Below are 284,773 nucleotides of genomic sequence, written 5' to 3' on the forward strand. Positions count from 1 at the left end.
GAGAAATTCAATAGTGGTGAGCTGAGAACAAAGTTACTTTTAGTGTGTTATCTTCTTGTATCTTTTAAACTTTGAACTTATGCCAAAAACTAAAGAAAATGTATGCTATAAAATAAATAGACCATCACATATGTATACAGTGATACTTAAAATACTTTTTTTTACTACTTGTTTTTATGGATAAACAGTTAATTAAAAACTGCTTCTAGGAACTTAACATTTTATTTCAGAAACAATTTTTCTGTATATATGATTTAACACAGGGGTGAAGAATCATGAATTGATTTTTATATAAAATTGCAATATCTTTGCCAAGGTCTAAAGTTTGAAATGCAACACAGGAAAGCAAAATCCAGGTGACTAGACTATTTAAGGTGTTAAGTGAATTTGTAACTAAAATAACAGACCAAGGGCTAATTTCTTGAGTATAAAAAGCTCTTATGAATCAACGTGAAAAAGACAAATCTCAAAATGGGGCTGAAAGACTTGAATACAGTCTGCTGCTGCTGCTGCTGCGTCGCTTCAGTCGTGTCCGAGTCTGTGCGACCCCATAGACAGTAGCCAACCAGGCTCCCCCGTCCCTGGAATTCTCCAGACAAGAGTCCTGGAGTGGGCTGCCATTTCCTTCTCCGGTGAATACAGTCTAGGTAAAGGAAGTATAGATGGCATTTAGACATGAAAAGATGCTCAACTTTTCTTTTTTTTTTTTCTTTTTTTTCAACTTTTCTAATAAGAGAAAATGCAAACTTAAGCCACTGAAAAGCCATTACAAAAAAAAAATCTGAAATTGGCAAAAATCCAAAAGACTTGAAAATGTTTCAGTGACTCCCGTGTCACTCAGAGTTAAGCCCAACTCTTGTCATGGTCTATCGCTTCACTTCCCTCTGTCTTCATTTGCTTCTCTCAGATTCCCTACCCCACCCTGGTCATACTGGCCTTCTTGTGGTTCCTTGACTAGCCTAGGGGACCCTGGAGCCTTAGGACTTTTAACCCTGGAGCCTTAGGACTTAAATGGCTATTTCCTCTACCCAGAATGTTCTTTCCCTAGATCTGCCTAACCACCTCCCTCACTTCCTTTAAGTCTTTGCTCAAGTATTACCTTCTCAAGCCTAAAGAGTCCATCTGCAATGCAGGAGACACAGGACACTCAGGTTTGATCCCTGGGTCAGGAAGGACCCCCTGGAGAAGGAAATGGCAACCTACTCCAGTATTCTTGCTTGAAAAATCCCATGGATTTTTCAGTGATCCCTGGCAGGCTACTGTCCAAAGGGTCACAAGGAGTTGGACACGACTGAAGTGATTTAGCATGACTGATGCATGAACACACACATGCATTACCACTTTAATCTGTAATAAGACAAAAGTTTTCTAAACGTTTTCTCTTTTAAAATACTGTGTTTTAACTTCAAATAATCCTAACTGACTTAATATCCTGAGTTTAAAGAAGTACACTAAGGTCGGGGCTTTCATATAAAGAATCAGATGCAGAGATGAATATCTTGAGATTATTTTCAGATTCAATCATTTACTGATTTTGTTTCAACACAAGACTACTTACCTAATAATGTCTGTTTCATGCTTTTATTTCACTTTTGGCAGTGATAAGACCTGGGTGGTGGTATAATACTAATATTTCAAACATCTTAACAGGTTCTTGAGCAGCCATGATGCTGTGGCAATTTCATTAACTGTCAAATAAGAAAAGCTTTGATGGTATTTTTTATAATTTAAAAAGATTTTCAATTATTTTAATAAAAAATTCTATTATTTTTATTATCTTAATAATGCAGGAGATGGAAATGACTGCCAGAAATTTGGGCTTAGAAATCTTAAAAGAAAAAAAAAAAAACATGACAAGACTATTTAAAACTCTAATAGGTCACCACAAAGGAAGTTGTAGAAACGTGTTTGGCCTAAAACCCATTTGAAAAAAATTTTTTCATATAAAATACTAAAATGCAATGAAATTGGTTGGCCAGACTTATAAATTCTAAGGGGTCTTGACCTAAAATGATAATCTGGGCAGTAATACAACACAAAAACTCTATAGAAATCACCAAGACAGCACTTCCCTGGTGGTCCAGTGGCTAAGACTCTCCCCTCCAGTGCAGTGAGCCCGGTTTAATCCCTGGTCAGGGAATTAGATCTTGCAGGCTGCAACTAAAAAACCATATGCTGCAACATTGTGGGATCCAGTGTAGCCAAATAAACATAGAAAAACAAATTTAGAAAAATAAATATACAAAAATAAGTATTAAAAAAAAATCACCAAGACTATTGCAGTGGAAAGGTCCTTGGAAATACCAACTTCTTTAGTTTTAAGGTCACAATACATGAACTGCCTAGAAATTCTTTTCCTTTTTTAGTGTTGTGCCCCTCTTGCCACAAAAGTGATTTCCTAAGATTAACTAATACATGTTCTGAGCTTAAATTCAGCGTTTAGTAGGTTTGGTTTGGTTGGTTGAAAGACTTCAATAAGAAGAAAGAATACATATCTCAATATAAGGAGGAAAAGTGATACTCAAAGTTTTAAAAAAGGGAAAATATAAAATAATAAAGACATGGTTGGGCCAGTAATGGATAACAAACAATACATTTGAAAAGTATATGATGAAAATAAAGTCAAAACTATATTTAATTGTATGGAACTTTTATTTCAACATATTACAACAAATTAAGTGTCCAGAAATATTTGTTTTGTATATTTTTAAAATTCCATAAAAAAATAAACCTATCTGTGAAGACAGCCTTATATAAAAGTAATGGAGATATTTAGAATAAACAGACTTGTTCATACAATCACTATTAAGTGCTTCTTCAGCCCTTCCCAAACCACTGAGGTAGCTGGGTGAAGCGCAGTCCTCTCTTAATGGATGCTTCTCTCTGTGGATTTTAACACAATAAACATAAATAAAATAGGATAAGCATTGTTGTGCTTGCTACTCCCTGTTAGTGGTATCTCTCAGACAATAAAACACCACCTGGAGAGCAACTCTAGGGTAAATATGAGTAAAGAGAAAGGATTTGCTCAACCTCTTATATGTCACTGGAGGTCTAAATTGCTTCCTAAATCTAAAAGATCTGTTTCCTGCAGTGAGACAAGGATAGCTCATGAGATTAAACCAAGGACTCAGAAAATATTCCTCAAGAATAATCACCACTTTTTGCTCTAACTCCACTCCTTACATTGTAGCATGTGCATTCTATCCCGTTGGGAAAAAAAAAATAAGATGCACTAACTTTTAGGTAAGAAGTGTTCAAACTTTGTAATCTGAGGCTCAATAACATTTCACAACATTTGTTTGATTGCATGAGTTCAACAGCTGAGATGAGCTGTAGAGGAAATCTTTATTCACAATGAAGGGAAAGAGCACACTGGAGAGGAGCAGAGCAGACCGGCCAAGGATGTGGGTTTTGGAGCCAGAACTTGAGGTTGTGAATTTACTAGTTGCGTGACCTTGGGCAAGTCACCTTCATGTTCTGTCTCTTAGCTTCCCCATCTGCCAAATGGAGATAATAATACATGGAGTGGTAATGAGGATTAAAAGAGTCAACCATACAATGTACTTAGAATCTGGTTCATTGTAAGCACTCAATACGCATTAATCATCTTCATTGTGTGATTGACAAAATGGATAGTTCAAAAGGGGAGACTGGAATTGGTGGCATGTAGTGAGACCAAAGAGAAAGCAGTAAAAAAAAAAAAAAGGAAAAAACAAAGAGAAAGCAGTAAGGGGTGCACGTAACTCCAATGAGCTCAATGCACTGAAGTTGGCATCCAGTGGCCACACCCTCAAGGGGTACTCTTAGCTCTGCTTGAGGGTGAAGAGTTAGTCCATGTGCAGCTGGAGCCTGCCTTTTAGCTCAAAACTCCTGTCTGCTAGTCCCAAATATGAAGACCTCTCTTGAGTAGGAATCTTGCTCTTGAAGCCACCCTTGGCTGTCACATCCCTCAAAATATATCCAACTTACCATGAATCATGGAGAAATGTGTTTCTAAAGATGTCTTGGCAGAGGGATGGGGTGAATGTGGGATGGGGTAAGGATTCATCCAACTTTATGCAATCCATCATTGGATGTGTCTCTTCTTCATACGCCAGTGCCTCATTTCCTTTCTCTTTTCCCATCCCACCTCCAAGATGCCTCTCCATTACCTTAAATAACTGAGCTCTGCTCTCCACTTAGGTTCCTCAAACAAGAGCCTGGGAATTAGCCCATGAGAAACCATCTCTAATTACTCTAGTCCCAACCTTCCACGTGCAGCTTATCAAAGTATTCACTCAGTAAAAACAAATATCTTTCTCAGAAAATGTCTACTTGTAAGAAACTTTTCTCCATCTATGGTTAAAGGTTAAAACAGACAGTGGGTCCTCAACAAATAACAGTTCCCATCCTAGAATCATTTGAGGTTCTGATAGCCGTTGTAGGAGAGGAATTAGGAAAATAAGAGAGAGAAAGTGAGTGGAAACTTTACATATATCAGATACTTTAGTATTACACCACTTCAGAAACTGCTTCTTGCTTGTTTTTAAGAGAAAGAGGAAGGAGAAAGGCCATAAAGTTTTATAAAAAATATATCACTAGCATCAAATTATAAGAACTGCTTGCTACTTTATTCTTAAGATGGTTGACAAGCAGACTAAGCTTTGACAAAAGAGCCAACACTACCAACACAGCAATATGAACACTGAGACTCTCTCAAAGCTTTCCTCGACCTCTTTATCAAGACTAGAACTTTATGGATGTTCTGGCATGCCTCAGAATCTCAATAGATTTTCACTGTTTCTGCCAAGGTACACCAGAAGCTGCTCTCTCTTCTATATTGCCATTCCTTAAACGTTTTGACAGCAAAAAAATATGATGTGAGGTGGAGGAAGTTTCTTGCTAGTGGAGCACGAGGTGCTTCTGGGGCTTCTGAAGGGATTAGTTTTGTTTTTTTTTTTTTACCTAGTGTTGCTTGCCTTGGGCTTCTAGATGGGCAAACAACCTACGAGCTTCCTCAGCCCGTACAGTGTCTGCCTGGAATGTGGTTCAGCCACCGCCTTCTGGATTCGGAATAGAGCCTGGGAGGCGATGATGCGCAGAGATGGCTCAGGGTCATGCAGCAGTTTTTTCAGATCTAAGTGGTAAGAAAACAAATTGCAGGTGAAGATCTATAGAAACGATCACTGGTCAGACACAAAGGACCCAGTATGCCCAGAGCAGCTGAGACGGAGACCTAACTTTTTCCAAGCTTCTATGTGAAAGTCTGTATATTTGTGGATCAATTCCAGTTTTCACTTACAAAACTTACTTGTTTCTGAGTTGCCAAATATTTTACTCCTTTAAAATAATCAAACTGCTAAGTAGTCCAAGTTCAAATTATATGGGCCTGGCAGACCATATATAACACTGTTAATTTCTGAGTTCCTGTGTTGGCCCTGGAAAGCGCAAGTTGCTCAATGCACCCTCTTTGCAACCTCATGGACTACACAGTCCATGGAATTCTCCAGGCCAGAATATTGGAGTGGGTAGCCATTCCTTTCTCCTAGGGGATCCCCCCAAGCCAGGGATCGAACCCAGGTCTCCTGCATCGCAGGCAGATTCTTTACCCGCTGAGCCACCAGGGAAGCCCCGTTGGTCTTTGAGGTTACTCTTAAATCATTTAGTTCAGTTTGGTCGCTCAGTCGTGTCGGACTCTGCAACCCCATGGACTGCAGCATGCCAGGCTTCCCTGTCCATCACCAACTCCCGGAGCTTGCTCAAACTCATGTCCATTGAGTCGGTGATGCCATCCAACCATCTCATCCTCTGTCAACCCCTTCTCCTCCTGCCTTCAATCTTTCCCAGCATCAGGGTCTTTTCCAGTGAGTCAGTTCTTCGCATCAGGTGGCCAAAGTACTGGAGTTTCAACTTCAGCATCAGTCCTTCCAATGAACATTCAGGACTGATTTCCTTTAGGATAGACTGGTTGGATCTCCTTGCAGTCCAAGGGACTCTCAAGAGTCTTCTTCAACACCACAGTTCAAAAGTATCAATTCCTCAGCGCTCAGCTTTCTTTATAGTCCAACTCTCACATCCATACATGACTACTGGAAAAACCATAGCTTTGACTAGACGGAACTTGGTGAGCAAAGCAATGTCTCTGCTTTTTAATATGGTGTCTAGGTTGGTCATAGCTTTTTTCCCAAGGAGCAAGCATCTTTTAATAAATCATATTCCTTTTTAATTTTTCTTTAAAATTTTTAATGTATGTTTTCTTATTGCAAAGGAAATACATGTTCATTGTGTGGAAAATTTAGACAATACACGTATGTAAGCACTAGAAGAAAATCAAAGTCACTTAAAATCCTTCTGTCAGAAAAAACCAGCGTTAACTTTTTTGGTCTATTTCCATTCATTCATTTACACTGGTATGTTTCTATTTTTGTCCAGATAGAACTATAATATACAAATTATCTAATCATTGCTTATTTTATTTAATAATATTGCATCATCATTTATCTAAGTCATTTAAACATTTTGCTACAATATTTTTCATGGCTACATATATGATTCTACAATATGGATAAACTCTATTTAATTTCCTATTTTTTAAAATCTTAGATGCTTCCTATTTTTGCCATTTTAAATAACACTTAAATGAACATTCCTGTAACCATTTTTGCTAACTTTCATAGTTTAATTTCCTAGAAGTGCGATCAAGTCAGTGTGTATGTTTATTTAAAGGGTTTTGATAGGGACTTCCCTGGTGGTCCAGTGGCTAAGACTCCGTGCTGCCAGTGTAGGGGGCCCGGGTTCAATCCCTGGTCAGGGAACTAGATCCCACATGGCTGCAACTAAAGATGCCACATGCTGCAACTAGGAGTTCGCATGTCATAACTAAAGATCCTGAATGCCACAACTAACACCCAGCACAGCATGTAAATAAACAATTAAAAAAATTAAGTAAATAAATAAAAATAAAGGGTTTTGATACATACTGCCAAACGTCCCTATTAAAAAGTTGTATCAAATTATGCTCAGGAACTTGCTTGGTGGTCCAATGGCTAAGACTCCATGCTCCCAATGCAAGATGCCTGGTTCTATCCCTGGTCAGGGAACTAGATCCCACATGTTGCAACTAAGAGCTCACATGCTACAACTGAAGATCCTGCATGCCTCAACTAAAACTCAGCATATCCAAACAAAATTTTTTAAAGAGCATGTCATAAAAAGTTATGCTCATACCAGTGTATGATAATGTCAGTTTTCCCTTAACACATCAACGTTGAGTATTAACTAGTAATCTTTGCCATTTTGAAAGAAAAACACATACTGTCATCTCATCATTGTTTTATTTCACAAACTTTTGATTACTAGTAAAATTTTTCATATACTTATTCGCTATTGTTTTTTTTTTGTTACCATAATTTTATTTTGCTGTACTTATGATTTCCAATATTCATTGATCACACATGAGAATTCATAGTTTTCCCTTTCACAGATACTCTTTAATGTACTCTTGTATCTCATCAATTATTTCATACATCTTTCACTGGCTATTGTTTTTCTATGAACTACTTATTCATATTGTTTGCCACTTTTCTTTGGCAGAAATAGTGATGTGTTTTACGGATATTAACCATTTATCATAATGTAAATATACTCATCCCATATTATTTCCTCTTTTTCAGTTTTGTCTGCTTCTTTATTTTTCAAAGTTGATATTTAAAAATTTTATGTAGAAATATCATTTTACTTTATGGATCTGTGTTTGAATATTAGAAAAAGGTCAGGACTTCCTGGTGGTCCAGTGGTTAGGATTCCATGCTTCCACTGCAGGGCACATGGGTTAGATTCCTGGTCAGGCAACTAAGATCCCACTATGGAATGGCAAAGCCAAAAAAAATAAAAATAAAAAAGGTCTCTCTTTAATTTCTAACTCTCCAAGACTTCAAAAATACTCAGGACCTCTTCGTAGTTTAGAGCTTTTATTCAAGTAGTAGTTTAGTCTTTAAATTCATCATGCTTATTTTAAAAATGGAATATTTGACTAGTCTTTAGTTTTTTACAGCTCTTGCATGAAGATCTATGTGTTCCACAGGACACATGAAAGAGCAGACATCAATTTTGGAATCCAAAGGAACTGAAACTTATTTTTGTCATGAAATTCATCTCAATTCATATTTAAATTTTTGTTATTTTTTTGTTCAAATTTAGCCAAAATTAACTGTGATAAATGACATAAACTTGTCCAAAAAGGAGTGCAAGGATGTTCTGCCCCGTTTCTAAGACAGATAAGCCACTGTAAGGGAAGAAAGAGGGTGGGATTATTCCATTAGATTTAACCACGGGAGATTGAGGATATTTGACTGTTTTTGCCTTACAAAATGGCAATTTAATAAGGTTCTTTCTGATGTATATGTATATAATTTACACATTGGGTTGGCCAAAAAGTTCATTTGGGTTTTTCCATATGTAATAGGAAAACGTCAATGAACTTTTTGGCCAACCCTATATATATCTTTGGGCTTCCCAGGTGACTCATTGGTAAAGAATCCATCAGTCAATGCAGGAGATACAGGAGACGTGGGTTTGATCCCTAGGTCAGAAAGATTCCTTGGAGTAGAAATGGCAACCCACTCCAGTATTCCTGGCTAGAAAATTCCATGAACACAGGAGCCTGGTGGGCTACAGTCCACTGGGTTGCAGAGTCAGATATGACTGAGCAACTAAGCATGCGCACACACACACATACACACACACACACACATCCTAAATCATCTGTACAGATATATTTTTTATATATATATATAAATTTGGAATGGAAAAATAACTTTGGTTCCCCAGCGTTTTAGATTAGAAAATAATTTCCTCTTAATTGACCAGAATTGACCACGTGAAATCTCATCTCATAGAATAAAGTAACTACATGACTTTTCTTTTCTTTTTTGCTTTTGATATCTATGGGGAAGTAGAGCACCATAGAGAAAAGTGGCATGATCTTTCTTAAATAAGTTTCAGCTTCTGGCTCTATTACCAGTTACATATTTTTATTTTAAAAGCAATGAGTTGTTCAGGATTTTAATTTGGTTCTCAAAGTACATGCTTTTGAATAGTGAGACTTAGCATTTCATGGTACTTTCTGATTGTACAACTACTTATTAAATGAAAATAAATATTCTCTGAGTGACAAATCCCCAAAGCTGTACAACTGTAGAAGGCCACTTACATGACAGCTGCCTTACAGGACTATAAAACTTCTCTATTAGCAAGTCCCCCCACCTTACGGGACAACAGCCACGTACAGAAAAGACGGCTGCAGTCCATTTGTGTAGTACTCATGAGGTGTCATCATAACTTACTAAGATAATATTTCTACATAATTTATTTTCTGACAGATGAACTTCAGAAATTGCCCCTGAGACATTCATCAAAGCTAGTTTCCAAGACAAATAGGGTCATGTCTTTTCCGGAAGAAGGAACTGGCCTGAAGGAGACTATCATTTGGTTGACGCCTCCAAGGGCTTTTTCTTAAATAACTAAAGTCAGGCTCTCTGGTTCCCAGTCTCATCTCTACCACAGAGCCTGCCTCAAGTAACTCAAGTTTGGAAAACACGGGGTACCCCAAGTCCAAGTGTTTACCACTTACCATCCTCTATCCAGTCAGTACCCTTCGTCCTGAGTTGGCTGTGATCCATGTACCTCGATAAGAGCCCTAAATGCAGGATAAAGTCCGTGAGTCTGTGATCTGGGTCTGGCTTTACGAAGCTGGCACAACTGACCTTCTGATAATTAGATTTTCTAAAAACTGAATTCCTCCAAGTGCCTGATAGTTACCTACGGATAACATAGTCCCCTTCTCCAAAGAAGTATTTTCAAGGTCACCTTTCTTCATAAAGAATGGGGACACCCAAAAACGCAATTTGGGAAAGCACAGGATAAAAGTGACTGTAGAAATGAAAGGATTTTCTCTGTACCTACTAATAAGACTGCTGCTCTTCTGATAGGAAGTTTTGCATTCTTGGAGAACATCAATGTTTGGGCTAAGATGTCGACCTTCCCCTTGCATTTTGTTCCCTAAGGAGGGGTGGGGGGAAGAGTATGAAGGAGTGAAGTAGCAGCACTATTTTTATCAGCCTCACTATATAGGGACTATGTCAGATATACATACAGAGTATAGTGGTTGAAATAACTACAGTTGCTCAGTGAATTATGCCACAATAACAAGGCCCTTGGCAAGGTTAAATCCTCTGAATATACCTCGCTCACACTCGCATACTGTGCCTGCAGTGCCTCTAATCTGTCGTTTCTTTTCTGTATCTAGTCTTCTCGGGTCTCTAAGCTCAGTCTTGAGCTCCGCCTTCCGGATAGCTATTCCCTGACAGCTCTTACCTTCCTGACCTAACCCTGTACTCTTGAGTGTTTTGCAGGTCCTTCTGTCTTGGCAACACATCATATTCCACCTTGCGTTTCCATTCAGTGTTTCACAGAGGTTTAATCTCCCTCACTAGCTTGTAAGCTTCCCTTACAAGTTTTCATCTTGGGCATGTTTCTGGGTTCTCCACGGCCTGTTGCACATGGAGCGTGTTATGCTTAATGAATGAATGAATTCACCCCTCAGTGGATCGCTTACCAGGATAGGCACCTCGGGGACAGGAAGAGGACAGGATTTTGTTCTTATAGAACTTATGATTTAACATGGACAATATGTAGTCTCATCGACCAACAGGACTGAATTTCTTGCTGTAAAAATACTGTCATTAGTGCATCTGTGATAGGTTTGATTGCAGGTCAGAGAGATAATCCTGCATGGAAAGCCTGACATGAGGGCATTGTGGGGCTTCCTAGGCCAGTAAGTCTGATCAGAGGAGGCCCTACTGGGTCCTCAATGGCTGCACATATGGAAGATCCCTGGGAAGAGTCAGTCCTGGGGTCTTCATAATAGGAGCCCAGTGGTTCTAGACTCAGTGTCTAGAAAACCATGGATGGGCCTCCTTGGGCTGCTCTGGCTCAAGCCTGCCCCTAAGATGAGTCCCAGTAGCCTCTGTCAAGTTTGCAAAGAGAAAGGATGCCATCTGGGGCCTCTCAGAGCCAGGGGCATGCTGCCATTGTGTTGCAAGGCTTACAACAGCACGGCAGCCCTTGCTTGGGGCTCCTGCTCTGATGGAGGGTAAAATAATCCACTATGTCCAAAGAAAGGATTAAAGATCATTGCAAAGGCCATACATAACCCCATTTCCATTCACTCCATAAGTAGTTTTTGAGCACGTACTATCACTCTGACTCTGCAGCCCCTAAGTCAGGTTAGTGGAATTCCCGAGTTCACCAGGCTTTTTTTGGTGAGGAAGGATGGTAGGAGAAAGTGAATTTTGATTCATTTGGGAGGAAACTACAGAAAAATGGATTCATAGAACAAGACTGGTCATAGATATCAAATGCCGATGTGAGAAGGATGCCAAATGTTTCCTTTATGTCATATTCCTTCATTAAAAACTATGTCTAAAAAAAAATAAGCATGTCAGCATATTAAGGAGTTAACAAAGCCATCATCGCTCACGTACAAAGAATTTGCAGATTGTTGCAACATCACTAGGGTTGATGAACCAGGGAGCTTTGCAGTACACTGCTTGGGGCAGCTTCCACTTCAGGAACCGGGCACATATAGTTAGCACTTGCCTGCTCTCCTGTGAAAAGGATGATCAGAGATCGGCATTTTCAAACATGTTTTAGCTGAGATTACCTTTCTTCAAATAAAACGCTAAAGTCTAATATGAGAAACTCAGAATTATCTTGGTTGAAGTGAGGGCAAGGGGCTGTCCTTCAACTTTCCCAAACAGTCTCTACAGAGAACCCATAAAATCTGCAGGGTTCTGAGGAAAATGGAGAAACCACTGGTCAAGGGCATAAGTGAGAGCTGCTAACATCAAGTGTAATACCCAGATCAGAGATTTGGGCAGGAGTCCCACTACCCTATGCTCTAGAGAGAGGGCGCCCATGCCTACTGGCTGCTCCTATGTTATTCTCCTGTCACTCCACACAGGAAAGTAGCTCCCCATCTCACAGTCCTTGTAAATCTCTAGCTTGGAAGAAACTTTGGAAAGTATTGATCCTCTCTTTATCCTGATACTTGAGCAAAATTAGCAAGCGGTCTTCTTTACTCACTGCCCTCAGAAGGCTTCCATGCACCATATAACACCCCTGGTAAGTCTCCAAGCAAGTGTTTGGTCCCAGGTCCACTGGACATCTGGGCCATTAAAATTCCTCTGGGGACAGATGGGAATGCACATTAGTTCAGTTAGTTTCTTAGGAATTGTAAGTGTCTAGTAAAGTTAAAGATACCCAGATATTCCACTTCTGGGTTGATGCCCTCAAGAAACTCTCTCTCTCACACACACACAAAAGAAACTCTCACACATGTACAAAAGAATTCTACCAAAATGCTCATTGCAGCATTGTAATAAGGAAAAAGTAAAAGTAATCTAAATGTCCAGGAATAAAAGAATGGGATAAGTTGCAGTTACACGACAATATTCTGTAGAGCAGTGATAAATGAACCAGAGCTATAGAACATGAATAAATCTTCTAAATGTGTTAAACAAAGAAAAGCAAGTTGCTGAAAGGATTTACAAATGATGTGAACAAAGTTTTTTAAAATATAAATTTTTTTCTTTCTTTTTTCAGATAAAGTTTTAAAACATGAAAACTAATACCTCAGAAATGATAACAAAATTTGATATTTTGTATGATTTTTTCCGGTTTTATTTCTCAGCCTACGTGGTATTGATGTTTTAACTTATGTTGTCAGTGCCAGTGATTCCTAACCTTATGCTAGAAAAATAAGCCCAGAGTCTTGACTGCTCAAGGCTTTGTCTGATCGCCAAAAGCTGGCTGGGGTGCAGGGTGGGGGTTGGGGATCAGTACTGTCTGTCCCTGTCCATGACCTCTATGGGGCACACTTTCCCAACACTTGGTTGGGAAGCTCTGCCCTATACTTCACTGAGGTCTGAAATATTTTATATTTATGGCTATAAGGCCATAACACTTCCCCCATAACAAGGTGCCAAGGTCCACTGTAATCTTTAGTCCTGTTTCTGAATCCTTCTGTAAGGAGGAGCATAGGTGGGTGGGAGCTCCAGCATTTTCCCAGACTCCTTGCAGCCTAAACCCACCTCTCTGGTTGGCTGCAACTGGTGGTCACAGGACCTTGAAAAAGACCAGCTTCTGAGGTATGGGACAGTACTAAAGATGATGCCATCCCTCCCACAATTCTTATGGAGGAACCCATGGAAGATTAAGGAGATGTCAAAGAAATCCCCAGATTTCAGGGAAGCTTCTCTTCCTGATTTAGCCTCAACACTAGTCTATTTGTCTCAAGGCCACAAGCCCATTCTTGAATTAAAGAGAAAAGACAACAGACTGTGATCCTCATTAACAGAAAGATTTTGTTGAATTGGGCAGTGTGTTGAGAGTTCGGGGCTAGGCTGAATATTGGAGGGGCTACAGAAAGGTATAATATTCTCACCCACATAGAGTCATGATTTGCTGCACAGAAATAAGGAGTAAGATTTTTCACACAATTCACTTAGGTAAAATAATTGAAGGGAAGACTGTGCCAGAGGAAATGGGGAATAAAGTCCCTGCCCTCAGAGATATGAGTGCCTGTTTGCAGCGTTGGCTCTGGATTTGAACTTATTCAGGGCTGAAAGAAGTTAACAGTAGGCATTACCGCAGCGATTGCATCATTCTCATCCTGAGAATACAGAAGAAGTGGGACCAAGCTGTCCAGGACTTGGCTCTCTGCACCCTTCTTATCTGTGTATTTCACAGACTTTATGGAGGCTCCAAAGAGAATCATGGAGAAACGATGAACATCTGGTCTTACCTATGAAGGATGTTCAAAGGGAAGCAACTCACTGAATGTGTTCATGCTTAACTTATAAGAGCTCTAGGTCAGCTGGAATGCCAGTCGTAACAGGAGGATATTTAGATGTTGGTAGGGCAAGAAACCAAATATATGTGGAGACAGTCATACCTGCTGCTTTGCATGGCTCATTCTCTCACTCTGGTCATCACCGCTTGTATCTACTCCTAGTAATAACTATTCACTCAAGCTGGGCTTGCCAGGTGGTGCTAGTGGTTTTAAAGGACCTGCCTGCCAATGCAGGAGATGTAAGAGATGCTGCTTTGATCTCAGGGTTGGAAGATCCCCCAGAGGAGGGCATGGCAACCCACTCTAGTATTCTTGCCTGGAGAATCCTACGGACAGAGGAGCCTGGCAGGCTACAGTCCATGGGGTCACAAAGAGTTGGACACGACTGAGGCAACTTAGCACATACATATCACATGCTGTTTTGCTGAAATTAAAAATTCCAGCCTTGGCATATTTGACTCTTTAGAATGTGGTTCATTGTGCCACATATATTTCTCTTTTTTTTTTTTTGGTTGGGCCACTTAGCATGCAGGATCTTAGTTCCCTGACCAGGGATGAAACCCACGCCTCCTGCAGTGGAAGCATAGAGTCTTAACCACTGGACAGCCAGGGAAGTCTCCCCGTGTATTTTTTTTTTACAAACCTTTGGGATCTGGGATGGAGACATAAGTAAAGTCCACTATCCTGACCTAGTCTTGATTGTTCTTTGAAAGAAAAGACAATGTCTTATCTTATAGAAACTCCTTCATCCCAGGAAGCAGGGGAGTACCTTGGCAAGTCTCTATGCCTCAGTTTTTTTAATCTGAAAAACAGTAACACCAACCCTACCAACATCATGGGTTACCTAGAAGGGTCTTAAGAGATTTGAAAGTGCTCTGAACAAAAAAGTACGATCTAAAATAGAGTGTATTTAATGCTATCCCAACTTCGGTTTGCTGTTATGCCAATTACCTTCCCCCTAGGAAAGTCTCTCCTCTCCCCTTATCTTACATCACCAAATAAGGAGAAGAGGGTCCTCATCATGGTAGTCAGGGTGGTGAAATCCATCGTCCTGACAAACTGCAGGAGTATCTGAATGGCCAACAAAACAATCTTCTCGTCGGATTCATATAAAAGGTCTAGGATGCACGGCAGCAAGCTCTTGATGTCTTCCCTCTGTGTACCCAAAACAGCGTATCACCACCCCTCCCGATGGCACTTCCTCTGGTACCAGAGTAGGGCTTCCCACCTGTGCTCTGTCCCTGGTGCTTGTTGAGATTTTGGTTGTCTTGGCCAGCCCAGAACAGAGAATTAAAGAGGGCCTGATGCCATCTCTCAGTATTGGCAGGACTGATATGTAGAGAAGGCAAAAGAGCCTATGTACATATGTATACCTGTGGCTGATTCATGTTGATGTATGGCAGAAACGAACACAATATTGTGCAGCAATTATCCTTCCATTAAAAATAAATACTTTTTTAAACTAATTAATTAAAAAAATAGAATCAGTGGCCTTACCGTTTCCCCCTGTCTGGTAAGATAGCACAGTCCCCTCAGGGCAAGTATTTTAAAGGGATTATTTTCAAGAAGTAGCCAGTCTTTCAAGCGGGCAACACAGTATATGCTGGGAAATCTCCTAGCCACTGGACTCTGAAGAAGCTGAAAGAATCCAGAAAGTGGTCAAAGAAGTCACCTTTTAGCCCTTTTTCATGAGAGGAGCCAGCTTCCCACCAACTCCAAAACACCTATTTTCCTTTGAAACTTCTATTCTGCAGCACATACATTACAGGATGATGCTTCCATTGCAGGGACCTAAGGAATACTGAGTATGTGGGCAGAAGAACTTCAATAAGGTTAAAATTTGGACCATTTCTATCCTATGTCTGAATTGGACCCTAGTTGGTCACTCAGTTGGACATGGCCTAGGAGGGCCGGTACAGCTGCCTTATAAGGCTTCCTGAATACACACAGCCTCTAAAGAAGAAGTCTTACCTCCACAAAAAAGCCTGCTGATGTGAGCTTATGTTTATCGTTCCCTCGGTTAAGAAAAGGCACTAACAGGTATATGACCTTATGTGCAAGGAGGTGATTTCTCTCCAGCAATGCACTGCAAAACAGAACACAGAACGACTCTCAGAAATGCTCTTATTCAGAGAGCAATGTTCCCAGGGCGAGGTGGGGAGTGAGGGGGCTCTCAAGTTTTTGCTCAGTTTCAGGCACACAGGAGGATAAGTTCAGTTCAGTTCAGTTCAGTTGCTCAGTCGTGTCCGACTCTTTGTGACCCCATGGACTGCAGCACGCCAGGCCTCCCTGTCCATCACCAACCCCCGGAGTTTATTCAAACTCATGTCCATTGAGTCAGTGATGCCATCCAACCATCTCATCCTCTGTCGTCCCTTTCTCCTCCCGTGGGTAAGGCAGGGCTGAAAAATTTGGCTGGAATTATGGCATTTTCCCATTCTGGGATGGGAAGGTTATTCAACCTTGGTGGCTGTGATAACTAAAAGGAGGGAAAAAATACCTTAAAATACAGCTGATTTAGAGTAGGGATGCATGGCAAGGAAGTCTTACTTGGCAAGGAGGGATACTCCCTGAAGATGGCAATCTTTTCCTTCCAGAAGGGTCCATCCTTTATTTTTTTCCATGATGTTGAATTCTTGCCAGCAGAATGTTCTGAGGAGGAGAGTCTTTGTAGCCTGTATGGCGAAACTAATCCAACAAAAACAGTACAAGTGAATATAGTATAGGTCCCTTCAACTGAAGAGCATAAAATCACCTGCTTTCACCGAGGAGGGCCATGTATTGTTAGCTGCTGGACTGTAATTCTCTTCTTTCTAGATTTTCCTAAAGATTCTCAGTGCTCTAATACTTGAAAGGTCCTTCACACAAACTCTAAGCATAAAGAAATCCAGTAAAATTGTGTTTCCCTGGGAGAATGGAAAGAAGTCTATGATAAAACAAATGTTGTAGGATGCTAAACTGAGATTCACTGCTTTTTTCTTTACAGCTTTATTTAGATAGAATTTATACCCCCCTAAAATTTCCTCCACTGCTTTTGAAAACTACTTATCGAACTAGTATTTTGGACATAACATTAGAGAATCTTGAAGCTGGAAAGGTCCTTGGAGAATACCTAGCCTGAGCTCACTTACAGATAAGGAAACTGAGGCACAGAACAACAGAAAGATTTGCCCAGAGTACAGAGCTATTTAAAGGAATGAGAATCAGGACTTCCCTCGTGGTCCAGTGGTTAAGAATCCGCCTGCCAATGCAGAGGACACGGGTTTGATCCCTGCTCCAGGAAGCTTTCACATGCAGCAGGGCAACCAAGCCTGTGCATCACAACTATGGAGCCTTGCACTTGAGCCACCACAACAACTAAGCCCGTGCACCTAGAGCCCATGCTCCACAGTGAGAAGCCATGGCAATGAAAAGCAGCTAAAGAGTAGCCCCCAACTCGCTGCAACAAAAGAAAACCTGCGTGCAGCAACAAAGACCCAGCAGAACTTAAAATAAATACTTAAACAAAAAGTGAATGAGAATCAGAACTCAAGTTCTTCTGCCTCTTAGTCAGGCGTTCTTAAATATTCCACATTAGAGCACTTCCTCAGAAAGAAATCCATGTGCCCCAGAAATACTGAGAAATTTCTATTGAGACCCTAAAGGGGAATTTAAAAATACCTCCCTATACATTAAGCAGAAATGAGAAAATGCTCAGCTTTGGATCAGTTGGTCTTGGAGGTAGGTTTAAGGTTGTCTCGCTTATCTCTGCCATTACCTGATTTATCAAGAAAGGGCTGGCATGCTGTCACCCATTATTTTGCAGGGCATCTGAACTCAGATAGCCAAATTTGCCTTGACATCAATAAGACTGGGCTTCCCTGGTAGCTCAGCTGGTAAAGAATCTGCCTGCAATGCAGGAGACCCCAGTTTGATTTCTAGGTAGGGAAGATCCGTTGGAGAAGGGATAGGCTACCCATTCCATTATTCTTGGGCTTCCCAATATTCCTTGGCTCAGATGGTAAAGAATTCACTTGCAATGCAGAAGACCTGGGTTTGATCCCTGGGTTGAGAAGAAGATCCCCTGGCGAAGGGTACGGCTACCCATTCCAGTATTCTGGCCTGGAAAATTTCATGGACAGAGGAGCCTCGTGGGCTTCAGTCCACGAGGTTTCAATGTGTCAGACATGACTGAGTGACTTTCACCAGTAAGACCAAAGAGAGCCAGTGAGAGCACAGAATGATTCCTGGTCAACAAAATCACAATGGACAGTACCACAAGGGGGTGACCTCTGAAGACACTTCCTGTTCCGGGTACAGGCCACTGGGGATGGCAACATCAGACATGGTGAGGCCAATGGTGTGGTGAACCTGGACGAGCAGTGTCATGAGAAGTTGAGGAAAGAGCCGGAATGTAGCTGCTCGGAGTCTGTTCCCCACAAACACCTCATAAAGGGCATCTGTCACCTGTGGAGAAAAGCACACAGCAGAGCTGAACACCCACTAGTCCTAAGTCTTACTTTTGTTTTACTTCTGCTTGTTCCAGAACATGCTTTCTGGTTCTACTAAATCACAGGCAGAACAGCAGTGGTAAGCAATGCAGGGACATGAAAAGTGACAGGGTAATGGGATAGGAGTCAAGTTGTCACTAAAAGTTGCCAGAGTGAGGGACATCCTGACATCCAGAAGGAAACTATAAGGAAACCATTCACATATTTGACCACATACAAACTTAAACCCCGGGCAAAAAGAAAATTGTTCATAAACAAAGATAATAATTTGCAGCAACGCGATAGTTTTAATATATACAATGCCCTTATATGTCAGGAAGAACAAATGAAAAGGCCTGCTATTCAAAGTGTGGCCCACCTACCAGGAGCACTGGTGTCACCTGGAGCTGATTAGAAATGGAGAATCGCAAGCACCCCTCCTCCACCCCAGAATGTCTGCATCAGAGTGTGTATTTCAATTAGATCCTTAGATGATGGTGGGTTGCGTGTGTGTTAAAACTGAGAAGCACTGGTGTGTAGGACATGAAGAAAGAAGAAACATAAATGACAAACTGAAGAACATACATAAATGTTGAACCTTGCTAATGATGGAACTGTAATTAGAATATGTTCCTTTTTCACCTAGCAGCTAGACAACAATGCTCGATGTGGCAAGGCCAGGCTCACACATGATGACAGAAGGGCAGAGTTCTAGAGGGTCATTTGGGAACATTACCAAAAGTTTAAATGAGCCCACCATTTGGCCCAAGAATTGCCCTTCAATGAACTTTATCCTAAGAAAACAATTGGACATGTATAACAAAATTGATGCAAGCATGATTAAGTTTGCTACAGTACTGTTTTCAAGGCAAAAGTTTGAAAAGTGTCAAATGTTCATTAATAGGAAACAATAATGAAATAAATGGTTCTGCATCATGTATTACCTGTTTTTTAAAAGGTAATTAAAACCAATTACTATGCAGCTATGAAAAGGATAACAGAGAGCTCTACATATTGATACAGAAAGTAGTTTGTGTATGGCTAAATGAAAAACAGCAGGTCATCAAATGGTACGTACTGTGATCTTATTAATACACATACAGAATTTTAAAGACTAATCAGATTAAATATATACCTTTATCTGCCCTAACACCTAAAACTGCACTAAAAAGACATTTAGGGATTTTTAAAAAGGCATAAACCCACAAGAACAGAAAGTGTAAGAGAGAAGACAATAGCAGATTAGAGACTTCAAAGTAATTTCTGAAAGCTAAAAAAAAAAGTATGATAAAAACTTAGGTCAGAGAAAGCAGAGCCATAAACTGGTAGGGAATAAGATAAAGTAAAAAGTAGTCGTGAAGTGGGGTGGAAGAGGGGTGGATTAGAAGTTTGGGATTAGTCTGGAGTTTGCTTATCCATCCTGTATATAATAGTTTATATAATAGTTTATATACAGGATGGATAAACAACAATGTCCTACTGTATAACATAGGGAACTATACTCGATATCCTGTGATAAACCATAATGGAAAAGAATATGAGAAAAAAAAAATATATATAAATAACTGAATCATCTTCCTGTATAGTAGAAATTAATACGTTGTTAATAAAATGAAATAAAATAGGCATGGATATGGGGGAGGCAGGGAATACATAGGAACTCTCTGTACTTTTCTGCTCAGTTCTGCTATGAGCCTAAAACTGCTCTAAAAAAATTTATTTAAAAGGAAAAATATAGAGGGAAAAAGTATGCCAAGTACATATACAAGAAGTTTATACTTGTAGAAAGTTCATTAAAAACACTTGGAGAAAGTTCATTTTTAGGGACATGGTATAGCCATGAGCTAAGAATAGTTTCCTGATTTCTAAAGGATTATTTAAAAATATATCCAAAAATATGTGATGGAGACTGGAGACTATATGTGACCTGAAAAACCTAAAATATTTACCTTCTGGTCCTTTACGGAAAAAGTTTGCCAACCTCTGCTTAAGGTGGACCTTTGGGAGACATCCCTGTTGGTCCAGTGGTTAAGACTCTGCCTTTCATGCAGGAGGTGTGTGTTTGATCTCTGGTCAGAGAACTAAGATTCTGCATGCTGTGAGGTGTGGCCAAAAAAAATTAAATAAAAAATAAAAACAATTTTTCAAAGGAGGACCTTTGGTTTCTATTTTATATTCTTCTATATTCTTTGAAATGTTTGTACTCTCTTGACTATGATGATACGCATTTTTTAAAAGATGAGGAAAAGAATGCTTAAAACAGATGAAACCATACTGACTCCTTCACTCATCTCAGCCTCCTCCACATCCATCCCTTGGTAGCGACACTGGTGGATTTATAAATGGATGAGGGAAACAAACTTTGAGAGGAACCAAACGGAACACTCTCCAGATGGTGCTGGGCCAATTATCCAGGAGGGCCATGGTGGGCTAAAGTTGGAGGGGCAAAGCTCAAGGGCTTACAGCAACAGCCACATAGGCCATCTTCTCCTGGGTGCCAGAATCATGGCATTTCTGCAGCTTCCTCAGGAGTCTCCAGAGAATCCAGGTCGTTTTGGGCAGCTCCACCTCCAGAGTTCTCCACAACTCAGCCAGATGCCTAGAAATCCCAGAGGAAGAGGGTTCAGGAGAATGGCTTATCCTAGGCCAACTGTGACCACGAGCTTCCCAGAATCCGTCTGGAATCCAATCTATAAGAGGTTTTCCTCTCTGAGGCTCAATTCTTCAGGATTGCTTTCTGATTTCACAACAGTAACTCCCAACCTCCAGAGTTCTCCACAACTCAGCCAGATGCCTAGAAATCCCAGAGGAAGAGGGTTCAGGAGAATGGCTTATCCTAGGCCAACTGTGACCACGAGCTTCCCAGAATCCATCTGGAATCCAATCTATAAGAGGTTTTCCTCTCTGAGGCTCAATTCTTCAGAATTGCTATCTGATTTCATAACAGTAACTCCCAAGGTTTCATAGACTCAAGTTCCCACAAGCTCAGCATGGACTTTAAGACCATTCACAAACTGGTCCTAACATATCTTTTCAATCTCACAATTCCCTATCACATACCCTGTACTCTAAGTTTCCTACGTCATTTTCATTTCTAACAGAGTCTATAGTTCTCACTTGACCTAAAGCAGTAGTTTTCCAAGAACTAGAACAAACACAAAAAAATAAAATAATGCTAAAATTACATTTAAATCAACTGAATATAGCTAATACTTTATACCAAATCATATATTTTACATAAGAATATAGTGTATTAATAGGTAAGCTGAAGCAAGTAGTAAAGATTTAAAAACAATGTTCCAGAGAAATAAACAAAATTAAGACCATTAAACAATCTGTATTAACTCATTTTTCTTCTGGATGAGTAAAAGTTCTCCTTTATTCCTTTTCTGGTAAGTGGCCTGAGGTAACCTCTAAAAATGGTGCGCTATTCACTCGACCCAGAAAAGCCCATAAAATCATGCAAGTGAAGAGGTTCAAATCTTCGTGTTCACTTTAAGAACACTCGTGAAACTGCCCAGACCATAAAGGATATGCATATCCGAAAAGCCACCAAGTATCTGAAGGATGTCACTTTAAAGAAGCAATATGTGCCATTCTGTCATTACAACAGCTGAGTTGGTAGGTGTGTACAGGCCAAACAGTGGGGCCGGCCGCAGGGCTGGTGGCCCAAAAAGAGTGCTGAATTTTTACTGCACATGCTCAAAACATGCAGAGAGTAATGCTGAACTTAAGGGCTTAGATGTAGATTCTCTGGTCATTGAGCACATCCAGGTGAACAAAGTCCCCAAAATGCGGTGCAGGACTTATAGAGCTCACGGTTGGATCAACCCCTACATGAGCTCTTCCTGCCACATTGAGATGATCCTTATTGAAAAAGAGCAGATTGTTCCTAAACCAGAAAAGGAGGTTGCACAGAAGAAAAAGATATCCCAGAAGAAACTGAAGGAACAAAAACTTATGGCCTGGGAATAAATGCTGCAAAAAATAAGTGCAAAAAAAGTAAAAAAAAAAAGAAAAAGCAAAAAAGCTCTCTTTTATTTGATGCAGTGGGGTGAAACGTCTAAGTTCAGCTTCCCTGGCGACTCAGACAGTAAAGCGTCAGCCTACAGTGAGGGAGACCCAGGTTTGATCCCAGGGTCAGGAAGATCCTCTGGAGAAGGAAATGGCAACAGACTCCAGTACTCTTGCCTGGAAAATCCCATGGACGGAGGAGCCTGGTAGGCTACAGTCCATGGGGTCACAAAGAGTCGGACACGACTGAGTGACTAAGCTTACTTTCAGCTTACAGAAAACATTAGCACTGCACCAAAACATTATATGAAACCCATTCATTGAAACCAGCTTTGAAACAATTTTCAAACAGTTTAAAGCTGAAGCAAGTGGTGCTGGGAAAACTGCATGTAAATCAATGAAATTAGAACACTCCCTCATACCATACACAAAAATAAACTCAAAATGGCTTAAAGACTTAAATATAAGACATTAAACTAAAAAGAAGAAAAAAAAAAAGACATTAAACTCCTAGACCATAAAACTCCTAGAAGAGAACATAGGCAAAACAGTTTCTGACATAAATCGTAGTAATATTCTTTTAGATCAGTCTCCCAAGGCAAAAGAAATAAAAGCAAAAATACACAAATGAGACCTAATCAAACCTAAAAATTTTGCATAGCAAAGGAAACCATAAACAAAACAAAAAGACAACCTACAGACTAGGAGAATATATTTACAAACAGTGCAACTGATAAGGGCTTAATTTCCAAAGCGTATTATATGAACAGCTCAAATAGCTCAGGATAGAAACAAACAATCCAATCAAAAGATGGGCAGAAGACCTAAATAGACATTTCAAAGAAGACATACAGATGGCCAACAGGCACATGAAAAGACACTCAATATCACTAATTATTCAGTTCAGTTCAGTTCAGTCACTCAGTCATGTCTGACTCTTTGCGACCAATCGCAGCACGCCAGTTACCAAAGGGAAAAGTGGGGGGTGAGGGATAAATTAGGAGTTTGGAATTAACAGTTACACACCACCATATATAAAACAGTTAAACAACAAGGACTGGCTGTACAGCACAAGGAACTATTAATATATTCAATATCTTGTAATAACCTACAATGGAAAAGAATCTGAAAAGAATCTAGCAAAAAATGTGAATACAAACACTGAAGCACTTTGCTGTATACCTGAAACTAACATAACACTGGAAATCAATAATACTTCAATTTAGAAAAAGCTAGGAAATCTTTCTTTTAAGATAGTAATTACCCAGAATCACAGTATATAAAGCAGATAAATAGAAGGGCTGCTCTGGTTAAAGTGGGATGGGGCCTGGATGCCTCTTTGCCTTCCCCATAAAGCATTTCCTGGAACTTCCAGGGTGCCTTGCCTCCAACTCAAAACCACTAGTCATAAAAAAGCTTCTTCTTTGTTCCTCTCTGTGATTCTATTCTTATTTATGTATATATTTATACTTTATTTTTAATATATATTTATACTTTATTATATATATATTTATACTTTATTTTTTATATATATATATGTATTTTTTGGCTAAATTTTTCTTAAATGTATTGCAGATATCATGACACTCACCCCTAAATCTCCCTTAAATTATCTGTCTCTTAAGAATAAGGAAATTTTCTACATATTGTTATTTCACATCTAAGGTTACATTAATTTAGTAATTAGTATATATATTTAAATCTCTTGAAAATTTTCTTTGACAGCTTTTGCTTTTCTTTCAGAAACCAAAGTCCTTTATTGCATTTGGTTACGTCACCTTAGGGTCTTTTTATCTAGAACAGTGCCTTCCGCACAATTATTTTCTTTCAAGATAATTTTTTTGAAGAGTTCAGTCCAATTATCTTGTAAAATGTTCTTCATTCTGGATGGTTTGTTTATTTTAGGCATTATGTTCTGATTTACCCTGCAGACATCTGTTTATATAATATTTCAACAAGAACATCCTTAGATTTTTGAGGGCAACCCTGCTCCACAGTACTCAGAGGTGTAGCACACACCCCTACTTAATCCAGAGGCTGTACCAGATTCTGTTACCTGTCATATGGTACTGGGTGACACAGAAGATGGTCGATCACTGTATCTGTGTACTTGGGCCTGGACAGAAACAAACTCACAATATTTGTGATTTGTTGGCGCACCTTAGGCTGGCTGATTGTGGAGAGCAGGGCACAGAGAGCTCCCATAATTTCTGGCACCTGAAGAATGAAAAGAAATCGCTTAAACCTACTGCTGTGGGACATTGATAGTTACTGAGGATACTGTGGTTATTTTGAAGAGGTCCTGGGGGTGACTTTTCATACAGAATGTTTATTATTTTTCAAAAAGTTTACTATTATCAAAACTACTTAAAGTATACCTGTATGAATGTATATGCACATAAAGGGATTTGGAAAAACATATATCCAAACATATTAATGTGTCTTTGAGTGATGGGATATTTACATTTTTGCTTATATATTTTTTCTAATTTTTTTCTTAAAGATTATGTATTGGTTTTATAATAAGACAAACTAATAAAAGTTGGAAGGAGGCTGGTTTTTCCCCACTCTGGCTCTGAGAATGGCAGGGAGTCATAGCTGCCTTCCTCCTGCAGAAGTTTATCATGTTCAGGTAAAGCAGACAAGAGCCACTGGGCTTGATCCATTTCTCTGCTTGGACAGCTCTTCCTGCTCCTAGACTTGTGGCTCAAGATCTCTGTCAGAATGTCAGCTTTTCAAAAAGCAGTCCTTAGTAGCCTTATATGAAATAGCCGTTCTTACCACCAGCTGCCAGAAACGGTTTGAGGTTGGGCATGTGATTGCATTCTGGCCAATGAACATGGAGGAAAACCAGCCGGGGGCTTCTGGGAAAGATTTTTCTCTCTGATTAAAGGAAGGCAACCTCTCTCTTTGCTGGGTAGCCTTACCTACTCAGAGAGTTGGAAACTGTGGTGGCTGTCTTCCTTATGAGTATATGAACAGGTTAACTGGGAATGATGGGAAAACCCCTGGCTCTCTCATAAAGTTGTTGAGTTGCTGGACCGATCCTAAAAAATATACCCTATTTCCAGACTTCTTAATATATGAGGTGATAAACCCTTTGTATAAGCTTCTCACAATTTTTTTTTTTTTTTTTTACAGCTGAAAGCACCCAAAAGATACAAATGCCCATTTCACCTTCTTTCAATATAGTACTGATCTTTTTGTATCTTTGCTATTTTAATAGATTAAAAAATGGGTTTTCATCATTTTAAAATTATTTTTATTTTTATCAAAGTGCAACATGCACACAATTTTAAAAGTCCAGTGGTATTCAAGGCTCTCTCTGGCCTATTCCCCAGGTCCACACTCCAGAGACAAATATTTTCATCCATTTTATCTCTTCCAGTATGTCCTCCCATATTTATAGATGATATAACCATATTGTTATTTCTTCGTGTATCAATTTCATTAAAATAAATTCTCTTCATTTTAAATTTACTAAGTTAGCCTCCCTCTAGGATCACTGATGGCTTGATTTTTAAAATTTGGTACCTTTAACTAACCCGAATGAGGATCTAAACTGGAGTTACCATTCTCATCTATGTTAATTATATTTTCCAAAAAAAACTACAATCTTTTAGAAAATAGGGGCCATACCTCACATTAAAAAAACAAACAAACCTGCCATCCCTAGTGGCATACACAGTGGTTGTATATGCTTGTTGAATGCCTGATTTTTCAGCATTAACTAAATAGACTAAGGCTTTGACCATGGTCCCTTCAGTGGTTGTTCTCAGTTGTATTCTGCTGAATAAACAGCAGGAGAGACCTTAGCATCTATAGGTGGGGACAGGTCTCTGCCTGCATTTTAAACTCGGCAAACGTCCACTGAGCAGTTTACCTTCTCAAACCGGGACTGTGCAGTCTTCACCAATGCTATCAGCAATTCCCCCGCTGACCGCTGCGTGTGTGGATGTTTCAGGTTTTTCAGGCCATCCAGTGTAGCCATTACAAACTGGTAGAGCTCGTTGGAATTGAGAAAATCTTCGAAGACCTGAGATGATTTAGGGAAAAGACCTGAGATGATTTAGGGAAAATGAACTGTCAAGATGAATGGTTTAACAGGAAGAGTCCTGAACAAGGAACAATTCTAAGTCAACAATCAGAGAAGCATACAAAGATGTTCAGGGCTCTTTAGTTCTATACTGTTTACACAAGTGAAAAACTGGAAGCAACCCAGTGTCCAAAGGGAATGTGCCTGGTTTGTCACAACTCCGACTTTTAGAAAGAAGCTTGTACTGACTTCCCTGACAGTCGGGTGGTTAGGACTCTGTGCTTCCACTGCAGGGAGCACGTGTTTGAGTCCTGGTTGAGGAACCAAGATCCTGCAAGCCGTGGATCATGGCCAAAGATAAAAAAAACCTTGATTACTGAGATCCTCAGAAAGAGTGACACATGATACTTTTATAGGAATAGGAATTAAGGAAAGGCCCTAATGCTCTATGGCTGACAGGGACCCAAGCCTAGCTAAAATAATTTGGAGATGATTTATTAAAGTAATGTGTCATTCTGCTTCTCATTGTACTTTCAGTTCAGTTCAGTCGCTCAGTTGTGTCCAAATCTTTGCGATTCCACAGACTGTAGCACACCAGGCTTCCCTGCTCATCACCAACTCCTGGAGCTTACTCACTCAAACTCAGGTTCATCGAGTCAGTGATGCCATCCAACCATCTCATCCTCTGTCATCCCCTTCTCCTCCTGCCTTCAATCTTTCCCAGCATCAGGGTCTTTTCCAGTGAGTCAGTTCTCTGCATCAGGTGGCCAAAGTATTGGAGTTTCAGCTTCAGCATCAGTCCTTCCAATGAATATTCAGGACTAATTTCCTTTAGGATGGACTGGTTGGATCTCCTTGCAGTCCAAGGGATTCTCAAGAGTCTTCTCCAACACCACAGTTCAAAAGTATCACTTCTTCAGCACTCAGCTTTCTTTATAGTCCAACTCTCACATCCATACGTAACTACTGGAAAAACCAAAGCTTTGACTAGACGAAACTTTGTTGGCAAAGAAATGTGTCTGCTTTTAAATACACTGTCTAGATTGGTCATAACTTTTCTTCCAAGGAGCAAGCGTCTTTTAATTTCATGGCTGCAGTCACCATCTGCAGTGATTTTGGAGCCCCCCAAAATAAAATCTGTCACTGTTTCCATTGTTTCCCCATCTATTTGTCATGAAGTGATTGGGCCGGATGCTGTGATCTTAGTTTTCTGAATGTTGAGTTTTAAGCCAACTTTTTCACTCTCCTCTTTCACCTTCATCAAGAGGCTCTTTAGTTCTTCTTCACTTTCTGCCCTAAGGGTGGTGTCATCTGCACATCTGAGGTTATTGATATTTCTGCCAGCAATCTTAATTCTAGCTTGTGTCTCATCCAGCCAGACATTTCACATGATGTATTCTGCATATAAGTTAAATAAGCAGGGTGACAATATACAGCCTTGATATACTCCTTTCCTGATTTGTAACCAGTCTGTTGTTCATGTCCAGTTCTAACTGTTGCTTCTTGACCTGCATACAGATTTCTCAGGAGGCAGGTCAGGTGGTCTGGTATTCCCATCTCTTTAAGAATTTTCCACAGTTTGTACATGACAGTGAATCAAGTCCTCCACATAATTGTAATAGGTATAATCTACTAGGCATTTCCCAAGTGACTGGCACTAAGCAAAGCATTTTCTATACTGTATCTCATTTGACTCTCCTAACAATTGAGTTATCCTAATTTTTACAGATCCTCATAAACAGATGAGGAAACTGATGTAAAGATTATTCACCTGATACCTTAGACTGTATATGAGTAAGATCTGTAGACTTTTTTTCTGTATCACCTATTGTTGCTCAGTCTCTCAGTTGTGTCCAACTCTTCTGTGACTCCATGGTCTGTAGCCCGCCAGGCTCTTCTGTCCACGGGATTTCCCAGGCAAGATACTGGAGTGGGTTGCCATTTCCTCTGCAGGGGATCTTCCCAACCCAGGTCTCCTGCATTGGCAGGCAGGCTCTTTACCACTGAGCCACCAGGGAAGACCCTGATACCAAGAAGATGTTTGGTATTTGTGGAGTATTGGATAATTACATTAACAAAGAAGTGTATGGTTTTTTAGTAGTTGTATTTGCATCAATTACACCCATTTTTTTTAAAATTAGAGCTTTCTTGTAAGTCTTTATTGAACTTGCTACAATATTGCTTGTATCTTCTGGCCACAAAGCATGTGGGATTTTACCTCCCCAGCCAGGGATCAAATCTGCACTCCTTGCATTGGAAGGTGGTCTTAACCCTTGGACCACCAGGGAAGTCCCTCAAATTCACCCTCTTGAGGTCCCTTTTTGTGACAAGGATTTACATTTGCATGGGGTTGGGTGGGGTTAGGAGAGCAATCGGGCACAGAGCTGGTCTGAAAAAATGTCCACACAGTGATACTGGCCTCACTGACGGCCTGACCGAAATCCCTTAAACTCACAGGGCAAAGTGAGTGACAGTCATGGCCATTACCTCATCTCCAAACTATGAAATGTTCAGAAAGCAAATTCTCTGGGCAATCTTGTATGTTTAGTTTTACAAGAAATGAACGGACCTTTTCCCAAGTGGTTTTATCATTTCACATTCTCATGAATAAACATATGAGACTTCTGTTGTTTCCCATCCTCTCCAACATTTCAAGCTGTCTGTCTTTAAAATTTTAGCTGTTCTGATTACCTGGGCAATTCTGAAGGGACAACTATAGAACTGCTTAATATTGTAGAGTTCTAGGAGTTCTCGACATTTTTTCATTGCTCTTTTCAGGCTTTGGCGATTTTTCTTGTCGTAAGTGATACCTGAGAAAATAATATAACATATTAATACTTTCTGACTTATTTCCTTTTTCTTGATTTTGCAAGTCTGGTTGATCTTCAGGTTGAAGTGGATCCCCAGTCTTATTCTCGTCTTTTTAACTTGAGTAAAAATGCTCATTTTTACTTTTTACTCCCCGCCCCCCAAAATGGGGGAAGGAGTGTGTGTTAATCTGATTTGCTTCTCTTCTGTGGAAGAGCAATATATAAAAAGAGCTGAAAGAAAAGAGAAGAGCTCTTTGTAAGAGCTTTTGAGTGATTTGGAAATACAAATGAGGCAAGTTAAACCATTTATTTCCCCATTGGTTAGGCCTTTCGAGGGGTCTTCTGATGAAGCTTGTAAAGTCAAAGTGAAGTCGCTCAGTCGTGTCCGACTCTTTGTGACCCCATGGACTGTAGCCTACCAAATTCCTCCATCCATGGGATTTTCCAGGCAAGAATACTGGAGTGAGTTGCCATTTCCTTCTCCAGGAGATCTTCCCGACCCAGGGATTGAAGCCGGGTCTCCCACATCGTAGGCAGATGCTTTACCGTCTGAGCCACCAGGTAAGTCCTTAGGTCCCCACAAAAATTTATAGTTTTGTACTGAGTTTGATAATTCTGCAATCAGAACTATGTGTCCAGTTTTGCCGATACTGAGTCTGCCAAAATGCCCTAACAGTGTTTTGTTTTCCTCCTGTTTTATCTCATCTTCACTGGAAATTTATCTCTAGGAAGTATCTGAGCTCATGGTTGATCTACAGGAAGTATCTGAGCCCATAGTTGATCTACAGGAAGTATCTGAGCCCATGGTTGATCTATAGGAAGTATTTGAGCCCACGGTTGAGGATACTGTTTCTCCAACTATAAGCTCTTTGCGGGATGGGACCTTGCCTGTCTTACTCACCAACGCATCCCTCGAACAAGAAGTGCTTCATAAATATTTGCTGAATGAAACACCAGCTGTGTTCCCGTGGCTATATGTCTCAGCAGACAAAGCTCATGCTCAGAGCTGCCCAGAAATGAGACTGCTGCTTTGGGAAGTAGAGTACTATACTGTCCTCGGTATAAGCAAGCCCAGGCAGGGCAGCTGCTTGGTAGGGATAGAATAGTCTCAGACTCAACACTGGGGGAAGTCTGGGTTAGATATCTTCTGAAGTTTCTTCCAACTGTGGGGATCGGTGATTCACTCCTTGACCACCATGGCCCTCTGTTACCTGCTGAGTAAGCTCATACCTGCTGCGTGTCCTTGCTCATGCTGTTCCTTCTGCCTTATACACTCTTCTTATCACTTCACCTGAGTAAATGTTATTTTTTAGGTTATCTTCAGAGAGGCCGTTTCTGAACCCCACGAGTGGATTTAATCCTTACTCATGGTCTCTGTAATTTCCCTTCATAGCAGTCAAATGTTTATAACAGTTATTTGCTGACTCTCTGATTCTCTGATGCCCCCACTAGATCGTGTGTTACATCTAAGGACTGTGTGTGTGTGTGCTTAGTTGTATCCGACTCCTTGCAACCCCACAGACTATAGCCCACCAGGCTCCTCTGTCCATGGCATTTTCTAGGCAAAAATACTGGAGTGGGTTGCCATTTCCTTCACCAAGGGATCTTCCCGACCCAGAGATTGAACCAATGTCTCTTGCATCTCCTACATTGGCAGGCAGATTCTTTACCACTGTGCCACCTGTGAAGCCCACATAAGGACTGGACCACTTATTTTCCGGTTACTGTTAGATCTGAGTAAGGACTCAGTAAACGTTCCTGGGATAAACACATAAAGGCAGGCCCAAAGGATGGCAAGAACTTCTTCTACTTCCAACTAAACTAATTACCCCAGCTTGTCCACAGGGCCACACGTTTTCTACTCCAACTCCATGGTCATGCACATGGCTGACGCTGATGGGTCTCATCCAGTGTTACCCTTCTCATTATTAAGTCAGTGTGGCTCTATCTTTGCCTAGGGACGGGGTACCCTTCTCTCTATGAACCAGGGTAAAAGTCTTTCTAGAATGTGGGCAGTGAGCGCATAAGGAGGCCTGGTGCTTTTTGTGCTCTGCTGGAGAATTGACTCAGGGCCTCACTGCCTCCAGCAGCGCCTTACACTTCAGCCTCAGGGTGATGTGCAGCAGGTAGTGCATGCCCTCCGCAGCCTCCTCGGCCACCTCTTTCAGTGGGTCCCCACACAGCAGCGCCATCAGAGCCACCAGGTGTCCAAGTCTTTGGAATCGCACTGGAAGCTAATTAGGAAGCAAAAGACAAATACCATTAGACTGCACGTGCATTTGGAGCCTCAGATTTCAACTGTAGAACTAATTCTCCTGGAACCTCCTGCTCAAGAGAAGGGCCACTGTTATATCCAGCTCTTGGATCTTCTGAGTTAACATTTAACATGTGTAGATACAATATATCCAGCAGATGCTATTACATAGGACAAATTCTAATTTAAATTAGCAACCTGAAAAATGCTTTGTGTATAAAGATGTTCATTCTAGCACTGTTTTTATTAATTTTTTTCTTCTTAAATATTTATTTTTGGCTGCACTGGGTCTTAGTTGCATGTGGGATCTTTTGTTGTGGCATACAGGCCTCTCTCTAGTTGTGGCTCTCCGGGTCACTAGTTGCGGCTTACGGGCTTTGTTGCCCTGGGGCATGTGGTACCACAGTTCCCCGACTGGGAATGGAATCAGTGTCCCCTGCACTGGAAGGTGAGCTCAATCACTGGACCACCAGAGAAGTCCCTCTAGCATGGTTTTTAAAGACCACATATTCAAAATAATTGCCAATAGCAACAAGAACTATACTGTTCATGGGGTTCTCAAGATAAGAATGCTGAAGTGGTTTGCCATTCCCTTCTCCAGTGGACCACGTTTTGTCACAGGGAACGCACTGGTCATAGCAAACACCCTCTTCCAACAACACAAGGGACGACTCCACACATGGACATCACCAGATGGTGAACACTGAAATCAGACTGATTATATTCTTTGCAGCCAAAGATGGAGAAGCTCTATATGGTCAGTAAAAACAAGACCGGGAGCTAACTGTGGCCCAGATCAGAAACTCCTTATTGCTAAATTCAGACTTAAATTGAAGAAAGTAGGGAAAATGACTAGGCCATTCAGGTATGACCTAAATCAAATGCCTTACAATTATACAGTGGAAGTGACAAATAGATTAAAGGGATTAGATCTGATAGAGTGCATGAAGAAATATGGATGGAGATTTATAACAACATACAGGAGGCAGTGATCAAAACCACCCCCAAGAAAAAGAAAAGCAAAAAGGCAAAATGGTTGTCTGAGGAGGCCTTACAAATAGCCGTGAAAAGGCAAAGGAAAAAACGAAAGATATACTCATCTGAATGCTGAGTTCCAAAGAATAGCAAGGAGAGATAAGAAAGCCTTCCTCAGTGATCAATACAAAGAAATAGAGGAAAACAATAGAATGGGAAAGACTAGAGATCTCTTCAAGAAAATTAGAGATACCAAGGGAACATTTCATGCAAAGATGGGCACAATAAAGGACAGAAATGGTATGGACCTAACAGAAGCAGAAGATATTAAGAAGAGGTGGCAAGAGTATACAGAAGAACTATACAAAAAAGATCTTCACGAACCAGATAATCAGGATGGTGTGATCACTCACCAAGAGCCAGACATCCTGGAATTCGAAGTCAAGTTGGCCTTAGGAAGCATCACTACGAACAAAGCTAGTAGAGGTGAAGGAATTCCAGTTGAGCTATTTCAAAACCTAAAAGATGATGCTGTGAAAGTGCTACACTCAATATGCCAGCAAATTTGGAAACTCGGCAGTGGCCACTGGACTGGAAAAGGTCAGTTTTCATTCCAATCCCAAAGAAAGGCAATGCCAAAAATGCTCAAACTACCATACGGTTGCATTCATCTCACATGCTAGCAAAGAGTAATGTTCAACATTATCCAAGCCAGGCTTCAACAGTATGTGAACTGAGAAATTCCAGATGTTCCAGCTGGATTTAGAAAAGGCAGAGGAACCAGAGATCAAATTGCCAACATCTGCTGGATCATCGAAAAAGCAAGAGAGTTCCAGAAAAACATCTACTTCTGCTTTATTGACTATGCCAAAGCCTTTGACTGTGTGGACCACAACAAACTGGAAAATTCTTCAAGAGATGGGAATACCAGACCACCTGACCTGCCTCTTGAGAAATCTGTATGCAGGTCAGGAAGCAACAGTTAGAACTGGACATGGAACAACAGACTGGTTCTAAATAGGGAAAGGAGTACGTCAAGGCTGTAAATTATCACTCTGCTTATTTAACTTATATGCAGAATACATCATGTGAAATGCCTGGCTGGATGAAGCACAAGCTGGAATCAAGATTGCCAGGAGAAATATCAATAACCTCAGATGTGCTGATGACACCACCCTTATGGCAGAAAGCAAAGAGGAACTAAAGAGCCTCTTGATGAAAGTGAAAGAATAGAGTGAAAAGCTGGCTTGAAACTTAACATTCAAAAAATGAAAATCATGGTATCTGGTACCATCACTTCATGGCAAATAGATGGGGAAACAATGGAAACAGTGATAGGCTTTACTTTTCTTGACTCCAAAGTCACTGCAGATGGTGACTGTAGCTGTGAAATTAAAAAATGCTTGCTCCTTGAAAGAAAAGTTATGACCAACCTAGACAGCATATTAAAAAGCAGAGACATTACTTTGCCAACAAAGGTCTGTCTAGTCAAAGCTATGGTTTTTCCAGTAGTCATGTATGGATGTAAGAGTTAGACCATAAAGAAGGCTGAGCACTGAAAGATTGATGCTTTTGCACTGTGGTGTTGAAGAAGACTCTTGAGAGTCCCCTGGACAGCAAGGAGATCAGACCAGTCAATACTAAAGGAAATCAGTCCTAAATATTCATTGGAAGGACTGATGGTGAAGCTGAAACTCCAATACTTTGGCTACCTGATGTGAAGAGCTGACTTATTACAAAATACTCTTATGCTAGGAAAGACTTAAGGCAGAAGAAGAAGGGGATGACAGAGGACAAGATGGTTGGATGGCATCACCTACTCATTGGACGTGCGTTTGATCAAGCTCTGGGAGAGGGGAAAGGACAGGGAAGCCTGGCGTGCTATAGTTCACGGGGTCGCAAAGAGACAGACACAACAGAGTAACTGAACAACAATAAGAACTATGAATAGGAAAGAAGTATCCCAAGAATTTATAATAAGTTGGGAATAAATTAGCCCTGGTGGTTCAAATGGTAAAGAATCCTCCTGCAATGAAGATTCAGTGAAGATTCAATCCCTGGGTTCAATCCCTAGGGCAGGCAGATCCTCCGGAGAAGGAAATGGCACCCCTTTCCAGCACTCTTGCTTGGAGAATTCCATGGACGGAGAAGCATGGCAGTCTGCCCTCCATGGGATCACAGTCAGACACAACTGAGTGACTGACTTTCACTTTTCCCTTTTTTCATGAATATGTGCTAGTTTGCTAAGTGATAAAGTCAGATACAAAGTTGAGATATACCAACTGACAATATTTTAATATTTTATTTACAGATATTTTACCATATTATGGAAAAAAAAAGTCAAGTAGCTGGTCAAAACCTACCAGAAAAAGAAATACAATTTAAAATCAATAGTGAATCAAGTGGGACCAATTAAAAAAAAAAAATGAAGGCAGAAAAGATAAATGAAGTTAAGGATTTTGTTAGCATGCAGAATGCATGATCATCTTTTGCTCAAACTAGGCCACAGAGCTAGGCTTCAAACTTTCACAGGGTTCACGCAGAGGAATGCACCTAATACCATTCACACTGTCCATGAAGTGAGAAGCAAATAGCCATACAGAGGCAGCACGACTGTTCCTAAGATTGAGGCAGAAAGAAATTTCCACTGTGGCTTTTCAGAAAAATATATTGAGATAGTGGAAACAACAGCTTCTACAACCTATGAACATGTAACAGAGAAACACATATGCAAACTGTGTAAGATCTTTCATTCTCTGATAATATGTTCATTCATTCAATCAACAAACACTGAGTATCCATTATGTGCCAGGTACTGGTTATGACTACAGCACTTATGGATAAGGCACTTGGACTGGCACTGAGGACACAAACAGTGAACCTTCCTCAGAAAAATCCAGAAGACTGCACCACACAGAATTCTGCATAGAACTTTCTGGATATTCACAGACCCCTCGGGGACCTAAGTTAAGCATCCTTACATTGGCAATTCTTGCCAGGAAGAAAATGCTAAGGAGGTTCTGCTGAGCCTAGAGGGAGATTATGTATAGGAAGAAGTCATTCGAAACTCTTGTCTTTAGTCTGCAGCCAAAATTAGAGTTTGAGGAAGAAGCATGCATTGTGGTCAACAATAAGGTAGCCAGTGAGCACAGAAAAATAAGGTAATCAGTGATGGCTAGAAGTCATGTGCTCTCATCGACTAAACAGAGGACAAGGGAAGTAGCATTGTTTGAGGGGCTGAGCTTCAGTAAGGAGGTGGCAAGTTTGGATGTGTTTTCAAAGGGAGAAATAAGAAAGGTAGTGGCATGCTGTCCTTTTGACTGTTAGCATATTCACATCAGTGGTAAATTCTCTGAGGAATTCTCATAAAGACCTACTATTCCTACTCTCCCCCAACTTCTCTTCCAATTCCTGGGCCTTACTATGCAGTTTGGAGAAATGGTGGATGGAGAACATAAGAGACTCCAGTGTGGAGAAGATCTACTGAGGAAAGAAGAAAGAGATTTTGTAGATGACAAAAAGGAACAGATCAGGAAAGAGGATCTGAGTTTGGGGAATTCTTTTTAGGAATTACAGGAGAGAATTCAGAACAGCTGGAAAGTGAGAGTGCAAAAGGGAGATGAGAGGATTTAAAAAGAGGTATTGTAGAACCATTTTCTCTGAGATGCCGGGAGATATTTAAATTGACTTACACACTTATATTTGCCTGCTACACTTTACTGCATCAAACTCTTGTGCATCCCCTTGGGGATGCAAGATTACTAAACACAGTACCTGCCCTCAAGCTGCTCACTTAGGGGAGAGGAGCAGATAAGTGAATAATGCCAAATGTTATTACATGAGCACCAAGAAGTCAGCAGTCTGGGGAGCGATAAACAGGAGGGGAACTGGGCAGTTAAAAGGATAGCTCGGGATCCTTCATCTTCAACTGGAGGTCAACTTACTTGCAGGCTGAGATGTTTGAATAAACACTTCAGAACTTGAGTCATGCTGGTTGTGGCCCGTTCCCGTTCATGGTCTTTGTCTGACTGTAACCAGGGGTCCATGTGCTGTGAAAAATAAATGGTTAAGCAGCTTGATCTAGGAAAATAATCCAAAAGTCACGAGCTCATATTTTACCAACATTGTTTAATTTCTCTAATAGGTACTCAAAGACTTTCTGATAGAACTGGTTTTCTATTATAATCCTAGAAAATCTTTGCACTTAAGATACTTATATATAACAGGAGGCATTCAGTTTGCTTTTACAGAGTACAAATGGAAAACTTGAAACTAACTTTTTACATGAAAAAAAATGGTTTATCAGGAAGATCTATGATAACGCCATGTTCTTTTGGAAGAAGTGCGGAGGGAAAAGTCCCACATGTAACTCTGTGCATGCACGCTCAGTCGCTAAGTCACGTCCAACTCTGTGCGAATCCATGGACTGTGGCCCGCCAGACTCCTCTGGTCATGGAATTTTCCAGACAAGAATACTGGAGTGGATTGCCATTTCCTGCTCTATGAAATCGTCACAGTCCACAGACTGAACTTGCATCTCCTGTCTCTCTTGCACTGGCCTACCACTGTGCCTTCTGGGAAGTCTGCCACATGTCACTACCACATCTGAAAACATTTTCTTAAATGACAAACCAGTTCTGGTTGCAAATGAAAGTAGTGGGATGACAAACAACCACAAAGATCTAGGAGTCAGATGGTCCAGCTTCTATTGGTGCTTATATTCTACACTTTATTTTCTCTTCATCCAACTTTCTTCAATTATTTTTATTCCCTACTTCTGTATGTTTTTAGCCTTATGAAATCTATTTAGGAAAGAGAGAAAATCGATGATGTGCTATTAAGGAGCTTTGAGGATGGGAAATTGCATCTGCCTGAATCACCAACCTAGAGCCAGATATCCTGGAATATGAAGGCAAGTGGGCCTTAGGAAGCATCACTACGAAACTACGAACAAAGCTAGTAGAGGTGAAGGAATTCCAGTTGAGCTATTTCAAAACCTAAAAGATGATGCTGTGAAAGTGCTACACTCAATATGCCAGCAAATTTGGAAACTCGGCAGTGGCCACTGGACTGGAAAAGGTCAGTTTTCATTCCAATCCCAAAGAAAGGCAATGCCAAAAATGCTCAAACTACCATACGGTTGCATTCATCTCACATGCTAGCAAAGAGTAATGTTCAACATTATCCAAGCCAGGCTTCAACAGTATGTGAACTGAGAAATTCCAGATGTTCCAGCTGGATTTAGAAAAGGCAGAGGAACCAGAGATCAAATTGCCAACATCTGCTGGATCATCGAAAAAGCAAGAGAGTTCCAGAAAAACATCTACTTCTGCTTTATTGACTATGCCAAAGCCTTTGACTGTGTGGACCACAACAAACTGGAAAATTCTTCAAGAGATGGGAATACCAGACCACCTGACCTGCCTCTTGAGAAATCTGTATGCAGGTCAGGAAGCAACAGTTAGAACTGGACATGGAACAACAGACTGGTTCTAAATAGGGAAAGGAGTACATCAAGGCTATATATTGTCACTCTGCTTATTTAACTTATTTGTAGAGTACATCATGAGAAACTCTGGGTTGGATGAAGCACAAGCTGGAATCAAGATTGCCAGGAGAAATATCAATAACCTCATATATGCAGATGACACCACCTTTTGGCAGAAAGTGAAGAAGAACTAAAGAGCCTCTTGATGAGAGTGAAAGGAGAGAGTGAAAAACCTGGCTTAAAACTCAACATTCAGAAAACTAAGATCATGGTATCTGGTCCCATCACTTCATAGCAAATAGATAGGGAAACAGTGACAGACCTTATTTTTTGAGCTCCAAAATAACTGCAGATGGTGACTACAGCCATGAAATTAAAAGATGCTTGCTCCTTGGAAAGTTATGACCAACCTAGACAGCATATTAAAAAGCAGAGACATTACTTTGGCAACAAAGATCTGTCTTGTCAAAGCTGTGGTTTTTCCAGTGGTCACGTATGGATGTGAGAGTTGGACTATAAAGAAGGCTGAGCGCTGAAGAACTGATGCTTTTGAACTGTGGTGTTGGAGAAGATTCTGGAGAGTCCCTTGAACTGCAAGGAGATCCAACCAATCCATCCTAAAGGAGATCAGTCCTGAGCATTTATTGGAAGTACTGATGCTAAAGGTGAAACTCCAATACTTTGGCCACCTGACTCGAAGAACTGACTCATTTGAAAAGACCCTGATGCTGGAAAGATTGAAGGCAGGAGGAGAAGGGGATGACAGCGGATGAGATGGTTGGATGGCATCACGGATTCAATGGACTTGAGTTTGAGTAAGCTCCAAGAATTGGCGATAGACAGGGAGGCCTGGCGTGCTGCAGTCCATGGGGTCGCAAAGAGTCGGACACGATTGAGCAACTGAACTGAACTGAACTGAGAATGAGAAATTGTATCTGCCTGAAACAGTCAGGGAAGGATTCATGGAGGAGGAGCTTCACAAAAAGTGTGGCATTTCAGGTAGAAGAAATGGCTTGAATTAAGCTAGGATGGCAGGAAGGATTAAGGCAAACCAGGTAAATGAGAGAAACCCAATGTGGCTGGAGTGTTGATGTATAAATAGAAGAGGGATGAGAAATAAGGTCTGGCTTCCCCAGTGGCTCAGTGCTAAAGAACCCGCCTGCCAATGCTGGAGATGTAGGGGACTGGGTCAAGCCCTGGGTTGAGAAGATCCCCTGGAAGAGGCGATGGCAACTCACTCCAGTATTCTTGCTGGAAAAATCCCATGGACAGAGAAGCCTGGCAGGCTACGGTCCATAGAGTCACAAAGAGTTGGATGCAACTGAGCACAAGCATGAAAAATAACGTTAAGGTCTGTTGTGGCAAAGATTAGTATCCATCTGTATAAAGGTGCAAGTGATTAATAATAGTTTAAAGGGTTATCCCTTTCTAGAATAGTTGCATCTAAAAAAGGAGAAAGAGAGTAAGATGCTTGAACTGCAGTGAATGCACTCCAATGAGTAACACCCTATTGGTGGAATGGCACTGGAACGGGTACAGGTGATGGCAGGTGGCTATGAACAACCTTGCCTGGTTGTTCAGTAAATAGCTGCCTATTTACTCCTTCACAAGGCTGACTCTGTTCTCTTGATCACTGATTGAAGCCCTTCTATAGTAATGAGCAAAAATAATTTAAGGAATAATTATAGCAAGCATTTAAACCATTTTTGAAGAGCATTTATTCAATACTCATAGCAATTATTATCTCCATTTAAAGGTGAGAAGACAGACTTCCTTTGTGGTCCAGTGGTTAAAAACCCGCCTGCCAACACAGGGGACACAGGTTTGATCTCTGGTCCCGAAGATCTGACATGCCTTGAGGCAACTAGGCCCGTGTGCCACTATTGAGACCATGCGCCTAGATCCTGTGCTTTGCAACAAGAGAAGCCACCTCAGTGAGCAGCCCGTGCACCACAGAGCAGGCCCACTCACCACAATTGGAAAAAGCCTGTGCTTTTGAAGAACAAAGACCCAGTGCAGCCATAAATAAATAGATAAGTATTTTTATTTTATTTTATTTTTTCATTTATTTTTATTAGTTGGAGGCTAATTACTTTATAATATTGTAGTGTTTTTTGCCATACATTGACATGAATCAGCCATGGATTTACATGTGTTCCCCATCCTGATCCCCCCTCCCGCCTCCCTCCCTAGATAAGTATTTTTAAAAGGTGAAGACTGCGAGATTAAATTCCTTGCTGAATGTATTTAACCAATGAATGGCAGAGAGTCAGAATTTGAACCCAAGTCTGACTCAACACGCAGAGCTGATACTCACCTATTACAAAAAGTGAAAGTGAAAGTGTTAGTCCCTTAGTCGCGTCTGACTCTTTGCGACCCCGTGGACTGTAGCCCACCAGGCTCTTCTGTCCATAGAATTTTCCAGGTAAGAATACTGGAGTGGGTTGCCATTTTCTACTCCAGGGGATCTTCCTGACCCAGAGATCAAACCTGTGTCTCTTGAATTGCAGGCAGATTCTTTACCGTCTGAGCCACCAGGGAAGCCCATACTCGTCTATTATGTTGCCTCCTAAAACTAACCCTTCCATATTTTTTTCTTCCACTTTCACCAGTTAATAGGAATAGTTACCCATTCTCTCCTGATATCCTGTTTACCTTAAAAATGATGTCAAGATTTTCCAAATGTTGGTCTTTTATCACCAAACTCTGGAGCATCTCAACGAACGCCTGAAATGTCTGCCTGTAGCGACACTGCAAAGGCACAGGGTTAGTGAGGACCCCACGGGAAGTTTTCTCACACTGTACACTTCAAGGCTCTCCTGGTTCTTAGACCTTACTCAAAGGTGAAGGACCTTTGGGTAAAGCACTAGCAGGCAGTATGTAACTTGAGGTGAAACAATAAATCTTCATTTCAAATGGATAGCTCAGCCTTACCGGGAACCCAGGTAACTGTTTCTCACTACATGTGAGAGTTACTTATGGGTTATCAACATACTTTTAAAGCTTGACTTGTGAATCTTTCCGATACCTTGAAACCCAGGAGAACAAAGTCCCCTTTGGCAACTGCTTCACCTTCCAGTTCACCAGCTGCAGAAGGAAATCCAGCCTTGGCCCTTCCCTTCCTCTTTTCTCTGCTTGAAAGCTTTTCTTTCAGAGGTATTCACACGCCCTCTCTGCAACTGTCACCTCATCAAGAAGCCTCTCTCTGGCCACCTGATGCATAGGGCTGGCCAACAAGTTCATTTAGCTTTCCCATAAGGTGTTATTGAAAAACTAGGCATATGAATGTTCCCGTCTTATTGTAAAGCCAAAAGCAGGAAAAGAAGGAATAAAGGGAAGAAGACAAAATAAAGTGGGATTAAAAACAAAAAAAAAAACTATTTAACAACCTATTTTATTCATCTCCTGCATTGGTAAGCAGATTCTTTGCCAACTGCGCCACTATTTTATTCACCAGACTTCGCTTAAATGGTTTTTGGTGAGTTCCAAAAAATCGAATGTACTTTCAGAAAGCCAAGATCAGCTGACCCTGTGGCTGGCGAGTTACTCTGGCAAGGTGTGAGTTACCTCTGAATTGTAGGATCCGCCTGGCATGATTTCCTGCGGATGGGTAAGGGTCTTGATAGAAGGCAGAGCGATTACACTTTTGGTGACAAGACTGAACAGGTCAGCTCGATCTTCAGAACAAAACAGCAAGTAGACATCTTGGTAACTAAGAAAAGACAATTTGGGAATAGCTGGGTGGGAAGAATCTGATTTGATGTTGATAAGCAGGAATCCAAGTGACCCCAAAGGGAAGGAAAGACTGTTTGTTTGGTATATCATTCTAATGGAGGAGACCAATGGCACACTTGTCAGTCTGTCTGGACAAACCTCGCAAAGGTTAAGAGGAGGAGTTTCAGGCTCAGAGCCTCCAATCTGGTCCCTTCCTTTCCCCTCTAATCCATAAGAGTGACTCCTCAGGCTTTTCTCCAGTTCAACCACAGAAGGAAGCCAGCTAGAGTCTGATACAGCAAACCACAATTTTCCAAAGTGTATTGTGCTGAATGCTTGCTATTTTTTGGTGTTGAATTTGGGGACTGCTGAGAGGACCCAAGTTTAAAAACCTTTTAACTACAGGACTTCTTGGGACCTTTAATCAGTTAATGTGCCTTACTAAACTCTAAGAGAGGTAAATAGCAGATAGCCCTTCCAAATTTCTCAGGCCATGGACTTCTGTTTTCATGAAGCATATGCAGGAACACCTCTACACTGAATATACTCTGGACACAACTGAGCTCCACAGAGGTTCTAGTAGGTCTTTGAGATACAGATGGGAGCACACATGAAAGCCAACTTCTTACACAGAAACATGGGTCTGACTTCCCCTTCTCTTTCTAAATAGTTTTCAGGAATCAAAAATAGGAAGCATGTCTGTGGGCTCTGGCAGTGGCCCTGAATGAGGAAGCAGGATGCACGCATAGGGGGCATGCGGGTCTCACCTGAAGTCAGTGATGGTGATAAAGACCTCCTGGAGCACAGGGCTGAAGAGAGACTGCAGGGGCTCCTCCTCCACCAGCGTCTGCAGTGAGAGGGAAAGAACTTTAGAGAGTTGAGAATGGGCCGAGCCATTAAGCCAGACGGCAGGAGACGTGAACGGCCTGGAATAACCACGGCAGGTCTTCTGGTGGGCCTGCTCCTGGGTTCCGCCCGGCTGGCAGCAGGACTGTGGCCAGGCTAGGAGTTTAGCCTCTGAGGCCTGGCTCTGCCTCTTACTAGCTGTTTGAGCAGATACCTGCCTGTACCTCAGTTTCCTTATCTGTAAAACAAGATAACAGTACTATTTACCTTCATAAGTTGGTTGTCATAATTAAATGAGCTAATTCATAATACTCAATGCATGTGTGCTCAGTCGCTTCAGTTGTGTCCAACTTTTTGCAACCCTATGGACTGTATGTAGCCCGTCAGGGTTCTCTGTCCTTGAGATTTTCCAAGCAAGAATACTGGAGTGGGTTGCCATGCCCTCCTCCAGGGGATCTTCCCAACCCTGGGATCAAACTCACATCTCCTGCGTTGCAGGTGGATTCTTTACCCAGTGAGCCAACTGGGAAGCCCATAATACTCAGTAGCCCTCAGTAACTGTGAGATAGTGTCTGTTAGTCATTATTTTCATGACTAGTGATTATTTCCAGTTTAGGCTTCTTAACTCTTCTTGCTACTAAACCAGCCATCTCTTCTCTAGAGCTTAGTCTTATTCTAAGTTGCTTGTCCTGGAAAACAAATAACTTTACAGATTTCAAACTGGCAGAAGGAAAGCAGCTTTGTACTATGGAATAAACCTGCAGAGTGGTAGGAAAAAAAAGAGGCTCTGGAGTTGGATACACCTGGGTTTGAGCACTGGTTCTGACTCTCTCGCTCTCTGTGACCCTGTGTGTCATATTGAACTTCCCTGTGCCTGAGTTTCCTTATCCGGATGGAGAAGATGAGCTCTATCTCAAGGAGTTGAGCTGAAGAGCAGATGTAAACTGTTGTAGGGGCCTCCTTATGGGACCATCTACCCAGCCTCTCTGGCAACTGCCTTCGGCCATCAACAGCAGGTGTTCCACAGCCACGTTTCTTTAATATTTATTTATCCAGCTGGGCCAGGTTTTAGCTGCCACAAGCATGATTTTCGATCTTCATTGTGTCATGCAAGATCTTTAGTTGCAGCATGCAGGATCCTTAGTTGCGACATGTGGGATCTAATTCCCTGACCAGGGATTGAACTGTGTCCCTTGCATTGAGAGCATGAAGTCTTAGCCACTGGACCACCAGGGAAGTCCGCACATAGCCAGGTTTCTGCTAAGTCATTTTGTTCCACTAACCACAACTCATCTGTCTAGGAGTACACACCACAAAGTCAACTCACTAGATTCTCTCTCTTAGGAATGCTAAACTGAGACAAGGAGCCTCCATCTCTGTCTGGCTGGTCTACGAAAAGGAGAAAACTTAAAATTTGGGAGCACTGCCTTATGGACAGGGTAACCAAAAGAGCAAATTTTGGCAGGACAGAGGTGACGGGGGGAGAGGAAAGGTGAGGAGGAGGGAGAGGGAGGGAGATGGAAATACACACAAAGGAGGAAAGAGGTGGAATGTTCTCACTGGGCATGCGGAAATTTTGTGTGTGTGTGTGTGGTTTCATTTCCTTTCTGGAGCAAGATGCTCTTCCCATCACACGATTCTAGGGAACACACAAAGATCCTAAGAATAGATCTCCCCTTTTAGGTTTCTCTTGCCTGCCACCCAAAAGATCTCATTTAGAACTTAGGACGGTGACCAGGAGGCAGTGCTCAACAAACATGCCTTTTTCTGAGTTTTTGCTTTCTCTTTTCTTGTCTCACTTTTCAACTCTGGTCAGATCTTGCAGATGGACTACTTGTTCTTTCTGATTTCCTCATGAAGCTTACTTATTTGTATGGTTCACAGTCTGGAAGGGACAAAGCATCAGACTTGGCCTTCAGGCTGACAGGCCTCTACTCACTCAGATTTACTTTTCTCAAGGGCATCATCACTAAGGTCACAGGGACAATCTGGCATTTGGGTGTTAAAAGGTGAGCACATCATCCTCCCATGCAAAGGACAGGACTCCTCTGCCTGTAATTGCTGAGGACGGCATCCTTTCCCAGGCTTGTCAGAGAGATGATTTATGGTTTCTCTCCTCTATTTACTTCCCATGTCTGATCTATCACAGTGATAGCCCCTTCCTGCTTTGCACAGATTCTGACTCTCCATCCCTATAGCCATATTTCTACATATTCCTGTAACCACTCCCACGTGGATGAAGGCAGTGCTTTTTAGCTAAAACACCAGGCCTGCAGTTCTGATTTCAATCCACCTGACCGCTTCTGTCAGAATAATCTTTAAAAAAAAAAAATTTGTTTTTTAATTGGAGAATAGTTGATTTATAGTGTTGTGTTAGTTTCAGGTGTACAACAAAGTGAATCAGTTGTACAGACACACACACATATATATATCTCCACTCTTTTTCCCATAAAGGTCATTACAGAGTATTGAGTAGAATTCCCTCAGTAGGTTCTTAATAGTTATCTATTTTATATAGTGTATATATGTCAATCCCAATTTTCCAATTTATCCCTCTTCCCTTTCACCCTCTGATACCATACGTTTGTTTTCTATATCTGTGATTCTACTTCTGTTTCTTAAATAAGTTAATTTGTACCCCCCCTCTTTTAAATTTGTACCCTTTTATAGATTCCACATATAAGTGAAATTGTATCTTTTGTCTTTCTCTACTTTGTCTCTTACTTCACCCAGTATGTCTTTTCTTCTTTTAAATCAGTAAGGTATGAATGGCTTATTAGATATTCACAATTATGCTAACCACTATGCGGAATCAGAAGCTGAGAGGCTTTTTGATTGTAAAGTATTTGTGTAGCAGGGACCTCCCGGGTGACTATCCAAATCACAGCACTCCCCCTTTCTCTGGGAGCTGCCTCTAATACACAGGGAGGGAGGGATGCCCAGAAGTCATGGCATCATGATACCATGCTGTCCCCTGACACATCCGATTGATGCAGGAGTGGAGAACAGACCCAGCCTGGGCCAAGCAGACTCTCTCCCCCAGAATGTGGAATTAAGGAATGACAGACACAGACAGACTGGGAGCTGCGAGAGGTTAGGGTCATAGTGATGGCAGAGCAGCCCCTGCCTTTGAGACTCCTGGAGGTGTCCTGGAATGGGCTCTTTTGGAGCCTTGATAGGTAAACATCTTCCTTAGACTCTAAGCGAGATATTCCAGCATCCTTTGTTGGCTTTAAATTTTATATGTAATTATTTGGCTGTGCCAGGTCTTTGCTGTGGCATGAGAACTCTTAGTTGTGGCATGTGGGATCCAGTCCCCTGACTTGGTTGAACCTGGGCCCCTTGCATTGGGAGGGGGAGGCCACTGGACCACCAGGGAAGTCCCCATCCCTTTGTTTTTAACGTAAGTGAGTCAGAGTTGATCTTTGTTGCTTGATTCAAGAAGAATCTTAACCAATATTAACAAAATGAGACATTTGTTTCAAAGGTCTTAATGAAAGCCATACAGATATTACTATCTCCATTTTCCAGGCGGAGCTAGAGGTTCAGAGAAGCAAAGTGGTTTGTCTAAAATCACAAAGGTTGTGCTGGACAGAACCAGAGCTAGAAACTGTGTCCTTTGATTCCTAAAACAGGTCCCTTTCCTCTCCATTCTTCTGCTTCAGGGAGCTCAAACTCTCACAGGACAACAGGACAGATTTTCCTATTCGTTCAGTCTACTGTGAACTGCCTGTCCTCCATACTCCTTCAGCATGCATTATTCATGTCATAGAAGAGTCTTCCTAAAACATCATTCTCATCCATTTCTTACCGTGCTGCTCAAGTAACACAGAGCTTCTTCAATGTTGAGTATACTTTTTACCAGATGACATAGTAGTAGGGTTTTGTGGAGGACCTCAAGGCAGAATTAGGGTGGAGTCTCAAGCTGCCAGAGGAAAACTAAGAGGCATTATGGACAAGTCTAGCTACATTAAAATTCTGCAACAGGAGGACGTTTCTGGTTATCCACGGGTTAGGAATCCACCTTGCAATGTGGCGGACATGGGTTGGAGAACTAAGATCCCAAATGCCTGTGAGGCAAGTGAGCCTACATCCCACAAGAAGGGAAGCCCCCAGGGTTATGAATAATTCTGCCATAACTCAGGATTACTACTTCACATAGCCAGATCCTAATTTACCCCTCAAAGTCCCTACTCACTGGTTCTTTCTCTCAACCCTATTTATCACTTCCTTTTAAGATTAGATCAGGAGATCTATCTGGATTAATTTTACTCAAATCTTGTCATTACTTTATATCCCGATTGTCATTGTAGTTCTTCTCTTTTCTATTAAAGTTCTCCACATATTGTTTATATCTTTTTTGATTTTGAAGTAACATACAATAAACTGTACATATTTAAAGCGCATAGTTTGATGATTTTGAGCATAGGTATGTATGCATGAAATCATCACCATAATCAAGATATGGATCACTCCCAAAAGTTCTCTTGTGCTACCTTGTAAATTCTCCCTCTTGCCTGTCCCCACTCTTCTCCTACCTCCAGGAAAGCACTGATGTGATATCACTATAGATAAGTCTTAAGTTTCCAGAATTTCATGTAAATGGAATCACAGAGTATATTCTCTTTCTATCTGGCTTCTTTCACTTAGTATAATTATTTTGAGATTCATCCAAGTTGCACCACGTATTAACAGTTCATCCATTTCCATTGCTGAGTAGTATTCCATTGTGTGGATATACCAAAATTGGTTGATCCACTCATCTGTTGATGGATCTTTGGGTTGTTTCCAGGGTTTAGTTTTTACAAACAGAGCTGCTATAAAACACTGGTGTACAAGTCATTGTATGGACATACGCTTCATTTTACCTAGGAATGGAATTGCTGGGTCATATGGTAAGTATATATTTAACTTTTTAAGAAACTGCCAGTTTTCCAAAATGGCTGTGCTATTTAAATTCCCACCAGGGGTACATGGGACTCTTAGTTGTGCCACATCCTCCTAACATTTGGTATCACCTTTCTTTTTATTTTAGCCAGTCTAGTGGGTGTACAGTTGAATCTCATTGTGTTTTTTTAAAAAATATGTATTATTTCTTTATTTGGCTGTGCTGGGTCTTAGTTGTGGCATGTAGACTCTTAGTTGCAGCATGTGGGATCTAGTTCCCTGAACAGGGATTGAACCCAAGCCCTCTACATTAGGAATGTGGCATCTTAGCCACTGGACCACCAGGGAAGTCCCTCTTGTGGTTTTAATTTGCTTTTTCCTAATCACAGTGATGGAGCATGTTTTCATGTGCTTATTTGTAAATCTTCTCTGGTGAAGTAACTGTAACAGATTCTTTTCCCTCTTCTTTTCCATATTCTGCTCTCAGCGTCCTTTGCTCTTTTTATCTGGATACTGAAAAGCCATGCTTTGTCATGGATCAAGAGAAGACTGGCAAATCCCATAAACTTCTTTCTTTAGAATGACCCTGGTTTTCTCCTCAGAACTGCCTCTCCTCTTGGTTGTTGGAAGCAACACTCTTTTAGCTCTTGCACATGGTCTTGAACAATGATGTACTGACCCCTGGAGTTTTCTGGTGGACACCAACTCTCCTTAACTCTTCGAGGCTGAACCCCGTGCCAGCCCAAACTTGGGTTGATGCCTGACAGTAGGTATTTTGCTACTGGCTGGATAGATTCAGGTGCAAAGCATGGGGAAATTCAGTGTGCTTTTGCTTGTGGATCTTCTGAGCTGACTGGTTGAACTATGTGTCAACCCACTGCTGCCAATTTTTGTAGAGGTGGGATTGTGGAATCATGCCATTTTGGCTGAGTCCTATGGCTGCATATAACCCTCTTTCCATAGAGCAGAGCCAAGTAAAAAGCTTCACTTACCCTTAAATCTGCATCATATCATTCTGTTCTACTTGATGTATTACTTGGAATTTTTCTCAACCTACTTATGAGGTGTAGTCACTTCCAAACTATCTGTAAACTCTTGAAGGGCAAGGAATAACCCTTCCAGGAAATTTGTATTCTTTTCAAAGCACCACAGTGTTCTGGGTACAGATCTTTGATATAGTTTGGCGTGCCTATGGCCTCACTCACTCAGTTGTGTTTGGCCCTTTGGTTCCCCATGGACTGTAGCCTGCCAGGATCCTCTGTCCATGGGATTTCTCAAGCAAGAATACTGGAGTGAGTTGCCATCTCCTCCTCCAGGGGAAGTTCTCAACCCAGGGAGTGAACCCATGTCTCCTGTGGCTCCTGCACTGAAAGGTGGATTCTTTACCATGCCTACCACTTAACAAACCCGTCAGCAGGTTAGCCTTCAGTTCTGAAAACTAATCATCAATCTAATCAGCCTTACAGATCTGTGTACCTATGGGTGTACCTATGGCTGTACCTATGGCTGATTCTTGTTGATGTGTGACAGAAAACTACAAAATTCTGTAAAGCAATTTTCCTTCAATTAAAAAATATTTTTAAAAAGTTAAGTGCTTGTCTAAGTGCCTCTGGATCCTTTGACATGGAATAGACCACTCACTTATTCCTCTGTGCCCTTACTAGACTCATTTAAACTTTTGTTATAGTATCTGTAACACTTGATTGGCTGCAGGAACAGAGATTATATCTTTGTGGCCTCAGTTCCTAGGACACTGTCTGGAACTGTCAAGTACTTAATAAGGCAATGAATGAATGAGTTAGTGACAGAGTGTGGCTAGAGTTCAATACAAATAGGACAAAATACAACAATAAAAAGGATACCATCATGTTTCTCAGATGCAAAATACATGTTAGGTACTGTGTTCTGTGGCTGGCATTTCTTTATTTAATGCTCTCAGTAGCTATGTAAGGTACTGGGTTGGCCAAAAACTTTTATAACATTGTGTGGAAAAATCCAAACAAAATTTTTGGCCACTCCAATAGATACAGCTATTCTCATTTTATAGATGAGAATACTAAGGCACAGAGAAGTGCAGTACTTTCCCAAAGTCACACAGCTAGAAAGAGGCAGAAGTGGCACTGAACCTAGGCATTTGATTATAGAATCTGCTTCAAAACTACTGCTTGCTTATTTAAATGCTGTTTCTTCCCTTCCTGCTGCTCTTTTAATTGATTTTCAAGGATGATTATCTTAGTGGAGTACCCTGGGTATTTCTCCTCTAATGCAGAAATACTGATATGAAAAAGAAGTTGAGGGAATTGATAACATAGATGAAGCCACTAAAAATTTTGTTGTCACAGAATTTGCATGGTCACAATAATCTGGGATAAGGTCATAATACTTACACTTAGCAGATGCACAATGTCTGCTATGTGGCTGTGAATGAATGACTCTGTGGTTTCATCAGAAGGTAAAGTTCGGCTGAGAGAAGACAAAGATCTCAGGGCTGTCAGCTTCTCAAGTTCACTCTGAGTTTGTGGGAAAATGATAAAAACACAATTCTACATTATAATCTCACTGGATAATTGTAAAAGGCTTTTGAAAAGCTTCTTGGAATGTTTTAAACGACTGACATCTCATTCAACCCAAGGTTAGTATTTTATTACAAGGAATAAAGAAGTTACAGAGGAAAAAAGTGCCTTGTCCAGTGGCCCTGCCTGAGCTCGGGTCTTCATTTTCCCTCTCAGCTAGATTTTACTAAGTCCTCCACGATGTCTCTATCCACCTTTAGTCTGCCTCTCCACCTACCTTCCCTGTTTGTGCGCTGTGTGCTTCGCCGCTCAGTCATGTCCGACTCTTCGCAACCCCATGGACAGATCTGCCAGGCTCCTCTGTCCATGGGGATTCTCCAGGCAAGAATACTGGAGTGGGTTGCCACGACCTCCTCCAGGGGATCTTCCCAACCCAGGAATCCAACCCAGGTCTCCCACATTGCAGGCAGATTCTTCACTGTCTGAGCCACCAGGGAAGCCCTCCTTGTTTACTGCTATCTGATTAAATTTCTTAAAGGTGACCTCTGATGCTGTTACTTCCAGGTCTCCTGATGTCATTAAAAATTCATTATTTTGATTCTTTCTTTCATATTAAAATACAAGTTCTGATTTGATGAATAAAATCTTTCATATTATTTCCTTTTCTGATTATAAAAGCAATGTCTATCATACAAACTTTGAAAAAATAAGGTATTAAGAAGAAAGCAAAAGACATCAATAATTCTACACATCATGAGAAAATTTCTTCCAGTCTTTTTTCCCCGACATGTAGATGGTACAAATTGGTATAAGCCCTCTGGATAGCAAGTGGCAATAGTAGCAATATATAGCAATGGCCTGATTTCCTATCACCTGGATTAGTAGAACAAGCCTACATTGGGTTACTCTGCTCCAGTTTTGTCCCCTTCTAGTCTATTCACCCAGCTATTACCAGTTTCGTGTCATAAAATGCAAATTTGATCAGGTAACTCACTCTCTACAGAAACTCTTTTCAACAGCACCCATTAAAGTCAAGGCCATTCTCAAAGTGAACGCAGCTAACCTCTGCCATTTCATCTTCCGCCTTGCCTGGTAGCATACTGAATTTTAGCCCAGTTAAGTTTCATGCTGCCCTTTCTTGCTTTTGTCTACACTTTTTGTTTACTGACTGAAATCTATATATGCTTTAAGACTTAGATCATGCATTCTCTCCTGAAGTTGGGTCAAGTACCCTTCTAAGTGTGTCCATAAACCACATGTATATACTACTAACGTGGTATTTGCGATACTGTGATAGAGTTGCCTTCTTACTCATCTGTTACCCTGACTGGCTGTGGATTTAGGTCAGGGCAGGGAATGGGCTTTTATTTTTTTTTCTTGAATTCACTGCAGCAATCCAAGCCCTTTATTAATTACAAAGAAGTCCTTTAAAAAGCCCTACTGACATGAAGTATAAAGGAAAGTATAAAGTATAACGTCAAAAGTGAAGACCAATACTCTGGCCTTAGGTCTTTAAAAAAATTTTTTTACTGGCATTATACATAGAGAAAATATAAAACTTGTTGAATTTTCACAAACCCCAAACACCTGTGTACATATATTCAAGGGAAATGAAAACTGGATCTCAGAGAGGTATCTGTACTCCCATATTCACTGCAGCATTATTCACAGTTAGATAGATGGCACAGTGGTAAAGAATCTGCCTGCCTATGCAGGAGATGCAAGAGACATGAGTTCAATCCGTGGGCCGAAAAGCTCCCTTGGAGTAGGAAATGGCAACCCAGTACTCTTGCCTGGAGAATTCCATGGACAGAGGAACCTGGTGGGCTGCAGTCCACAGGGTGGAAAGGAGTCAGACACAACCGAGCACACGTAACATGGGAATAACCCAAGTGTCTGTTGACAAATGACAGAGACCTTGGGCACTGATTTAGACTTGCCGGGCTTCTCTGAGTTTCAGACATTCTCGGACCCTTTCTGCCACAAAGTTGTTAAATGTTTCATTTCCTATTTCTGGAACATGCATGTGTGTGTGCTGTCACTTCAGTTGTGTCCGACTCTGCAACCCCAAGGACTGTAGCCCGCCAGGCTCCTCTGTCCATGGGATTCTCCAGGCAAGGATTCTGGAGTGGGTTGCCATGTCCTCCTCCAGCGGATCCTCCCAACTCAAAGATCAAACCTCCACTTTTAACTTCTCCTACTTTCTCCTATTCATTCCTTAGACTTGCACTGAAAGGTTACTTCCTCAGGAATGCCTCCCTTTACCCCCAGGTCAAGACAAATTCTTTTGTTATATGCTCCCACAGAATGAATGAATGTTTCACTTACATAATGAATACTGCATTATTAAGTAGGATAATACAGATCTATAGTTACTGACCAAGAAATTTCTTTTCTCCCCCACTATCTCTGATGTGTGCTTTTCTATAATTACATGCATTTATATGCACAAGAAAAAGTCTGAAAATAAATACACCAAAATGTTAACAGAAGTTATTTTAGGAGGAAAACTAAGATAACTTAAATCTTGGGGGGATTAGGGAAGATTAACCTGTTCCTTTTATTACAGTTTTCTTTGTTTTTATAGGAAATTTAAAATTTTTATAAACATGATTATAAACATAAAAATAATTCAGAAAAATATATAAACATATTTATTATAAATACAAAAAATACACATAAAAGTATTGTGGATAAAGAATGCCACCTGCCATTTCAGTGAAAAAATGGTGCTGCGCCCGTCAAGCCATCAGCCACTGCAGCTGCTCCGCACCTTCTCACACACACTAAAATGATTAATTTGAAATGTCTGCTTTTGTGATTAGCAGTCCATCTTTTGGTGCTTTCACTACATAGTTTTTTTTCCCCATCAAAAACTCCTTTTTATCCAGACTCCTCCCTTACCAACAGCCCCTCAGAGCTATCTGAAAGACTGTCATTCCAGTCCTTAGTGTTAGTCACTCAATTCTATTGACTCTTTGTGAGCCCAGGGACTGTAGCCCGCCAGGCTCCTTTGTCCACGGAATTCTCCAGGTAAGAATACTAGAGTGGGTTGCCATTCTCTTCTCTAGGGCATCTTCCCAATGCAGGGATCTAACCTGGGTCTCTCTCTTTGCAGGCAGACTACCATCTGAGCCACCAGGGAAGCCCTTTAGTCCTTAGTAACACCTCTGAAAAAGTATAACTTTTCATTTGCAGGTTATGCTTTTTTTTTTTTTTTTTCAGTTGACAGTATACATATAAGTCAATTTTATAGCCTATAGTATAAATGCTTTATATAAAATATTTTAAGATATTTGGTAGATGAATAATTGGAATGACTTGGAAGATCACTTGCTCGTACCTTTAGTTCACCATTAAAAAACTTCTGAATGGATTGGATCAGCTGCTCAGCAACGACTTCACTGAGGGGGCCTTGGTGGGTCAGGTGTCTGGAGGTGTCTGTGAGGGACTCCCTCGGGAGTCCGGGGATTTCCGTGATGTCTGAGTCTAACACCAAAAGAAAGACATTGGATGATGTCTCTGTACTGTGTGAAGTCATACGGTTTAGTGGGGAGAACCCCTGGACATCAAGATAGACAGGTCCTGTTCTCACCTTTCCTACTTTCTCTGCAACCTGGGACAAGTCCCTCCCCTCCTGAGTCTCAGTTTTCTCAATTACAAACCCAACGTGCTCCAGTGAGTGAAGTCGCTCAGCCGTGTCTGACTCTTTGTGACCCCATGGACTCTAGCCTACCAGGCTCCTCTGTCCATGGGATTCTCTAGGCAAGAGTACTGGAGTGGGTTGCCATTTCCTTCTCCAACGTCCTCCGAGGGCCAACGGCCTCCAATGTTCTCCAAGGGCTGCCTAAACTACAAACACCTTTAAGGCGGAGCTGAGGCGGGCCGGTTATAAGAGCATGGATTTTTCTCAGTTTGAATCCTGGCTCTCCCACTTACTAGCTATATGACATTTATTAAATTAGCCTGTCTCTTAGAAGCTTAGATTCCTCACCAATAAAACAGGGTTATTGTTGGGGACTGAGTGAGGTAGTACATACAGAAGATTTATCCCAGTATGTGGCCCACAGTAAGCACTAAAATGGTAGATATTCTTATGTAAATCCAAAAGTCTTTGACCCTGCAGTGACTAGAGCTTAAAATATAGTGGCCACTTGTGCTGATGGTCTCTTTCCAAATGGAGCAGGTAGCTGAGGAAGTAAATGCTTGAGGTGTCTCCTTCTTGACCTGAGATATACTAGGTTGGCCAAAAAGTTTGTTTGGGTTTTTCCATACCATCTTATGGAAACATCTGAACAAACTCTTGGGCCAACCCAATACTTTAGAAGCACAGGCTCCAGAGTCTGCCTAGACTCACATCCCAGTTCTGCCTCTTTTTAGCTTTCTGACTTTATGCAACCTTAGTTTCTCTGGGCCTATTTCTACATTTCCAAAATGGGGATGATAACAACCTTCTTTATCAAGTGACAAGGATTATGCTGGCATCATTTTCCTCTTCATGTAGTTTTTGTTTTTTAAGATTATAATATACACCAATTCTGTTTAATAGCCAAACTTTTCAGGAAAAAAAGGAACACTATGATACCAATTACAGTGATTATAAAATAAATATATCATGATTAGAAATGTTACAATGTGAAGATGTGTATCTTATAATTGAGGAAATACAATAATTTTATTGCCAGTGAGGAACACAGTGTTTCCCTTTGGGCCTTCCTAGATTCATGTTGTCTTATATCCTTGCTTCCTCCATTTCTGATATCAAATTCCTTATTCCTATTGGGCAAATACCTTCCTAGTTCCTCCCTAACAGACCCATCAGCTCAGGGTTTCTCTACTTTTGTTCGCTTAGTGGTTTCCTGACTACTGTCTTCTATACATTTCTCCCACTGTCCTGCCACATGTCTGTCGTCCACTGGAAGCCCATGTTCCTGTTCACCTATGATCTTTGCACAGGCTTTCCTTCTGTCTGCCTGTTTCTTCTTCCTCTCCCCACCTTCCCTTCCTCTCTTTGCCTAGCTAAACCCTACTCATCCATCAGAGCTCAACTCCAGGATCCCTTTCCTGAATCCCCTCTTTGCCCATTTTGGCTAAGTATCCTCTGAGCTGCTAATAAACCTTCCTCTGTCTGCTCATTACTTCCTCCCCAACCCTTAATCACACACATTATACTGAGCTCCAATCATTTGTTTATAAGTACACTGTTCTACAGCTAGATCAGTGTTGAGAGACAAAAGGGCTTCAATAAATATTTGTTGAATGAATGTACAAGTGAATGAATGTAGTTCCTCAAACACACTGTAGCTGTTCAACTTTTTCATAGTGCTTACCACAACTTGTAATTACTTTGTTTGTTGTCTGTTTACTTTTTGGGGGTCATTTTCAGCACTACAATGTAAATCCTATGAGGGCAGGGATCACATTGGCCCTGTTCATCGCTGTATGCCCAGCAACTGGTCCTCAATAAATGTTTGTAGAATAAATGAAAGATAGCTACTCTGTAACCCAATCCAGCAACCATCCACATCTAACTCTCCCTTCTCAGAATCCTTCTAGCACTTAGACTCTGTGCAAGCCTTTAGGATGATCTGTTTCAGGACCAAGTTTAGATTTCTATATACTTAGAATAACATATCATCTCATTTTTCCAATCATATTCCAAGGTCTTAAAGTCAGGGACGAAACTCGTTGTCAAAATCTAGTCGACAGCCGGTCACCCTGAAACTTGACAAGAGAGTCCCTGTTCCCAGCCCCACTCCTTTATCTTTCCCGCATTTCACCTGTAAGTTCAAGGCTACTTGGTTGCTTTTTAATATCCTCTAAGTTGCCCAGCTGCAAATCCACACTTCCTGAATCACTGTCAGAAGCACAAGGCATCACTACTTCTTCTTGACTACAGATCCTAGGAATGAAGAGGGGATTGGAAAAATTAGTTTTTCAGGACTGCTTCTGTCTCATCACTCAAGTGAAAGTTTAAATGTCCCCTTCTCAGAGAGACATTTATTGATCACCAATCCAGATTAAGTACCCAGTCTTATATTTATTTGTTCTTTTCTTGCATAGTATTTAATTATTACCTACAATTATCAAGTTCATGTGTGTTTATTAACCATCTCCCATCAGACTATAAACTCCACAAGGGAAGAAATCTTGTCGACGTGGTCACAGTTGCATATTTGATATGGAAGAGTAAAGGGACAGAGTACGTGATTAAATAGGTAATCCCACTAAGGAATCATAAGTAATGGAAAAAGTATGGGAGGCCCATAAGGTAACAGTCACTCAAGAAAGCAGGTTTACTTTACCACAAAACCAAGAACAAAGCTGAGCAACAAAACTGTGCAGCAGGGAACTTTCCTAGTGGTCCAGTGGTTAAGAATCCACCTTCCAATGCAGGGGATGCAGGTTCCATCCCTGGTCTGGGAACTAAGTTCCTACATGCTGCGGGGCAACTAAGCACATGTGTTGCAACTAGAGAAGCCCTTGCAACATAGCATGAGAAGCCCACTTACTGCAGCTAGAAGAGACCCCATGCATAGCAACTAAAGAAAGTTCACACCCTGCAGCGAAGATGCAGCACAGCCAAAAAAAAAAAAACAAAAACCACCCCCAGAAACCTGTGCAATAGAAGCCTGAGGTATACCCAAGCACAATAAAACAATAGTGGAATGAGACCCACATCCTGTTCAATGAGGTCAGTAAGTTAATGATTCCTATTTTATGCTCCTCTGCACACACTAAAAAAGGGATAAGGTGACATTATACTGAAACCTGAGATGACTTACCATTTATGGTGTTCATTAACATCTTTTTGCTCATTTTCACTGTACCATTACAGTGAAACGTTTGAACACGTAGAGATGAGAAAACTCCCCCACCTGATACAGAGGAAGAGGAGGAGGAGCTGACGATGGAAGCTTGATGTCCACTAAAGAATGAGGGAGAAGGTGGTCTTCTGCCCCTCCCCACATTTCCTTTGAGTATAAAACTGCAGGCCAGTAAGTTCTGAGCCCTGCACCCTCCTGCCTATCTGCTTGTAAACCTCGCAAGCATCCTGTTCTAATAAATCACTTATCTATAACATTGCCTCTCAGTCAATTCTTTCTGTGTTGAGACATAAAGAACTGGGGCTCTTTGGAGCCCCTGAAACATATTTCTGTGGTTTCATCCTCAGTACCTAACATATTGTCAGCCTCATGAGAAGTGAATGGATAGGTAAGAGATACTACTCCATTGAGAAAAGAGACTGAGGCAGAACACTGTCCCTCTCTCAACCCCCTTTACCCTTTCCTACTTTTTTTTTCTTCTTATCACACAGTACCATCTATCATTCACTTATTAATGATATTTTTATCATCATTATCCTTCTACTAAAATGTCTTGAATATTCATTGGAAGGACCGATGCTGAAGCTGAAGCTCCAGTATTTTGGCCACCTGATGTGAAGAACTAACTCACTGGAAAAGACCCTGATGCTGGGAAAGACTGAAGGCAGAAGGAGGAGGAGGCAGAAGAGGGTGAGATGGTTAGATAGCATCACTGACTCAATGGAAATGAATTTAAGCAAACTCCAGGAGATAATAGAGGACAGGGGAGCCTGGCGTGCTGCAGTCCATGAGGTCGAAAAGAGTGGGACATGACTTAGGGACTGAAAAACAACAACAATAAACATGTGACTGAAACTTTAAAAGTGACTTCTTTTCTGAATTAGATAATAATTTTCAAACACAACACAAATATTTTCAAGTTTCTGTGCTATTTATAATGTAAAATCTACAGATGTGATATATTTTTAAGTTTAATCTCGATTAACATTATCTCCAACATTAAATTTACACAATAACAAAGCAATAAGTCAAGCCCTGGTTTGTAGCATTTGCTGACTCTATGGTATAAATATTCCATTTGCAGCCAAATCAAGCTACCAATGTTACTGGGAAGAGATGTGTAGTAAGCACAGCGTGATATAATATTTCCACCATTCAGATACAGTAGATACAAGCTACCACAAAAGCACAATGATAAAATAAAGGAAAATAATTAGGAAATGATGAATTTTGTTTTTAATATTCTTTCATTTTAAGTATATATAATTTAATTCTTCTAATAGCTGTATTTAACAACCAACTTGCAAAATTCCTTTCACTTACATATTTTTTACTTAGGTATAGTTGGTTTATGGGCTTCCCAGTTGGCACTAGTGGTAAAGAACCCGTCTTCACAATGCAGGAGGCATAAGAACCTCGGGTTCCATCCCTGGGTCAGGAAGATCCCCTGGAGGAGGGCATGGCAGCCCACTCCAGTACTCTATCCTGGAGAATCCCATGGACAGAAGAACCTGGAGGGCTACAGTCGATGGGGTCACAAAGAGTTGGACATGACTGAAGCGACTTAGCATGCATGCATGCATGGCTGATTTACAACGCTGCGTTAGTTTCTGGTGTACAGTAATGTGAAAGAATATATAGACATATACAGAAAATACATATATATTCTTTTTCTTATTCTTTTTCATTGGTTTACTATAGGATACTGAATAGTTTCCTGTGCCATACAGTAGGACTTTTCAGTTCCGCTCAGTCGCTCAGTTGTGTCCTACTCTTTGCAACCCCATGGACTGCAGCACACCAGGCTTCCCTGTCCATCACCAACTCCTGGAGCTTGCTCAGACTCATGTCCAGTGAGTCAGTGATGCCACCTAACCACCTCATCCTCTGCTGTCCCCTTCTCCTCCTATCTTCAATCCTTCCCGGCATCAGGGTCTTTTCCAATGAGTCAATTCTTGGCAGCAGGTGGCCAAAGTATTGGAGTTTCAGCTTCAGCATCAGTCCTCTCAATGAATATTCAGGACTGATTTCCTTTAGGATTGACTGGTTTGATCTCCTTGCAGTCAGTCCAGGGGACTCTAAAGAGTCTTCTCCAACACCACAGTTCAAAAACATTAATTCTTCAGCGTTTAGCTTTCTTTGAGAGAGAATCCAACTCTCACATCCATACATGACTACTGGAAAAACCATAGCTTTGAGTAGACAATTTGACTATTTCAAATTTGGCAATTTTAAAAAAGGCACCAGAGATCAAATTGCCAACATCCCAGTAGGACTTTGCTGTTTATCAAATTCCTGAGAAATTTAACAGTTGAGTCTCACAAGCCAGTATGAGGCTTCAGCACACCACTGGTTGTCTTAGTATTGAGTTGGAGGAGTTCTTTATATATTCTAGATCAGTCCTGTCCAATAGAATATTCTGTGACAATGGAAATGTTCTATATGCTCTATAATTGTGTGCAGTTCAGTATCATCTGCACCAGCCACATGGGGCCACTGAATGTTTGAAATATGGTTAATAAATGACAAACTGAATTTTTAATTTTAATTAAATTCAAGTTAAAATATCCAGATATTTAATGCCTAGTATACCATACAATAGCACACTACCAAACAGAGAAAGAACTGACTCTTCCTTGTTTGGGACAGTAGTAGACGGTAATATCCAGGACACTAATGATTGCAAAAGTTATATCGCATTGTGAATACTTTGTGTTCCTAACAGTTAAAAGCAGATTACAGTCAGGCTGTTCCGGTTCACATTTTAAAATTTCCTTCTCTATAAAATGGAAATATTAATAGTACATATCTCACAGACTGGGGATGAGGAGTGAATGAAACAAGGTACACGGAGTGCTTAGTACCCTGTCTGGCTATCCCATAAACGCTCAATAACCTGAGTTACCTAATTAATAAATTCACTTCCATTGGAATTTATATTCTCCTCACACAAACGTACGCAGATGACTTAAAAAGTCACTTATGGGTCAGTTACTAACAACCGAAACAATCTTCAGGGAAAGCTGCCATAATTTTCTTATAAAAAGAAAACAAACCCGCAAACGGCTCAAATGTTGCTGGCCCTTTTCCACCGGACCCTTTCCATTCCTTTAAAATCGGCCGGGTTGCAGAGAGACGACTGAGTGACAGTGCGATCGGCCAATCACAGGAGGCCCCGTCTCGGGCCCACCCCGAGGCCTAGTCCAACCGCCGGCCGGTGGCTTCCGGAATGGGACCGTTGCGAGGAGGTCGGTTCCAAGTGGGCCGGGGCGCGGGGGGTGGAAGCGGCCCAGTACGTGAGGGCCGTGGCGCAGTGCGCGCTCAGCACCGTGCGGCTGGTGAGCGCCTCCCGGCCCAGCGGAACCGCGGGGACTGACCTGTGCCTGGAGCCCATCCCAGCACACGGGGTCTGCCGCGAGTTCCTGGCGTCCCCTCTGGCACCCTCTTGGAGGCACCTTCCCGAGCGGAAGTCCGCCTGCGGCTCGGGCCGTGGTGGGACCTGCTCGGAGGAATGGCGCTGCCGGGTGAGGCGTTGCGCAGGGCTCGACAACGGGGTCCCGCGGCCCACGTGTCTTGGCGAGTGGGCTGTCGCCCGCGGGAGGCTAGTGCTCGCCATTCGAGGGCCAGCCAGGAGGGGTCCTCTTCCCCTGCGGGGCAGGGGCATGAGCTCGGGCTCTTTGGGGGTCCGGCGTCTGACGGGGGGCTGGCCAGCGGTTGGGACTGCGGGCGAGTGGAGGAGAGGGTGGAGGTGGGTGCGGCGCGGGCTACGGGTCCCCCCGAGACTCAGTTGGGGACCGCAGCCGCGGAGAACCCGCGGTCTGGCTTCACCCATTCATCTGACTCGCGCGGGCTTCCGGGCCAGGTGGCCTAAGAGTGAGCTTTTGGCTAAATCGTCCTTCTTTGGACCGTAGTTTCCTCTTCAGTGAAAGGGGTGAGAAAATCACACCTCCTTGAGAGCTTACGAGCGTGAGTTCTGAAGTTAGGATGTCTCCGGGTACAAACTTGCAGTCTGCCACGTTTTCGTAAAGTGACCCTGTGCAAGTAACTTGACTCCTCTGCCCCTCAAGTTTCTCATCTGTTAAATAGGTTAGTTTCGTAAATTACGATGGGAGTTAAATGAGACCATCTCCCTTCATAGTGTAGAACAGTGCGCGGCAATCCGTAAGTATTCATTAAACTGAACTGTATTGCCAGGTATTGAGAAGACACTGCAGGATGCAGCCTCGTGTAGTCTCACAGCAACTTGGGCAATGTGTACAATTTTATTATTTCCACTTAACAGACGGAATCTCAGGGAAGAGATACTTGCCCAAGGTAACAATGAATAAATCTGTGGGCTCACTGCTCCATTAATTGACAGGTTGAGGATAACAGAGTTCCTGCAGTTGGATTCTCAACTAGTTAACCTGTCTTAGGGCAGGTAACTATTTCTGTGACTCAGTATCTTGGTCTGTAAAGTGCACAGACTTGGGTATTGTGCGGATTTAATGACTAAATGCACACAGAGTACTTTAGCATAGTGTGGGCATACCCAGCTCATGTTACGTGCTCAGATTACAGTCCCCAAAGTTGTATGGTTAATATGTTGATATGAGGTGGGAAGATCAGGATACTAGCACAAATGCTATGTTAGAGGAACTTACAGTCTAGCTGGGAAAATGCTGGTCATAGTTACTAGATCTTAATGTACTGAGTACATGCATGTATTCAAGGCACTGGGGATTCAGCATTAGTATCTGGATCCCTCTTTTACATCTTTACACGCATCAGCAATTCTAATGGAGTTCTAGCCAGTTGGTCCCAAGTTGGACCAACCAGTTGGTCCCCTGGTTTAGACCACCACCATCTTTTTTCTTGAGGTATGACTGTGGTTTCCTGACTGGTGTCTGTTTTTCTATCCTTGCTCCTCTATAATCTCAGCACAGTATTGTTTCTTCTCAACACAAAGTTCCTGTTAAAATGTAAGTCAGATCACTCCTCTGCTCAAAATTTTCTCACTTAATAAAAGCCGAAGTGCCCATAGGGTCGTCCGGGTTTGACCTCTGCTGTGTCTGTCACCTTGTCCTACTTCTCACCCCTTGCTTAATCCTCTCCAGCCATGTTGTCCTCCTTGCTGGTGCAGAAAGCCCCATCTGCATTCCAGATTCAGGGTCTTTGTACTTGCTTTTCTTCTTGGGATAGTTTCCCTCCGGATATCTTTATGACTTGCTCCTTCTTTTCCCTCAGGTTTATACATAATATCTCTATTTCTTAGTTAGGCCTTCCGAGGCTGCCATGTTTAAAGTTGTAGCTCTTCCCAGATATCCCTTACATTCTGTATTTTTCTCCATAGCACTTTTCACCTTCTAAGATGATGAATAATGTTTCTTAGTTATTTTGTGTCATGTCTTTTCCCACTAGAGTGTAAGTTCCATGAGATTAGGGGTTTTTGTTCCATTTCATGTTGTATTAACACCAAAAATAGTTTTTGTTACATAGTAGTTATTCAGAAACATTTGATGAATGATGATTTACATTCCAGATCTCCTTCTAGTTTTTTTAAAGAGCTTTCACATTCTTTAGGTTATTTAATACACACAAGGGCTTAAGTAGCACAAACACTCATATCCCTAATGTAGGCATCCCTTCATCAACATTCTCCCAAAAATAGTGGAGTGAGAACTCTTTAGATGGACCTGGGTTTGAGTCCAAGATTGGCTGTGTCTAGGCTGTTCTGGTTGTCTTATTTGTAAAATACCTTTCTTAAGGGGTTCTAGTTCAAACTGAAGTAGACGATATAGGCAAAGGAGCATTAATTATAAATGTTAACCTTGTGATTACTGTTACTTGGAAGGTAGACTGTTCATGAAGCTGCCCATTTGAAAGGATTTTATTCCAATTAAAAGTAGAAATGTTTGACTCCCGCATTTCCCTCTGTCCCCTGGGGCATAATAGATAAGGACTGATTTTTGTTTTTTTCCCATTTATTCAGCAGATATTAATTTAGTACTACCACATGCAAGGCTTGGAAATACTGGGATGAATAAAATCAACAGTCTCTGTCCTTATAGTCTATAGTTTAGCTTTAAGTAGCTTTAAGTAGAGCTTATAGTTTAGCAGAGGAATCAGACATTACTAAATTTAGTTTTAAAAAATATTGTATATCGCCCTTTCCAGTGCCCTTTTAAGGCTGACACAGTGCCTTAAGAGGCTAACACAGGAGGGTAAAGAAAGTCTCCGTAAAACCCAGAGAAGAAATTTTAGAACTCCTCTCTGGATCCTGTCTGGAGTCACAACTGAACCGGAAGATTTTAAGTCTTAGCACTTACTAGTATGTGTATAGTTAATACCAAAGTCATTAAATTTAAACTTGACCTTTGGTTTGAAAAAAAAAAAAATACTGCATAGAATTGCAAGTTGCTTTGAATGGATATAGAAACAACGATAATGTAAAAGAAGGAGTAGCTAACATTTATGTAACCCTTATTTATATACATGCCACTAATTAAGATTTTCTGACATAATACATGTAATTCTAACAACCCCGAGGTTGACACTGGTATTATCCCGCTTGAGGAAACTAAGGCACAGACTGGTTACATTGTAACTGCCATGGCCACCTGGCTAAGAAGTGACAGAGCTGAGATTTAAACCTGGCCCCAGACACCTTGTGTTTCACCATAGAGCTGAGACCCCATCCAGAGAAGGGCTGCTGGGGGGCTTCTTAAGGAAGAGATTCTTGACCTGAAATCTGAAAATTGACATTAAGCAGGAGAAGACATGCCAAAAACTTGGATAGGAAAGAACACGACTTGTTAGAGGAACAGAGAGGAAGGCAGATAGCCACAGATGAAAGAGCGGGGGAAGAGATCCCACTGGGAAACAGGCAAGGCCACGTGAGGACTCGGGTTTGGATTTGTCCTAGGAGGCATTGGAGCTACAAACATACCTGAGATGGGAATGGCGTGATGAGCCCCTCGCTTTAGATGCCCAGAGGCTGCTGGGAGGACTGTCATTCAGATGGTTGAAGACTGTGCCCACCAGTTCCCCAGGGTGGAGCCTCCCAGTTCCCTCACCCTTCCTCACATGATTTGGTTCCCAGACCTTGGTGCGCCTCATCATTGGAACTGTGTATAGAACTTTGAATAGTGTGGAGTGTATTTATTTAACAATCATTTCCCCCCAAGGTTCAAGCACTGTCTTCCTGTTGGCCCTGACAATCATAGCCAGCGCCCAGGCTTTGACGCCCACTCACTACCTCACCAAGCATGACGTGGAAAGACTGAAAGCCTCGCTGGACCGCCCTTTCACAAGTTTGGAGTCTGCTTTCTACTCCATCGTGGGACTGAGCAGCCTTGGTGCCCAGGTGCCAGATGTAAAGGTAAGACCACTTTTGCCTTGGGGCCTCATTCCTTCATGACTTCCTTTTGTGTACTTCAAACCTTACTCCTGCTTACTTGAGAATACCCAAGGCTAAGCCAATATCATAAATATTTATATCAACCTGACAGATACTTTTTTTTAAATGAATGACTAATGTATGTTAGGACCATGCCTTGTGTTTTAGTAAAGTATAAAGAAGACCAAGTCGTAAATCCTTTAGGAACTTTGTAGCTTTTATTGAAACTTTTACGGTGAGGCTGGGCTTTCCCAGTAGCTTAGATGGTAAAGAATTTGCCAGCATACTGGAGATTGCAGTTTGATCTTTGGGTGGGGAAGATCCCCTGGAGAAAGGAATGGCAACCCACTCCAGTGTTCTTGCCTGGAGAATCCCATGGGCAGAGGAGTCTCACGGGCAACAGTCCATGGGGTGGCAAAGAGTCGGATACAACTGAGTAACTTCCATTTCATTTCACTTCACTTACAGTGAGCCTGTACTTGTTAAGTGCCCCGTGTGTGTGGCTAATAAATATTAAAGGAGTTCAAGATGGGGGAGCATTCACTTTTATTAAATACTGACAGTTACAGCATCAGGCAATTCTGATATATTTTTTGAATCTTTGGTGAGGAAAAATGCATCATGACTGAAACCTTTCCTGGATTTAGGGAAAGTCTTAAATTGTGAATTTACGTTTTGTTCATTACAGCAACATGGACAGCCTAGGGTAGGGAATTAGGGCCAGGTTTCTCACATAAGCCTTGTGTGTCAGTTTCCTATAGTTGTGTAACAAATTACTATGAACTTAGGGATTTAAAACAATGCTCATTTATTAATGGATAGTTCTGTAGGTCAGAAGTCCAGGCAGGCTTAGCGGGGCTCTCTGCTTAGTGTCTCATAGGTCCCTTTGAAGGTGTTGGCCAGGCTTGGCTCTTAACCTGGAGGCTCCTCAGGTTGTTGGCAGAATCCAATTCCTTGTGGTCGTGGATCTGAGGTCCCCATTTTATCACTGTCAAGCTAAGGGCTGCTGTCCACTCCTCACAGCCACTGCCTTTTTTCTCATCTTGCCCTGTCCCCACTTAGATCAGTCATGGCATGTTGAGTCCTTCTTAACTCTTCAAATCTCTCTGACCTCCTCTTCTGCTACCAGTTGGAGAACTCTCTCTGCAATTAAAGGGCTTACCTTTTAGGTCAGGCCTACCTGGAGAATTTCTCTAAATTTTAAAGTCTGCTGATTTGGGGCTTTAATTACACCTAAAAAATTCCTTCATGGCAATTCTTAGGTTGGTGTTTAAATACATAATCAATGGATGGAAATCTGACAATGACATCTTTAGAATTCTGCCTTTCTTATACTAGCATGGAAGTGGCCCCATATTTAAATGGTTTATGACTAAAGTTTATTTTTCACTTGTACTGTAATATGGCCATCAACGGTTAGCTGGGGCTTTGTTCCATATTCTTCAGGCTAAGATTTAGCCTAATGGAGTAGTCTGTTTCTGGAGTGTTGTAGAGATGTTGTTACTTCTACAGCTTCTCTTCAGAAGAGATACTTACCACTTCTTTTTTCTTTCTCATTTCTTTGCCTAAAGCAAGTCCCATGGCCATGCCTGGGTTCAACAGATTAGGGCAATGTAATCTTCAGAGGACAAGGCATTTTAGGGAGTGGCAACGTGTTGAGTTAGCTGCTCAGTCCCTTTGCTAAGGCCTGCCTTAGCCTTCTCCCTGACTCTCAGATCCTTGTCATCTTTAACAGTCTCCCTCCGACCCCATCTTTTACTTATGGAACAAGCCAGGTCACTTGTCCTGGAGAATTTTCCACAGCCTGCCTTGGATTGATTATATCCTCATGCTGTTTTTGAACATATTTTCTTACCTCTTGGATTCTTATAAACCAATAGTTCTTGAGGCTTATGTATATTCAGGGTCAGTTTGTAGGCAGCGCTGTGTACTTCCTTTTAGTGGATGCATAATACCTGATGGTTTCATTTTTAGTTATGATAAAGTTGAATCCGTAGATTCAGGTGTTGTCACACTAGTCTCTCTCTTGTATACAGTATATAGCTGGGATTTGTTTTTTAATCTGTTCTGACAATCTCAGTCTCTTAGTTGGGGATTTAGTTCATTTATATTTTTTGTAACTGCACTGTTGGATTTAAGCCTACCATTTTGTTATTTTCTATTTGTCTATCCATTCTTTCCTCTTCCTTTCCTTTTAGTTCGAATCTTTTTTTAAAAAATAGTTTCTGGTGGGAGGGGGGATTGGGAGGGGGAATACGTGTAACTCTATGGCTGATTCATATCAATGTATGACAAAACCCACTGAAATGTTGTGAAGTAATTAGCCTCCAACTAATAAAAAATAAAATAAAATAAATAAAAATAAAAAATAGTTTCTCTCTTCTATTGACTTTTTGCTTTAGTTTTTTAGCAGTTGATCTAGAGATTGTAATATACATCTTTTAAAAAAAAAACATTTAATTGGCTGTACTGGGTCTTGGTTGCTATGTGTGGGCTTTCTCTAGTTGTGGCGTGTGCGGGCTACTCTGGCTGTGGTGGACAGGCTTCTCATTGGGGAGGCTTCTCTTGCTGGTGAGCACAGGCTCTACGGGGCACAGGTTTCAGTAGCTGCAGCTCATGGGCTCTAGAGCTCATAGGCTCTAGGCTTAGTATTTGTGGCCCGGGCTTAGTTGTCCTGTGGCATATGGAATCTTCTGGACCAGGGTTTGAACCCATGTCCCCTGCATTGCAGGTGGATTCTCAACCACTGGACCACCAGGGAAGTCCCTGTAATATGCATCTTAACTTATCACAGTATATTTTTAATTATTTTGCGACATCACAAATAAGGAAAGGACCTTATAACAAAATATTTCTCTTCAAACTCGCATCATTTGTCTTACTGTCATACTTATTACTTTTTTTCAAGGATTGCAGCCTTGTGCTGTCTGGTGTCTCAACATCTCATTTTGTTCAGTTTTATAGTTTTATATAGCAGTTTAATATTTTAATCCCGTCTTGGTCAGAACAGGTAGTCCCAGTTGATGTCTTGCAGTCCATTGCAATTGTTTTTTTTTTTTTGATGCTCAAAATTTCCGTTTTTGCCAGTGTGCCAAAATGTTTCTGTATGTGTGTGTTTTTGTGAACTGGTAGTCTTTGAGAATTTCTGATGTCCTCAGTTTGTGTTTCCTGGCTGGGACTAGAATTAGCAATTGCTATTATCTATTGAATATCTCATATATCCAGACACACTGGACATGTTATCTTGAGTGTTTTTAATTCTCAGTTCAGTTCAGTCGCTTAGTGGTGTCTGATTGCTTGTGACCCCATGGACTGCAGCACGCCAGGCCTCCCTGTCCATCACCAACTCCTGGAGTTTATTCAAACTCATGTCCATCGAGTCGGTGATACCATCCTACCATCTCATCCTCTGTCATCCCCTTCTCCTCCCACCTTTAATCTTTCCCAGCATCAGGGTCTTTTCAGATGAGTCAGTTCTTCCCATCAGGTGGCCCAAAGTATTGGAGTTTCAGCTTTAGCATCAGTCCTTCCAATGAATATTCAGGACTGATTTCCTTTAGGATGGACTGGTTGGATCTCCTTGCAGTCCAAGGGACTCTCAAGAGTCTTCTCCAGCACCACAGTTCAAAAGCATCAATTCTTCCTTCGGTGCTCAGCTTTCTTTATAGTCGAACTCTCACATCCATACATGGCTACTGGAAAAACCATAACTTTGACTAGATGGACCTTTGTTGGCAAAGTAATATCTCTGCTTTTTAATATGCTGTCTAGGTTGGTCATACTTTTCTTCCAAGGAGGAAGCGTCTTTTAATTTCATGGCTGCAATCACTGTCTGCAGTGATTTTGGAGCCCCCCAAAAAGTAAAATCTGTCACTTTCCACAGTTTCCCCATCTGTTTGCCATGAAGTGATGGGACCAGATGTCATGATCTTAGTTTTCTGAATGTTGAGTTTTAAGCCAGCTTCACTCTCCTCTTTTACTTTCTTCAAGAGGCTCTTTAGTTCTTCTTCACTTTCTGCCATAAGTGGTGTCATCTGCATAACTGAGATTACTGATATTTCTCCCTGCAATATTGATTCCAGCTTGTGCTTCATCCAGCCCATCACTTCTCATGATGTACTCTGCATATAAATTAAACAAGCAGAGTGACAATATACAGCCTTGACGTACTCCTTTCCCTATTTGGAACCAGTCTGTTGTTCCATGTCCAGTTCTAACTGTTTCTTCCTGACCTGCATACAGAGTTCTCAAGAGGCAAGTCAGGTGGTCTGGTATTCCCATCTCTTTAAGAATTTTCCACAGTTCTCCTATATGGTCAGAAATATTTTCCTGTAAAAGAGGAGAAAACACAAGTTCAGAAAGGTTAAGAAAATTGCCCTGTGTCTGCCAACCATCATCTGAATATTGGCCCCCAGGGTCAAATCCAGCTTGAAGTCTATTTCTGTAAATAAGTTTACTGGAACACAACTAGACCCATCATTTATATATTGCTTACGGCTACTTTTGCACTTTAACAGTAAAGTTGAGTAATTACCAAAGGGAGTTATCTGGCCCCCAAAGCCTGTTTATTCTCTAGCCCTTTATAGAAAATTTGCTGATCCCTGCTGTATGAGAGCTGCACCTATTCAGAAATTCAGATATCTTCCTGACAGCTATTACTTGTTCCTGCTCAGTATTTCTGTGTGTGACTGTTGAAACCAACTTTCCTCATGTTGTTGTAAACCTTCTAGGTCAAGGTACCGCCTGATAAAATTAGTTTTGCTCAAAAGAAAGTGCACGAGCAGCAGAGTCGTTAGCCCAAGCTTTTGATCTTGGCTCCATCTCAGTAAAATGGGAGTTCTGATGCCTTTCTCCTGGGATCATTGAAGAGACAATGTGAAATCATATTATGCCTAATAGGTAACAAGCCCATGAAAGGCCCTTTGATTGTTAACTATTGTTATAATTGATATTTTAAAAAGTTTTGCTTTTATTTATAATTTATTCATGTCAGTTCAGACGGTGCTGATATAGATACTGTATGGACAGCCCATGGTGTCTGTAAAGGGCCTGGGAAGAGAGAGAACAGTTGGGAGGCATAGGGTGGAGCAGTCTTGACCAGCAGAGGTTTTGTATCATCAGGTATAGGAGAGAAAATGGGATTATTAGGTTAATTTTAAATTTTGGCGGATTTGAATGCAGATGAATGGTTTCTACCGATGGATTTCAGACATCTGTGGGACCATAGGATTCAGTCCAGGGGCCTCATGGAGAAGTGGGGTGGCCTCACTCTAACTTGCATGATACCTTTTTTTTTTTTAAAAAGATTGATTTCTATATCTTTTGGCTGCACTGGGTCTTTGTTGCTGCACGCGGGCTTGCTCTAGTTGCCATGTGCAGGCTTCTCATTGAGTGGCTTCTCTTGTTGTGGAGCACAGGCTGTAGGAGAGTGGGCTTCCGTAGTTGTAGTTCACGGGCTCTAGAGTGCAGCTTCAGTGGTTGTGGTACACGGGCCCAGTTGCCCTGTGGCATGTAGGATCCTTCCCAGGCCAGGGATTGAACCCAAGTCCCCTGCGTTGACAGGCAGATTCCTAACCACTAGACCACCAGGGAAGCCCAGAACGCCCCCTTTTAATCTGTCTCATGATTTGGAGCTGCATGTGGATTTAGATTGAACTCATGCCCCTGCGGGTGTTCCCTGCTAATGTCATGAGTTCGAATGGCTGTTGGCCTGGGCTGATAGACTAAAGCTATCCAGACAACTGCAGTGCACTGTGATTCGGGGGTAATTGTGTGAATCAGTTCAGTCGCTTAGTCATGTCCGACTCTGCGGCTCCATGGACTACAGCACACTAGGCTTCCCTGTCCATCACCAACTCCCAGAGCTTGCTAAAACTCATGTCCATTGAGTCAGTGATGCCATCCAACCGTCTCATTCTCTGTCATCCCCTTCTCCTCCTGCCTTTAATCTTTCCCAGCATCCGGGTCTTTTCAAATGAGTCAGTTCTTCCCATCAGGTGGCCAAAGTATTGGAGTTTCAGCTTCAGCATTAGTCCTTCCAATGAATATTCAGGACTGATTTCCTTTAGGATTGAGTGGTTTGATCTCCTTGCAGTCCAAGGGACTCTCAAGAGTCTTCCCTAACACCACAGCTAATTGGGTGATTGGTGACCACCACCAATCTGAATAATGGCCCCCAGGGGTCATTTAGTGGTTTAGTCGCTAAGTCGTGTCTGACTCTTGGGACCCCGTGGACTGTAGCCTGCCAGGCTTTTCTGTCCATGGAATTCTCCAGGCAAGAATACTGGAGTTGGTTGCCATTTCCTTCTCCAAATTGTATGATTAGCTGTGGCTCCTTGTTCCTAATTCAGTGGTTGGCTTCAAGATCTTGACTTCACAACCACACCACTGAGGGACCTGTGCTGCTTACCGAACCTTTCAGAATCTGTTTTCTCATCTGTAACATGGAAATAGTTACGGTACGCAGCTCAGAGGTGATGGATGTAGGGTGGTTAGCATGGTGATGGCAGGTAATATGTGTGTAATCAGTATTAGCTCTTAATAGTACTATTATGTAATAGTGGTAGTTCATGTACATTGATGTTTTACTTTTTTATCTAACTGCCATCCGAATTGCTTAATGCCTACTGAACAGAAAGTGTTCCACAAATATTTGTTGAATGAATTGTAAACTTTAGCCTAATACAAATGAAAGCTCTCTAAATGTGCCTCTTAATCAGAAAATAAATGGTTTAATCATATTCTTCATTCTTCTAATCACTTATGAAACATGCTGTGGTGAGGGTGTGATGTGTACATTGTAAGCCATGGAAGGAAGGGAGTTGTATGGACGTTTAGGAGCTGGTGGATTTCCTTATTAGAGATGCACATTAAATAAACCAGTTGAGAGAGAGTCTCTGTTATTGCCACTTCTGTGTAGTGGGGTGTGTCCTCCTCAGCTGTCGTTGCTTTCAGTGAGTAGGGAGAACTCCCTCAGTTCTGTTAGATCCACTGAGTTGGTTGCTCTCATAGGTAGGTCATTAGAGGAGATTTTGGTTATTTTTCATAACAGATTCAGCAGGAAAACTGAGAGGAATGGGGTTAAATAAGTATGAGAGGAGAGCATAGCTCTGGTAACAGTGGAGTGTGGAATGAGAGTTGGTTTTAGGTGTTAACGAAGAATGAACATCTTTCATTTTGGTGTCCAGTACGGTATATGTAGGGCTTCCCAGGTGACTCTGTGGTAAAGAATCTGCCTGCCAATGTAGGAGACACAGGTTCAATCCCTGGATTGGGAAGATCCCCTGGAGGAGGAAATGGCAACCCACTCCAGTATTCTTGCCTCCATATTCATGGAATTTTCCCCAAGAAGGGCCTGGCAGGCTATAGTCCATGGGGTCGAAAAGAATGGAATACTACTGAGCATACATGACCCTCCTACAAAGGCGTGTCTGTGGTTTCCTGTCTTTAGACACGTAAGAATTGGAGGCAAAGAAATGTGGACTTGGAGAAGTCTGGGACCAGCTTCCTTCCTGCGGGCTCAAGATCAACCATCCCACATAGGAAAAAAAGCGAAAACAAGCTACCCACATTTTGAGCTTTGAAATCACGGACTGCTGGTAGATCTGTCTCTGCAAAGCAAGTATAGTAGGCATGATGCTGGTTTTACACAGGAACAAGTCGTTTTTATAGTACGGAGAAAGGTTGTGTAGCTCAGACTGAAACCAGGCTGCCTGGGTCTGAATTCCAGCTCCTCCATTAAGAGCTGAGTGACCTGATGCTCCAGTTTTCTTATCTGTAAAATTCAGGTAATCGGAGGACCTAATGTATAGATCCTCTTATTAAAGGAGAAATGCTTACACAGCACTTGTCAACACTGCTTGCCACATTTTAAGTGCCCAAAAAGTGGTAACAATGACCATCATTGTTTGGGACTTTGGATGTTGTTCTACTGTTAAAGCACCAGATGGCGACAAAGCACACATTAATTACCTACATTCTGCTGAAAGGATTTCTTGAATAGATTGTTTTCTTCTTCAAATCCTTTTTAGATGTGTTGAACCTGACTTAGCTTTGGAGACATCTGAGTGAAGACATTACCATTTATTAGCTTTGTGACCTTCATGAGGTTACTTACCAGTGCTGAACCTCAGTTTCTTATTTTGTTCATTGGGGATGATAAAACCACAGGGTCCTCATGTTCATTAAGAGGAAGAGAATCATAAACACCCTGCATAGGTTACAGCCAGAGCAGGTGGTCAGTGGAAGTGACCACCTTTTCTCTCATTACTTCTAGGTTCAGAAGGACTGTGTGTGTGTATGCTTAGTTGCTTAGTCGTGTCCAACTCTTTGTGACCTCATGCACTGTAGCCCATCAGGCTCCTGTGTTCATGGCATTCTCTAGGCAGGAATACTGGAGTGGGTTAGCCATTCCCTTCTCCAGGTGGGGGTCTTCGCAACCCAGGAATCAAACCCAGGTCTTCTGCTTTGCAAGATTCTTTACCATCTGAGCCACCAGGGAAGCCCTAGAGTTGCTCTTTCTATGAAGTTAGCATCTGGGGGTAATATAGCTTCCTGTGAAAAATATCTGTTTAAAAAATGAAATCTTGTGTAGCTTGTTCTTTAAGCCATCATAGATGGCTCAGAATTTTATTTGTTATTCAAAAAAAAGGTACACTTGACCCAATCATCGTGTATATCACCACTTACGTTGATTTTCCCTCTGTTTAGAAAGCGTGCACCTTCATTAAATCAAACCTTGATCCCAGCAATGTGGATTCCCTTTTCTACGCCGCCCAGTCTAGCCAGGCCCTCTCAGGGTGTGAGGTGAGTCCAGCTTCTTAACGTTTGTGTTTACTTTAAACTGTCAAGTCCTTTTTTAAAGAGGGGTGGTCATGTGAGACTTTTTTTAGCAAGGAGATTATTCCATATGGGTGAGAATTCTATTCTTGTGTTTTTTTTTTTTTCCTTGAAGAAATGGACTTGGTTTATGTTTCCCATGTTTTCACTTTTCATGAATTTTTAAGTAACTTATTCCTCGAGTTGTCTCTCTTCTGGGAAGTCTTGCTTTTTTTCTTACAGTCTCCCTTTAACGTTTCAAAATGTTTAAAGTGAAAGATGAATACCCCCACCAGATTTCTAGAAATCCATTTTTTTGAACACAGGAGAACCCTGTCAGTAGGCTAGTGAGCTGCCAGAATATTTTCAGAAGTGTTGTGCTGAGGTTTCCCAGATATTTAATTCTGGTTTCTGAGATGTTGAAGAGAGTGATCGAGGACCAGATGGGTGATGTGACCGTGGTAGTTGCTCTGCCTGCTGCAGGCTGCCCTCACCTGTTGTAAACTCTGTGTCTGCCCGTCCTCTCTTAGATCTCTATTTCAAATGAGACCAAAGACCTGCTGCTGGCAGCTGTGAGCGAAGACTCCTCGGTGGCCCAGATCTACCATGCAGTGGCAGCCCTGAGTGGCTTTGGCCTCCCCTTGGCTTCCCAGGAAGCGCTCGGTGCCCTTACCGCCCGCCTCAGCAAGGAGGAGACTGTGCTGGCGTAAGTCCGCATCTCAAGTGCTTCTCAGGCTGCTTCCCTGAGAGGCTTCATCCACTGGTTCCACGGTGTTGTCTGGGCACCTGCTGTGTTCCAGGCGCTTTGTCGGCACTACAGACATCGTATTGTACTAAGGGCCCTGTCCTCCTGCAGCTCCCCAAGACATGGTCTCCCGGAGTGCTCTGGCTGAGGCAGAGCATAAGTCAGAACACAAGCATGCTGCTACAGAGAGACACGATTGCTTTTGAGGTTAGGGGCTGAAGCAAAGGATGGGGCGGCCAGAGAGCCACGTGCGTCTCGTGCTGAGGCTTGGCCAGGCCATGGTATGATGGTGGAGACTCTGCCGTGGAGGAGGGCTCTTGGAGTCCCTTAGAGGTGTGGGTGACAGCACCCAGCAGGGGAGTAGGGGCTCAGAGGGGAGAGTATCCCAGGGATCTAACCCTGCTCGTCTGCAAAAGGCTCAGGTGAAGGAGAAGCACCTGCTGGGAAGGAACACTGAGCAGCTTTCCTGTTTGTTATACATTTATTATGCATGTATTGTAACTGACTTCAGGATGTTTGCTAAACCTAAAAAGTTATAGGTGGTTTCTTTCACCCTTTGATCCTGAAACTCTTCATTAAACACAGTATATGTATATTTCATTTTCTACCTGTCCCCCATTTAATTGCAACCCTGAGAGGGATTGGAGTACCTGGACTCCTGTTTATCGTCAGCAAGACATTTAGTGACACAATGCCCTACTGCAGAATAGTTCATTTTTCTTCCAGTATTTTGTTTGGTTTGTTTTTTGTTTTTGCTAAGAACTGAAATGTTTCTAAACTTGAAGCTTTGTTAAGAGCAGGTTCACAGTCAGTTGCCTTTCTCTCTGTCACTCTCACATCCTGCTCAGTTTCACGTGGTCAGTAATCAGTGACTTGGGGGCTGGGACTTTTCCTAGGAATGACATTTTGTTCACGCTTTGCCCCGTGCTTGGCCCTTGTGGTCCTCTGGTTTCAGGTCACAAGACTTATCACCACTGTGTCTCCTGTCATGAATTCATTGTCCGTGTGTCACTCGGATGCCACCTTATACAGAAAAATCTTTCCATTGCCCTCTGAGCAAAAGGGAAAATTTCCCTCCTCTAAACTCCAGAACAGAAAGAAGTACAAAGAAAGTACTTTTGTACAAGAAAGTACAAAGAAATCCATTTTGGGGTCTGTTAGACTTGAGTTTGAATACTAGCTCTGTTTCTTGCTGTGTGACTTTGGGCAAGTTATTAACCTCTCTGAGCCTCATCTGTAGATGAGATCAGTAGTCCTTACATCACAGAACAAATATCAAGGTTCAGTAAGATAGTTGTTGTGAAGAGCTTAGTGCAGTGCCTGGTCTTGGTGGGCATGGGCTGCATGGAGTTCGTGCTTGCTAGAGCAGTTCCTTCTCAGGTCCCTTTCTTAGGGAGCTGGTTACTTCCTTGATTGTATTGTAATTTTTTCTAGATTAGATTACAAGCTTTATTTGTAGTGCTCAGAGAGTCTGGTACATGGTAGGTGCCCAAGAAAGAGTTAACTTCAAAACTATACTTTTGTATTTCTATTTTCTCCTCTTGTAAAAAACTTCAGATAGGAAGATCACACACTTGGGATGCGAGAGAAATGTTCAAGTCCAGCCTCTTCTGCTTAATGTCTTTGTGACCATGAGCAGGCTGTTTAACCTCTCTAAACCTCAGTGTTTTCGTATGTTAAACAGGGAGAATGATATCTGTCTCATAGGGTTATTGGGAAGATCAAACTGGCAGAATGCCTTATATAATATTAACTACTCAATTGCCCTGTTTTAAGAAATCTGATATAAATTAGGACTTTTCTAAATGGGCCTTCTACATTTAATTGGACTTATTCTAGGAAATGAATGTTCATAAACTTGTATAGAACAGGAAAAGGACATTTGTAAGCTTGAGTGAACAATCTAAAAAGATGCTGTTGTGGTCTCTCATAACCCAGTGTCTTTGAATCACCGACAGTATGTTAGTAAGTCAAGATCTGCTTTCTTAGTGTTTGCATATAGTGCTCCAGAGGGAGAGAAGTTGCTGACTGGGGAATAAATAAAGCCAATGATAATTTTTTTCAAAAGCTAAGTGGATTAATTTCATTCTGAAAACTTCTGAGGTTGTTACCAGCTTGACGCTCACTTGTTCAGAAGAAGAGAAAAATGATATCTTAATTGAAAAGTTCTTTCTAGGCTCTCCTAGCAGTCTTTTCTGGGCTCATCATTTATTGCAGGCAGATGTGGGATTTCTATCTTGTTTGGAAATTCAGGTTTCATTTTCTCAAGTGCATTCTAACGATCATCTCAGAAGGGTCATTGAACACTTCCCTCTCCATGAATTCTGACTCCTCTGTTTTCCAGCTTGTAACCTTAATGAAATTTTTTTTTCCATGGAGGGAATCTAAATTGTTATGATTGCAATGAAAGTAGACATATTCTCTCTCTACATCCCCCAAAATACTGACTTGATAAATGGTGTTTTTACACAAAGACCTGGTCATCTCTTGAGAGTTAGAGAACCTCTAACTCTCTTAAGCAGCATCAGCTTAACCACCAGGGGTCCTCAGCTGTCTTCATTCTGCTTCTAAAAGCACCATTTCCATTCCAAGTTATCCACATTAAGAGAATAGAACCTAATAAAATATCTTACATGGACATACTTACTTGTTTGTTGTTCGGTCACTAAGTCGTGCCCAACTCTTTGTGACCCCAGCACGCCAGGCTTCCCTGTCCATCACCAACTCCTGGAGTTTGCTCAAACTCATGTCCATTGAGTCAGTGATGCCATCCAAACATCTCTTCCTCTGTCACCCCCTTCTCTTCCTGCCCTCAGTCTTTATCAGCATCAGAGTCTTTCCAGTGAGTTGGCTCTTCACGTCAAGTAGCCAAAGTGTTGGAGCTTTAGCTTCAGCATCAGTCCTTCCAATGAATGTTCAAGGTTGATTTCCTTTAGGATTGACTGGTTTGATTTCCTTGCATTCCCGTGGACTCTCAAGAGTCTTCTCCAGTACCCCAATTTGAAAGCATCAATTCTTTGGTGCTCAGCTCTCATATCCATATAATAATTTTCCAGTAGTCACTGGAAAAACCATAAATTTTGACTGTGCAAACCTTTGTCAGACATACATACTACATCGCACCTTAAGAATGAAGTACTAAAAAAGAAAAAAAAAGTACTGATTGTGTTACAGTGTGGACAAGCCTTGAAAACATTATGCCTAATGAAAGAAGCTAAACACAAAAGGTCACCTTTGTATGACTCCATTTAAATGAAATAACCAGAATAGGTAAATCCATAGAGACGGAACACAGATTGCTAGGGGCCAGGGGGCAGGGAGAGAGTGGGGGATGGGAAATGGAATGAAACTGTTTAATGGATATGGGATTTTATTAATATTTTGGACTGATGGGAATGCTTTAGGACTATATAGAAGTGGTGATTACACAACATTGTGAAACATACTAAATGCCTCTGAATTGTTCACTTTCGAATGGCTGATTTCATGTGAATTTCACTTCAGTGAATTAAAATGTATATATACATATACAACCATGGATAACTTAACAGTTATAGCACTGTATGACCTAGTAAAATGTAAATGTTCATCAGTCGAAGATTAAGTGAGTAAATTATAGTTCATCTAAGCAATATAATACCATTGTTAATAAGGATGAAATACATTTATATGTACTCATAGAAAAGTGTGTACAGTCGATTAAAGATAAATTGGAGAGCAGTTATCTTTTAGGGGTAGGCATTACAAGAAATTTAACTTTCTTTAGTAATCTATTTGAATGTTTGACAAATATGTACTTTTATAGTCAGAAATAAGTGGTAATAGAAATGGAAAAGAAAAAAAAAAGAATGGACTCTGGTTTGAGAACCAAATCTTTTATTCCTTTCACCTTATTTAATGCCTCAAGGATGAGCAGCTTTCAGGTCTCCTAGCAGGATGACGACAGCACAAGTGTTCGCTGTGTGTTTACCAAATGCTTCCTATTTCTATTGCATTCATCTGTTTCAGAAAAGTTGCTCCAAATTCTACCAGCAACCTGCATATGTACGTTCCACAAAGTTTCTTTGGTCTTGGAGTAAGAAAAGTAGAAAGTTAACAGGTAGCTAGCCTCTGCCTGGCACAGTACCTCATATGACATGAGGATGCCCAGTATACCTTGGTTGAATTGACTCCCATCCTCTCTCAGAGTGCATCTCTTCTAGAGCTAATGAAGTCTTAGTCTGGTGTCCCCTGTGCGGTGCCCTTAGGAACCAAACGGAGGTTCAGAAGGGGGTTCGCTGGTGCGCCATCTCTTCTCTCTGCCTTCAGTACTTTTGTGGGTCCTGTTGCCCAGATTGCCTTCTCTCTAACTGCAGTGAACTTTGTGATATAATGGTCTTTTTTTTGGCTGTACTACGTGGCTTATGGGATTTAGTTCCCCAACCAGTGGTTGAACTTGGGATCCCAGTGATGAGAGCGCTGAGTCCTAACCACTAGACCACCAGGGAACTCCTTGTAATGTGATGATCTTTGTTGCCTCTTTCCCATATAGATTGTAAACCAGCTCCTTCAGGCCTGAGACTGTCTTACATTTCTAGAGAACAAGAGTGGGATATTTTTGCAAATATCCTGATACAGGAAGGGGTGTATAGAGACTTGCCATTCATTGGGGTTCTACTCTTTACATTCCAGAACAGTCCAGGCTCTGCAGACGGCCTCCTACCTGTCCCAGCAGGCTGACCTGAGAAGCATCGTGGAGGAGATTGAGGTACAAATTTATTTTGCCAAGTGAATCTCCCAGTTCCTGTCTTTGAAACCCATTAGAACAGTCTTGCAGATAAACATGAATCATTTGTTATGGCCAGTTGCCTTTCTTTTCATATCCATGGCAGACTTCTGTTCTTTGTATCAGGCAGTTTCATAGGGAGTATTGGTTAGGCAAGTATAGTTACACCATCAAAGAGACAACAAACTACTTCATCCTACTTTTGTAGGTATGGTCTCACAGTCCACAGATTTTAGAACATAACAAACCTGAAATTCAAATTTTTTTTTTCTACTTAACTACTCTGTAATCTTGGGCAAATTATTTATGTCTGAACCTCAATTTCCCTACATGGTGGTAGTTAGGAGCAAGTGGAGTTCTAAAGTGCCTAGTCCAGAATTGACATTTAGCATATGGTCACTGTGGTCCATCCTTTGCCCAGGCCCTCCCGCTGCTCAGAGCTTGCTCTTGTGGACCGCATAGTCAGTGATGACAGGCAGTCTGACAGTGTTGTCACTGGTTTGCCCCACAGGCACGTTAGCTGCCTCATCATATTCCCCAGGAGAGCAGTGTGTCTTTCTCCATCCTTTAGAGCATTGATTAAGGAGGAGAAAAGCTTAGCTCTAGGGGTTATATCCAGCGGATGGCCATCGAACCCATCCGTGTCACAGTGCTTCCTGGCTACACCGCAGCCTGGCCCACCAGCCTTCTGCCCAGGGCAGTTGGTGCCTTGAGTGCCCTGATTCCTGGGCTTGGGCCTAAGTTGAGGGGGTCAGGAAAGGAGCACTCTCAGAGCCGCAGAAGATACTGTTCTCTTCAGAAGCCTGTATACTGTACTTCACTTTCCCCCTAAGCACCTTTGTTGAGAAAGCTCTGAGTGACTGAAGTGGTCTGCAGACTGACATTTCCCAAAACCTTGTCTGCACTGGGGTGATGGTTTGTACATCTCCTCTCCGTTGTATCCCGTGACTTCCAACTGGCCTCCGCTTTTGTCATGACAGGACCTTGTTGCTCGCCTGGATGAACTGGGAGGTGTGTATCTCCAGTTTGAAGAAGGACTGGAAACGACGGCATTGTTTGTGGCTGCCACCTACAAGCTTATGGACCATGTGGGGACGGAGCCGTCCATTAAGGAGGTGCCTGCCTACATCACAGTTCTCTGGCATGAAACTCAGAGGCATCCTTGACATTACCTCCTAATGATAGCTTTTCAGAGAGTGCTATTTAGTTAGCTTTGGGCTATCTTGGGGTCGGCATGGAAATGAGAAAGAAAAATGTGAAGCCTGTTCTTGAGAAACTGGTTGTCAGTGGGACAGGCATGGAAAGCAAATTGCAGCACTTGTTTTAAATAGAATACGGTTTTGTCACGAGATAGTGGCGCAAAGGCCAAGTGCATTATTCTCTGTCCACCTCCCTTTCCTCCCCAATGCTCCTTACTGTGTGTCTTATGAATTCTTTCCATGCTGGTGGCCTGTGCACATCCTGTTTCTCTTGAGAAGCGCCCTATACATCAAAATTGCCTGTCCTCTCTCTCCGACCCTTGGTGATGGCTAATCTATGCTGATTGACATAGTTCACTGAGAGGCATGTGTGTCTACCAGACATCCACCAAGAATTAATTCTTTTCTTTCTTTTTTCAAGAGGAGCTTGTTAACTTGAAAGAACCTTTAGTTGAAACATGTGTGGGAAGTCTTGAGAGTGGGACCCTCTTGATACCCCTTGTTTGTAAGAAGGTGACCAACCCTTGATCTCAAGGACTTCAAATACAACAGTGCTGCTGTTTTAATTTGAGGAGGAAAGATTTGGGTCCTCAGTTAGAACTTCCACTTCTTTTGTGTGTTAGGAATGCATTGTGAGTTGTAACAGTAAATAATTACCTTTCTCAAGTAATTTGAGTTAATTTTGTATTTTCTCTGGAGGCTATGATCTAATAATTTATTCACGTGTTAGCATTTTTATGTTGTCTTCTCCTTCATCCTAAGTTTAGGAGGTCTAGAGACACCACACTCTTCTTAAATTTCCATTATGGGTGAAAGTGCAAGAACATGGGTCTTACGGTACAAATCATGTAGAGATTTTCCTATATACAGTGCAGTTGATGAATTGGCGATATTCTGCATAAAACAAGTTAAACTTTCTTTTGCTTTATTCCCAGGCTTCTACCAACCAGGTATTTGGCTGGGATAATTTTGCTGTCACTGCTTTTGATATAACCATTCTGGTGAACAGTCCCCCATTTTAACATGTCAACAGCTTAGTGATGGAAAATGTAATTGGTACAATTAAAGAAAATTATTTCATGTCGACTGTGAATAACACTGTCGGGAACAAGGGGAGCTCTTTTGTTAGATGGTAGATTTTAAAAAACAAAACTGATTGAAATGGAAAATGTTTCCTCTTAAGCAAACAACCTCTAGAATTTTAATGATGCCTTTTAGGTTCTACTTTTTTAAAAAATTGCTTTCAGTCCTCTCCTCTCAGCAGCCCATTAGTTCTTAATGGAGAGTTATTTTAGTTTCTTTCTAATGTACGTTTTGGCTGTGCAGTTTGGTCTTGTAAACACCAGCTTAGTCCCAGCATCCAGTGTGGAGGTGGGCTGGGTAGGAGGGGAGCTAAGCTGGGAGGGTGAGGGGAAACAAGAAAGGACATATTTTATTAGGAAAGGACTTCGGAGACAAACAGACCTACATGTGAATTTTGGTCCTTCTTCTCTTTTTCTTTCTGTCTAACTTGTAAGTTAATTAACTTCCTTTAGCCTCAGTTTCCTTACTTGGAGAGGATTGAGAGCAGTTTTTTCAGGCTCTTTGTCACAGTCTGAGTTAATACACCTGTTACAGTGCCTAGCACGCATAGACATAGAACAAATGGGTACTGCAATAGGTATTATATAGTAACTTTTATCTCTCAGTAGTTGTCTAGAATTTCCTTGCATTTGTACAGCAAACATTCATAAATGGTTGACAAAGAAATGCATCTGTTTCAGTTTGTACTAGAAGATGCAAAAAACCAACCAAATTCAAGTTTTACGCTTAAATGCAGAATATTTGCTTCCCCTGCCCCTACCAAATTGGTTAGTGGCTGAAAGACTTCCCATGTGAACACCTGGAAACAGAGAAGGAATGACTGAGCCCAAGTGGAGAGGAAGGGGTGGCTGCCCCCCATGCCTGACTGAGGAAGATCTCAAGCTGTGTTCGCCTCTTCTTGCAGGATCAGGTCATCCAGCTCATGAACGCCATCTTCAGCAAGAAGAACTTCGAGTCGCTCTCTGAAGCCTTCAGCGTGGCCTCTGCTGCCGCCGCGCTCGCTGAGAATCGCTACCATGTGCCTGTTGTGGTTGTGCCCGAGGGTTCTCCTTCCTACACTCAGGAACAGGCCATCCTGCGGGTATGACTGCCATGTCCCCAGGGTGCTGCTCTGATCGCCATTTCCAGAAATCTACACGGCCAGTGATAACCCCCATGAGGACAGATCTCTTAAATGAAGAGCAAATGGCGATGACCACTCGGTGAACTAGTCACAGGATCTCCTTTTTTTTTTTTTTTTTTTGGAGTATTTGAAGTAGTACAGCTTTCAGTGAAGTGCTGGAAAATTGCACTTATGGATTCATAAGTCCAGATATATAGAGAAGTCTTGCTTCTAAAATGTATTTTCCTACACCCAGGCTTTCTAAATGCATTATTTAAGACAGCTTTCTTTAACATTGTTAAGATCAGTGTCAGGTCTCTTTAGTCCTTGGAGCTGACAGTATATCTTTCTACTTCTTCATAACATAGCACTCCATCCCCTCAGCAGTAAGCACGGATGGTTGTGTGTGTTAACTGAACAGAGCAAAATGCACACACTTTTAAGAGTTTCCATTCCAATGAGGCATTTGTTGCTATTGTTTGGAAACCAGTGAGAAGCTAAAATCTTCATAAGAAATTAGCATCTTGTTTATATCTAAATACAAGAGTTCACATAGGACTGTCCACCTGTCCCATCAGTTCTTGTGCTTTGCAAGGCCCTTCAGATACTCTCCAGGAGAAGTGCCCCAGACTCCAGAGTTGCCTCTTGTTCCCCTATGTATATGTCACGTCCCCTCAGCAAAGACTGGGGTGAGAACTCACCTGGGTAAAGTTGTTCACCATGAATCAGGGGAGCTGAGAAAGCAAAGTAGAAATAGTGCTGGCTTTTGAAGCTGGATAGCCTGGGGCTTCAGTCCTGAGCCATGTGGCCTTCAGCTGCCCCATATCGTCTTGTGGCCTCAGTTTCTTCATCTGTAAAGTGAAGATTATACCAGCTGTCTCAGACGATTGGTGGTAGGATGGATACAAGTGCTTAGCCTGGTATCTGGCAAAATAGTCGACTTTCAACAAATGACTGTTATTAACATTATCCATATTTCTTCAGTTTTCTCATTGCCCTTACCATCATAAAGCATTTTTCTTACTAATAATTTTTTTTTAAGTGCTATAGAAGAGCAATAGAGTGGGAAGATCAGGGGATCAGAGAGAAGGAAATGTTAACTGTGTGATCTGAAGCCTTTCCCTAGACTTTGGTTTCCTTACCTGAAAGATGAGATCATTGGGTAAAATCATCTTTAAGATCTCCCCCACCCACACATTCTGTAATCTATGTCATTCCAAACTAATTGTGTTTTCCTCTGTTTTATCCCCCAGAGATAGTAGGCCACAGGTCAGAGATGGTTCCTGAAAATGAAATGGTTCTCCCCCTGCAGAGCTCACTCCCTGTGGATAAAGCTCCCACCCCTAGAAGCAAAAATCTGTACTCCCTCAGCTTCTGTGGCTACAGATAATTTTGAAATGTATTTCCAGTTGCAGGTCACCAACGTTCTGTCCCAGCCTTTGACTCAGGCCACTGTTAAACTCGAGCATGCGAAATCTGTTGCTTCCAGAGCCACAGTCCTACAGAAGACATCGTTCACGCTTGTCGGGTAAGTCCTGAGCATATTTCTGTAGAGCACCGACATACTTGTTTTGGAAAGTTAGCTTGCAGCCGATATAACCCAGATCATAAAACCAAAGTTATCTACATTTAGGATTATGCTTTATTAATAACAGTGTATCAGGAACATTTCCCCCATAGGCTTAATATACTTCCATAGTCTTATCTTCAGTGGTTGCGTGTTATTGTTAGGTAATTAGAAAAAGATTAACGGTTAGTTTTTATAGGAAACTTCTAAGTTTTGATAGTAAGTTAAAGTAAGGTATGCCCTTTTTAGGAAATTCAAAAAGCACAGGAAAGTAGAAATAATACAGAAAATTACCTACAATTATACTGCCCTATGCCAACCTCTTTGAACATTTCCACTTAAAAAAAAAAAAAGTAATTGATATCCTACTATAGACTTACCTATTTTGCATTTAATTGTGGAAGACTTACCTGGAGAAGGTGGGATTTTTAGGAGCTGGGAAGAGGGGTGGGTAGGGAGTAGAAAAAGAAGACTTTAGAGACTTGAAAGAGAAGGTCATTTTAGGTGGTTTTAAAGTTTGCCCCTCATGGTAATATGTGATTGAGCAGGAGGTGGCCCATGATGGGTGGGAAGTGGAAAAGTGAAAAAATGGTGCTTCCCTGGAATGCTGCACTTTGCAGCCTGTTTGTTGTGTCATTTGTGATTTTCCTGTGTGAGTTGTCGCTAACCCCACTGTCACTCTTAACAGGGATGTTTTTGAGCTAAACTTCATGAATGTCAAATTTTCCAGTGGTTATTATGACTTCTCTGTCAAAGTTGAAGGTGACAACCGTTATATTGCAAACACTGTAGAGGTAAGTGCTTTCTTGTCATCCCCATTGCCATGTTAATATACCCAAGGAAATGACCAGACAGGCACATGGCATTAACCATTTAGGTGTGTTGACCTCACTTATGACCCAGTTAAAATGAATATGTTAAGAGAGAGGTAGGTTTGAACTATGCTGTTTGACAGACTCAGCCAAGAACTTGATCATAGGCAGTTGGATTTGTCAGTTATTCATTTTGCATTGTAACTTAGCATTACTCTCTTACATAAAATTTAGGAGGTAGAAAAAATTAAAATCATCCCTAATTCCCCTGAGATATAAATATTCTTAAGATGTTTTCTGTGGTTGGCCTTGATAGATTTAGAAATGGGCTTGGTGCTAATTAAGGGGACCAAAAGCGTCAAGTGGCCTGTAGCAGCATAGCGAGGCTGTCTGGGTGAAGTACAGAAGAAAATCGGTAATCCTTCCTAATGAACTGTGTTTCAGATGTCTCGAGTTGTGTTGAAGATCCAAGTGGTTTTTTTTTTTTTTTTAATTTTTTTTTATTTGTTGGAGGCTAATTACTTCACAACATTTCAGTGGGTTTTGTCATACATTGATATGAATCAGCCATGGATTTACACGTATTCCCCATCCCGATCCCCGCTCCCACCTCCCTCTCCACCCGATTCCTCTGGGTCTTCCCAGTGCACCAGGCCGGAGCACTTGTCTCATGCATCCCACCTGGGCTGGTGATCTGTTTCACCATAGATAGTATACATGCTGTTCTTTTGAAATATCCCACCCTCACATTCTCCCACAGAGTTCAAAAGTCTGTTCTGTATTTCTGTGTCTCTTTTTCTGTTTTGCATATAGGGTTATCGTTACCATCTTTCTAAATTCCATATATATGTGTTAGTATGCTGTAATGTTCTTTATCTTTCTGGCTTACTTCACTCTGTATAAGGGGCTCCAGCTTCATCCATCTCATTAGGACTGGTTCAAATGAATTCTTTTTAACGGCTGAGTAATATTCCATGGTGTATATGTACCACAGCTTCCTTATCCATTCATCTGCTGATGGGCATCTAGGTTGCTTCCATGTCCTGGCTATTATAAACAGTGCTGCAATGAACATCGGGGTGCACGTGTCTCTTTCAGATCTGGTTTCCTCAGTGTGTATGCCCAGAAGTGGGATTGCTGGGTCATATGGCAGTTCTATTTCCAGTTTTTTAAGAAATCTCCACACTGTTTTCCATAGCGGTTGTACTAGTTTGCATTCCCACCAACAGTGTAAGAGGGTTCCCTTTTCTCCACACCCTCTCCAGCATTTATTGCTTGTAGACTTTTGGATAGCAGCCATCCTGACTGGAGTGTAATGGTACCTCATTGTGGTTTTGATTTGCATTTCTCTAATAATAAGTGATGTTGAGCATCTTTTCATGTGTTTGTTAGCCATCTGTATGTCTTCTTTGGAGAAATGTCTGTTTAGTTCTTTGGCCCATTTTTTGATTGGGTCATTTATTTTTCTGGAATTGAGCTGCAGGAGTTGCTTGTATATTTTTGAGATTAATCCTTTGTCTGTTTCTTCATTTGCTATTATTTTCTCCCAATCCGAGGGCTGTCTTTAAAGCTCTGCCTCATTTATCTGATGCTTTGTGAGAATGAGTTATTTCACGTTAGCGGTTTTCTCAGCTAATTGACGTTTGCCCCTTCAGACACTGTGGCTTTCATTTTAATCTTTTTGGATAAAAGTTTATTGAAAATGAATTACATATTTTCCTACTTTCTTGATACAGTTTAACCTTTCTTATTCTGGCTTAGAGTCATCAGCACGAAAGCATGTGACATACACAGCACAGTTCTCTATGCTTTTGCTTGTATTATTTTATTCTTAAAATAGTCCTAACAGATGCGTGGCGTTCTTTTCCTTTCACTGATGAGGCTCAGAGGGGTAAAGTAACTTGTCCAAAACCTCCAGCCTGTCTGTGCTTGCGTGAATCTCCTCCACAATGCTGGTTTAGTTACATGCCCTGGTAAATATTGAGCTAGCTTAGAGGCTGAGACCTGTGTGCAGCTCTAGCTGCCGGCCTGTTCATAATATTACTTTGTCCTTAGAGCTGTCATTTCTTCATGTTTCTGCCACTGTCTTTGTTGCATCTACTTGGCCACAATTGTCCCACATTCTGTTGGGTCAGGGGAACTTGAGGTGTTACAGTGCCTTTTCAGTAGTTATATATATGCTATTTGCAACAGCTGTTTTCTTCACTATTCAAATGTCATTTTCCACTGACTTTTCTTTGTTAATTAAACTTTTTCATTTTGAAATCATTTCAATCTTAAATTGCAAAAACAGTATGAAGAATTCCTGTATACCCTTTATCCAGCTGCCCCAAATGTATACCTTATATAACTAACATGATTTCAATATGTGAAAATTAACCCTGATACAATACTATTAACTGATCTGTGTAGACTTAATTCAGATTCCACTAGGTATCTTACTAATGTCCCTTTTCTGGTCCCAAATTCAACCTAGGATCACATATTCCTTCAGTTGCCATGACCCTTTACCCTCCTCCAATTAGTGTATTTTGTCTTTTGTGAGCTTGACACTTTTGAAAAGTACTGGCCAGTTAGTTTGTACAGTGTTCCTCACTTTGGGTTTGTCTGCTGTTTCCTCATAATTAAATTTAGGTCATGCAAAAACACTCTAAAAGCAGTGTTCCTTCTCAGTGTGTCCTGTTAGGAAGTATATGCTGTTGGTATGTCTCATTGTTGGTGATGTTAACCTTGATCTCCTGGTTAAGGTGGTGTCTGCTAGGTTTCTCTCTTGTAAAGTTACTGTTTTTTCTGCTTTGTAATTGTCTGCTGAAGTGATATTTTGAGACTGTAGATACCCTGACAATTTTGCCTGCAAGAGTTATTAATGTGGTGTTTGCCAGTAGGTGATTTTTTTCTTTCTTTCATTCCGTCTACATTAATTAGTTGGAATTTCACTGTAAGAAAACGCTGTCCACCTCTCCCTGTATTTAGTTATTCATGGATACTTACTTTATAGGTTGTAATCCGTTACTGTCATCATTTATTTTTTAGCTCATTTTATCCCAGATTCGGCCTTTGGAGAGCTCCTCGGGTTGGCCCCGTGTCACTTTTCTTTAATGAAAGGACACACAGCTAGAAAGTTTGATCTTTTCAAAAGTGGGCCATTACTTAACATAGATTCAACGTTTAGATTAAAAGTTTGGCAGAAAGGAGGATGTTTTCTGGAACTCTAATCTCTCTGCCTTTTCTCTACCTCATGTCTGACCTTTTTGGGCAGGAGACATCTGATCCTAGTCCACTCACTAACACAGATTTGGATAGAAGTTAATGTAGTGTGTGCCTTGAACCTTTAAAAATTCAGATTCTTTCAATTTTAGTTTCCTTCTGTAAGGGGCCTTATATTTGTTATTTGCAGCTGAACTCATTGAAAGGCAACTTTTTTTTTTTCCCTTGAAACCTCTTTCCTTCTACCTAAACAATCTTGATACCGACATACCCAATTTAAGTGCCATACCCATGCATCACGGCCATTCTTAATCTCTCTCTTCCTTTCCACTTCTGACTTCGGTCAGTCACCAAGTCCTGTTGAGTCCACCTTTAAATGGCTTTTATGTGATTCCTTTGTTCTTTGGTCCCACTTTGGTAGATCGCAAATAAGTAGGTGAGTAGTTTCCAGCAAGTTTCATTGTCTTTCGTCTCTGCCCCTTCCACTGCATAAGCGCCATAAACACCACTAGAATGATAAAAATCACAGTGTTCCTGTGGTTAAACATTTCCTTGGTTCCCTATTGTGTATGAGTAAGGTCTAGACTCCTCAGTGTGGCTTTTGAAGGTCCTGCACGCAGGCACATGGGCATCCTTCATTGTGGTTGCATTCTCATCCACTCAGCTCTAGCTGCTCTTGACTGCATACTGGTCCTCATCTATACTCTACATTACTCTACGTGCGCATGCATTTGGGCATCTGTTGTTTCCTCCATAGGGAATGTTCTTCCCCTCCCTTGCTGAAGTACTCATCCTGGGATCTAATTCAAATGTTGCTCCTTCAGTGCTCCCTTAGAATTTTATTTTTATTTTTTCAGTTTAGACTATTTAAAAAATACAGAGAAGAATAGAGAATAGGATCATTGTTACATACCTACCAGCTATTCATCTCCCTCAAACCCAAACATTTTGCTATATTTTCTCCTTTGTTTTATTTATTTATTTTATTTTTGGCTGTGTTGGGTCTTTATTGCTGCATGAAGGCTTTTTCTAGTTGCAGAGAGTGGGGATACTGTCGAGTTGTGGTAGGCAGGCTTCTCTTCGCAGTGGCTTCTCTTGTTGCAGAGCATGGGCTCTAGGGCACACGGGCTTCAGTAGTTGTGGCTCCTGGGCTCTAGAGCACAGACTCAGTAGCTGTGGCGCACAGCTGAGTTGCTCCCTGGCATGTGGGATCTTCCTGGAGCAGGGATCGAACCTGTGTTTCCTGCATTGGCAGGTGGATTCTTTACCGCTGGACCACCAGGGAAACCCCTCTCCTTCATTTTGTTTTATTTTGGTAAGAAATAAAACCCTATAGATTGAACTTAAGCTCTCTGTATGTTCCTCACTTTTTCTTCCCTCTTTCCCCAGATTTGAAGTGTATATTCGCCAGTTTTTACATTTCTGCTACATATGTATTTTTAAGTAATATAGTGCATTGATTTGCATCTTCCCCAAATTTATATGCTTCATTGTGTGCATCCTTTTGCAATTTGCTTGTTTTCACTCAATATTAATTTTATGACAGCCATATTTATGCATGTTGAACTTAGAGCTACATGTATAAATATGAATAATTTTCATAAAATTGTCTTCCTTTTATGAATGCATTAGATTTATTAACTCATTGTCTGTTTTTGGACACTTAGACTTTCACTGGTACAGAGGTGCTGCTGTGAACATCCTAGTACATTTTTTCGTGCACATTTTATTTATCTGGAGTGAAGTTGTGGGATCATAGGGTATGCTCGTCTTCCAGCTTTCTTATGTTTTGCCAAATTGCTGTTTTCTTCATATTCTTAGCAGTATCTGGTATGATGAGTTTTGATAATCTGTTAAATATGAAATGGTATCTTGTTTTAATGTTTGTCTTTGGTTACTAGTAAGATTGAGCATATTTTCTTGTGTTTACCGGCCATTTAGATTTCTTCTCTGAATTGCCATGTATCTTTTGTCTTTTTCTTTTGGTTTGTTAGTCGTTTAGTTATTGATTTTTTTTTTTTTTAGGCACTGCATATATTATGAAGCAGTATGTATTAGTAAATCCTTAGTTATAAGCATCAGATATAATTGCTTAGTGTTGCTTTATGGCATCTTTTGATGTCCAGAAATTAGTTTCAATGAAGCCTAATTTAAAAGTCTTTTTTTCCCCCTAGATTGTTTGTATTTTTTATGTCTTCTTTTAAAAATTCTACATTGCTTCAAGATCCAAAAAGTATTCTCTAGTATTTTCTTCCAAGAGTCTTTAAGTTATTTTCCCCTTATATTTAGGGCTTCAGTCTACTTGGCTTATTTTTGTTACTATAGTATTTTATACCGTGTCCATAATTGTTCTTACTGCATTGTATTACCTACCATTGTTTGCTTGTAAGTATTGCTTTTTCATTGAGCTGGGTGCTCCCTATGGGCAGAGACCAACTCTTGTTTTTTCAGTGCTTAGCTTCCGTCTCAGCCCACTTAAGAGAAGAAAAGGATGGAGTGGTCAGAAGATTAAAGATGTTTCCCCGCATTCCAAGGCCCTTAGAACTGTGGTAATTAATCTTTTAGGGGTGAGCCTTTTATTCTGTACAAAGCAGCTTTCTTTTTTCTTTCAAACAAGTTTTATTGAGGATATACCAGAAAAGTACCCATTAGAAGTATATAATTCAGCATCTTTAGTATATCTGGAGTTGTGTGGCTGTCACTACCATCTAATTCCACAGCATTTTTACCACCCCAGAAAGCAACCCTGTGTCTAATGGTAGACACTCCTTCTTCTGTAAGAATATATCCTCCTCTCTGTCCTGGCCGTTACTGATCTACTTTGTATCTCTATGATTTGCCTATCTGGGACATTTCCTATAACTGAAATAATACAATATCTTGCTTTTTGTGTTTTTAGCTTAGCATAATATTTTTAAGGTTTATTCATGTTGTAGCATGTATCAGTACTTTATTACTTTTTATGGCTAAATAATTGAATATTCCCTTGTGTGGATATACTGCATTTTTTAATCCATTCATCATCCCCACCATCCCCATTGTTGGACATGTGGGGATATTTCCACATTTTGGATATTATAAATGATGCTGCAGTTATCGTTCATGTACAGGTTTTTGTTTGAACACCTGTTTTCAATTCTTCTAGGTTTATGCCTAGGAATGAAAGTATTGAGTCATGTGATAATTGTACATTTAGCTTTTTGAGGAACTGACACTGTTTCTCAAAGAAGCTGTACCACTTTACATTCCCGCCAACAATGTATAAGCATTCCAATTTCTCTGCATCCTTACCAACTTTTGTTATTTATTTTCTGTCTTTTTCATTTTGACCCTCCTAGGTGGGTATGAAGTGATTTCTTGTGAAATATGATTTACATTTTTCTGATATCTAATGATGTTGAGCATCTTTTTATGTGCTAATTGGTTATTTGTACATCTTTTTTGGAGAAATGTCTATTCAGATCTTTTCCCCATTAAAAATTTGTCTTTTTATTTCTTCCTTCTAGTCTACATAGCTCTTGTTTCCTTTTCTTCTCTGTCTTTTTATGTTCCTGAGTTATGCGTTCTGTGTATATTCTTATTACAAGTTCTTTGTCAGACATATGATTCGCAGATATCGTCTCACCATCTGTAGATTGTCTTTTCCCTTTCTTAATGTTGTCTTCTGATGCACAAAAGGTTTTAGTTTCAATAGTCCCTATATTTTTAGTTGTTTCTTTCACTGAAAGAAACACTGACTTAATTGCCATATCTAATCAACTGTTGCCTTATCCAAGATCATGAAGATTTGCTCCTATGTTTTCTTATAAGAATTTTATGATTTTAGCTCTTACATATAAGTTTCTGATCCATTTTGAGTTAATTTTTCTATGTGGTGTGAGGTAGGGATCCAGTATCCTCCTTTTACATGTAGATGATCAGTTGTTCCAGCACCATTTGTTGAAAAGACTGTTCTTTATCTATTGATTTGTCTTGGCACCCTTGTCAAAAACCAACTGACCATAAATATAAAGTTAATTTCTAGACTTCTGGTTCTATTCCATTAATCTATACTTTTATCCTTATACCAGTGCTATGCTGTCTTGATTGTTGTAACAGCTTGACTTTTTGTAACATCAAGTTTGGTGTTTGTGCAAGTGTTTCTATGGTTGCTGGAAAAATTAAATAAGTACAGACCAGCAGAAATGCTCTGTTACTTGTGCAATGATAATAACCTCCCATCGAGGCCACTGCTGTCCTTATTCTTCTCAGTGATGGAGTAAGTATTAAAAATCTCCTCTCTTCCTCTTCATTTTATTAAGCTTTATGCGTGTGTGTGCGCGCATGCATGCTCTGACCTCTGTCACATACGCAACTTTACTTTGTAATTTCAGTAGTAGTCACACTTACAACCTCAGAGCGGGTCAGCAGGTCCTGTTTACTCTCCTGAGAGATGCTTGACATTGGTCAGAGTGCATTAACAGTGGTTTGGTGTGGAAGGCCTGTAATAGCGCTCATTGACATTGGACTTGCTGTCAGGGGAAGCATGGGTTTTAGAAGCTGTCATTAGCATTAATTGCCCCTAATGCACCATTATTTTTGACAGTAATGAGCTAAACAGGGAGGTTATTACTCTCAGCAGAAAGACTGCATTTCCTGGCGTTAAAACTTTTTGAGGTGTATGTGGCGTGCAGCACAGGCAAAGGAAGGACTGGTTGATTCACTGTAAAGCAGGCTTAGTGGCATTTAAAGTGGCTAAACAAGTCCCTTTCCTATTATAAAAAGACGAATCCTGCAGTGTTAGTTTGAAGGAAGGAGCAGCTAACCGACAGAGATCCTCCTCTGAACCCTTTACAACAGGGCTTTGGAAAAAGTTACGGTGATTTTTATTTCTCAGCTTGCTCCGAGAGTGTAGCATAAAAAAGCTTTTCTTTTAAATGTTTCCAGAGACCCATTTGCAGTAAGATTTTAGGGGCAGAAGGACTTGTTTTAAATTGTTCCCTATTTAAGAGCAGCATTATGCTTTCTGTGAAACACAGGAAGCTGTAACTTGGGGGGCCTTTTAAAATTAGGGCTGCGAGCAAACCCAAAAGGACTGGAGTCCACTGCAGTTTGCCCTTTCATCATTCCATGTCTGTGTTGTGAATGCTTTTAAGTCTTCCGAACAAACACACAGCCGAATCTTGATTAGCAGGCCTTAGTGACCATGTTATTATTGAAAGCTTATAGTCAGGATTCTGAGTAAAAACCCGCAAGTTGATGGCTTCCTTATCACTATAATTAGGGTACATTGAGGAACCTTATACAAATCTTTAAACATCTGTTTGTGTTTATCCATCTGTTGAAAGGGAGAGCGATTGTTTTTTTAAATTATATTTATTGGGTGGTACTTTTTAATACAAAACTGTTTATAAAGAAGAAAGTATTTTTCACACAGTGTCATTGCTCAGGTAAGCCCTATTAAAAAAAAAATAGGAGTGGAATATGCATGTAGTTTAAAAATTCAAAGTGTAAGAAAGTATGTAATGAAATATAAAAGCCTTCTCTCATCCCTTCTATCCAGTCTCTCTCCTTTAATAACAGTTAACTGTATTTACTTTGAAAAAGAAGAATGCCCATATCATTGAATTGTATGCACATTCTTTCTTATTTACACAAAAGCAATAATTCTATAAGCAGTTATATTCTTTGCTTTTGTTACAAAGTAGAGGCTCCCAGCTTACCCCTTGGGGTCTGTTCAGCTTCATGGCCTCCCCCTGTTCCCCACCCCCACGCTTCCCTGCCATAATTCAGCCAGTTGCCAGAACTCAGCGACAGGTGATGTTAAATATAATCCTGCCAATCAGTGGCCATGTATTCAAAAGTAGGAGATATATCTCTTATCTGTCCATAGATACCTACCATGTTCTTTTTAATTGCTTCAGAGTAAGTTGAAGTGTATGTGAATATCCCATTATTTATTTAACTAGTCTCCTGTTTATGAGAAAAAAAAAAAAAACTAGTCTCCTGTTTATGAACATTTAGGTGGGATGATGATTTTAAAAGCACATTTACAGATTAAATGAGTCTGTAAGAGAGTGAGAAGTGAAGAGGGAATTATCTAGTTAATGTTGATGAAGATTGCAGAGTAATTACCTATGAAAACAGATTATCTTTGTAGCATGGAGTGGTTGCTCAGGTTCTGCCTCTCCCTAAACTGGAGGCCTGCCTAAGCCCTCCTGCTGCCCATTTCCCTCCCCATCCAAGGGCTGCCGACTTGGGTCACCGATCCTCCTGCTGTGCTTCTGTAGCTCTTTGTTCCTCCCTCCACCAAAGCAGCAGCCCGCTCTGTCGTAATTTAGCTTTGCCTGTATGCTTCCCTCTAGGACAGGAAGTGCATCTCGCTGTCTCTGTCTGTCCCTGCACCTGGGTGCTCCAGATGCTCTTAGGGGTTGTGGGGAAGTGACCTCAGTGGGGTGTCTTGCTAATCAAAGCTCATTGACTACTTTGCTTGAGCCTTCCACTCCAGGTTTTCTCCAGATGAAAGTGCTGTCAGTGCCTCTCTGGATTGAGCTTTCTAATAGCAAAGTTGGCTCTGCTTCCGAGCCCTGTATGAGTTGTGAAGCTGTTTGCTCAGCAGAGCACCCAAGAGCCAAAGTAGAGGATTCTGGCTCTCTCCTTGGTGGTTTATTCAACTTGAAGACCAGCAGTTCCCCTCCCCCTACCATAATTCACCCTGTTGCCTAGATTCAGTAACAAACTATGATGCTAAATATATTTCTGCTAATAGGTGCCTTTGTATTCAAAAGTAGGAGATAATAATACCTTTATGGCCTTTGGTAATAAATCTTTTATTAGGGTTTTCTTTTTTTACTTTTTAAGCAAAATAGAACACCCCCCATTCAACCTGATAATTGAGGTTATTGTCACAAAATAGTTATTATGGAGGCAGGAGAGAGGCTGTTAAAAAGAATTACTTGATAGCTCTCTTTATCCCTTTTTAGTTTTTCTTCTTTGCCCTTGATTTGAGGCTGTCACACCTTCATAGTATGTTTGAGAAAAATGCTGAAGCTATGTTTCAGTTATTTGCCCAGACTTCTCTCTCTCTTCCTTCATCCCGACTTAGGCTGTAAACCAGTGGATTTGGCAAGGATTACCTTAAGCATTACATTCAAGTTTTTCAAATATTTGAAAGTCTCACAGATATGTTTACACATTAGAAGTGCTTTGGGATTGTGTGATTTGCACATTCTAACATTGATTTTAAATAAAAATTTTAAATAAAAAAGTTCCCCTGAGTAGACTTTTAGCGTGTTTTCTCTTTTGGAAATTTACATTTATTTGAATCTAATTTTTTTTTTAATTTCTTGTTTAATAGCATTGGTTAGCTCCTCTTTGTGAAAATGTTTATAAGGAATGTATAGAATTTAAACACTGAAAGAATCAAGAGGGATTGGTTATGCTTGTAACAAACTCCAAATCTCAGTGGCTTAGAATTGAGTACTTGTTAATTTAAATTATTTGAAGGTTACTACTTAAGGACTTTTTACCTCCCCCTTTTTTTTAAAGTACCTGTGAAAAAATCTACTTTGTTTCTTTTCATTTCTTTTTAAATATATACCATTCATCCAAAGCCAAAGAATGGAAGATGGGATAAGAATCAAGGAGTTACTTTTAGGCCTCTGTATTGTAGAGATGGAAATACTACCTAGCTGGGTTAGTTTTACTAAAATTATTGGAGATTCCTGTCCTAGGATTTTTTTTCATGCCTTGACTCACCAGTAAGAGAAAACGCTGGATATGTATGTTGATTACTGGCATATTCACCAGTTGACTTGGCAATTTTCTTCTGTGTTTCACCTTAGCTCAGAGTTAAGATTTCCACTGAAGTTGGCATCACAAATGTTGATCTCTCCACTGTGGATAAGGATCAAAGCATCGCCCCTAAAACAACACGGTAGGTGGGATGCCTCTTGGGCCCAGGGGGAACCTAGGCTTGAGCTGGGAGGACCATGCCAAGGCCCTGAGGCTCTCCAGCTGTCTTTGCCGTGTCGGCAGTGACTCAGCTTGTACTCCAAATTAAAGAGGCTGTTATTCTTCTGGGACTGCACCAGGGGTGCTGCTTGGCATCCAGACAAACTTGGGGTTTGTCTGTATTGGCGATCAGTCCCTGAACAAACTATTAACAGTCCACAATTTGGGAAGGAGCTCACCTCATAAGTCTGCGTCAGACTTATTCCCAAGCACACTATTTAGTTCAGATGATAATTAAAAAAAAAAAAAAAAACTTTATTGATGGAGGAAGCAGTGTATTAATTTATTTTCTGGTGTTATCTGTTTTTCCTCATAGTCTTAAACTTGCTTTTAGGGTCCTCATAGCCACATTCTGTGGCCCACAGTGGGTCTGAAATCAGTTGTATGTCTCATAGGTCCTTAGAGATGAGATGGCAGGTACCCAGTGCTAGGGCTGGGATTCCTTTCCTCCAGTCCATGGAGATCACTGATCAGTCACAGCATTGGTGATTGTGGAACTCAGCATCTTTTTTAGCACGCACTTCTAGGTCACCATTAGTAATTGATCAGAGTTGGTCTGGAACATTGTATGAAGCCCACTTCTTAGTTCTCTTCCAGATCCGTAGTAGAAGACCCATCTAGACCTCTGGGTAGAGTTCAGACCTCAAGTTTACTCAACTGGGGTGTCTGTAAATACCACAAAAATGAGGGGGACCGTCAAGGTCATTTTGAAAATGAGATGTTAGCCAGAGACTAGAAGCCAGGCATTCATTCCTTTTAAGTCATGTGAAAGGGCTAGGCTTTCTGTCTCTGGCTTGGATATTTTTATAGTGACATTAGAAATGAGAGCACTGTTGAGAACCCACTGAAATGATGTCTGTAAGAGTGCTTTCCAGAGTTTAATGCTCTATATAGATGAAGAGTTGGTATTACTCACAAGTAAATAAGCAGGAAATATGGCTAGTTGTGAGCTCTATAACCATTTGGATTGTTTTTTTTATCCCCCGGCCATCCTAACCTAAAATCCCCGGGGATAGCGGAGAAAAAAGTTTTCTCATCACTCCTGCCTTTGGGGAAAATGACCTTTTAAAGCTCAATTTCAGGCAGAAAAATAAATTGAAACAGTGTGAAAGGAAAAAAAATGCAGCATTAAAAAAAGAAAAAGCTGTCAGTAGCCCTCATTCTTTTGCATCTTCCACCTCCTGGTCTTTCAGCCATGCTCACATACGCTGCTAATGTCCATCCTGTTAATTTTTTTTTTTTATTTTTTTAATCTTTGTGGTTCTGCTAGCCCAGCTTTCCAGTTCGCCCAGGAGCCTCCAGTGGGGCGTGTGAGTCTCTCTGGTGCCTGGCTTGGTTGAATCCTTAGATCCTTGAAGTGAAAGCCTGGAGACTCACACATAGCATTTTCCCCAGACCGTGATGGAAGTTGATTCTGTGCTTTTTTCCGTCTTAGCTTTATCAGTCCCCTTTGCCCTCAGGCCGTAGACAGTTCTCCGCTCTGTCGACCCCAGAAATGTTACAACTGAGAGACAGAGTTGGGAGAGAGAGGATTAGGCAGTGAAGCGAAGTTGGTCTCCTTACCTCTGTTCTCAGAGATCTGTAGATCCTCTCTGAAGACTTACCATATAAATGTCTCTTTCAGGGTGACCTACCCAGCCAAAGCCAAGGGCACATTCATCGCGGACAGCCACCAGAACTTTGCCTTATTCTTCCAGCTGGTAGATGTGAACACTGGCGCTGAACTCACCCCTCACCAGGTCAGGAAAAAGCCCAGACAGTTCTCTTGTCCTGAAACCTTGATGTACACGATAGTTGTGTGGACGTGGTATTTAACACCGAGTCGAGAAAATTTTGAATTCCTGCTTTCAGGTCTTCACTCTGAAACCTCACAGTCCATCAGGTTTTCCCCTGTGACACTTTGCCCCTTTCATACTGGGTGTAACCCTGAACCTGGAATGCACTTTTCTTTTAGAGATTAGCTGGTAGAGAAAGATATTTAAGGCAGGTTAGCATTTAATTGAAGCTTTTTTCTTTCTCACTATAATAAAAACATATATTGAAATAATTTTGAAAAAAGGAAAACTTAGGCAGTGTACCCAAAGTATGTTTTGCTCTGGCCAAAGCAGATTTTCTATTTTGTAAGAATCTGAAAACTAGCACTTTTTCTTTTTTGGAGCCCCCCAGTTGGAAGTTCAGAATCTTAACCACTAGACCAACAGGGAAGTCCAAAAACAGCACTTTTTAACTTGTGCCTACTAAGTATGATGAAAGCAATAGGCTTCAGTTTTGTTTTCCATATGTAAAATAATGATTATTATTGAAAAGATTCTCAAACCATATCTTTTTCCCGGAGAATCTGATATGGCTTTTGTCCTCTCAGACTCCCTCCTTTCCTGCCTCTGTCTTCCCACTTGATTGGGAATAGCTGTTCTGCGCACTGCCTCATCCATGGTTGTATTGTAAAGAGAAATCCCTGAAATACTTTGAGTGTGGAAAAATAGGAAAGAACCTGGACCCTAGTGGCCTTGGCTTAGGTACTTTGTAGTAGTCCTTGATTTGGAGCTAGCAGACCTAAATCCACGCAGAGAGGCAGTGTCAGAACAGACCATGCAGGTGAGTGATTTACTTGTAAACCTTTTTGCTTTCTGTCTCTCCTGGCTGCAGCTGCTGCACTTGCGCCCAGGCCCAGAGTGGCTGCCCCTGGCACCACCGTCCCCGCCCTTCTCAGCTTCTCTCCCCTCCACCCCGTCTCCAGAGAGCTAGGTCAGCCCCACTTAGCTGTGACTATCGTTTCAACTCCTTAGCATCTCCCAGGTCCTCCTCAAAATGACACTTGCCAATGAAAGCCGAAGAGAAGAAAGAATGTGAAGAGAAGTCATTATTATACAAGACAAAATTGGTGGGATTAGGATTAGTGCAGGAGGAGCTAGTGAGGAAGTAAAACTTTAACTGAAGACTTGTCTCATCCAAGATCCTAGAAAGCCTGGCGTACAGACCTCCTAGGTAGAGATGGCATTTTGCGGGTGAGCCTGACTGCTTGCCTGTGCTTGGCTGTGACAGGAGGAAGATCATGCATCCAGGCTCCTAAATCCCATTCTTGGCCACAATCGCAGGAACCAGGAGGCTTCACAACTCTGGGTCTCTTTCCCTGAATACTTTGATGGTTGTTGTCTGTTGCCCAGGTGTAGAGTAATGAATGAGATTTAGATTTTTTTCTTGTGGATCCAGCACTAGCTCTGTGGCCACGGCAACTCATTTATTTAATCCTCTGTGCCTTATGATCTGTAAAATGGAACCAGTCTACTGGCTTTGTTGAATTCTCATTTGGAAACTTGTGAAAGCAAAGCTGAGTGAATATTAAGTTTTGCTGCATCTTATGTGCAGAAACCTTAGTTTCTTATGCCATTGGGGGGATAATGTGATTAGATTTATATCATCATGTTGATAAATGTTTGTTGACTAGATAGTGTATAGCAGGTACTATGCTAAATGCATTGTGTACTTTATTGTGAGTCTTCATACGGATACAACACGTGTAGAAGTTAAATCTGTCTTAAAGCTGAAGAAATCAAGGCTCAAGGAGGTTAAATAACTTGCTCAGCTCTTAAGTAGTGAAATCAGATCTGCCTGTCTTCAAGCCTGGGTTCTCTCTGACACTGGGCTGCCCTGCATGATGAGAACTCTGCCTTGCTATCCATCCCCATGCCTCCTCTCCTAAATCTTTAGCTGGAGGCACTAGGAAATTGAAAATGGGCTTCTTACAGTTTCACCTCATTTCCCTTCTTTTCACCCTCTAGTGAAGAAGTTAATTGGGCAGCAAAAGGCTGGCAGGAAGAGGAAATTACAGCCTCAGCAAAGGGCTTAAATCATTCACAAACTGGGCATTCAGCCTACGAGTCGTTGAGATTTGGCCGGACCCCTAAGTTAAATTTCTTGTACTCGCAAAAAGTACTCTGATCTCAGAGCTATAAGCAGGGTGGGGTGGCTGTTCCTCCTGCTTTCTCAGACAGGCCTGGCTGACCCCAGAACTCCCACTGGGACAGAAGAGCTGCCAGCCTGCTGCCTCAGGGATTTGGGCCCGGAGGGAGTTTTGAAATCATCAGATGAAAAGTTGCATTATTATTCCATCCAGACATTTGTCCGACTCCACAACCAGAAGACTGGCCAGGAAGTGGTGTTTGTCGCAGAGCCGGACAGCAAGAATGTGTACAAGTTTGAACTGGACACCTCTGAGAGAAAGCTCGAATTTGACTCTGCATCTGGCACCTACACTCTCTACTTGATCATCGGAGATGCAACTTTGAAGAACCCAATCCTGTGGAATGTGGTATGTGCCTCCTTGTATGTTCACCCAGACAAGAGTGGCCATGCCGCAGTCAGACAAAGATGGTCCCGCTCCAGGGTGTGGGCTCTCTACCCAGGCCTCTCCCATGCCACCCAGAGGCCCATAAATAAGTCCACATCTTGCTGGTCCCATTAGTAGTCTTAGGGGCGTGCACATGGCCTGGCTTGCATGTCATGGGGGCTTCATAAATAGTGATTGAGTGAATGAATGAATTATATAGATTTGCCCTAATGGGTTCTAGCACATTTCTTTAAAAGTTGTTGTACTTGAAGAAGATTTTCATATTACAGGCAAAAACACTGCAGGGGATACACAGATATAAGAGATAAAGGCTCTAGCTTTTGAGGTACAGTGTGCCCTTGCAGGGTAGGCTGGGGAGGGGCCTGAGATATGAAATCCAGTTCCAATTCACTATGGTGTGGACTAATGAATTGCAGGCTATTCTAATAACTATCTGGGATAACCAGGATAAACTAATAGCCTTCATCTGCATGGTGTGTTCATGGTTTACGTGGTGCATTTCACTTACATAACTCACTTTGGGCTGGTGGGGTGAGAGGAGACTTCTTAAAAGACATGACATTTGAGCCAAGGGTTGAAGAATTGCCGGGGTTTTTCAGGATTGTATCCGAGGGGCTGTTGGATGATCACTGGGGGACAGCCTCCAGGAAAGTTTGAGGTGCTTTTAGTAAGATATGAGTGGGTCCGCTTTGCTGGAGCACCTGAATCTGGTCAAGGGCAGGAGGCAGTGAGGTGGGGAAGGTAGCAGAGGCCAGATTCCAGGCCTTGAATGGTGGGTGGCTCCCTGTGCAAGACAAAGGGGCAGCTGCATTTTCTTGTGTTGTATTCAAAGCTCCTTTTCTTCTCGGATTTTGGGCTGCTTTTTGTATGAGAGCACATTTTCATTTCTTTTTCTTTTTTTTCTTTGTCTGAGACTAAATTATACTTCCCCAGGAGCAGTTTCTGATTGCTACCGTAACAGCCTGAGTACCAACTGGGATTTTTGTATTAAGCAGCTCTGTGGGGCTCACCAGACCAGTAGAAAATTGGAACTCTTGCTCTAAAAAGCATTTTCAACAAATACTTATTTTGTTCTTGAAATTTTTACTGCCTCAATTTGTTGGCTAATGGCTCAGAAGTGATTGGACTACTTGGAGCTCCTTTCAATCACAGTCCTGGATGGGAGTTGGGAGATACTGTCCTGCTGATGAGTTTCACCCCCTTCTCTGCCCCTGGGCCTTTGATCGCTGCTTTTGTTGTTTTAGGCTGATGTGGTCATCAGGTTCCCTGAAGATGATGTTCCGTCAACTGTCCTGTCCAAGAACATTTTCACCCCCAAACAGGAAATTCAGGTACATCCCAAAGGGCTTTTTCACTAAACACAGAGGAGAAATGGACACATGAGAGAGGGCAGCAGAGCCCCAGATACTGGCTGTGGTCCCCTTTTTAACCTGTTTATATGATATGTTGTAGCTTGGTCTTTGCCACCCTGTGGATCAGGCAGGGCAAATATTAGCCCCATCATGGAGCTTAAAAAAACAGGCTCAGATTGCCTGCTGGCCATTTCCCAGAAAGCAGATAGCTAGAGACAAAATCAGAACCTGAGTCTGTTTTTCCTAAGCATGCAGGAGGTTCAGTCCTCAGATCACTGCTTGAAGCCACAGCACAGATGGGTCTGGCTTTGCTCTTCCGTGTTCCTGCATAGACCAGGGCCGATGGGACCCACAGGTGGGCAGCTCAACTGGAGCACAGGGCTTTCATCCCCTAGGCCAGCCCTTGCTCTCTCCTGGGATTCACCTTCCTTGCACACAAATATTAGAAATCCCTGTCCAGCCCAGTACATGGGACTGTTGTGAGGCTCAAATAGTTCCCAGATAAGGAAAGAATAGATTTGAAAAGTTTCTAAAGCGTACAAAATGAGCACAATAATTGTTAAGCAGTTGGAGCCCTGGTTAAGGAAACTGAGTGGATCCACTCAGTGGACTGTTTTAGAGTCCTCAGAAATGATTATACTGCAGTAACAGGGAAATTCAACATCTGAAATAATGTTGAAGTGTTCCAAGCAGACTACTGACTCTTACTCCACTGTTAGAAAAAGGCCAAGGGCCCAAAAGGTAGAGTAGTAGGATTCTTTTTAAAATTCCTCCTGATGTTGCTATAGCATCATTTAAGAATGTAGAATGCAGTTAAACACTTTAAGGTATAACCATGATGACAAAGGGTGCTGACTGATTTTGTAGGGTGGGGTAGGCAGCAGGAGCTGCCCCAGGCCATGTTAGAAGTCCCTTCATGGCAGTGGCAGCAAAGAGGAGCTGAGGTTAAAAATTTGGGAATAGGAGTCTCACATGGAGCTGCCTTGTCATGGAGCTGGGTTGGCTGGACATTGGCAAGCAAGAAAAATTTCAAAATACACCAGTTAGCTAACTTAAGTCAGTTAGCAAAATAGGATGACACCACCCTGGGAACCCAGAAACATTGTGAAATCCATCGTCCTGCATGGGATGTGTCACCCCAGCCATCCAGATGCTTGGGTACCATCTTTGTTACCAGGCGGATGCCGCTTAATAGGTTGCATCCTCTAGCCTCTAAATGGCAATGCGTTTTGAAAGGGAAAAGAGACTTGGGCAGTTGTGAGCTGGGACTGGTGTAATGTCCCTGGAAGGAGACCAGTGGGAGCAGAAGCCAGTGTTGGGAAGAGGGAAAAGGCTAACTGGGTGCCCATGGCCAGGAAGTCTCAGCCTCTGGGAGGCATTTCCTTCTCTTGACTGTCATGAGGGTTTTGGCTCCTGGTATACATGGCAGCCCCCACTGGGAAGAGCACACGGTAGAATATTCCTGGTGTGTCTTCTTTTGGCAGCACCTGTTCCGCGAGCCTGAGAAGAGGCCCCCCACAGTGGTGTCCAATACATTCACTGCCCTGATCCTCTCGCCCCTGCTCCTGCTCTTTGCTCTGGTGAGTTGCTGTAATTAGCATGGGCAGCGTGTGTCTGGCGCCAGACTCCACAGATGTAGCCGTTCCAAAGGAGACTTTGTGCTCTGGCCTCAGCACAGCTCCAAAGGGGTCCAGCAACTGTGACATGAACCGATGGTCCAAAAATTTTAGAATAAATAAAATTACCTACTATAGGGGAGCTGCCAAAAAAGCTGATCCCTTAACAAGGGGAATAAGAAAGTACCTGGTAGCCATTATAAATGGTCAAAATATGGACACGGATGCTCCGTACGAATGTTCAGATGAAGCCAAGTGTGAAAAAGCAAGACCTGATGCTGATAGCTGTAGAAAAAATGAGTACAGAGGCTGTGCATTTCAACACTCTTTGGAGCACAAAACTATAAACAACCTAAAGTCCTCATAAAAGCAAGTGTTAAATAAATTATGGTACATCCACACAATGGAATAATATGTAGCTCGTTAAAACAATGGATAAATTTATGTACTTGTCAACTGATATGACAAGGTTGTTAAAAATGTCCTATTGAGTGAAGAAGGCAAGTGGTAGGATAGGGTGTTTAGTATCATCTTCTATGTTTAAAAACCTTAAAAAGGCATTAACTATTGGTGTTAGTCACCTCTAAGGCAACCCACTCCAGTTTTCTTGCCTGGAGAATTCCATGGACAGAGGAGCCTGGCGGGCTACAGTCGATGGGGTCACAAAGAGTCGGACATGACTGAGTGACTAATACTATAGTAAGGAGAAGGCCTTTTAGGGAGTACAGAGGAAGGACATTCTTACCATTTTAACATGCTATTTTAAGATTTTTTTTTAACCATCTCTTTTTCCCCTTGTCTCTTTAAAAACTATAAACATAGATGCAGATCCTTCAAGTTCAGAGAATTTTGAGAACCATATGGAAAACTCATTAGATCTTACTTTTGGAAAATTGCTGATGTTCCTAATGGTCTGATTTTAATAAAAGAATTATTTCTCAGTCAAAATCTGAAAGGCATGCCACAGGCTTTCAGAAACCAATCCTAGGCACCTGTTACTTTGAGTGATCAGAATTTCAAAAGGCAAAGAACCCATAGTGTGAGCGCACCTCCTCCCAGCTGCCAGTGGGTTTTTCATACCAAAACTTAGAGACATTAGCAGGGATGCCAGTTACTTCATCATCAATACAGTTTTGGACCTTTCAGTTTCATGGTTTCACCTGTTTTAAAATAGAAAAGTTTGCTGTCATTAAAAATGATTTTCAAGCACTTTTGTGAATAGGTATTGTAATGCCTTTCTAAAGAAAAAAAGGAAATGGTTTTTCCTTAGGACTTAGAATAGGGTGGTTGTCACTAGGAGAAATTCCCTGTCCTTCTAGTCTGTATGAATTTTGAAGCCCTTAGAGCTGTTTTTTGGATTAGCATGGCACAGTGTGGGTTGCCTCCCTTTCAAATTCTTATGTCTTCTTAATTTATTTCTCCCCATCTTTCAGTGGATCCGGATTGGTGCCAATGTCTCCAACTTCACTTTTGCTCCCAGCACGATTGTCTTTCACCTGGGACATGCTGGTAAGCGCCCCAGGCTGCTAATTCCATTTAACCTCCTTTGACATTTCGCCTGCCCACGCAAAAGCCCTGTTAAGTAGACCCACAACCTATTAACTATAATGACTTAATAGCATAACATTTCCCTCTTCCTCCTGGCCTTTTACGACAGTTAATATGATGATAAACCTGTTTGGCCCATCAGCTTAGAACAGCTGTCATCATATCGGGTTTCATTGTATGAAGCTGCCATTGGCAGGCCATTTTACCCTCAGTTAATAGCTCTGTTCATTTCCAGAGATTACTCACTTATCGCGTCTTTACGTTGAGCCATCTTCCTGGATGGAGAGCATTAATGCAGTTTCCAAAGGTTATCTTCCCCCACCATATCGATCTTCACATTTGCTGGCGGCTGTGTCCGGACAGTAATAGAAAACAGTCCTTTCCACAATCAAACACGCCGTCCTGCATTGTCCTCTAGAGAACTTAGGACCTAAACGTTACAAGACAGTAAATTCACAGGTTAGTTAAGTGTTTCAGAAACTTTTCGACACTATTGGATTGGTGGCCCCTGCATTTCACCAAGACCTCAATATTCTTTTCTGATTTCTTTGACTTCTGTAGGACCCCTCCTGTACGTTTCTATAGTGTTCAGATTCCACAGGGGTCCATAGATGAACCCCTTGAAACTCTAGGCATATGTGTATCTCTGTTTTCCTGGGGAAGGAGAGAGTCTGTTTCTTTGATCAAAATTCTAACAGTGGTCCGTGACCTCAAAAATGGCTAAGAACCCCAGCTGTAGTTCATGCGTCATCCTTCTGGGCAAAATTGACAGGATGACCTTTCTCTGTAGCCCAGTTACTGAATTTGAGTGATAGCCCTCCCGGGTCAGGGAGAACAAAGCTTGAATATAAATTTTTTTAGAGCCATGACTTGTGCCAGAGTGCTTTTTGTGCACATTCCCTCATTTGACTCATCACAACCCTGATGGGGGTGACCAGGGCAGGAGTTATGATCCTGGTTTGACGGGTGAGAGAATTTCAGCTCAGAGAAATTAAGTGTCTGTGAAGGGCAGAGGCTGGGCCAGAACCCAGGGTTCTCAGTGCCCAGACCTGAGCTGCTTTTTTTTTTTTTTTAATATGGACCATTTTTAAAGTCTTTATTGAATGTGTTACATACAACACTGCTTGCGTTGTTTATGTACTGGTCTTTTGGCCACAAGCCATGTGGGAACCTAGCTCCCTAATCAGGAATCGAACCCGCTTCACCTGCTTTGGGAGGTGACGTCTTAACCACTGGACCACCAGGGAAGTCCCTGGACCTGAGCCCTTTGGACTAAATCCTCCTCCTCTCTTCCTTGCTTCCTTCCTTGTCTCAGTGGCAAATTAGCCTTAATTTTTTTCCCCTATTTGTTAACTTTTAGTAAAAAGGAAAAGGGTTTATTTCTTTAATCCTGAGGGCTTTCATTCAGAATTTGAAAGCTCAGCAGAATCCCAAATGATTAGGTTGGCCCAAAAGTTCATTGGAGGTTTTCTAGACGATGGTACAGAAAAATCCGAATGAACTTTTGGCCAACCCAATATAACCTGACAGCAACTTTAAAAAACAAATAGAAAACCGTCATTTAAGAACAAAGATGCAAAAACGTGGAACCAGATCACTGAGATCTGGTTCTTACCTCCGAATTCCTTGGCAGCCAAGACTGAGAAGCAAGTATACTGAGTTACGTATTTTCTGGCATCAGAGGAAAGGAGTAAAACCAGCTGGTCTATAAATACAAACCTTTTCGGGCTCCGCAGTTACTGGCTTCTAGTTAGTTGTCTTCTGCCCTGGGCAATGTCACTATTTGATTCAATTGGTTCTCATGACGCCTGTCCTTATAGCTATGCTGGGACTCATGTATGTCTACTGGACACAACTCAACATGTTCCAGACCCTGAAGTACCTGGCCATCTTAGGCAGTGTGACGTTTCTGGCTGGCAATCGGATGCTGGCCCAGCAGGCAATCAAGAGGTAAGGTTGGGGGCAGGTCAGGGGCCCAGAGTGGACTAGAAATAGTTTTGTCAGCTCCGTCCACCCAGCTCTTTGAACCAACAGTATGTGGTGAAAAGATTCATATCCTGAGGGGCCTTTGTGACACCTCAATCCAGCCTGAAACAGAAGCCTTTTAAATCAGAAACGAGTTGTGATGATAAGCTTTAAATATATTAAAACCACAACAGTTTATGCCCTGACATATTAGAATGAGAGAAGAAAATAATTGCTTCATGAAGATTAAAGTGAATCAGGACAGGCGGCAGAAGATTGTAGTTTTAAGTGCTGGCTGTGTAACCATTTTCTCCTCTGCCGCCACAGAGAACCCTTCTCCACGCTTCTCCTGTGCCCCAGAGAGGGACTTCTCTGTAACCCCAACAGCCTTCCCGAGCTTTTCCTCCTAAGGATGAGGTCCCGTGCTCTTCACCCCCAGAAACAGCATTGGGATTTACAGAGGCCCCTGGCAGGGAGCACCGCTCAGGGGCCCTCATCATGTCCCCGAGAACCAGACAACTTTGGTTCACACGAAGGGTCTGGGCCCAATGTGATGGCAGCTGGCTGGCAGCTTGACTTTCGAACCTGGATTAGAAGTAAATTTAAATGTCACGTTGGTGTTTCTCATTGATTTGACTTTATTAGAACTTGGGTGATTTTAGCCACGTAAAGGTCAATAGGAAAAGGTCAGAATTGCTTTCACCTTTGGAAGTTAACATTTTCAGACGTGCCCTGCATTCTCCTCTCCAGGACTCTTGCTAGAAGAATGTAACTTAGTACCCTCAGTGTACCCTCAGTGCAGCTGCTGGTTAAGGTGGGCAGATCAAGAGAGGGGCTTTCTCAGAGACCATATGCGTGGGAGAGCCACATGTCCCCTTCCTGCCTGGGTATCCATTGTGAGTGTTCTGAGGGCCTCCCAGGGGATACCGGCCCAGGGTGCTCCCTGCCTCTCCTGGGGTTGCCTGCATTCTGCTGGGGCTTCCCAGAGCACCAGCAGTGGCAGCTGGTTCATTTCTCAGCCTCTCCAGCAGCCTTAACTTGGCAGCTCTGTGCTGCATCTGAGAGATCCAGGGGCTCAGCTGTTTGCTCTCAGCAGAGCCCCGTTCTCTCAGAGCAGCCCGTCTAGACCCCCGGGAGCCAAAAGGCTGTCCTCTGCCGAGCTCTCTCTTTTCTGGAAGTTGCTCACACAAGACGAACAAGATTGAGGGGAGATGGGAGTGGAAACCATTTGATTTAGATCCCACGCAGCAGGAGTTCCTAATACAGATAAAATAGAGTACATTTTCTGGGGAGGAAGACCATGGTTCTCATGTCCCCTCCATCCTATGTAGAAAGTTACAGCTGTCTGTTTCTCTCTTCATGAGTTCAAGAATCAGGCTGTGCCCCTGGGGAAAGCGGTGACATTAACAGAAGCTCTCGTTTGGTTGTTTGCCATTTCTTTCCTCAGCTGATTTCTCTTCTTACTGTCCTTTCTTGACTCTCAAACCTCTTTCCTTTGGCAGGATCGCTGCAGAGCAGAGCAGTAGATTGGCAAAATATAGGACACTACGGTAAAGATGAGGGGCACTCGGCCCAGGAGCAGGGCCCCTTCTCCCTCTTGCCCACAGCCATGCATGTCAGTTACTTAGCTATTTTCAGCGCACTTCTTCCTCCCCATCCCTCCCTACCTCAGAGCTGAATTCTGAGCCTCTTTCCCCACTTCCCGGACCAGGGCAAAGCCAAAGCCCCCTGAGTTAGCCTAGCTGTGGTAACTTGGCCGCGGAGCAGCCTGGACCTGGCTTTGACTGTAAGGCTTCCTCCTCACTTGAGTCCCACAGGTACTTCATAGACACAGCCCCTCTCTGTTCATAGGAGAGCAGAGTTGAGGAAAAGACTGATGTAACTTTAGGACTTCTTAAAGGGGACCCCTCCCACCCTCCATTCAGGACATCTAAATTCATTAAGTGATAGTCCCATGGAAAATCCCGGCACACCTGGTCACTGTTCTAGGCCTTTTTGTAGTATTATCCTCTGGTTGGGCCAAACAGTGGGGTTTGGTAAGACACTAAATTATGAAGACTGATGGCCACAGATCAAAGCCAGCATCCGAACTCATGTTCCTAGAGCTCAGGATATGGTTCAGGGTTGCTCCTTGTGTGACTAAAATGCCCAGTGAAGTACCACCCGTAATCCCATCTTGTCAAGTCCTGGATTTGACAAGATGTGGAAGTGGAGGCAAGGTGAAAGGAGGGAAGAAGAATGTCTGATGCTTCACTGATCAGCTCCTGTAGTCCAGGGATTGGCAGAAGTTTTCTAGAAAGGGCCAGGTAGTAGTTTAGGTTTTGTAGGCCATGCGGTCTCTGTTATAACTACTGAGCTCTGCCACCATAATGTGAGGACAGCCCAGTCCACATAAACAAACCAGCATGGCCATGTTCCAATGAGATGTTATTTACAGAAACAGGTGATGGGCTTTATTTGGCCCCTGGGGCACAACGTGTTGACCCCTGAACTAGAACAAAGAGAGGGGAGGTATTTGAGTTTTCAGATCATGTTCCTCTTTGTCCTCTGCCATGGAGATGACTTTGCCTGCCAAAGCAATGGAACCATCTGATTTTCACTCCTCTGGAAACAGGAGAAATTCACAAGAGCATAGAATATAGAGCCTTTGCACTGATGTGTGAACAGAAGCTGAACTATGTTGTTCTCAACATAGAAAGCAACCATGTTTTGATTTTTTTTTTTCAGTATTAATTCAAATACAGTAAAATTCACCCTTTTTAGTGTATATTTCTGTGAATCTTGAAAAACGTAGACAATCTTATAGTAAACACTATCTCAACCAAGGTACAAACTTATTTCCACCCTCCAACACGCTCCCATCCATGTCCCTCTGTGGTCTGTCCCTCCCCGCCCTATTCCTCAGCGTTACCCATTTAGTTTTGTCCTGAATTATAGTTGCTCTGTCTGAGATTTGCTTTCAGAACTAGTCCTTTCTGCTGCATATTGAGCTCTTTAATTCTTTCAGACTAACTGGATTAGGTTTGTTTTTCTTGATTTTTAGATAGTCAACCCCGCACCCTACTAGCCCCAAACTGTACTGCTTGAGAAAGAGGAAAGTCGCTTGATCATTTGGACATCTGGAACTTCCTGATGTCCTGATCTTTTATTGGAGAGTCCCTGGTAGCCAAGCGATTTTGATCTGAGGACAGGTATCTGTTTGATCAGGCATAACAGAGGGCTAGCTTCTTAGCCACAGTGGAGGCTTGTGGGCCACCACCCTTTCACCTGTTCTTATTTCATAATTATACTGTCCTCTCTGCATAAATTATTTCAGAGCACACTTTTTTGCCTGAGCCATGTGGCTTGTGGGATCTTCGTTCCCTGATCAGGGATTGAACCCATGCCCCCTGTAGTGAAAGTGAGGAGTCCTAACCACTGTACCAGGGAATTCCTGGGACACATACATTTTGATGTACCTGGGAACGTCTGAATGTTGGCACAGAATTAGGGGCACTCAGGATGAGTTCCACGCCTGTGCATGGACTGTTGGTTACTTGGTTTGGAGCATGCCATTCTGCAAGACCTGCTTGTCATCGCATCAGCCCTCACCAATGGGGACAGCTGCCTGTGAGGAGAGCATGTGTGTGGGCCCCTCGCCTCTGCTCACCCGCACCATCAGATCACCTCCTGGGTGCTGTCCCCCTCTGGTTGCACAGTATCTATCTAAATGATCATTTTCCTTCTTGTCTTTCCCTGTCACTTCTTGAAGTCTAGGGGAGGCTAAAGAGATTTATTGAGATTTAGATTTAATTTTTTTCTGTGAAGTTTAGACATCCAGTCTGATCATTGACAAGAACATGACCACATGGCAGGAATATGGTGCAGATTTCTGTACCAAAAGGTCAGGATGTCATCATCCAAGCTACATGAGGGCCATGTGTTGTTTGGTGGACCCAGAGTCTGGGAAGTTGAAGATGAGTATTCTTTAAACCCTTCATCTAGTTGAAATGTACACTGCCCTTTTGGCCTTACGCTGTGAGAGGTGTGCCTGGAATTAATTACCTCATCTTGTGTTTTCACATATCACGCTTACTTAGGTATCATCAGGTGTGTTTCATTGTTTATTTAAGTTGTCATCAGCTTTAGTTTGAGCTGTCTTTCATTTTTTGTGAAATGAGATGGGGCATAAATAAATAGGACTAATAGATGAATGATCATTCCCTTACAAATGGGATCTCATAGTGGGAGAGGACCTTGGTTTCTCTGTTGTCACCAAGTTAGGAGCTGTAACAGTGAGTTGGAATCTTCGATAATTTTGTGTTTGTCTCCATTTTCTTTCAGAACAGCACATTAGTTCCAGAAAAAGGAAGGAAGTTCTGAAAGCTGAAGTGAATATTGGTAAAAGGAGTTAAAGACAGTTCACAATTTGAAAAGAGGAATGAAAAACCCTTTATTTAAAAAGAAGAAAGTCAAAATTGTGGTTATACTTTTGCTTGTTTTTCTATGTCCCCAGCACAGAGTGGATACCCAGATACTGTTTCTTTGGCACGGTGCCCTAGCAAGATGCTGTGAATATTCTAACTTACCCACTTGTTGCATTGAAAAGTTGAAATCTGTAATTAATCTGTTAATGGAATAAAGAGAATAACAGGAACGAAGACCTGAGAGGTTTTTTTTGGTACTTTGGGGCTGGTGGGGTCTCCGGGACACATGACATGAGGCCTTAGTTGGAAAGTATGCTTGACATGATGGCGGGGTGATTCTCCAGGACCATTTACATTGGTCCTTCTCACTGTTTTCCTAACAGAACTGAGAATTGCCTAGAAAAGCCAGTATCCTTTCTTCATGTCCAGCACTGGGTACCAACTATGCCCTGTTGATATCTGAAGGCTCCTCTGCTTTTGCCTTCTGGAAAGTTTGGTCTTGGCATGCAATGGGGAAGGGAAGGGATTATCTTAAAAGAAGGCTGAGCCTATGAGCCATCTTAGGTGCTGAGAGGGACACACGCATCTTGGAAATGCCCCGTTGGAGCTGTGCCCAGGACCACCATTACACAGAGGTCATATGGTATCACCTAGGAAAATAATACTGAATTGTGTGTTCCAAGTGTGCAAACTTCAGTGTTGGTCAAGCCTACTTCACCACAGGGTGAAGGACTTTGGGCAAGTGGCTTAATGTCGCCAAGTTTCCTTTTTTTTCCTTCTGTAAAAGATAATGACAGTACCTTCTCACTTGACTGAAGGAGTTTCATGCATCTGAAATCTTGGCCTAGTGCTTGGCATCTATCCTAAATGGCCCATAGTTACACACTTGGACTCATTGCCTTTACTTCCATTAACTGAAAATAATAGGAGACTTCCCTGGTGGTCCAGTGGTTGGGCCTCTGCACTCCCAGTACAGGGGGCCCAGGTTCGATCCCTGGTCAGGGAACTAAGATCCCACATTACCGCAACTAAGCCCAAGCACTGCAACTTCTGAGCCTGTGCATTGCAACTGGAGAAGTCTGCAAGCTGTGGCGAAGACTCAGCACAGCCTAAATAAATAAATAAACATAGTAAAAGGTAACTTTTGAGATACAGGTAATCCTCAAGAGTACTGAGTTTGGGGTGGGGGTAGAAATGATTTTAATCAGATTGCTTTCCAACTTAGCTGGACTTCGCTACAGTGAGGAAATGGGGATTTTGATTGGGGAGAGAGGAAAGGCCATTTGGGAACTCTGGGCTAGTTCTGAATGGGATTCTGCAGGGGAGAGGCCCATATGGGCAATTACAGGGCTGCCTCTAAGATGGAAAAATAAGCTCACCTTTCCCAGAAGTTGCAAACCGGTGACCCATGTTTTATTTGATCCATAATTTTTTTTTAGTTAAGTCAGTTGCTAACATTCACAAATTGAGAAAATTCATATAAAAATCCAGGTCTAGGGTTTAGGATTCTCTGGAAAAAGAAAATCAGAGCTGGCAGCATTAGGCTTGCTTTCCGAATGGCAACAATCAGCTGAAGCTGAATAGCTCTTGCCTTTGAGTGGGGCCTGTACTCTCCAGTCAGCCATAGTCCCACCCTACCCCAACCTGGCCCCAGATGGTGTCAGTTCCACCTATCCTGGTCCTGTTCCTCTCACCAACTTCATGTGATTGGTACCTGCCTGGCTGCTGTAGACGTATGACTTGGAGACCCACTCTGATGGGAAAAGGTCATGTTGGTTTCCCATACTGTTGTTCAGTCATTCAATTGTGTCCAACTCTTTGCGACGCCTTGGATTGCAGCATGCGAGGCTTCCATGTCCTTCACTATCTCCTGGAGTTTGCTCAAACTCATGTCCCTTGAATCAGTGATGCCATCCAACCATCTGTTGTCCCCTTCTCCTGCCCTCAATCTTTCCCAGCATCAGGGTCTTATTCATATGAGTCAGTTCTTTGCATCAGGTGGCCAAAGTATGGGAGCTTCAGCTTCAGCATCAGTCCTTGCAATGAATATTCAGGACTGATTTCCTTTAGGATGGACTGGTTGGATCTCCTTGCTGTCCAAGTGGTGTCTCCTGGTGTCCCTACTTAAAGATGCTGGGACCTCAACGGTTCAGAGTGGTGGGGAAGCGGGGAGAGCAGGAGAGCCCACCCACCTGGGAGTTTCACACTGAAACCAGACATGTACCATTCCGGAAGACACTGATTGAAGCCTGCTGGACAGAGGTGTAGAGCTAGGGCAGTAGGGCCTGAGAACAGAAATATAGTGGATGGAGGGGAGGAGGTAAGGAAACAGCTGTCTGGAAAAGGGGCTGGCAGGGCTCAGGGGTGCCGTGACTGGCTCGGGGCTGGTCTGCAGACCCAGAGGAGCTGGAGAATAAAGCACAGCAGAGGAACTTCCCTGGTGACTCAATGATTGGGAGCCTGCCAGCCAGTGCAGAGGACAGTGGTTCAATCCCTGGCCCCACATGCGGCGGAGCAGTTAAGCCGGTGTACCACAGCTACTGAAGCTCACCGCCCCTAGAGCCTGTACTCTGCAACAAGAGAAGCCCCCGCAATGAGAAATTTACGCACTGCAGCTAGGGAGTAGCCCCTGCTTGCTGCAACTAGAGAAAGCCTGTGTGCAGTAACAAACACCCCGTGTAGCCATCAATAAATAACTTTAAAAAAAGCATAGCAGACATCTGCTACATGCCGGGTTCTGGGCTTGGTTGAGCTGTGGCTGTGAGCAAGATGGATGCCTTCTCTGCCCTCAGTTCACTTATATCCCGGAGGGGACAGGGGAAAGGGAACAGAGTGAGCACAAATCTGAAAAGGAATTTTTATCTAGAGGGGTTGGGAAGGCTAAGCTGACAATGAAAGGAGCAGTCTTTGCAGAGCTGGGGAAGAACATTCTAGGCAGAGAAGCAACTTAGGCAAAGGCTCTGAAAGCAGGGCAGTGTAAACAGGGCAGAGTTAGCAAGGAAGAGCGTATCCTTGGAAGTTAGAACAAATACAGGGTTTTTTTTAATTGATTTATTTTAATTGGAGGATAATTACTTTACAATATTTTGATGGTTTTTGCCATACATCGACATGAATCAGCCACAGGTATACATGTGTTCCCCCATCCTGAGCCCCCTCCCACCTCCCACTCCATCCCTCTGGGTTGTCCCAGAGCAACGGCTCTCAGTGCCCTGCTTCATGCGTTGAACTGGAACTGGTGATCTGTTTTACATATGGTAATATACGTGTTCCGATGCTATTCTCTCAAATCATCCTACACTCACCTTCTCCCACAGAGTCCGAAAGTCTGTTCTTTACATCTGTGTCTCTTTTGAAAGTAAAGTGAAAGTGAAAGTCACTCAGTCGTATCCAACTCTGCGACCCCATGGACTATACAGTCCATGGAATTCTCCAGGCCAGAACACTGGAGTAGGTAGCTTTTCCCTTCTCAGGGGATCTTCCCAAGCCAGGGATCGAATCCAGGTCTCCCACATTGCAGGCGGATTCTTTGTCAGCTGAGCCACATTTTGCTGCCTTGCATGTTGGTGAGGTGGATGAAATTGGAGCCTATTATACAGAGTGAAGTAAGTCAGAAAGAGAAACACAGATACTGTGTATTACAATATATATGGAATTTTTAAAAATTCACTTTTGATTGTGCTTGGTCTTTGTTGCTGCTTGCAGGCTTCCTCTAGTTGCAGGGAGTGGGGGCTACTCTTCCTTGCGGTGCACAGGCTTCTCTTGTGGAGCGTGGTCTCTAGGTGCATGGGCTTCGGTAGTTTTGGTATGTGGGCTCTAGAGCTTTGGTTCAGTAGTTATGGTGTATAAACTCAGTTGCTCCACACCATGTGGAATCTTCCCAGACTAGGGATCAAACCCGTATCTTAACCACTAGACCACCAGGAAAGTTCCAAATATAGCTTTTAAAGGCTGTGGTAAAGGAGATAGATTTTATTCTAGGACCAACTGCAAGTTTAGGGAACTTTAATTTTATGCTGGGATGTAGCAGAGGCAGAAACACCTCTTATGCTCTCTTTCTGGTCCTACCCACTGGGAGAAGCCTCTTGAAGGCTGCAGGGGAGAGTCCACTTGCTCATAGCCTAGGGATGGATCTGGGCAGATACAGTTGAGAACTGGCCTAACTCTTTACGACTTATGACATACACCAGGTTTGTTGCTTAAATTATTCACCACCGGCAAAGATTCTTTGCTTGATCAAACTTTAGCCAGGCTCCTGAAATTTCTCCTTCACTATTTGTGCCATTTTTTTTTTTTTAAGATCTAGTTTTAGCAAGAATCTTGCTAAGCAGTTTAACCAGACCCTCCTACCTCCATGTCTGATCAGGCTGATATATGATCAGAATCCTCACCCTCCACCATCTCCCAGGTGATGTCTCATCTCCCTGGTCTGTCTTCAGCCAGAATCCCCTTACCCCTGATGCATCCTCTTAGTAAGTTTCCACCCACTGAGCCCCACCCTGCTCTTTGGCTACCAGCTGCCAGTGGACCACACTGTATTCAGAATTGAGCCCAGTTCTGTATGAGGTTTCTTTCCCCTGATTACAGTAGTCTTGAATAAAATCTGTTTTTTCCACTTTAACTGCTGTGAGCTCTGTCTTTCATTTGACATCACAGTAGTGCCTGGACCTGGGCTTCCAAGAGTAGTCAGCACAACAGGTCAGTATCCAACTGATCTTTTTTTCTTCACCTCACTGGGCCTTAGTTTCCCATCAGTAAAAATGGGATAACACCTCTGAGGGCTCTATAAGGATTAAATGAGGTCACATTCAAAACACACACCAGAGCGTCTGGCACTGACACTGACTCAGAGGTTGCTCAGATTAGTATAGACATTACCGTTGTTATTTCCTGTATGTTGTTAGCAGGGGCCCAGTAAGCAGTTTGTACTAGGTCCTACATTTCTTTTGTTTCTTTGTTGGTTGGTTCCCCAGCATTTCCTGAGGGGCCTGGCATCTTGGAAAACCACAAGGGCACTGTCCTGGAATCAGGAGTCAGTCCCCAGCTTTGACCCCTCCGAGCTGTTGGACCTGACCTCTTACCTCTGCTCTGCCCTCCCCCCTAGGGCTGTGGTAGGGAGCCTGTGAAGCAATGGATGAGAACCTCTTTGTGAGTTTTAATGCAAACATAAGGGATTATCATAAGAAACAAATCCTCTGTTGATCAGAGCATTCTGTAGGACAAAATAATAATAATAATAATAAAAATAGCACTTCATCTTAAATGGGACCGTCAAGGGAATGGGAAGCTCCCAGCCTCTCTGTGGGCAGGGGTTAAGTCCTTTAAGCCGCCATTAGTGTTGTAGTTAATGGAGATAAAGCACCGGAATTGTGGCCATCACAGTCTTTTCCTTTATAACGGCATTCACCTCGAAACCCACAAGTAGCAGCAGGTCCCAGCGGTCATTATTTCATTTGAAAAACTAATTGGAAGTTGAGAGAGCCCTCGGTCTTTGCTTTTGTGGGGACGAGCGGAGGAAACGATGAGCAGGTGGGTCTGGGGGATGGAGGGGGGTCGGGCTGGACACCATTCAGCAGCCGCCTCCTTTGTTCTCCTCCCCTGGCAGGTTCTTGGTGGCCGGCTCGGCTTGGTTGAAGTGGACTGCGGCCCTCAGAGGCCAGCCTTCTCCTCCGGAGGGGTCTTTTGTTCCCCATTGTGGGTATTGTCTGCTCCGTGGAGCCACCCGGGCTCCCTGCGGAGCCGTTCCCACGCTTCACGTTCTTTCTTGGAGGGTAAACAGGAGAGCAGGTGGTCTGAACGCTGTGAAACCCCAAGCTGGCTTTACAGTCCTGGTGTGGGAGATGGACCCACGGGTCCAGCACTGTGTGTCTCAAGCCAGAAAAGGACAGAGAAGAGATTGCTCACCTCTGAGTCCCCATCAACTCTAAAATGCTGTGAATATTTTCATGCTTTCAATCCAAACACATCCCATCACCTAGACTTCATGTAAAATTTTTATTTTTTTAAATTAAATTTTTAAATTTTATTTTTATTTATTTATTTTTTTGGCCGTGAGTGCCTCGGGGCATACAGGATCCTAGTTCCCCAACCAGAGATGGAATCTGTGGCCCCTGCAATGAAAGCACAGATTCTTTAAAAAAAAAAAATGTAGCTATTTAGTAGCGCTGAGTCTTAGTTGCGGGATGTGGGGTCTTTAGTTGCACTGCAGCATGTGAACTCTTATTTGCGGCATGCCAGGATCTAGTTCTCTGCTCAGGGATCAGAACTGGGCCCCCTGCATTTGGAAGCATGGAGTCTTAGCCACTGGACCTCTAGGAAGTCCCAAGTTCACCAATTCTTCGGAGAGGCGATATGTGGGGATATACCCAGGTAAAATGGTTCACGAATAGAAAAAGTTGGGTAATCACTGACAAAGGTAACTCTGGACAGTGACTTCAGCTCTCTGCTTCTCTTTATATTAATAGCAAAATTTCTCAAAAGAACTGACTCTGCCAGTGCCATCCAATAGAAATATAATGCAAGTCCTATTTGCTATTGTTAAGTTGCTAAGTTGTGTTCCACTCTCTGCGACCCCATGGACTGACTGCATGCAGCACACCAGGCTTCCAAGACCCATAGGTGATTTGAAATTGTCTAGTAACCACAATAAAAAGGTAAGAAGGAAATAGGTGAAATCAAGTTTAATATATTTTATTTTAATCCAACTTACCAGATATGTTATTTTAATAGGTAATCAATATAAAAACATGACTGAGACATTTGGTATTCTTTCTTCGTACTGTCTTTGGAATCCACGTAAAGCACATCTCAGTTGATATTAGCCACATTTTGTGTTCAGCAGCCATATGTGTTCAGTGGTCATCGTACTGTACAGCCAGGTCTCTACGCTCCGGATCTGATCCCTCTCCTACTATTTTCTCTTGAACCCACTAGAGTCAGAGTTTTGTCTCCACCATGCACCCAGTTTGTTCTTGCCAAGGTCATCGTTGGCTTTCATGATCATTTTATGTTCAGTTCTCAACTGATGACCCATCAGCGGCATTTGGTAAAGTCCATCACTCTCTTCTTGAACTGCTTTCTGGAATTTCTCTCTTGCAGTTTTTTTGCTTTTTCCTTCTCAGTCTCCTTTGCTGGCTCCTCATCTTTCCTCCAACCTTTAAATACAGAGTGCCCTGGGGTAGTCTTTGCAGTTCTGCTATTCTGTTCTTCTTTCTTGGTGATCTAACTCACTCTTCTGACTTTATTTTTTAATTTTTTTTTAGGCTGCACCACACAGCTTATGAGATCTTAGTTCCCTAACTAGGGATTCAACCTGGGGCCCCAGCAGTGAAAGCACTGAGCCCTAACCATTGGACTGACAGGGAACTCTCTTTTTTTTTTTTTTTAAAAAAAAAAAAAAAAAGGTTATTTTTATTTTTTTAATTAAAAAAATTAATTTTTAAAAATTAAATTAAAAAAATTTTAAACAATTGTATTGAAGTGTAGTTGATTTACAATGTTGTGTTCATTTCTGCTATAGAGCAAAGTGATTCAGTTATACATGTATACAATTTTTCATATTTTCCTTTTTTTTTTAAACTTTTTATTTTCTATTGAATTGTAGTCAATTAACAGTGTTGTGATAGTTTCAGGTGAACTGCAAAGGGGCTCAGCCATACATGTCCATGTATCCATTCTGCCCTAAACTCCCCATCCATCCAGGCTGCCAATTTTGAACAGAGTCCCATATGCTGTATAGTAGGTCCTTGTTAAAAAATTAAAAAAAATTTTTTTCTAATCTCCTGACTTTATAGACCATCTAAAAGGTGACAGCTATCCAGACCTCTCTCCTGGCTCCAGACCTGCACACCCAGGTGCCTACTCAGCCCCCCTATATGGTGCCTTTAAAGGGCATCTCAGACTCAACATGTCTAAACCCCAACTCCTAATTCTCCCTGCACCTCCAGTTCCAGTTGCTCAGGCCCCAAACTTTGGAATTATTCTTAACTCCTCTCCAGTTCTCATACCTTATCCATCAGCAAATGAGTTCTACCCTAAGAATGTATCCAGCATTTGACCCTTTCTCAGAGTGGCAGTAAATGCAAGTCAGATCATGTCATTCTTCTGCTTAAACTCTGCAGTGGCTCCTATCTTGCCAGAGAGTGAGATCCTTTCAGTTCTTCCCATGGCCTCCCAGGACCCCCATGAGCTGGCCTCCTGCTCCCTCTTGGCCTCCCTTCCTCCACTCACAGCCTCGATGTGCCCTGGCTAGCCATACTGGCCTTCTGCGCCTCCCCCCTCTACACTCTTGTCTAGGGCCCTTGTGTTGGGTTTTCACTGTTTTGGGAATGTTCCTCACCCAGTCATTCTCCACAAGGCTGACTCTTGAGGGACTTTACTCAAATGTCCCTCATCAGTGAGGCCTTCCCTAACTCCCCCCACCACATACTCATTCATTATGGATAAATTATCCCCTGCAGTACTCCCATTGCCTTAATTTTTTGCTGTTTGCAGTCACCACCATCTTACAAATTCTATATTTACTTGTTTTTATTATTCTTTCCTCCATTAGAATATAAGCTCTATGCTAGACTTCCCTAGTGGTCCAGTGGTTAAGAATCTGCCTGGCAATGCAGGGGACGCAGGTTTGATTTCTGGTTTGGGAAGATACCACATGCCTCGGAGCAACTAAGCTCGTGTGGCCACAACTACACGAGTCTGTGCTGCCTAGAGCCTGAGCTCTGTAACAGGAGAAGCTGCTGTGATGAGATCCCACACGCCAAAACTAAAGTAGCCCCCGCTCTCAGCAACTAGAGAAAGACCACGAAGCAGTGAAGACCCAGCACAGTCAAAAAGAAAGAAAGAGCATAAGCTCTATGAGGTCAGGGGCTTTGTTTGCCTAGCACAGCACTTGGCACACAGTGGGATCTCTAGAAACGTTTGCTGAGTGAATAAATGGCATTGCTCATAGACGCATGAGTCACCAGTGGGTGAAGGATGACTTGGACCCAGAGTAGACAAATACGTCTAGGAGCCCAGTTCTGGGCTGGGTCCCCTATAGTTGAATCCCAGCTCTCTCCTTATTGGCAGTGACTGTGGCAATTCACTTCACCCTCTGTGCCTCAGTTCCTCGTCTGTGAAATGAGAACAGCGCCAGTACCTCCCGCTAGGCGGTGTAGGGAGTCTATGAGGTTCTACATGTGAAGCTGCCCGGCTGGCACTCTGAGTGTTTGGTAAGTGTTAGCTTTTTTTTTTTTTTTTTTAATATCTTGTAATACCATTTTGGGAAATGGAGCTCTGTAAAATGTGAAAAATTAGGCTGAAGATAAAAGAAAATTGAAATGCAGACCAGTCTGGGGGAATTTTATTGTATTTATAAAGGAAAAAGTAGGTCAGAAATTAAAAAGGATTAACTGGATGCAGTTGTGTCTCAGCTGCAGGGAGCAGAAAATAGAGGCAGAATCTTCATCCTTGGGAATTCCTATTGCAGAAAGAAAGATAAAGCTAAGTCTGGGGGCACTGAAATCAAGGCAAGGTAGGACAGGACACTTGGAATTAGGGTGACAGTGACTCCAGTGTTGAGACTGACCGACTCCCACGACGACCTCAGTCTCAGCCCCAGCTCTCCCAACCCACTCACACTGAGAGCCTGGGAAGTCACTGGCCCTTGAAGAAGCCACTTCTAACTCCCAAACAGGGTTAGATGAGGTCATTCTTTCTAGCACACACATTCACCACATCCCTTACCATTTATCACAAATTAAATAATCCACTGTACAAGTATTTGTTTAATTTCTGTCTGCTTCAGTGTGTTATGAATTCCATGAGAGCAGAGACCAAGACTGGTCCATCCACGGCTGTCCCCTCAGCCCAGAACCTGGCCATCTTTGGATGATTTTTTAAGATTCTTTTTATATAGACCATTTTATAAGTCTTTACTGAATTTGTTACAATATTGCTGCTGCTTTATGTTTTCATTTTCTGGCCACAAGGCATATGGAATCTTATTTCCCCGACCAGGAATTGAACCCACACCCCTTGCATTGGAAGGCGAAGTCTTAAACACTGGACCACCAAGGAAGTCCCTAGATGACTTTTAAGAGCTGGGAAGATGGAGAAATCTGAACTTGTTAACTTAGGGGACTTTTATGTGGACATAAAGCGTGGTGGGTGTGAAAGGATACTAACTGCCAAATCATTCTACACTACACTCTTAAGGTATTAATGTAAGAATTAATTCAGCAGTTCTGTTTTCTCAGCATCCCTCCCACCCCCTCATATCCTGGTATTTGCAACAGTTGAGCTGGAGGGGGAACAATGGTGGGAGCAACCTCTGGGGCCTTCCTGCTGCTCTACGACTTTCAGCTCTGTGAAGCCTCTGGCATTTAACATACAGGAACAAAGCCTGCATTCTTAGGACTTGGCCCTCCTTGGGGCCACTCTGCCCCACTGCGGCCTGGTGGGAGCCCTGAAGCAGGTGAATAGTGACCTAATCCCAGTGTGAGAGGCACTGGGCCGGGGCGGTGTGGTGGCGGGGGAGGCATTATTCTTAGGGACATTTATTTTAAAAAAGAATTCTATCCTCCGGGACCTTGGTAGTCATCGGAGCAAATCTGCTCCCTTCCCAGAGGAGGGAACAGGGAAGATGACTTGCTGTGGGCAGAGACTTGGCCGCACAAGCAGACCTGGGGCTCAGGTGTCCATCCAGCCTCCGGGGTTGGTTCTCACCTCTGCTGTTTTCTGCCTGTCAGCCTGCTGCCGCTTTCATCTCCCTAGGACAATACTTGGCCAGATCTCTGAGCTCTCGGTGTCTAATCAGGCTGGGAAGAATGCGAGGGGGCACACGGAGAGCTCTGCTGGGAACTGGATTTTCTTAATAGTTTGGGCTGGAGGTGTCTGGCAGAGTCACGCTGGGGCACGTTTGTGCTCACAGTTCAAAAATTGGGCTCTAAAATGCAGCACAGTTTCTGCAAATAGTCATGTCATTTTGAGGAAATGGAGTTCGTGTGAAGGGCTCTGGGGAAGAAAGGCAGGTCTAGGGCCTGCCTAGTCCCTAACTGGGGGCTAGCTACTGCCTCATCTTTGTCTCAGTTTTCCTCCTCTGTAAAATGGGAAAACTCATTCCTGATCTTCCCCGACTCCTACTGGGATTGTGAGGGTCAGGGAACTGTCATTCCCATCTCTCCATCTCACAAGTGCTGCTCACAGTCCTCCACCCAAGGGTGTTGGGAGGGGCTGGCCTCCCTTTGATTTTACAGTTTGATGAACTTGGCAGGGGATCCAGGGCATGCATTTCAGACCAGGAGCATCAGAGTCCCCTGGGACTCTCATTCAAATTCAGATTCCGGGTCCCACTCTAGGACTCTTGAGTGAGGGACATTTCTGGACACAGACACTGAGGCTGGCCTCTGGCTACACACTGGAGATACAGGAGTGGATGACGGCCAGTCTCCATCACACATGTCCCCCCTTCTTCTGGTTCTTGATGTAGGGAAGAAGGGACCTCGTTCCCAGTTTGCTTGGAGAGGAGGAGAGTCCTTTTCCTGGCTACACTTGAGGACAGAAGCCTCTGAGGTCCCTCAGTACACACATGTGCAGACCTTCACACTTGTGCACACACACATATTCCCACCTGCGCTTCTGCAGCAGGCTCACCAAGACGCTCTCCAATGCCATCTGCTGTTGGTCTGTCCACACGCCGTCCACCTGACGGCCAAGCCGGCCCTTTGCTCCTTGCTCCTGGTTTCTCTCTCTGTTTGATTAGACGAAGAGAAACAACAGAAGTTGTTGATTGAGTAGGAAGCGGAGGAAGCCTTGGGAAAGGTCAGGGCAAAGAGCGCAGAGCGGGATTGCATCCCTCGACCTATTGTGATATCTGGCATAGACTCTGGAACCCAGCTGAATTAGACTCAGCAACGTTTAAGAAGACAGTGTGTATAGGAGTGAAGACTATAGGTTGTGAAGCACACATTTGCAAAATATCTTCCCACAGATGACTTATTAAGTACAAAGGAGAAGATGTTAACTCAACAGAGGAGAAACCTGGCAGGTGCCGTGTTACACAAGTGATCAAAGTTACCATCACCAATGGGACAAATGTACAACATGCTCCTCCCGACAGGATGCGCTGAGCAGGACACAACATTACCTCTGCTGCATAATGTGAATCTATTCATGAGGAAGCACCCGGCAAACCCAATATGAGGGACATTCTATGAAGAACTGTCCTTTACTAATAAAAAATGTCTGTGTCATAAAGACTGAGGAACTGATCCAGACTAAAAGAAACTAGAGACATGACAACTAAATGCCACCTGTGGCTGGATTGAGTCCTGGATGAGGAAGATCAGTAATTGTTACAGGGACTTCCCTGGTGGTCCAGTGGTTAAGAATCCACCTTGCAATGTAGGCAACATGAGTTCAGTCCCTGATGGGGGAACTAAGATCCTACATGCCGCAGAGCAACTAAGCCCGAGCCCCACAGTTACTAAGTCCGTGTGCCACAACCAGAGTCCATGAGGCACAATGAAAGATCCTGCGTGCTACAGCTAAGACCTGACGCAGCCAAAATGATTTAAAAATGTTTATAAAGGACATTTTGGGACAACTAGTGAAATTTAAATATAGACTCTAAGTGATAATTATACTGTGATTTTAGAAGAGAGTATCCTTTGATTAGCTATTAGGAGACACACAAAAGTACTTAAGGATAAAGGGTCGTGACGACTATAATTCACTCTCAAATGGTTCAGCAAAACAATAATACTCATAATCATACCTGAGTTTGTGTATGTATGTCTAGATCTGTATCTAGGCATAGATAAAGAGAGAGAGAGAGAGAGAGAGAGAGTGTGTGTGTGTGTGTATACATGCTCAGTCTTGTCTGACTCTGCGACTCCATGGACTGTAGCCTACCAGGTTCCTCTGTCCATGGGATTTTCCAGGTAAGAATAATGGAGTGGGTTGCCATTTCCTCCTCCAGGGAATCTTCCTGACCCAGGAATCGAACCTGCGTCTTCTACATCACAGGCAGATTCTTTACCGCTGAGTCATCAGGGAAGCCCCAAATATAGAGTAAGCAAATATACCAAAAAATATTAGGAATTATTGACTCTTAGGGCAAGGCATGTAAAAGCCCTTTGTACTATTTCTGCAACTTCTCTGTAAGTTTGGAATTTTTTCAAAATGAAAACTAAAACAAGTTCAGGCAGTGGAGTCAGGCTGATTGGATGCTAATTCTGCCACTCATTGGTGTGTGTCCTTTAGAAGCTATTAATGTAGCTTCTGTATGACGGGGGTGAGAGGACAACCTTTGTAAAGTTGTTGGAAAGAGCACATAAGAACCTGAGAATAATGGCTGACACTACCAAGGGCTTACTCTGCACTGTGCCAGGTATGTATTAATGAACCAGGGCAAAGTCTTTTTCTGGTAGAGTCAGTCAAGTGGTGACTGTGTCAGTGTTATTACTGGAGCCCAACTCAGGCACAAGCACCTATGCTCAATGATCATTTATTAGTTAAAGGTAAGACGAGGTTCGACACTGGAGCCCTTCTGCCCTGGCAAGTCCAGAAGTGACAGATGCTGTGCAAGCGAAGAGACCAGACTTGGTCCCTCCAAATCGTGATGCCTTGGGGGTGCAGGGAGAAGTCACGAGAACGCCAGCTCACCCCTGCTGCCTGTTCATGATATCCTGGAGTAGCTTGCGGGCAGACAGCTGGCCCAGAACCTTCCGGTAGCTGTTAGTGAAGATGGCATCTGCGTACCGTGGGATCCTAGTAGAAGGAGTCAGAGGTCAAAGGGTGGGGCGGGAGGCCCAGGGGACTGTGCTCACTGGGTCTCTGTGAGGTCCTTCTGTCACCTCTTGCCCTGCTCATCCCCAGAAAGGGCTGGAACCAGGGCTGGGTGGTGACCTCTCTGGGGCTCAGTCTGCCTCCCTCCCAGAGATGAGCAGCGGAGGCTGCCTGAGGAGCCAGCTGGGGACCAGCTCGATTCTGCATCCTTAAAGCACCTCTCTTGCTTCTCTTGTCAGGACTGCTTACCTGAGAGCCTGGGAGGGCAGGGAACCATGGGAGCCGCTGCTGAGGGTGAGAGTCACGAGGAAGAACACCCAGAGCAGCATCCTTCACCCCTGTGCTGGCACCTGGGAAATGACAGACAGGAAGAAAAGTCAGGCATACCCATAGACACTGGGATGCCTTCTGCTAGCTCTGGCCCTCGGCCTGGCTCTGTGCAAGCTATGGTTCTTGTCTTTTGGAAGTTGTGGGGTAGGGAAGACGGAGCAGACTCGAAGTCTGACACCCTTGGGTTCAAGTTCTTCCTCTGCCAGACACGAACTCTGGCCTCATTTTCTCCATCTGTAAAATGGGCATGATAAGTCTATGCCGCTGACCTCACAGGGTTGAACATACAATGAAAGACAATGGTGAAACTACCTCTTCCTGTAGGGCATTCTATGTGGGACTCAGGCCTCAGCAAGGAATAATTATAATAATGTATGCTAAATCGCTTCAGTCAAGTCGGACGCTTTGCGACCCTATGTGCTGTAGCCCATCAGGCTCCTCTGTCCATGGGGATTCTTCATGCAAGAAGACTGGAGTCGGGGAGGAGCAAACAGCTTCTCATATTTGCCTAAGTCTCCCTCTGCCCCAGTGTGGACTGACAGTGTTGAGTGAGGCTAACAACTCAGGCTCTGAGTCAGAAAAATCCAAGTTCATATCCAGGCTCAGTCATCACCAGGACTAGGGGTTGGTGTGCACCCCAGGACTAGGGTGTGCACCCCAGGACTAGGGGCTTCTCCTTTCCAGACCTCAGTTTCTCTATCCATAAAATGGACTCGGTAACTGGGCCTACTGCAAAGGGTCATGTGAGCATGAGCTGAGATGAGGCACCGGACGTGAGTGGTTGGCACACGGGGGATCCTTCACGAACTTCTGCTCTGAGGACCTGCTCAGGGGGCAGGCTGTCTTGGTTTTGTGTAGAGTTGGAGGGAAGGGAGAATGGCTGTGCCTCTTGCTCCAGATGTTTAGATTTTGCCTAAGAGTTTTAGCCCTGGAAGAGACCAGGGACCTGGGGAGCCTGGAGGCAGAATCATCTCATAGATCACATAATTATCCTTAATGGGAGCCTGCTGACACCGTGCTGGGCAATTAGGAAGACAAGTCTACAGGGGACAAAGCCGCCTCTGCTAGGGCTGTGCTCTGCTATCAACCCGGACCGCGGGGTGGAAATCACTGGTCTCAGGGAGACTCGGTCACTTCAGGGTCAGGACTTCCCATCTCCCAGGAGCACCCCCCCTCTCAGCAGGATGTCCCCTCTAGGGGCATATGGACCCCTCCAGAGGCTTGGCCAGCCCCGGAAAGGGCAAGAGACACCTCACGGCCCACCTTCTCCCTGAACAGCTCCATTTCCGGTAGGTCCTGCTCAGAAGGGATTTCTGGCAGGCGGGGCCAGCCCAGGAGAAATCCACTTCCATCTCTGGGCTCACTTCTCCTCTCAGGGTATCACCCTCCTTCTCCCAGACACTGGGTCTGGACTAAACCCGGGAGGCCTTGAGATCCCAGGAAGTACCCCCGGGGACTGTTCAAAGCTGCTTGAGACCCTTGCACCCCCAGAGCTGGAGGAAGTGGCCATCCAGACCCCAGTCATCAATCCCCTCTTTGATGTGCCCCCCCCCTCCATCTCCCTCCCCCCAACAACCTATGGTTCAGTTTCAGCACAAACACTGTGAGGGACAGGGAGCTCACTACCTCCAAGCCAGTGTGTCCTACTTCCAGGCAGCTTTTCCTGTTCAGAAGCTTTTCCCATTGTGTCAAGTCCAAGTCCCCTTATCCTGCAAATACCTGTTAAGCTTTTACCACTCTGGTAAGAATCGGGGCTAGAGAAAAGATGAGACCATGGCCTCGCCTTTGATATCCACCGGCTGTGCCTCCCAGACCTTCTGTACCTTTAACCACACAATGAACCCTTTAGATGCGTTTTGCGTGATTTAGACCTCGGCTCCCCAGATCAAGGATTTTTAGCCTTCTGTCCTCATCACACATTATCACACCCATCTTTCCTTTCCGAACCTGGTTCTCTGTTGGAGTCTTCTAAACAGGGAGATCTTTCGGGGCAAAGGGGTCTCCTTGACATGACCACTACTTTTTCTGCCTCCCATCTGCAGCCTGGGCTTTCTTGCCTTCTTTCCGACTGCTCTTTCAAGGACCTGAGCACATTCAGGCTCGCAATCACCTCTCAGAAGCCCTTGGCATTCCACTCCCTTCAGGGCAAAGCCCAAACCCCTGTTTTAGGCATAAGCGCCATCCCAGCCTCCCCAGCCCTTGGCCCTTCTCTCAGGGCTGGCACAAGGGATTCCCAGCCCCTGGGGCCCCTGGCCCTCACAGCCCACCCTCACACTTGCCCTTGGGAGCAGGTATCACAAGCTCTAGTCTTAGACCGCCAACGAAATGAGCCCAGAGAGGAGAAGGGCCTTTTTTCCATGGTCCTCCATCAAATTAGTTGCAGAGTGGGCACTTCAGAATGGGCCTCCCGCTCTGCACGGCGGCCTCTCAGATACAATCCCCTATTCACAGGACTCCCTATTGATGGGGGCGCTCCAGAATTCATCCCCTGCACATGGAAAACAGTTCTGAGAAGACCGAAAGCTTTTGTTCTTTGTTACTGAGTTTCTGGGGAGGAAACAAGGGGGACAAACAGGAACACCGGCTTGGTTGGCATGTCCCCGTGCGCATCAGTGGTTTTAGGGAGCTGAAAATAACCTGATATTGGCAGACTTTGGGAGTCAAGTCACAGTGAATCCAGTAACCCCAGGTCATTCAGAGTGAGGCTGGGCAACCTCATAATCTGGTCAACCAAGCGGTACAATGTTTGCCAAAAACCGCATACCCCAGGGATGGGTCAAAACACCATTGTAACCTCTGACCCGTGAGAAGCTAATCCATGGGGTTACAAAATCCCATTGGACAAAGAGGGAAAACAACAAGAATCATCTAGTTTCTGGTATGATGAGGATGGAGATTGTGCTGCTAGGAATAAAAAAGTGGTTATGGCAGACAGCTTCCACAGGGCCAGTCTAAGAAAGTAGAATTCACTGAATTAAATCAAGCATGAGTCCAAGAACACCATCAACACCTCCTGGATGGCTCTGAAGGCATTTTAGGATTTTTCAGCTGTCATTATGTGTATCAGTTAGCTCTCCACTGTGCTTACAAACCAACTCCGTGATTAGATATATTTGAGGTCGTCTGGACTCAGGATAAATGGGTACTTAATCTACATTAGTTGGCACATTTTGCCAGACTTCATGCCAGGAATGCTACAAGAATTCTGCAGACAAACCTTCAATTAACAACAGAGCTAAGGTCTCAAGTACCAAACCAGCAAGGCCACTTTTGAACTTCTGAAAAAACAAAAAACAATCTTTTACCTCTCTTAAATCTTCTGCTATGTAATTTAAGAACCCTAAAGCACTGACGTCCTGATTCACTTTATAAACTGTTTCACCACTAGTATTCCAAGTCAAAGGAGATCTAAGTTATTCATGAAGAAGCATCTTGAATGGTCGTTCAAAAGAACGACACCTCACCTTCTTCCAGAGAGGGTTCGAGGCGGCTTGTGATAAAAGATACAAATACTTTAGGATCATTGAAGTCTGGGTTGAGAGACAAGTGTGGGGGTAATGGGGTACTCCAAGGGCAGATAATCATGTCCAAAACCTAAAGTAAGGAGCGCGGCTACAATTGAGCGAGAAAGCAAAATGTTATCAATTTCCAGGCAATTACGTTGAATCGATTCTGAGTGATCGGTGCGAGGTACTGATTTGCACAGCCACTTGGTTCCTTTCTGAAGAAAGATAGTGTCAGTCGCTCAGTGGCGTCCAACTCTGTACAGCCCCATGGACTGTAGCCCTCCAGGCTCCTCTGTCCATGGGGTTTTTCAGGTGAGAATACTGTAGTGGGTAGCCATTCCCTTCTCCTGGAGATCTTCCTGATCCAGGGATCAAACCTGGGTCTCCCACATTGCAGGCAGATTCTTCACCATCTGAGCTACCAGGGAAGCCGTAGTCCACGGCAGAATCCCGTGCTTGACAGGAGAATCTTGCCAGGTGATGCATTTGTCCTGGCAGCCCACCTGACACACCCTTGAAAAAGCACGGAGACCTCATCTGCCCCTGACAGACCACCTGGCACCTGTCTGTTGCCACTACCCCATGGACTGAGGTTCAGACATTCAAGACAACCTCAAAACGGTACCCACCATCCAAAGCGTATTCCCGAGCCCCTAACAAGGGGCCTCAAATGTACTCACCAGTCCAGGGGCAGAGAGGATGGCAGTGTGCCTTTTGGATGTGGGGTCTCTGAGTTGGTGAGAAGCTCAGTGCTCTCACCCCCATCCCGTCCAGCCCCCAGGGCCACCCCCACCCCGCGCCCGCTCACCTCCAAGCTGGCAAGGTCTCCCTCTGCACTGAGAGGTTGTTCCAGCGCCACGGGCCTCAGCGTCTGCTCCAGCGGCTGCGTGGCGCTCCCACCAATTATACCTTCATTTTCCTGGGCGTTGTTAGCGTCAGAGGATCAATTACTCACAAGTCCGCCAAAGGATCATTTTTAGCATCACATTGACAAACCCTAATAGGGGAGAGAGGTTTTGCCCCTTGCAAACGAAGATTCATATCGAACTTTATCTTGGAGAGAAAGGACAGAGCGAGAAGTTATAACATTATTCCCAGAGGAAGTGTCGAATACGGCTCATCTAATGATTGGAGTACTCCTAACAGTGAAACAGCCAAGGGTTCATTTACTCTCTGAGATTAAATGAGCCTTTTAAAAAGTTCACATTATCTTGTTTTGTCCGTGTGCAACTTTATTTCACTTGAGGACAGTCAACTTTACGGACTAAAGTGTTTTTTTCTCCCCTTAGTGAGGAGAGTTGTTCGCCATTTCCCTTGTCTTCCAATTATCAAAATGTTCCTCTATTTGACTTAACCTCTTGCGGTCACAGCCCGGCGCAGGCAGCTGGCCTGGGGAGCATCGACGTCTTGTGTCGAGGCGGCCAAAGTCGATAGCTGCCTGCGAGGATTATGGAGTGAGAGGCAAGAAATGAGAAGACTTGGGAGAATCGTACTTCCGGATTTCTCTAGCCTAAAGCTAAAGAATCCTCAAGAATGGCATGAAAGCGTGGGAGGCAGAAGAGATGCTTTCCCACATGGCTGTTGTCGAGCAGTGGAAATGGCTTTGAGCTAAGCATCCAGACACCTGCTGCCCTCCTGTGTCCGTCCATCACTACCTCGGTGACCCTCTGCAGGGTACTGGTAATCCTCCAGGCCTCAGGTTCTATACCATCAATTTCCTACTCCCATCCACAGTGAAACAGCAAAGGACAGTAGTTTTCAAACTCTTAAAAGAGTTTGAAACCACGATCTTTCTTTGGAAATCTAGGGAAGTGCAATATCTTAATCAAACTTTTTCAAACAGGGCTGATCTGGTTGAAGAGCAGGGAGTGGAGACTGCCTTTTAGGACACACTTCCACAGTTCACAGTTAGAATCGGTCATTTCTTTCTTAATTAGTTAATTGGCTACATCCGGTCTTAGTTGTGTCATGAGGGATCTTTTGTTGCAGCACACAGACTCTCTAGTTGTGGCATGCAGGGTTAGATGCTCAGTGGCATATGGGATCCTAGTACCCTGACCAGGGATCGAACCCTCGTCCACTGCATTGCAAGGCGATTCTTAACCACTGGACCACCAGGGAAATGCCAGAGCCAGGAGTTTCTGAAGGAACCTCTTAGCAGTGATACTTTGTGATCCTGCTTCTTAGCTTGCACTGAACCAAGTTCCTGGCACAGGGCAAGCATGGGATGTTCCCCAGAGAAGCAGAGACTGAGTGACAGGTCTCCCTGCAGGCCTGGACACAAAGCGGTCAGGTCAGGCCAGATCCCCAGGGATTAAGGATGGCCTGACGGGTCACAGCAGCAGGTGGCAGATGGAGGAGTTGGGAGCCCGTGGAGTAATGGGAGCTCACACAATCCGCAAACATGAAGTGGGTACCATGGAGAGCTGGGCACCCCGAATGGACACCAGACCAGCGTGCAGACATAGGACACAGAGTCAGCTGAAGAATCCACAGGATCGAATTCAACCTCAGTGGAAGCTCTGTGACAGGGGTTGTGCTAAAGACTTTGGGCCTGATTTCAGTTTCCCCATCTGTAGAATGGGAGTGATGGGGCTCCACTCGTGAGGCTGTGGGGTAAGGAGTACATGTGACAGTGGGTAAGATACAGACCTGGAGTAGAATAAGCCTCATCAATGAGCTCTTAGCACTGCTATTCTTATTGCTGTTATAAACGAGGAAACAGGCACAGAGAAGGTGTCCACTTTCCAGCAGTCACACAGCGGGGCAGTGGCAGAGCCAGGACTCAAATATTTCTGACTTGCAAATTTATCGATCCATGATAAGCTAATATTCCATAGTCCACCAATTCTTTATTTAAGAGATCTTTTATTTACGTATCTATTGAGAGACCCTTGGACTGCAAGGAGATCAAACCAGTCAATCCTAAAGGAAATCAGTCCTGAATATTTATTGGAAGGACTGATGCTGAAACTCTAATACTTTGGCCACCTGATGTGAAGAAATGACTCATTGGAAAAGACACTGATGCTGGGAAAGATTGAAACTAGGAGGAGAAGGGGATGGTAGAGGATAAGATCGTTGGATGGCATTACCGACTTGATAAACTTGAGTTTGAGCAAGCTCTAGGAGTTGGTGATGGACAGGGAAGCCTGGTGTGCTGCAGTCCATGGGGTCACAAAGAGTCAGACACGACTGAGTGACTGAACTGACTGATTTATTTATTCGGCTGCACTGGGCATGTGCAGTTGTGGCATGTGGGATCTAGTTTCCTGACCAGGGATCGAATCCGGGCCGCCTGCTTTGGGAATGTGGAGTCTTAGCCGCTGGACCATCAGGGAAGTCCCCATAGTCCACCGATTCTTATTCTCCTACTCCCCCTTTTTTAAAAGAGCTTTACCTGCTTTATTGAAGTACAATTCACGTACCACACAAGTCACTTGTTTGAAGTCTACAGTTCAGTGTTTTCATAAGTTTATTCAGTTGTACCACCATCACCTCAGGCAAGTAGACCTAGAGATGGACACACCACTAGATGTTCCAAGAATCAAGAAAAGGGAGAAGTCACAGTAAAGCTGGGAGAGCATCAGACAGGAGCAGAGAGAAGCCTAAAATGGGAGCAGGCGTTTGGGGCACAAATGGATTTGGATTTGAAAATCAGTTCTGCCACTTGTAGGCTGTGTGATCCAGGTCTAGGTGTTTCACTTTGAGCCTTAGTTATCGAGTCTGTACAAAGGGTGTGATAACCTCTGCCTTTCCAGGTTGTTATGAGTGTCAGAAATATGCTTATAAAGTGTCTGGTACTTTTGGTCAGTGTTAGCTATTACTGCAGTTCTTATGAATAGAGCTGAGCTCTGAAAAGCTGGGTGCCATCCTGGGTGATGAGCTTAATTTGCTGTAAATTTTCAAACCCATCAAGGAAGAGGATGGAGGGAGGAAGCCAGCATGAGCTTTGAGAGTGAGAGCTCAGCCCCCTCCACCAGTTCTGGCTGCCGGCCGCCTCGGAGAGGGGTGGGAACAGCCCGCTCGCCACCCAGCTCTCTTCCCAGGACGGGTTTTCACCCAGCGTTAATTAGCGATCATGCCTGTGTGTAAGGGCTGGGGGCTCGAGCTATGGAAAGAAAGCGCCCCAGAGAAAGGCTGGCTTTAGAAGGCTCCAAAAGGCTAGGGCAGTGAGGCTCCACTGAGACACAAGCCGCGCATTTGTGTTGCAAATTTCCAGTGTGTTGGAGCCAGTCATTCAAAGAGGGTCATGCTCGAGGCAGGGGCGTCGGGGTAGGGAGGACAGAGGAAGTCGACAAAGGGGGGCCTGTCCAAGGGCCTCAGACCCTGCTTTGTAAAAGCTGCTTTCACCCTCCCTGGATGATGGCAGGGTTCCCAGCCTGAGGTGACTGTGCAGGCATGGAAGGCCTGGACCCCAGACTCCCAGATTCCCATGACACCCCCGGCACACCCCCCCACCGCTCTGTGCCTTCTTGGCCTGTTTTTATGGAGTCAACCTTGGCAGATGTCACAGGAGTGCTCCTGAGTGCCATGTCAGGGGGTTCAGGGCTAGCCTTGTTGGGTGGGCTCAGGCAAAGTCACGTGACCTCCTTGAGCCTCAGTTTCCTCTTCTGTGAAATGGGGCCAATGGGGTCCTTTCTCCTACTTCATGTCCTACCTAAGCAGAAGGGCCTGTGACTGAAGGGTGATCCAATCACCATTAGACGTTCATCTCTTTCTGGAAAACTCTGCATTTGGGAAGGTCATTAGAAGAACTCTTTATAAGAGGTGACGTTGATTATATTTAGCAAATCAATTAAGTGACTCTTGCTCAGAAACATTACTGCCATTAGTATTTTATTTTAAAAAAAAACTTTATTTTTTGGCCGTGCTGGGACTTTGTTGCTCTGCGGGCTTTTCTCTAGTTGCAGTGCACAGACTACTCTCTAGTTGCGGTGTGTGGGTCTCTCATCATGGTGGCTTCTCTTGTTAGGGGGCACGTGCTCTAGGGTGAGTGGGCTTCAGTAATTGGTATTCCCGGGCTCTAGAGCACAGCCTCAGTAGCTGTGGTGCATGGGCTTAGTTGCTCCATGGCATGTAGGATCTTCCTGGATCAGGGATCGAACCTGAGTCTCCTGCGTTTGGAAGGCAGGATTCTTTACCACTGAGCCATCAAGGAAGCCCTCCCATGATTATTTAATCAGTCACCTTGCTTGCAATCTTTGGGCCAGCCCCAAGTCAGTTATTATGGCTGTGAACCATTGTGTCTGGGCTGGTAGACCCAAGGCAGCAGGAAGGCTGTTCCCAGCTGACCCTTCAGGCAAGCTTCCCGTGGTAAAGATCTATCTGACCACCCTTCAAAACATGCTTTGGATCCCTTCTCTGCAAGAAGCTTTCCCTACATCCCAGATGACTGAATCAAAAACCAAATCCTCTTTGTTCCAGGATTCTAAAGGCATCCCACACCTAAGACAGTCTCTGAAAGTCCTGTGGTTTTCCCACCAGGAGGAGGGCTGTGACTGCAGGCAGCCAGGAGATGGCGCTGTTCCCCAGTCATTGACCATGTCGAGCTCTGGGAAGAAAGCCAGAGGTCCCACAGCCAGGGCTTTGTTCCTTGTGAAATCCCGGGAGCACTGAGGGTCCGGGTCAATTACTTCCATCAGGCCATGCCCTCCTCAGCCCCTTGCGCCGCCCACCCCCTCATCTTTCTTTACCCAGGTCCTGCCCTGGGTTCTCAGCTGTTTCCAGTTAGGAGAGGCTGTGTGATCCCCAAGCTCAGCCCCTGTCCCAGGGTCCCCGGGAAGAAGCACAGAGAAACAGCACTTGGGGCCTCTCTCCGGCCTGGCTCACCAGCAAGAACGTGGCCGGTGAGGACGAGGGCATCTCTTGGGAGGCCCCTTCTCACTGGGAGACAGAGTTGCTGCATCTTAGTGACAACAGGACCTGCAGACACAGAGAGAGGAAGTTCCCAGTAATTCAGTATCTACAGAAAAAACCCAAGGCCTGCCTGGGACTCCAGTTTCCAGTTTCCCATCTGATGTGGGTGACCCGTACCAGGGACCGGATTATGACTTCACTTCCTGTCTGTGGTCAGAGTGCAGCTCAGGGAGCTGCATTAGCCATGGAAGGGGCAAACCTGGCCAAAGAGCCCTGACTCCAGACTGGAAACGGCGCTGCTGGGGTTTCCCTCCGGGTCCAAAGCTCCCAGACTGGCCACGTCCTCCTGGCCTTCCCTGGTTCTGCATCATTTGGTCCCTGAACACGCAGACCACAGAGCAGAACGAAGATCAGCTTCCACTCTTGGCCCCACTCCTTTTTTTAAAATTTTAATTGGAGGCTAATTACTTTAGCTGGTTTTTGCCATACATTCACATGAATCCTCCATGGGTGTACATGTGTTCCCCATCCTGAACACCCCCCCCCCCTCCCCAGCCCATCCCTCAGGGTCATCCCAGTGCACCAGCCCTGAGCACCCTGTCTCATGCATCAAACCTGGACTGGCGATCTATTTCACATATGATAATATACATGTTTCAATGCTATTCTCTCAAATCATCCCACCCTAGCTTTCTCCCACAGAGTCCAAAAGTCTGTTCTTTACCTCTGTGTCTCTTTTGCTGTCTCACATATAGGGTCATCATTACCATCTTTCTAAATTCCATATATATGCGTTAATATACTGTATTGGTATTTTTCTTTCTGACTTACTTTGCCCTATATAATAGGCTCCAGTTTCATTTACCTCATTAGAACTGATTCAAATGCATTCTTTTTAATAGCTGAGTAATATTCCATTGTGTATATGTATCACAGCTTTCTTATCCATTTGTCTGCCAGTGGACATCTAGGTTGCTTCCATGTCCTGGCTATTGTAAACAGTGCTGTGATGAACACTGGGGTACATGTGTCTCTTTCAATTCTGGTTTCCTCGGTGTGTATGCCCAGCAGTGGGATTGCTGGGTCGTATGGCAGTTCTATGTCCAGTTTTTTAAGGCATCTCCACACTGTTCTCCATAATGGCTGTACTACTTTGCATTCCCACCATCGGCCCCATTCTTAAAGCTAGAATTCTCCTCTAACTGGGGAATTTGCTCCTACTAGATGTCTGAGACCTGGCTTCTTGACTCCTGTCACTCCACTCACCACCACCTAATCGTTTACTGGAATCTAGCTGCCCTGGTTACAGCAGTGTAGCAATAACATCTCTCTCTCTCTCTCTCTTTTTTTATTTTTTATGTGGCTGCACTGGGTATTAGTTGCTGCATGTGGGATCTAGTTCCCCAACCAGGGATTGAACCTGGGCCCCCTGCACTGAGAGCATGATGCTTACTATGTGTTACTCATGTAATGTACATGACCTCATTCAATAACCTTAAAGGGTAGGAGCACAAAGTGACCTCATTTTATGGTGGAAGAAACTTGAGCATTGGAGCCATTGGGTAACTTGTCTGGTCTCACACAGACCGTAAATGGGGAGGCCAGGGCTAGAAGTGGCACCTGTCTGCTATCACACATGAATTACTGCCTTCTACCCCAATCTCAGCATCTTTTTTTTTTCTTCGGTTGTGCCACAATACTTGTGGGATCCCAGTTCCCCAACCAGGGATCAAATTCAGGCCCTCGGCAGTGAAAGCGTGGAGTTCTAATCACTGGATCGCCAGGGAATTCCCCGAGCCTCAACACCTGGAGGCTGAGTTCTGCCTGCTCCTCACAACAGATATCAGGTTTCCCTTTGAGCAGTATCAGTAGGCTCTCTGTGGACCCTGTGAGGTGGAATGATAAATGTGATAAGTGAGGATTTCCCGAGGCTGATGCCAGGAAAGTTGTGATGGAAGATGGCCATGCACTCATCATGGTGACAGTCACATTTCTGATTAACATGAGAACTTTGGTCTGCCAATGTCAACCAGGGAACCTGGAGCCAAAAGTCCTGGGTTCACATTGGACCCTATTCACACATCCCGTCAGGTTAGAGATGGTCTCAGGCACACCCAGGCGTTTCAGAATACTAATCAACGATAAAAATTCACCATTAGTTTATTTGCATATTTCATCATTCATTTCAGGCTCTCATCTATCCTTTGATAATTCATCCATCAGACATCAATGTAATAAAACCTGCCGGGAGCTATGCATTATGTTTACGATCCAGGAGCCAAGAAGTAGTAAGATGCAATTTAAATTAATTAATATTTATCAAGTGCCTGCCAGGTGCCATTCACTGTGTTGGGGGCTCTGGGAGTTCTGTGAAGTGACTTTGGTGGAGACTTCCTTCTAGCTGGGAAGACAGGTAAACAGATCATTACATACCCTATGATACATGCAGTCTGCAACAGAGGTGTGTGCCTAGTGCTATAGGAGAGAATAAGTGCAGAATTTGCTCCACCGGGGAGAAGGAGAGGCTTTGCAGTTGTTCAGTCATGTTCGGCTCTTTGCGACCCCATGGACTGCAGCATACCAGGCTTGCTGTCCTTTGCCATTTCTCGGAGCTTGCTCAAACTCATGTCCGTTGAGTCGGTGATGCCATCCAACCATCTCATCCTCTGTCGCTCCCTTCTCCTGCCTTCAATCTTTCCCAGCGTCAGGGTCTTTTCTAATGAGTCAGTTCTTCGCATCAGGTGGCCAAAATATTGGAGTTTCAGCTTCAGCATCAGTCCTTCCAATGAATATTCAGGGTTGATTTCCTTTAGGATGGACTGGTTTCATCTCCTTGCAGTCCAAGGGACTCTCAAGAGTCTTCTTCAATAGTTTGAAGGCATCACTTCTTCGGCGCTCAGCCTTTTTTTTTTATTGTCCATCTCTCACATCTGTACATGACTACTGAGAAGATGACATTTAGGCTAGGCCTTGAAGAAAGGGGAAACATTAATAAAGCATGAACAGAGTCCTGGAGGCATGATCCAGGCAAGCAGTTTGGTGTGACTAGAGTGAGGGTCCTCAGCTTTTATGTGCGTCAGGCCTGGACCCCTCCAGATTCAGTTGTCTGGGGTAAGACCCAGGGTTCTGCATTTCCCACCAAGGCCCCGTGTGTGAGAGATGGCAATCTGAGATGCCCAGGCCGAGGGCTTCCTTGGCAGCGAATGCAGAGGGTGACTCGAACAATATGCGCACAGGCCAGGCTGTGAGGGGTGTCAAATACCGAGCCCAGGAATGTGGAACTTTCCTCTTAGCAGAGAGAGCCCCTGGGAGGCCTTCCAGTCCAAGAGTGCTGGTTTGGATGGAGAGTTGTGCCAGCAGCCTGGAACGGGGACTAGAAAGCAGAGGGGCCCCAGGGAAGGAGCCCAGGCGGGATGCTTTTACAGCTGGCCAGGCCCGCGGGTCTGAGCAGAGGAGGTGGTGGGAGCCCCTGAGGTGGATTTGAGGGACCTCTGGAAGACAGGCGCGTGGGGCTGAGGCAGACAGGATGGAGGGGGGAGGGGAGAAAGGGGAGGGAGAAAGGGGGGAGGGGTGGGGAGCCTACAGGGTGTTTAGATGCCTTGGGGGGGACAAGAGGAGGAGCAACAAGTTCCAATTTACATGTGTTGGGATTTTCAGACTCATGGCATCTCCACGAGGAAGTGGGTAACAGGCACTCAGATCCAGGCTGGACCTCCATCTGGGCAGACTGAGGAGTGTGGGGATGTTGGGAGGTTTGGGTGTGAGGGTGGGGAGTGGGGGAGGTGGAGGTGGGGGGCGTGGTGGGACGGGAGAACTGGCACCGAGAAGGCAGTAGGAGGAGCTTCTGAAGAGCCAGGGCTTCTCTGGTACCTCAGTTGGTAAAGAATCCGCCTGCAATGCAGGACACCCCGGTTTGATTTCTGGGTTGGGAAGATCCCCTGGAGAAGGGATAGGCTACCGACTCCAGTATTCTTGGGCTTCCCTGGTGGCTCAGCTGGTAAAGAATACGCCTGCAGTGCGGGAGACCTGGGTTCGATCCCTGGGTTGGAAAGATCCACTGGAGAAGGGAAAGGCTACCCACTCTCTGGCCTGGAGAATTCCATGGACTGTATAGTCTATGGGGTCAAAAAGAGTCGGACATGACTGAGCGACTTTCACTGAAGAGCCAAGGGGCTTGGGTGGGATCCGGGAGAAAAAGACACACTTTCAGGGCCGGTGGAGGCAGACTTCGAAAAAGTGAAGGAAAATAACAAATTAGAAAAATAGGCTGTTGGTTGGTTGTCTATGTGTTATCTCCACTCTGCAGATGGGGAGTGAGAACTAAGACACTTAAATGGCTTGTCCTCAGTCCCTCTGCTCATGAGGGTGGAGCTGGGATTTTGAATCTAAGCCTCTTTGGCTCCAGCATGTATAGACTCTCTTCTGGGCTGCGACCCCAGGAGGCAAATCCCACCCCCAGGTAGGGAATGCACAGATTCATAGATTGGGGGAGGGGAAGAGGCTGCAAAAGAAACTAGAGAATGCCAGTGGAGAGCTTTGAATGAAGGAAGCAGGTTTTTCTTTATCTCCCCCCATAAGAATATTCTGAAGCAAATCCCAGACTTCATATCACATCATCCATAAATATTTCAGTCCATATCTCAATATGATAAGGACTCACTCTTTAACATCGTCACAATACTGTTATCACACTTAAAGAAAAATCTAACTGTAATTCCCATTAACTGAACCTATTGAGGGCAATTTGACAAGACCTCAGAATGTGCTTATCTTTAGCCAGTATTGTCACAGAACCACGATAAGGAATTTAAATTTTCCCAAGATAATTACAGTGAAGGCCGAACAGGGGATTGGAAATGCAGGAGATTTGAGAAGCTCTGGGGGCTTGGAATGGAAATGTTATAAAAGAAAAAAAAAAGTCTGGAAAGGTTTGCAGAGTACAAAAGAAAAGAATCTTCTTTCCAACTTCCTTTTTCCTCACACAAGGGCCTTTAGTCATAAATGTGAAATGGGAACCAGGTCTAAAGTGAAACGAAACGGATAAAAATAACACAGTGAGTAGCTGCTAAACGTAACAAGACAGATTCATGGGGCTGGTTTCCCACTAAGGCTCTCCAGACCGCTCACTTCATAGATAAGGACTGTCTTGCAGCTGCTGTGAGGACATTTGCTTTCTGGGAGGTCCTGTGTATTGTTTATTACTTGGAGCATCAGCTGGACACGACCCTTCCCCTGGGCTTCAGGAAACCTGCTTTCTAGGTCCAGCTCCTCTATGAACTTGCTCTGGGATCTTGGCCAAGTTACTTCCCCTCTCTGAGCTGATCTGCAACATTAGGGTGTTAGACCCTAAGAAGTTCCCTTTTAAGCTTTTAATTCTGTGATTCAATGAATACCTAATGAAATGGCACTCATGCCCCGGAGTTTACAAAGCATTACCGGGGTACGGTATGATATTACCCGTGTCTGCAAAAGGCGTGGCTAACCTAGATGAAGGATGCCATGCTTTTATCATCAGGCAGGTTCGTGCTCCAAAATCACCTGCGGTTGCTCTCGGCTGAGACCCGGAAGAGATCTGAAAGGTGGCTCCATGTGAGCTCTCGGGAAAAGCAGCAGTGGATGGAGACCAGATGGAAACTGCACGGAGCCGTCCGCAGATGGAGCTGGTTGCCTGAGGCCCAGGAAGCAAATTGTAGAAATAAGTTTAAATGACAGCCCGATGGTTTTTGTATGGCAGGTAAAGGGGTTGATGGATGGCAACCAGGGATTGGAGGCTGAGAGGGAGCTACAGGGAAGGGGCCAGTGGGAAGCTGTCAGATCATGTTGCCATATGCTGCTGGGATTCTGGGCCTCGGCCTGGGGAGCTGCGTTCAAGCAGAATCTTAGGACTTGGGTTCAGTGGGGAGCCAGAGGAAGCTACATGAGAACGTGAGCTGGAAGGGGCAGAAAGGTAGGGGAGAAACAAAACAGACCCCGTCTGGGGCCAGAAGAGCAGCCTTTTCCAGAAACCCTGACCCCCCACCCTTCCCCACCGTCACGCTGCGGAGGAGAGGATGTGTTGAGTTCAGCTCCAGCTGCCGTTTCTTTTCTTCAATTCCTCCAATGAGCTGTGCTCTTTCCTACAAAGAGCTTTTGCCAGAGCTGTGTCATCTGCCTGGAAGGTAACTCTTCTCCTCTGGTCAACTTCCACTTAGACCTCAGCTCAAACCTGCCACCTCCAGGAAGCCCTCCTTGATCTCCCTATCTAAGACAAACCACTTCATCTTTAGGTCCTCACCACCATTACATACTTGAAAAAAAAAAACCAACCAGCACTCTTCACTGTTTATAATTTGTCGTGTATTTATGTGATCCTTTTTTTATTTTTTGAATATTTATTCGTTTACTTATAATGAAATTATGGTCTAAATATCTCCAACATATAGGAAACCAGAGGATACGTTTGTACAAAGTCGGCCTTTCAAGTATTCAAAGGTAGCAAAAATGATAGTTTAGTATCTCAAACTACTGGTTTAGCAGACCAGCTCCCTCACTTCCACACATCAATATTTGACGCAAAAATGTTCTTTTGGCAAAACCTGTAATGCTAAGAGAAAGGACAAGCTGCAATTTCATAATGTGAGCCTTTTTTAAAATTCAAATTTTGAAATAACTTCAAGCTTTCAGAAAAATTCTAGGAATATTATCAGTACAAAGAACTCCTTCCCATATACTCTGCCTCCATTCAACAATTGTTAGTATTTTGTCTCATTTGCTTTATCATTTTCTCTCTCTGTCTCTCTCCATGTATGTATATATGTAATAGATTACATGGGTAATATATACAATCATAAATGTATAGATAATATATGATATATGATTATTTTTCTGAACTTCTTGAGATAAGTTGCAGATATCTTGCCCCTTTACCCTGAAATACTTAAGTATTATTTCCTGAGAACAACATCATTCACTTACAAAACCACAGCACAATTAAACTGTCTGATTCTTTGAATAATGTCTGTCTCCTTTTACTTAAATGTAGGCTCCATAATGGCCAGGGCCATACTTGCCCGCTGCCCACATGTGCATCACCCATCATAGCGTCTGGCACATCTCTGGTGCTCTACAGATATTTGTTGAATGTACAAGAAATCCTGAATTTGAGGGTACCTATCACTAACATTGCATTCTGCCCCAGGCGGGAGCTTTCTCACTCGGGATGCTGTGTGCACTAAATGGGGTTGGGTGTTTGGACTTGTCTGCCTGCTTCCATCTCTGTGGGGCGTCAGAATCCCACTGCGGGAAATTATAGCGCTGAAGATTTGGCTTCTGTCAGTTTCAAATCCTCTCCCACCAGCCCTGGCCCTAGCTCAACCACAGTCCTGACTGGCAGCTGCCTTTCCTCTGGCCCCGTGACACCTGTTGGCCATCACACCCAGTTAATTGGCCCCACGAGAGAGTTCTGGCAGAGGCGGCTGGTATGCTGGCCAATCTTCCCAGGCAATTGCTTGTGTGGGGCATTGGCCTTGGCTTTGGAAACTGCCCTCGAAGGCCTTGGCCCACCAGGTGTTTTGGGCTACCTTACAACCCACACTGGGTGTTGTAGCTCCTTAATTAACAGAGGAGCTGATGGGGGTATGGACGTGCTTTACCCCGAAAGATTGAAGCATTATTTCCTGTTTCAGGGCGAGCGGGAGGTGGAGCCCAAAGCTCATGGAGTCCTCAGTATAAGAGGCCTTTTGAGATGGTTAGGATGGTGGTCTCCAAGCCTCAGTTTCTGTACCTCCTGGGAACTTGTTAGAAACGCTCCTCCTCATACCTATTGAAGCTGAATCTCTGGGGATGGGTACGCAATCTGTGTGTGTGTGTTTTAAATCATTATTATTATTATCATTTAATTAAAAACAATTTTTTTTTTCCTGCTGCAGTAGGTTTTCGTTGTGGTTCGTGGCTCTGGAGTAGCAGCGCATGGGCTCTAGCGTGTGCAGGTTCCCTAGGTGTGGCGCTCAGGGTCTTTAGCTGTGGTGCGCAGGCTCAGTTGCCCTGTGGAATGCGGGATCCCCGTTTCCCGACCAGGGATCGAACCCGTGTTCCCTGTATTGGAAGACGGATTCCCAACCACTGGACCATCAGGGAAGTCCCACAATCTGTGTTTTCCATCCCTGGGTTGGAAAGATACCCTGGGGGAGGGCACGGCAACCCATTCCAGTATTCTTGCCTGGAGAATCCTCATGGACAGAGGAGCCTGGTGGGCTACAGTCCATGTGGTCTCAAAGAGTCGAACACGACCGAGAGGCTAAGCACAGCACAGCACACCAGGTGATTTGGCTTCATGCTCAGGTTTGTGACCCTCTGCTCTAGGCTGACCTCACCAGTTTTCAAGGGAGGACCTCAATCTTCGGGAAGGTCACCTTGACACCTCCTCTCATGCGGGCATCTTCTCTGCTCATTGCAGCATATCTGCAGCTTGCTGGTGGTTTTTTTTTTTTTAATGTTTTCAGAATCATAAATAAGCTTATCACAGGCTATTACATCACCATGGCAACCTGGCAGCTGGCTAGAAAGAAGCAGGTAGCGCAGCTGCCTTGGGGGCTCAGTGGCACTAAAGTAATTGTGGATTTTTTCTCTGCCAGTCTCTGCCTGGCCTCTTTGTTTTTCTCCTCTTTTCCTCCTCCTTTCTTCTCTGTTTGGCCCTTATTCCTCTCTCATCTCATTAGGAGCAACATGTGTTCTAATTGTTTTAGATTTTCCAAGGGCTGCCAAATCTAACCTCGTCCTTTGAAACTAACAATAACATCATGAAATGGGCTGATGTGAGTAGGGCTATTTTACTGCTTTTTTTACATACCCATCAAAATGCTGTATTAAAAAAGTTCTTGAATTGATTAATTTATATTTTGATAAGGTACCTGCATAGAGTACAAAATTCAAAAGGTACAGAATGGCACACACTAAGAGTAAGTCGTGGACTTCCCCGGTGGCCCAGCGGTTAAAAATCTGCCTGCCAATGCAGGGGACATGGGTTTGATCCCTGATCCAGGAAGATTCCACATGTGGTGGGGGCAACTAAGCCTGTGAACTGTGACTAGCGAGCCTACGTGCCCTAGCCCTGGTGCTCTTCAATAAGAGAAGCCGCCGCAATGAGAAGTCCGCTCGCCGCAACTAGAGAAAGTCTGTGTGCAGCAACAAAGACCCAGAGCAGCCAAAAAATAAAATAATTTTTTAAAAAGAATGTGTTACCCCATGACTCACTGGGATCCAGATCTTAGTGATCCTTCTCTAGCATTTAGAGTTGCCTCATGCTTTTTAATAGCTGCATATTCCGTGGTTGTAGATGTACCATCACTTATTTAAGTGGTCCCCTGTTGATGGATATTTGGGTTACTTCCAGTCTTTTGCTATTTTCATCCCCATTTTAAAGCCTGGGAACTCCATGATTCAGAGAAGGAAGTGTGGTCTGTGGAAACTCCCAAAGCAGTTGTGTGCATCTGCAGGCATTGCTTAGCTACTGAATCTAAGAAAAAAGGAAGAGTTGACTGACTCCTGAATTGCAGACAAGAAAGAGCTACCCAGAGACCTGATTTCTTTTCTTGCCCTGCTAGTGTCTTACCTAGTTCAATTAAATTCTGCTAACATTACCTGACGCCTGATATGTAATTAAATAATTGTTTGTGAAAGTGTTTCATATCTGTCTTCCCTGCTAGGTGATAATCTTTGTTAGGGCAGGGACTGTGTTTTCTTCCCTACTGCATCCCTAGCAAGTATTATACTCCTAGCAAACACTGGGTGTACAGTAGATGCTCAACAAATAGTTGAATGAATGAATGAATGGGCCAGGATTCTGTGTGGTTAAGACAAAGGCTTGGAGGCCTGGGCTTGAATCCTGACTCTAACACTTATTAGCTGTATAATCGAAGACCCATCACTCAGCATCTCTGTGCCTCAGTTTCCTTGGCTGTGAAATGGGAACACACTCTCCTAGTTGTTGGGAGGATCAAGTGAGTGATTGCAAATCAAGTATTCAACACAAGGTCTGTAGAAAGTGAAGCTCAGCCACTTCTCTCAGCTTCTTCTAGGGTCATGTACGGCAGGGAAATTCTGATGGGGGAAACAAAAAAATCTTCTAAGACAAGGTAATTTGAGCTGGGCCCTGGGGAGGAGTTAAGATTCCAGTTTGTGTGGCTAGGGCCAGATCTCTTTACTGAGATCATCCAACTACAAAATGGAGATGATATACCCAGTTTCTGGCTTCCTCTGGGGAGATGGTCCCACTTAAAGCCCTCAAGAAAGAAGATAGTGCACAATTAAAAGCCACCATCATTATTCAGCTGGAAAAGTGCCTTTACAGAACAAGTGAATTGATCTCCACCAAATATGACTCTGCTTGTATTGTGTGTAATTGAATATTTAGTGTGGATTTAACCTAGGGAGCCACCTATGCTGTTTGGTTAGAGTCAAGTTTTTCTTTAAAAAATTAAAAAAAAAATTTTTTTGTATTGGAGTATAGCTGATTAACAGTGTTGTGATAGTTTCAGGTGAGCAGTGAAGGGACATTCACATACATGTATCCATTCTCCCCCAAGGGCTTCCCAGGTGGTGTTAGTGGTAAAGAATCTGCCTGCCAATGCAGGAGACACAGAAGACATGGGTTTGATCCCCGGGTCAGGAAGATCTCCTGGAGAAGGAAATGACAACCTGTTCCAGTATTCTTGCCTGGAAAAATCCCATGAACAGAGGAGCCTGGAGGCCTACATACAGTCCATGGGGCTGCAAATAGTCAGATATGATGGAGCAACTAGAGATACATTCTCCCCCAAACTCCGCTCCCATCCAGGCTGCTGCATGACATGGAGCAGAGTCCCATGTGCTATACAGTAGGTCCTTGTTAGTTATCCATTTTAAATAGAACAGTGTGTACATGTCCATCCCAAACTCCCTAACTATCCCTTCCCCTCATTCTTCCTCATGGCAGCCATAGTCTCCTTCATGAAGTCTGTGAGTCTGCTTTTGTTTTGTAATTAAGCTCATTTGTATCATTTCTTTTTATATTCCACACATAAGGGATGTCATACGATATTTCTCCTTCTCTGTCTGACTTACTTCATTCAGTATGACACTCTCTAGGTCCATTCATGTTGCCACAAATGTTATTATTTCATTCTTTTTAATGGCTGAGTAATATTCCATTGTATATATGTACCACATATTCTTTATCCATTTCTCTGCTGATGGACATTTAGGTTGCTTTCATGTCTTGACTATTGTAAACAGTGCTGCAATGAACATTGGGGTGCTTGTATCTTTTTGGATCACGTTTTTCTCCAGATATATGTCCAGGAGTGGGATTGCAGGGTCATATGGTAGCTCTAGTTTTAGTTTTTGAAGGAACCTCCGTTCTGTTCTCCATAGTGGCTGTACCAATCTACATTCCTACCCAACAGTGTGGAGGGTTCCCATACGCTCTCCAGCATTTATTGTTTGTGGGTTTTTTGATGATAGCCATCCTGGCTGGGGTGAGGTGATATATTATTGTAGTTTTGATTTGCATTTCTCTGATAATTAGTGATGCAGAACATCTTTTCATGTGCCTAATTTAATGCAGCACTTCATAAAGGTGGAGGTAATTAGCACCATCCAGATGCTGGATCCCTGTGAAGTTTTTACTGCTTCCATGGCTGAAGGATTTTCAAGGAGATGAAGCTCTGGACTCTTTCCAGAACTTCAGTACTCTGGAAGTATGAGCCCTGACCTGGCCTTTGCTTCAGCTGTAACCTCCTCCTGGAGATTGAATGTCACCTACTCTAGGATGCCCTCCATGATCAATGAAAGCAAAGTCTGATGCTTCTTCTGGGTTTTTATGTCGTTCTGCACACACTTCTTTTGTAGAAACTCAAAATATCCTATTGTGTTAGTGTGTGTCTATGTCTGTCTCTCTCACCAGAGCCTAAGATCTTATTCCCAGTGTTTCCCTGACATATAGTTGGCTCTCAGTGAATGTCAGCTGGATAACACTTTTCAGGTTTCAAAACTGTGGGAAACCTGGGGTCTCAAGAACAAGTTATAGCATTTGGATTTTCCTGGGAAGGGCAAACCCTCTGTGGTGTTGATGTGCACTCTACTTTCTGACTAAGTTCTGTGTGATGACTTAATGAGCCCGTGGGTGAACCTCGCCTCCTCTGAAGCCAACATGTTCTTGGGATATCCTAAAGCACAGTATTAGGATCTGAGTTTACTGATGCTGAAGCTGCAGCTCCAATACTTTGGCCACCTGATGCGAGGAGCTGACCTCGATGAGCAATGACCATCATTGGAACAGACCTTGATGCTGGGAAAGATTGAAAGCAAAAGAAGAGGGCGGCAGAGGTTGAGATGGTTAGATAACATCACTGACTCAATGGACATGATTCTGCGCAAACTCTGGGAGATAGTGAAGGATAGGGAAGCCTGGTATGCTGCAGTCCATGGGGCTGCAGAGAGTTGGACATGATTTAGTGACTGGACAACAACAACAAACAATGGGTTTATAATTTTTTAATGAATTAATTTATTTTTGGCTGTGCTGGGTCTTGATTGATGCGTGTGGGTCTTTTTTAGTTGCCATGAGTGGGGGCTACTCTCTCGTTGTGATACATGAGCTTCTCATTACAGTGGTTTCTCTTTTGTGAAGCACAGGCTCTAGCGCACAGGCTTAGTAGTTGTGGAGCATGGGCCCGGTTGCCCCACAGCATATGGAATCTTCCTGGACTAGAGATCAAATCCACGTCCCCTGCACTGACAGGTGATTCTTAACCACTAGACCACCAAGGAGGTCCACCACGGGTTTATAGACACTCAAGTGTGAAATCGAGCCTTTAGTTCAAGTTCACACCTTGTAGAAAGCAAGAGAACAGGCCATGGGCTATCAAAGTTGGTTATCTGCTAGAAGGGTCCTGGAGGCCCAGAGAAAGAGACCAGAATATGATGAGCCTCTACTATTGTTTAAGCTCTGCTGGCTCCAAGACGAATGTGTCCCTTGCCTTTCTGGCACATAAAGTACATCCTCCCCATTTGGAGGAAATACATAAAATATGCCTCCTCACCAATGGATACATTCTGGATTCACCAGGATGCACCACACTCAACATTCCTAGTTTCTTGCTGGAGCCGAACCTAAGGGCAGAGAAGGAGTTAATGGAACACAGCAAGACTGAAGGAGCTCAGGCAGGAGCCACCCAAGGCCAGGTGTGGCCAAGATCCACTTGCTCTGAACAAGGCCCTGGACTTGGGGCCCTTCGAGCTGGCACTCCTGCCTCCAGGCTCAGAATCTGGAGTGGGGGCTTCTGATGGGTCATGGTTAAGTTCAGCATCTTTGCTCCAGCAGGGACCGAGGAGAGGGTGTGTCCACCCCGTCCATCTGCCATAGTGAGGGGGGCCTGTCTCCTCCTACCTCTTGGGATTCCCACAAACGGGGGTTCAGATTTTGGGCAGCCCAAGAGACAAAGAGCAGTTTCCCCCCGACTCCGTGAACTCCATATTCTCTTCTAGTACTCTTAAGAAGAGCTCCATGTTCTGCTCACTCAACAAACATTCATTTGAACCTACACGTACCCCAGGCAGGGTGCTAGGTGCTGGGAGGTAGGAGGGAACGAAGGAGATAGAGTTTACATCCTAGAGGGGGAGAGACATAACAAACAAGCATATAAGACAACTTGTGATAAATGCTACAAAGGAAATAGGCAGGAAGCTGTGATAGAAAGTAACAGAGATCTACTTAGAGAAACTGTGTAATCTATTCCCCAGAACTTAGTGGCTTAAAATATCCATGCATGATTTTGTGGGTCAGGAATTTGGGAAAGGCTGGGACGAGAGGTTCACCTCTGCTCCAAGTGGGATCAGTTGAGGTCTTTGGGGCTAAGGCGTCCCCTTCCAAGATGGTTTCTTTTTTGCTCACAACTTTGTGGTGAAAAATTTCAAATATACCAAAAAAAAAAAAAAGTTGAAAGAATTGTATAGCACATGCTATGCCTACCACTTAGATTCTACACTTAACATTCTACCATCTTTGCTTTATCACATATCTATCTGTCTTTCTGCCTCTCCAAATGGCTTCTTCACTTCTAGGTCTGGTGTCTGCTCAGATTCCCTTCCTCCCCATGTGGCTTGGACTTCTCACAGCTCACTGGTCTAGGCCTGGTCATACCTCTTAGCTGATGGCTGACTTTCAGGCCAGTTGGGTGCCACGTCTGAAACAGACGCAGCAACTCTTCCACTGTATGCTGTTGGTCCAAGCAATCCTAGGGCAGAAAAGAACCTGTGGGATGAACAACACTGCTGGAGTCATTTCTAGAAAAAATAACTAGCTGGAAAAGGTGATCATGGGAGATGTTTCTGAAAATGTAGTGTTTGGGATGAGCCCTGAAGGATGCGAATGAGCCTGTCTTGTGAAGAGCTGTGAGAAGAGGCGAAGACATCAACAAAGGCAAAGGTTTGGAGGTGGAAAAGCAAGTCTTGTGCCTCACTTTCCTTTGTGTATGTGTTAATCACTCAGTCGTGTCCGACTCTTTGCGACTTGGTGGACTGTAGCCTGCCAGGCTCCTCTGTCCAGGGAATTCTCCAGGTAAGAATACTGGAGTGGGTAGCCATTCCTTTCTCCAGGGGATCTTCCTGACCCAGGGACTGAACCCGGGTCTCTTGCATTGCAGGTGGATTCTTTACTGTCTGAGCCACCAGGAAACTCCACTTTCCTTTGCCCATATCCAAATCCAGCCCATTATCCAGGACCCACATCGAGCCACCTTCCTCATGAAGCCCTCCTGATACCTCGTTGATCCTTCCCTTCATCCTAGAGCACTCAAGCCTGGAATGCCCATCTGGCTTGAACAGCTTGGTTAGGTAGCTCAGTGGTTATGCACACCAGCTCTGTGGGGCCTTGGGGAAGTTGCTTAACTTCTCCAGTCCTACTTTTCATCACCTGTAGATGAAAATAATAATACCTGCCTGACAGGGAAGCTGCTGGAAGAATATTGATATATGCAAAGTGCTAGGCACCTGGTGAATACTCAATAAATAGCCGCTATAATTAATAATTTCAAACTGGTTCACCCCGTTGTGTTCATCTAGTTTAGAAATGTTTCTCAGAGCAGACACCATGCTTTTTGCAACTTTTTCTCTTTCATCGTGCAAGCAGTGTGCCTCGCAGAGATGTTATGGATAAGAACGAGCACGCCGCAGAGTTCTCCACCATGCTGTGGTGCTAATGAAGCCAGGCAGGGCACAGAGATGAGTAAGACTCAGCTGGATCCCTCCAGAAGCTTCCAGAGAGTAAGGAAGTAGCTGTGCTTGCAGCAGCCGTGCTGGGAATCTTTCACATTTGGATACTGATACTAACAGGTTTCAAAGCACCTGCACATCTGTATTAGTTTGCTAGGGCTGCCATAACGCGGTACCACAAACTGGGTGTCTTCAACAAGAGATAATTATTTTCTCACAGTTGTGCCGGCTAGGAATCAGAAAGCAAGGATGAGGGCTGTGGGGAGAGATCCCTTCCACATCTCTCCCTTGGTTTCCAGTGGTTTTTTGGCAATCTTTGTCATTCCTAGGCTTGTAAAAGCATCACCCTGGCCTCTGCTTCCATCTTCACATGGCATTCTCCCTAAGTGTGCGTGGTGTACAAATTTCTCCCTTTAATAAAGACACCAGTCATATTGGGTTAGGGTCCATCCTAATAACCTCAGTTTAATTTGATTACCTCTGCAAAGACCCTGTCTCTGCATACAATCACATTCTGAGGTACTGGGGTTCATTCTCTACCAAATCATTTTTGGGGGACACAATTCAACATGTAAGACATCTCCATCTCCTATGGCCCTCCTCATCCACACCCCACCGTGAGCCCCTCTAGGGCAAACAGCGAGTCTTATCTTAAATATCTGTACATTACTTTCTCTTTATTTTTTTTGGCCATGCTGTGTAGCTTGTGGGATCTTAGTTCCCCTACCAGGGATTGAACCTGGGCTCTGAAAGTGCTAAGTCCTAACCACTGGATCGCCAGGGGCTTCCCCTAAATATCTGTACCTTTCAGGCCTTGGCTTCTCCCCACTCTTTTATGCGCCAAGCCTTTTCAACAGCCTTTCCACCTCCTACCATCCTTATGCCTCTTTTGCCTGGCAAATTCCCATCCATCCTTTGTTTCTTAGTTTAAATGTTACCTCCACAGAGACCTTCCCTGATCACCCTTTCTTGATTGCATTTCCCAGGTTATTTATTCTCTCATGGTTTCCTCTTCTTTCTTCTTTACACACCTCATGGTTAATAAATATACATTTCTTTGCAATTGATTAATGAAGGTGTCAGATAACCCCTAACCTCTAAACACAGTGAGGGTAGAGACCAACCTACTCACTATTGCCTTTCTGATTCCATAGTGTATGATTCAGAGTGGAAATTCTATAGATATCTGTTGAGTGAATGAAGAAACAACACATCCTTCGATTCTCCATATCATCTCACACAGTAAGGGTGATGGTGGATGTTGAGTCAATTATAATTATTTCTGTCTGTGTCCTCTAGGAGACAATGAACTCCTTGAGGGAAAGATCAGGTCTCTTTCTTTTTTTTTGAATCTCTAGCATCCTCCTCCTCCTGGATCTTCTCTGTACTAGTTCTATATGCTGAAAGCAAATTACCCTGGAACTTAAGAAGTTTAAAATCGTTTCTATGCGTCAGGAATTGAAGAGTGATTTTGTTGTTTTTGGCTCAAGGTCTCTCAATTATATTAAAGATTTTAGCCAGGGATGGAGTCATCTGAAGGCTCGGCTGGGGCTGGAGGATCCATTCCCAAGATGACTCACACATATGGCTGGCAAATTGGAGATGGCTGTTGGCAAGAGACTCAGTTATTATTCTTGCAAGCCTCTCTCCAGGGCTGCTTGAGTATCCTCATAATATGGATCCCTCATGAATGATGAAGAGAGTGCAAAGAGGAAGAACAATATCTTTTTTTGTCTTAATCTTGGAACTCATACTCCATGATTTCCATAATATCCTATTAACTATATCTGTTAGCCTTATTCAGTGTGAGAAGGGGCTACACAAGGGCATGGATCCCAGGATTCAAGAATCATTCAGGTCCAAAGTGGAGGCTGATTACCATGTCCAACTAGAGTTCCCCTCTCCCCTTATTATTTGCCCAACCCATACTCAGTCAGGAACTGTACTGCCATCTAAACACTCATCACATTATATTATAGTGTGTTCAAATTGTAAGTTTTGTGAGGGCAGAGACTCCATCTGTCTAGTTGAACAACCAGCACAAGCCATAGAGTAGGTACTTGGTGAATGTTTTGAATGAATTTTAATAATTTGCTTCTGTCTGAATTACAAAACTGTGCTTGTCTGTCTCCTTTCTGCATTGCAGTCTCCTAGCTCAGAGTCCCACATAGAATTAAGGCATCTATCTATACAATGTAAATCAACTACAATGAAGTATCACCTCACAATGGTCAGAAGGACCATCATTAAAAAGTCTACAAATAACAAATGCTAGAGAGGATGTGGAGAAAAGGGAACCCTCCTATACTGTTGGTGGGAATGTAAATTTGCTGCAGTCACTATGGATAAAAGTATGGAAATTCCTTAAAAAAACCAGTTACCAAATGATCTAGAAAGCCCACTGCTGGGCATATATCCAAGAAAACTCTAATTCAAAAGGATACACACACCCCAATGTTCATAGCAGCACTATTTACAATAGCAAAGACATGGAAACAACCTAAATGTCCATCAATTGCTGAACGGATAAAGAAGATGTGGTATGTATATAAAATGGAATATTACTCAGTCATAAAAAGAAAAACATTGTCATTTGCAGCAATATGGACGGACCTAGAGACAGTCATACTAAGTGAAGTCAGTCAGAGAAAGCCAAGTACCATGTGTGCTGTGCTTAGTCGCTCAGTTGTGTCTGACTCTCTGTGACCCCATGGACTGTGGCCCACCAGGCTCCTCTGTCCATGGGGATTCTCCAGGCAGGAATACTAGAGTGGGTTGCCATGCCCTCCTCCAGGTGAATCTTCCCAACCCAGGGATTGAACCCAGGTCTCCAGCATTGCAGGCAGATTCTTTACCATCTGAGCCACCAGGGGAACCCCAATACCATGTGATATCACCTCCATGTGGAATCTTTTAAAAAAGGATACAAATGAACTTATTTACAAAACAGAAATAGACTCACAGACATAGAAATCAAGTTTATGATTACCAAACAGGATGAGGGGAAGGGATAAATTAGGAGTCTGGGATTAACAGATACACTATGTGTAAAATGGGCTTCTCTAGAGGTTCAGTGGTAAAGAATCCACCTGTCAAAGCAGGAGATGCAGAAAATGCAGGCTCGATCCCTGGGTTGGGAGGATCCCCTGGAGAAGGAAAGGGCAACCCACTCCAGTATTCTTGCCTGGGAAATCCCATGGACAGAGGAGCCTGGCAGGCTACAGTCCATGGGGTTGCAAAAGAATCAGACATGGAAAAAAAAAAAAAGAATCAGATATGGCTCAGCGACTCAACAACAACAACTACAACAAACGTATAAAATAGATAAACAATAAGGGCCTACTGTATAGCACAGGGAACTATATTCAATATAACAACCTATAATGGAAAAGAATCTGAAAAAAAAAAATTTATATATATATCTATATATAGCTGAATCACTTTGTTGTACACCTAAAACTTACACACCACTACAAACACACCTAAAACTTACAAACTACTTTGTAAATCAAACTTCCAAAAAAAAAAAAAAAAATTAAGGCGTCTATAAACGTGTATAAATGTTTGCTGAAATGGGCTGTGATACAGCGCCTTAGCGAATCGAGGGAACCTGGCTTTCACTTCTGCAGGCCTCTCTCTCCAGCTCCAAACGACAGGGTTGGGACAAAAGGCTAACAAAGCCCAGCAGCCTAGATCCGCCAACCCTAGCAACGCTGAGGGGCGGAACCGAGCCCGCTGGTTGCTCAGGAGCGTCACTTCCGGGCCCCAAGGTCTCAAGAAACCACTTCCGGGGACGCGGCGGGGCGGCAAGGGAGGTGAGTACCGAGGCGCCCGCGGTCGGTCCGGGCTTCGGGGCGGGGCCTAGTCGCCGAGGCTGTGGTACAGGAACGGGGATTAGGCTCCGGCGCCGCTGCCCCTGAGCCGGAGGCGCTGTTCTGCCGGCCCGGGGACTGCTCCGTGTTTGGCGCAAATAACTTCCTGGGTCGCTTGTTCGGAAGTTACTTGCGGAGGGCAGTTTGACTCCCAGGGGCGGAGGGCCTTGCTTTGCTCGTGTCCAGCGCCTTAGCTCTGAGTTGGGACCAGACCCAGTGCTCCTCACAGTTGTGACCTGGACTTTCTTCCCAAGGGCGGAGCATTCGGAGGAGCTCCGGAGTCAGTCTGGCTGGGGTTCGAATCCTTAGTGTACCGTATTACTCGGTAACTGTGGGCAAGCTCTGGTTGCTTCTCTGGTTCTCAGTTTTCTCCTCTGTAAAATGGGTGCATAGAGTTGCTTGTAGGATTAAATGAGATGGTCAATGCAAAAGGCTTAGTAAGTGCACAATGCGTGTTTGCTGAATTTTTTTTGTTTTTTTGTTTTTTGAGAGAAGTGAGAAATGAATCTATGAAACCACACTTTTTTTTGTGGCAATCACACTTGGCGCGTCAGAATGACATTTTACAGGACATCTGCCCGACTTTTTCAGCCCATTGGCTGACAGCTTTTACTACTCTGGGAGATGGGAGATCTTTGCATAGGACAAAATTCGAACTCAGTTTTGAGCAGTTCTTGGGAATTTGTTGTAATGGGAAACAGCCCAGGGTAGTAATTCCTGACACTGATTTTCTATTCCCCATTCTGTTCCAGTTGAAGTCTCAGAGCAGAATTTTAAAGTCATTTCTTTAGAAGCCAAGGATCCCCTACCAAGATACTTGGAATCTGGGTTTTTCTGTGTTAGACAAGGCTTAATTTCTGTTTGCTAAGTCTGGACATCTATACATGTCTGAAGGGTTATTTATTTTGAAATGTTGACTTTTTTCCAATAAACTTAATTTTAGAATAATTTTAGATTTTCAAAATTACTGTGAAGATACTACAGTGAGTTCCCATATGTCCCCCCACAATTTTCCCTATTATTAACATCTTACATTAGTATAATACTAATGTCACAACTAATGAACCAGTATTGGTAACTAACTAAAGTCCATGCTTTCTTCAGATTTGCTCAGTTTTCTCTTTGCTCAGATCCCACATTACATTTAGTCGTTTCTCCTTAGGTTTCTAGGACTGTAGTAGTTTCTCAGACTTTTCTTGTGGATAAACTTGACAGTTTTGAGTATTACCGGTCAGATATGTTATAAAATGACTCTTGTTTGGGATTTGTCTGATGTTTTTCTTATGATGGCATTGGAGTTACAGGTTTGGGGGAGGAAGATCCCAGAGGTAAAGTGCCATTCTTATCACCTCACAGAGTATATACTATCCTGTATGTACCTCACACCGTCACAGTAGGCTACATACTGTCAGTATATGTCATCACTGTTGATGTTAACCCAGATCACTAGCTTGAAGTAGTCAAGTTCTTCCACTATAAAGTTAACTCTCCTTCCACCACTTTTCCATATTGTACTTCTGGAAGGAAGTCATTATGCATAGCCCATCCTTAAGGATTGTGGAGTTACACTTCACACTTTAAGACAGATTATCTACATAAATTATTTTAAAATCTTGGGAGGTTTGTTTGCTTATTAAATAATATCAGTATGGCCTTGAATAATTCTTTTCATACTTCGAATTATAATCCAGGGCTACTCAATTTGTTTTGCTGTGCAGATTGTTCTGGCTTTGGCAATCAAAGTGGGTCTTATATCTCTTTGACATACCTTGATCAATGTGTTTTGTTTTTTTGAACACTTTCTTACTTTCTGTTACAGGCTCGTCTTATGTATTTCCTGCTTCAGTCCTAGAGTTAACCATTTCTCTGAGGAGCCCCTGGTTCATTTTCTTGGAGAATCGTATTAGACACCAAGATCTGGGTGCTCTGTGTGCTTATTGCTACTGTTTGGGATGCCCAGGTTTCTAGGCCCTCTCAGTAAACGCGTAGCAAGAGATGTATGTGTATAGACTAGCCTCTCCTTCCCCGCCCTCTCTGTCTCTCTGTCTCTTTCTGTCTCTCTCTCTCTCTATATATATATGTAGCTGTCTGTATCTATAATAATCTAAATATGACTTTGTACTGATATCCACAATGCTTATCCATCCACATGGATCATCTAGCCTCCTCTGGCTTATCTATAACCTTCTACTCCCAACCTGGCTCCCACCATCTACCATCCATTTACTTAATTGTGCAATTCCAGTGTATGTGTATAGTTTCAGAATTGTTAACCTGTATCCCATGTGGAAAACAACAGAGCCCATGTACAGTTCCTCTTGCTTTTAGTCTTCTAAATTCCATCTGTTTCCACAGTTACTGAGGTCGGCACCTCATTCCCCCTACCTCTTCAGTGAAATTACCTCATCCATTTGTAATATATTTAGACTCAGAATGTCACATTCTACATTCCATCCTGGATACCTAAATGATTTTTTGAAATATACTTGTGTACATTAAAGTTTATGCTTTGTGCTATAAAGTTCTGCGGGTTTTGACAAATACTTACGGTCTTAGATTCACCGTTACAGTGTCATACAGAATAATTTCACCTTCAGGTCTTACTGGTAATTTCTCTATTTTAGATTTCATCCCAGAAATCCTGTTGGCCCTCCTTTAAAATGTATCTATAACCTGAGAATTTACCGTCTCCACTGCTGCCTGGTGCAAGTGTGTCTTTTTGACCAGTAATTATTGTTGTTTAGTTGCTAAGTCATGTCCGACTCTTTTGCGACTCCACGGACTGTAGCCTACCAGGCTTCTCTGTCTGTGGGATTTCCCAGGCTAGAATACTGGAGTGGGTTGCCATTTCCTTCTCCAGCGGATCTTCCCGACCCAAGGATTGATCCTGGGACTCTTGCATTGCAGGTAAAGGACTCAGTTCTTTACCACGAGCCATCTGGGAAGCCCTTTGACTAGTATAGTAGCCTCTTAACTGGTTTCCCTGTTTCAGATTCTTGTCCCTCTGCGATCTCTTCTCAATACAGCAGCCACAGGGACCCTTTAAAAATGAGTCAGATGATGTTGTTTCTTTGCTAAGAACCTTCCGGAGGCTCCCCTTTGACCCCGAGTCCTACTGGTCTTACACAGCCGCTCATTTTACATTCCTCTGATCATAAAGTTCTTTTCTGCCTCAGACCTTATCCCTTGCTCTCCTGCATCTTGGGGTACCTAACAGATGTTGAAATAACTTGTTCTTTCGCTTTCTTCTTTGCCTCTGCTGAAATGTCGCCTTCTCAGGGTGGCCTTTCCCTGACCACCTCATATAGAATAGCACCCCTTACCTCCCTCTCTATATTTTCTCATACTACTCACTGCCAACATTACATTCTATCTTTATGTGTTTGGGTGCCTCTCATTGGATGGAAACTCCATGGCAGGGACTCAGTAACTCTGTGTTCAGTGAATGAATGTCTCAGACCACTGGTGTCTGATATTCACGGATGAGCCTCAAGGGGTCTCATGACCCCCAGATCATAAGGTCTGATGACCTTATGAAATTATCTTTTTCATGTTTGATAATAAATGGGTCTGTACTTTTTATTAGATTCCAGTAGGGGTATGAGTTTCCCCATGTGTAAAGAAAAAAAACAAAACCTTTGCTCTTAAGCAAGTCTGGAGCACCACAGGGTTAGAGACATAGCGGGATGTTCAGCTTTGCCCTGATTCAGTGGGTGAGCCTGCGTAAGCCCCGTGCCTCCCAGCTCCCCCTCCTTGTAAAATGAGGCTGCTCTTTAAAGATGGGAAACAAGCGTAGGTTTGATCAGTTACCAGATATTTGTGTCAGGCCCTGGAACAAACTCAAAATGGACCCTCGGTTCCAACTACCTCAGGAGCTTATAGTGAAACAATACAAACATTAGACTGTATGGTATTTCTCAAACAGTAAGAAATGAATTTTGATCCAGAACATGCATGCTGGGATGTAGATGGATATAACTGGGGAAAAAAAAAAAAGCTTCAAGATATAATGCTCACCCTTACTAATGTGATATTTTCTATTATACTGGTTAATAAAATTAAAAAGTGCCAGCGGCAGCCCCCTTAATGGTTTCTATCGCTCACTAATGGGCCAAAACCTGCAGTTTGAGAACCATTGACCCCCAGGTGAGTTTCAGTCTTACCTACCAGCCAGTTTGGATCCCGACTTTGCCACTTTTCAGCCAAGTGATCCCTGGGTAGGCCACATAACCTCTTTGAGCCTTGGTTTCCTTGTCCTCATTAGTAATACCCCCTGTCCATAGTGGTTGTGAATTGAATGAGTTAGACTATAAAGTACTGTGCTCATCTGGCAGATGATCTACTGTGACAGTGGAGGGGGTGGAGGAGCAAAGCCTGTCACAGAGTCTGAGAGATACGAGCCTCTTCATTGGGAGCCGAAGGATGAGTAGCACTCTTGTGACTTCTGTAGTCAGGAAAGGAAAACCCAGAAATCCAGGCAGGCATGCGGGGAAGTAAAGCCTGGATGCAAAGAAAACGAGACAGAAGTTCTAAAGCAGACACACAAGCTGTATAGAGCATTTTATGTTTTCTTGAACTTTACTGATTATACGTGTGCTGTCCAGTCTGGGAGTCCTCTAACCACATGTGATGATTTATAAATTAATTGAAGTTAAAATGAAAAATTCAGTTCCTCAATTCTCCTTTAAGTGCTTACTAGCCACATGTGGCTACCATACTGGAGAGCACAAGTCAAGTATAGAGCATTTCGGGCATTGCAGAAAGTTCTCCTGGGCAGCATTTCAATTTGTTCAGTTCAGTCGCTCAGTTGTGTCCGACTCTTTGCGACCCCGTGAACTTCAGCACGCCAGGCCTCCCTGTCCATCACCAACTCCCAGAGTCCACCCAAACCCATCTTCATTGAGTCGGCGATGCCATCCAACCATCTTATCCTCTGTCGTCCTTCTCCTCCTATCCTCAATCTTTCCAGCATCAGGGTCTTTTCAAATGAGTCTGCTCTTTGCATCAGGTGGCCAAAGTATTAGAGTTTCAGCTTCAGCATCAGTCCTTCCAATGAACACCCAGGACTGATCTCCTTTAGGATGGACTGGTTGGATCTCCTTGCAGTCCAAGGGACTCTCAAGAGTCTTCAACTCCACAGTTCAAGAACATCAATTCTTCGGTGCTCAGCTTTCTTTATAGTCCAACTCTCACATCCATACATGACCACTGGAAAAACCATAGCCTTGACTAGACGGACCTTTGTTGACAAAGTAATGTCTCTGCTTTTTAACATTTCATTAGACTCTATAAAAGTCTTATGAAAAGAGCAGATAGGGCATGGATTTTTCTTTCAGATTGTATTAATTTTTCAATAAGATTCTCCCCTGAATTAAAATTTATGGCCCCTTCATTTTTAATAGCAACTATTTACATTTTCTTATGGCCTCCATTTTGATCTTTAGCCAGTGAAATCACAATTTTTACATGGTTGCAGTGATAGTGTTTATGTAATTGTTTTCTTTTTTCATGTAACATAATTTTGCAAAGACTTTCCGCTGGCCTGATAGGCAACATCTGTATTTGCTATTTAAGCCAAGGGGCAATATGCCTTGATGTACCATAATTGGGTTAACAGCTTCTTTATTGTTGGACACTTGAGTTGCTTCCTGGTTTTCAGTATTATGAATAGCACTGCCATGAACTCTTTTTGTACCTGAAGCCTTTTTCTTCTTTTGAATTGTTTCCTTACTGTAAATTCTAGGAAGTGAGTTACTCAGTCAAAGGATATAATAATCACTTTTATGACTCTTGTTATGTATTGCCTAATTGCTATTAAAAAAAAAAAAAGCCTAAATGTATTATAGCTTTGAATACATTATTGTTGTTTGGCTCCTGAGAACATCAAGTCTCTAGATTGGTCCAAAGTGTAGCTAATTGGTAATAGAAGCAGAGTCTGTGCCCTTAGCCTTACTCTTGGCCCCATGTTTTTATTGTATTAGAAATATTCTTAACAATGTTGCTGTTAGTAACACTAATAAATCTAAATATTGATAAGCCCCCTAGGCTGGTTACAGCCTTAAAGGTAAAGTTTAAGGCCAAGGGCATTTTTAAAAAGTGTGTATTTTTGAGGTGTAACTGAAGAAATGAGAGAGCTTTTTTATACCTTACAGTTCACACAGCACGAGGATACAGGGCCCTGTCTGGCCTGTACGTTTCCTCTAGTGAAGCTGTTCTTGCAGCTGCCTTGGAATTCACTTCAGAGCTGGTGTCTGAGCCACCACAAACAATCTGCCGAGGCTCTGAGCGTCATACCTTGTATTTGACCAAAAATGGTATTCCTGGGCTTGAGGCGCCACCTGATTCACCACCCTGGGATCCAGATGATGTTGGGTTCTTTCCAGAAGTCAGATCTTTTCTGGGAGGATAAGATCTGCCAGCTCTGAGGGTTTGGGGGCAGGGGAGTGAACCTCAGACTTTGAAAACCATTCCCAAGGGAGACAGGAGTGGTGTGGAACAATGGCCACCTTGTCAGCACAGGTGCATGACCTTCCTAAGAGACTAGGTTAAAAGGTAGACCATGTGTATTTGCATAAACCCCCCAGCCTATTCACTTCAAAGATCATTTTTGTCATCCTTTAGTCACTCCGCATTCATGTTGGAAAAATGTTGCAGAGCAATGAAGTGTCAGAGCCAAATTGGAGGAAGCTTCTCGGGCAAATGCAGAGCCATACATAGGGGTATAATGCAGGCCACATGTTTAATTTAGTTTTCTAGTAGCCATATTTAAAAAGTAAGAAGAAACAGGTACAGTTTTTTGTGTGTGGCACAATATCCATAGCATAAAATTTATCATTTTAACCACTTCTAAGTGTACAGTGTGTGTTACCATCACCACTATTTCCAGAACTTTTTCATAATGCCAGAGTGAAACTCTGTACCCATTAAACAGTAACTCTCCATTCGTCCTCCTCAGGTCCCTGTAACCTTATAGTCTAGTTTCTGTCTCTATGAGTTTGCCTATCCTAGGTACCTAGCAAGTGGAATCATGTACTATTGTCCTTTTGTGTCTGGCTTATTTCACTTACTGTGTTTTCATGATTCATTCATGTAGTAGCATGTGTCAGAATTTTATTCATCTCAGTATTAATAGCTGAGTAAATATGTGTGTGTCTGTGTGTGTATATATATACCACATTTCGTTTATCAATTCATCTGTTGATCAATACTTCGTTGTTTCCATCTTCTCACTATTGTGTATAGTGTAGCTGTGAACATTGGTGTACAAGTATCTGAGTCCATGCTTTCAATTGTATTGGGTATATATACCTAGGAGTGAAATTGCTGGATCATATGATGATTTTAGGTTTAAGTTTTTTAGAATCTGCCAAACTGTTTTCCAGTTTGTCTTTCACTCTTCATAATTCCCTTTGATGCACAAAAATTTTCAGTTCTGATGTAGTCCAGTTTATTGTTTCTTTTGTTGCCTGTGGTTTGGCATCTAAGAAGTCATTGCCAAATCCAATGTCATAAAGATTCCTCCTATGTTTCTTCAATAAGTTTAATAGTTTTAGCTTTTAATTTAGTTCTTTGAAACATTTTGGGTTAACTTCCGTTCATTCTTCTGCATGTGGATATCTAGTTTTCCTAGCACTGTTTGGTAACAAAACTATCTTTTCCCATTGGATGGTCTTGGTACCTTTGTTCAGAGATCAGTTGACTGTATATGGGAGGATTTACTTCTGTGGTCTTTATTCTGTTCCATTGGCCTAGATTCTTACGCCAGTATCACATTCTTTTGATTATTGTAGCTTTGTTTTGAAATCAGATTTCACATTTTGAAATCAGAAAGTGAATCCTCCAACTTTGTTCTTTTTCAAGATAGATGAAGTTAATAATTTATTTAGCCCAGTGTATCTTTTCAACATGCCATCAATATGGATTCAATATAAAACATTTCTAGTGAGATATTTTGCATTCTTATGATCATCCTAACTTATAAATTGAGTGTGTATCTAACTTAACAGCCATCTCAGTTTGGACTAGCTGTGTTTCAACTCTCCATAGCCACATGTGGCTCATGACCATGATATCAGGCAGCTTAGATTTAGCAGAAAGTTGCCTTGTGGCACAGATCCCTGAAAACACAAAGGGCTTTGGAGTCAGATGGGTCTGTTTCCCCAAAGTTTTCCCCTTTCTTGAGAAAATTGGGGTGGGCCAGAGGAAGCCACTCACGGGTGCTGTGGTAGAGGGGGAGCAGTTCAGTCCTACAGGATAGGAGGAGGGCGGTAAGAAAAGCATGCTGGGGAGGTGACATGAGTTCAGCCTTAGAGGTAGAGTGGGAACTTGGCCAAGTGGTCGGAGTGGGAAAGGGCGTTCTCGACAGAGGATGCAATTTGGGTAAAGGCCCAGGATTTGAGAGAGCTCAGTGCTCTTGGAGAATTACAGGCAGGTCTTTCAGCTCGACTAGGGTGTTAGGGGTTGGGGGCTCTGGTGAAAGGAGAGTCTGGAGAGGTGGATTGAGACTGGACCTGCCACCACTGACCACCACTGCCCCTGTCATCCGTGTCCCCAGCATCTCTTATTTGGATTACTGATAATAGCCTCCTCATGGGTCTCCCCATGTCCACTCTTGTCCCACTTAAAATATAAGTCAGATCATGTCACTTTTCTGCTCAAAACCCTTCTGTGGCTTTACATTTGACTTCATAAAATCAGAGGGTCAGGGTGCTTCCAGGTCAGTCCCACTCCTCTCTATCGTACCTTGTCCTTCTCCTTCCTGCATTCCTCTCTGGCCATTTTGGACTCATATCCCTGACCAGGGGCCTCTACACTTGCTTTTCTCTCTTGGGATATGCTTCCCAGAGATGCCACCCCGCCTCACTCTCAACGCTTCCTGTCTCCACCACTTCATTCCTGTCTTGTCTTCTTATCACTCTATACAAAATAAAGTGATGCCCTTCTGAAGCTTTTTGTCAAAACAGTGTTTTGTCAAAACACTAGCTGGCATGTTCCATCTGGATGAGTTCTTTGTCTGCCTCTGTCCTTCTGTCCTTAGAGGTCGGCCTTGAGAGAAGAGAAGACTGTTTTGCTCAGCCTTCAGTGCTTGGTGTTCAATGAGTATTTGTTGAATGAATGACTGGATGTATAAATGAACAAGTAAAGAAAGCCTGAAACAGAGTAGACGTTCAGCAAATGTATGTTGATTTGAGATTTTTGTTGAAGTGTTTGCATTTATTTATTTTCTGTAACTTCATATTTGGAAAAGATTGAAAATGTACAAGAAAGTTGAAAGAATGGTCCAGTGGCTCTCCGCATATCCTCCATTTAGACTCAAGAGCTGTTAACATTTCACCACAGTTGCTTTACATATTCTTGCATGTATGTGGGCGTGTTTGTGTAAGTGGACCCGTTTAAACATCAGTTGTAGAAACGTGACATTAACTCTTTGAATTTAGAAGCTGGCTCTGGATAGCAGTGAGTCGGAGGGGACCTCAGGCAGCAGGCAGCTGGGGCCATGGCCTCCGACCTGGACTTCTCCCCTCCCGAGGTGCCCGAGCCCACGTTCCTGGAGAACCTGCTGCGGTACGGACTCTTCCTGGGGGCCATCTTCCAGCTCATCTGCGTGCTGGCCATCATCATTCCTGTTCCCAAGTCCCACGAGGCGGTGAGTTTTTCCCTGTGAGCCTCAGCTCCTCGGGCTGGGTTCTGGGTCCTGAAAATTATAGACTTCGCAGCAGTGAAGACTAGCGGGGATTATGCGCGCCTTGATTGATTTAAAGTGTCTCCAAATTCCCACCTGGTGGCATTGGGCCACGTGGTTCATACCTTATTTGTTTGCATATGTGTGAAACAGATTTTTATTTAGTACCTACTTACTATGTGTCAGACTCTGCTGAAAGATGTGGGGTCTGCCCTCAAGGAACTTCTAGTCTTTGTGAGAAGGGCAGATATGAAACAAATACACATGTTTCCCTGTGAAGAACAGGGTACTGAGAAGGTGTGTAACAGGGGGAGGACCTGAACTTACATTCCTCCCCCAAGGAGAAGGAACTGCATGTGTAAGGACCCAAGGAATGAAGGAATGGGCTCACCCCTGAATGCAGGTGCCTGTGGCCAGAGCACAGAGGGGACGTGATGAGAGGTACAGCCAGAAGAGTGGGGGTGGGGGCCCAGGGTTTTTAAAGAAGAGAGTGATGTCATCAGATTGACTTTCTTCTTATTTCAACTTTTATTCATTAGGTCTGTTTATTCTGTAGCTCTATAGCCTCCTTCCTCCACCCTACCTTCACTTTTCTCGTGACATTGATTTGTTGGAGAAGGTAGGTTGTCATCTACCACATCCAGGATTTGGCTGATTGCTTCTGTGTGGTGTCATTTGACATGTTCAACTTGTTCCTTGTATTTTCTGTCAATGAGAAATGCAGTCTAGAGGCTTGATTCAATTCGGATCCAGTTATTTAGTGAGAACACCTCATAGCTAGTGCTGTGAATGTCTTGTTCTTTGAAATCAACAGACACTTAGTGTCTGTTTGTCATATAGAGATTCTAAGATACCTGTGGGTTCAGGTGGTTATAGCTAATCCCTCTGTTACAAAATCTTCATCCCTCTTTCACCTAAATGGTTTTAGCATCCATTGATCATTGCTTAGAGCCATTCTTTCCTTCTGCATTTTATTAGCTGGAATTCTTCAGTGAAGAAGATCTTTTCATCATGCCTATATGATTAGTCTGAAATGCTGTTCATAGTAAAAGGCAGGATAAATGCTTGATTTTTTCCCTCTATTAGTTTTCAGAGTTGTGAGTTTGGACTCTAGCAACCTCCAGTCTTGACCAATAAAGCTTTGATTTTCAATGGGAACCCCATCCAGTTGTGTGAAAGACTGTCTACCAAGGGAACCCATTAGAGACTCATTGCCTAGGGTTTTAGGGGACAGGTCACATAAGCACCCTCTGCCTAACACAAACCAAAATTCCAGACTTCCAGCAGGAAGACAGGTTTTCAGCATAAACCATATTGTTTCCACAGGCAGGTTAGGCATAGTGAGCCATTCTTATCAGTTCTGGGAATTGTGGGAACCACCCAAAATCCAGTTTCCCAAGTGTCAGCCAAGGGCCAGCTTTGCAAGCTGGGTTTTCTAAGGACTGCAGTTTACTTTTTTTTTTAATGTAAACTTTGTTCAGCACACCTGAAACATACTTATTATACCTTTCAAATAACTATGTTGTTTTTCTCTATTAACAGTAAGATTTAGAATGAAATTCACCATTTCTTTATGTTTCTTTCTGGGCCCCAAAATATGTCCCAGTAGGGATGTATATTCAGAGTACTGTGTTTATAAGCCTTTTCTTCACATTGGTATACTCCCACCATGACATAACATTGATTTGCTTCATTTTGTTTTTTACTTTTAGAGGTTTTTCCTTTTGATTTAATTTAAAAATTATGTAAAACTTTTATATTACAAACTTTCCCAAAGTCAAAACTATGTAACAGGATGCAGTTTCAGAAATTTCCTTGAATCTCTGTATCTTCCACCCTTTCCCCTTCCTCCCCTGGTAGGTACCCATTTTTATTTAATTTATCCCCCTTTTGTTTCTTTTTTCTGAAGATGTATGCAAATGGATATGTGTGTGTGATATTTCTTTCTTTATTCATTTACTTTCTCCCATTGATTTACAAACGATACTAAACACAGTTTTATGTGCTTCCTTATTTAACAATATATTCTGGAGATACATATCTTGGAGATGACTGTGTCCCAGAGATCCTGCTGGTGTAACTGGGAGGAACTCTGGCAAAGGTGGGTTTGGGGTGAGGATTGGGAGGCAGCATGCTGGGTTCAGTTTTTAACAAAGGCCTTTAAAATGTCCAGGTGATTCCATCAAGTAGGAGTTGCATCTCCTGTTCTGTATGAGGAGGAGGGTCTGTGCTGAGTGCTGATCAGCATTTGAGAGTCAGTAAGACATCGTTAAAGCCATGACAGAGGATGAGGTCTCTCAGGAGGGAATGTGGCGCAGAGGCAGGAGCTAGATGGGCCTCTGGGTGAACAGCTTGTTTCTCCCCTCTGGATAGCTACTCCAAAACAGCAGGAGAGAAGGGCTGAGCCTGCCCAGATAAGAGATAAAAGACCACATATTTCTCATTCTCAAGGAGACCTTCTCAACTACACATGCCCAGAAAGGCTCCTTGGAGGTAACAAGAGAGGAGATGTCAGCTAGTGGTAAGTGATGTCAGCTTACCCATAGGTCCCTTCACTGGAATCCATCTTGGCTAAGAGATGCGTGGGCACACATGGAAGGGCCCTGAAATATAGTGATGCCAAGGACAGACTCAGAACCAGGCAAAGTAAGATTATTGGCTGAAGGAAACCTGGAAGAAATGCCCTGTAAAAGTGATTATAATAAAACCACCATGAGGGCGAAATTCTCTGAGCCCACCTGTGTCATAAACACTTTACTTGTTTCACTTTCAGTTTTCCCAGAACCATTTATTGAAGATGTTGTCTTCTCACCACTATATATTCTTGTTTCTTTCATTGTAAATTAATTGACCATAAGAGCATGGGTTTGTTCCTGAGTTCTGTTCTGTTCCATTTATCTATGTGTCATTACAATACCGCTTTGATTACTGTAGCTTTATATAGACTAAAGTCAGAGTGCATAATTCCTCCAGCTCTGTTCTTCTTTCTCAAGGTTGTTTTGGCTATTTGGGGTCTTATGTGTTGCCATACAAGTTTTAAAATTATTTGCTCTAGTTCTGTGAAAAATGCCCTTGGCATTTTGACAGGATTTCACTGATTCTGTAGATTGCCTTGGGTAGTGTGGTTAACAATATTGATTCTTCCAATCCAAGAGCGTGGGATTTCTTTCCATCATTTTGTGTCATCTTCCATCTCTTTTGTCAGTGTCTTATAGTTTTCCAAGTACAGGTCTTTTGCCTCCTTAGGTATTAGTAGGTTTATTCTTAGGTGCTTTATTTTTTTTGACATCATGGGAGATGGGATTGTTTCCTTAATTGCTCTTTCTGATAGTTCATTGTTGATGTATAGAAATGCAACAGATTTCTGTATCATTAATGAGCTGTTGCAGTTCTCTGGTGGCCTCTTTAGGATTTTCTATGTATGGTAGACAGATAGTACCATCTGCAGACAGGGAAATTTTACTTCTTTCCTAATTTGAATTCCTTTTATTTCTTTTTCTTATCTGATTGCTGTGGCCAGGACTTCCAGTGTGTGTTGGATTAAAGTGGTGAGAGTAGGCATCCTTGTCTTGTTCTTGATCTTAGAGGAAATGGTTTCAGCTTTTCACCATAGAGTATGACATTAGCTGTGTGTTTGTCATATATGGCCTTTATTATGTTGAAGTATGTCCTCTCTGTGCCTACTTTCTGGCAAGTTTTTATCATGAATGGATGTTGAATTTTGTCAAAAGCTTTTTCTGCATCTGTTGGGTTGCTCATACGCTCATATTCTTCAGTTTGTTAATGTGGTATATCATGTTGATTGATTTGTGGATTTTGAAAAATCCTTGCCTCTCTGGGATAATCTCTCTTAATCATGGTGTATGAACCTTTTAATATACTGTTGGATTTGGTTTGCTAATACTTTGTTGAGGATTTTTGCGTCACTGTGTTCATCAATGATATTACCCTTTAATTTTCTTTATTTGTGGTATCTTTGGTTTTGGTATCAGCAACCTCATCTTTTTTTAAAAATTAGAATACAATTGCTTTACAATGTTGTGTCAGTTTCTGCCGTACAACATTGGGCATCAGCTGTATGCACACATGTACCCGCTCCCTCTGGAACCTCCCTCCCACCCCCCATCCCACCCCTCTAGATCGTCACAGAGCACCGAGCTGAGCTGCCTGTGCTATGCGCAGCTTCCCACCAGCTCTCTGTTTTACCCGTGGTAGTGTACATATGTCCATGCTACTCTCTCAGTCTGTCCCACCGTCTTTGCCCCCCGCCTCCTCCCCATGTACACAAGTCCATTCTCTGTGTCAGCGTCTCTATTCCTGCCCTGCAGATAGGTTCAGCAGTACCATTCTTCTAGATTCTGTATATATGCCTTAATATACGGTATTTGTTTTTCTCTTTCTGACTTTACTCTGTAATAACCTCATGTTTTAAAATACAAATGTGGTACAAAACATCTCATTTTCTTTTATCTTCAAGTTCAGGGGAGTAAGGAACACAAATGTCTTTGTAACTGAAGATTCCTGTGTTAACGTTTTTTGTTTCTGTTTGTTTTTTGGTTTTTCAGTGGATCAGTAGCAAAAAATATAGTACCATTAATTTGACTTTTTATTGATGTGTCATGCCCGAAAATGGTCCTCAGTTATGCAGGGATTCCATTGCTAGCTTTCCTCTGCATGCCCCCTAAGGCAGCCTTTTCCCAAACTCTTTAACTAAATGGAAAGGAAACACCAAATTCTATGTGTATAAACAGCCTTACAAAGAGAGAATGAGTGCTAAGACTGTGGTTAGAGATTGTGCTCAGCAGCTAGCTGTGACTGGAATTTGGATAGGGAGGGAAAAAGAAAGGGGTTTTAACTTGGGGCTGGGGCGCTCTTGTGGAGGAAAGGAGCCTGTGGGAATGGGGACAGCTGTCGGGACTCTAGGCAGCTTGAGAGCAGGAGCGAGGTACCTGGAAGCGGAAGGTGACAAGGAGGTGGGAGAGGGTGGGGTGGGGGGCCCAGAGAACAATCTTGTTCTCTCAGCCACATTGCTTAGGGGGAAATCATGCCTCTTGCTTAGCCTATAGAAGCAAGGTTTATTAGTGGCTTTTTGGGTCAGAAGATAATATTTTTGGCTCTAGATGATGGGAAAGGCTTTGAAAGGCAAAAGAATGTCTTTCCTGTTGTTCCAGTAAGCCGATTTTCTGCAACTAGTTTATGACTTCAGTATTTCAATACTTAGCAGATTATTTGAAAGCTCTTTTGGGGGTAATCAGGAAAGGAAAAAAAGAACACAGAGAAATGCTTCCCACCCCTCCCCCTTTTCTTTTCTGTAGTAGGAGCGAGAACTAATTTGTAAAATTAAAACCAAAGCCCCTAGAATCCTAAGCCAGATGAGAACATTTTCTCATTGACACCTCATTAAACTAAGACCCGAGAAAACAAACATTTGTTTGAGCCTGATTGAGGCCTGAGCCACATTTAATCCAAGCATTTTCTTGTAGGCCAGGTTCTAAAATCTAAGAAGGTAGATCCTTGTACCATTTCTGTCAGTTCCAGGATGCAGCTGTGTTTCATCTCTCATGCTCAGTCTGATTGTTTGTGTGGTGGCCCTGGTGGAAAGGATTCTGGGGCTGCTTTTAGGCTCCAGAGTAAAGAAATTATTCATTGATGTCTGCCTTGAGCTAGGGACTGGCGAGTGTTATCATGAATCGCCTTTTCTTGGTCTGGTCTGTGATTCTCTCTCTGGCTTTTCCCACCTGGGGAATTTTCAAAGGCCTGCTCTGTACCCATGGAGATTCTGGTTCAGTTCTCTGAAGCCTTGGATTAGAAATTTCTTCAAGTGCCCAGGTGATTCTGTTGTGCAGCCACTGGTCCTTAGACTGTTTCCCTGAAGCACAAACCAATTTGGGGAGCCCAGGAGGTGTTCAGTTCTATGTGTGTCAAGTTTGTAATAAAAGGTGGCATCCAAGTGGGAAGGGAAAAGCTGGCAAGAAGTTGGGGGTGGAGACCTGGGGATTATTTTAACCAACATAGTATTCCTTCTTGAAACCCTAAGAATGAGTTGCTAAGCCTTTCAAGGGAAATGAAGATTCAGGGAAGGCCTGGACTTGAGGCATGCCTGGTTTGCTTGAGGCAGTTCTTGTGCAGTGTAGAGATACTGAGAAGATATGGGTGGTCTCCCTGAGCACCCAGGATGCAGCTGGGCCTCTGGAATGGGTGGGACCCGATCACTCACATCCCCTCTGACTCCCCTCCTGTGCGTCTCCTGTCTCTCACTTCTCTTGCCCTCCTTCCTCTGCTCACTGTCCCTGTGATAAGGTAAAACATGGCCACTAACAGATTCCCAAGTTTGCATCTTTCACCTGCAGCCTCTGGAGGCTGCCTTCCTGCTTGGTCCCAGTTCCAGTATCCCCAGAGAAGGAGCTGTACCTGGGACCCAGCTTGGGACCGCTGTGGCCAGTGTTGGGGAGGGCAGCATCCTGCGGTGTGACCTCTGGGGGGGAGTGGGAAGTCAGTTCCCAAGGGAGCAGGAGTGCCATGCAGACAAAACTGGGGTCTCCATTCCTTTTACTCTCTTGGAGACGGGCAGACTAGTGGACAGAGGACTAGAAGACTGTGGTCTCGCTGCAAACCCCCGTGTGGTTCAAGGAGGACACAGACCTGGCTGAGTGATGGAAGAAAGGCTGCTCCACCTGATGACATGTTCAGACTGCCCTCCTTCAGAGCTGGGTTTCAGTAGAACTAAATTCTTAGCAGAGTTCTGGATCCCTAGGGTGCCCCTCGATAAAGACTGCAGAAACCTGTGAGCTTCCTGCAGTTCTGTGCAAAAATGCTTCCATGCTTAGTCACATTTTCTGGGAAGATAAACTATCGCTTTTCTCCAAGTGGAGGGCAGTAGTTTGAATGAGGTGGGCGCCACGTTCCAGGAGTGAAGGAGTAGGTAATGAGGAAGCGAAGGTCAGGAGTCCTCTCCATGTTCCCCACAGCCTACCTGAGCGTCCTCCCCAAGCCTCTTTTGGATTCGTTTCTCCCCAGACTGTTGATCCTGTCCATCTTGGGCAAGCAGGTATTGACTTTTTGTTCAGTGACTCATGTCGTAGGTAGTAATAGTTCATCTGCCAGTCACAAACTCTCCTAGTAGTTTAAATGCTGACTGTTCTCAGGTTTTCATATGTTTATGTCACCTATGCCTAGCCAGCCACAAGCCCCTCAGCAGGTGCCTTTACTCCCACCCTGCCATCTTTACAGGCTTGCCTCAGTCTCTGTTAATGGGGAGTCTTTCTGTTGAAAACTCAGAAACTTGACTCCAGCAGTTTCCTTAGAAAGAGGCTGTAGGGGACTTTCGTGGTGGTCCAGTGGCTCAGGCACCACGCTCCCAAGGCAGGGAGCTTGGGAAGATCCCACAGGCCGCACCTATGGACGATCCCGCCTGTGGCAACAAAGGTACCCGTGCCATCATTAGGACCCGGTAGAGCCAAATAAATAAGTAAAAAATTTGTTAAGGAGGAGAGAAAGAGACTGTATTGACTTTTAAAGCTGGGAATTTCAAGGCACAGCTGGATTCAGAAGCTGAAAGGTCATCAGGGCTTCCTTTGTCTCGCCATCTCCTGCCTTCCCACCAGTGTTGTCTTTATTCTTAGGTCCTTGCCACACATCAGCAGAATGGCTGCAGCAGCCCCAGTCTGTGTCCTTATTCCCATGCTTTACAAGCGAAGAAAGCCATTTCTCTGCCTCTGCTCACTTTCCAGATCTCATGGAAGGCCTCTGCTTGGCTGTGGCCTGGCCACATGTCTATACTTTGCCTCATAGGTGGGAAGAGGCATTGGGTACCATTTCTGGCCAGGCCATGTTTAACTGGCCATGGCTGTGACCACAGTGACTGAGAGCCCCCCAGAATCACATGGGACAAGGAAAGAGCATGGCCTTGATGGAGCGGGGGTGGGGGGGCAGACAAAGGTGCTTAGCACTGTGATCCAGCGGAGAAGAGCTCCCCAGAACCGATGGCAGGAGCGGTGGCGTTCCATGCGATGCCCACGTAGACTTCACTGCAACCAGGAAGCCCTAAGGTGGATGGAGCCTTCCTGAGGTAGTGGGGCCGTGGCCTGGAAGTTCCTGTTGGGAAATCCAGCATGGAGGTCTTGATTTGATTTTATTTTGTTATCTTGGTCATGCTGTGTAGCAAACTGGATCTTAGTTACTCAGTCAGGGATTGAACCCATGCCCCCACCATCGGGAACTCAAAGTCTCTTAACCGCTGGACTTCCAGGGAAGTCCCAGGTCTTGATTTTAAACTCAGCCCCCGATTGCCAGTGAAGGCTGCAGTAGTAAATAGTTAACTTGGGCAGGGTGTATGCCTATTCTCAACACCTCAGGGGGTAGTCTCACAGAACCACCTCTGCAGTTCTCTCCTGTGTTTTTTTTTAAGCTTGGGAGGGGTTTGCAGTTGAATTGGGCAGCAGGGTGTTTTTTACTTAATGAGCCGTTCTCAAGAGATTGCCACGCAGTGGGTAGGGCAAAGGTCTAAACACGGTCTTGAGATGCTTACCGACTCATGGGAGAGACGGCCGGACATGCATGAAGCCACAGACCAGCTGGTGGGCGGGGCCTGCAGGGGTGCTGAATCGTGTCTGGGGCTCTGTGGGCCATTCTCTCTAATCACAGCTCTCCTCGCCTGCCAAGCGCATCCTGGACTCTGTCTCAGTTCGCCTGTGGAACTCACATGAACAGCTTCCCCCTCTTGATTTCAGCTAGTCCTGTCCTCTGCCCAAGGCCAGTGCTAGTCCCAGCCCCGCAGGGTATCCCAGCCACCACCCTGCCCAGGGCTTCAGGCAAGAGCGCACAACAGGGCAGACTGGAGCTTCAGCCCCAGGCGCCTTCCCCTCTCTGAGCCCGTGTCCTGAGCTAGAAAAGGACGGCATTCACGCTTAACCCATGTGGTTCTTTTTTTTTGTTTTTTTTATAATTAAAAAAAAAAATTAGAGTATAGGGGCTTTACAGTGTTGTGTTCTGCTGTACCGAAAGTCAGCCATACATACACATATATCCCCTCTTTTTTGGGTTTCCTTCTTGTTTAGGTCACCGTAGAGCATTGAGTGGCATTCCCTGGTGGCTCAGACGGTAAAGAATCTGCCTGCAATGCAGGAGACTTGGGTTCAATCCTTGGGTGGGGAAGATCTAGAGGAGGGCATGGCAACCCACTCTAGTATTCTTGTCTGGAGAATCACATGGACAGAGGAGCCTGATGGGCTGCAGTCCATGGGGTCACAGAGAGTCAGACATGACTGAGTGGCTAAGCGCAGCACAGAGCATTGAGAAGAGTTCCCTGAGTGTATCTATACAGTAGGTTCTCGTTAGTTATCGATTTTATACGTGATCGTGTATATATGTCTGTCCCACACCGTCCTTGAGGATCGGGTGAGATAAGACCCATGGGGCTGCCTGCGCACAGCACAGGGTCTCCTTTGCCAGGATCATTTCAGAGGAGAGAAGAGCTTCAGTCTGTGTAGAATGACATTTTGTCCTGATTTATTGGACTCAGTCCACCCTGAACTGTATAATGGAAATTATAAAAATTCTGTGTGCTCTCCCTGCTGGAAGAGATTGGATGCACTGTGGCACAGATTCGATTATTTGAAGCTGATGAATAGCAGCAATTTCCTGGCCTCATAAGTGGCTGTGGAGCTGCTTCATTATTGATGAGGCCTGTGTCACGGAGGACGCCTCCGCAGACCCAGGAGCTCCCCGGGTGGAGGGGTTTGTTCACTCCCTAACGTGAGATTGCGGGGAGCACTTGCTGCAGAGGAGGCGCAACTGAAAGGTGGGGCTGTCGTCTTCGGAGTCTGCCGTCTGCCTGGCTTGTACCAGCAACGCACATTTGAAGAGGGATGAGAAGTCAGCCATTTGTTCGGAGTCACTCTTGCTGGCTGAGAATTTGGAACTTGCTCTGTGTGGCTAGGACCCCAGCAGCTGAATCACGTGTGTAACAGCTGCCTTCGTTTCCCTGCCCCTTTCGGGGAAGGGGCTCTTCCCCACTGGCTGAGTCTCCAAGTCTTGGTTAGCCTCAGTTTCCTGGCCTGTGAAATGGGGCTCACAGGGATGGGCTCACCAGGGTGGTGGGAGGCTCAGCAGCTGATGTTTGAGAGGCGGTCACATGGCACACATCAGGAAGTGCACCTCCTCTTGGTTCCCCTGACCCAGAACCCGCGTGCACTGGGCGCAGATGGATGGGTGATGGGTGCTGAGCACCTGTGCCGAGCTGGAAAGATGCAGAGCATCTGGGAGTCACTGGCTGGCCAGTCGCCCAGAAGTGACAGAGTGGGCTGCATGAGGGGGCGTGCCCAGGGACAGGGCCAAAGCTGCAGTTGGAATAGCTCTGGAGGCCACTCAGGGGTTCTTGGAATCTGCCTTATACGAAGAGGGAACCAGCAACACGTTTAAAGCAGAAAACAGGCTGGTCAGGACAGTTGTTTTAGGAGAATAGACTGAAAGCAGTGCGGTGGATGGTGAGGAATACCTTGAGGTGGGCAGGCAGGAGACCAGGGCGTTGGGTTGGGCGGTGCAGGGGTCGTCTGAGCCTGCTCAGTAGAGTGTCCAGAGGGGACCGGGCAGAGCTGAGAGCTCTGTGGAAAGCCGAATGGACTGGCTATGGTGACAGATTGGATGTGGGGGCACTCAGGGAATGGCGAGAACTCAGAAATGGCTCAGCGGTTTGTAGCTTGGGGAATTGGGTGAGTGACAGTGCTAGAACCTGAGCTGGAGAAGAGAGGAGGAGGCCTGGGGTGAGGAGGAGACAGACAGGGCGCTCAGATGACGCAATGACTGTGTCCACGCACCCGTGGAGAGCTGCTCTCAACTGTAGGAGCAAAGCCTGACTCGAGGAGCACTAAGCCACTTTCCTGACTCCCACCACAGGCAGGGGGTCCTGAACCACCCGTTGCAGGATCCTGAACAAGCTGTTTTTGTCAGTCCACCATCACCCGTGCTTTCAGATTCGGCTAAACAGAGAGAAAGTAGATTCACAGTTCACTCCAAGTCTTGATCTCCATCAGCCCAAGGTCCCTAGGAAACCTGAAAGAGGCTATATACCATATAGTTTAGGTCATCCTGGCCCTGCTGCTTACCAGCGGAGGCAGGTCATGTAACCTCTCTGAATGTCTCTTCTTTAAAATGGGGCACGTTACGGCACTTTGTGAGGGAAAAATAAAACATGTTCAGATCACAGAACATGGAGCCTGACACGTTGTAAATATTAGCAGCTGTTGTGGCTCTTACTATTACTGTTCTTATTGATGGCTATGTCTAGATGTTGACTTAGGGTGCGTATATTGGGTTTAAAATCTGTTCCTATGCAAAAAGTGAGGCCTAGTCTTTTTAAATTAATTTATTTACATTGTTTTTTTGGCTATGGTGTGTGAGCTTTCTTTAGTTGTGGTGAGCAGGGCCTGCTCTTCGTTTTGGGCTTCTCTTGTTGCAGAGCACAGGCTCTAGGGCGCGTGGGCTTCAGTAGTTGTGGTACACAGGCTTCCTTCCTCCACCGCATGTGGGATCTTCCTGAAGGAGGGATCGAACCCACGTCCCCTGCATTGGCAGGTGGATTCTTACTGACTTAGCCACTCAGGGAAGCCCAAGATCTAGTCTTAAGTGCTGTATTTTCATGAGGCACTTAAAGCAAGAGTGAAGTTCCCATGGTTATGGGAGATCTTGTGTGTTCTTTCATTTCATTCATTCATTCAGGAACAGTTGAAGCCGTTTAAGGGGCTCACAGGCTAGGAGGGGAGACCATCATGAGCACATGTAATTGCATTGTTGAGGTTTCTGGATGCCTGGTGCGTCAGGGTGGAGGAGAGCATGCACCTGCTAGAGGAAGAGTGGAGGAAAAAGGCTGGACAGGGAGTAGCAGTGTGTTCCTGGTCAGGGGGCAGAGGTGGGGAGCAAACCGTGGGAAGGGGTTTGCTGGGTGGCCAAGGAAAGAAGGGTGCTCCTCTTGCTTAGGGCTGAGCAGTGGAAGCCCAGGGGAGGCTGGAGAGGTGGCCTCCTTAGCTGCCATCCCAGGTATGGGACATAAGACTGTGAGTGCTGGAAGCCACTGAAAGGTTTAAGGTGGGAAGGATCTGCATTTTAGAAAAATTCTTTTGGCAGGTACACAAGTCATGGCATAAAGAATTAGAGCCTTTGATGCTTAAGACGGTGGCCAAGTCAAGGTGGAGGAGGTCAAGTCAGCAGGATTTGGTGACTGTTGGACTGAGGGGAGCATAGGGAGGGTGGGGTCGCTGGGACTCTGGTTGTTCTGCCTACTGGAGGGGGTGGGGTGGAGGAGGAAGGCCAGGCCGGCTGCAGAGGGGCCATGCTCTGTCTACAGCACTTGAGCTGGAGGTGCCTGGGAGGTGCCTGTTCCACTCTGGGTCAAGAGAGAGATCTGGGAGGTGACAGACAGGGTGAGGTGCCCGAGAGAAGGTCTGTGGAGTAAAGGAAGCACAAGGGATGACAGCTGGGTGTCCTCATCTCTGGGTTCTGAACTTGCCCCACTGAAATCGGAGAAGACCCCAGCTTTGAACTGAGAATGGGGCTCCATCCCTGGAGATCCTGGCAGGCCTGGCAAATCCCTTGTGCAGAAACCCTTTTGTTTAATCAGATCTTGTTTGCCCGGGGCACGCAGGGATTGACTGGTTTCCACTGGCCACGCAGGTACTGGACTGGAGACGGTTTCCAGTTCCCAGAGTCTCTGGAGGCGCTGTGCTTGTGAGGCTGGCCTTAAGCTGTCGCTCTCCTGTGGCTCTGCAGCCGTCAGCCTGTGCACTTGACACTGTCTCCTCTAAGGTTTTCTTCTTTGTTTTTCTAATGGGGTAACTTTTTTTCTTTTCTTTTTTCTTCTTCCTTCCTTCTTCCCTTCCACTCTCCCTTCCTCTGTTTCATAAACAGCATCACAGCTAGGGGACTGCATGAGCTCAATCAGAGATCTGGCCAACCAGAGGCCAGCCCCCTGATTATCTAGGGAGGATCACCCATGGGTGCTTGGAACTGGGCTGGGCCTTTACGCCTGGTTTCCCCGCTGGCAGGCGAGCAGGGTGGAGAGCTAGTGAAGGCTGATAAGAGGGAGCTGGTGGACCTTTGGACTGGGCCTTAGGTGGGGACTGCCCGTCTGCAGCCACAGTCCAGCCTCTTCTGTCTGACAGAAGCTTGAAGCTGGGGCCAGAAGCCGACAGTGAGCAGAGAAGGACCGAGAGTGAAGCAAGCTGGGAGCTGGCCAGTTAGACACGAAGAAATGCTTTTCTAGAAACACCGTGCTCCCTCCTTGTCTTCTGAGTCTGCTTTTTGTTTTCCCATTTTTAAACAAAAGAACACAAGTCCTGAAAACGTTTCTTTACTACAGTGCTGGAGCCAGTGGAGTGGCGGGAGCCAGGGGAGGGGGACGGGGCCACTGAATCAAGGACAGCCACTGCTCAGCCCATTTCTTCCATGAGGCCAGTGTCACCGGATGTTTAAAGTTTTCAAGAAAAGCAAGGACTCCACGTTGAATGGGAAATCTCCCAACTGGCTCGAATTCCTAAAAATAAACACTGCAGGCCAAGTGAGGTCTGCCTGTGGGCCTGACCAGGCCTGCGGACCATGGCTCGTGTTCTCTGCGCTAAACGGGAACTCCAGCATCCTTCCTAGCTGAGTGTGGTTTATCACCGGGAGGAGCAGACTCCTGATAGGACAGGGGCCACTCCAGAGTCTCCTCTGACAGGAGCCTATGAAGCTGGGGCAGGCCAAGTCCCCTCCCCAGAGCCCTGTGAAGGCCAGGGCTGGCTTTGTGGTTTTAAACCTTTTTTCAGCAGCAGAGCCTTTGTTTAAACCAGATCGTCCAGGGAACAAATCACAGTGTACATGACAGATAAAAACCAGAGCTGCCCCGGACATGGGGAGAGTCTGGAGTTGTGCCCCGAGGCTGCCCTCTGCCCTTTCCCACAGGGCACCCCTGCCAGGCGCCTCAGAACCCTGTGTAGTGGCCGCGCTCTCCACCCTTCCCTGCCCCCGCCTCTGTGGCTTGAATGGGAGGAGGGGATGGCAGGGCCGGAAGGAGAGCAAGCCGCAGAAGGTCTGCCCACTGCCGCCTCCCCACCCGCACTCTGCCCAGGCCCTGCTCACTGTGTCCCATCAGCCCCTGGGTGTGTTTGTGTTCCCTGGGTCCTTCCCCAGCATTTCTGCCTCCTCACATCAGCCCTGCAAGGTGCGCATCGCTGTTTCCATCCCACAGGTGGGTGAGCCGAGGTGCAGAAAGGGGAAGGGGGTTGCCCACAAGGTCACTTGGCTGGAACTGGGGGAGCCTCATTGCCCCCCAGGCCTGTGAGACTCCAAAGGCCGCCCCTCCCCTCAGGCCTCCTCCCTTATCTTTCACCTGCTCCCCGGGGACAGTCCCGGAACACAGGACTCCCAGGTCCCCTTGGTGATGGTTTGATCCTTGGTTTCTCTGCTCTCGTTTGCAGAGTCCTTTCAGACATGATCTCATTCCGCTGGTGTCAGGCTTGGTTTGTCTAATCAGGACTCTCCTTTCTGTTACCACACAGGAGGCAGAACCATCCGAGCCCCGAAGTGCAGAAGTGATGAGGAAGCCCAAGGCCACTGCTCCTTCTGCAAACAAGAGACCCAAGAAGGAGGCCAAGAAGAAGCGGTAGAAGAGGCAGCGTTCGCAGCCTGGCATAAGGGCCTGGAGGGCAGCCCTCCTGGGGCACAAGGTCTCAGGTGGCTGGGATGCCCTGTGACCACAGAGATCTGGACAATCATGACAGCACCCAGGCCCCGGCGGGCAGACCACCACTTCTTCCTTCTGCCTTCCTGAGGGGTTCCAGCCGAGGGGGCTGAAATACCCTGTGAACAGAGACTGTCCTGGAAGCCTCTTGAAAAGTTGGGTCAGCTCACAGAGTTCCATTTTCTGACTTAATCCCCGTGTTCTACTTGTAGTCACCCACCTTGTAGGTTTACACTACATTTTGCGAGTCCTTATCTACTGCTGCAAGCACCACCCTCTGCCATTATCCATGCCCCGCAGATCGGATCTCCTGCTAATCAGTCACCTTTGTCTCTGCTTGTGCAGAGGGAACCAGGCCAGGCCTCCCCTGTTTGTTTAGGTCAAGGCGCCAAGGCCATTAGCACAGTGGTCCCACTGGTGCAGCAACCAGGCCTTAAAGAGGCCTAGTCCTCCTCCAGCCGCCGGAAGGGATTTGGCTTCAATGAGTGTGTATTCTTGAGCCCAAACTTCCTTAGCATCTCAAATAGGGGGTAGGGGCAGGGACTTGTCAGTCGCAGACGAACCTCTCTTCAGCCCATCACAGCACATTGAGGGTATATAGCTTTTTGCTTCTGTCTGTATCCCCTCCTCTCCCTCCAGTTCCTTCAACCCCTGACCATAGTCATTTGGGAAAGTAAAGGTCAATGAATAGCCCTGCACACTGAGCCTCCTGTGTGTTGTCTGTGCTGAGGGGGAGCCTGGTCCCTGCCTTGGAGGGTAAGGCAGGGCACACCCCTGGAGAAGAGGGTGGCCTGAGTGGGGGTCATCTGGTCATTTCTGGGATGAGTTTCAGGAAGGGTCCAGCCAACTGCTTCATGTGGCCCTTAAGTCACTGTCACTGGAAACGCTGTGAACATCCACGTGTGTGTTAAGAGTTTGCGCAGACCAGGTCCCACTCAGTCCCTGGTCCAGCTGCCTGAGGAGGACGCCGCTTATCCTCAGAGTGGCTTGAGGAGAACCCAGTCGGAGGCCTCCCGTGGCCTGGGGTGGGTCAGTTCTAGTCACATGCCCTGAATCAGCCTCCAGGGAGGAGCCTCGACTGTGGTACCTCCGAACGGCCAGCTGGTTTATAGTTTGCCAAACACTCTCCCGAAGGGCACAGCCGAGGAGGAGGAGCTTAAGGGATGCGCGCACGTCCTCTCCCTTTCAGAGATGGGAGACTGAAGTCCTGACGCCTCGGGAGTGCCGGGACGTGAGCATGGACCCAGTCCTTGGCCCCTTTCCTGATATTTAAAACTCTTCAGTGAGTGTCAGCAGGTGGGTGCTGTGATGGCCGGTCTGCCACGGGGGCCCCGGAAGATCCCAGCACTCCAGGTTTCAGGAGACGGAAGCGTCTGCACGACAAAGCACTAGACACAGCCACATCCCAGGGGAAGGGGCTTCTGCTGAGTGTGGTGTTCTCAGACGTTTACTGAGGGTCTGACACCTCACACCACGCTAGCCCGGGGGATGCCCAAACAGGAAGCTTCCAAGAAGCCCAGTGTGCTCCTGGCCCAGTGGGAGACTGAGACGTGTACAGGCTGGGTGTGGAGGGCTGTCCAGTGGGGAGCTGTGGGAGGTGGGTGGGGGCCCCCAGTTCAACCTTAGGGGGCAGCACAGCCACGTGGCAGGGGGGAGTAACTGAGCTGAGCCTTAAAAGCTCAACTGGAGCTAAGACCAGAGGGGAATGATGCTGGGGAGAGCAGGGATCAGACCTCTCGGGCAGATCCGTCCAGCTGCCTGGAGGGGAGACGGCTCTGGAATTGCAGCGCTGCCTCGGTAGGTCCAGCTCCCTTAAACTGTCTCCCATAGAAGCTGTTTGCCAGAGAACAGCCCTAGGAAAGTGACGTAGTCACCCTCTGCTCCACCATCCTCGCTCCACACTCAACTTTGGACATTGTTGGCAGGATTTGGCACTCTTCAGGCTTCCAGGACCCCGCCCTGGCCTGGTTTTCTTCCTACATCACTGGTTCCTCCTCAGCAAAGAGACTCAGGTCTCAGTCCTCGATCACTCTGCCTGTACTTCCTGGGAGATCTCATCCAGGCTCATGATACCATAATCATAAATACCAACATGCCGATATCTTGCCAACAGATCCCTCCAGACCCCTCGCCCAAACGCCAGACTTGTAAATCTGACTTTCTACTCGGTATCTCCCTCTGGATACCCAACAAGCATCTCAAAGTCCTGACGCCGGCAGCCCCAGGCCTGACTTTCTGTGGTCTTCCCCATCTTGGAGAGCATCTCAATCCTTCAGTTGTTGATCCTTGACTCTCCTCTTTCCTTGACACTTCACTTTTGATTCTTAAGTGGTTCCTTGCAACTTGACCTTCAAAATCCAGAATGAGATCCATCTCACTGCTTACCTCTATTGCCATGGTCCAACTAGCATCATCTCATGGATATTGCAGCCGCCTGCAATATCCTGCAGACTCTCCAATGGAGAGTCTTTTCTCAACACAGCAGCCAGAAGCATCCTGTTAAAACCCATAAGGTCATGTCCCTCACCTGCTCCCAACTTATTTGGGTAAACGTCACAGTCCTTACTGGGACCCAAAAGGATCTGCAAGAGCCATTGTACCTTCTTCCCCTCTCTGACCTCAAGAGAGACCACTCCCCTCTTGCCCACTCCCCTTGGTCTTCACTGGTCTCCATCTTCCTCAAACATTGCCTGGCAAACCCTGCCTCAGGGCCTTCGCACTTGCTGTCCTCTATGCCTCATATGGTGGACAGAATGGCTTCCTTGAAGATGTCCCCATCCTAATCCCTAGGACCTGTGACTATGTCACCTTACACGGCAAAAGGGACTTTGCAGGTGTGATTAAGGATTTTGAAATGGGGAGAGTATTTTGGATTATCCAGGTGGGTCCAATATAACCACAAGGGTCTTTATATATATGTATATACTTATATATAAAATTTAATTTATTTTTGGCTATGCTGGGTCTTCACTGCTGCTCAGGCTTTTCTCTAGTTGCAGCGAGTGGGGTCTGCACTTCGTTGTAGTGCTCAGGCTTCTCACTGCAGTGGCTTCTCTTGTTGAGGAGCATAGGCTCTAGGTGCGTGGACTTCAGCAGTTGTGGCTCTTGGGCTCTAGAGCACAGGCTCAGGAGTTGTGGCACGTGGGCTTAGTTGCTCCACAATGTGGGATCTTCCCGCATCAGGGATCGAGCTGTGTCTCCTGCATTGACAGGCAGATTCTCTACCACTGAGCCACCAGTGAAGCCCCACAAGGGTCTTTATAAGGAAATGAGGGAGGTAGGAAAAGTCAAAGAGAAGGAGATGTGATGACAGGTCAATGTTGGAATGATGCAGGCCTATGAGCCAAAGAATGCGGGCAGCCTCTAGAAGCTCACAAAGGCAAGGTACAAATTTTCCCCGGAGCCTCTGGAAGGAACACAACTCCCCCAGCACCTTGATTTCAGCCCCATGAGACCCATTTTGAACTAACTCAAGAAATGTAAAATACTACATTTGTGTTGTTTTGAGCCACTAAGTTTGTGTTAACTCGCTATAGCAGCAAGAAGAGATGAAAACACCTCACTGCCCTCAGAACATTACTTGGGGAAACCTCTTGCCAACACAATTAAAAAAAAAAAATCCTAATCTTTCCCCAAAACTTCCTATCCACACCCTTTATTTATCTTTTCCTCTTTAGTATGGGTCGGGAAGAGCCCCTGGAGAAGGAAATGACAACCACTCTAGTATTCTTGCCTGGAGAATTCCATGGACAGAGGAGCCTGGCGGGCTACGGCCCACGGGGTCGCAAATAGTTGGGACATGACTGAACAACTGAGCACGCACACACACACATGAAACATACTCTGTATTTTACTTAGTCTGTTTATTGTCTTATACACCAATTGGAGTGTGAACTCCAAGAAGAAAGGAATTTTATTGTTCTTGCTTAGAGATGAATCCCCAAGGCCTACAAGAGTGCCTGGCATGTAGCAGGTGCTCATTAAATGCTTGCAGCACAGGTGACAGAAGAAGCAGGTGGTCTGCCCTAACTAGAGCTTAGTGAATAAACGTCACCTCTAAACATTCCCTGTGCCCGGACACTACATGCCTGATACTGGCCCATCCTCCAAACAGCCCCAGGAGCCGGGTAGCAGCCCCATTTTACAGATGAGAACATGGAGGAGCCTGCACTTGAACTCCAGCAGGCTGACTGTGGGGCCCACTCTCTGAGTCATGCTGCCATTTCCTCCCTGAAATTCTCAAGCAAGCGGGGGATTCTCTGGGAGAGAAAAGATTGGGACCAGGTGCTGGGGAACTTTACTACCCTAAGGACTTAACCATTCGTGGTAAGATTATGCTCATTAATGAGGAAAAGACAGCAGGGTGAAGTGTTTGGGTTTTAAAAAAATTTTATTGAGGTGAAAGTCACATAACATAGAATTAACCATTTTAGGGACTTCCCTCATGGTCCAGTGGCTAACACTGCACTCCCAATGCAGAAGGTTCGGGTTCGATCCCTGGTCAGGGAACTAGATCCCACATGCTGCAACTAAAGATTTTGCATGCCACAATGAAGATTGAAGATCCCATGTGCTGCAACTAAGACCCAGTGCAAACAAATAAATAAATTTTTTTTAAGTATTCAGTTCAGTGACATTTATTACATTTACTGTGTTGTGTAACCATCTCCATCTAGTTGCAAACCATTTTTGTCACCCCAAGAGAAAAGCCCACAGCCATTAAACAATTTCTCCTGTTCTCTCCCCACAGCCCCAGGCAACCACCCACTCGCTATCCGTCTAAAGGTAGATTTACCCTTTTTGGATATTTGGCATAAATGGAATCACACACTGTGTGACCATTTATGTCTGCCATCTTCCGCTTAGCGCGATATTTCTGAGGCTCATAGATGTTGCAGCATGTATCAGCACTTCATTCCTTTTCATAGCTGAATAAAAAGCAACTTGAGTGAGATTTTGGAGCCACAGTTGCATTTTGAATCTAGATCCCATGGAGATGTAGCTGTGTGGTGTTAGGCAAAGAAATTCATATCTTTGGACTTCCCTGGTCTGTGGATAAGAATCTGCTTGCAAATGCAGGAGAAATGGGTTCAATCCCCGCTCCAGGAAGATTCCACATGCCATGGAGCAACTAAAGCCCATGCGCCACAACCACTGAGCCTGCACTCTAGGGCCCATGAGCTGCAACCACTGAAGCCCATGTGCCTAGAACCTGTGCTCCATAAGAGAAGCCACAGTAATGAGAAGCCCGTGCGCCGCAATGAAGAGTAGCCCCTGATCACCACAACTAGAGAAAGCCCGTGTGTGGCAAGGAAGACCTAGTGCAGCCAAAAATAAACAAATGAAAAGAAATTCATACCTGATGTTTAGAGACCACCGAATAGAGATCATATAACAACCTTGCAGGGTTATTGTAAAAATACACATGCTGTGTGTAAATACATGTACCATGCTAATACTGGAGCAGTGTAGGCAGTTTATAAATGGCAGCAGTGAACATGATTATTCAGTCAGGGACAAGTTTATCATTAAAACATTCTGGGAACTTCCCTGGTGGTCCAGGGGTTGACTCCCCGCTTCCTATCCAAAAAAATCATTGACAGTACCAACAAGCAACAAAAAGAAAAAAAAAGTATCAAAAATCTTTTGCACAACAAAAGAAACAACAAAATGAGGGGGCAACTGAGAAACTGTAGAAAGAGATTTTCATGTCCTCTATCTGATAGTGAATCAACATCCAAAATATATAAGGAAAGCCTACAACTCAATAAAAAAACACAAATAATCCAATTAGAAAATAAGCAGAAGATCTGAATAGACATTTTCCCACTATATACATACATATATATATATATATATATATATATATATATATATATATATATATATATATATAAATGTCCAACAGGTACATGAAAGGATGCTCAATGTGGCTAATCATTCAGTTCAGTTCAGTCACTCAGTTGTGTCCTACTTTTTGCGACCCCATGAATCGCAGCACACCAGGCCTCCCTGTCCATCACCAACTCCTGGAGTTTACTCAAACTCATGTCCATCGAGTCGGTGATGCCATCCAGCCATCTCATCCTCTGTCGTCCCCTTCTCCTCCTGTCCCCAATCCCTCCCAGCATCAGGGTCTTTTCCAATGGGTCAACTCTTTGCATGAGGTGGCCAAAGTATTGCAGTTTCAGCTTTAACATCAGTCCTTCCAATGAACACCCAGGACTGATCTCCTTCAGGATGGACTGGTTGGATCTCCTTGCAGTCCAAGAGACTCTTAAATCTTCTCCAACACTACAGTTCAAAAGCATCAATTTTTTGGCACTCAGCTTTCTTTACAGTCCAACTCTCACATCTATACATGACCACTGGAAAAACCATAGCCTTGACTTAGATGGATCTTTGTTGGCAAAGTAATGTCTCTGCTTTTTAATATGATAACTAGGTTGGTCATAACTTTCCTTCCAAGGAGTAAGCGTCTTTTAATTTCATGGCTGCAATCACCATCTGCAGTGATTTTGGAGCCCCCAAAAATAAAGTCTGACACTGTTTCCACTGTTTCCCTGTCTATTTCCCATGAAGTGATGGGACCAGATGCCATGATCTTAGTTTTCTGAATGTTGAGCTTTAAGCCTACTTTTCACTCTCCTCTTTCATTTTCTTCAAGAGGCTCTTTAGTTCCTCTTCACTTTCTGCCATAAGGGTGGTGTCATCTGCATATCTGAGGTTACTGATATTTCTCCCAGCAATCTTGATTCCAGCTTGTGCTTTTTCCAGCCCAGCGTTTCTCATGATGTACTCTGCATATAAGTTAAATAAGCTGGGTGACAATATAGAGCCTTGATGTACTCCTTTTCCTATTGGAATGAGTCTGTTGTTCCATGTCCAGTTCTAACTGTTGCTTCCTGTCCTGCATATAGGTTTCTTAGGAGGCAGGTCAGGTGGTCTGGTATTCCCATCTCTTTCAGAATTTTCCACAGTTTATTGTGATCCACATAGTCAAAGGCTTTGGCATAGTCAATAAAGCAGAAATAGATGTTTTTCTGGAACTCTCTTGCAGCTAATCACTAGGGAAATGCAAATTAAAATCACTATGAGATATCTCTTTACATCTTTTAGTTTGCCTATTATCAAAAATAGATAAATAGGGTTGACTAGGATGTGGAGAAAAGTGAACCCTTGTGCACTATTGATGGGAATATAAATTGGTACAGTCACTGTGTGAAATAGTATGGGCCTCCTCAAAAAATTAAAAATAGTACTTGTTGTTTAGCAGCTAAGTTGTCTCCGACTCTTTGTGACCCCATGGACTGTAGCCCGCCAGAATCCTCTGTCCATAGGATTTCCCAGGCAAGAATACTGGAGTGGGTTGCCATTTCCTTCTCCAGGGGATCTTCCTGACTCAGGGATTGAACCCATGTTCCCTGCATTGCAGGCAGATTCTTTACCACAAGCTACCTGGGAAACCTCAAAATAATACTACAATATATTTTTTTTAAAAAAAAGACTCTGCACTTCTACTGTAGGGGGCAGGGATTTAATCACTGGTCAGGAAACTAAAAATCACGCACACTACACGGTGCAGCCAAGAAAAAAAAAAATTCTGACGTCAAGTCAGCCATGATCTTGTCCCCCAATTCATTCAAGAAAAACAAGTCCTTAGCTCCCCAGTCCTGGAAAACCCAAGTCAGTGGAGGGGTTCCAGGGCTGAGCTTACATTTGATTTTGTATTTGTAGAGCCCTTTCATGGGGTCGCAAAGAGTCGGATATAACTGAGTGACTGAACTGAACTGAACTTACATTTTCAGTAGATTTGGTCATCAGTTTTTCCCTTTCTTATTTGTTCATCAGTCCTTCTAATCGTAGAGGGTGAAAGCTACATGGCAGCAAAGGGGAGAGGGACTACCTTGGAAAATCTTCTAAGTAAGCACATGACAGGAATTCATTAGTCATGGGGAAATGTAAATTAAAACCATGATGTGATACCAGAATGACCAAAATCCATAAGACTGACCACACCAAATGTTGGTGAGGGTTTGAAGTGACTAGAATGCTCATACATCACTGATGGAAATGTGAAATGATACAACCCCTTTAGAAGATCATTTGGGAGTTTCTTTCAAAGGTGCAACATACATCTACCCTATGATCCAACATTCCACTCCCAGGTATCTACCCAAGAGAAATGAAAATATCTGTCCATGAAAGTCTTCTACTAAATTCTAATGAGAAGATTTACAGCAGCTTTCCTCATAATAGGCAAAAACGGGGAATAGCCCAGAGGCTCATCACCAGTACAATGGAAAAGTTGTACTGCATTTATGTGATGAAATAGTACATACCATAAAGGAAGCATCCTACTCATACACAGAGTGATAGGAATGACCCTCAAAACTGTCATGCTGGGGAAGCCAAACATCCCCACAAACACACACATACAATGTGTACTGCCTAGTTCTATTTGTATGGAATTGTAAAACAGATGAAACTAACCTGTGGTGATAGAAATCAGATGTTTCCCACCCCCCTCACCCCCCCGCCCCGGGAGAAGGGTTGCCTAGGAAGGGGCATGAGAAAACTTTCTGCAGTGATTGAAATGTTCTGTATCTTGCTATGCAATCATCAAAGTTGAATGCTGAAGATCTGAGCATTTCACTGTGTAAACCACACCTTCATAAAAAAAAAAAATTCATATGGGCCAAACACTAAGCTATGTGCTTTGTACACATCATGTTATTTAACCTGTCAGCAAATCCCATGGGTAGATGTTATTGTCTCTGCTTTACAGATGCGACAGTTGAGGCTCAGAAAAGTTAAGCAACTTTCCTCAGGACACACAGCTAGAAAAATGAGATTAGAATCCAGGTAGTGTGATTTCAAAGCCTATGCCTCAGGGGTCCTCTCTTTTCACTCTACCCATTCTCTTCTCTATGATTTTACAGGTAGGGAAACTTCAGTCCCAGTGAGGAGACTTAGCTTCTTGACATCAGAGTCAAATTAGAAGCCATATCTCTGGAAATATCTTACTGTTATCACACAACCTCACTTGGTCAAAGAGGTCAAGTTCACTCCCACTTCTGCCTAGTCGGGGCATGGGAGTGAAAAACACAATTAAAAAAAAATTTTTTTTAACCCACTTCCGTATTGTTTCCTGGAAAATCTCACGAACAGAGAAGCCTAGCAGGCTGCAGTCCATGAGATCACAAGAGTCAGACACGACTTAGCGACTAAACTACCACCACTGTTGTAATCTGTTGGTAAGTGCTTATTAAACGTTTCTGTGATGTGAGCTTTTAATACTGACAGTTTGGAGTTACTTTTAACCCTTAAAGTCTGTGTTTCTAGAGACAAAGGTTTATTAAATATTTGCTTTTTATTACAATTTTAAAACACTTTCATGTCAATTTTTATTAGGAATACCATTCCTTTAAAGTATTTGGTTTTGAATCATGAGAATATGCATTCTTAATAAAGATCATTTTTGACCAAAAAAAAATTTTTTTTTATTGAGGTAAAAGTCACATAATGTAACACATACTATTTTAACCATATTTAACTGTACAGTTCATTGACACTAAATACATTTACACTGTGCAACTGTTACCACCATCTATTTCCTGAGTTTTTCACCTTCCTAAACTGAAACTCTGTCCCCATTAAACACTAACTGCCCATCTCCCCTCTCACCCCCCACCCTGACCCCTGGCATCTACCTATGTACAAGAAGTACCATTTTTAAAGACTTGAATATAACAATCGTATTATAAGAGATGCAAACTCAGGGCATAGATATCCAGTGACTTCAAAATAAGAGATGGGTTATCCACCTGTTCCTGCACTCCTGGAGCAGTTCCGGTGGTTTTCTGTGAATGGTGGAAGCTCACCATTCAAGTTCTCGCAATTAAACCATGTTTCCCCCTAGATCCCCCAACCAGACTCACCTGTTACCTCCCTCCTTGTCTTCTTGAGTTACAAGATGTCCAAACCATCCAGCATGCTCTCCTTTGCTTAATTTAAGTGGAGCAAGCAAGATAAGTTTCTGATCTTCCTTTTGACCATCAGAGTTCTGGAATGGATTAGTGCCAAGAACAACAAAAGCAGTCAACCTAATTTGGTTTTAACTCACATCCGGTCAGTCAGCCGTCACAGTTGCTGTTGTCAGGTTCAGTCCACATGTTGTTTAAAAAGCAATGTTGTCCTTGGGGTTCACTGAGGATGCCACCTTGCATTTTGGGACAATTTGGCTGAAACCATGATAGTTTCCTTCCCTCAAAGCCTGATTCTCTGGGAGGTAAAAAAAAAAAAAAGTGTATATATATATATATATCCCAATTCCTTCTCCGTCTGCTAAAGAGAAACTTAATCTTAAAATTTCTTTGTCTCCTGTTTAACAGTTGCAGAATGTATTTCATGGTCTGTCTTTTCTCTGGAACTGGCAAATGGTGCTGTGATGAATCACCCTGCTCCTTGGGAATGTTTTGCTCCAAGAGCTCAAGGGGGTACGACAAGATGATAAACAGCCTCTGGAATGATCTCTCCTCCCCTACCGCGGCGCCTGGAGTCTGTGAGTTCACAGAACTGGACTGTGGCTGAGCTTCCAGAGATTGCTGCATCCAGCCCAGTTTTGCAGATGAGGAAACCTAGACTTTAGCATTTCTGGGAGGAGAGCCATGGGACAGGGCCAAGGCCATCTGAGCGTGATTCATGTTATGCCCTCTGATCTTCAGCCCATGGACTGTGCCTTTGTCGCTCTGCGCTTCAGCTTCCTCCCCTGGAACATGAGCACGAGAAGCCTGATGTCCCTTTCAGTTTCCTATCTCTCAGGGCCTCTGTGCCTCTGCATGTCCACTTGGTAGGGATGCTAAACCCGAAACGTGGTACTCTGCCTGGGAGCCAGAGAAGGATCAAAGTCTGTGGCCCTTCACAAGGCACCGCCAGTTCGGTTCAGATGAGATCCGTTCAACAAACACACCCACACCTCCGCTCTGTGCAGACCCTGAGCTAGGCACTGGGGTGGATCAGATGTGGCCTCTGCCTTCAATCTGTGGAGCCAAGTGGACACGCAGGCAATCGGTTAGGCAATCGGATAGGCAAGCCTGGTGATATTATACCTGAGAGACTTTGGGAATGAAAGGGAAGTCCCTCTCCCAGCCTGGAAGAGAACCAGGGAAAGCTTCCAGGAGGAGGTGACAATGCCAGAGGCTTATCATCTGGTGGCACTGATGAAGGAGGGATTGATCAATGGAATGAGGTGTTGGGCAAGACCCTTCCCCACTCTGGGCCTAAAACTCCCCGGAGCACACTTCCAGGGGGATGGCTAACTCAGCTGAGAGCTGTGGTCACTCTGGACTTTCTGAAGTGGGGAAAGTGTTTACTAGTTTCTTTCTTTTTCTTTTTTTTTTAATTAGATTTTTTGGAATATAGTTGCTTTAGAATGCGTTAGTTTCTACTGTATAGCACAGTGTATCAGTCACGCATGTACATAAATCCCCTCCGTTTTGGACTTCCTTCCCGTTCAGGTCCCCACAGTGTATTAAGTAGAGCTCCCTGTGCTATCCAGTAGGTTCTCATTAGTCATCTATTTTATACAAGGTATCAACAGTACGCATGTGTCAATCCCAATCTCCCGATTCCTCACCATCACCCCACTTCCTCTTGATGTTAAATTTCTGAGCGTGGAGGGCGCCTAGTCCAGCAGCCAGGCAAGTCTCCTTGTTCTGGCATTTGAGCATGCTGGTCCCCTACGGGCCCACAGTCCCTGGGAAGCACCAGGGTGCCCCACAGACCTCTTGGCTGTGACAAAGCCCTGGTTTGTGTGGGAATACCGGGGGTTGAGAGAGGTGACAGTGAGTCATCCGCCCCCCCTAACCCCGCGCTCTGTCCTTGTCCCCTGAAGAAAATCCGCAGGCGGGAGGGAGTGCTCCATGCTAACACAGCACTGAGGCACCACCGGCTGGAACATATCAGAAAGGAAGTCATTCTGAAGTGTCCATCCCTCCGGCAAAAGGCGGGCGTCCCTGCCCCCAGATGGGCAGGGTGGCAGCCCAGGACCCTCAGCCTCTATTAGCTGCCCGCGTCTCTCTCCTGCCCTCCCCAGCCAGACTTAGAGGTTGAAAAGTGTGAGGCCATTTTCTCTGTCTTCCTCTCCCCTTCCCATTCCTCCCAGACCTCTTGTGATCCAGCTCCCGGCCCCCACTCTTCTGCATTCACACTGTGTCTCCATCCCCTGGACACTCTGTCATCCCAACCTTCTCTCATGTGACCCCTGGCAACATCAGGCTGATCCAGAAGAACTACCTTCTGGGAAGCCCAGGACTCCCTTCAGAGGCACCCCCTGCCTGTGGTCTTTTAGATGTGAGGGCTTCTTGAGACTCTGCCTGGCTTTCTTCTCATCCTCTACGCTATATCCGACTCCAAACCTCAGTTTCCTCATCAAGGAAATGGGCATAATAATTGTACCTATTCCTAGGGGTTGATGAAAAGATTAAATTGCCTGATGCAAAATGTGTGCAATGAGTGTTGGCTGAAATATTCATTTTTTCCACGTCACCATGGATACTTAAAAGGTTTCTCCAACATAATTTGGCCAATGCTGAACTTGTGACTTTTTGCCCTCAGCTGGCTCCTACCCAGGCTTCCCCATCTCAGCTAATGGCAACTCCATCCACTCAAACCAAAAGCTTGGGGATTCATCTCGATTCCGCCCTCTGTGTGCGCCCACGCTCCCGATGCAAGCAAGGACTGTGGGTGCTTCCTCCACATGCAATTGAATCATGCTCTCCTCCACCTCCCCTGCCCCCCTGCCACCTCCCCTGCCCCCGCCCCCTGGGCTGAGCCACCTTCACCAGTCCCCCAGAGGGCATCCCAGCCTCCTCACCTGCCTCTCTGCTCCTACCTGCCCCCCTATAATCCCCCTGCGAGCAGCTGCCAGGGGGATATTTCAAAAACATACACTGAATTGTGTCACTCCCTCTTGCTTAACATCGATAGGCTTTCCAGTGCATTTAAATAAAGTTCAAAGCTCTCACTACATCCCAGGAAACTCCAGGCCCCTTTCCAGGCTCCAGCTTCACCTTTCTGCCTGCGCACCCCCCACCCCAACTGCTCCACCCAGACCAACTCAAGCCCATTCTCACCTCAAGGCCTTTGCCTGAACGTTCTTCCTCCCAAATCCTTGTATGGCCACTCTGTTTATCTTTCAAACTTCAAAGCTAAAATTCACCTCCTCTGAGAAGCCCTCCCAGACCTCCTGTCCTCAGTGTTTCCCACTCTTCCCCATCACACTCTGGGCTTCCTCTCATCCTAGTAGGTAGAACGATCCACCTTTCTATAGGTTTGTTCTATAGGTTTTTTATCCATCACCCCTCACACCTACTGGTGAACTTCACACAGGCAGGAGCTGTGTGTGTTTTATCAACCGTTGTGTACCCACAAGATGATAAAGTAAATATTTCATCAACTCCCATGTCCTTAACTCTGCTCCTGGGCTCTGTGACCTTGGGGAAGTTTCTCACCCTCTCTTGTGTTTCCTGTGCCCGGCAGGTAGACGGACTCCTTCTCCTCGTCCTGGCCCCAGGTGCAGCGGGAAGGCAGGCAGCCTGGCTGGCACCATCACCTGCTGCGGACAGGGCTCCACAGGGTTTACTGAGCTGAACTGAGTCAAACAGCGCCTGCCTCCAAGGCCCTGAAAACACAGATGCCAGAACCTCCAGGAATGAGAAGCCAGAAGGGGAGCTAGGCTCAAGGCCCCGGGAGCTCTCTTACCTGTAGGATGATCGTGAGTATTCAGTTGCTCAGTCGTGTCGGACTCTTTGTGACCCCATGATCTGTAGCCCGCCAGGCTCCTCTGTGCATGCAAGTCCCCAGGCAAGAGTACTGGAGTGGGTAGCCATGCCTTCCTCCAGGGAATCTTCCTGACTCACAGATCGAACCCGCGTCTCTTGCATTGCAGGTGATTTCTTTACTGTCTGAGCCATCAAGGATGATTAAATAAGTTTAATTATTGGGAGGCAGATGCGGTAGAAGTTGAGGACAGACCACAGTGACAGGAGCCGGCAAGAGACCTGGTTCAAACTGGGCTTGTGGGGAGGTGTGTCCCCAGATCCAGTCATTGGGATGGGAGAGGTCTCAGTCAGGGAGGGCCGGGTTCCTTTCTGGCTCCTGCTGGGATCCCCAACCCCCTGAACCCCTCCCTGAGCTGGCAGGAGTAGGGGAGAAGGTGAGGCCAGACTCGGAGTGTGACCTGAGTGGCTGGCCCAGTTCCTGGTATGGAAGCCTGGGTGAATGTGTTAGCCTCGGGCAGGGGCCGGGACAGGCCTGGCAGTGTTTCTGTGGAGCTGGGAAATCCAGGCCTGAGATTCCTGTCTGGACAAGCCTGGGGCCTGTTCAGTGTCAAGCCCTGCGGGTGAGGGGCGGCAGTTCTGGGGTGTAAGGATGACCCCGGCCCAAACTCTGCCCACTTGGAGCTCTTGGCCCGTGGTGGGGGGAATGGTCAGCTGAACATTCCTTGTGAGACAGGCAGCTGAGGTTTGTGAAACTCTGACCCAGACTGGGGATCACTGTGTTTGTGTGTTCGCCGCTCAGTCGTGTCCCACTCTTAGCAACCTCAAGACTATAGCCCACCAGGCTCCTCTGTCCGTGGGATTCTCCAGGCAAGAATACTGAAGTGGGTTGCCATGCCCTTCCCCAGGAGGTCTTCCCGACCCAGGGATTGAACTCGGGTCTCTGGCATTGCAGACAGATTCTTTACCATCTGAACTACCAGGGAAGCCTAGAGGGGGTTAGGGGAGGGACCAAAACATGAAGAGGATTAACCTGGGAGGAGAGGCGGGGAAAGGATCATCCCTTGTGGAATAGAGAGCAAAGGTAAGACAGTGCTCCTGGTTCAGTTCAGCCCTGGGGAGGATGCAGACAGGACTGGAGAGGCTGCCCAGCCCTGTGTGGCCTCCTTTATGGGCTGTGGCCTGAGGCCACAGGGGAGCCACTGAAGGACGGAGTGTCCTGAAAATAGGAAGGCGAGGGCTGTTAGAGGAAGAGTGGGGCCTGGGGAGACCAGCGGCTGGGAGATGATGAAGAGGCCCGGATGCTGCCTGGATGCTCCAAGCCCACCTGAGCTTTGGGGGTGGGGGAGTATCCAGGATGCCAGAGTGGGGGAGGGGAGCGTGTCCTGGGAAAAGGTCTGGAGGATGATGGACAGATGGGTCCTAAGCTCCAGAGAGAGACCAAGACATGGGAGGGGGGCTGGGGTGAAGCTGGGTGGGTGCTCCCTTCTGGACTCTTCTCCCTCTGGCTCTCTGGAGGGAGGGAGCAGGCTTGGTCATGGAATGTGAGGGAGTTAACAGCCCGGGGGCTATCCCGAAGCCAAAGGGAGTCAGAAGTAAGGGACAAAATCTCCGTAGGATGGACAGTTGTGGAGGCATGTTGAGACTCATTTGAGGTCTCAGAGGAACTGGAGCACCTGTGGCCTCCGGCAGTCACCTGGATCAGCCTGCTTTATTGGCCTGTCCTCTTCTGTGTCTCTTCCTGTCCCCTCCCTGAGGCTTCTGCGATCCCTTCCCAGAGGAGTGTGGCCTCAGGCTCTGCTTTGGGAGAACCGGACCAAGATGGAGATGAGTGGGAGCCTGCAGACTGTGGGCTCCTCCCGGGCTACTATGGGCTGTGCCCTCGGCCCCAAACCCAGGCCCCGGGCCAAGGAGCCCCCCTCCTCATTACCTGCCTCTGCCCGATCCTGGAAGGGTTTGTGGACATACACAGGGTGAGCTAAGGTCTAGGGGAAGGGAAAGAGCAGGGCCCCAGAACATCATGGAAGAGAACCAGGCACTTCCCCTGGAGCCTGGCTCTTCTTCATCAGGTGCGGCCGGGAGCAAAATGAGCCACAGGATCCCAGGTGGAGGCACCTGGGGGTGGAGGGAGGGGGTGGTCACCCAGAGTCGGGGGGGAGAGGCCAGGTGCAGGGCCAGCTCACCCTCATGGACCTTGGCCCCCAGAAGCCCTGAGCTGTGGAGTCTATGACCAAGCCTGGCCCTGGGCGTCCAGACCAGTGAGGCAGCTGATCGAGTCACAAATAATCTCTATCACTTTCTGTTGCCCCTGTATCACAACCTCAACCAATCCTGAATATTCATTGGAAGGACTGATGTTGAAGCTGATGTGCCAATACTTTGGCCACCTGATGTTAGAACCGACTCATTAGAAAAGACCAGGATGCTGGGAAAGATTGAAGGCAGGAGGAGAAGGGGACGACAGAGAATGAGATGGTTGGATGGCATCACCGACTCAATGGACATGAGTTTGAGCAAGCTCCGGGAGATGGGAAAGGACAGGGAAACCTCACATGCTACAGTTCATGTGGTCGCAGAGCCTGACACGACTGAGCAACTGAACAACAACAAAAATCATGACCTCATTTTAGAAAATTTAAAACATAACTATAAGCACAGAAGAAAAAATTATTAAGCTCATCTGTGAGTTACCCCCTCACCCCCTATCCCCGGGACAACTGCTCAAAACATGGTAGTGTTTATTCCTTTTATTTTCCCTACTCCCACATGTTTTTAAAAACAGAAATGGGATTATATTTTTAATACTATAACATTTAAATGTACTAGTAGAGTATGAACTCTTTCCAGGGCAAAATATATAGATGTACACTGCTAATTTTAAGACTGTCACAGCTGTCCACTTTTCTAATGGAACCATAAACTGGCTACACCAAAAATAATAATAATAATAATAACAATAGTAATAGTATTCATTTACTGAGCATCTAGCATATGTCATGGTCCCATAAAGAAGGCTAAGTGCCAAAGAATTGAACTGTGGCGCTGGAGAAGACGCTTCAGAGTCCCTTGGAGAGCCAAGAGATCAAACTAGTCAATCCTAAAGGAAATTAACCCTGAATATTCAATAAGGACTGATGTTGAAGCTGAATCTCCAATACTTTGGCCACCTGATGTGAAGAGCCTACTCATTAGAAAAGATCCTGACCTGGGGAAGATTGCGGGCAGAAGGAGAAGGGGGTGACAGGGGATGAGGTGGTTAAATGGCATCATTGACTCAATCGACATGAGTTTGAGCAAGCTCCAGGAGATACTGAAGGACAGGTAAGCCTGGTGTCCTGCGGTCCATGGGGTCACAAAGATCTGGACACAACTGAGTGACTAACAAGAAGAAGAAGCATGTGTCATGCTAATCGCTAAGAACCAAAGGAAATGTGTACAGTTACCCCTAGTTTACAAGTGAGACCAGTGAGGATGATAGGGTCAGGTGCCTTGCCCAAGGCCACAGAAATATCCAGGCAGGATTCAAAGCCCTGTCTTCATAGTTGCTCTTAATCATGATGTCTGGCCACCTCATAGGCCCCTTTCCCAGGCCCCCATGTCTGTTTCCACCCAGAAATTCCAGTGAACCGAAGCTCTGAGTCTGCCTTTTACCCGTTCCACTCAGAGGGAAGCTTTGTATTGGGGTCGACAGAATGGGGATTGGGTGGGGTGGGGCAACCCTCTCCATCTTCCCTGCCTGTTCCCTTAATTAAGGCTCCCTGGACGTGGCATTGAACATTTCCCTTCAGCAACTATGGAAACAGCGCTGGCCAGACAAGGGAAGGGACTTGCCCAAGATCACACGATGCAGAGGCCGTACCAGACTTACGATTCCCCACCCTGGGTGTGGACAGAGCCCGCAGGATGCACGGGACATAGAGCCTAGAGGCCCCCGCTGCAAAGACAGGGCTCGTGCTGATCAGCTCGCTGCTGATCTCCCTGCCAGGCAGGAGGCATGAATGGGCAGAGAGGATCCAGGGACCAGGACGGGTCTCTGCGGAAGGCCCCCGGGAGGAGCTTAGGATGGGCTGAGGAGGGCAACTGAGGTTTGGACCAGTGGAGGGGAGAGGGTGGGCAATCACTGGCAGATGAACGGAGGTAGGAAGGAGAAAGTGTACTTTGGAGGGCAGGGGCGGGACACGAGACCAAGTGTCTGAGTCTTGGAGTGACCAGAGCAGACCCCAGGAGGCTCTGGGCCCAGACTTTGGGGCAGTCCCCACAACCAGCAGAGCCCGGCCCCGGGTAATTCCTGAACAAGAACAGAAGGAGGAAGTTGTATAAGCGACACTCAGCTGGTGAGTGGGAGGCAGGGCTGGGTTTCATTTCCAGACAGTCCTGGAGTTGTTCAGCTCTGGTGGCCGCCCCCGCCCTCGCCCATCCCCACTGCCTTTGCCCTTGACTCAAGGCAGTGGTGAATCCGAAAGCCCAGGGGAGGCCAGGAAGGAGGCATCAAGGCCAAGAAATGGGGAAGTCCCATCCCGTGGGAATGCCCTCAGAGAGCAGCTCGATGCGTTTCCTTCTCTGCCAGACCAGGCAGTGAACTCTGGTAGCTGGGGCTGCAGTTTCCACATCCTCTCTCCCTGGCAAACTCCTTCCCATACTTCAAGACCCAATCGAAAGGTCCTTCACCTAGGAAGTGCCCCAGGAAAGCCCCACCAAAGCAACTTGCCAAATCGCTCCCTCTCTGAGCTCTCCAGCACTCAGACTGCACTTGAAAATAAGGAATCATTGTTTATTGAGAAATTTCAGCGCCCAAAGTGCCGTATTAGATCCCCCACAGCTCCAAAACCTTATTTCCTCCTCTCAGCATCGCTGAGCATCACGGAGAGAAGGTTCCATTACCAGCTGCTTTCCATGCAGCAGCATAGTGAAGCTTAGCAAGATCACGTGGGTTGCAGACGGTGGGGCTGAATCTTCCGGACATGGAAGTTCATGGCTCTCTGGCTCTCCTGCTCAGAGTGTTTCAGGATCTGTTTCCCCTTCTGGTTTGAGAGCCCTCAATGGGCAGGGTCTGCGTCCCTGCACACCCGGCCAGGGGAGGCGCTGACCTGTGGACAAAACCCTGAAACTCTCAAGGACCTAGGCTGGTGTCTTGTGTACATGAGGTATTTGATAAATACCTGTGCCATCCAGAACCCTTGATCCTAGTTCAGGCTGTCATGAACTTGCATATGACCTTGGGAAAATCTCTTCCATTCCCCAGTCCTTGGTTTTCCAAGTTTTAAAAGGAAATGTTTAGTGACAGTTCTCTTGGCTTCCTGTCTATCCTAAAATTCTGTCCTTTGTTATAGAACATAACATGGCATATGGTGGCGGTGGTTTAGTCACTAAGTCGTGTCTGACTCTTGGGACCCCGTGGACTGTCGCCCACCAGGCTCCTCTGTCCATGGGATTTCCCAGGCAAGACTATTGGAATGGGTTGCTATTTCCTTCTCCGGGGGATCTTCCCCACCCAGGGATTGAACCCTCATCTCGTGCATTGCAGGCAGATTATTTTTTACCACTGAGCCACGAGGGAATCCCAACATGGCATATACTCCCTAACTGGTTTCCTCTATAACTGATATCTTCCGTGAGGATGGTAGATTTGTTCCAATGGATGAACCAATCTCAGGTACTATCGTTAACTAATGTCCATAGTTCATTCAGAGTGCTAAGTTTTCCCCTAATGTCCTTTTTCTGTTCCAGAATCCCAACCAGGATGCCATATTACATTTAATCATCATGTCTCCTTAGGCTCCTCTTGGCTGTGAAAATTTCTTGGACTTTCCTTGTTTTCTATGACCTTGACAGTTTCGAGGAGAACTGGTCTGCTGTTTTGTAAAATGTCTTTGGACTGTGTCTGATGTCTTTCTCATGATTACATTGGGACTGTGGGTTCTGGGAAGGAAGACCACAGAGGTGAAGTGTTATGTTCATCATATCATATCAAGGGTACATATTATCATCGTGACCTATCCCTGTTGATGTAGATCTTGACCACCTGGCTGAGGGAGTGTTTCTCGGGTCTCTCCAAGGTAATGTTGCTGCCTCCTACCCCATGCTGTCCTCTCTCGGAGGAAGGAAGCCACTGTGAGCACCCCCCATCTAATGAACTGGGAGTCACGCACCCCTCCTTGAGTTACCATTTTTTTCTTCTTTAGTATCTACTTTACAAAGTACTCCCACAGAACATTGCTACGTTCCATCTACCCAATAGGCCTGGGAAATGTGGGCGATGGAGACGTTCCATCAGATGGAAGCGGAGGCTCAGGGTAGGAGGGGTCAGGGGTGGCGTCCAGTGCTGTGGGTCTCGCCTCTCCCCACTGGACGTGAAATATGCCCAAGGTCTGGGTGGGACAGAACCACAGAGCCTGAGTTTCAGACTCAGGAGGGTTTGAGATCGAGGTCCTGCCCTCCCTCCCCCGGGGCGCATCGCCTTGCCTCGCCTCAGTTTTCTCATCTGTGCAATAGGAATAACAATAGCTCCTACCCTGTAGTGCCGTGAAGAACACACTGCTATGCACAGACCCCAGAACAGGGCACTGCCCAGGGAGCTCTGGACACGGTCCCTGTGGGCTGTTGCGACGCTGATTATTTTCACAAGCATTCTTTGAAGCTCTCCTGTTGCAGACTGTCTCCTCTCAGCTGAGCAGGTTTCTCACCCCCTCTGATGTCTGGGGTCACAGCTCTGGCTACAGATTTCCGCCCTGCCCTCTGCCCTGCTGCCAGGCCAGGCAGATCAAGGGCCCTAGTTCCTTTTATCTTTTCTCACAAACATTCTGAGATTATGGCGGAAGGAGGCTTGGGGTGGAAGAGGGCTGGTTCTGCCGGCCAGTGACTCTCTGTGTGACCTTGGGAGAGTGTCTGTCCCTCTCTGGGCCTCAACTGAGGGGAGTGATGTGATGAATAGCTGGGTTTCTTAGTGGCGGGGCAAGAGTCGCCCCTATTTTCACACGGGCAGCCTCTGTTCTGCCTCCAGACTACAGGCCGAGAATAGAAATTGGAATCACACATTTCCATCTGTGAAGTGATCGTACAGACCCAGAAGGTGGGCCGCAAGGATTCTAAGTGTGCCGGGTGGCATTCAGAGGTCAGCACCGTCACTTGTAGGTCTTCGTTTGGGCTCTATCTGCTCAGGTGCCCACTGTCTCCATCCCTCCCCGGAGGTGGGCGGATGTTGCAAGAGCCTTGTGTTGCTGACCACCCCTCCAGAGGCCGGCCTCTGAGGACACATACGCTCACCTGCTCCCAGCTCCTTCTGGCTCTCATGGGATTGCAGGCACTTCCCTGGCGTCCTGGGTCTTAGGCCTTTGGGCCAGTTTGGCCTCACTCCCTGGAATACAGGTTACACCCCTGTAAGCCAGGGGTTCCACCTCTGCTGGTCCTCAGCTGTAGTTGCCATCAGCCCAGAGGCTTCCAGACTGCTCCTCCCACCCCTCCATCTGCCCCCTGCTCAGGGACAGCACCTCTCCACCAACCCTCCATGGGTCCCTGTCGCTTCCAGGACAGAAGCCAAGCCTGACATTCAAGCATCTTCAGGGCTCCCCACAGCTTCCCTTCCCACCTCCCTTCCCCCAGCCCAGGCACCCACTGCTCATTACACTATGCTCCTTCAGCACTGCCTGCTCCTGCTTCCAAACAGGGTTTTCAGCCTCTGTGTCTTTGCTCATGCTGGTCCCTCTGCCAGGAATGCCTTCTCTGCCCATCTTTCACCTGCAACTACTTCCTCCGGCTTCTATATTCTCCATAGACAACCTCCTTCCTTCACCCAGACTCCATCACATATGCAGAGTCAGAGCCCCTTCCCTCCAGCCCCCAGTGCTTGCTCATCACTGTGCCAAGCACCACACCGTCACTCTTCCCTGCTCCTCCAGACTGTGAGCATCTCCAAGGCAGAGACCAGACCTGGCTTGTTCACTACTGAATCCCAGAGGTGAATGCACAGAGCACAGATCCTAGCACATAGTAGATGCTTGGTAAATATTAACTGACCAGAGTAAAGAAGAGTAAGGCTTAGCCAGGGGCTGGCGGGTAGAGGGCATTCCAGGCAGACAGACCAGAGCAGACGCTTCAGGGTAGAACAAGCTGCTGTGATAACAGGGAGGCAGGCTTCCCATAGTCAAAGCTATGGTTTTTCCAGTAGTCATGTATGGATGTGAGAGCTGGACTCTAAAGAAAGCTGAACGCTGAAGAATTGATGCTCTTGAACTGTGGTGTTGGAGGAGACTCTTGAGAGTCCCTTGGACTGCAAGGAGATCCAACCAGTCCATCCTAAAGGAAATCAGTCCTGAATATTCATTGGAAGGACTGATGCTGAAGCTGAAACTCCAATACTTTGGCCACCTCATGCTAAGAACTGACTCACTGGGAAACACCCTGATGCTGGGAAAGACTGAAGGCAGGAGGAGAAGGGGACGACAGAGGATGAGGTGATTGGATGGCATCACCGACTCAATGGACATGAGTTTGAGTAAACTCCGGGAATTGGTGATGGACAGGGAGGCCTGGTGTGCTGCAGTCCATGTGGTTGCAAAGAGTCAGACACGACTGAGCGACTGAACTGAACTGAACTGCCTGAGGCTTCCTAAGCGAGGCCCGAGCAGTTGGCAAGGCTGATACACTGGACATCTCTGTGTAAACTGTAAATTGTAGTGCCATGAGAGGTGCCAAACCCATTTCACAGCCTCAGGCCAGAGTCTGTCTTCTTTTCCACCTTGTTCTGCAGCCCTGAGCCTGGTTCTTCGAATCTCAGCAGACTATCTAGGGAATGAGAGGGCGGGTCTGGAATTTCCCACCCAGCGCCTGGGATGGGTCAGCTTCCCAGTGGCTTTCCAAGGATGTGCTGGGCTCAGGGTGGGTGAGGCGAATAGCCTGGGGGAGGTGCAGGCAGTGCCCTGATCCCATGGCATGGGAAAACTCTCACCACAGGTCTGCTGCCAGCTGTGAAGAGCCAGGCCTCACCCCACATGCTCCATCCTGCCCTCGGTTGTGGCTTTGACCCAGGTTGGGGGGAGGAAAAGAGAGGAGGGTTTCCAGAGACAGAGAACTGTATACAGCTGGTGCTCACCATCTCCACAGTGTTGACATCAATAACATCTGTCATCTGCTGGGTGCGTGGGGTTGGGAAATTATCCCTCTTGGCATTCCAGGCCTGGCACGGGGGTGGGTATACTACCGGTGACCAGTGTTTGCCGTCCATGGACAAAGATGAATGATTGGCAGGTATGAAGCAATGAGCTGCTGTTTTACTAACAATCTTTTAAGCAAAATAATATACAAAGAGTCACTTACCGGTTCCCCAGGCTAGACCAGCAAGCAACTCTTGCACCTGCATAATCCTGGTAAAGTTATTGCTCCCAATTTATTGATGAGTAAATTGAGGCTCAGAGAGGGCAGGATCACATAGTCAATGAATGAAAGAGTTAGAACTCTTGTATGTATATCCCTAACCCCAGTGCTCTCTTGGCTAGAGAGCGTCGCTTGGCAGTGCCTACTCTGTGCCGGGGGAACAGGCCAGAGTCCCTGCCCTCTGGGTGGGGACAGACACTCCCAAATGGCTTGGGGTGTGCCTCCAGCAGAGGATTGTCAGGAAACTTATCCTGGAGGAGGCCACACTTACTTAGGACCATGATGGACAGGGAGGGTTGGGAAGCTAGAGAGGTGGGGCGAGCATTCCTGGTGGGGGTTACAGCCTGAGTGAAGACCCAGAGGGGTGGTTGAAAATAACGAACTCTTCCAACGCTCAATCATGAAACCACCGTGCTGGCCACATCCTCCTGAAAGATCTCCTGAGAACCTCAGCGGCTGAGCCGAGACACTGGTGGCTCCAGGTGGAAGGCTACATATGTGCTCACAGAGCCAAGAGGCGTCCCAGCTGCCCCCCTCCTTCAAGACGGCGGTAGGGTGTGAAAAGGGCTGAGACACACTGAGGGGACATCGCTTCATTTCACGTTCACGTGAGTCTTCTGAGGGGAGCACTCTCTTTGGCTCCTTTTGGAGGTTGGCATAGTGAGGCTCAGAGAAATTCTGCTCCCCTCAAGTAACCATGAAGTGGCAGAGACGGAACTTGAACCGAGGTCTGCGGGTCCAAAGTCTATGCTTTTAAGCACTCTTGTCATCCAAGCTTTAGAAGTAGCCCAGAACTTTCGACTGAACTCCTGGGGATGAATCTAGTGATGGGCTGGTAAATATTTAACAACTAGCTCTCTGGAATTTAAAAAAAAAAAAAAAAAGCCTTGATTTGTCGCGTCTGCTGGTTTCTGCAGTGTTAAAACTTCCACTTCTGCTGACGTCAAGCTACCAACATGATATCACTGAATGTGGAGTTGGGAAGAGACGAACCCAATCTGCTCCTGCACGAGAGAAGAGCCAGCTTCAGCACACGACTGGATGAACTTCCCACCCTCAGCCCAGGCCCCCCAGCAAAGGCCTGCAGGCCTGTCTGAGGAGTGAATGAGGGCTGAGAAACCTGCTCCTCCAGCTAGGGCCCCGCCCAGTATATCCTAGGAAGCTGTGGTTAATCTTTAAGCCAGCCTTGCAAATACCTGCAGCCATTTCACCAGCCCGGGTTGGCTTCTGGCGCTGGCTCTGTTGCTGGCTTGCTGTGGGACTTCAAGCCGCCCCTTCCCCTTCTGGCCTCAGTTTACCAACCATGAGCGCTTTACCTTGGTTGAGCACAACCTCAGCCACCCTCTTGTCAGTTCTAACCTTCCCAGAAGTCGTCTGTGGACATGTTTGCTCCTGTTTCATAGGCGAGGGGACCTGGGCTGGGGAAGGTGATGGACTCGTAGAAGGTAGAGCAGCTGGGCAACCAGTCTAGATTTGAACCCAGATCAGTCTGGCTTAAGGCCTTGCTCATTCTCGGTCTCCCAGATACTGTATTGTACCCTGAGGCCCTTGACTCCCATAGTTTAGAGTTTCCCTCCCTGTTCCTCTCAGGAGAAGTCCAGGCTTCTACCACTTGACCTGGACTGGGCTATACTTTCCCATCTGTGAAATGGGAAAACTTTCAGAGAAGGAAAACAGAGGCAGATGGTGGCATTTAAGGCTGGATTCAGGCCCACCTTCCCCTGTGCAGTAATCCCAGGAAAGTGAAAGAAGAGAAAGTGAAGTTGGTTAGTCGTGTCCGACTCTTTGCGACCCCGTGGACTCTAGCCTACAGGCTCCTCCATCCATGGGATTCTCCAAGCAATAATACTGGAGTGGGTTACTATTTCCTTCTCCAGGGGATGTTCCTAACCCAGGGATCGAACCCGGGTCTCCCGCATTGGAGGCAGACACTTTAACCTCTGAGCGACCAGGGAAGCCCCAGAAATCCCAGGAGGACCTGTGAAAAGCCAAGGGCGGGACTAGCAGATGTGCTCAGTTGTATATGACTCTTTGCGATCCCATGGACTGAAACCTGCCACCAGGCTCCTCTGTTCATGGAATTTTCCAGGCAAGAATACTGGAGTGGTTTGCCATTCCCTTCTCCAGGGGATCTTCCCGAGCCAGGGATCGAACCCACATCTCTTGCACTTTCAGGCAGGTTCTTTACCACTGAGTATAATTGCCACTAAATACCTGCTTTGGCCTCTCCTAAGGAGCTATGGCAACCCACTCCAGTATTCTTGCCTGGAGAATCCCAGGAACAGAGGGGCCTGGTAGGCTACAGTCCACAGGGTTGCAAAGAGTTGGACACAACTGAGCGACTTCACTTTACTTCACTAAGGGACTTACTGGAAGCCCCTTGTAAGTTCCTTATCTGGAACTTACTGGCTTCTTAGTTACTTTTTTTTTTCTTCTGATGCACATTAAAATGAATGCATAAGATAAAAGTGTTGCTCCTTACCACACTGTCCTGCCTGCCTCAGTCCCCAGTCTGGGAAATTCAGGTCAAGGGAGGGTCCAAGACCTGGTTCTTGTCAGGTGAGTCCCTTCTTTGTGCCTCAGTTTCTTCGTCTGTAAAATGGGGGTGATCATTGGCCTACTCAGTCCACTTGGTTGGTAGAAATAGATCCTAAAGTTGACCTGAACAGCTTAGCGTGGCACCTAGTAAGGAATGAGTGCTCCATCAGTGCTGCTGTTACTGATTATTAGTAATAATTTCATGAGAGGTAGATTTGGGGTCAGTTGGATGGATGGGTTGGGAGGAGTCGGGGAGGGCATTTTGGCTTGAGAGCTGATGGGTGGGTGCCCCATGGGTAGGGAGCACTCTCAGGGCGGGGTGGGGGGCGGGGCTTCCGTGCCCGCTGCCCCCGCCCTTCCATTCCCTGGCCGCCGGGACCCCGGGCGTGGGGAGGCCGCGCGCGGGACTCTCCCAGGTCACCGGCGGGGACCGGTCCCGGCACGCTTCCTCCTTCCTCCCCCTCCCGGCGGCCTGCCGGGCCCCTCCTCCCTGCTCGCGCGCTCCCTCCCTCCTCTTCCCCTCCCCGGGCCGCCGCCTCCTCCTCCTCCTCCTCCGCCTCCCTTTCTCTCTCGATCTGTCTCTCCCGGCCCGGAATCCATTCCGGCCCGGGAGCCGGAGCGGCCAGGCCGCCGTGTGCCCGAACCCCTGGCCGTCCGGCGGTCCGTCCTCCGGTGCGTCTGTCTGCCCGGTGCGTCCGCCTGCCCGCCGGTCCAGGTGAGCGCCCCCCGCCCCTCCGCCGGCCCCGGCTCCCGGCCCGCGTGAGGGAGCCCCCGGGCCGGGGACCACCCTGGCGTCCGATCGCTGGGCCGCGGGGGCTCCTGCCCCCCTCTCCAACCCTCACCCCTCGAGCCCAGCGGCGATCCCGGAGCGCAGGGCGGGCGCAACGGGACTTGTCTGTCGCGGCCTTTTGTTGTGATGCCGCGGGGGGGAGGGGGCTGGGTGGGGGGCGTAGGGGTCTTGTCCGCGCGAGGATCCCCCCTCCCGCTCACCCTCCCTCTGCGGGCCCCCTGAGAGCAGCGAGCCGGGCCTGAGCCCCCAGGCCAGGTCTAGGCCAAATCTGAAATCTGAACCAGTCGGCGCCGCCTCTGGCCGCCGCTACCCAGCCTGGCGCCCCCAGCCTGGGATGGAAGGTGGAGAGGGGCCGGCAGGGTGGGCCTGGGGGGCGCCGGGCAGGGGATGCCGGGCCAGGACACCAGGATCTCCTTGTCCTCGTGGGGCCTTGGGTAGGGCCTGGTGCTGCTGGCCCGGAAAGGACTGGGCCAAACTGTGTTTGGTCCCAGCTGCCCACAGCCCCCAGGCTCGTCTCTGGGCAGGCCCTACCTCTCCTCTGCTCAGAAGTTGGCAAAAGTTTACGATTTCGCCACCAGGCTGGTCCGTACGCCTGCCTGGGCTGGGGTTGGTGGTGGGTTTGAGTCCCAGCGGGGGCCACCACTTTCTTGCCCTGCTGTGCTTCCTCAAGCAACTGCCTGCCCTCTCTGAGCAGGGGGCCCTCGTCAGGTCCAGCTGCGAGCCTGGCTGGGCTGGTGGAAGGACTGGGTGAACAGAGGGGGCCCACCTGTGGGGTAGCAGGTCAACCTCTGGGGCCTTCAGGCAGACTTGAGAGTGGACAGAGCCGGCGTGGCCCGGGCTGAGGCGTCCCCGGCTTCAGGGACACTGTCCAGCTGGGGCAGTGGTCTCTGGATCACCTGGGGTGACTCCAGGCCTGGCTTCAGTCAGCTGAGATCAGACTTGATTTCAAGAATGGAGCAGGTTGATGCTATTGCTGACCCTTATCTTGGCTTTCTGGCTGGAGAGACAAGACCTATGCTTCTGGTCACACTGGGTTACCTGGGCCAAAGGACCGCCCCTCTGAGTCCGCTTGTGTGTGGTGGGTATCCCCAGGGGAAACCAGTAGGCGCTTCTGCAGTTAGGGCCTTGGCATGTAGTAGGTGTTCAATAAATGAGCACGGTACTGGATGAATGGCCTGAAACAGATGGGCATGAGATGAGATGGCTGGCTCTTGTGGGGCTTATCCCAGAAGAGGGTGGATTTGTGTCCCCGAAGCCACCTCCTAACCCCTTGAGGAGGAACCAGCTTCAGTGCAGTCTTGCCGCCCAGCACTTGAGACAACTCGCTTCTCCTTCTGGCTTCAGTTTTGTTCAGTATAAAATGGGCCCATGAGAATGATAGCTGCTAACATCTACCGAGGACCTCCTAGGAGGTGGGGACTTTTGTGTATCCCCTTTTCGCTGGGGAAGAGACTGAGGCTCTGAGAGCGGAAGTGACTTGACCGAGCCACACAGTTTGAAGTTGGAATGAGAGCCTAGAGCCCAGAGTCCCCCGGTCTGGCTGCCCTTGTTCCCTTCCCGTGATGGAGGAATGGGTGTTTCTCAGTATGGGACCAGGCACACGACAGTGTTGGAAAAGACTCCGATGAGTGATTGTGTGGAGGCCACGAGGCCCTTTGGGTGAGGTGGTGTGCCATGGTGATGTGGTCTTTCCACCCAAGGAAATGATTTACAATGTGTCACCTCTCTCAGCTGACTGCCTGCCTGGGCCCTCCTGTGTGACCCCTGGGCCTTTGCTCCTGAAGGTGTCCCCGCCGGGAGTGCCCTCTCCTCTAAGAGCTGCTTGTCTGCTTTTGCTCTTTAAGGCTTCGTTTAAGGCCCACCTCTTCCAGGAAGGCCTCCCGGCTTTCTCCTCTCCCCTAGCCTCTTCCCAGGCGTGAAGTATCCCCAGCTCATAGCCAGTTCCTGCTTTGGCTTCTACCCTGATTGTGACCTGGGAGTGGTGGGGTGGTGGGTGGAGGGAGGTTGTCTGGCTCTCTCAAACTCCAGGAGCCAGGAAGGAGATGGTTCAGTGGCCTGTGACCAACCACCCATTCCCTGAACCTCAACTGACCCTGTTTTCCCAAACCGGCCGAGATACAAGCATCCATGGCCCTGTATTGAGTACCTATGATGTTCTAGGAGCTTTGATCTTGAGCTGAGCAGTGTGTGATGGGTTAGCAGTGGGAGCTGTAGGAGACCTTGGGAGGCTTCCAGGAGGTGGTGACCAGGGGTGGGGGGGAGCAGCATTTTCCTCAACAAGAAGGGGACACAGTTCTCTTTCTTCCTTTCAGCTCAGACATGTCCCAGGGCCCCTGGGGGAGGCTCTGGGATGTGTGTGGGAGTGGTCAGCTTGGGTGGGTCCTTGCTGGGGAATTGTGAACAGTCCTGGCTGCCCAGAAATGTAAGTCTGGAGGGTGAGCCAAGTATAATAGCAAACAAGTTACCAAGTAAATGAATATATAATCACAGATGTGATAAGGGTTCAGAGAGAGAGGTGTGGGGTGCAGAAGAGTCGTGAAAGAAGCATGGAGGAGTCCGCCAGGCACGGAGCTGGTGATAGGGCTTACCAGGCAGAGGGAACTCATGTGCAAAGGCCCTGAGGCAGGGAATGTGTGCTAGTCTGGAGAAACAATGGGAAAGCCTGTGAGTCTAGAGCACAGAAAATTAAGGCGAGCAGGTGAGAGGTGAAACGAGGGGATATTATCAGCCAGGCTGGGCCATGTGGGGCCACATGGGCCTTGGGAAAGAGTTTGGCCTCCGTCTTCACACAAGGCGCTGATTGGTGTCCCCTGTGCAAACAGCTCCATCTTGGAGACCAGGGGGTTCAGAGCTGACCAGGTCCCCTGGGAGAAGTAAATATGTGGGCTGGACTCCATGTATTCTGTGGGGGCCTAGATCAGGTGTCAAGAGGAGGAGGCATTGGAGGCTGGGCTTTGAAAGTAGAGTAGGAGTTCGGTAGCAGGAAAGCAGGAGAGGTTGAGAGCCAGGGGTAGGGGCAGTGCCGCGCAGAGTGGCTGGAGGCTGGGAGCAGGAAGGGGTCAGCTGGGGAAATGGAGACTAAGGTACAGTAAGGACTCAGGAGTCAGACACACCTGCATTCAAGTTCTGACCGTGCCTGCTTGCCACGTGTCCTTGGCTCATTCATCCTATCTTTCTGAGACTTACCTTCCTTGTCTTGAAAATGGGAAGAATAAATATCTCCCTATGGGTTGAGGGTTCAAGGAGGGCTGTAAGCCTAGTGCCTGGAACCAGCTGGGAGTGGGACCTGCCTTGTGCGGTGTGAACACTGGGCGGGTCAGTTGCCCTGATGAGTTGACCCCTCCCCAGCTGTCCCGTGAAGGCTTCGAGGGGATGAGCTCACTAATTCTGAAGGTGCTGACCTCAGAAAGGTGGTCAAGGCCATCCGTACACTGGGTGACCAGAGTCCTGCCTTGCCCTGTCTGTGTGAGGAGGCTGAGCTGGGGAGAGCTCTGTGGATCCAGCCTGTCCCAACTTTTGGAAAGCTTGCCTTCAGTGATATTAGCCCATTTTCCACCTGTGAATACTGAGACCCGGAGAGGGAAGGCACTTGGTAGGGTCTCCTAGTTGCCAAGTGACGGGGCTGAACCTGGGCTTGGGGCTCTGGGCTCCTAGTCCAGGGTAGGGCCTCCCGTGCCTCTGTAGGCCTAAGAGACCCTTCAGAGGCCTCCGCCCCCTGCGCTGGGCCTTTTGACCAGAGCCTCATTTCCTGCCTCAGCTGTGTGGCCGCTCGGCCTCTATCTCTCTTGGGTTCCCCCAGCCCTTTACTTCCCCTCCGCTGCTCCTCCCCACTTATCTCCCTGGTAAACCACTCTGGTCTCCAGTTGAGCCCCTAGAGGGTTGGGGGCCACTTCCTTTGGGGGCACCTCAATTTCCTCATCTATGAAGTGGAATGGTATGAGTCACAGCTCCTGGGGTGTCCCAAGGGGACTGAAATAAAGTGTTTAGCACACATTAGCTGCATGAATAGGGGTGGGAACAGCTAGACACATGGTCGAGTCCATTGTTTTCTGGCAGCTAACACCCGCTTCCTGTGACTCAGTTTCTGAAGCTGTAAAATGGGCATGGGGCTTGCACTTAGTAGGGCCAAAAGGAGGATGAGGTGAGGCCATAACCTAGGCTCTCACCTGATGGCTGGCTCTGCATCTCTATTTATGGGGAGGGTGACCCCGGAGGTACCTCCCCTGTGTTCAAGGCCCCGTTCCCAGCTGTCTGTCCAAAGGCAGATCACTCAGCCTCTCTGAACCTCAGCTTGTGCACACCTCCCTCCTTAGGATTAAATCAACAAATGTCTCCCAGCAGTTGAAACTACTGGATGTCCAGTAAATGTTACGTCTTTCTTCCTTCCCCTCCCTTACGTGCATGCTAAAGTCACTTTAGTCGTGTCTGAGTCTTTGCAACCCTATGTCTGTAGCCTACCAGGCTCCTCTGTCCGTGGGATTCTCCAGGCAAGAATACTGGAGTGGGTTGCCATGCCCTCATCCAGGGGATCTTCCTGACCCAGGGATCGAACCTGTATCTCTTATGTCTCCTGCACAGACAGGTGGGTTCTTTGCCACTAGCTCCACCTGTGAAGCCCTCCCCTCCCTTGGGGAGGACTCAGATGTTACCCAATCTAGGAATGGCCCGAGGTCTCAGATCCCCCAGACCTGGACTGCTTTGTTAAAAAACATGCTGAGGCCCAGTCTGAGGCTTCATGGGAAAGAGTGCTGTGATAGATTAGTAACGTCAGATATCACTGTGTATGTGCCGTGCGTTTGTCATTCCTGATCTATTCTGAGCTTCTCTTTTCACAGATGGGGGAATTGAGGCCAGAAAGACCCAGGACATAGTATTCAAGCAGGGTGAAAAATGCACATCTATCTTCATCCAGGGCTCTCCCCACCCAGCCAGCTTGTTCGCAATACAGCCCCACAATACACTGCAGGGGGCGGGGAGGCTGAGTCAAGGAGTAGATGCTTGGGGAAGATCCCGGAGCTGGAAGTCAGAACCCCAATTTCCCCGCTCCTTGCTGCAAGACCTTGAGCAAGTGACTTCCCCTCCAACCTGGGCCTCAGTTCCTCTCCTCCTTTTGAAACTGTCCAGCAAAGTTCCAGAATAAAATGAGAAGCCAGAGAGAAGAAGTAGCCCAGTGATCTTGTCCAAGTCTCTCTGTGATCCGTTCCTCAGCTTCCTTATCTGTCTGGTGAGGGCTCTTCCCTCCTGAGGTTCTGAGACAGGGATCCTAGCCGGGATTCTCCAGGGCCTGGCCCCGGCTGTGTCCTTATTGATGCTGGCTGGGCCTGGGGATGTCAGCGGGGCTGGGGGCTGTTGAGAGGTGGAGGGAGGGTGGGTCTTTGGGGTCCTCAGACCTGCTGGGCTGTGAGGCAGATGCAGGCAGACTCCTGCTGCTAGGGGATGGAAATTGGGGTTGGAGTGGCATCTGGAAGCTTGGTCTACTCCCTCAGGGTCTGCTTATCTTCTCTCTGTCTTGTTTTGTTGTTTAGTCGCTCAGTTGTGTCCGACTCTTTGTGACCCTACAGACTGTAGCCCGCCAGGCTCCTCTGTCCGTGGAATTCTTCAGGCAAAAATACTGGAGTGGGTGGCCATTTCCTCTCCAGGGGATCTTCCTGACCCAGGGATCGAACCCATGTCTCCTGCATTGGCAGCAGATTCTTTACCACTGAACCACCTGGGGAGCTCCTCTTTCTGGCTGCTTTATCCAAATTCTCAGTCTTGACTTTTACTCTATCTGATGTCAATGTCCAGGTCACAGCAAGGTGACTCATTCCATCCTTTGTGTCATCCGAGGGGTGGGAGGAATTTTTGTTTCTATTACACAGAAGAGGAAACTGAGGCTCAGAGAGGCTGGAGCCACAATCACCCATCCGAGTGTGAGCCCAGATTTCTGGCTTCTGGTTGACGTGTAGCATCTGAGTCCCACTGAATGAGCTCAACTTATCTGAAGTCTTGCCCTGGGAATAGCATGGATGTGTGGCTGGGCTGACAGGCGATCCTGCCTCCCTGAGCTTCCAGCTCTGGCTGGTGGATCTCCACTCAGATCTTGAATCCTGGGACTTGCAAGGATCTCCCAGCTCCCAGGACCAGCATAGCATGGGTGTTCTGTGGACGCTACTTCCACTCAGAGTTTTGGAGCGAATGGGTTCTGGGTTCAAGTCTTGGCTGTGCCCCTTGTCTGCCGTGTGTAATTGCGGGGAAACGATGGCTCTGAGCACGAGTCTCCCCATCTCTGAAGTGGGGGTGGCAGGGCCAGTGCAGCTTTGAGCAGGTGGTGTGAGAGTCAGGCGAGCCAATGTGTGTCTGCTCTGGCGCGGGGCCTGCATGCAGTCCCTGCTTACGGTTTCTGAGTGCCTGTGATTGTGAAGGTAATTCCGTGATGAGGCGGGAATTCTGGGTCTCTGCAGGCTGGCGGATCCAGGAACCCTGAGGCCTGAGACTGGACGCCCATGTCCAGGCTTGTCCACTGGGGCGGGGATGGGGGCGGGGAGGTTAACTATAGACAGCCGGTTTTGGTGGCCACACCAACTGGAAGCTGCCAGCATCCTCCAGCCTCCCTGAGCCCACCTCCCGCCCCAGCGCCTGCCCTCCTGTGGCTTATGAAGGCCTTTGAGTGTCCTGAGCCCTGGTATTCAAGGACTCCCTTACTGAATGGGTACATTTCTCCAAAAGTGGCTGCTATTTGAGCGCTGTGTGCTTTGCATCTTTGCCCGCTGGGCCTGGAGTCAGGGACTGTCACCGCTCTTGTGATTTGGGAGAGGCACGGCTGAAGCTGAGAGAGGCTGGAGGGGCCTAGGGCCCACAGCAAGGGCTCCTGGACGTGGCGGTGGTCTGGACCACGCTCTTCCCTCCGCTCCGCCCTGTCGCCTCCCAGTTTCCTCTTTCACTCAGGTGACCCCTTAGCCTTTCTCAACCATCAGCTGTCTTCCTGCCGGCCCCAGGCAGTCCAGCGTCCAGGCTTTGACTCTGCGGGTCCTGCTGCCAAGTGTTCCCGCCCTCTCCCGCCATCTCCATGTGGCTGAGATGTCTCTGCCTCTGGAAAGTTCTGGCTGACCACCCTCTGCCCTAACCCAAGTCTACACTTTCCAAGCTCCTCTGTTCCCCTGCCCCCATTCTCTGTCTTCTATCATGGCTGTAGCACATTCTACCTTAGATGGCAAGTCACAGGATTCTTCTTGCCTCTGAGGGAGTACAGTGATCGTCATCACTCTCAAGGGTGCCACGCTTTGCGGTTTACCAAGCACTTTTCACCATCACCTTTGATCATCCCCAGCAGGGCTGGGAGGGGGACAGACCATCTAATAATCTTCATTTGGGGAATTCCCTGGTGATCCAGTGGTTTGGATTCTGTCCTTCCATTGCAGGGGTTCAATCTCTGGTCAGGAAATTAAGATCCTATAAGCCTCGCAGCCAAAATAAAAAACCCAGCAGACTTCATTTGGCAGGATGAAGACATGGAGGTCTCAAGGCAGGATCATGCCAGGCACTGCTCTCTCCGCGTAGGCAGGCTGAACTGAGCCGCCCTCCCTGCATACGCTCTCAATCCTTCCAGGGAGGAACTCCTCCCTCAGGGCCCTGTGAAAGCCTTGACTTAGTAGCAAAAGGAGGAGCCAGAAGTTCAGAGAGGTTAAGTGATTTGTCCGAGATCACACAGCCTGGAAAGCTGGCAGGGCTCGGAGGGTTCCCTTTAGGAATTAGAGAAGAGGTAGGCTGTACCCTACTTCCTGCCCCTGCAGAGCAGAGAATCAGATACAACTCAGATCCTGGAGGAGCAGTGAGCTGTCGGCCCAGCCCTGAAGCTTCTTTCCTGAGCACAGAGTTGAGCGCTCGCTCAGTGGCAGATGAATGTCTGTGTCCCGTCCCCACAGCGTCCCTGCGAGGCAGCAGTTCTGGCCCCATTTTACCAAAGAGGAAATAGAGGCTCAGAGGAGCAAAAGGACAGTGGCTTGGGTGTGGACCCAGGGCCTCCTGAATACTGCAGGCCTGCCCTGCCCCATCCTCTCTACCTCCTGCCTGACCCCTAACCTCTCCTCCAGCCCCTCCCCACTGTTCCTCTCGGGGCAGCGTGAAGGCCAGGAGACTCCTCTGGAAAGCCCCCCCGCCGTCTGCAGCCCCACAGGCTTCTCCTCTGCCTCCATGCTAGCTCTGTGACTTTGTGAGTCAGCTCACCATTCCATGCCTCAGTTTCCCTGTTTGAAAAACAGGCCTGATGGCAATATCTGTATCACAGACTTGTTCTAAGGATCAAGTGAGGCATTATGCATGATGCTCTGAGCAATGCCAGCGTGTGGGAAATGCTCAATACGTGTTGGCTGTTGCTTTATTATAATTTGTATCAAGCCTTCCCAGGTGGCACTAGTGGTAAAGAACCTGCCTGCCAATGCAGGTGACGTGAGAAATGCAGATTCGATCCCTGGGTCAGGAAGATCCCCTGGAGGAGGGCATGGCAACCTACTCTAGTATTCTTGCCTGGAATATCCCATGGACAGAGGAACTTGGCGGGCTATGGCCCATAGGGTTGCAAAGAGTCGGACAGGATTGAAGCAACTTAGAACACATGGGGAGGAATCACAGCTCCAGTCTCCAAATAGGAAATCTGAGACTCAGAGAAAGAAAATAGTATCCACCAGGTCAATCCATAGAGGAATGTCACAGCCAGAGAGTTCCGGGGGCACATCGCACTTTCCAGATGGGGAAACTGTCTGCTTGTAGGACTCAGTTTTCTCATCTGTGCAGTGGGTCTGTGCATATTTGAGGGGAGACAGTTGTATCACATTGCCCCAGGGTGGTTCCTCAGTCCTCAACCACCCTAAGGGGAAGGTCAGAAGGATGTAGGGGCTCTTGTTCTATCTGGGGTTCTCTGGCCCTGAGCTATGCCAAGTCCCCAAGGCTGGGCTGACCTAGGAAGGTGAACCAGGCCCTGCCAGGCCTCTTGGGTGGTCCTCTGGCTGCCACCACCCAGGTCCCACCACCTTCCACCTGGGCCGCCTGCCTCCCCTGCTCTGTGTCCTGAGCCAATGGCTTCTCTTTTTGAGCCTCAGTTTTCTTATCTGTGAGATGGGGGCAGGAGTCTCTTCCTCATATGACTGTTGGGAAGATTTGATAAGCTCATTCCCCCCAGGTGCCCGCCTGTGTCAGGCTTATACAAAGTGCCCAGTCGGTGGCCATAGTGCCAAGGAGGGGCAGAATTCTGACTGACAGCCAGAGCAACAGATTCTGGGCAGAGGATGCAAGTGAGCAAAGACTGGGCGGTGGGGCAGTTTAGGGAGCACCTGGTGGGTAGGTGGGGGCAAGTGGGATTGGATTGGGACTAACCCTGCGGGAGGTGGGCGGGGTGTCTGCACCATCTCCGGCTGCCGTGGTGTTGATCTCCCCACCCGCCAAACTTTAGATCTCCCCTTGCAGCCTTGGGAGCAGCCACCTGCCCTCCCCACCCCCACCCCTGCCAGGTGTTCCCGGAGGCCCTGGAACCAGATGAGCCTCCGTTCTATTTGGGGACAATTCTGCTGTTCCCATTTCTCTCCTGTGCCCTAGTTTTAGAAACAACGTGGGTTTGGTTACCAGTTGGCCGTTGGTGGAAAGCCCCCTCCCCCACTCCACCCATACCTTAGACCTGTGGGCAGTGTGGGCAAAATAGGAGTCAGTCTTGCTTCTGGGAGTTTCTCCTGGCTTCTGCCCGTAGGTTCTCCAGGCAGGGAGTTGGCAGCTGGCCTTTGGACTATCTGCTGGTGAGATTTGGGCCTTGGGCTGGGTGCTGGGGACCTCAAAGAGGCACTCTGGGAGCACCCTACACCCCGGGGAGCCAGACACAGCCCCTGATCATGGCCCTACCACCAGGTAGATGCCATATGAACTGGGGCAGCTGTTACGATGCCAGAAGGGCTTTACAGAGGAGGTGATACCTGGCCTGAAGCTTAAAGTGTGAGCTGGAGCTCATGAGGGAAAGAGAAGGGTGAGGGCCTGCCAGCAAGGAGAGACAGGGTGAGCAAAGATCTGGGGAAGTGGGGAGGTCAGATCCAAGGCAGTTAGATGGTGATGAGGTTGGTCAGGCAAGGCTTCGGACTGCGACTTCTGGGAGCAGGGCCGGCTTCTTGCAGGAGGTGTGAAGGGAGGGTGGAGAGAAGGATCAGACTGGGCTACTGTTGCCAAGTGAAGGCAGCCCACAGAGGCTGGGGTTCAAGATAGGGATCAAGAGTCCCTAGCTGGGACAGAAGGGAGGGGCTGGCCTGGGGTCTTGGAGAAGTGAGTCAGGGAAGACTTCCTGGAGGAAGCGATACATATGACATCCCTGGAAGGATGGAATGGTTCTCTGGGAGCAGGTAGAACTTGTGAAAGGCCTGAAGGTACAGTGTGAGTAGCTCTGCTCTTGTTGGAGCTCAGAGGAACTGCAGAGTTTTCTCTTGGCAGGTGGCTGGTACCAATCAATGGAGGGCTGGGAGTCCCCCCCTGGGGAGTCTACACACTGCCCGTGGGCAGCAAGGAGAAGCCACAGAGGCTGGGGTGGTGGTGGTGATGGGCAGGACTGGTTTGCCTGGCCCTGCGGTTAGCGCCCACTGAGGGTAGGCATCCCGTTGGCACTGTGGCCTTGGTGAAGTGGCCCTGGGGACTGCCCTGAGAGCAGATGGGCCTGGAGAGAAGGTGGGTGCCAAGGATGCAGATAGCAGGTCTGGGATTGACTGGGGAGTGGCGGGTGAGGGATGGGGGATGTCTGCCCCCTGGTCTGTCTGCCCGCCCAGCATTTCCCTGTGGACGCCTGCCTGGCAGGAAGTGGTGGAAACGTCTTGGGGCCTGGCCGGCAGATTGCGAAGACACCCTGGGCATGGGCTGGGCATGGAGCGAGGGTTCCGGGTTCAGAGCCCGACCCCCCCCCCCCCCCTTGTTGGGTAAACCTCGAAAGGGCAGCGGTCTTCTGCTAAGGGTGAAGGACCAGGTGTGGTTGCCCACTTGTACCTCCAAAAAGGCGCCTCCACCCTTCTGAACCCAGAGACAGGGCAAGTTGAGCGCAGGGGCTGAAGATGCTGGTGCCAGGTGGGCTTGGGTCTGAATCCCGGCTTTGCTCTTTGCTGGCTGGGAGACCTTGGCCAAGTGACTTTGCCTCAGTTTCCCCATATGTAAAAATGGGGGTCATCCTAGAATCTCTCTCCTAGGGCTCCCAGGGAGGATTAATGAGATTTTAGAAGGCTGTGCCCAGTACCATGCCAGCCCCTGGGATCCGGCTTTGGAGCTGCTAGCTCAGCTGACCGGGGGTGCTGGGACCTGCTGGATGGCTGAGGGGCAGCTTCCGGTCTGCCCCGGGCTCTCAGCACTGAGGACAAAGCCCCTTTGTGGTGGGACAGATGGAGCCTGGGAGCGCCCCCCTCTTTGGGAACCAGGGGACCATCTGCCCCTCCTCCTCACCCATTCCCCGGGGTGGGGGGAAAGGAGCTTCCTTAGACCGAGAGGATGGGAAATGAAAGTCAGGCTGTGCAGGAGCAGAGACTCCAGCTGCAGGGCCTGGCTGGTGAGCTTGGGCGGGCCCTTCCCTTTTCTGGGCCACCTTCTCAGAGCCCCGGGCATCTCTGGTAAGTCTCAGGCCTACAGTGTGTTCACTTATTCATCCATCCATCCATCCATCCATCTATCCATCATCCATCCATTCATCCATCTATCCATCATCCATCTATCTATCATCCATCCATCATCTATCCATTATCCCTCCATCCATCCACCATCCCTCTATCCGTCCATCGTCCCTCCATCCATCCATTTGTGCATTCATCCAGTAATTGCCAAGTACCGACTCCATGCTAGGCCCTATACTTTGGCCAGTGTCCAGTCTGACCGGATGGCCCCCAAGCATCCCAGCTGTGAACTGTTGTGACTGTTACACCCACTGCATAGAATTCGGCTGCGAGTGAGACAGAAGTGGCCCCGGTCCTCCTCCTCAGACATGCACTCATCCAGCGTGTTATGTCATCACAGCTATGGTCCCCGCTAGAAGGAGAAGTTGAAGATTCTCACTTGGGGGAGGTCAGAGAGGCCTCCTGTGAGGAGGTGGCTTTTAAAATGAGACTCAGAGAGAGAGGGGAATTGGCTGAGTGTGTTGCTGTTTAAACCGGTAGTTGGGACTGGCCTCTCTGAGCAGGAGACGTTTGAGTAAAGCCCCTGAAGGAAGTAGGCGCTGGTGGAGGGAACAGCAAGTACCAAGGCTCCAAGGCAAGTGTGTATTGGGTTCTTAGGAAAAGGGGAAGTGGCCAGTGTGGGTGGAGCAGGAGAGAGGGGGTGTGGGGCAGGCAGTGTCCACGGGGGGACCTTGGAGGCCCCCAAGCCCACTCCAAGTCTTTCGTCTTGGAGTGAGGGCTGTGAGGGGCGTTAAGCAGGAATGATGGGTTCAGATAGACGTTTCAGAGACACTCTCGCAGGCAACCGGCCAGCCTAGGGGGTTGACCTGAGGGGTGACTCTGGTGGGAGGGAAGGAGGTGGATTCAGGCTGTGTTTGGAGGTGGGAGTGACAGGGCTTGGAACTGGGTTTCGTGAGGCACAGGAAGAATCATCCTTCCTCTCTTGGGCTGTTGGTGATGCGGGGCTGAGTCTACACCGCACACCACCGGGCTTCCTGTTCTTGTTTACTGCTCTCCCCCTGATCCATCTGGAGGCACGGAGGCCAAGCAGCTTCTCTGCCTTGTCCTGAGGGCTGGACTGAGTTTTCCGGCTCCTGAAGCTTTATTTATTTTTATTTATTAGAAGAGGAAATTTATTTATTTTTAAATTTTATTTTAGAAAACATTTTGGCCGTACCATGCGGCATCTTAGTTCCCAGACCAGGGATCGAACCCGTGCCACCTGCAGTGGAAGTCTGAAGTCTTAACCACTAGACCACCAGGAAAGTTCCTCCCTTCTGTGGCTTTAAACAATGGTGTACCTTAGGCTTGGAGAAGGAAATGGCAACCCATTCCAGTGTTCTTGCCTGGAGAATCCCAGGGACTGCAGAGCCTGGTGGGCTGGCGTCTGTGGGGTCGCACAGAGTCAGACACGACTGAAGCAACTTAGCAGCAGCAGCAGTACCTTAGGCTAACCTGGCAGGATCCTACCCATTTTATAGATGAGAAAACTGAGACTCAGAGTGATACACCCATGACCTTGGTTACACAGTAGGGGTAGGGTTAGGGCTTGGCCTCTCAGGATTCAGGAAAGCCTATGGATTTTGGAAATATGGACCCTGCCCACCTCCTCCAATTCCAGCTATAGATTTCAGGGGGTACCTGAGATTTCTTTCCTACTTTGAGCTGTCTTCTGGAGAGAGAGGCTGCCTGTGTGACCTCAGGGGTGGGGTTGGGGACCTGGACACCAACTTGCCATGTGATCTGGGCCTCAGTTTCCTCTGCTGGGAAATGGGCACAGTGACAGTCCCTACCTCACAGTGTTGTTGGGAGGACCAGATGAAACAGTGCCAGGCACAAGTAAAGTGTTCAGTAACTACCAGGTATATTTATTATTGTTGTTTCTGTGGGGAGTAAGGACATGGGTGCAAGTCAAGGCTCTGGCCATGTCCACCCCAGGGGTGGGCTCTGGGGGAGGGCTGGAGTCGACAAGGTGGCCTCTTCTAGATAACTCTGCAGGTTGGGATGGAAGAAAGTCACTGGAACCCATGCCCAGCGCCACTTTCCAGCTGGGGAAATGGTCTGGACCGGCCCGGATTGGCCGAGAGCTGTGCTGCACCTGGGTGCGGAGCAGGGCTTTACACCAGCTTGCCTGCTGCCTTGTTGAGCTCAGACATCGCCTCCTTCCCCGTTTCGGGCTTCCAGGCTGAGGACAGGTCCTAGGGCTTGGAACTGGGTTTCATGGGGCACAGGAAGAATCGTCCTTACTCTTGGGCTGTTGGTGATTCAGGAAGGGACCGCCCCCCTTTACAGAGCAGGTCAGGACCTAGGGTCTGGAAAGGGGGTCTCCTTCCTGTCCAGAAAGAAACCTAAAAGCCGCCTGGATTGGAACAGTTCCGTCTCCATGGGGCCGGGGTTAGTGGGAGCAGCACCATCCGCTTGCTGAGCCGTCATCCCCCCGGGCCGGTGGGTCCCTGCTCAGGCCGCGCCCCTCCATCTGCCCGCCGTGCCAGCCTGAGCCTGCAGTGCCCACCCCGCCCCGGCCGCACTGGCAGAGCCGGTTTGAGGCCTGACTGCTCGCACCGGGAACACAGGACCAGACATGTCCTGGCTGCCCTGGCCGGTGGATGGCCCCTGGCTCACGCTTCACTCACCCTGGCTCATGCAGCAAGCATCCTTGGTACCCAGTCTGTGCCTGAGCCGTGCAGGGCGGGGCTCGGGGCCTAGAGCTGTCTCAGCCTTGCATGCTGTCCCGAGTAACAGAGGTTCAGCCACGGGCACAGGCCAGGCAGTGGCAGGAGAGCACTGTAGTCGGGGTGTAAGTTGTGGGGCTGGGCAAGCCTGGGATGGAGGCCTGTATCCCTTTATCTTAGGGGGCACTGGATAGGACCCATTCATCCCTCCCTCCCTCTGATCCTCCCTCCATCCCTCGTTCCATCTCTCCCTCGTTCCATCCCTCCCTCCATCTACCCCTACCTCCCACAAATATTTACTGGGTGCCAGGGGGCTTCCCTGGTGGCTCAGATACTAAAGAATCTGCCTGCAGTGCAGGAGACACAGGTTCGATCCCTAGGTCGGGAAGATTCCCCTGGAGGAGGAAATGGCAACCCACTCCAGTATTCTTTTTTTCATTTATCTTTATTAGTTGGAGGCTAATTACTTTACAATATTGTAGTGGTTTTTGCCATACATTGACGTGAATCAGCCATGGATTTACATGTGTTCCCCAACCCGATCCCCTCTCCCGCCTCCCTCCCCATCCCCTCCCTCAGGGTCTTCCCAGTGCACCAGCCCTGAGCACTTGTCTCATGCGTCCAGCCTGGGCTGGTGATCTGTTTCATCCTTGATAGTATACTTGTTTCAATGCTATTCTCTCAGAACATCCCACCCTTGCCTTCTCCCACAGAGTCCACTCCAGTATTCTTGCCTGGAGAATCCCATGGACAGAGGAGCCTGGCGGGCTATAGTCCACGGGGTCATAAAGAGTTGGACCTGACTAAGCGACTAACACACACTTTGTGCCAGACAATGTTCTAGAAGTGGGAGATTCCGCAAAGAAGCAACAAGGCAAAAATCTGTGTTCTCACAAAGCTGACATTCTAGTCGGGGAGATAAAAGCAGAGCAAATAAGGAAAATACGCACATGGTCTGTAAGAACTTGATAGGCTCAGTCGTGTCCGACTCTCTGCAACCCCAGGGACTGCAGCACGCCAGGCTTCCCTGTCCTTCACCATCTCCCGGAGCTTGCTCAAACTCATGTCCATTGAATCGCTGATGCCACCCCACCATCTCGTCCTCTGTCGTCCACTTCTCCTGCTTTCAATCTTTCCCAGCATGTCATGGGTCAAACATAAAGCTGGGAAGACTGGCTGGGATAGAGAATGGGTTGTGATTAGCTGATTAGATAGGATGGTGAGGGATGGGGGCACGTGGGGAAGACTTCTCCCAGAAGTTCACATCCCAGGAGAGGAGGGAGGAGACAGGTCGTTCCCCGAGGCAAGAGAATCCAGGTAGAGGGAACAGACAGTGCAAAGACCATAAGGTAGGGGTGCACTGGAGTGTTGGAGAAACAGCATGGAGGCCAGGGGAACAGAGTGAGCAAGGTGGAGAATGGCAGGAGGAAAGGACAGAGGGATGGAGGTCAGGGAGGGTCTCCGGATCCTTCTGATGTTGACTCTTACTCCCAGTGAAATGGGGCTTCGGGAGGCTTTCTGAGGGCATCTGGTTGCTGTGTGGGAACCAGACCGTGGGGTCTGAGGATGGAGCCCCCAGACCAGAGAGACGACTACTGTGTTGGTCTAGTGAATGGAGAGTGTGACAGTGGTTGGCCTAGCCTGGGGGCAGTTCATGGCAAGGGGAAGGGGCTCAAACATTGCTTTGCCTTATTTTCTTTCATATTCCTTTTTGGTTTTTTCTTTTGGCCATGCCACATAGCATGTGGGATCTTAGTTCCCTGATCAGGGATTGAGCCCATGTCCCCTGCATTGCAAGACACATTCTTAACTACTGGACCACTAGGGAAGTCTTGACAGTGATTGTTTTTAATATCTATTTTATAAGCGAGGAAATGGAAGCACAGAGAGGTAGAGTAACTTTTCCAAGGCCACATAGCTAAGAAGGGTCAGAGCTGGGTTTTGAACCCAGGCAGTCCAACTCTTAATCTCTGTGTGATGGAGGCTATGTGAGCCCAGAAAAATAGGGCTATCTCTCTCAGTTGAAGGCAGGCGGGGTCAAGTGTGGCCTCTTTAGAGGGCACTAGAGTTCATGGAGTTTGCTGGGGCCAGGGATGTGCAGCTTCAGGAGGAAACAGCAGTGTGCAAAGGTCTGGGGGCTGGAGCGTAATTCTGAGTCTAGGGAGGGTCAAGGCGTGGGGAGGAGAGAGCTTGTGGCAGCAAACCGCCACACCACCCCCATCCTTGGCCTTGATCCCATGAACAAATCGTAGGAGCTTTAAGGGTTTTGGCCATCTTGCTACCTCTGTCCTTGGCCTCAGGCTTGGATGCCCTCTCCCTCAGAGACCTCCCAGAGGTCCCCATTTCATGGATGAGTAAAAGGAGGCCTGGACCTTCTGGAGGTTACATGTCCAGGGTTGCACCTGCGGGCTCTGAGTGTGGGGGGTTGAGTTCAGGGCCGGCCGTGTGGAGGTGCCTGGCCGCCAGCTGCTCCTGCCCACCCGTGTCCCTGCAGGGGCTGGGGCGGGGGTGGGGAGGAAGGGACACTGTGTGTTCCTAGAGCAGGGATGCAGCCAGAGCTGCTGGCAGGAGTAGCGGGTGCCGTGGGCAGGGGCCGGCTGGCAGCTGTCCCCCCCTGAAGCCTGTTAGCCATCAGCCAGCAGGGCTGGGGGTGCCCGGGAGGCATGACCTTGGAGGAGCTGGAACAGAGCAGAACTGGTCCCCTCAGTGTTCCCTGTGGTCACTCTGATACTGGGGGTGGGGGTTTCTGTTAAAGAATCCTCGGCATGCCAGGGCCTCTGCCCAGGTGCAGATGCTAAGGCCTGTGAGTGGGTGGGACTTGCAGAGATCACATGGAGATTTGGAGGGAAGCCTTCTGCTTAGCCACGTTGGGGCCAGGCCAGGTGGTACCTGGCTGGGTCCCTGAGACCAGCCTGATGTGTGGTCCTTTGGGCCCAGCATCTCCTCTTCCAGCTCCTCCTCACCCCAGTGCCCTTAGGCCTGGTGCACCGAGAATCTTCAGTCCAAGCTTAGTCCCACACCATCTTTTGAAGGCTCACCTCCACCTTAATGTGGTCTCCTGGTCTGTCAGCTGCCCTCCCCATCCGCCTGCTGGGCAGCTTGGCCTGGACTGTGGAGTAGAAGGGTTGGGGGCGGTCAGTGAAGCCTCCCAATCCTGCCAGCCTCAAAGATGCTCCCATGGCAGGAGGACTGGGTGCCAGTGACCTTCCTCTCCGGTAGGGTCCTTGGAGAAGGGAGGTGGTAGGAAGTGGGGATGGGGGAGATGGAGACACCCACTGTGTGCCCAACTTTCCCCCCATTTTGCTGCTGGAAAAACTGAGGCCACATGACTTACACTGACCTGGCTCTTTGCCTTTCTTTAAATGGTCCCACCTCTGGGCCTTTCGTCAAGCAATTGCTTCTGCCTGGATCACGCTTCCCCTTCCTCTTTTCATAAACTGCTTGCCTTTGGACCGCAGGTAAGATGTCCCCTCCTCCTGGAAGTCCACCATGATTTAGGTGCCTCCTCGGGAGCTGGAGATCACTGTGCTCTGACAGGATCGCTGTGGGATGAAGTCTTAGTAATCTGCCCCCATCCCGCTCAGCATGCTCCAGGGCCTGAGAAAATCTTCATGGGCTTCCCTCTCAATTTTTCAGGTCTTTCTGACCTAAATTGCTGGACGTGTCCCACTCGGGACCTCCTTCAGACCTCCTCGTGCCTGGGCCTAAAGCCTGCAGCAACCCAGTTAGGCTGGAACCCACTCAGTCTAGACCTCTCACTTAATAACCCCCTGCACATCTGACCTTCCTGCCTCAGGACCTTTGCGCTGTGTCTGCCTCCCACATGGCCCTTCCCATGCTTCCTTGCAGGTGCAGTGGAGAGAGGGTGGGCTTTGGTATCCTTGGGCCTGGCTTGGCACCCTGGCTCTCCACTTCCTAGCTGGGGCAGCTTCCTGGGGCCCCATGTGCTAACATGTAAAGTGAGTGATACATAAAGTGGTTCCAGGGCTGTTGGGAGTATGAAAGGAGTACTGTGAACCCCAAGTGGGAGGACATGAACCCCAGGTGGGATGACATGAGGGGGAATGGTGTAGGTCTCCACACCGTCATCAGCACGCCCCGTTCCACCCCACCAGCCCGCATTGGAACAGCCGATGGCGGGATATTTTTTAAAATTACTTATTTGACTGTGCTGCATGGCAGGTGGGATCCTAGTTCTCTGATCAGGGGTTGAACCTGTGCCCCTTGCTTTGGAAATGTGGTGTCTTAACCTCTGACTGCTAGGAAAGTCCCAAGAGATGGGATTTAAAAATATATATATTTATTTATTTGGCTGCACCAGGTCAGTTGTGGCACATGGGGATCTTTAGTTGCAGCATGCAAACTCTTAATTGCGGCATGTAGGATCTAGTTCCTTGATCAGAGGTGGAACCCAGACCCCTGCATTGGGAGTGCGGAGTCCTAGCCACTGGACCACCAAGGAAGTTCCTCCTTCCCTCTTTTTTTTTTTTCCTTTCTTTAATAAGAGGTGAGATTTTAATCACGTCATTTAACCTTTCTCTGCTTCCACTTCCTCATCTGTAAAATGGGTTGAAAAGCATAGGACACAGTAGGCACTAAATACGTATTAGCTATTGCTTCTGTTGTTATCTTATTAGTGTCATTATTCATATTCCCTTCTCTGAAGCAGGATGTTTTTCTATATTCCGAATCCACTTGTACAAAAACACCTCAGGTGAGCAGGTCATTCTTTTGAAAGGCTGAAGGGAAAAAAGAATGAGAAGATTCCTGCTACACGTGGGAGGTCCCTGGGGAGGCAGGAAGGGGTGGCAGCCCCCATCTGTGAGATCGGCTTGAGAGCTGTCCCCTCTCCCAGGCTCCCCCAAACTCAACTTCCTCCCCTGTGGACGCGGCCAATGCTGGTGTTGCCTGCCCCGCCCCTGTAGGGCTGTTGCGAGGAGGCAGGGGGCATCAGCTGGGGACCCAGCCTTGGAGGTTCAGAGGGCTGAGAGGTTCATTCCAAAATAAGGGTTTTTCTTGGGCTGTGTGGACCTGCCCACTCCCCATGTCTTGGCCTCCATTCCCCTAGCTGGAAATGGACTGGCCGAGGGCCCTGCTTAAGTCCCTGGTGTAATAACTCCCTGTGAGAGCCCAGCTGGGACCGGTGCCCTTGGGGAGAGGGGCCACGGTGGCCCGGGGCCAGGAGAGCCAGCGTCCCCAGCTGGTCCTCTGCTGCCTTGGATAGTGGCCTGAGCACCTGGCTTGGCTTTTCTGAGCCTCTCTCTGTTGCCTCGTCTGGGAGACTGGGCTGATCTTCCCTGTAAAGCAGGGTCCCGGTGAGAACTGGAAAACTCAACAGTAACAATGGAAACTGTAAGGTAGCTGTGATGGTTGGAGCCCCGTTTATCCAGCATGGCCCGTGTGCCCAGGGCACATGTGGTTAGCTCCTTTGCCTTTGTAACTGTCCCGGGATCCTTATGGGTTTTCCACGGTACTGAAGAACCAATTCATTAGGAAAGACCCTGATGGTGGGAGAGATTGATGGCAGGAGAAGGGGACGACAGAGGATGAGGTGGTTGGATGGCATCACCGACTCAATGGACATGAGTTTGAGCAAGCTCTGGGAGATGGTGAAGGACAGGGAAGCCTGGCGTGCGGCAGTCTGGGGTCGCAAAGAGTCGGACACGACTGAGTGACTGAACAATAGCCATGGTTCTGAAGGAGGCTCTGGTTGACTTGTTCGGAGTCCTCCCATGAGGCTCGGCAGGACCCCTCTTAACAAGGATGCTGCACACCACCCCCCCCCCCCCCCCCCCCCCGCCTGGCCCCGGTGGGTACCCGATGGGACTTTTTTTTGCTCCCTTCCCTCCAGAAGCACAACTCAGATGGGCTGGGCCCCTCCCCCACCTCCTCCACCTCCCCGCTCCTCTACCCCCACTTTCCCCACACAACCTCCGCCACCCACCCCTCCCACCCCTGGTCCTGTTATCAGGACACATTCCTGGACTGCCTGAGAACAGCTTCCACCCTGGGCCCTTTTGAGAAGGGGTGTGACTGCTGATACAGGCCCTGGCAGTGGCTCCCTTGGGGGATGGGTCCTGGGACATGAGATTACGGAGCCCAGATAATCTGCCGGCTGATGCGGTCTCTTTTGAGCTCTGTGACCTTAGGCTAGTCACTTGACCTCTCTGGGTCTCAGTTTCCTCATCTGCAAAATGGGACTGATCACGTAGGGCTGCAGAAGGTTCACTTGGGCTTGTGGACTGTATGTACTTCTCAGCCTGGTGCCTGGTACACAGGAGTCTCTCTATTCATCAACCAGGTGCTGTCATCATCTGAGAACCAGTTGTCCCTCCTCTTTGTGATGGCATCTGTATCCACCTTTTGCTGAGCACACCATGGGATGGCCCCTGTAGGCTTCCTCTCCTCCAGGCCTGTGAGACACAGGGAGGGTGGAACTGGGAGGGGCCCTTTCCGGAAGTTGAGAAGGTGCTGTGTGATCTTAGGTGGCCTCTCTCCCTCTCTGAGCCTCTTTTTCCTTGTCTGCTCTATGAGCACTTGGACCTGGGTGTGGCTCTGCCCCAGCCCCTTGTCTCCACACACTCTGTAATTCCTCTCTCGGCTGGTCCAGCTACTTGGCTTTGTCTGTCTGTCCCATGACAGTGCCTGGTGCATAGTCAGTATCCAGCTGAGCTTGTTGAAGGAGGCAGTGAATGCACGATTGAGCAAACACCCAGGGCTTTCTTACTTCCAATCCTTTGCCTGCGTGACTCTCTGCCAGATGCATCATCCCCAGTCATCTCTACTTGTGGACCTCCTTCTGGACTTTGAAGTCCTTCTCACATGCGGCCTCTCCCAGGAAGCCCTTCCGGTTTCTCGCAGGCGGAGGGGATTGCTGATGCTCTGAACACTTGGTCTGAGGCTCTCTGGTGGCACCTGTTACAATCCACCTTGGCATCCATAGTGACATGTTAACAACCAACGCGGACCACGCACCTACCACTAGGCGCCAGACACAGAAACAGTGGGAGCCCTGTGCATGCTTGTGGGACCTTGTCTTATTTAATCCTTCACCACAACCTCGCAAGGTGGAGACTATTATTAGCCCTCCCTTTGCAGAATCCAGAGGTTCAGAGAAGTGAAGTGACTTGCCCAGCTATGAGAGAGAGCGGCACCAGGATCTGAAACCAGGTAAGCCTGTCTTTTTTCTTAAAAAGGAAAGAAAAAGCATTAACACACACAGTAAAAAATAATTCAAGCAGTACAGAGGAAGGCAGGGAAAAGCAAAGCCTCTTTGGCACTCAGATCTCCTTGCCGGAGGCAGCCATGGGGAGGCATTTCCAGTATGTCCTTCCAGGGCGTATATGGAAGCATGTATATTAAAAAAATAATAAAAACCCACAAATGATCACACATGGTGCAAACTCTAGTCTACACCTGACTGATCTTGACAGGGTGCCTTGGAGATCGTTTTGTGTTGCTGCTTTCTTTTCCCTGGTTACATAGTATTCATTGTGTGGATGGAGACAGTGCTTTATTTAATTAGTGAAGATTGCTTTGCTTATTACAGATGATTCTGTGATGCATACCTTCCATTGTGCATTAGTGGCCCTGTGGCCACCCCCGCTAGATAATCCCAACACTAGATAATCCCAAATTGCAGGGTCTGAGAATGTGTGCACTTGTAATTTTGGTAAATGTGGCCAGATGGCCCTTCGTGGAAGTGATGCTGATGGACCTTTACACCCCACCCTCTGCTTCCCCTAGCTGTCTCCAACACAGGTTGCTCTAGAATTTGGGAACCTGCCAATCTGATAGATGAATCTTAATCGATGGCCTCTGGTGTAGTGTTTTGTTTTTTTTAATATCACACCTCTATTGGACTTCCCTTGTGGCTCAGCTGGTAAAGAATCTGCCTGCAATGTGGGAGACCTGGGTTTGATCCCTGGGTTGGGAAGATACCCTGGAGAAGGGAAAGGCTACCCACTCTAGTCTTCTGGCCTGGAGAATTTCATGGACTGTATAGTCCGTGGGGTGGCAAAGAGTTGGACACGACTGAGCGACTTTCACTTCACTCTGTTGGTATAGAATTCACATACCAGACAATTTACTTATTTAAACTGTGCAGTTTGTGTATGTATTTAAATTTTTATTGGAGTAGAGTTGATTTGCAAGGTTGTGTTAGTTTCCGCTATACAGCAAGGTGAATCAGTTGTACATATATCAGCTCTTTGTTTTAGCTTCTTTCCTCATATAGATCATTACAGAGTATTGAATAGGGTTCTCTGTGCTATATAGCAGGTCCTTATTAGTTATCTGTTTTATCTATAGTAGTGTGTATATGTCAGTCCCAATTTGCCAATTTATCCCCGGCTGGAAGTGTACCATTTAACGGTTTTTAATATAGTCATAGAGTTGTACAACCATCACTGCAGTAAATTTTAGAACAATTTCATTACCCCTCCCCCCAAGAAAGAGACTGTGTAACACATTTAGTCAGTCCCCACTGCCGCTCAAACCTGTCTCCCCCAGCCCTGCTGCTAAGTCACTTCAGTCGTGTCCGACTCTGTGCGACCCCATCCCTGGGATTCTCCAGGCAAGAACACTGGAGTGGGTTGTCATTTCCTTCTCCAATGCCATAACTAATCTACTTTATGTTTCTATAGATTTGTTTATTCTGAATCTTTCATGTAATTGGAATTATGTAACATGTGGTCTTTTGGGTCTGACTTCTTTCACTTGGCATGTTCTGAAGATTCATCCAAGTTGTAGCATGTATCAGCACATCAATTCTTTTTCTTCCCAAATAATATTCTGTTATATGGATATACCACATTTTATTTATCCATTCATCAATTGATGGACATATGACTGTTTCCACTTTTTGGCTATTATGAACAATGCAGTTATGGACACATTCAAGTTTTTATGTGGATATATGTTTTCTTTTCTCTTGGGTATATACCTAGGAGTGGGACTTCTGGATTATATAGCAACTCTATTTAACCTTTTGAGGAACTGCCAGACTGTTTTCCAAAACAGCTACACCATTTCATATTCCCACCAGCAATGTATGAAGTTTCCAATTTCTCTACATCCTCTCCAACCACTTGATGTTTTCTGTCTTTAATTATAGCCATCCTAGTGGGTGTGAAGCTATATCTCATTGTGGTTTTGATTTGCATTTTCCTGGTGAGGAAGATGTTGAGTGTCTTTTCATGCAGTTATTGACTGTTTGTATATTTTCTTTGGAGAAATGTCTATTTGAATCCTTTGCCTGTTTTAAAATTGGGTCATTTCGATGATCTGAGAGAATGGCATCGAAACATGTTATTATCAAGTGTGAAACAGATCGCCAGTCCAGGTTGGATGCAAGAGACAAGTGCTCAGGGCAGGTGCACTGGGAAGACCCAGAGGGATGGAATGGGGAGGGAGGTGGGAGCGGTGTTCAGGATGGGGAACACATGTAAATCCATGGCTGATTCATGTCAATGTATGGCAAAAACCACTACAATATTGTAAAGTAATTAGGCTCCAACTAATAAAAATAAATGAAAAAAAAAATTGGGTCATTTCTCTTTTTGTTTGTTGAGTTGTAAAACTTATTTATATATTCTAAACACAAGTCCCTTATCAGATACATGGTTTGCAAATATTTTCTCCCATTTGGTGGATTCTTTTTACTTTCTCTCTCTTTTAAAATTAATTTATTTTTAATTGGAGGATAATTGCCTTACAGTGTTTTTTTGTTGGTTTCGACCATCCATCAACGTGAATCAGTCATAGGTATACACATGTCCCCTCCCTCTTGAGTCTCCCTCCCACCTCCCACCCCATCCCACCCTCTAGGTCGTCACAGCACCAGGCTGAGCTCCCTGTGCTATATGCAGTTTCCCAGTAGCTATCTGTTTTACACATGGTAATATATTTATTTCAATGCTACTCTCTCAGTTCACCCCTTCCCCTCCTTCCCCCACAGTGTCCATAAGTCTGTTTCTCTTTTTTTTCTTTTTAAAAATTTTTTGGTCATGCCATGCAGCTTATGGGATCCCTGACCAGGGATTGAACCCGGGCCCTCAACAGTGAGAGTATGGAGACCTAACCACCGGACTGCCAGGGAATTCCCATCTTTTTCATCTTTCTGGATGGTCCCCCCCACCCCTTTTTTTTAATAATTAAATTTATTTATTTTTAATTGGAGGATAATTGCTTTACAATATTGTGTTTGTTTCTGCCAAACATCACCATGAACAGCCATAGTATACCTATGGTTGGTGGTGCACTTTGACACACAAAAATTTTTAATTTTGATGAAGTCCAGTTTTATCTGTTTTTTCCTTTGGTTGCTTGTGTCACGTCTAAGAAACCATTGTGATCCAAGGTGTTGAAACTTATGCCTGTCTTATAAGATTTTTAAGGTTTGACCCTGTACATTTAGATTTGTGATCCATTTTGAGTTAATTTTTGTGTAGGGTTTTGAGGAAGGTGCTCAGCCTGAGTGTATCCAGTTGTTCCCACAGTCTTCACTGAAAAAATTCTTCTTTCTCCATTGAATTGGCAGCCTTGTCAAAAATCAATTGACCATAAATGTGAGTGCTTATTTCTGGACTCTTAATTCTCTCCCGTTGATTTATAAATCTGTCCTCATACCAGTACCAGACTGTCTTAATTACCAGCGCTTTGCAGCAAGTTTTGAAACAGAGATGTGTGGTCCCTCAGCTTTATTTTTCTTTCTCAAGATTGTTTTGGTTTTTCTGGGTCCCTTGACCATCCGCATGAATTTTAGGATCAGTTTGTCTGTTTTTGTAAAGAAGCTAGCTAGGATTTTTTTAAGGGTTGTATTGACTCTATAGACTAGTTTGAGGACTATTACCATCTTAAAATGCATAGTCTTCTGATCCATGAATGTGGGCTCTCATTCTGTTTATTTAGTCCTTTAATTTCTTTCAACAATTTTCGTATTTTTCAGAGTATAAGTTGTGCACTTTTTTTGTTAATTTTATTTATAAGTCTTTTTTGATATTATAATTTATTTTCTTAATTTAATTTTTGGATTGTTTATTGTGTTAGTGTATACATTTTAATTTTATACATTAATTTTGTACTTTGCAACTTGCTGAACTTGTTTATTTAGTTCTCCTAATCTTTTTAGTGTACTCAGGAATTTTTATATACAAAATTCTGACATCTATGAATAGTTTTACTTTCTTGTCAATCTGGATGCCATTTTTGTGTAGTTTAAATATGATTGATCTGGAACTTACAGGCATGTGGTGTGAGATTGAAATCTAATATTGTTTCCTGAAGGGAGATCATTGGTTCCAACTCCATCTTAAAAATAGCCTGCCTTTTTCTCACAGTTATGAAATGCCACCTTTGTAATATATTAAATTCCCATATGTTTGGGGACAATTTTTGGACCCTCTGTTCTGCTCCATTAATTTGTCTATTTTTGTACTGATATCACACAGTTTTCCTTGTGTAACTTTTCAGTAAGTTGTACTCTCTGGTTGGGCTACTTGTTCTTTGCTACTCTTCTTTTTATGATTTCCTGGCTATTCTTATACCTTTACTCATAAACTTGAAAACTGACCTGCCTAATTAGAAAAAAATCCTGCTGGGATTTTCATTGAGATCACATTCAATGTTTAGATTTACTTAGGAAGAATTGATATCTTTGTAATGTTAAGCTTTCTTTCATTTTATCTCTTGATTGCTGTTGGTGTGTAGCTACGTTATTGACTTTTGGATATTTACATTTAATTTCCTTCCATTTTACTTAATTTACTTTTTCTTCAGTAGTTTTATAGCAGATTCTCTTGGATTTCTCAGATATACATTGATAACATCTGCAAATGATGATACTCGTCTTCTGTTTTCCAATTCTCTTTATTCCTTCCATTTCTTTTTCTTAGCTGATTGCACTGGCAAGCATCTCAGACCTAAGTTAACTAGTAGACATGCTTGTCTTTTCTGAACTCTTTCCCTATGAAGTGGCTTCTGTAAGCCTTGGCTCCAATCAGTTCTCCCAGATACTCTGTCCAGGGTCATGCACAGGGCTTGGCACATAGTAGGAATTTTGGAAGCTGTTGCCTAGTTATAAGAGTGGTTAGAAAAGAGAGCAAGGATATGAAAAGAAATCTTCCACAGTAATGGTAATAATAGCAAGTATTCAGGAAGTACGTCCTGTGTTCCAGGCACTGGATGAGTATTACCTCATGTTTTCGTCTCAGGCTTAATCCCGTAGATGCCATTATAGATTCCCATTTTTGATAAGGAGTAAACTGAGGCCCCTGGTGGCTGTGGGACTAGAAAGTATCAAATCGGCTTCTGAATCTGGCATTCTGGCTCCAGGCCTTCCATAATGCTGCTTCTTCCCTGGAGGATCCACAGATATGGAGGGTGATGTCAGAGGCTGACCTCTGACCCGAGTTACCTCTGTGTTAGGGAGGTGGAGTTGGTGGAGTGGTGGGAGCGCCTGGGGTAGTCAGAGCATCAGTGGGGCCCCAGAGGTACCTTCTGACTGCACCGCCCTGAACCTGAGCATCCCGACTCAGCTGCACTCGCTTGGTGTGTAGCCTCAGGCAAAGTTCCAGCTTCTCTGAACTTTGAGCCCATCTATAAAGAGGGTGTAGTTATAGTCCCCCCTTCACTGTGCTGCGTGGACCATCGAGTGTGGACTGCAAGCAGAGTTCTCAGTTCTGCGCTCAGCATTCAGGGCCCTGCCATCCCCTCTTGCTTTGTCTTGCTCTGCTCCCGTAGTCGCCCGTAACGGTAATAACAGCAAATGACAGTGAGTGCTGTTCATTGAGCACTTATTCCCTGCCCGGCACGTGGACTCTCTCACTTAATTCTCAGATATTAAGTTTATTACCACCCCCATTTTATTTTATTTTCTAAAAAGTATTTATATCCAGACTCATCGTGCCGCCCTGGTGGCTCAGATCGTAAAGAATCTGCCTGTATGATCGATGATGACACCCTCTCATGCATTCCTTGGAAAATCTGAACAAAATGAGTGAGAACTCACTACCGTCTCCTCATCGAAACTGAGGTCCAGCACATTGATTAAAAAAAAAAAAAAAGAATCTGCCTGTAATGCGAGAGACCTGGGTTTTATCCCTGGGTTGGGAAGCTTCCCCTGGAGAAGGAAATGGCCACTCACTCCAGTATTCTGGCCTGCAGAATTCCATGGACAGATCCTTGGTGGGCTACAGTTCATGGGGTTGCAGAGAGTCAGACACGACTGAGCGACTTATTGAGCACTTATTCTCTGCCTGGCACATGGACTCTCTCACTTAATTTCAGATGCTAAGTTTATTACTACCCCCATTTGACTTTTAAAAAGATACTGATCTATTTATTTTATTTTTGCTGTGTTGGGTCTGAGTTGCGGTGCACGGGCCTCTTTTTAGTTGTGGCGTGTGGGCTTAGTTGCCCCATGACATGTGGGATTTTAGTTCGTGGACCAGGGATCGAACCCACGTCCCCTGCATTGGAAGGTGGATTCTTAAGCACTGGAGCACCAGGGAAGTCCTACCCCCCTTTTAAAGATGAGGAAACTGAGAGGTGAAGTGACTTGCCCGAGAAGATTTAGCTAGTAGATAGTGGAGCTGGCCCCATTGGGATTTGAATCCAGGTCTGATTGGAGTCCTCACTCTCAATTCCTAAGCTCCTGGCCTTCCTTCCTTCCACCCTTGGAGGAGGTGGAGGTGACATTCTTCAGTCAGGAAGGAAGGAGTGGGTATGCCCTGACTGAATTACACTCTATTTTGGACTCTTCTGGATGTTGTGTCTCTATACGTGGCAGAGGGGCCCGGAGGTGAGAGAGTGTGGTGCCCTCCTGCCGGGGGCTGGGGGGCAGGGCCGCAGCCCCACTTCAAGGGGCCGCGTGGACTCAGATGAAGGGTTTAGGCCTCATCCAGAGAGGATGATGGGAAGCGCTTATATGTTTCTTTAAGTCTCATTGAAAAAAAAGAATGATGAGGGAGTAATTTCTAAATGTCATGTCTGACTCTTTGCGACCCCATGGACTGTAGCCCGCCAGGCTCCTCTGCCCATGGGATGCGCCAGGTAAGAATACTGGAGCGGGTTGCCGTTCCCTTCTCCCGGGGGTATTCCCAATCCAGAGATTGAACCCAGGTCTCCTGCATTGCAGGCAGATTCTTTACTGACTGAGCCACCAGGGAAGCCCAAGTGATACAACACTTAACATAAAGAAGGGATTTTCCTTTCCCTTTTTCACACCCTTTGGATGAAATTGTGTGAAGAACTTGGACTTCTTCCAGAACTTTCTCTAAACCTCTATAGCACGTGTGTGTATGTCCGCACATACACATTCACATGGGAATTTTCTTTACAGAAAGAATTGGAGTTTCTGTGTACTACATGCCAGGCACCCCACTAAGCCCTTGCCTGCACTGTGTCTTTAATCCTTCCACCAACCCTCTGACCTAGGTAGCACTATTGTCCCCATTTTCCAGATGAGGAAACTGAGGCCCCTAATGGCCCAGAGGACCTTCTACACTGCCATCTTCCTCTTTTCACTTGATAGTGTGTATCGTGAGCATCTTCCCAGACCACACGGAGCACTCAGAAATTCTGTTTATTTAGCTGCACAGCTGTGCACTCGGTGAATGGACTGTCCCTTATTTATCCAGTCCCCTTCTGATAAACACTTAAGTCGTGTCCGGTTTTCTGTGGACAGTGTTGAACAAAAGCCCCATTTGTTTGTGTGGATTACAGAGATGCTGCTGGCTTTTGGAGGAGGGGTCCCCGCTGCTGACCCAGGTCAGGATGACAAGGGCCTGGCCTCGAGGGAGTGGGGACAGGGTGAGGGGAGGGATGTGTGTGAGGAAGATTAAGGCTGCGTGAACCAGCCCTGAGAAGGAAACATGGTGTGCTGGGCAGTCTTAGAAGAGGATGCTAAGTCAGTTCGGGGCCCACTGAGCATGAAGCCCTGGCGACACTGATGGGGAAGTGCTGTAGGACAGGGGTCCCCAACCTCCCGGATCTAATACCTGATGATCTGAGATGAAGATAATGTAATAATATTAGAAGTAAAGTGCACAGTAAATGTAATGGGCTTGAATCATCCCGAAACCATCCTCGACCACCCACCGCAGTCCATGGAAAAGTTGTCTGCCACGAAACTGTCCCCTGGTGCCCAAAAGTTTGGGGACCACTGCCGTAGGGCATCCTGAGGCCTGTCACGGTATTGATAGTGCAGATCCTCTGTCCTGAGCCTGTGGTCAGGAACAGGTCCCCAGAGGATAGGGACCGCCTTCTTCTGGGAGCCTCACACATCCTCAGTATGGAGCTCTTCCCACTTCCTCTTGAACCCCAGGGATCTATCTCTGCTTGGGAGTGAGCAAGTGGCGGAAGAGATGTGTGGAGCTGGCCCTTCTCAAATGGGCAGCTCATGGTGACTTAGCGTTTGGGCCCTGAGACTGAGTTCTGCCTCTAGAAAGGAGACCACGGTCCAGAAGGGTGGTCGGTCCCAAGGTGACACAGCCCAGCAGGGACTGGACCCCTCCTTAAATGTGCTGTCCTTCTAGCACACTCTGCTGTGTCAGAGCTTGAAATCTTGGGTCTTCCCTGGTGGTCCAGTGGCTAAGACTTCACGCTCCCAATGCAGGGGACCTGGGTTCGATCCCTAGTCAGGGAACTAGATCCCACGTGCCACGACTGAGAGCCGCGATGCAGCCAAATAGATAAATAAAATATATTTTCAAAAAATTTGAAATCTTAGTCTTTCTAGAGGAACGGGGCTCGGCTGCCTTATCCAGTCATGCCCCATCTGCAATGGGCATCTATCTGGCTGTTCGTGTGGAGGAGAGGTCCGGAAGGCAGGAGGTGGACCCCATGAGCAGCCCCTGATTCCTACCTGCCTGATGTGGTTTCATGTCCCCTCTTCTTTTCGTTCTCACCCTCGCTGTGTGACCTCAGGCAGGTGCCTCAACCCTTCTGTGCTTCTGCTTCCACATCAATAATATAGGGACACTATTAATGTCTACCTCCCGATTATCATGGAGATTTGATGAGTCAATATTTGCAAAGTGCTTAGAGCAGGGCCCAGTTCAAGGTCCAGGCTCCAAGAGAGTTTGAATATCTCAGATACTTGGTCTCGACAATGTGGCATTGCAGGAACAAAGCAGGATGCCAAGTGTTTAGTCTTTGCATTTAGTCTTTTGTCTCTTCCGCAAATATTTCAGAACACCTAGTGGGGATATGGAGATGGATCTGACCTGGTTCTGCCTGCAGGGAGCTTGGAGTCAAACACACTAGCTGGGTCCCTGGATTTGGCCTTATGTTTATATGACCCTGGAAGGAAGTCCACCGCCACGCCCAGGGGCTGGTCCTCTGGCGGCACATTGCCAGTGGGCCACAGTGTCCCCAGCATGTTCTGTGTACTTCCTCATGGATCCTCCCAGTGGCCCCATGACTGGTGTTATCCTCAGTTGGCAGAGGAGGAAGCGGAGGCACAGGGTCCCACACTGGGCTTGTGGGCCTGGAATTCACAGATGGTCTTCTCCAGTGTTCTAGCCCTTGACCTCAACCCGCCCACCTCTCTGCAAACACATGGTACTTGTATAATCATTTGTATAACAAAAACCCAAACCCCGCCAACCATCAAACATTGCAGTCAGAGGCCCCAGGCCACCTTAGTCGAGTCTTGAAGGCCCTCTTACGCTTTTTCTGAATGCCCCAATGGGGAGTGGTCCTCTTGGTCAGTGTAAGAACTTAGAGGCCAGGAGCTTTTTTCCTTGCTCCTTCCCAAGAGGGCACATGCATCCTCTTGGTGCTGGAAGGGCCTCTGAGGTGCAGCCCTGGCTGTCCCTCGCCCTCCATGGCACGTCAGTCAAAGGACCCTTTTTCTTGTCCTTGATTAGCTCTAGTGACAGCAGGCTCATTCTTCATCATTTAGTTCCTTCTAAAGAAAATTTGGGCTTTTAGAAAGTTCTTCATTAAAATTTAAAAAATTACTTTTATATTTTTATTTCCTCTCAAAGTCCTGCAGACAAGTCCACTGTTAGACCATGCACCCCCCGAGACAGGACCTGGCCAGTCCATCTCTGTGTCCCCCTGTGGTGACTGGCAGAGGGCTTGCTGCACAGTTGGTGCTGTGAATACTGTTCCGGGGAGCAGGTGAGTGGGAGGTATGGTGGTTGGGGCTCAGCTTCCATCAAGCCTGGGGCTGTGGGCAACTGGGTCAGTAGGTCCCACAGGACGGCAACCATATGAGTGCTGCTGGGCATCATGACCTCAAGGGATTGAGTTGCCATAGAAATCAGCTTTCCCAGGCCCATTGGCATGTTGCTCCCCTGGTGATCTTTTGAGCAGGTCTCCCCAGGGCCTTCCCAGCCCCACATTCTCTGAGCTGGTTTGCCCCCAGGGAGCATGCAGGCCACACCCCTATTGTGTAGATAGGCAGCCTGAGTCCCAGAGGGTTAGAGGCACTGGCTAAGGTTCTCCTCGGGAGGGGCATCGCACAGCTGGACTTAGTGCTCAGGGCAAACAGTCTTGCCCAAGGCCCCAGCCAGTCTTGGGGACTTCTCCCCATTCATGGGTTCCCAGAGGAATCCTGGACTGATTCCAGGACCTGCTGCATCCCCGAAGGAGTAATTGGAGCTCACGCCACCAGTGTGTCCACAATCAGTGTCAGTGATAGCTGGTGTGGTAGGGTGATCTAATGCATTCCCAGCACTCTGCCTTGCCTTCAGTTGTCAGTCATTTCCTGATGAAGAAACAGGGCACACAGAGAAGTCAAGTCATTTGCCTGAGGTCACACAGCCAGTTAGGGGCAGAGCTGGGATCCAAGAGTGGGGAGTCTGGCTTTGGAGCCCACCATGTCATACCCGGCCTCACTCTCTTGCTTTGAGAAGAATGAAGGATATTTCAGGTCTGGGAAGCACTTAGCACTGAGCCTGCCAGAGTCAGAGCCAGATAAATCGTGACCCAAGTGTCAGAGTCTTGGCAATTTCTCTTCCTAAAATCGTTATTTATTTTGCTGTGCTGGTTCTTAGTTGTGGCACAAGGACTCTTAGTTGTGGCATGTAGGATCTGAACCTGGGGTCAGATCCCTGACCAGGGATCGAACCCTGGCACCCTGCATTGGGAGCGCAGAGTCTTAGCCACTGACCACCAGGGGAGTTCCTGATTTCTCTTTCTAATCATATCCCCTCAACAGTCCTGAGAAGTCTGCTTTATCCCTACTTTGCAGATGAGGACACTGAGGCCCAGAGAGGGGAAGTGACTTGCCTAGGGTCACACAGCAGGCAGAGGTGGAGCAGGGCCTCTAGTCCACGACCCCTGACTCCACACCTGGTGTTCGTGCTGTGACCTCAGGCTGCTTCCCAGGTCCTCTGGGATAGCCCCTGCCTTCCACCAGGTGAGGCGATGACCCATCGGGGCTGTCAAGATGAGGGAGCTGTGAGGGGTGGCCATGGTGGGTGGGGAGACCCTGGCCAGGCTTGGTGGGAGTCAGCACCTGTGGATGGGGACATGGGGAGCAAAAGCGGGTGGTGGGGTGATGGTCATCACTGTGGAGTTTGCAACTTGAGTTTCTTTGTGTTTCCTGGTCTCTAGCCCACCCAGATTCTTGGCTTAGACATCTCCCAACTTTTGAATAGTCACACATTCACTCATTCATTCAGCTGTTTATTGAGCACCTACTATGTGCCACTTCTAGGTACTAGGAGTGCAGCGGTGTGTCTAGACAGACAAAAGCCCATAGAAATAATCATGTAATCACACACACACACACACACACACACACACACACACATGGTCACGTGACCCCATGGATTGTAGCTCATCAGGCTCCTCTGTCCATGGAATTTTCCAGGCAAGAATACTAGAGTGGGTAGCCATTCCCTTCTCCAGGGGATCTTCCCAACCCAAGGACATAACCTGGGTCTCCTGCATTTTAGGCAGACTCTTTATTGTCTGAGCCAGCAGGGAAGCCTCATGTTATCAAGAAGAGGCACAAAAGAAAGGGGACAATGAAAGTAGTTCGGGAGCACATCCCAAGGAGGTGAATTTTTTTTTCCTTAAGAGCATTATTGAAGTATAATTGACATACAGTAAACTGCACATGTTTAAGGTGTGCAGTCTGATAGATTTTGACACATGGGTGCACTCATGAAACCATCCACATAATCAAGATAATCCATCACCCCTAAATGTTTCGCTCCCATCGCCCACATGCTGCCTTTGGGCTGAGAATTGAATGACACATGAGTTACTCTGCTGAAATAGTCAAGGAAAAGCATTCAGGTGGAAGGAATAGCATGTGCAAAGGCCCTGGGGCTGGAGTGAGCTATCAGCCATCTCTCCTTCTTCCAGCTGCCTGCTATATCCCTGCCCTGGTTGCAACTTTTAGCACCTCTTTCTTTGGTGTGGGACAATTTCAGCCAATCATGTATTCACTCAACAAACCCTCAGCCCTCTCCTGGGTGCCTGGAACACACACATGCCTCAGATACCGTCCCTATCCAGGAGGGATAGACACAGTGTCCATCCCTGATTATGAGGCATTTCTTCTGTGCTTGACCCTATACCAAGGAAGCCCTTTATGAGTGCCATCACTATTCCCATTTTGTAGATGGAGTAACTAAGGTTCTGAAAGGTAACTTACCCAAAGATATCTCTTTGGGCCTCAGTTTTCCCATCTGTAGAATGGATGGAGGTGCGGGCTAAGGGGCCCAGGTAGCCCTGTCTGCTCCCAGAGTCCTTCACCGCAGGGTCCTCTCTAGTCTCCAGGACCATGGGCAGCAACAAGAGCAAGCCCAAGGATGCCAGCCAGCGGCGCCGCAGCCTGGAGCCTGCCGAGAACACCCACGGAGGCGGCGGTGGTGGGGGTGCCTTCCCCTCCTCACAGACCCCCAGCAAGCCAGCCTCCTCTGATGGCCACCGCGGCCCCAACACGGCCTTCGCCCCTGCAGCCACTGAGCCCAAGCTGTTCGGAGGCTTCAACTCCTCGGACACAGTCACCTCCCCGCAGAGGGCGGGGCCCCTGGCTGGTCAGTGTGCCTGGGAGTGTGACTGCCGCGTGGCCCTGGCCCCTTGGGCTGTGTGCCCGTGGCGGGGGGGTGGGCAGCGACGCCTGCTTTCTGGGCTGCTGTTTCTTTCTGTCAGTGATGGGGAGGAATCTGGGGGTCACTTGGTCTTAGGGGCTATTGGGAGTTTTTTGGAGGCTTTATAAACCGGAAAGTGTGGTGCGCACGCTATTGCCTTTAGGGCTAAATTCTGATGCACAGTATAAAGGGCCCTAGAGAGAAAGGGCCGCAGCTGGAAACTGAGGCTCAGAGAGCCAGGGGCTTCTTGGGGAGACCCGGGGAGAAGGTCTGAGGCTTTGCTTTTTACCCTGGTTAGCCTGGAGGTGGATCAGAACTGGAGGCTGTGAGTGGACAAAGGGGTGGGGCAGGTTTTAGAGTGAGAGAGCGAGCTCCGGTCTTCAGAGGCCCGGACCTACGAGATGCGCCCCTGCGCCCTCTGCTGGTACTGAGAGGGTATAGCAGCCCTGGGCGAGTGATGCTTAGTAACAGATGTAGATGTGGTTCTGGAGAGGTAAGACCCTCACACAAAATGGGCATTTCTACCGGGACACCTTCAGACAGACACACACACACAGTCGGCAACTCATTCAGAGACACCCATATAGGACACGTGCACATCTTAGGCTTGAAGATGCCATCGTGAACACAGACACACCAGGGACACAGAGACACACTCAGGGACACAGGAATGGGCACCCTCCAGGCACAGACATCCAACGCAGATGCACACAAATACAAACGCACATACGCAGAAACGCCTACTGCTCCCAGATGGAGACACAGACATGTGCAGTCAGAGCCCTTCAGAAGTGCACACATGCTCAGCTAGAACCCAGGGACTCGCAGATGCACAAACGTGCAGTGAGAACACAGAGACACACACCCAGGCGAGACAGACGGACCCACAAACACAGCCATTCATTTGTTCAAGAGACAGTTGTGGCGCCCCTCCTGTGTGCCAGGTCCCTTCTGGTGTCAGGAACACAAGCAACGTGTAAAATAGACAAAACCCTCCTGGGGAGGAGATGCGAAGAGCGAGTTGTGTAAAGTGTGCGGTGTGTTTGTGGGTGGTAACTGCTCTGAAAGAACACGGAGGACAGGGAGGGGCGTTGGGGGATGTGTGGGTGGAGGTTGTGACTTAAAACGGGGCACAGAGAGGACTTCAGGAGGGACAGTCACCTGCAGCCAGGATCTTCCCTGACAGCCCGAAGCACCCAGAGTCACAGAGAGTAACAGAAGCACCTCCCCAGGAGCAGTTTCCCCTCATTCACTGCTTCATTCACCCCATGGTTGTTTCTTGAACACCTGCTATGCGCCAGACTCTAGGAACAAAATAAAGATGCCTGTTACTGGGAACTTCGGGTTCTGGGGGGAAGACAGATACCAAACAGAAGCCAACACCCAGTGTCACCTAGAGCCCGTTGGGCTCATCACCTGAACCCACTCAGACGCCCGTGAGAGACCCATGTGCTTCCTATGTGTCCTCACAGGAGTGCCTCAGACACATAGACACGGGACATGCGGAGAGGCACTCTGTCTGTGAATGAAAGCAGGCCTCTGGGCTGGCAGTGGGGGACCCACCCCCACCCCCAGGGGGCAGGGCTCTCCTCCGCCAGCCAGGGCCTTGGCTGTTCTGACACACCCGTCTTCTGAGCAGGCGGAGTGACCACCTTCGTGGCCCTCTATGACTATGAGTCACGGACAGAGACTGACCTATCTTTCAAGAAAGGGGAGCGGCTTCAGATTGTCAACAACACGTGAGTGCCCCCTGGGACCCCGATCCGGTCTTGGACCAGAGCCACTTCTGAGCATCCCGGAGCCAGCTTGATGGGCAGTGGGCGGGGCTGGATGTCAAGGCAGCCGAGGTCCAAGGAACCCGACCTGGGCATCCTGGGGTCTGTGGGGGTGATGAGGCGGGCACCCTGATGAGGTGGGTGGGGCTTCGGGAGGGCTCCAGGGACAGGGATCTGGGTTCGGGAACTGGTCTGCAGAGCACGGTGCTCCAGATCCCAGCACCCAGAAAGGGGCGTGTGGTCAGCACAGGACTGGGCCCGGGACCTGGGACTATAAACAGCAGGGCCTTTGTAGCTGGAGGCTGTGCCCCCAGAGGTGCTGGAGCACCTGGGGCAGCCTGGAAAGCGAGTCTTCAGCTGTAGAGGGAGGGCCCTGCATTGGCAGGGTTGGGGGACCCATATTAGGGACCCAACATGAGAGGGGGTCAAGATAGGGCATGGGGAGGATGGGGGCATAGGATGTGGAGGGCAGGGCACCCTAGGGTGGCATCCATGTCCCCCTCCAGGGACTCCAGCCTTGGCATGGGGCATCCTAGGGCCAAGCTGATGAATGGGGGTGCTGGGGGCCCTGCCAGACTCTGGGGCCCCTGTGAGTGAACTGATAAGGGGGGTGGGGCCTCAGCCAGGGGGTGGGGTCCTTCCCCTCCTCCCTCCTCCTCTCCTTTCCCCACCCAGAGTGCAGTGGGGAGTGGGGTGCAGCCCCTGTCATGGGGGGTGGGGAGTGCAGGCTGCGGGTGCCATGCCTGGGGGTGGTCACAGTGGGGGCGGGGCTGCCGACAGAGGGCGGGGCACAGCTCCACACCGGTTCCTTCCTGCCCTTGGCCGGCCTGCTCTCCCCTCTCTGCCACTTCCCATCCCTCCCCCCAGCCTCGGGACGCCCCTCCCCACTCCTGGCCGGTGCTTGCCCCCTCCAGCTTTCTCTCAGCCTCTCCCTCTCCGCTTCTCTTTCGCTGGCCCTAGGAGGAAGGTGGATGTCAGGTGTGTACACGCTCCCAGGGCGGCGGGCTGGGTGGGGGCGCTTCACTGGTGGGGGCGGGGCTGCATGCGCTTCCACCTGCACCCCCTCCGGCTTCCCCAGCTTCCGTCCTCACACCCTGGAGTTGGACCAGATCCTGACCTGCACCCTCAGGCTGAGAATGGGGAGGGTCCTCCCCTCACCCCTGTCACTCCCCGTCACACCTCCTCCCCATCCACCTCCTGCTCGCTCAGCTGCCCCCCGAGTGCCAGCTGCATGCAGGGCCAGCGCTGGGCCCAGGGAGGCCTGGGTGGAGAAGGCCACGTCCTCCTGGGGCCAGAGTGTAGTGGGACTGGCCCTAGTCCGGGCCCTGTGGCCGGCGGAAGGCGGGGCTGGGGTCAGCTTGGGCTTTAGGGGGCCGCGCTTTGTGCCCCGCTCTGGTGGTGAGCAGGGCTGGGAGGCTCAAGCTGGACCTCGAAGGAAGCACAGTGAAGCCGAGGTGCTGGAGGCGGGTGGTAGATGGCAGCCCCCCTCACAGAAGGGCAGCTCCTGGGAGGGTGCAGTGCTGGAGCGGGCTAGATGCCTTCAGGGCTAAGGAAGGGCGAGAAGCTTCTAGAGGGTAGAGTGGGGTTGATCCCGGAGCATCCTCGAAGGCCTGGCTAAGGAGGTTGGACATCTCCACCGTCTCCAGGCATTTCTTGCTTGTTCGTGCCTGCCTGCCGTTACTGCATGTTGTTCCCTGTGCCTGAAAGGCCCCTTCTCCCATCGGTCTGGCAAACTCCTATTCATCCCTCAAGATCCAGCTCAGAAGTGCCTTCCTTGTGAGGCAAAGGGGAAAAGAGGAGTAGGCATTTTTACCCTCGTCCTTTAGTCTGCCGCCATCCCCCAGGCCGGCAGTGATGGGGGAGGGGCCATGGCCGTATTAATTCCTCATGTGGAATGAGGAAACTGAGGCTCAGAGATGTAAAGGCCCTTGCCCAAGGTCACACAGCTACCGAGTAGCAAAGCCAGGATTGGAACTTGGGCAGCAGCTCTCTCTCTTCTTTAATCTGCTCTCCCAGGGGGAGGGGGCTTTCCCAGCTCCCCCAAACCCCTGCTGTCTGAGTCCCAATGCCACTCCAGTTCTCCTATGGTTCCAGCTGTTTCCATCTGCCTACCCCCAAAATGGGAGCTCGTTGAGGGCTGCTCTTGTGCCTGCCGCATTTTGGGGCCCCCTCTCACCCCATGTTGCTCACTCCACTGGGGGTACCCGGGTGGTACTGGCGCACCATTTCTTGTGCCCTGCTGTGGGCCTAGGCTCATGCCGAGCGCTTTCAGCTGCGTTGTTTTATTTAAAAGGCACCATAGCCCTGGGAAGTGGAAATGTTTATTGGCTCCATTTTACAGATGAGGAAACTGAGGCCCAGAGGGGTGAAATGACTTTCTCAAGGTCACACAGCTAGTAGTGGCAGAGCTGGGCGGGGGCCGGGGGAGGTTAGGCATGACCCTGAGCTGTTGGAGGAGGGGGCTCTGTGGAGGTGCAGAGGAGCCGGGAGGAGGGAGGGGCCTGAGCTGGGGGGGATGCTGCCTCAGGCTGGAGGAGACTTTGAAGTGCTGGGGGGATCTCAACCGGCAACGATGGGAAGGACTTCTCAGGGGGCTCACAGCTTGAGCAAGGGTGTGGCCAGAGGAGAGTTCTGGAAACACTGATTTTTGCTCTTTCACTCATCCTTTGCCAGCCGCTTTCCTTCCTTCTTCCTGCCTTCCAGGATGGGCTGGGGGCTGCCAGGAGGGCCGGAAGTGATGGAGACCTGTCCATGGGAAGCCCATGGTGGGCAGTGAGGTGCCCCAATTGGAAGGTGGGAGTGGATCTGGAGCCTTTCCTCATATCAGAGCACTCAGCTGTTCCTCTGCCTTAGAAGTCGGGTGATGGTGGAGTTGGGGGGACCTGGCATTAGAGGAAGAGGGTAACAGGATCGGGGATGGGGCAGGGGAGTATCCCTGTCCTGCTTCCTTTAGTGGAAGATGGGCCACCCACGTGTGAGGTTTCATACCTCACCCCGGGACCACCCTGCATGTCCTTCTACCATTATCGCTTAAGCTCCATTATTGTGAGCCCCCTGCACCCACCTCGCACCCTGCAGGAGTGAGGGATTTTCTGAGTCTAGCCTGGGGCTGGGCTGGGAGGGAGAGCTTAAGGCCGAGCCTGTTGGGGCTGGGCCAGGGCTGGCCGGGCTGGAGTTCTCACAGCAGCTGCCTGCCACGTGGTCCCAGACCTAGAGCTCTGGGTGCTGTGTGGCCTTGGGTCGGAGGAAGCCCATCTGAGGGGTGACCGCCCTGACCTCTGTCCTGGTGTCTGAGTCTCTCTAGGAGCCAGGGCCCCTCGGGTCTGACTTTGGGGTGCTTCCCAAACTGCCGTTTCCTCCCACCCTGATTATTCCAGCAGCTTCTCTAGCAGGCACTGATCTCTGCCCCCTTACCCTGGGCTCTTCGGTTCCACTCCCCACCATGGGGCGAGGGACCCCTTCCTGCCCTCCTCACACGATCTGCCTTGGCCTCACTCTGCTCTCTCCCCCAAGGACCAAGCAGGGGTCCAGGCCTCAGGGCTCGGAAACTTGACTGTCTGAACTGTACCCAGCTGCCCTGGCTTGCCTACAACCCCCAAATCACTTCTCTGGTCACTTCCAACAGCCCAAAAGAGTTAAATAGAAGGATGCAAGCTGCCCTAATTCCCCAGGTTCCAAAGCTGCCACCCTCCCAATCCACGTGCCAGCCTGAATTAGCCACAAGTATTAGGCTCTAAAAAGAGGATCCTGAGCCTCAGAGAGGTGAGGTCAGTAGCCTGAAGTCACATAGCTAGTGACAGCACTTGGGGTGTAAAATCGTAGTGTGGGGATTCCTGGTCCAGTACTTTCTTCTCTGGCCACATGATGGAAGGTGAGGGGTCAGGCAGGGATGTGTGATTCCCTTCCTTCCCTTCTTCCTGCCTATCTGTTGGGACCCAGGCTCCAGGAAAAGTGTGAGATGCAGTAAATGTGCTCAACATGTGAGGGTAACACCACCGTCACTTCTGAGCTCAGATCAGAGTCCCCACCAGACTGGACTGATCTGGGAAGCTATGGGGCCCCTCATTGTGACGGCAGTCCCTGGCCCTCAGCAGAGCCAGCTCACAGCCACCTGAGGCAAGTTTGAACCTCCCAGACCATTGGCAGTGGAAGATGGGGCTTGATATTTCCATTTCACAGGTGGGCACACTGAGGCTCAGATGATAATCACAGTAATCCACTTACCCAAACTTGATGGCTTGATGCTGACTGATTTATACACTTTGCCTGCAAGGGAGATTTTGTGACTATCATCTCCTTTTTATAGAGGTGCTGAGAAGGTAGGGAACTTGCCCTAAATCACACAGCAAATCCTTATCCGAGACTGGAACTGAGCTGCATGCAGGTTTTTAAAGCCGTGTTGGAGAGTGGGGAGGGGTACCATAGAGATGCGGATTTCATTCTTTTTCTTTTTTTAGCCAAATCAAGAGACTAACAGCTCATGCACATCGAGCACCTACTGTGTGCCAGGTATAGTACTGGGATTTCACATCCTCAGAGGGAGGCATGAGTATCCCCATCCTGCAGATGAGGAAACCGAGGTAGGGCCAAGGTCATACCTGTAAGTGCTGAGCTGGGCTGGCGCCAGGATGCTTGGATTCTGGCACTCAGGCTCTTCAAAACCTCTCAAGCCGGGGCCAGGCTGAAGCTGGACGTTGGATCCTTAGTGAGATTTCAGCATACCTACATCCTTGTCCTTGTGAAATAAACCCCCAAATTGGACTGTGAGCCCAAACTCACACAAGGGCTGGTATCGGGCAGCTGGAGGCTCAGCTGGCCCAGCCTGGGTAATGTCAGCAGAGCTGAACCCCCACTTCAGGGGCTTCTGGGGCCGTGCTTGGCCAGCCTCTGGGCACATGCTGCTGCCAGCCTTCCACTGTGAGTAGGTGGCTGGGGTCTTTCCCAAGGCCAGCCAGCTCACAAACTCTGGCTTTGTCAATCTGCCCCATTTCGTAGTCTCTGACCTAGACCTTGACTCAGTCCCCTGCCCTCAGCCCTGCTGCCTCCTCCTCCACCTTCCCCTGGTTTCCCTGAGGGTCTCTGAGTCTGAGGGGCCTGGGGAGGGCCACAGGGGTCAAGGGGGCTGGCCAAGACTGGCTGTGGGCCCACAGCCACCCTGGTTCTCACCCTTGCTCTGCTGTTGATTTGCTGTGTGTCTTTGGGCAAATCATCGCCCTTCTCTGTGCCTTATTTTCCCCCTTGGTGAAATGAAGGCTTTGGACTGGAAAACCTCTGCTAGCTTTGGGCAAGTCTCTACCCCATTCTGTGCCTCATTTTCACCAACTCTACGAAGAAAGTGCTGGGTTATTCCAACCTGGGTGCTGTGTGTCCTTGGGCTGGTCCCTAGACATCTCTGAGCCACCTTTTCTTCATCCAGGGGCTGAGGCCTGCCTTTTTTGCAGGGTGGTCTTGAGGGTCAGATAGGACAGACAGTGTGGGACCCCCCCATTCACTGTGGGTACACACAGAGAGGTAGATGGAAGTCCTGGGCACCTCCAGGCTTCTTTCCTTGAGGTGGACATCGCCACCGTACTCTGGGGCCCTCCGTCTCTTGCCAAGATTCCCACGTGAGCCTGTGCCCCGGCCTGAGTGTGCGTATGTGCAGTGATTGTACTGCTGAGTCAGCCCACGCAGCACCAATCTCACTCCACCCAGAAGGGACTCACACTCTCTGGTCGAGCCTGGGGCCCACCTGGCTGACTTTGGGATGTTCACCTGCACTCGTCTCTTCTCAGAGAGCTCCTTTAGCCCCACTCTCTCCTGGCCTCAACTTCTCCATCTTCAGAACGGGCTGAAGCGCATAAGTCAGGGGCAGCTCAGAAGTACCCGGAGCCAGGGATCCAGGTTCAAGTCCAGACTGTGGCTGTGGGCAAGGGCCTTTTTATCTTGGGATCCTGATTGTGGGCAGCAGGGAGCACATACCTTGGCTGTGTGTCTCCTCAGGGTTGTGATGAGGTCAAAGGCAGCCTTGGGGTGAGAAGCTCAGCAAGGTATCAAGCTCGCCAGCTCCCTGCAGGGAAGGATTCCTCCTCATCTGGGAGTTAGGAACCTGAGCCCGGCCGTGTGACCTTGAGCAGAGGCCCTTGCGTCTCTAGCCTCAGTCTTCCCATTTGTGCAGTGGGAATTGGAGGGGGCTGGGCCCTATTTCCCAGGCAGCCCTTCCCATCGGCCTCCCCTCCCTTCCCATCGACCCTCTCCCTGCCTCCATTGATTGCTTTGGATGCAAGGCCCCCGTGGCTGCGCCTGCCCCCGCCCCCCACCGCCCCGAGCACCGCCTGGCCCTCCGCTCTCCCCCTCGCTCTCTCTCTCTCTCTCTCACCACCCCCATCTCTGCCTCTTCTTTTCTACTGGGCTCTCGCTTTCTCCTCCCTCCTCTGTGTCTCTGGACCCCCGCTCCAGCCAGACCTGGTTCACATTCAGATGGCTGCAAAGGTACTTCTGCCCCTTCCCCGCTGCCCCCCAGACCCAGGGGACCCACCCTGCTGGGGCCTTCTCCTGCCCCATCACCCTGTCCCCATCACACTCCCTGCCTCATGGGGAAATCAGTGTAGAAGGGCCCTGGGCACTGGGGCTCTGCCACTTCAGCTCCCTCTGACATGACTCGCTGTGTGATTTTGGGCAAGTCCCAGCCCCCTCTGGCCTCAGTTTCCCCATAGCTGGGTAGGCTGCAGGAGGAGGCCTGAAGTTTTTAGTCAAGGAGCCTGGTGGGTGTGACCCATGATTTGTGACAAAGGCAAGCATTGCTCCAGCTGCAGTGGCAGCTCTGCAGAGAGTGCCTGGATTGTCACCAAGCCCCAAAAGGACCACCCTTTGCCTCCACTCAGGTCTTGCCAGTTCCCAGGCTTGGGCTTCCAAATCTCAGGGCTTGGGGGGGGGTTTGAAGGTCTGATTTGCCATCCATCTCAGGCAGGAAGCTTCTCCTGTTACAACTTGCTTGCTCCCCAGAGACAGGGAGCTCCCTCCCTAAATCGCAAGGCAGGCTCTTGGCATCTTGAGAGGGTTTGGGGTATCTGCAGGGCACCCGATCGCTTCCCGTCTCAGGACTCTGCCCCTGTGAATTTGGGCCTCATCGTCTGAGTCAGCTTTGGCCAGGAGGCTTCTGGGATAGGGAGGGGAGGAGTCCCAGGCCAGCTCAATTTGGCAGGGGGCGAGTGGCCTGATCTCTGTGTTCCCTGCACCTCACTCAGCCTGGTGAGCCCCCAGCACAGCACCTCTGAAGACCGCACGCCCCGGGGCCCATTGCTGATGGTTTCCTTCTCCTTTGCTCCCTCCCTCTCCCCCTGCTCAGAGAGGGAGACTGGTGGCTGGCCCACTCACTCAGCACAGGACAGACGGGCTACATTCCCAGCAACTACGTGGCGCCCTCTGACTCCATCCAGGCCGAAGAGTGAGTATTGACTCTGGCCTCCTGCTTGCTCACCATCATCGCTGCTGGTTCAGAGCTTCTCTCCTGGGCTAGAGTGGGGGGGCTGTCTGCCCTAGCCACATCCCAGGAAGAGATATGGTGGGTGGGTGGAATTCTAGACCACCAGCACCATCCCCCTCCCTCCCACCCCAGGTGGTACTTTGGCAAGATCACCAGACGGGAGTCAGAGCGGTTACTGCTCAATGCGGAGAACCCAAGAGGGACCTTCCTAGTGCGAGAAAGCGAGACCACGAAAGGTATGAGTTCTTCTACTGGGAACTGAACCTTTTGTGGGTTATTTGAGCTGGGTATTGAGGAATGAATAGGAGTTTGGTATATGGAGTGGGATGGGAAGAATCCTCCAGCTGGAGAAAAAGCCAGGATCAACAGCAGGGAGGTACATTTGAAGAGCACTAAATTATCTGGGGTGAGCAAAAGATGCTGCAAAAGGTGCAGCAAAAGAGGCCAGTCTCTCTGGCCTCAGGTTTCTCAGATAAGGAATGGACACAGATTGTCAGGAGGCCTGAGGGTCAAAGAACCAAAGGCTGTTCCCAGGGAGGGTGCTGATTCAATGGCTCCCTCTTCTTCCCCTTCCCCAGGGGCCTCAGGGGCTGGACTGGGTACTGGGACCTAGCTTTGCCCTTCTCCCAATAGTCCTGGCCTCTGTTCCTCTCCTGTCCTTCCCCTCTGCCAGAGAATGATCACCTCCTTTCTCTCCAGCCCCTCTGCAAATGGGTTGCAGACTCCATCACCATGGTGACGAAGCTCCTGCTTCCTGTGGGCCTGGGGCTCAGTGGGAGATGGGAAAGGGCGTCCATGTCACGTGTGTGCATTTATGAGCGGTCCTGTGGCTGTGCATGCCATGTGTGGGTCCAGCCATGTGAGTGTGTGCACCTGGGGTAGAGTTGTCTGTGTGATGCTGTGTGGGAGTGAATTGTTATGGGTTTGTCCTTGTGCCTGGGGGCCTGGAGAGCGTGAGCCTGTGTGAGCATATGGCCACCGGACATGGGCATGTTTGTGGTGTGTGCACACGTGATCAGGGCTTGGCCTTAGATTTAGGGCTGTGGCTTCCATACGCACATGGCTGGGCCATCTGCAGAAAGTCATGGTTGTCCAGTGCAGGCTTTAGAGACCCAGGCACAGGTTTTGTGTGTGTCTGAATTGCTGGGTGGGTGACCTGAGGCTAGCTGCTTTCCCTCTCTGAGCCTCATTTTCCCTTTTTGACACTGGATATTGTAAACCCCACCTAAGGATTGTCCAGAGGTTGTGGGGGCTGTGAGGGCTTGGGCTTCTAGAATGATGCCTGTATGCTGTTTCCTTAGAAGGGCTTTCTCTGGCCACTGGAGCCTTCTCCCCCACCTCTGGGGCTCAGTCTTTTTCCCTGATGCCACCCCAGGCATCTTTTAGGCTCAGGTTAACAGGCCTGTTGGACAGAAGGAAACTTTTCGAGTCCAAAGCTTTTCTAGGCTCCAGGGAAGCAGGGAGGGGGCCTCCCGGACTGGCCCAGGGCAGTCCCTTGGCAGCTGCCCTTGGCAGCTTTCAGGCCACGCCCAGTATGTGGTCTCCTGTCCAGGGCAGTGGAGAAGGCAATGGCACCCCACTCCAGTACTCTTGCCTGGAAAATCCCATGGATGGAGGAGCCTGGTGGGCTATAGTCCATGGGGTCGCGAAGAGTCGGACACGACTGAGCGACTTCACTTTCACTTTTCACCTTCATGCATTGGAGAAGGAAATGGCAACCCACTCCAGTGTTCTTGCCTGGAGAATCCCAGGGACGGGGGAGCCTGGTGGGCTGCCGTCTATGGGGTCGCACAGAGTTGGACACAACTGAAGCGACTTAGCAGCAGCAGCAGCAGCCCAGGGCAGCCCAGCCTTAGCCAACCACTGGCTCCTGCCTGAGCCTGGAGTCTTCAGGGAGGAGCGGGACCTGGACCCCAGTGCAGTGGGCAGACCCAGAGAGGAGAGGCAGTTAGGCTAGGGACACACAGCTACCTGTGAGGCTCCCCGCAAACATTTACTGAGCGCCTATTGTGTACCCGGCCTTCTTATATGTGGTCTCTCTGAATCTGCCCAGCTGCCTGGGGAGTAGCCCACTTGTGCAGAGAAGGAAACTGAGGCCCAAAGAGGGCAAGTCACTTGCTCAGGTCACAGAGCAGGGATCACATCTGGGCTTCACAGGTCAAAGGTGCATGAGAGATTCTTGAGTCAGGTGCCCTTTGTCACTCGACTGCCCCAGTGGCCGCCTGGGCGCTGGGTGCTCAGAGACAGCTTGGACCAGACCTGGCTCCGTCCGTGCCTGCTGTCCGTCCCGTGTCGGGGAGGTGTGCTCAGCACTGCGGCCGTGGGCGAGCGGGGTGGTGGTCACGCCCCTCTCTGGCCTGTCCTGCAGGCGCCTACTGCCTCTCGGTGTCCGACTTCGACAATGCCAAGGGCCTCAACGTGAAGCACTACAAGATCCGCAAGCTGGACAGCGGTGGCTTCTACATCACCTCCCGCACCCAGTTCAACAGCCTGCAGCAGCTGGTGGCCTACTACTCCAGTGAGTGCCGGCCGGCTGGCCGCAGGGGAGGGTAGGCCCCGGGAGGGGGTGGGAGGTGGGGGTTTCCATCCATATTGCAGACCCTGAGCTGGGGGCTTCGGAGCCAACCAGGTCCAAGACTCCCGTCACCCTGAGGATGAAGGCTCCTGTTCCCCTCCCCCTTCTTCCTTTCCCCTTTCTCCCTCCTTCCGCTCCCCTCCTCCTGTGACCCTTTTCCCACTCCCCTCCTCCCATGCCCTCCTCCCTGGTTTCCCTCTGCCCTCCCCACCCCCTCCCACCCCTCCAATCCTATTTCCCCTCCTCCGAAGCTGCCTGATGAGGAGGGGGCTGCCTGGAGAAGTGAGCCGGGAAGGAGCGGGGCATAGACTGGTGTCATTTGTCCCTGCAGCCTTAGGACCGGTTAGAACCGGTTACTGGGAGACAAGAAGGGGGCGGCTAGATCGATCGCAGCAGGGAGGAGGAGAGCGAGTGGCAGGCGGGGAGCTCACGTGCGCAGGTTGTGGGCGCGGGCTAGGCCGTGTGTGCAAGGCTGTGGCCAGTCCGTCAGGATGTCCAGGGCTGCCTGGGGGGACTCCAGTGGTCATGGCCTATGTGCTCCCAGGTGGACAGGTCCTGTGGGCACCTGGGTGTCTGTGGCATGTGGCCATGGCCTTTCACGTGTGGCCTTTCCTGAGAGCACCAGCTCCTTCTCCTCTGTCAGCTGAGCCTCTTGGCTCCCTCAAGGATCTACCACTGTCCACCTCCATCCCTTTGGCAACCACTGCATTTATTCTGAACCCAGTTCCCCCAGATCAAAATGCTCCAGGGGTTACCTTGGAATTTTAGGAGAAAGACACCCATGTGGCCTCAGGTTTTGGATGGTCTAAACCCAACTGGCCTCCATGCCTTACCTGGGGCCCTCCTTCCCCTACTGACTCCTTGGCAGCCCTCCCCAACCCCCTTGGCCTCCTTTCGGCTTCTCCAACCCACTGGCTTGTTCCTCCCTCAGGGCCTTTGCACATGCATGAGGCAATGTGCCCTCTGCCCAGAGGGCTGTTCCCTAGTTGAGCACTCACCCTCCTGCAGATACAAGCCCAGGTGCCACTTCTTCCAGGAAGCCTTCCAGGATTCCACCCAACCCACCTGCTACTGCATGTACAACTCTCCTCTGTCACACTCGTGGTCCTGGGAGGTGATATGGGAAAGTTGGGTACCCCCCTGGACTGGGAGCTCCATGAGGGCAGGCTTCCAGTGGCTCCCTGGCACCCCCTTAAAGTCGGATGAATGAATGAATGAATGAATGAATGACTTGGGGAGCAGATGCTTGAGGCAGTGTGGACCCATGTTGAGGGCAGTGCATACACACAGGTATGGACGCCTGGCCTCGAGGGTGTCCTGTGTGGCCCTGAAGTCTGTGTGCATACAGTGTGTGAGTCTACACACACACACACACACACACACACCGTGGGACATAGCGACCCTGCGCAGATGCCAGGCCTGAACCCCACCACCCTGTCTCTGTCTTCAGAACATGCTGACGGCCTCTGCCACCGCCTCACCACTGTGTGCCCCACGTCCAAGCCGCAGACTCAAGGTCTGGCCAAGGATGCCTGGGAGATCCCCCGGGAGTCACTGCGTCTGGAGGTCAAGCTGGGCCAGGGCTGCTTCGGAGAGGTGTGGATGGGTAAGGCCGTGCCCCCGGCGCCCCCATCCCTGCCTTGTCCCCACTTGAGAACCAGGCAGATGTCTGTCCCATGTGGCTGCTCCAGGCCCCACAAGTTCCCCAACCTTTGCTTCCACGATCTCATCACCTCTGTGAACTGTGGGCCCTACTCTCAACATGGAACTCCTCCATTGGTGGGCAGCGGCAAGCTAGGGCCCCAGCAAGCCACACCTCCGGCCGCCATGGTACCTGTTTTCCGAGAACTGCTTGGGGCTGGGCATCGTGACTCCCCAGTGACGTGGCCTGTGGTCTGGGCTGGGTGGCTTCCTTCTGAGCCTTGATCTTCCCACCTGTAAAATGGGGCTGGGGGTAATAGGACCCCCTGGGGGACTGAGAGAATGCCGGCCCCATGTGCATCCCCATGTTAACTTTAGCCGTGGGAAGAGAAACCTCAACTCCTAGATGGAGCTCCGGGAGGTGCAGGGTCTAGAGCACTCCTGGCCTGTTAACGATCTGTTTAACTCTGGAGAAATGGCCAAACCGTCCTTGAGAACAAATGCCATGCACCCCTGACAAAACCTAGGCCCCCTTCTGCTGACTGGTTTCTGCAGACATGGGTCGTGGAGGTCGTGGTGTGGGAAGCCTGGCCATTGTGAACCCGCAAGTCCGGTGGGGAGATGACCATGTGTGGTTTTCAAGGTGGTTCCATCTGAGCTCTGGTGTATCACTGCCTCCACTTCCTTTCCTTCAGAGGAAGAGATAATGGAGGAGAGCAGAGGGGCTTCCTGGGCGGCTTACTGCAGGGACAGAGGCCTGCAGGCTGGAGGTCAGGCCAGCTCGGGAAAGGGGAGCTGCTGGCTTTGAGCTGGGGAGAGGGGGCGGGGATGCGAAGCACAGGCACAAAGAGAGGACCTGATGGGACTTCCCTGGCAGTCCAGTGGCTGAGACTCCATGCTGCCAACACAGGGGGCCCGGGTTCAATCCCTAATCAGGGAACTAGATCCCACAAGCCACAACTAAGAGTTCACATGCTTCAACAAAGATCAAAGATCCCATGCCACAAGTAAGTGCCACAAGTGCCACAAGTAAGACCTAGCGCAGCTAAATGCATAAATAAATATTTAAAAAAAAAAGAGGACCTGAGTAACACCAAGAAATCCACAGCATCAGCCATTCTCATGGCTGCAAAACTCATCCCTGGCTTGGCTGTGCAGTGAAGTCAGTGGGGGAAGGCTCTTGTTCCTCTCTGGATGATCCAGGCAGACTCCTGAAGACCCTGCTACATATCTCCAGAGGGCCTGTGCTGGAGGACCGCAGACATGGGCCTGAGCCCCAGCCCTTGAGACCCAGAAATGGTGAGGCATGGGCCTAAGGCCACTCATCAAAGGAGCCTCAGGCCTGGCTGGGACCAAACTGGGATTAAACACACTGGTTTAAAACATAGCTTTTCCTGAGCCACCACAGTTTGAAAAGCCATATAATAATAAAATGACAGCTGCAGCTGTTAACTGTGTGCTCACAGTGGGCTTAGCAGCCCTAGCAGCCACATAGGTGGATATTATAGCATCCCCATTTTCCAGATGAGAAAATCGAGGTTTAGAGGGGCACTGACTCGCCTGTGGTCTCACTGCTGACAGTGGGCAGAGGTGGGAGCCAAACTCCTGCTAGTCTGACCTCTGAGTCTTTGTACTCTGTGTGAGGCTTTAATTACTTTTTGGCGAGTGTGGCTTGAGACAGGTTCTTGTTCTGGTGGCCTTGTTCTGAGGCCAGCTGTCTCACCCCCAGCCCCCACCACGCACACGCGCCATCTGTGAACACCTAGGCCACCTTTCAGTGTGTTACCCGGAAGGAACATGACCACCCTGAGGAGGGCAGTTGACGAATGGGCTGCTTTTGGGGACATTTCTAATCATAAGCGTCCTAAGAACAGCTACTGTTTCTCGAGTGTGCCCTGTGAGGAGCGTCCTGCCCATTTTGCAGATGGTGACACTGAGGCTCAGAAAGGGGCTGGGCCTTGGCTGAGCTTGTCACCTGGCCTGGGAGCCCAGAGCTGACACTGGTATCCAGACAGGCAGATCCTGCATCCTTGTGGGATGGGAATGGGGGTCCACCCCTGAGGCAACCTGCATGCCTGTCCACACAGGGACCTGGAACGGCACCACCAGGGTGGCCATCAAAACCCTGAAGCCTGGTACGATGTCTCCGGAGGCCTTCCTGCAGGAGGCCCAGGTCATGAAGAAGCTGAGGCATGAGAAACTTGTGCAGCTGTATGCCGTGGTGTCCGAAGAGCCCATCTACATTGTCACGGAGTACATGAGCAAGGGTGAGGGAAGCCGGGAGGGCCCTGGTGGGGGTCCTTACAACAGGGCGGGTGGGATGTGCTTCACTTCCCACCACATCTAGAGTGTGTGCCTTTATTTTTTAAAATTTTTATTTATTTATTTTTAACACCAAAAACACTTTGTGTTGGGGTATAGCCAATGAGCAATGTTGTGACAGTTTCAGGTGAAAGGCAAAGAGGTTCAACCATACATAGGCATGTATCCCTTTTCCCCTAGGCCTCCCTCCGTTAAGCTCTCCCATCCACCTGGTTCCAGGTTGGCACATAACACTGAGCAAAGCTCCCTGTTCTATCCAATATGTCTCTGTTGGTTATCCACCTAAAATATAGCAGTGTGTACATGTCCTTCCCCAAGTCCCTAACTATCCCTTTCCCCCAGCAACCATAAGTTTGTTTTCTAGGTCTTTGAGTTAGAGCGCATGCCTTTAAAGGTGAAATGAATGAAAAGAATCAACTTCCCATGTCCATGGAACATTAAACTGCAGGTTGCCTTTCTCGGTTCATTTTTCTTTTTTTAGTGATGTCCCACAATGCATCAGTGTCCCCCTATCTGCTGCTTTTTTAAAGCTGTTTGCCATTTCTAGGGCTGGCAGGAAAACTCCCCAAGTCCTCCAAGCTGAGCCACATCTGGGTCAAGTTCCTGGCCTGACTTTTACTAGTTTTGAAAATAATTATTTTTCAAATTTCCACTTTTGGAGGTATAACTTACCACTGGTGGTTCAGTGGTTAAGACTTTGCTTTCCAGTGCAGGGGATGTGGGTTCGATCCCTTGTTGGGGAGCTAAAAATCCCACATGCCTCATGGCCAAAAAGCCAAAACATAAACAGAAGCAATTGTAACAAATTCAATTAGGACTTTAAAAATAGTCCACATTAAAAAAAAAAAAATCTTTGGAAAAAAAACAACACCCATTTTAAATGTATAGTTCAGTGAGTTTTAATGAATGGATATGCAGTGTATCTCTTAGCATAGTCGAGATAAACACCTCCATCACCCCAGAAAACACCTTTGTATTCCTTTGCAGATAGTATCCTACAGTCCCAAACCCATTCAGCCACTGATGTGCTTTCTGTCTTCACAGATTTCTTTCTTCTAGAACTTCATGTATGAAATCTTTTACATCCAAGAGTTTTCTTTCTTGTTGTGTATGTCAGCAGTCTCTTCCTTTTTTATTGCTTAGTAGTATTCCATTATAGTATGGCTATGCCATTATAGTATGCCTGTACCACAGTTCTGTTCTCCTAGAGGTGAACGTTTGGTTGTTTCCCATCCTGCTTGCCTTTTGAGTGACAAACACAGACTTTATTCAGAGATGGGTTTACATAAAATCTGCTGTATGGTTAAAGCAAGACTGGCCTGCCCCAGTGGACAAGATCTTGGAATCACTGCTTTCTGGCTCAGGGAGGACAGAGCAGGAGCTAGAGCTACTTTCTCTCTGCCCAGGAAGTTTGCTGGACTTTCTCAAGGGGGAGACAGGCAAGTACCTGAGGCTGCCTCAGCTGGTGGACATGGCTGCACAGGTGAGTCAGCCCCTCCCATCTCCTACATCTGGCCTTGAGCTCTCCCGCCCACCTGGCTCTGCCACATCTGGCCTCTTGAGTGACCCCTCCCAAGAAGCTTGCCTTGATTGCCCTCACCCTCACTGATCTCATCCCATGTATTACTGGAACCACTTACAGATGCTGTTGAGTGGTGGTTCGGGGCAGAGGAAAGAGCCCTTAACCTGGGCATCAGGAGTCGCTGACTTGCTATGAGACCTCAGACCTCAGTTTTCTTCTCTGTCAAGGTCATTCAGTCACTCAACAAACGTGTGTTAGTACTTGCTTGTAGGCGGTGCTCAACAGCCACTTTTTAATCCTTATCACAATCAGGGGAGGTAGGGGTGGCTATTATTCCATTTGACAGATGAGAAAACTGAGGCTCAGAAAGGGGACTTGAGACAACTGGCAGGATCTGGCAGTCATCTGTGTCTCTGGGAGCATCTGGGGTCTCTTTTCATGGTCACCCCACTTCCCTGGCTGCATCTTGTCTTGTGGCACCCCCTTGCCCCTATGCTCCCTCCTTAGGCCAGGCACTGGTTCCCCTTTTTGGGCCAACAGGGTTTACTGTAAACTGGTTTCATTGCCTGCAAAACTGGTAAGGGCAGGGCATTTGGTTGGCTGTCCACTCCTGGGGATGACCCCATCCCTGGGCATGTGCCCTGTGGTCTGGGAAGGGCACAGGGTGGCCTCTGAATCAGGCTCCTGGGTTCTGCCTGCAGATCGCTTCGGGCATGGCTTACGTGGAGCGGATGAACTATGTCCACCGAGACCTCCGGGCTGCCAACATCCTGGTGGGAGAGAGCCTCGTGTGCAAAGTGGCTGACTTCGGGCTGGCTCGACTCATTGAAGACAATGAGTACACAGCCCGGCAAGGTGGGCAGACTCCTAGCAGATGCTGTGGGGAGTCATGCCCCTTCTCTGAGCCTCAGTTTCCTCCTCTGTCAAGTGGGGACCAGAACGGTGCCCGACAGAGAGGTCATGATGTTCTCCTGAACTCCCCCGACCGTTCTTATTCCTACAGGTGCCAAATTCCCCATCAAGTGGACGGCTCCGGAAGCTGCCCTCTATGGCCGGTTCACCATCAAATCAGATGTGTGGTCCTTTGGGATCCTGCTGACGGAGCTCACGACAAAGGGACGAGTGCCCTACCCTGGTAAGAGAACTCCCCGCCGCCCATCTTTAGTCCTTCTGCCCCTGCCCTGGTGACCCCCCTGCTCAGGAGATCTTGGGCATGTAAAAGCCCCTCTTGGGCCTCAGTTTCCCCATCTGCATAACAAAGAGCTGACCCTCTGACCCTAGGCTCTGTCACTGTTCAGGGCTCCCAGGCTTGGGGAGGGCCTTACCTATGGTCATAGCAACCCTGCCCCGAAGCAGGAACCCCTCTTGGTTGTCCCCATCAACGTCCGTCTGCTCCACTTGCCTCCCCTAGCGCCTCACGCCTCCCTCTGCCCGCAGGGATGGTGAACCGCGAGGTGCTGGACCAGGTGGAGCGGGGCTATCGGATGCCCTGCCCGCCTGAGTGTCCCGAGTCCTTGCATGACCTGATGTGCCAGTGCTGGCGGAAGGACCCGGAGGAACGGCCCACCTTCGAGTACCTGCAGGCCTTCCTGGAGGACTATTTCACGTCCACCGAGCCCCAGTACCAGCCCGGAGAGAACCTATAGGGCGGGGCTACCGGGCCAGACTGCCTTCTCGGCTTGGATCCTGGGCTGGGTGGCCCCTGACGCGGGGTCTTGCCTGCCTCCGCCTGCCCGCGTTCCGTGGAATTGCCAGTGACGAGGCTCTGCCCTCTTCCGTGGCGGGGCGGGGCTTGGGGGCCGCCCTGGGGGCGGGGCCTAAGGCTGCCAGTGACTGTGTCCTGGCTCCGCCCACCAACACGCCCCCTCCCTGCGTTCTCCCCTGGAGCTGTGCGTGTCTCAGCGGGAGGCCCTGGGAAGAAAGGCTGGGGCTGAGGGTGCCCTTTTCTTAGCCTCAGCCCACCCCGCGCACTGGCTCCTTCCCACTTCCACACCACCCCAGGTCTGTCTGCAGAGCTGGCCAAAGAGCCTTTCCAAAGAGGAGTGATGGGCCCCTGGCCCCCGGCCTGCCTGCCGCCCTGGCCCATGCCGTCCGTTTCTGAATCACCTGTTTGCGGCAGGTTCCTGGGTTCAGCCCTCTCCGCTGTGGCTCTCAGGCTGGTGAGGCCTAGCTTGACTTGATTCTCGTGGGTGGGGGTGGACACCCTCCTCAAATCCTGCCCTTCTTAGGCTTGAGGAATCCTCAGAGATCATTAATTCCTTGTCCCCGTATTACCCATGGGGACACTGAGTCCAGAGAGAGGATGTGACTTGCCCGAGGCAGCAGAGCACTGCAGGGTTGAGGTGGGATTGGAACCCGGTGCTCCCTCTGTCTTCCTCAGGAACCAACGCAATTGTCCTTGGAGGCATTGTGGACAGACTGGGGCAGCCCCGGGGACAAGGGGCCTGAGAATGGCTCAGAGATAGCAGACAGAGTCCTGCTGACCCTGCTCGCTCAGTGGGGCTGTTGTGGGGGGAGAAAGTGGAGGTGGATGTGGGGCTGAGCTAAAAATGAAGGGTATAAGGGTAGGGAGGCAGGTTTCAATCAGAGTGTGGTTGGTTTTTTATCTTTGGCACTAGCCAGTCATGAAAGGGAGCTCACAGGCTCTGGAGGCAATCAAGCAGAAGTAGAAGATCCAAGTGGTTGCGAGACCCTGGCCTCAGGACGGAACCCCAGGTCCTCCTTCCCCCAGTTGGTCCTGTGTCATTTCAATGCCTGGCCTCTGCTCTCCTCTCCAAGTTGGCACCCTTAAACCCATGAGTAGGGAAAGGAGTGCGTAGGCTGGGGTGAGAGAGGACAGATTGTCTATTGCCACATACCAGGACTGGCTGTGTGACCTCGGGCAGCCCCTGCTGCTTCTCTGGGCTTCAGTGTCTGCCTCCATATGTGGCCATGGCCTCTGCAACTGCTCCACGCCTGTCCAGACCCTATGGCCTGGCATCACGTGGTGATTGGTGAGTCTAGCCCATGGCATCAAGAGACCGTGTTTTGGCCCTTGGGCTCTGTGGTGGCTTTTCCCTGGGCCTCATCATGCCCTTCTTAAATGGGGCAGCTGACAGTTTCATAGGCATTCTGCCAAGGGCCCCTGTGTGTGTGTGTTTATGTGTGTGTGTGCACGTGTGTGTTCCTCCATGTGTGTTCATATTTAACATGTAAAAATGTCCCCTCCTCTGTCCCCCAGCCATGTACATTTCACCCCCAGCCCCCCATCATAGCAATAACGTTCCTGCTGCCAGGGGTTCTTGAGCCAGCCAGGCCCTGCCAGTGGGGAAGGAGGCCAAGTGGTGCCTGCCTATGAAATTTCAAATTTTCCTTTCATACATGTGTATTACCCAAGTCTTCTCCTGTCTGTCCCAGTCAAAATCTGGGTTCACTCCAGCGTGCTCTCAAATCCCCTTCCAACTGCCCAGCGCCCTTTGTATAAGGTATCCTAATACTGTCCTTTTTTTTTTTTTTTTAAACAAACAGTGTTTTGTAGATTTCAGATGACTATGCAGAGGCCTAGGGGACCCCCGGCTCTGGGCAGGGCCAGGGGGTCCCGCATTCCATGGCCCAGGCCTGGGTGGGGGGGAGGGGGGAATTTGGAATTGGTTGTAAATACTTTGCATATTGTCTGATTAAACACAAACACACCTCAGAGTTTGGCCAGTGGTTTCTTGAGTATCTATTGTGTGCTGGAGCGTGACAGGGGGTGGGATGGGAGGACAGGCTGTGTCAGAGGGGCCTTTGTGCAGGCAGCATCTGTGGCTTGACGGCTTCAGGCCAGGGAGGGACATAATCAGATTGGAGACCTCTGGAGTGTGGCTGTGTGTGAACATCTGTTCCTGTGTTTGGGGACTGACCATGCCTTGCAGCAACCTTGCTTGTGTCTGGGTGAAGCCCAGGACTCTCCCAAGTGTGAGCAGTTGAGGACTCAGATGCCCTGGGTGGATGGTGGCTGTTGACACTCTGGGGGCCCCATGGGGCTGTCATGCATTTGGGGAGTTGTGGATGTCCCCACGGGGCGCTGTGGCTGTGTGTATGCTGTGTGTTTCTCAAGAGTGCCTGGGAGGGTGGGGGTGGTGAGACTGGGTCAGCAAAAGCCCTGGGTATTCTGGAGAAAACTCCAAAGACTCCTCCTCTGTTCCCTTGTCCCCTCCACCAGGGCACACAGCCTGGAAATTCATTTGCAACAGTTTATAGGAAGAAATGTACTTTTTATCAGATCACACACCTATCCATGTGAGTCACCTCTGGCCTAATGAAACTGTTTAATCTGTTTAATTAAAATCAGATTTCAAAATTGGGATGTTTCTCTGTTTGCTGTTATGTTCACAAGCCAAACACTACAATGTCCGGATCTGAATGGACATCTGGAGACTCCATGGGTGTGCGTGTGTCTTGGGAGCAGAGGTAGGAGCATGGGTGTGAGTGTGTGCTCCTGGGAGTGTGTCTTTGTGCTCATGTGGGCCCGCCTGTGGGCCTGTTTGCTCATGAATGCCTGTGCTGGTATATGGACATGTGTCCAGGTGGCCTGTGAGTCTGGGCTCCTGGGGTTGTGTTCGCAAATGTATGAACCTGCTTTTTTTTCCGGCCGTGAGGGTGCGATTTTTGAGTACTGTGTGGCTACCACTTCAGGAGGTTCTGCCTCAATCTGTGGGCTCCTGAAGCCAGGACCCCGAATTGAATGGCGGGGTTCCTCTTGCCTGCATGGTGCATCGTGTGTGTTCGCATAGATGCTTGTGGGCTCAGGACATGCACAGAATGTCGGCCGCTTGGCCAGGGCCCACACACACGGTGGTGGGGGGGTGGGTGCAGTGCAGGGACACGTGCAAGCAGCCCGGGACGTGCCCCAGCCCCCAGTGGGGACAAAGCGCCTGTCCTTGGCATCCTCAGCGGGATGAGGGTCAGGAGTGCGCCTGTGCGGTGTGGGACTGGGCAGAGGGTCGAACCCGGGAGAAGCCCCAGCCCCTGTTCTCTCCATGCGATTCAGTGGCCTGTGTTTCTTTCTTTATCTGTGTCTCCCCAGCTCTCTCTCTGGCTCTCTATCCTGACAGTTTTCTGTGCTTCTTTTCCTTCCTTAACAACCCACCCCCACCCCCGCACACCACCACGCGCTCTTCTTAGTGTCTGTGTGTCTGTATGTGTCTGTCTCTCCTGTTGCTAGTTGCTCTTTTTCTCTGTGCCTCGAGGCCATCTCTATTCCTTTAGTCTCTCTATGTGTTTTTCTGTCTTGGATTTTTTTTTTTTTTAACCAATCTCTCAAAGCCTCTGGTTCTTCCCCTACTCCGTTCTTCTGTCCAGGCTGTTTCCACGACTGAGAATGCTCTTTCTTGCCTCTCTGCAACCTGGCAAACTTCTATTCATCCTTCGAAACACATCTCAGAGGCCACAGGTCACCTCCGGAAGCTCTCTTTGACGCCCCTGGAACTTGCAGAGGTTGTCACAGTGGTTCACACAACTCCCTCAAGAGAATGAAAACAGGGCTGGGGAAGTTCTGGCCAAGGCACCCAAATCTGGCAGATAGCAGAGGTGCTATCTGCTCAGGGAAGTGAGGTAGAGGTTCAGTCTGTCTCTCCCACCTATTATCTCTGGTTCCTGCTCCGGTTTTGACTCTCTCACTCTAGGCTTCTGTTCAGTTTGCTTTTTCTCTACCATTCAAGAGAGAGACAGTGAAAAGGCTCATGACGTCCACTCTGCTGGGACTACCCTCTCCCCACCCCTCTGCCTGCTCCTCCTCTGATGCCCTCTTCAGGGGATTGGAGACCCTGGGACCTCCTCACCCCTCCACACTCCCCTCCAGTTTTCAGGGGTTTTTCTCGTTCCGCATGCGTTTTCTTCTTTTTGAGGAAAATAAGATGTTTGCAAAAAAAAAAAAAAAAAAAAATCCCTCACAGCAGGGTAGGAAAGATACAGAAAAGCACATACAAAAAAAAAGGTGGTAATTGGGACTTCCCTGGTGATCCAATGGTTAAGACTCTGTGCTTCCACTGCAGGGGGGCATGGGTTCTATCCCTGGTCAGGGACCTGAGATCCTGCTTGCCATGTGGCAGGAAAACAAAACAAAACAACACGGTAATTTGTGCTATGTACCCCCTCCCACCACCTAGAAAGGATGGAACATGTTTCTGGGTATGTGTCCATCTGCGACTGTCGCTTGTCCTCTACCCACTGGCTTCAGGATCTCCTTGTCTCTTTCTCTCTGTTTCTTCATCCTTTGGCCTATTGTTACTGGCTGTCACTCTGGGCTCTTGGCCTATGGATTCTTTCAGACATTCATATGTAAAACTTATATTAAAGATGGACCCTGAGCCCAGTCCTACCAGGCAGCCTTGGGAGTGTAGGCACTCCCCTGTGTATCTGTCTCAGCTCCACACACCGCCTCTTTTTCTCTATTTTCATGACTTCCTTCCCACCGATTGCACTTCCAATGTGTGCAGTGTGTGTGTGGTGTGTGAGGTATGTGGTGTGTTATGAAGCTTGTGTGTTCCTGATCCTTCCAGGCTGCACCCCGCCCCCCAATCTGCTGTTGATCCTTTTGCTCATCTTCTGCTCCTTTCATCCCCTCTCTCCTGAAAGTCCAACCAGCCCTTGTGCTGGAAACACACACGTACAGACACACACAAGGTCCCTCATCTTTTTCTCCCATCTCTGTCTTCTTTTCCCATTTTTCTTTCCGGGGCTTCAAAAAGCTCTGGTTTGCAGAGAGGAAGGCAGAGAGAAACCTGCAGGGAGAGATGGGAGATGGAGGTAGAGGGTGGTGTGGTAGTGGGGGATCTGGATGGGAGATGAGGCTCTGTCCATCTGTCTGTCCATCCCACTCTCCCCAGCCCTCTCGCTGGGGCTTTTACCACCCACTGCCAGACCTGTGCTTCCCTCAGAGTATGTCCAGTGGGACCCAGGGCTCTACCTTCTGCCCATCTGTCCATCCGTCTGTGTGTCTGCCTTTGTTGCCCTGCCTCCCCCTTGCTGTGGTCATTAAATGCCTATCTCCTTCTCTGATTGTCCTGTCCCCATGTATGTGTCTGTATATGTGTGTCTGTCCGTGTGTCCACGGCTGGGTCTCTGTGCCAATGGGTCTGTCTTTCTCTACCTCCCACCTCCATCTCCCTGCAGATTTATTAAATATCCTTCTCTTCTTCCCTTGCTGGCCGTTCTCTCGATGTATATGCCTCTGTGTGTGTGTGTATGAATGAACCTCCCCCCGCCCCCTTTCCCCTTTCTGGGGCTCCTAGGACTTGGTTTTGAGGGTCACTTTCTGCTTGCTCCCCATCCTGGCCCCAGACTCAACCCCTGCTCCCTCCAGCCTCCATCTCAAGGCCTCCCTCCCTGATGGTTTCCCTGGCAACCATCCCCAGGACATTGCACCCTCCACTCCAAACTCAACTCAACTCATATCTGCTCCCTCCCTGGTCCTGGGCCCCACTCAGCCATCACTCAGCCTTGCTCTGCTGTGGTCTTTCATTTTCTCTTCCCACTTCTGGCCCTGCTCAGAAGAATCCTGTCTCTGGTGGAGGAAGCCTCATCTCCCTCACGATTGCCTGACATGTCTTTCCTTCCTGCAGCCTGGACGTCCACATCCTCTGGCAAGGCCTCCTGATCGCCCCTTCCCTGGGTTCCCTAGGCTCCAGCACTCCTTCTGTAGGGTCTTTCCTAGCCTTTGCCTCATGTTACCCCATCCCAGGCTGGTCACCCAACCAGGGCTCCATGATGACTTTCATGGGCCCTGATCAATTTTGCCTTCGTGGGCCCTTTGCTCCACAAAAATACCAAAAAATGGTATTTTACAACATTGATATAAAGTGGAATATGTTAACATTATATATGAAAACATTTTCGTTGACTTAAAGTTCATTTTTTTCTCCTGATTTTGAAAGAAATTAAAACATTTTTCATGGGCCCCTAAAGGGATTGTGGGCTGTAGGTGTACTGAGCGCTTCTCTGTGCTGACCCTGGGCAAAGGCTGTTGCTGGCAGGCTATATGTCCTCTGCACCTTCTACTCCCTCTGGATCTTATGGGCTCCACCCTGCCCCCTGAGGTCTGCCCCTGACTTCTATATGAGAGCATCAAAGCCACATGGTATGTGTAGCACCCCCGCCCCCTGAGTCTCTATTCTTCCCTGTCCATTTCTCTCACCCTGATAGGTTTGTCTTTTGCTCTGGGGTCCCCTGTTCATTAATTCATTCCCCCAACACACATGTGTGGCCCTGGCGTCTGTGTGAGTCAAGGGAGCAGGGGTCTAGCTCCCTGTCTGTCCCCCAGGCCACCTGCCTCCCAGATCTGCTTATTGAATTTCCAGTGTGGGCTGTCTCCCTGCAGCCCCCCTCTTGCTGAGTGCTGGGGGTGGGTGTTTCATTTCATTCCCTGGGCTCTTCAGGCTCTGCATAAAGCACTTGTCATGAAGCAGCTGCCCTCCCAGGTGTGTGTCTGTGTGTGTGCGTGTATTAGCCTGTACCCACCAAGTGCTTCACCCCTCACCCACTGCCCGCCAGCTTCCAGGGCTCCGCCCCACCCCCGTACCTCCTTCTAGATTATTCCAGATGTGCCTGCCACATCTTTCCATCCCCCGCCCAGGGCTCTCCCTCCCTCTGCCCTCCTCTTTTGCCTGTGGCTTTTCCCTTCCACATTCATCCTAATGCCTTCCAGGTCTGCTGTCACTCAGGTGTGTAAGCATTCATTGTACACGTGGCCACTGAACACCTACTGTGTGCCTGATCCTGGTTGGGGGTTGGGGTTCAGGGGTGAGAAAAATCTGCTGGGGAGCAGCCATCAACCAGGCATTTAGTGTCCAGAAGGACAGATGAGCAGAACAGATGCAGAAAGGCCCGCGGTCTGCGGAGAGTAGAGCCGGGGCCCTGAGCTTGAATGGAGGGTCCGGAGGGCCCCCCCAGAAGGGGGCTGAGTGAGGCCCCAGGGCAGCAGGTGGAGAAGCTAGGGAGGAGATGCGGGAAGGGGAAGCGCTCCTGTAGGCAGGAGGTGGGAGCTGGCGGGCCGGGGTGGGACAGTCACCAAGCCCCTCTTTTCTCTGCCCCTGGTTCGCCCCTTTTCTGGAGAGTGTGATTGTGTGCTGTGGGGGAGGGGCCGAGAGCGAGTGAGAGGGAGACAGACAGACTTACAGACCGATCCCGATCCCGGAGCGGGGAGAGAGGGACCGGGAACCCTGCACTCCCCGCTCCTTGCCTGCTCTCTCCTTCCCCCTTGTCTGGGACTTCTTGAAACCTTGTCTTTTCCCTGGGCTTCCTGCGATTGTTCATGTATTCACACACCCATGTGGTGTGTATGGGCCATGCGTGTGTTGTGTATGTAGTTCAGCATGTGATGTGTTGTATGGTGTAGTATTTGTGAGGTGTGGGGGTTGTGGTGTGTGTGGTATGGTATGTGTGGTATGTTACGTGTTATGTGTTGTATGGTTTGGTATATGTGTGTGTGGTATGGCGTGTGTTACATGTGATGTGTACTGTATGTGTGGCATGGTGTGTGTGTGGTATGGTGTGTGTTGTGTGATGTGTGTTGTATGTGTGGTGTGGTGTGTGTGGTGTGGTATGTATGTGGTGTGTGTGTCATATGGTGTTATGTGTCATGTGTGTGGTGTGTGTGTGGTATGGTGTGTGTGATGTGTGTGTGTGTGTGTGTGTGGTATGGTGTTATGTGTGATGTGTGTGTGTGTGTGGTGTGGTGTGTGTGTGGTATGGTGTGTGTTATGTGTGATGTGTGTTATATGTGTGGTGTGGTATGTGTGTGGTGTGTGTGTGGTATGGTGTGTGGTATGTGTGATGTGTGTGTGGTGTGTGTGGTATGGTGTTATGTGTGATGTGTGTTGTATGTGTGGTGTGGTGTGTGTGTGGTATGTGTGTAGTATGGTGTGTGTTATGTGTGATGTGTGTTGTATGTGTGGTGTAGTGTATGTGTGGTATGTATGGTGTGATGTGTGTTGTATGTGTGATGTGTGTGTGTGTGTGGTGTGTGTGGTATGGTGTTATGTGTGATGTGTGTTGTATATGTGTGTGTGGTGTGTGTGTGGTATGGTGTGTGTTGTGTGTGATGTGTGTGACGTGTGTGATGTGTGTGTGTGTGTGTGGTGTGTGTGTGGTATGGTGTGTGTTATGTGTGATGTGTGTTGTATGTGTGGTATACTGTGTGTGTGGTATGTATGTGTGATGTGTGTGTGGTATGGTGTGTGTTATGTGTGATGTGTGTTGTATGTGTGGTGTAGTGTATGTGTGGTATGTATGGTGTGATGTGTGTTGCATGTGTGATGTGTGTGTGTGTGTGTGGTGTGTGTGGTATGGTGTGTGTTATGTGCGATGTGTGTGATGTGTGTGTGGTGTGTGTGGTATGGTGTTATGTGTGATGTGTGTTGTATATGTGTGTGTGGTGTGTGTGTGGTATGGTGTGTGTTGTGTGTGATGTGTGTGACGTGTGTGATGTGTGTGTGTGTGTGTGGTGTGTCGTACTTGCTTCCCTTGCTGACCCCCTGGCTGCCCGCTGAAGCCAGCCCGGGCTGTGCCGAGGGTCCCTGCCCTCCATTCAGGCATCTCTCTTTCACTCATCCCTTTGCTCATCCTGCCGCTCTGGTGGCCCGGGTGCCTCTCTGTCTTCCACTGACCTTCCTCTCCTCCATTCAGCCTCCATCTCCGTTTGCTCTTTCCAGATTCCCCTCTCTGAGTCTCCCCTCTAGTTCCAGCCATCTGTGTCCCTCCCGCGTCTGTGTCTGTCTCCTCTCCATCCACACCCGCCTCAGCGCCTTTCTTCTTTTCTCTGTTTTCCTGACTTCATCTCTGTGTCTCTGGCTTTCTGTTTGTTTTCTTCTTTCTTTGTCTCTCTCTGTCTCTGCCTCTCAGTTTTAGGTTAGCTCTACGTGTTACCCGGGCTTCTCCGGTGGCTCAATGGTAAAAGAATCTGCCTCCAAAGCAGGAGACGCAGGTTCGATCCCTGGGTCAGGAAGATCCCTTGGAGGAGGGCATGGCAACCCACTCCAGTATTCTTGCCTGGAGATCCATGGACAGAGGAGCCTGCTGGGCTACAGTCCACAGGGCTGCAAAGAGTCAGACACACCTGAAGTGACCGAGCACGCGTTCACTGTGTTACCTGCATCCTCGTAGTTTTAGGTTAACTCTCTGTGTTAGCCACATTAATTCATTTTTTCTGCCAAGATGTGACTTCACGGTTGTCTGTGTGCATGTGTGTTTGGGTCCCAAAACGTGTCCCCCCACTCACTTACCCACCACCCCACCCCAAACACTTGTGCGGGGCCCTCAGGCTTGTGCGTGTGTCCGTGTGGCCGAGCCGGGCTCTGACTCATCTGACCCCTGAGCCTCTTGTGGAATTCCCAGTGTGGGCGGCCGCCTCCCTCACTCGACTCTGGGGGTCCCTGCCGTCAGAGGGGGCTTTGTTTCCTTTCGCGTCTAGGCTCTTCCTAGATCACTCATAGTAAAGCGGCTGCTCCTTCCCTGGCAGGTGTGTGTGTGTGTGTGTGTGTGTGTGTGTGTGTGTGTGTGTGTGTGTGAGAGAGAGAGAGAGACACGGAGTGACTAACGGGCCCAGTAGCCCCCTGCCCTGGCCCCTCTTGTTCGGGTCCTTGGCTTTTGTGCTCATTCTCTGAGCGGTGTGCATTTGCCCTTCTGTTCAGTCAGCACTCTGCTGGGTGTGAATGTGTAGCTGCCCAGACTCTAAGGCGGTTCTGAAAGCCGCCCTGGTCCTGCGTGTGGATTCACAGAGAGAGGTTGTGTGTGTGTGTGTGGATCTGTGTGTGACAAGCCGTCTGTCACTGGGTCCCCTCGGCCACTTTACCTAAATCCTCTGCTCCCACGCTGAGGGGTAGTTCCTTTGTATTTTCTTTCAGTCAGCACACACTGAACACCTCCCGTGAGTGTGAGTGTGTGTGTCAGTGAATGTGTGTGACAGATTCCCCCGCACCCCTTGCTCTCTGCTCCCCCTCCTTTTCTCCAGCTCCGTTTTGCTCTTTCCACACATGCCAACCTGTTTCTCTCCCCACTCCCCTCTCTCTCTCTTTCTCCTTCTCCACCCATTTCTGAGACTCTGTCCAGCGTTTCCTTGCGCTCTGGGCCTGAGCACACTCCTCTATCCATCTGCCTGTCTGTCCGAGCGTTACTTCTGGGCCCTTTTCCTACCTACCCCCTGCCTGGCTCTACTGTGGTCCTCGTCCTGCTGGGCTGTCTCAAGGCCGCCTCGCTCCCAAGCCCCAGAATTGTGAGCTCCAGACCTGATCTCACTGCTGCTCCCGGGCCCCTCTGCAAGCCCGGCCCCGGCACCTCTCAAGTCCACCCCAGACTCAGCACCTTCCTCGCCCCCTTCTCCCCCACATGCTTGCTTCACCCCTACTTCCGATGACCCGTCCTGGCCAGGCTGTTTCACAGCCGGTGGTGGACACCTGCCCCGGGAGCCCCCACCCCTGGTGCCTCCAGCTCAAAGGGCCCAAGTTGGCGATTTCTTTCCTGCCCTGTGGACCCTGCTCCCAATTCAGGTCTCTCTGGGGTCTCTCTCCCTTTCCATGTGGGTTTAGGCATTAGGCTTTCTCTCTCCGTCACATTAGCTTTTTAATTTCTTTCTCTTCAGACTTTGTCAGGGTTTGTCCTTACCTGGACATGAACCTGCACCTGTGCGCACACGCATGTGCATCTGTTCCTCTCTTGTTGTCTGACACTCATCTTTCCTTCCCTCCTCTGTCAACTCTTTCTCTCATTAGAAAAAATTGAGGTGTAACTTGCATACCATAAATGTACAAATCTTAAGTGAAAAACCTTGATGAATTTTACATGGGTCTACACCTGTGGATCCACATCCTGGAGCGAAAAACAAATCATCTCAGCCCCCAGCAGCCTCCTTCTCCCTCAGGACCATCGCCAACCGCCAAGCGAACTGGTTATTCTGATTCTCTTACTGTTTATTCTCATTATTTTAAATACAAAACGCAATCGGGAATTTATTTTTTCTCACTGTGTATACGTGTGACATTCTGTCTATCCGCTTCGGAACTTTCTCAGGCATAGCTTTCCTTCTGAGAGTCCCTCATCTTTGTTCCTTCATTCGATCAACAATTATTGAATACCTCCTGAGACGGGCTGTGTGTGTCTAACCCACTCCCTCCCTCCCTCCCGCGCTGCTCCCTCCCCCGCTCGCTCCGCTCTAAGTCATTATTGAATTCTGCTTCTATTCTGTGCGTCACTGCAGGAGTGTATGTGTGCGTGAGAGTGTGTTTGTGTGTGTCCTGCTTGCTTCCCCCACCTCTGCCTCTCTCTCCTCCTCTCCCACTCCTGGGGGCTCCATCTAGAATTTTCCAGGTGCGCCTGGCTCTGTTTCTCCCTCCCTCTCTCCTCCTTTCTTCACTGGCCAGTGCTGTGTGTGCGTGCGTGTGTGTGTGTGTGTGTGTGTGTGTGTGTGTGTGCCGGGCCTGACTCCCTCACCTCCTGCCCCTCGAAGCTCCCCAGACCTCTTTGCAAACTCTACTAGCTCCACAGACAACTAGCTGCCATCGGGGTCTCTAGCCGAGCTGAGCCCCAGATCCGTCCACCCACCGCTGGTCTGTCTCCCCCATCCTGCAGAGCACCCCTCCTGTTTTCGGCCGTCCCAGAGCTGTCTCTCCGTGCCCCTCCCTCTCATTCCCTGGCTGTCAGCATTGTGTTCCTGACCCCCTGAAATGGCTTCGCTGTGGCCTCTCCCACTCTCCAGCCAACTCGGGTCTGACTCTGCAGACAAGTCCATTCTCTGAACCCCGAGGCCACTGGGTCGCTTGACACTCCCCCTCCCTCCCTGCTGACTCCTCCTCCGTGTCTGGCCCTGTCACCTGTCACCTGTCGCCATGCTCCAGCCTGCATCTGACAGCAGGAGAATTTGGTCGACAAACACGGTTGCTGTTCCACGACGGGGTGGTGGTGGGCTGCGTGAGGGAGACAAAGGCGCCCTCCACCCCTCAGTCCCCCTGCTGTGGGGTAGTGCTTAGAGTCCAAAGGGTATCCGTGGCCGGGCTCCCTGGTGTGGAGGGGAGCCCCCGAGCCTGGTTGGGCTGCGGTTCAGGCACCTGGCCTCATCTCCATCTTCTCATCTCCTCCGGCTTCCCTGTCCTTCCGTCTCGCCCTTGTGGGTGTCCCTCCCGTCTCTCTCTACATGTCAATGTGTGTGTGTGTTCCCGTCTGACTCAGGTTGAGGGTCTGTGTGTCTCCGTCCCTGTGAGGTCTGTCTGTTTGTTCCCGTGCACTGGAGCGTGTGAGTATCTGGTCGTCCAGCCTGTGTGTCTGTGGATGCGTTTGTGTATTTATTTGACTGTCTGGTGTCCGTATTTGTGTGTATATGTATATCTGTTTCTCTGGGTTTGCGTGTTTATCTGACGGTCTGTGTGTCCTGACCTGGGATTCTGAAAGTCTCTGCCCCCGAGAATGGGAGTGTGTGCTGGTCTCCTTGTGTGTGTGCGTCTGTGTCTCCTGTCTGTGTGTGGTGTTGCATGTGTGTGTGATGTCCATCTGTGTGTCTCAGGGACAGTCCTTCCTGGTTGTGTCTCCATGTGTTGTGAGAATCACTGTGTCTCTGGCTGTGTCTCTCTGAGTGGAGGGGTCTGTCTGGATGATTTTGTCCATGTGTCCTTTCCTCCCTGTCTGGGGACTCCTTGTCTGTCTGTCTGGCCCCAGGTCCCCCCAGCGCCGGGCTATCCAGCTCACGTGTCTCCATCCCCTTCCTCTCCCTTCTCTGTGTCCCCCCTCCTGGGGGCTTTGTCGGGGTATCACGTCACGGTCTATGCCTGGTGGCTTGAGTGTGGGCTGTGTGTCACATCTCATGCCGCGTGGGCCGACAGCGTGCGTCATCCCGAGCCCCTGGCGGAGTGTGGGTCTCGCCTGGCCGCTTCCGCTTTCCCTCTGCCTCCCTGCTCTCCCTTGGAGCCTTTCTCGAGCTTTCTTCTCCTCTTTCTGCATCTGGCCTGTGTCTCTGTGAGTCTCTCCAAAGCACCTTGCTCTCGTCCCTCCTGTTGCTTTTGTGTTGCTGAGGGAGTCTGTTGGGGAAACTTTCAGGGTTTAATCAAGTCTTAATCAACCAACCCTGCGAGGGGGCAGAGCCAGCAAGGCTGGGGCCTGACCGGTCCTCCTTGTCCTTCTTATTCCTCCTGTTCTCATTAGGGTCCGTCTCCTTGAGGGACACTCCCCTTCAGAACCACAGCACCCACTGGCACCCACAGGAACGGCCCATGGCTGCAGACAGGGCTCCGCTACCCCCTACTCCCCCCAGCCCCTGCCCGCTGCCCTTCTGCTCCAGCCACCCTGCCCTTGCCTTTCCTTGAATGAGACGTGCCACCCCACCCCGGGGCCTTTGCACGTGCTGTTCCAGATGCTCGGGGTGCTCGCTCCTGAGATCTCTGTGCTTGCTCAACTCTCAGTTCTCTGCTCCATCGTTCCCTCTTCGGAGAGACCTCCCTGATGACTGAATCTCACACCTCCGTTTTAGCTTTCCTTACCTTATTTTGCTGTCTTTGTCTTCAGAGCACTCTTCACTGCAGCTGTCACCTTTTGAAAAGTTTTTATTTATTTTAAACCTTTTGTATATATGGGAGTATAGCCAACTAGGAGCTTCCCTGGTGGTTCAGATGGCAAAGAATCTGCCTGCCTTGCGGGAGACCCAGATTCGATCCCTGGGTCAGGAAGATCCCCTGGAGAAGGGCATGGCAACCCACTCCAGTGTACTTGCCTAGAGAATTCCATGGGCAGAGGCAGCTGATGAGCTACAGTCCACGAGGTCGCCAAGAGTTGGACACGACTGAGCAACTAACACACACACACACAGCCAATTAACCAACAATGTTGTGAGAGTTTCAGGTGAACGGGAAAGGGACTCAGCCATGCGTATACATGTATCCCTTCTCCCCCAAACCCCCTCCCATCCAGGCTGTCATCGAGCAGAGTTCCATGTGCTATACTGTAGGTCCTTGTTGGTTATCCATTTTAAATATAGCAGTGTGTACATGCCCATCCCAAACACCCCAACTGTCCCTCCCCTCCAGGCAACCATAAGCTGATTCTTGAAGTCCTGCAGCTATCATCTTATCCATGAATTTCTTGGTTTATTTTCTTTTTCTCACACCATCTTCTCTGACACTGTGCTGTAGGCCCCCAGAAGAGGCAGGGAGTGTCTGTTCGTTGCTGTGTCTGCAGGTTCAATGTAACAGGGAATGTTATGCCCGGCCCGGGGAAGGCCTTCAGTAGCTGTTCTCTGACTTATCGAACAACCTGATGTATAAGCCCTGCCTGGTTGGGATGCGGGGAAGTGCCTCTTCTTGTCCATCCAGTTCCAGGGAGGCAGCCCTCAGCTCCAGCTTTGGGGACCCCATCAGCTGTCACCTGTGCCCAACTGGTCCCCAAGTCCCGGGACCTTGGCTGAGTCCTCCCTCTACCCCAGTGCCCTCTGCTCACAGCTCATCAGCCCCACTTGAGTGACTGATGCCCGCGTCCTCTCTGGTCTCCTCTGATCTGGACTCCCCAGGCTGTGTCTCCCTTCCTCCCTACCTGAGCTACCTACCATGGCCACCTCTTGAATCTCACTGCCTTTCCCCTTTGCCAGCCTGTCCCCTGCTGCCCCTTGGCTGGCCAACCATCCCCAGTTCCCCAAGATCAAACTTTCTAGACACCAGCTCCTTCTCCAACACGCCTCTGACCACGTCTGTCCTACCACGTCTGTCCAGCATCATTCACCCCCCACCCCATCAAAATCCAGGCGTCGGCTCCCACTGTCTCTCTAGCTTTGTCGCTCTTCCAGCTCCCCCACGCCAGCTGCCCAGACCCCTCCCGTGGGGTTCTCACCGCTCGTCCCTAGTGTTGCTTCCTGACCTGCCTCAGAGCTCCAGGAATCAGATCTAAGTCATCTCCCCCACGGCACCCCCACCCCCGGTGGAGTGAGTGTCTTCAGGAAAGAAGGGGCTTCCTGAATAGCTCCTGCCCCACTGTGTGCTGATGGCGTCCTTTTGTCAGTTCAGACTCTGGGTTGCCTGTGCTCAGGATGGTTCCTCCCCCTGGGGGAACCCTGGCCCACTCCTCTGAGAGCCTCCTGCCCTATGTTCTCTCCTACCTTCCTCTCTGAAGTATTAGGTGGCTTTATGCTCCTTTCAAGCATCAGATGCTTTGTTGTGTGTGTGTGTGTGTGTGTGTGTGTGTGTGTGTTGGTCTGTCTGTCCATCTGACTGCCTGCCACACTGTACTCCTTGCTTCCTGTCTGCTTCAGCTCCGGGGGTCATTGTCATTCTTTGAACGTGTCTCTCTCTCTCTCTCTCACACACACACACACAGCGAGAGAGGGAGAGAGAGACAGACAGAGGAGCCCCCTGCTCGGCCCGGCCCCCCTCTCTGCAGGGTTCTTGCTTTTGTGTTCATTCTGTGAGTCTCCGTCATTCAGCCCTCTATTCAATCAACACGGCTCGAGTCTCTCGCGCTGGGCTCTGTGTGTGTGTGTGTGTGTGTGTGTGTGTGTGTGTGTGTGTGTGTGAGAGAGAGAGAGAGAGAGAGACTCTCTTCCCCTCCCTCCAGCCGCTCCCCTCTCTGTCTCTAAGGCGTTAGTGAAGTCTGCCTGGGCTCTGGGAGAAGGAGGTGGAAGGGGTAGGGGCGTCCCTCCCCGCTTCCCACCCCTCTCTGGTCTGTCTGTCCCCACTGTCCATCTCTCAGCCTCCGGTAACTCAGGCTCTCTCCCACATCGCTGGCTCTTCATCCCTCTTTCCCTGTCTGCCCAGCACGGTCTCCCTCTCTGTCTCTCTGCTCCCGCCACACTCGGCCTTTCGTCTGTCTCTTGGCCTCCCTCTCCTTCCTCCTTGACTTTTCCAGATGTGCCCATGTCTGACTCTGCCTCATGCCACGTGTTTCCCTCGGCCCCTCCTCCTCTCTCGGGCTCCCCTTCCTCCGGGGCTCTATGTGTCTGTGTGTGAACGGATGTGTGTCCGTGAGTGTGTCTTCACACCCGGGTTTCCTATTCCCTCCACCTGCCCCTAACCTGCTAGAACTCCCAGGGGTGCGCTGCCTGGGGACCAGTGTCTTCCCGATGGCACCCCCAGCTGTGACTTCACTGCCTCCTGGGGCGTCATGCTTGACGGGGTCCTCACGCCCTCACATCTGGCAGGTGCCACCAATCTAACTCCTCCCTCCCAAGCCCTCTTGGAGTTGGGGCTCTCCATCATTCCTCTAGCTGTCCAGGTCAGCTGAGCCCCTCTCCCCCCATAGCAACCCACCCTGCAGACACTGTCCCCCAAGCAGCTCTCAATTCACCCGCCCTTCTCCTTCCCTGGTCAGGGCACCTCGTCTCTCTTTGGATGGCTCCCCTGGCTTCCTTTCTGTCCTTCCTGCTTCTGCTCCCATCAAGGATCAGAAGCAACCCCCAACCCCTAGACCCCAAATCCCTTCACTCTCATCATGCAAAGAACAAAGCCAGCTTCTGAGGTCTTCCAGGCCCTCCGCCTAGGCTGCGGGGGCCCTGCCGCCTCCTTCTGGTCTCTGCCTCTCTCTCCCTCTGTTTTTTGCTGTCTCTGCCTCTCTCTCTCTTACCAGGCACTTGTGCTCCTCCAAGCCTTTGCCCTGTGTGCTCAAGTGTTCCCCCTGTCTGCTAAGCGAGGCCCCCTTTTGCCCCAGGCCTTCTGCCCCCTCTGTTTGGCAAACTCTGCTTCCTACCCACCACCCCACCCCAGACTCTGCTTTGAGCTCTTGGGCTCTGGGACCCTTCTCTGGGAGATGTTCCCTGCCCAGGCCTCGGGGTCAGCCCAGACTTGCCCCCCAAGAGTGCAGCAGGCTTGAGGGGACCAGTCTAGCCCTGGGCACACAGTAAGTGATTGATAAATGCGCCCCAGACTCCTCCAGGAGCTTGTTCTCCCTGTGTGACTGCAGATGTGTGTGTGTAGGTCTGGGGCTTGGAGCCTCAGTTTGCCTATTTGTCCTATTTGCACTGCTCCCTGCTCCTCTTGGTCAGGGGGCTGCCCTCAGTCCCAGGGCTGGGAGGGATGGTGTGTGTGTATGTGTGTGTGTGTGTGCATGCGCACACGTGGATATGTCTGATCACTCCCCTGCTTGTTTTCTGTAGCTTCATCTCCATTCAATCTCTGTACCATTTTTCTTTTGTTTCTTTTTCTTTCAAGGAACATGTTTTCTCCTGATCCCCCAAGTCATACATCCATCTTCATGATTGAGTGATTAGAAAATATAGAGAAGCCCGGAGAAAACAACAGAAGTCTCCTATTGATCCCATTTACCGGAGGCGGGGCCCCGGCCCCAGGGCTGAACTGTAGCCCCCCAACGCCCCTTCCTCTGTCCCCCCTTCTGTCTCACACTCCCTGCCCCTCTCAGTCCACGTTGCTATCTCTGGGCTGACTCGGAGCCCCTCTCTGGGTCTCTCCCCGTCCGCCCCTCTGTCTCTGGGTGTCTGTCTCTGTCTGCAGGGGCTCTGCTTTCCCCATGGGGGCAGGTCTCTCCCACATCCACACTCATCCATTCAGAAAGCCCGTCCTGCGTGTCTGTGGGATTGCAGGTCCCCTCCCACCGCTCAGGTCTCCCTGCATTTTACCCCTAGTCTCTGTGAGCTCGGGGGCGGGAGGCATGTCGCGCTTGTGTCCGTGTGTCTGGCTCCCTGGACACCCATCTGCCTGACTGTCTGCATGCCACCTCCCTCTCTCCACAGCCTTTTGAAATTGACATCTTGTTCTTGCCCTGTTACATGTGTGCGCTCGTGGACGTGTGTGTCCCCTCCGCAGGCTCTCGCCTCTCTGACTTCCTCTTGTGGTTTCCTCACAGTTTGCTCTCCCTGTGTCTCCGTTGGTCACTCCCATTCATAAGTTCTTTTGCTCATTCAAAAAATAGAGCATCATTTTTTTCTGAATTGTCTGCCAGCAACACAAATTACGTTATTACCATTGTGCTAAAATCTCGTGGAAGTTATAACCACAACCATCATCAGAGCAATGAAGGTGTTAGGGGCCTGTTGTCAGTGGCCGTGCTGAGTCATGTCCTGGGCTAGAGGGTCGTGTGTGTGTGTGTGTGTGTGTGTGTGTGTGTGTGTGTGTGTCTGCCTTTCCATCTCTGGCCTTCCCTGGCTGCCTCTCCTTCCTTCTCTTCTCCATCCTTTTCCTTCCTTGGAGACTTCTGGAATTTCACTCTGGTTGTTCACGCTGTGAGCATAAAAAATATGCCTGTGTGTGTGTGCCTGTTGGGGGCAGTACATGTGAATGTGGAGCGGTGTGTGAGCCCGTGAGTGTGCAGGAGGGTGTGGAGTATATGTGTTTGCATGTGGTCCACGGTCTCGCTTCTCTGCAGCTTTGGCAGGCTTTGTTCCTCCCCCCACCCTGAGGACGTTTTCTCCCTCTCAGAAATGACATTTATTGTTTTCCTTTGGTTTCAGAAGTAATATGTGTTCACCGCAGAGAAGGTGGAAAATATCGGAAAGAACGTGCAGAAGAATATGAAATAAAAATCCCCTGTAATCCCAGCTCCTAGAGAGAAAGGAACCACTATTAACATTTGGGGATCTTTTCACAATCTTCCTTGTATCTGTGAACCTTTTTTTTTCTCTGTGTGTGTCTTTCTCTGCAGATTCAGTTTCACTCTGTTCTTACTTACCTGTTCCTTCGGAAGCATTTGGGGGTCCCCACTTGGGACACCACTCTGTGTCTTTTGTCAGCTGATCTGCATGGTCTGAATGTCTTTGTCTGGGAAGGTTTGTCTGTCTGACAGTCTCCTTCCTCCGTTCCTTCCTCCTTCTGGGGCTTTGTCAGATGTGTGTCTCTGTGTGTGTGTGTTTGTATACAAGATGGAGGAGGAGAGGAAGCTAGACAGAGAAACCCAGAGAAAAAAATAGCGGGGGACGTTGATTAGAGACAGAGAAAGACCCACCCTCCCTTCCTCTCCCTTCTCTCTCTTCTGCTGCCTCCATCAGGATGCTGGGGGCCTTCTGTGTCCCACCAACCCTTTTCCTGCCCTGTCCCTTTGTTCTCGGGTTTCTTAAGTAAAAAATCCTCCTGCAATGCGGGAGACCTGGGTTCGATCCCTGGGTTGGGAAGATCCCCTGGAGAAGGGAAAGGCTACCCACTCCAGTATTCTGGCCTGGAGAATTCCATGGACTATACTATAAAGAGTCGGACACAACTGAGCAACTTTCACTTTCAGTAAGAATGTAGGAGAGCTGGTGGGTGGGGGTAGGGGTTGGGTGGATGCTGCAGTTGGAGGGCAGAGCTTCCACCAGCCAGTGGAGCTGGGAAATGGGATGGAGTTTCTAGAAGCTTTCCTTGTGCAGCTGGGGAGAGGAAGCTGGCAGAGGACCAGGGGCCTGGGCATGGAGGGGCTTCACTCTTGTTTCAGCCTCGCAGGGGCTGGGGGCCGGACAGTGGGATGAGGGCAGCAGAAGTGGGGCGGTCTGAACCCTCCCAGCCTCTTCCTGCAGCTGGCTCAGAGAATTCAGCCATCTCTTCTCCCCTGGGCTCTGCCTCTGTCTCCTGCCTCTCATCAGGACCCAGTAGGTAAACAGGCCTCTGGACTTTGGTGCCCGACACCTGTTCACATCTCACGCTGGTCCTCAGAGCTCAGTGTCCACACCTGCGAAATGGGGGTAATAAGAGTTTGGAGGCTCCATGCGACGGCTCATGTCAAGGAGGCTCAGCCCGGGGCGGGCATGTGTCAGAGCCCAGTGCGTGCTGGTCAGCTCTGCTGCTGCTGGGCTGACACCCCGTCTCTTCTCTGGGGCAGTCCACCCCACCCTATGGGTCCCTTCTATCTGTTCTTTCCTTCACTCCCTCCTGCCCTCCCACCCAGGAGTGGCTCTTCTGAGTTGTCCAATAGATACTCAAGGAATTAGGGAACGAGTGGAATCACGGAGGCCTGTGGGCAGCAGGGACGGTGGAGGGAAGGCTGGGGACACGAGTGACCTTCATAACACAGGTGCCCACCTTGAAGGCTTTGGCTGTGACTGCACCCCGCCTGGGTTGCAGTTCTCCTTCTCTTGTCTTTCCCTTTACCTGGCTCCCTCCTCTGCTCCTTTTTGATGTCCCTCCCATAACCTTCTGGCCACATCCCTGTGGCTGCTGGTACCACATTCTCCGATCACTATCTGTTTCTCCCATGCTTGCCTTCCCGTGAGACTGGGGGTTATGTGAAGAGGAACTGGTCTGGTACTCAGGCCCTCTCTGGAGCTTTGGCCGCCAACATTCACACAAGGGCAGGCATGAGTGAGGCACTTAGGGACTGCTGGAGAGTGGCTAGAAGAATGAATAGACCTTTCTTCTCCATCTGCAGACGTGTATGCATCCTTCAAGGCCCAGCTCAAATGACCCTTCCTCACTAACCTCTTTTCTGATGCCCTATCAGTCAGTGGCTTCCTGGGCTCTCTCGCCAGTGTGGCTGTTAAAACAAATCTCAGGTCACATCACTGCTCTCTTTTTGTATATCTGCCTTCCTAAGGGCTGTGGGTACTCAGGGGCAGAGTGAGACAGAATATAACCACCCCTGAAGGAATAACAGCTCATCTTGTACAGTTACTACATGCTTAAAACTGTCCTAAATGCCTCACATGTGTTTTGCATTTAATCCTTACAATATGATTCTTGATACTATTCTTATCCCCATTTTACAGATGGGGAAACCAAGACTCAGAGAGGTTAAGTGACTTGTCCCAGCTCACGCAGCAAGTAAGTAGTGGAGGTGGGATTTGAACCAGGCTACCTGGGTCCAGAGTCATCCTCTAAGTGATACAAGGTGGTACGTGTTCAGCACTTTTTCTATCAGCAATTTTCTCCAGGGCCCTGAAATCCCTCTCTTTTCAGCTTCTCCTGTCTTACCCAGGGCCTGCTGTCTCTTCGCTCTGCCCCCTGTGGCTAGGCAGTACGTCCCCTGCTTCTGTAGTCCACAAGGGTAAAGACATGATGCCGGGGCCGGCCAGGCCTCTCCATGGATGCCTGAAACTCACCACCTTGTCTCTGCAGCCCCCAAACATGTTTTTCTCCTGTTCTCATTAGTGCCCACCGGGGGCTGCAGCCAAGAGTCCAGAGTCATCTCTGATTCCTCAACTCCCTCCGCCTACAGCCATCTGCCAACTTCCTGCTGCCTCTCCCTCCGGGAGCCCCTCAGCAGCCCGCGTGTAGCCCCTCCTGCAGCGCAGCCCCCTCCCCAGCCCCCTACCTCTGCGCTCATCCCTCCACTTCTTGCTCTAACAACTGTCACCTTTCCAAGTCCCTTCTTCTGCCAGTGAAGCCGCTGACAGCACGTTCCTCGTGGGGTGTCACGAGGATTAGATGAATTTTGAAAAGCTGTTACGGCAGGGCCAGGCTCACCATCCACAGCTGTTATTAAGGATTAAACGGATAGTTGTTATTAGAGATTTTCTGAATGAATGAATGAATGACCCAGTGGCTGCACCTTCCTTCTCTTGTCCTGCTCTCAGTAACGTCTTCCACCTCCTTGTCTCACAGGCTGTACTTTTGGAAGGATGAATACTCTTTCAATTTTGGATCCCTCCAGCCAGCATGCACGTCTCTCCCATCCTAGAAAAGACCTTGGCCCGCATCTCTCCCCCAGTTACAGCTCTATCTCTCTCCTCTCTTCTCAGCAAAGCTTGGGGGAAAGTGTTGACCCCACCCCAGCCAGCCCTTTCCTCCACCCCCACTGGAATCAGCAGTCCCCCCACCCAGTACAGTCACTAGTGTGACCTCCTTGTTGCCAGATTTAATGGACATTTTAATTTTAGTCTTTGCCACATCTCTTCACTGTTCTCAGTTCGCAGGACATTCAACACCAACCGCCCCCCGCCCCCTCCTGTCCTTCTGGACTAGTTGCTGGAGAAAGCTGGAGAACCCCTTGTAAGTGAAATATTGGCGAGCCCATGGCTCAGTCTTTGGAGATTTTCTCTTTCTGTCTCTCTCTCTCCCTGCTTCCTTAGGAATCTTGATTCATCCAGTCCTATCCTATCCAGTCCCAGCAAGCCTTATGCTCATGACTTCCAGCCAGAGCCCAAATCCCAGACCACCAAACCCACATCTCCATGTGGGAATCTACGGGCAACTCAACCCTAACATGCTCCAAATGAGACCTTGACATCCATTCCTCAAGCCTGACCCCCCTCCCCACCTTGCCTCCCTCACTTTAGTAACTGACGCACCCACCACCTGAGCCAAAAACAACAACGGGTTGCCCTCCCTCATTGCCAAGACCGTGTCCCTGTCTCTTCTCATTTCTCCTCTTACCTATTTCTCTGCCGCTTATCTCAGTAACCACCCAAACGCTATGACTCTCAAGTTTTAATTTCCTGCCTCATCATAATCTTGAGCCTCAGATCAGTGTGATTAGCCATTTTCTAGATGCTTCCACCTGGATGTTCTTCCAGGCACATGCCATTCCATGTGTCCCAAAGTGGACTCAGCATCTTCCCCACACGTCCTTCTCTGGCCGGGGTCCCTGGGTCTACAAACAGGATGTGTCCTGTCATGGAGGGTGGTACCTCCACATCACTCTCAATCCTGCTTTGCTCACTCCACCAGCATTTCTCATTGGGGTGGTCATTTTCCAGTGTCCCATTGTACCCACTCAGTCACTGAAAATTATATTTCCTGGTTCTTCTCTCTGTTCCCAGTCCTGTGGTCATCCTTGATGACTTCACCACCCACATGGATGGTGTGTGTATTAGTTGCTCAAATCATGTCCAACTCTTTGAGACCCCATGGACTGTAGCTCACCAGGCTCCCCTGTCCATGGAATTCTCTAGGCAAGAATACTGGAGTGGGTAGCCATTCCCTTCTCCAGAGGATCTTCCTGACCCTGGAATTGAATCCAGTTCTCCTGCATTGCAGGTGGATTCTTTACCACTGAACCATTAAGGAAGCCCATGGTTGGTGCAGCCATTACCAGGGTCTCCCAAGTGCCAACAATCTTGTCCTCCACTCGACCTTAACCATGGTCTTTCTTTGACCTTGCAACAACAGCTCCAGTCCCCAAATCCCAACTTCAAGCCATCCTATTCCCAAGCTTTCATCCCCTGTTGTCATTCCATCTCATTTACTCGAGCATGTCTTGGATCTCAACGAGACTTTGGAAGTCAGCCCCCACCATTCTCTCTCTGACCTCTCAAGTTAGCTTTTCACTCCCACCTTGCTCCTGACATTACTCTTGACTGTGCCCACAGTGACCTCCATCTTCAGATCCAGTGGTCAGTTCTCAGTCCTCATCTTCCTGTCCCATCAGCAGTATTGGATATGGTTGAACACTTCCTCAGTCTTGAAACACTCACTTTCCTTGGCTCTCCTGATATGACATCCTTTTGATTTCTTGGTTTCTTGGTCTCTTTTGCTGGGTTCTCCCACTTCCCCCAACCTCTAAATGGCCCACTTCTCATCTTCATTTACACAGTCTCTCCAGTTCAACAGTTTCACATACTCTCTATTCTCTGATGACTCCCAAACTCTACCTTTCCCTTAACTTCAGACCCTACTGCCCATTCAGCACCTCTGCAAGGATGGCCAACATACATTTCAAACTCACTGTCCCCAAAGCTGAAACCACCCCATCTTCCCCGAAAACCTGTTCCTAACTCAGTTTCTCCCCCAGATCAATAGATGACAGCACCCTGAAACCCTATAAGTTCTCCAGGAGTCCCTTGTTACCCTCATCATTCATACATACTCATGGTCAGTTCACTGGTTTAAGTCTCACAGACTGAACTTCCAGAGGACCCACAATCATTCTGCTTTCTTCACCCCATCTGTTCCAACCTAACTCAAGCACCCACCATTTCTCTGAGACAATAATAGCCCTGCCTCCTTCCTGGGCTCGCTGCTTCTACTCCTGAATCCAGAACTTGAGGAATCTTATAAGTCAGATAGGGCCACAGCTTGATTAGATCCCTCCAATGGCTTCCCATTGCATTGACTGTAAAACCCAAGCTTTGAGCTGGAGTCTAACATGATCTGGCCCTGATCATGTTAGACTTAGTAGTTAGTTACTAGGGCTTCCCTGATGGCTCAGGCGGTAAAGCATCTGCTTGCCATGTGGGAGACCCAGGTTCAATCCCTGGGTCAGGAAGACCCCTTGGAGAAGGGAACAGCCACCCACTCCAGTGTTCTTGCCTGGAGAATTCCATGGACAGAGGAGCCTGGCAGGCTACAGGCCATGGGGTTGCAAAGAGTCAGACACAACTGAGCAACTAACACTTTCACATCTCACTGACTTACTTGGCTTTTTTCTGTCTTCTGTACTAGAAGATCAGTTCTAGGAGAAGAGGAGCTGTATCTCCTACAGTAGAAATTCCCTGTTTTAATCTACTCATTCAACAGTGTCTGGCACATAGTAGGTGCTCTATAAATGTTCATGGATCACATGCATGAACCCGATTGGTGACCACATCCCTGTCAAGTCTGCTGATTCTCAGTTCTCCTCCTGTACCCTCCACTCCAGCTTACCCCTTGGTGTCCCTGCTTCGCTCTGCGATGTTTGTCCTGCTCTCCTAGCTTCTGAGTTCTCTCTCCAGGCCCCCACAGGTTTGGCCCTCCACTGTGAGTGGATCATCCTGTGTGTGTGTGTGTGTGTGTGTGTGTGTGTGTGTGAACTCACACCCATGTCTGGGTATGCCTGTCTCACCATGGTTTATTCTTGAGTCTTACTTACTGAGTTTTAATCTGATTTCTGGTTTGCTTCATTCATTCATTCATTCCTTTGTTAGTTTACTACTTTATTTAGTTATTCCATCTTTAAATACCTTGTGGTGGATGCTATGTGAGGCAATGTATTTGCGCGATATGGGTGTGTGGACATATATGAATCACTCCTATTCAGGGTCCTTTATTAAATTTTGTTCTCATCTCTGCATTACCCATCCATTCATCTATCCACTTACCTATCCATCCACTTATTGATCCCATCCATCCATCCATCCATCCATTCATCGGTTCATCCATCCATCCATCCATCCATTCGTCCATCCAGCCATTCATCATCTAACAAGTGCTGGATTCTGTGCCAATCAGTGAGAATGTGAGTGTGTGTGCAGTGCGCCTATAACTGTGTCCCTGCTGTCTGAGGGTCCCTTTCCCCTCCTTCACGGCCTCTCTTTTTATCTCACTCCAAAGACACATTTCCTTTCTCTCTACAGAGGAGCTTTGTTGAATTTTTGCTCTGAGTCCGTGAGCAGTTCTGTGTATATGCGTGTGTGTGTGTGTGTGTGTAAGCACCTGCTGACCTTCCCTCTCTGCTCCCTCTCTCTCTGGAGCTTGTGTAGTTTTGCCATTTCTTTGTGACACTCTCACTGTGGGTGTATGTGTGTGTGTATGTGTGAACATCTGTTGGTCTCTCACATCTTTTCCCTTGGGGCTTGGGCTTAGGTGGTTCCTAGTCTTTAGGTCACTGTCATTCACAGTTTGTCCAACTATTTATTGATTCATCCACAAGAGGTTTATTAAACACCTGCTTCATGCCAGGGGTGTGTGTCTGTGTGGTGTAAGCTCATGGCTGTCTGCTGTCCACTGCCCCACCTCCCCCTCTCCTGTCCCTCCACCTGCCTTCACAATCAGGGCCCCCAGGTGTGTGTACTGGGCCCCACCCACTCCTCATCATGGGCTCCTGCCCTTGGGACGACAGCCCTGCAGGCCAGACTCCAATTGTGCTCACGCGTTGAAAACTCAAAGCCAACTCCCAGCTGGCTTTGGTACCTCAAACCTAGAATATGACAAGCTCACCGCATCATTTCCGCACCTCTAATGGGTTTCTCTCCCTGTTCTCATTAGCACTGAGTGTCATTGCCTGCCTGGGTCCGCAGCCAGGAGCCCCGAGTCATCTCCGAGTCCTCACTCTCCCGCCACCCACAGCCCATCTGTTCTCTTTCCTGTAGCATCTTACTCCAAAAGCTGCTCAGCACCCACCCTCCAATGTCTGATCAGCCCCTCCCTCAGCCGGGCCCAGAAAACTGAAGCCTGGACCACTGCCTTCATACATTCAACCAACAAACTAACCCCAAGCACCTCTGGGTCTCTGATGAGGACACAGACCCCAAAGCCCCAGCCCAAGTCCTGCAGGAGCTCATCAGAGTCCAGGGAAAAAACAGGCCATTCATCATTGCTCTATGAGACATGTGATGAAGCATCCCAAGATTTTCTGTCACTTTAGTCACTACACTCTGTGTTTTGGGGTTGACATCTGTCTTTTTTACCTTGGCCACTTTTTCAGACCTTCTTCTTCCTTCCAGCCCTCCAGACTAGGCTCTAGGTGCTCCCCAGGGCTGTATCCTCCTGCTCCTCTCTTTCCAAGAGCTCTCCATGCCCAGGGCTTCTGAGACCCTCCTCCGTGCAGAAACTCCCTTTCTGCATACTGGCTGTTCCTTCCTCAGTCCCACTTGGATGCCCCGGCAACATCACAGACTTACCAAGACAAGATTAAGCTCCTCAGTATCCCCACCCTCTCCCTTGTTCAAGATCAGAAATCTAAACGTCACCTTCTCTTTTCCTTTGCCCTTCATTTCCAATTTAGTTCCCATTTCCTGCCGAAATGTTGACTCTTCCTCCAATATCTCTCTCCAGCCTTTCCCCTTGTTCCTGCCCATTCTCATGGCCAATATGGTTGCCCTAGCAACGGCCATGCTCTCTTTCTCTCCAGGCTGCTCTCAGCAGGGGAATGTGCTCACTTTCCTCTAACTTGTGGAGAAACACTCCATCTTGTCCTGTCTCACTCCTGGCTGCTCTCTCCTTCCATCTTCAGAAGCCTTGGCTTCAGCATGTGTGCATGTGTGCTAAGTCACTTCAGTCGTGTCTGACTCTTTGTGATCCTATGGACTGTAGTCCACGAGGCTCTCTGCCCACGGGATTCTCCAGGCAAGAATACTGGAGTGGGTTGCCATTTCCTTCTCCAGGGGATCTTCCTGCCCCAGGATCAAACTCGCATTTCTTCCATCTCCTGCTCGTGCAGGAGGATTCTTTACCACTAGCGCCACCTGGGAAGCCCTGGCTTTAGCATAGCCACCTCCAGTTCCTCTGGGTCTGCCATGATGCTCGGCAGATCTCTCTACTGACCTCCTGTCCACCAGATTGGCGGTCTC

At 47.1% G+C, this 284,773-nt stretch overlaps 5 protein-coding genes, 1 long non-coding RNA gene and 3 other non-coding genes across 18 annotated transcripts; 6 read left to right on the plus strand and 3 right to left on the minus strand.

The window, feature by feature from the left end:
* Positions 1-2,750: 2,750 nt before the first annotated feature.
* On the minus strand, positions 2,751-60,419 carry MROH8 (maestro heat like repeat family member 8). Its single transcript, XM_061127239.1, has 24 exons — positions 60,105-60,419; positions 55,681-55,802; positions 53,244-53,389; positions 49,775-49,897; positions 42,422-42,501; positions 41,508-41,652; positions 40,596-40,691; positions 36,397-36,501; positions 31,322-31,457; positions 29,105-29,223; positions 26,261-26,413; positions 24,434-24,594; positions 20,827-20,962; positions 18,150-18,340; positions 16,445-16,582; positions 15,866-15,980; positions 15,392-15,532; positions 14,885-15,049; positions 13,691-13,846; positions 11,526-11,648; positions 9,942-10,041; positions 9,614-9,679; positions 4,948-5,119; positions 2,751-2,883 (listed from the first exon to the last, which is right to left on the minus strand). Exons 1-23 carry the CDS (start codon positions 60,389-60,391, stop codon positions 4,971-4,973), a joined length of 3,153 nt encoding a protein of 1,050 aa, XP_060983222.1. The 5' UTR covers positions 60,392-60,419; the 3' UTR covers positions 2,751-2,883; positions 4,948-4,970.
* RPN2 (ribophorin II) lies at positions 59,942-110,863 on the plus strand. Of its 2 annotated transcripts, none has more exons than XM_061127237.1 (17): positions 59,942-59,975; positions 63,894-64,087; positions 72,815-72,910; positions 73,453-73,628; positions 78,339-78,414; positions 79,413-79,547; positions 81,619-81,795; positions 83,226-83,344; positions 84,072-84,177; positions 95,226-95,317; positions 97,019-97,133; positions 99,509-99,703; positions 100,987-101,073; positions 102,579-102,674; positions 104,144-104,219; positions 106,079-106,208; positions 110,547-110,863. In XM_061127237.1, exons 1-17 carry the CDS (start codon positions 59,957-59,959, stop codon positions 110,557-110,559), a joined length of 1,902 nt encoding a protein of 633 aa, XP_060983220.1. In that variant the 5' UTR covers positions 59,942-59,956; the 3' UTR covers positions 110,560-110,863. The 2 variants fall into 2 exon arrangements, with proteins under 2 accessions (XP_060983220.1, XP_060983221.1); XM_061127238.1 differs by lacking the exon at positions 59,942-59,975 and adding an exon at positions 60,120-60,251.
* LOC133045351 (small nucleolar RNA SNORA26) lies at positions 62,883-63,004 on the plus strand. Its single transcript, XR_009690224.1, has one exon. It is a non-coding gene; the product is annotated as a small nucleolar RNA SNORA26 (small nucleolar RNA).
* LOC133045344 (small nucleolar RNA SNORA38) lies at positions 71,517-71,647 on the plus strand. The gene has a single exon (XR_009690217.1). It is a non-coding gene; the product is annotated as a small nucleolar RNA SNORA38 (small nucleolar RNA).
* Positions 110,864-121,355: 10,492 nt separating the features above from the next.
* Positions 121,356-124,728, minus strand: GHRH (growth hormone releasing hormone). The gene is made up of 4 exons (XM_061125698.1): positions 124,649-124,728; positions 124,277-124,381; positions 122,241-122,360; positions 121,356-121,428 (listed from the first exon to the last, which is right to left on the minus strand). Exons 1-4 carry the CDS (start codon positions 124,726-124,728, stop codon positions 121,356-121,358), a joined length of 378 nt encoding a protein of 125 aa, XP_060981681.1.
* Positions 124,729-153,075: 28,347 nt separating this feature from the next.
* Positions 153,076-178,284, plus strand: MANBAL (mannosidase beta like). Of its 4 annotated transcripts, none has more exons than XM_061127241.1 (3): positions 153,076-153,137; positions 162,632-162,840; positions 177,405-178,284. In XM_061127241.1, exons 2-3 carry the CDS (start codon positions 162,691-162,693, stop codon positions 177,510-177,512), a joined length of 258 nt encoding a protein of 85 aa, XP_060983224.1. In that variant the 5' UTR covers positions 153,076-153,137; positions 162,632-162,690; the 3' UTR covers positions 177,513-178,284. The 4 variants fall into 4 exon arrangements, with proteins under 4 accessions (XP_060983224.1, XP_060983226.1, XP_060983223.1 ...); XM_061127243.1 differs by having other exon boundaries at positions 153,110-153,137; positions 162,635-162,840; XM_061127240.1 differs by lacking the exon at positions 153,076-153,137 and adding an exon at positions 153,272-153,519.
* Positions 178,285-187,292: 9,008 nt separating this feature from the next.
* On the minus strand, positions 187,293-200,872 carry LOC133045093 (uncharacterized). 2 transcript variants are annotated; one of them, XR_009690118.1, is made up of 4 exons: positions 200,680-200,872; positions 191,351-191,553; positions 191,101-191,270; positions 187,293-188,628 (listed from the first exon to the last, which is right to left on the minus strand). It is a non-coding gene; the product is annotated as an uncharacterized LOC133045093 (long non-coding RNA). The 2 variants fall into 2 exon arrangements; XR_009690119.1 differs by lacking the exon at positions 200,680-200,872 and adding an exon at positions 200,456-200,575.
* Positions 200,873-203,770: 2,898 nt separating this feature from the next.
* SRC (SRC proto-oncogene, non-receptor tyrosine kinase) lies at positions 203,771-260,054 on the plus strand. Of its 5 annotated transcripts, XM_061127245.1 has the most exons (15): positions 203,772-203,989; positions 225,471-225,542; positions 235,364-235,499; positions 236,575-236,742; positions 238,109-238,375; positions 240,069-240,168; positions 247,532-247,630; positions 247,802-247,905; positions 250,038-250,187; positions 251,695-251,850; positions 253,973-254,152; positions 255,614-255,690; positions 256,431-256,584; positions 256,733-256,864; positions 257,167-260,054. In XM_061127245.1, exons 5-15 carry the CDS (start codon positions 238,120-238,122, stop codon positions 257,373-257,375), a joined length of 1,617 nt encoding a protein of 538 aa, XP_060983228.1. In that variant the 5' UTR covers positions 203,772-203,989; positions 225,471-225,542; positions 235,364-235,499; positions 236,575-236,742; positions 238,109-238,119; the 3' UTR covers positions 257,376-260,054. The 5 variants fall into 5 exon arrangements, with proteins under 5 accessions (XP_060983230.1, XP_060983228.1, XP_060983229.1 ...); XM_061127247.1 differs by lacking the exon at positions 236,575-236,742 and having other exon boundaries at positions 203,771-203,989; XM_061127246.1 differs by lacking the exon at positions 235,364-235,499.
* On the plus strand, positions 231,317-231,409 carry LOC133045329 (small nucleolar RNA SNORD116). The gene has a single exon (XR_009690204.1). It is a non-coding gene; the product is annotated as a small nucleolar RNA SNORD116 (small nucleolar RNA).
* Positions 260,055-284,773: the final 24,719 nt, after the last annotated feature.

This window comes from Dama dama, chromosome 23 (assembly GCF_033118175.1).
Source record: "Dama dama isolate Ldn47 chromosome 23, ASM3311817v1, whole genome shotgun sequence".
Lineage (NCBI taxonomy): Eukaryota > Metazoa > Chordata > Mammalia > Artiodactyla > Cervidae > Dama > Dama dama.

What these genes read in the sequence shown, in the direction of transcription:
- RPN2 (XM_061127237.1), top strand. An exon ending in CGGAGCCGTCCATTAAGGAG is followed by an intron (nt 79,548 to 81,618) that starts GTGCCTGCCTAC and finishes CTCTTCTTGCAG; the next exon opens with GATCAGGTCATCCAGCTCAT. An exon ending in ACATCGTTCACGCTTGTCGG is followed by an intron (nt 83,345 to 84,071) that starts GTAAGTCCTGAG and finishes CACTCTTAACAG; the next exon opens with GGATGTTTTTGAGCTAAACT.
- MROH8 (XM_061127239.1), bottom strand. Translation starts at nt 60,391, where the DNA reads ATGCCCCTGCCCCGCAGGGGAAGAGGACCCCTCCTGGCTGGCCCTCGA. An exon ending in CATCACCCTGAGGCTGAAGT is followed by an intron (nt 29,224 to 31,321) that starts GTAAGGCGCTGC and finishes TTATTTTCTCAG; the next exon opens with GTATCACTTACGACAAGAAA. An exon ending in CAACAATCTGCAAATTCTTT is followed by an intron (nt 10,042 to 11,525) that starts GTACGTGAGCGA and finishes ACCCCTCCTTAG; the next exon opens with GGAACAAAATGCAAGGGGAA.
- MANBAL (XM_061127241.1), top strand. Translation starts at nt 162,691, where the DNA reads ATGGCCTCCGACCTGGACTTCTCCCCTCCCGAGGTGCCCGAGCCCACG. An exon ending in TTCCCAAGTCCCACGAGGCG is followed by an intron (nt 162,841 to 177,404) that starts GTGAGTTTTTCC and finishes GTTACCACACAG; the next exon opens with GAGGCAGAACCATCCGAGCC.
- GHRH (XM_061125698.1), bottom strand. Translation starts at nt 124,728, where the DNA reads ATGCTGCTCTGGGTGTTCTTCCTCGTGACTCTCACCCTCAGCAGCGGC. An exon ending in ATCATGAACAGGCAGCAGGG is followed by an intron (nt 122,361 to 124,276) that starts GTGAGCTGGCGT and finishes CTAATCAAACAG; the next exon opens with AGAGAGAAACCAGGAGCAAG. An exon ending in AGCCTGCTGCAGAAGCGCAG is followed by an intron (nt 121,429 to 122,240) that starts GTGGGAATATGT and finishes CATTCTTCCCAG; the next exon opens with CCTGATTAGACACCGAGAGC.
- SRC (XM_061127247.1), top strand. Translation starts at nt 238,120, where the DNA reads ATGGGCAGCAACAAGAGCAAGCCCAAGGATGCCAGCCAGCGGCGCCGC. An exon ending in GAGGGCGGGGCCCCTGGCTG is followed by an intron (nt 238,376 to 240,068) that starts GTCAGTGTGCCT and finishes TCTTCTGAGCAG; the next exon opens with GCGGAGTGACCACCTTCGTG. An exon ending in GACTCCATCCAGGCCGAAGA is followed by an intron (nt 247,631 to 247,801) that starts GTGAGTATTGAC and finishes CTCCCACCCCAG; the next exon opens with GTGGTACTTTGGCAAGATCA.